This window comes from Ornithorhynchus anatinus, chromosome 4 (assembly GCF_004115215.2).
Source record: "Ornithorhynchus anatinus isolate Pmale09 chromosome 4, mOrnAna1.pri.v4, whole genome shotgun sequence".
Taxonomy (NCBI): Eukaryota; Metazoa; Chordata; class Mammalia; order Monotremata; family Ornithorhynchidae; genus Ornithorhynchus; species Ornithorhynchus anatinus.
Genome location: NC_041731.1, coordinates 38,364,879 through 38,599,725, shown reverse-complemented (window position 1 = coordinate 38,599,725; position 234,847 = coordinate 38,364,879). Strand labels below are relative to the sequence as shown.

The window sequence follows — 234,847 nt, the reverse complement described above, 5'->3', positions numbered from 1 at the left end:
GTATTATTGAGTGCTTAAACTGTGTGCCCAGCACTGTACTAAGTGCTTGGGAAAATACATTTCACTTTCAATAAGATCATCTTCTAAGTCAGAGATCAGCTCGAAGCACTCTCCCTGTTCCTCGCATTCCCCTCAGCATTTTCAAGCAACAGAATGAGTTTTCAAGCAACAGAATGAGCACGTCCACCCACTTCCTACTCTGGGATGGCTAAGAGGGATTACCTAAGGTACATGCCCTCATTTTAAGGCTTCCAGGTTTTTAAAATGGCTACATATCCCCCTAGAGAATGTCCAGAATGTGACTTTGTTCCGTGGCGGTGCCCCTCACTTCAACTCTGTTCTCCAAGACAGCCCATCCATCATTTCAACTCGCGGAGAGTGGAAACAAAGTGGCAATCAGGAAACTTGGCCCAAATCAACATATTTATCACTGAGAGTAAATGCTTCTGGACTAGTAGTGGCCATCCATTTACTTCGAACGTGTCAAGGGAAATTTAAAAAAAAAAAAGACACGCGAAAGAGGAAAATTGTCATTCGTGCAATGACTACGAAGAATCTAAAAGCTTCCACAAGTTCCCAGATTCTCATATTCCATTCCCAAGTGTGGACGGGAGGAGGGATCGGGCTTTGAATTTGGAGAGCGGTGATTTCCATCCAGCTGAAACACACCGACGGCTATTGTACTTTTCCCACCATGCAGCTGCTTCCTACACAATGTGAGGCAACGTGATTGCACATGCGACTTTCTCTCTCCGGCCCCTGCGAAACGAGCGCTTGCAAAATCAGATTTAACCGAGGCTTCGCCCAGCGAGACTGACGTACGTTACAACCACTGTCACGTTGTGCAACCTTGTCGGGCAAGAAGCCCCATTGTCGGGGGCACCCAGACACGTTGTTCTGCGTTGCCCTTCTCGCTGGTCTGTTCCGGATGGTTTTTCTGGTGGCCAGTTCCCATTGGCGTCCTGTTTATTGTTGGTACTGGTTTTTAATCAATAGGGGCAGCATGGTCTAGGACTGCCTGCCTGACCACCAAGTTCTCCTATGGCCAAATCTCAATTACCCTCAGGCACGGAGGCTGAGAGAGTATGTGAGGCTACGCGAAAGAATCCACCTCAGCCAACGACTGTCCCAAACTTTCACTAGAGCCGTCCGCGAGGAACCGAAATGGGCTTGCCTGAAACTCCCCACCTCACCTTGTCCCCTCTACCCTCTGGTGGGATGGCGCTGAGGAGCAGTGAAAGGGTTAGCGGGAAGACAAGCTAGAGGGAGAAAGGAAAGAAGCAAGAAACCTGGGTAATCCATTAAGTGGATAATGGAGAATTGACTGGCATCAATCCTCCATGGGCCTCCTGGACCTGGGAGCAGAATCCAACATGCCCCAGTGGAATTCTCTGGAGGTGAGTGGATTGACTGACGCCAAACAGTGATGAATCAACAGCATTCTGGAGTCTCCTGGGGCTCCAGTCAGGAAGCCCTGAGGCCACCGGGGCCCACAGCGTGTGGGGGAGGGCAAGACCCCGGTGGAGCGAAACCCCCAGCTCCTTCTGCCCTCCTGCCTTACCTTCTCGTTTCATGCCCATCGCGAGACACTTCTGGTATCGGCAATACTGGCACCGGTTCCGCTGGCGTTTGTCGATGAGACAGTCCTTGTTGTCGCGGCAAGTATACGTGAGATCCTTGCGCACCGTGCGTTTGAAAAAACCTTTGCAGCCCTCACAGCTGTACACACCATAGTGTTTACCTGCCGGAGCAGAGACAAAGCAGAACTCCTCGGTAAACAGCTCTGGGCCCTGGCTGGCTCTCCAAAGGTAGATTCCCTTCTTCCACCTCCCTCCTGTCTTTCCTCGTGGAGTCAATCGATCAGTGGTATTTATGAAGTCCTTATCGTGCGCAGAGCACTGTTCTAAGCGCTCGGGGAGAGTACGATACAACAGCACTGGTGGAAAGCCTAGGATGAAACGTCTGGACCCTAGGACTCATTCACTGTGGTTAAAAAGAAGCCCTGTTTGCTACCTGCAGGAGGGACATCCTGAGGGTCTACTAAAGGTGCTTTCTGGGGACAGGGAACATGTCCACCAACTCCGCCGCACCATACACTGCTCGGCACATCGTAAGCGCTCAATAAACACCACTGACTGAGTGAATGATTTGGAAACTGACTGAAATAGGAGGTGCGATTTACATCTGAAAATGTGGTCATATTAATAGAAATGGTGGTTTTTGTTAAGCGCTTACTAGGTACCAAGCATTGTACTTAAACACTGGGGTAGATATAAGATAGGCAGAGGTGAATTTGAACTCAGAGGTTATAGGCTAAGATCCCTTCACTCCCCTTTACCCAGGAAGCATGATTCCCTTCATCCCAAGCCCTCTTAACTGAAACCCGGTTCTCTTTGCCTCTCTGGGTTGTGTGAGTAGTGGGGTGAGAGGGTTGGATTTTAGATGGGGGCAGAGGAACGGAGCCTAAAGGCTTGTGTTGTTATTATTCCTGGGCACGAATGCAAGTGTTGGGAGTGAGTAGTGTGAGTATATGCTTGTGTGTGAGAGAGAGATGTGAGGGTGTGTTGGGGGAAGGGAAACATAAAAGGGAGATTTAACAGGACAAATCCCTTCCCCGGGGCTACATAAGGCCTCCTGATAAATGGAATCATCAGGGCCTCCAATTTTCCCTCCTGAGCCCTGGCGCATTGTTCATGATGAGATTTTGGTTTTACAGCTCTGCCTGCCCAGGGCATTATCAATCTCGGGGCGGGGGCAGGGAGGGCAAGAAAGCTTCAATAGTCCATGGATTGGGCTGCGGGAGGGTGGCTGGTGGAAGAGAGGAGGTGGAAATGGAGCTGGAGGGGTCTGAGAGGGATTTCCCAAGTTAGCTGTGTCTTCCCATTTCCATGTAACTTCAAAATGGCCATCCTTGGGGGCGTCTGGGTCCCACGGGCCCTTCTGGCTTCACGGAGAACCGAGACCATGACAGCTCCTGGGCCGCCCCAATCAGGAATGGGGGAAGAAAGAAGGGAAGCTCCCTCAGGCCAGGATTTGGATTTTCCCAGAATGAGCCCAGGCCCAAAACTTCCACCAACATGAAGTTTCCCAAACATGACCGAGAAGAGCGGGGGAACCGAGAGAGAAGACAATGCAGCATTGTGGTAGCTGCCAGGTAACTGGAGGAGCAAGATTGAGAACCAGTAAGACCACAGAATTTGCCCACGGTGCGTATGCCAGGGGACCCGCTGGGTGCCTAGGAATGGTGACAGTCAACCATAAACCCCACTCAGAATGAGACTCTCAGGAAAGCAGGGTGAGGCGGGATTCTACAATGGCAACCTGACTTGCTGTATCCACATGGGCTAATGAGCGATAATAATAATAATAATGGTATTTAAGTGTTTACTAAGTGCCAAGCACTGTTCTATGCGCTTGGGCTTCCCCACAAGGTAATCAGGTTGTCCCAAGTGGGGCTCACAGTTTTAATCCCCATTTTACAGATGAGGTAAATGAGGCACAGAGAAGTTAAGTGACTTGCCCAAAAGTCGCACGGATAGAGGGGAGTGGGTAGAAATGTGGATGCAAACATATACCACGAGAAGTAGCATGGCCTAGTGGAAAGATCATGGGCCTGGGAGTCCGAGGACCTGGGTTCTAATCCTGGCTCTGCCACATGTCTGCTGTGTGACCTCGGGCAAGTCAATTCACTTCTCTGGGCCTCAGTTACCCTATCTGTAAAATGGGGATTGAATCCTACTCCTTCCTACTTAGACTGTGAGACCCATGTGGGATTGGGCCTGTGTCCAACCAGATTAACTTGTTTATCCCAGTGATTAGAACAGTGCTTCGCACATAGTAAGTGCTTAACAAGAACCATAACTATAAATTATTATATAATAATAATATTATTATTATACACCCGGTCACAGCAACACTTCTTTTCAAAGACTAGAAACTACACCACACAAAAAGCGGCCAATCTCACTGAAGGGCTCCAGAGAGACTAGGTGCCTGTTTATATTAACCACGGGGATTTGACTTCCTCGGTTCCAGATTCAGGATCTGGGAAAATATCTGGATTCTTTTTCCAGTGAAAAATTTGAATATTTCTGTAACATTCAGACTCTTTAGGACAGACAGCATCCAAACAATCGGCTTTATTAATGTAGTGGGGACCCAGCCAAGAGAAAAGGAAGCCCTCTGAAGAAGCTTTCCTCAATAAGGATTAGCACGGGCAGGAAGAGAGAGGACACCAGAGGCCGGAGAAGGGAAGGGGACACAGAATCTGAGCTACCGGATGGACAATCAGCCCTGAAGAGAAAGGTCTCCTGCTCATTCCCAGCCTGGTTCACGCTCTTCACACGTCCCAAGGGGTCTTTCTCCCCTCCCCTCCCTTCACCAAAGGCTGGACTGTAGCCAGGTAGTCCCTCCCCACTCAACCCAAACTGGTTTACCTGATGATCGGTCCCCACAGATGGCACATATGTGCTTGGTGAAAGAGGCCATGGTTCCTGAGGGGTGTGCGGGCACTTTAAGAACTCCATTGAGTCCGAGGGGGGGCTTGATGTCTTCTGTGCTACTCACGGGGTTCATGGGAGAGTTGAGCTGGGGAGGAAAGGCAAAGGGTGAGGTTAGAGTGTGGCAGAGGAAGAGAGAGAACGTAATTAAGGCTCCTGCCTACGCCTGCCCTCAGCCCCTCTGGACACAGCTCTGGTGCTGCCACCTAACTCTCTGAAAATCAATTGATCAATCAGTGGTATTTATTGAGGGCTTGTTATTTGCAGAGCATGGCTTGAGAGAGTACAAGAGACAGAATTAGCAGAAATGTTCCCTGACAAGCTGGGTGGGGAATGATGCTTGTGATGCCGTGAGGGGAGGCGTCATAAGGAGAAGGAAGGAAGGAGCCATCAGAATGCTGACGCCTGGGACACCCTACCCCTTCTCAGATTCATTCATTCATTCATTCATTCGTATTTATTGAGCACTTACTGTATGCAGAGCACTGTACTAAGCGCTTGGGAGAGTACACTACAACAAAAGACAGAGACATTCCCTGCCCACAACGAGCTATGCCATCCTGGGGGTTCTGACCCACTGAGATGGACCAAAGCAGCAGCAGCACAACTCAGTGTCAGTGTCTGGGGACGTGTCTCCCTCCGCCCACTCGATCCGGGCAGGATGAGGGGAGACCCAAGGGAGAGCAGTACATGGTCTCTGTGTCCCCGAAGTGCTCCCCTAAACCCTACGATGGCACCACAGAATCTTTTTTTTTTTGGGGTATTTGTTAAGCTCTCAGCGTGTGCCAGGTCCTGTACCAAACACTGGGGTAGATACAAGCTAATCAGGTCGGACACAGTCCATGACCCCCACCATGGGGCTCACAGTCTCAATCCCCGTTTTACGGACGACGTAACTGAGGCACAGAGAAGTGAAGTGACTTGCCCAAAGGCACACAGCGGACAACTGGTAGAGGCAGAATTAGAACCCAGGTCCTTCTGACTCCCAGGCCCATGATCTAACCACTAGACAATGCTGTTTCTCCAGTTCAGCCTTGCTGAAGCAGGTCGGGGAGAGACCGAGGCGGCAGCAGCGTAGCAAAAGCAAGTCCAGGACAAACAGGGTCAGGAGGGCCTGAAACAGGAGGTGCTCTACTCACATAGCGCTTAGAACAGTGCTTGGCACATAGTAAGCGCTTAACAAATACCATCATTATTATTCAAACTAACAAGGCGGTGGCTGTCAGCATGTTGGACACCTCGGTCTGAGCACTGAGGGGCTCGGTGTTCTGATCCTCCTTTGGTACTTAGAGCCATCCTTGCCTGCTTATTTTTATTTTTGGCTTCATCGTTTCAATCTCCACGTGCCCATCCGCGGTCCCCCTTCTTAGTCTGTCAGCCCCCAGAGGGTTTGGGATCGTCCTCTACTGTACTCTTCCCCAGAGTTCAGTACAGTGTTTTACACACGGAGGACAGATAGATGGATGGAAGGAAGAAAGTGAGAGAGTGACCTAATACAGAGATTGTGAGCCTCATGTGAGACAGGGACTAGGTGCAACCCAATTACCTTGTATCTATCCCAGTGCTTAGTATAGTGCTTGGCACATAGTAAGTGCTTAACAAATACCACATTATTATTAATATTATTATTATCATTACAGAAAGTCTGAAGGTAGCCCAAGGCTATCTGTCCTTCCTAACACCTCACATCCTCTCCACTCTGCTGGATAAAGCAAGAAATATGGTCAGAGGCTTTCTCCACCTCCTTTAATAACCAGAGACCTGATAGTGGGGAGGACATTAAGGAAGATATCAGTGGACCCATTTGGGTTGTGTAACTCCATGGAACTCCAGGTGGATAGAGCACGGGCCTGGGAGTTGGTAGGACTTGGGTTCTAATCCCAGCTCTGCCACCTGTCTGTTGGGTGACCTTGGACAAGTCACTTCACTTCTTTGTGCCTCAGTTTTACCTCATCCGCAAAATGGAGATTGGGACTTAGCGCCCCATGTGGGACATGGACTGGATGTAACCTGATTGGCTTCTACCTACCTCAGCGCTTAATACAGTGCCCGAGATGTAATAAGGGTCTTCCACAGAGAGTCGGGCACCTCTCGGGGGAATCCAATTCCACTCATTTCTTTTTTTTCTCCACAGAACGGCTCTGGGCCTCACCTTGATCCACCTGATTTCTCCTAGTTCTTCCCAGGACCCGCACCCAATGAGAGGTGAGGAGCGGGGGCGGGAAAAGAAACACTGTGGGGATAAGCTACTTGTCCATTCAGCTTCCCTTGGCAGCAACACTGTGGAAGGCAGGGTGCCGACGTCAGAGAGCAGGTGCTCCACTTAGCCTGGCCCAGCTACACCTGGGCTTTGAACAGAGAGGGCACTCCTCCCAGCCCTCACCCTCAACCCTGCCCTCAATCAATCTATCAGTGGTATTTATTGAGCAATACTGTGTGCAATGCACTGTACTGAGTTCTTGGGAGAGTATAAGAGAGCAGAGTTGCCAGACATGCTCCCTGCCCCTAAGTCTTGTAGGCTGCAAGATAGTTACGGGCAGGAGACATATCACTGAAATACGTTGTGTACTCTCCCAAGCGTTTACTACAGTGCTCTGCACAAAGTAAGCAATCAACAAATACCACTGAATGACAGAAGGAGCTCATGAAGACCTGGGTTCTTCAAAAGGACCTGGGTTCTAATCCCAACTCTGCCACTTGTCTGTTGTGTGATCTTGGGCAAATCACTTAAATTCTCTGTGTTTCAGTTACCCCATCTGAAAAATGGGGATTTAAAGCCGTTAGCCCCACAGGCACGATTATATCCAACCTGATTATCTTGTATCTACTCCAGCACTTAGTACAGTACCTAGCAAAGAGTAAGCATTTAACAAATACCATACAAAAAGGAGCTTACAGCCTAGAGGGGGAGACAGACATTAAAAGCAATCACAGGAAATTACAAATAGGTACACAGTACTGTGGGGCGGAGGATAGCGTGAATAGCAAGTGTGCTTAAGGACCGAAAACTTGTTATGGGCAGGGAATGTGCTCACTAATTCTGTTGTACTGCACTACCAAGAATTCAGTACACTGCTCTGCACATAATGACAGTTCGATAGATATCACTGATGGATTACAGGGTACAGATCCAAGTCCTCCCGGGGTCACACCTAGAGAGTTTCCAGTACTCTTCCGGTCTCGGCTACAGGACAAAGAGTCCAGCAGAGGCCTATCCATTCTATTCCTAGCTTGGCCAGTGACTAGCGAGTGGCAGGCAATCTGCTACAAGTCAAAACTCACCTGTGCTGGGCAGAGACTAAAGTTTACTGAGCGGAGGGAAGCAACGGTAAACCGCTTCCACGTTTTTACTGAGAAAACCGTATGGATACTACCAGGACGATTACAGATGGAGGTGGGGCATTCTGGGGAGAGATGTGTCCACGGTGTCGACAGCATAAGACGACAACAACAGACAAGGGTGACGCAGAAGGGAGAGGGAGTAGGGGAAAGTAGGGCTTAGTCAGAGAAAGCCCCTCGTAGCAGATGTGATTTTAATAAGGCTTTGCGGATGCGAGGAGAGTGAGGGTCTGTCAGATATGGACAGGGAGGGAGTTCCAGGCCAGAGGGAAGAGGCGAGCAAGGGGCTGTGGATTATCCCATGGTCCACGAACAGCACTCTGCAAAACCAAAAGCCGGTCTGGAAGCTCAGCCAGGGTGCTGGACACAGAAACGGAGTCCTGGAATGCCCACGCTGGCCTCTGGAGGCAGATAAAGCCGTGGGCACGTGCTCCCCTTCGCTGCAGGCAGGCAGCAGGAACCACAAGCAGCTCAAGGAAGGCAGCTCCAGGGAGGCATGAGGAGGAAGGGCGGGGAAAGGAACCGAACCCGAAACCCAATCTGTGAGCGAGGCGGAAGTTGCCCTTGGAAAAAACAGGAAGAAGCATCTTTCCTTTCCAGTGATTCACTCTTTTTTAGCCCATCCAGCATGCTCCCCGGAGGCGCCGTCGGCCAGCGACCTGGCGCCAGCCCCGGGCTGAGAGGGCAAGCAAAGTGAAAGCGACTGGGCCAGAGGAGGACTGTCCATCATAACCTCTGTGACCCGATGCCCGCCCCGACGCCTCGGCTGGTGACCTCGCCGGGAAGGCGACTGGTTACAGCCGGCCAGTTCCGGCACGGTTACAGCGGAATCTATCCTGGCAGGGAGCGTACTCTTCTCTGGGTGGGTGTAGGTTGGTGATGGGAGGGAAGAGGCTAACAAAGGAGGAACTGGTGGGAACATTATTTTATTATTATCATTATTACTATTACTATTATTATCGTATTTAAGCACTTACTCCCCGATTAAGCCTTTTTTTTTTAATGGTTTTCCTTAAGTGCTTCCTATGTGCCAGACACTGTTCTAAGAGCTGGAGTAGACACAAGGTATTCAGGTGGGACGTAGTCCACATCTCTCATGGGGCTGACGATCTTAATTCCCATTTTACAGATGAGGTAACTGAGGCACAGAGAAGTGAAGTGACTCGCTCAAGGTCACTCAGGAGACAAGCAGAGGAATCGGGATTAGAACCCACGTCCTTCTGACTCCCAGTCCCATGCTCTAACCACTAGACCATGTTGCTCTCCCTTCTGGGTCACCTATGTGCTTGGATCTGTGACCACTGATTAGGCAGTTGATATTCTCCCCATCCCCAAACTCACAGCACTTGCGTACATATCTTTAAATGATATATTATGAAAATGTAAATATAATTCATTTACAATAATGTCTGTCTCCACCTCTAGACTGTAAGTTCATTATAGGCAGGGAATGTGTCTATAAATTCGGTTGTATCTCACTCTCCCAACGTGTAGGTACAGTGCTCTGCACATAGTAGGTGCTCAATAAATACCACACACTGACCGGCTGATTGACTGCTTATTATCCACTGTTCTAAGGGCTCATGTAGATACATGTAGATACAATCAGATCAGACACACGGAGCTCACAGCCTGTTGGGCCTGGCTCCTTTCCGGTAGAAGCAGCTGATCCTTCTCATGGCTGCAGGAATCCGAGAAGGTTTCACTGGCTCGGCAGCCTCGCAGGCCTATAAATAGCCGCAGGGGGTAAAGGGAAATAAGGGGGAGAGTGCTTGGGGTTCTACCCCCATCCCCCTCTGCCTCAGCAACATCCAGGTCCTGGTCAGCCTCCGTCCCACTTCACTTCACGTCCCTCCCCAAAGTCACCCCACTGCCAGAGGCTGTTGAAGTCCCTCGGGGCCATGCCCCTAGGATCCATGTCCCCTCAGTGCCACTGCCCAGCCCGGAACTGAAGCCCATGGCCTAGTGGACAGAACACAGGCCTGGGAGTCAGAAGGACCTGGGTTCTAATCCCGGCTCCACCCCTTGTCTGCTGTGTGAGCTTGGGCAAGTCGCTTCATTTCTCTGGGCCACAGTTACCTCATCTGTAAAATGGGGATTGAGACTGTGAACCCCACATGGGACAGGGGCTGTGTCCAACATGATTTGCTTTTAGGCCCCCAGTGCTTAGCACATGCCTGGCACATGTAAGCTCTCCACAAACACCACAGTCATTATTATTGTTACTGAAGGGGAGAGGCTTCCAGACTTCTTGCAGAATCCCAGATGTCTTCTTCTTACCGGTGCTGTCTACTTAGCTCCACTGACCTGGTCCAGAGCCTCACAATCATCACTGGGGATTCCCTCAAATCCCACCATCTTGAAAGGGAATCAGTCCTCAGGAAATGGCAGAGGGGACCTCAGTCCTGAGACGCTACCCAACTTGCCCTGGGTCACACAGATGTTCGTGGTTGAGGGGCATTTGAGAAGCAGCGTGGCCTAGTGGAAAGATCACAGGCCTGAAAGTTGAAGGACCTGGGTTCTAATCCCAGCTCTGCCACCTGTCTGCTGTGTGATTTTGGGCAAGTCACTTCACTTGTCTGTGCCTCAGTTACCTCATTTGTACTCTCTCTAGTGCTTAGTACAGTACTCTGCATACAATAAATGCTCAATAAATACAATTGTTTGCTCATCTGTAAAATGGAGAATAAGACTCTGAGCCCCAAGTGAGGCATGGACCCCAGCCCTTAGTACAGTGCCTGGCACAATAGTAAGCGCTTAACAAATATCATTTAAAAAAGCCCAAAAAACTCACACCCTCTGGGCCCCTCTGCCTCTGCACCCACCTCTCCCCCTTTGCTCCAACTCCTAAATCGCCATCATAAAGAAGAGAAAGACATTAGAGGCACAACACCTCCGATACCGTGCGTCCTTTCATATTTCACGTTAGAATCATTGTGACCCGGGCCCATGAGGTCACCAGAAGACAATCCTCAGCTGTCCCTCAGGTGGACCAGATGACTGGTCTCGTCCATCCAAACCTTCAAAAAGGGCAGACCCGAACACCCATTCTCCCAGGGACAGCTTTCTCTGCTTCCTGCTGGGGCTTAAGAGAACTGTATATATTTTCATTACCTTATTTATTTTGTTAATGAGATGTACATCGCCTTGATGCTATTTATTTGCTATTGTTTCAATGAGATGTTCATCCCCTTGATTCTACTTATTGCTATTGTTCTTGTCTGTCCGTCTCCCCCGATTAGACTGTAAGCCCGTCAAAGGGCAGGGACTGTCTCTGTTACCGATTTGTACATTCCAAGTGCTTAGTACAGTGCTCTGCACATAGTAAGCGCTCAATAAATACTATTGAATGAATGAATAAGAGAAGCTGCAGATCTGTCAGCCCATGGGGTTCTTGGATACACAAAACCTACTGAGAAGCAGCGTGGCCTAGCGAACAGAGAAGAGACCTCAGAGTCAGAGGACATGCATTTCAATTCTAGCTCCAACTCTTGCCTGCTGTGTAACCTTGGACAAGTCACTTGATTTCTCCATGCTTCAGTTTCCTCATCTTTAAAATGAGGTTTAAATACCTATTCTCCGTCCCCTGTGAACTTGGAGCCCTGTGTGGGACAGGGGCTGTATCTCATCTGCTTGTATTGTATTGGTTAAGCAATGGTATTTATTGAGTCTTACTGGGTGCAGAGCACTGTACTAAGCACTTGGGAGAGTATAATCCAACAGAGTTGGTGGGCATTTTCTCCTTCCCACAGGAGCTGGAAGCTTATCTACCTCAGCACTCAGTAGAGTGCTGTGACACAGAGTACAAGCTTACCTAAATACTACTATGATTAATATTATTACTATTCTGAAGCAGGGCTGCAGAGGGTGGAGGAGAGGACCCGAGGGTTTTCATGCTGATCCTCAGTGTGGCTCTGCGGGTCACCGCTGATTCCCTGGGCACCATGAAGCCCCCATCACCAGTGAGAAAGAGGCCTGCCACTTGGCCAGGAAAGGTGGTGTGGAAAGCATAACCCTCCCATCCTGGCAACATTTGTCTGTGGTGATGCTGCAGTTTTGGTTCCCCTAGCCCTCTCCGTGAAGCTCCCCAACCACACCCACTTTCTGCCTCTCCCGTCCCTCCTCACCCCTCCCAGGCTCAGCGCAAACACTCCCACCTCACTTCCGCCTCTCCGGCCCGCTGCCCCACTCTTCCTCTTCCCCCAGCCTGCCTTCCCCATCCTGTCTCCACCAGGGCTTCTGCTGAGCCCATCCTTTTTGAAAGTTCCCTTTTGGCAGAGCCCGGCCCCTTTCCCACACAGATCAGGGAACCAAAGGCCATCTTGAGAACTGTTTTCTTCTCTAAACTCGCCTCTATCAGCTGCCCTTGAGAGGAGAACAAATAAGACAGGAGACCCCAGATCCCGGGATGCATTCTATTAAAGCAATTTGGCACTTGAGTGACCCAGAATACTTGCCCTAAAAATTCACGTACTGACACACAATCAGTTGTATTTATTGAGCGCTTACTGTACACAGAGCACTGCACTAAATTTTTGGTAGAGTAAAGTAAAACAGAGTCGGTTGACATGTTCCCTGACCACAATGAATTTACAGGCTAGAGGGGGAGACAAACATTAATATAAAAAAATACATTTCCAGATATAAACGTAAGTGCAGTAGGGCTAAAAGAAGGGTGAATAAAGGGTGCAAATCCAAGTGCAAGAGTGCGAGAAAAGGAATTGAGAGCTTGGTCAGGGAAGGCCTCTTGGAGACATTTAAAGTGGGGAGAGTGACTGTCTTTCAGATATGAAGAGGGAAGGCATTCCAGGCCAGAGGCAGGACGTGGGTGAGAGGTCAGCAGCGAGATAGATGAGATCGAGATACAGTGAGTAGGTTTGCATTAGAGGAGAAATTGCTAGCCCCTTGTCCCTTTTTCAGATAACAGGAAGACCAAGCCATTTCAATTCCCAGAACAAACCTGGAATGTCCACATCTAGCACCCCTCACTGGTTTAGGAGAAAGCCTACGTCTTCTTCACGTCAACACTCCTGTAGCTTGTGGGCAGGTAATGTGTCACTTAGCTATTCTGTGCTTCCCCAATGTCCAGTACAGTGCATTGCACCAGGTGGAGGCTCAAAAAAGGAAACTCTTACTACAGTTACTATGCTCTGGCTTCACGAAGCACACATTCTTTGCGAAAGTCCAGGACATTTGTAGGTAAGAGATAAAGTGACTCCTAATTGACTCTCATACCCACTGCCCTGCCAGCTGTTCCAGATATTTAACTCCTTCCACAAACTTCCTGTCCCCCTGCCATCTCTTTCCCCTGGCCATACACTTGATTGAAAAATTAATCTCCCTGCTCCTCTCCAGGCTCCACCTCTTCCTCTGCCCTTCTTTGATTCTCTCAATATTCTCAACAGTGCCTCAAGAAAAGATCTCTCACATCCTCTTAATATCTTCCTTTGCCACTTGCTCCTCTGATTCCATCCCTTCACACCTTATTAAAACACTTGCCCCTTCCCTTCTTCCCGCATTGACCAGCATCTTCAATTGTTCACTTGCCAATGGATTCTTCCTTACTGCTTTCAAACATGCTCACATATCCCCCATCCTAAAAAAACCTCCCTTGATACCACCCCATCTCATTCCTACCATGAACTGTACTTTCCCAAGCACTTAGTACATTGCTGATGACAGAGTAAGCGCTCAGTAAATACAACTGACTGAAGGAGTCAATTACTCTCCAAACTCCTTGAGCGAGTTGTCTGCACCCACTGTCTCCACTTCCTCTCCAGTTCTCTGCGTGATCCCCTCAATTCTGGTTTTCGCCACCTTCACTCCACAGAAACAGGCCTCTCTACGGTCATCGATAACCTTCTTCTCATCAAATCCGACAGCCTCTAGTCTATCCTAATCCTCCTAAGTCATTCAGTTGCCTTGGACATTGTTGGACCATGCCCTTCTTGAAACAGTATCCAATCTTGGCTTCACTGATGCTGTCCTCTCCTGATTCTCCTCCTATGTCTCCGACCACTCCTTCTCTGTCTCTTTTAATAATGTTGGTATTTGTTAAGCGCTTACTACGTGCAGAGCACTGTTCTAAGCGCTGGGGTAGATACAGGGTCATCAGGTTGTCCCACATGAGGCTCACAGTCTTAATCCCCATTTTAATAATAATAATAATGTTGGTATTTGTTAAGCGCTTACTATGTGCAGAGCACTGTTCTAAGCGCTGGGGTAGACACAGGGGAATCAGGTTGTCCCACGTGGGGCTCACAGTCTTCATCCCCATTTTACAGATGAGGGAACTGAGGCACAGAGAAGTTAAGTGACTTGCCCACAGTCACACAGCTGACAAGTGGCAGAGCTGGGATTCGAACTCATGAGCCCTGACTCCAAAGCCCGTGCTCTTTCCACTGCGCCACGCTGCTTCTCAGTTGGGGTAACGGAGGCACATAGAAGTGAAGTGACTTGCCCATAGTCACACAGCTGACAAGTGGCGGAGTCGGGAATCGAACCCCTGACCTCTGACTCCCAAGCCCGGGCTCTTTCCACTGAGCCATGCTGCTTCTCTTTTGCAGGTCCCTCCTCTGCTTCCCACCTTCTGACAGTGGGGGTTCCTCAAGGCTCAGTTCTGAATCCCCTTCTATTCTCCATCTTGGAGAAGTCATTCAATCCACGGCTTCAACTATCTTCTTTATGCAGATGACTTCCAAATTGACCTCTTCCATTCCTGACATCTCTCCTTCCCTGCAGTCTCACATTTCCTCCCGGTTTAGGACATCTCTACCTGAATGCCCCGCCGAAACCTCAAACTAAACATGTCCAAATCAGAACACCCTACCTTCCCACCTAAACCTTGTCCTCACCATGCCTTTGTCATTACTATAGATAATACCACTATCCTTCCTACCCATCACCTTGACATTATCACCTTGGATTATCTTCAACTCATCTCTCACATTCAACCCATACATTCAATCTGTCACCAAATCCTGTCATTCCTACCTTGGCAATGTAAAATCCACTCTTTCTTCTCCATCCAAACTACTACACTGACCCAAGAACTTATCCCATCCCACCTTGACCACTGCATTTGCCTCCTCATTGACCTCCCTGCCTCCTGGCTCTCCCCACTTCAGTCCATACTCCACTATGCTGCCCGGATCATTTTTTTTAAAGCACTCAGTCCACGTCACCCCATTTCTCAAGAACCTCCAGTGGTTGCACATCAAACAGAAACTCCTTCCCATCAGCTTTCCTACTGATTTCCTACTTTAGACCAGCCTGCACACTTTGCTCCTCTAGCACCAGCTTGCTCACTGTGCCCCATCTCATCTATCTCCCTAGTGACACCTTTCCCACATCCTCCCTCTGGCTTCCCTCCCTCTCCATACATACCGGACCACCACTCTCCCCACCTTCAAAGCTTTATTAAGGCCATATCTCCTCCAAGAGGCCTTCCCCAGTCAAGGCCTCTGTCCCTGACTCCCTCTCCATTCTGTGTCATCTGTGGACTTGGACCTGCTCCCTTTGGGCATTTGGTATTCACTCCACCCTCAGCCCCACAGCATTCACGTACATAACCGTAATTTACTTATTTATGTTAATATCTATCTCTTCCTCTAGACTGCTCATGATGAGGAGAGAATGTGTCTTCTAACTCTGTTTTATTATACTCTTCCAAGTGCTTAGTACAGTGTTTAGTATAGTAATAGAGACCACTGATTGATAAATAATAACAACAAGTGCCTGCCACTTATACTAAGTGCTGGGATAGATCCAAAGTAATTAGATTGGACACAATCCCTACCCCACATGGGCTTCAGACTTTAAGTAGGAGGGAAAACAGGTACTGTAATCCCCATTTTACAAATAAGGAAACTGAGGTAAAGAGAAGTTAATTGCCTTGCTCAAGGGAGCACACCAGACAAGTGGAAGAGTCAGAATTAAAACCCAGGTTCTCTTGCTCCTGGGTCTGTGCCATCCACTAAGTCCCACTGCTTCCCTAATAATTAGGTTAGACAAAGCTCTGGCTTACAGTCTAAGGGAGAGGGAGAGGAGCTATTTAACCCTTATTTTACAGATGAAGAAACCAAGACAGGCCCAAGGTCATACAGCAGGCAAGTGACAGAGTTGGAATTAGAACTTGGGTGTTTTGACCCTCAGCCCTGTCTACTTTCCAATGGCCATGCTGTCTTGGCTTTCCTATTTTCAAAATGGGATTCACTGTGTGTCAATCCTCCTGACCCCTCAAAGATGTTGTCAAAAGGAGCTGGTGGTCAACAAGGCAAGGGTTTGAGACTCCAGGGGAGGAGACAGTCCCATGGCATCCAACTGCCCATTCTCTGGACAGCAAGAGCTAAGACCTATGCAGTACCTGCTCCTGAATTATCCTATATGCCAAGTTGCTTTGGGCAATGGCAGGCACTTGACAGTAGAAATTCTGAGCCTCAGGAACTCAGAATGGAGGCGGCAGTGGTACACTTCCACAGTTTTACCCTCATAAGGATGTCAGAAGTGGAATTTCTTGTGTGGGGCCTGTGAGAGAGAAGGCATGGAGAACTGGGGCTGATTCAAAGCCAACAAAACTGGTAATCTTCCTTGGAATGACTGGAAAGGGCTGCCCACCTTAGAGCAGGGAGAGCCAGAAGAGAGCATGCCCCCATGCTAGAGTCCCCCACCTGCGGCATTCCTCACACCTCCTGAGAGTCTCCCAGCCCTCATGCCCCCTACGGAGCCAGGAGCGGAGCTGGGAGCAAACCTGTGAGTCAGCGGGACCCGGGAGAAGTCACTGAGTCAGCTTGGTGGAGTGTGGAGAGGAACTCCTCCTCCGTTTCCTCTTTCTGTGGCTTCCCCAAACCACAATGGGGCTGGGTGTCGGTGCTGCTCGCTCCCCCTTTCCATTCCTCTGGCCGTGCCCCCTCCCCCAAGGCCGGCCCTCCGTCGGGACCACCCGGATCCCTTCTTCCCTTCTGCCGTCCGGCAGAAAAAAGGCCAGTTCCGGAACAGCGGCCCAGGAGCCCGGCCAGTGGCCTCCTGATCGGCCCAGAATGCTGGGTGAGTGGGAGGAGGGCCAGTTCTCTTCTGACAGGAACGTCAGTCAGCCCCAGAGGCTAAAACCCCGTGGCTTGGCTCCAACCACATCCCCGGTGACAGCATGTCCCCAGTGACAGCGGGACGGGCGCCTGAGGGAGAGGGAGGCTCCTTCTTCCCCCAAAACAAATGACAGGAAGTGAGTCTAGCATAGGGCAGTGTGTGTGAGGGGGAGGGAGGGAGGGAGGGGACTCAGAGGCTATCTTTAGTTTTATGGACAGATGGACATGAGAGATGGCACTACTGGGTTGACCAATGATTCACCCAGTCCAGCTTGCTGGCACTAACAATGGCACTAAGGATAGAGGAAGGACAGTCCTGTTGCCCCTTCTGACAGCCATTTTCATCTCTACTGAATTGAACCTAATAGTGGCACAGCCAGGTATGGAGGGCTGGGGTGGACGAACCGTATTCAAGTTGGTACCGCCGGATTTTACCAGGCCCACTAGGGTGATTGCACATTGTTGAAGGCTCTGTTGCCAGCCTGCCCTGCACAGGGAGATGAGAGAAACCCACTTGAGAGGAAGTAGAGCTCACCTTAAGGCTGGAAGATGGATCCGGTATGCTCCAAGAAAACAGTGTGCCACTGATTTATTTCCCACCACTGAGGGGCAAAGAGAACACTGTACTCACCTATATTCCTCAACCTACCCTCCTGCCTTCCTTTCTTCTTCAGGGTTAGTCTAAGTATGAGCACAGCCAGCTCATCTCTACTTACCCTCAGGAGAAGACAGGGCCCTCTCTATCGCTGGAGCCTCCTCCCCCTCCCATCCTTTAACTGTTGGAGTTCCTCAAGGGTCAGTTCTCGGCCCTCTTCTGTTCTCCATTTACACTCACTCCCTCGGTGAACTCATCCGCTCTCACGGCTTCGACTACCATCTCTACGCAGATGACACGCAGATCTACATCTCCGCCCCTGTCCTCTCCACCTCCCTTCAGGCTCGCATCTCCTCCCGCCTCCGGGACGTCTCCACCTGGATGTCGGCCCGCCATCTAAAACTCGACATGAGCAAGACTGAGCTCCTCATCTTCCCTCCCAAACCCGGTCCTCTCCCAGACTTCCTTATCACCGTGGATGGCACGACCATCCTTCCCGTCTCTCGGGCCCGCGATCTCGGTGTCATCCTTGACTCGTCTCTCTCGTTCACCCCACGCATCCTATCCCTTACCGAGACCTGCCGGTTTCACCTTTACAATATCGCCAAGATCCGCCCTTTCCTCTCCACCCAGACGGCTACCTTACTGCTACGGGCTCTCGTTATATCCCGGCTAGACTACTGTGTCAGCCTTCTCTCTGACCTCCCTTCCTCCTCTCTCGCCCCGCTCCAGTCTCTTCTTCACTCCGCTGCCCGGCTCATCCTAATGCAGAAACGATCTGGGCATGTCACTCCCCTTCTTAAACAGCTCCATTGGTTGCCTATCAACCTCCGCTCCAAACAAAAACTCCTCACTCTAGGCTTCGAGGCTCTCCATCACCTTGCCCCTTCCTACCTCTCCTCCCTTCTCTCTTTCTACCGCCCACCCCGCACGCTCCGCTCCTCCACTGCCCACCTCCTCACCGTCCCTCGGTCTCGCCTATCCCGCCGTCGACCCCTGGGCCACGTCCTCTCGCGGTCCCGGAACGCCCTCCCTCCTCACCTCTGCCAAACTGATTCTCTTCCCCTCTTCAAAACCCTACTTAAAACTCACCTCCTCCAAGAGGTCTTCCCAGACTGAGCTCCCCTTCTCCCTCTACTCCTTCTACCGCCCCCCCTTCACCTCTCCGCAGCTTAACCCTCTTTTCCCCCCATTTCCCTCTGCTCCTCCCCCTCTCCCTTCCCATCCCCTCGGCACTGTACTCGTCTGCCCAACTGTATATATTTCCATTACCCTATTTATTTTGTTAATGAATTGTACATCGCCTCGATTCTATTTAGTTGCCATTGTTTTTACCAGATGTTCTTCCCCTTGACTCTATTTATTGCCATCGTTCTTGTCTGTCCATCTCCCCCGATTAGACCGTAAGCCCGTCAAACGGCAGGGACTGTCTCTATCTGTTGCTGACTTGTTCATCCCAAGCGCTTAGTACAGTGCTCTGCACATAGTAAGCGCTCAATAAATACTATTGAATGAATGAATGAATGAATGAATACAGCAAGAAAACTTTGGTTTAGAATAAAGAAAGAACTTCCCATCCAGAAGTGTTCTTAGAAACCGACTTTTCCTGGGGCTGAAGTATATCTTCCCGCCAATGGGACAAACCTGTGGCTGTAAGGAATGATTCAGGCTGGGGCCTGTTTAGTGGCAGCAGGCAGATTAAATGACCTTGCTCTTTACTGGGAGTTGGGAGACCTGGGCTCTCCTAATGGCTCTGCCACTTGCCTGCTGAGTGACACTGGGTAAGTCACTTAATTTCTCTGTATCTAAGTTTCCCTATCTGTAAAACGGCAATTCAGTATCTGTTCTCCCTTCTACTCAGGACATGAGTCCCTTGTGTATCTGATCAGATAATCCTTTACCTCCCCTGGTATTTAACAAATTACATAAAAATACAATTATTTTTATTATTCGGTATTTCAAGATTCATATCGTGACACTTATGGTGGTATTTGTTAAGCGCTTACTATGTGCAAAGCACTGTTCTAAGTGCTGGGGGATACAAGGTAATCAGGTTGTCCCACATGGGGTTCACAGTTTTAATCCCCATTTTACAGATGAGGTAACTGAGGCACAGAGAAGTTAAGTGACTTGCCCAAAGTCACACAGCTGGCAGGCGGCGGAGCCGGGATTCGAACCCATGACCTCTGACTCCCAGGCCCGGGCTCTTTCCACTGAGCCACGCTGCTTCCCAATGACATTCGTTAAGCGCTTACTATCTGCGAAGCACTGTTCTAAGTGCTGGGGTGGGGGGATACAAGGTGAGCAGGTTGTCCCATGTGGGGCTCACTGTCTTAATCCCCATTTTACAGATGAGGTAACTGAGGCACAGGGAAGTTAAGTGACTTTCCCAAAGTCACACAGCTGACAGGCGGCAGAGTTGGGATTAGAACCCATGACCTCTGACTCCCAAGCCCACGCTCTTTCAACTGAGCCATGCTACCACTTGATGGAAAGGTACTCAATTAGCTCTCCTACCTAAGTTTGCTCCTCTTTTTACGATGTCTGTTAAGCACTTACTATATTTCAGCTACTATGCAAAGCGCTGGGTTAGATAGAAGATCCAGTCCATGCCCCTTGAGGCTCACAGTCTTAATCCCCATTTTACAGGTGAGGTAACTGAGGCAAAGAGAAGTTAAGTGGCCTTAGTCAAAGTCACGCAGAGACAAGTGACAGAGATGGGACTGGAACCCAGGACCTCTGACTCCAAAGCCCGTGCCCTTTCCACTAGGCCATGCTGTTTCCCTACAACCCAGGCCACTCACTTCGTTCCTCTAGCACCAACCCACTTTCCATTTTTTTTAATGGTATTTAAGTGCTTACTGCATGTCAAGCACTGTACTATACGCCGGGGTAGATACGAGATAAGCGGGATGGGCACAGTCCATTTCCCACATGGGGCTCACAGTCTTAATCCCCACTTTACAAATGAGGTTACTGGGGTACAGAGAAGTTATGTGACTTTACGCAAGGTCTTTCGGCAGACAAGTGGCAGAGCTGGGATTAGAACCTAGGATCTTTGATTCCCAGGCCCGTGCTCTTTCCACTAGGCCAACCAGCTTCCCTATAAGCTAGCCTGACTACTTCATTCCTCCAGCACCAACCCACTTTCTTTTTAATTGTTGTTAGTAGTAGTAGTAGTAGTAGTACATTTAGGCACTCAGTGTGTTCTAGGCACTGTACTAAGCACTGGGGTAAATACAAGATAATCAGGTTGGACAAAGTACCTATCTCCTATAGGGATCACTCACGGTCTAAGTATGAGGAAGTAGGATTTAATCCCCATTTTACAGATGAGGTAACTGAGGCACAGAGAAGTCGAGTCACTTGCCCACGGACACACAGCCGACAAGAGGCAGAATCAAAATTAGAACCCAAGCCCTCTGACTCCCAAGCCTGTGCTCATTCCACTACGCCACACTGCCTTTCCGCTCTACTGTACTTTCCTGAGCACTGAGGAGAGTAAGCACTCAATAAATGGCATCAGTTGACTGATTAATGATTAACTGTGCCTTGATTTAATCTCTCCCGCCTCTTCCTACTGCTTCCATCCCCTTTCATATCTGGCAGACCACCACTCTCTCCCTCTTCAGAGCCCTACTAACATCAAATCTCCTCCAGGAAGCCTTCCCCGACTAACCTCTCACCATCCCCAACTTATCCTCTCTCCCTATATACTCGGGTCTGAAATAATAATAATGATGATGATGATGGTATTTGTTAAGCACTTACTCTGTGCCAGACACTTGGATACTCACCCCCCAGCCCCAAAGCACTGGTGTATATATCCCTATACTTTGCTGATTCCCTTGCCTGTAATCTATTTTAATGCCTTTCTCCCCCACTAGATCTTAAGCCCCTTGAAGATAAGGCTCTAGCCTCCAAGGGCTAATCCCCACCTATGTATCCTGACTGTATTAGTTCAGTGTTTTGCACACTGTAAATACTATTGATAATAATAATAATAATAACGTTGGTATTTGTTAAGCGCTTACTAAGTGCCGAGCACTGTTCTAAGCGCTGGGGTAGATACAGGGTCATCAGGTTGTCCCACATGAGGCTTACAGTCTTAATCCCCATTTTAAAGATGAGGTAACTGAGGCACAGAGAAGTGAAGTGACTTGCCCGAAGGCACACAGTTGACGGGTGGCGGAGCCGGGATTAGAACCCCTGACCTCTGACTCCTAAACCCGTTGCTCTTTCCACTGAGCCACGCTGCTTCTCTATTACTACTACTACTCCCAACTCTACCGCACTCTCTCTAGCACTAATAAGTGCTCAATAATTAACTGATAGATCAATCAATCACTGATAGATCCATTTTTGGGGAGGGGAAGTACCAATAGTCCCATTCTACAGACACTGAATTGGAGAACTAGAGTCCGCTCAATCCTGCCAAGGTCCTACCCATCCCACTTTGGGACCTCAGTCTCGGTCCTGAACCATTTGTTCTCTGAATCTCATACACTCCTGGGATATCCCACAGATCTGCAGGGCCTGTCTCTATCTGTTACCGATTTGTACATTCCAAGCGCTTAGTACAGTGCTCTGCGCATAGTAAGCACTCAATAAATACTATTGAATGGATGAAATGAACTCCAGGCAATGCTTCTCTCCCTCCCCAAAGCTCTTCTCAACCCCCCACCCCCAAAACTTTCCAAGCAAAGCACTTAATACAGCGCTCAGCGTTTAAAACAGCACTAAGCACTTTGTAAGCATTAAGTGTTTATACAGAGCTAAGCTTAGTACAGTGCCAAGCATTTAGTACAGTGTTCTGCACACAGTAAGCACTCGATACTATTGACTGATTAATGGATGGAAGTCCTACTAAAATCGCAACTCCTTCAAGAGGGCTTCCCCACCTAATCCCTCATTTCCACCTCTACTCCCTCTGTCTTTTGCATCACCTACGTATTCGGATTTTATATCCTTTAAGCATTTGATATTCACCCACCCTCGGCCCAACAGTTCTTAAGTACAGATCTGTCATTTTGTTGTGCATCTCCCCTTCGAGACTGTAAACTCCTTGTGGGCAGGAGGTGTGTCTTCTAACTTTATTAATAATAATAATAATAATGATAGTATTTGTTAAGCTCTTACTATATGCCAGGCACTGAACTAAGCACCGGGATAGATACAAGCAAACTGGGTTGGACACAATTCCTTGTTCTATGAGTGGCTCACAATCTCTATCCCTATTTTACAGATGAAGTAATTGAGGTTCAGAGAAGTGAAGTGACTTTACCAAGGTCACACAGCAGACAAGTGGTAGAGACAGGATTAAAAATCATGACTTTATGACTCCCAGGCCCATGATCTATCCACTACGCTATTAATAATGTTGGTATTTGTTAAGCGCTTACTATGTCCAGAGCACTGTTCTAAGCGCTGGGGTAGATACAGGGTCATCAGGTTGTCCCACATGAGGCTCAGAGTTAATCCCCATTTTACAGATGAGGTAACTGAGGCACAGAGAAGTTAAGTGACTTGCCCACAGTCACACAGTTGACAAGTGACAGAGCCGAGATTCGAACCCATGACCTCCGACTCCCAAGCCCGGGCTCTTTCCACTGAGCCACGCTGCTTCTAAGCTATTCCGCTTCTCTCAATAGCCTACTGTACTCTCCCAAGGGCATAGCATAGTGCTCTGCACACAGTAAGCATTCCATACTTACCACTGATCGATTTATTGATTTCCACACCAAGGTTAGTCATTTGTTCCTCACATTCCTCCCTCTTTCTTCACCTGTTTTCCCCTCTCTCATAGACGGGATCCCTTTGGGAAAGCCAATAAGAGGGTACACGCCAAGAGTCCCTGCCCCTCCTTAGCCTACATGAGTTTTGCCTGAATTGCCTGGAGAAGCAGTGTAGCTCAGTGGAAAGAGCACGGGCTTTGGAGTCAGAGTTCATGGGTTCGAATCCCGGCTCGGCCACTTGTCAGCTGTGTGACTTTGGGCAAGTCACTTAACTTCTCTGTGCCTCAGTTACCTCATCTGTAAAATGGGGATTAAGACTGTGAGCCCCACGTGGGACAACCTGATTCCCCTGTGTCTACCCCAGCGCTTAGAACAGTGCTCGGCACGTAGTAAGCGCTTAACAAATACCAACGTTTTCCCGCCACCCACACTTCCCAAGGGTTGCGGATGCACTGTGGGAAAAACACACCCAGAAAGAAGGTTCTGCTGGAACTGGCACTCTCACACGTCTAATCTTCCTGGTGTCCTTCCGCCTCAGTGGGCATCCAGACTTAACGAGGCACATCCTGATAGCGTGTGGCATCTGCCATCCAATGAAAACCACCTTCCATCAGCACCACCTCCACGCTACGATGATGGCTCTTCGCTCCATTAATCGCCATCACCGCCCCCTCCTCGTCCTCAACTCCCAACGCTCGCAACACTGGGCCAGGGAGCACAGACCACCAGGCTGCACTGTTCCACTCCCACCTTCCGCTTTCCTCCCTGTTGGTCGTCACAGACAACGCTCTCCTCTGGTGGGACAGCACCTGCCCGCCTCTCCTTCTGCCGGCTCAGGTACGTCTCCTCCTGCTCCCCCCGGGGACCACCCTGATGTCCACGGACAGGGGAGAGATGGCCAAGCTCATCAGACTGAACACATCTTAGCCACTAATCGAGACAGCACGGCGGTTCCCGCCATGCCCCATCAGCAGCGGGTCTTAAAGGCACGAGGGAAGAAGGGGACAGAGAAGTGGATCAGGGAATGGAAGGGGGAGCAGGGAGGGCACCATTAGATGAAGTGATGTTTCTCCTTTCATTTCCGTGGGCTTTTATTTCGGTTCCCTAACCTCTCCCCACCCCCAGCTCGTGTGACTTCCTGAAATAACCACAGTGCGTAATTCAAACCTCGGATAATCCGTCCCCTACTGCCTGCTTTAATCCCCCAGCCTACTTCTGCCTCTCTCGCGCGCACTCTCGCACTCTCTCTCTCGTCCCCCCTCCTCATCCCCCGCCACTGAGCACAGAACAGGATTTCATTACTACACCCTTCTTTCCCCACCTACCTAGGAAAGGCAGAGCTATTTCTACTACTCAAGGGATATATCAAACACCGCTCAAGCATTCTTTCTTATTCTCTGTGCCTCTCTTCCTCGAGATCTCTCTTTGTCTCCTTCACTCAAGTAGGCCATCCGATCTGTCAGTTCAGTCAATAAATCTAGGGCATTTATCAAGCACCGACCAAGTGCGAAACACTGTACTGAGACCTTGAGACGGTGAACCATGCACTCCCCGCCCTCAGGTTTACAATCGAATGGAGCTTCAAAACTCCCCAGTGGTAAACATGACGGCCTAGAAACAGGGAGTGGAAGGGCGTGGACAACTCTGCTACTTTGGGTTCGGTTGGCTGTCAGTCCCTTTACACCACAGGTTCTGGGGACCCTAACATGCCTGCAAAGGTGATGCTGAATTGATCTGGGCTCAGTGTGGAAGTGGGAGGAACTGTGCATAGTTGGGACTATTATTATAATTATTAGTATTGCTATTATTACTGTATATGTTAAGCACTTTCTATGTACCGGACACTATACAATGCACTGGGGTAGATATAAGTAAATTAGGTTGGACACAGCCCCTGCATGAGGCTCCCAGTTTGAATCCCCTTTTTACAGAGGAGGTAACTGAGGCACAAAGAAGATAAGTGACTTGCCTAGGGTCAGAGCCAGGATTAGAGCCCAGGTCCATCTGACTCCTAGACCTGTATTGTCCCCACTCGACCACACTTCTTCTCAGCATGTGTGCAGATGTCCTCATGATCACAGAGCGGCAAGTGGATGAGAAGAGGCACCTGGTTATTTGCCCCACCCCACCCTCTCATCCCTAGAGGTAAGTCTTGATCCAGCCTGGGAGAAGGGCAGCTCTGGCCATTGGTCAGGGCTGGTGGTGGGGCAGTTCTTGTGCTAACTCAGTCCTGCTCCAGAGGGACCCAAAGTCACACATGCCGTATCGCAAGTTCAGCCCCGAAACCCTCGGCACCCACGGATCCCGGGGCGTATCTGGAACAGTTCCAGGCCACCCTCGGAGAGGGAGAGGTGTTTACTCATGCTGATGCACTGTGTTTCTGAAAGGGCTTCTCCCAGCCTCAGCCCTGATGGCGTCTTCAGGGGCAGGCATAGGGTACATTAAGGTGTTGGGAGGGGAGAGCACAGAGCACTCCGAAGGAGTATATTCTCCTCCTCCTCCTCCTCCTCCCTGGACCGGCCCAAGTGCCCGCCACCAGCCCTGACTCTCTTTTCAGACCAGTGGAGAACATCCCGGACCAGAACTGCCCTTCTCCTAGGCTGGACCAAGACTGACCACTGGGGATGAAAGGTGGCGCAGGGGCAAATGTCCAGGTGCTCATCCCATCCACTTGCCATTCTGTGATCTGGAACCTATGTGGTCTAGACCATGACTCATCTTGAAGGCAAGGAATATGTCTACCAACTCTACTGTATTGCTCGCTCCCTAGCTCCCAGTACATTGCTTGGCATAAAGCAGGCGATAAATGAATGAATAAATGAATCAATAAATGCCAATGAATAATTATTTGAGTGATCGGATCGCGTGCCCGGACCCTGGCCGAAGAGGTGATCGGTAAGAGGAGGGAGCCAGCAGGTGTCCAGCAGGTGTCTGATTTCTCCAGATCCACAGGAACAAATAACTAAGGACTGAGCAGCAGGTGGTGGCCAACTTCTTAATCTGTCCTTCGGCTAAATGTGTGTGTATGGCGTGCGCCCCAGGGCAACAGGTGTGTAATGTGTGTGTGGGTAGCGGGGGCGGGGGGAAGACTGCGAGACTCGCGGGGAGCATAGGATGGCATGGTTGGGCCTGGGTATTTTTAACCAGGGGCTTGTTGTCTCTGGGATGGCTATAGTCTTTTCATAATCTTCAATCAGCACTCCTCTGGCTTCTCACCTTGTCCCTGGTCCTTCCCCCTCAGAAGGGGTAAATCAAAATCAAAATAATAATAACAGTAGTAATAACTTTGATATCTGTAAGCACTTACCATGTGCAAGGCTAGAGTAAGCACCGGGGTGGATACAAGCAAATTGGGCTGGACGCAGTCCCTGTCCCACAGGAAGCTCACATTATGAATCCCCTCTTTACGAAGGTGGAAACACAGCAGACAAGTGGTGGAGCCGGGATTAAAACCCAGGTCATTCTGACTTCCGGGCCCATGCTCTATCCAGTAGGCCACTCTGCTGCTCCAAATTTGACACACTGACCAAAGCCTGGTAGCTGGGAGTGGGAGCTGGGCCCAAGGCTGACTACTAAGAAAGTCCCTCGTGATCCTGCCTTCCCTAATCCTCTCCAGACAGGAGGAGGCCAGGGAGCAGTCGTGGGCCCACAAAAGCGAGCCGTTGGGATATTTTGGGGCAGCCCTCATGTCACAGGCAGAAAAATGAATCCGCAGAAACTTGAACAGCTGTGGAGAGGTGGGGAGGTTCTCCTAAAAGAGCTTCCCTGCCTCCCACCGCCCCCACAAGGAGCTCAGGGCCAGGGCCGTAGGCAGCTTCGGTCTTGGAGGAGGTGGGTGTGGGGGGACGGTGCCTAAAAGCTTCGTGAAAATGACTTGGAAGCGAAGATAGAAGGGCTGAATTTATGCAAGTAGCTGCTTCTGGGCAAAGGCCCATCAGCTGTCTCTGCTCCTCCAGCTCCGGGGCCACCCCCAACAAGCAGGACAGACTGCTACTCTTCCTATGCCAGAACACCTCCCTCCCTCCCTCAGATCTGCCCCTCCTACAGCAAGCCTTCCTGGAGTTAGCATATGAGGTGAGGATTGCCTCTCAATCCCTCCCCAACTGACCAGTGGCCATGCTACCTGGAAGGCCATCTCTGTTTCCGCCCCGCGGGCTTCCACTGGAGCGGAAGCTCTCGGAGAGCAAGGAGTGTTTTTCTAGAGAATCATTAAACCCAGGAGGGCTCCGTGGTCCACACAAATTGTACTCTCCCAAGTGGTCAGTGCAGTGCTCCGCACAGAGTAAGCGCTCAATAAATACGATGGACCGAATGAAAATGAAGACGGGGGTGTTTTGCTCTTTCTGGTCTCAGCTGGGGACACGCTGGCAGGTTCCCCTTCCAAGGTATTCCCCGCGAGGACTGACCCTCAGGTTGGTCCAAGGCCCCCCAGGATCCTTGAGATGGGGGGTGGGGGAATGGAAACTCCAATCCCCAGCACCTTGAGGAGGCAGGATGGGAGGCAAGGCAGGACAGGGAAGCAATGAAGCCGTTCAGCAGATCTCTCTGTACGAGACATCTGCCCAGATGTGCGCACGTCTCCCCCATTAGCAGAAACACGAGCACTGGGGTGGGGAGTAGCGGGGGGTGGGGTGTGTAAGGGGGAGTAGCTCTGCCAGCCTAGAAGAGACACGGCTGCTTATTCCACCAAACATCATTAGGAAATTGCCTGCCAGATGTTCATCACATCTCTATTAGCGCCCGGGTCCTGAAACTAGCAACAAATCACTATTATTCTACAGTAATTGCTTAGTATAGAGATAATCCCAAGAAAATCTTCCGGGGAAAAGCTTCTGAAGCCCCATCCGCCCTGTCGGGGCTTTTGCTTGCTGCACTCATCAAACGGAGGGCTAAATCTTGGGGAAGAGCAGGTGGGCATTCTCAGCTTGCCAAGAAGGGACAGGAGATGGTAGAATCTAGAAGATGAGGGGAGTAATATTAATAATAATAGTATTCGTTAAGCATTCACTATGTGTCCAGCACTGTTCTCAGCACTGGGGAAGACAGGAATCAAGCGGGTCAAACACAGTCCCTGTCCCATATGGGGCTCAGCGTGTCAGTACGAGATATGTTTGTGCAATTTTGTCCAGAGTCCAGGCCAGCAGTCCATGTAGGAAGGAGCTTTAAAAACACAGTGGTGAGATATATGTGAGACGGGCAGCTGGGGAGAGAAGGGAGACAAGGGAAAGAAAAGAGGTGGAGTGACTCAACCCATATTTCCCATTTGCCCTCCTCTCTAATGATAATAAATAATAATTGTGGTCTTTGTTAAGCGCTTACTACTCATTCAATCATATTTATTAAGCGCTTACTGTGTGCAGAGCACTGTACTAAGTGCTTGGGAAAGAACAATACAACAATAAACAGAGGCAATCCCTGCCACAATGAATGTGCCAGGCAGTGTACTAAGCGCTGGGGTAGATACAAGGTAATTGGGTGTGACACAGTCCCTGTCCTATATTGCTTTAATCTCCATGTTACAGATGACGTAACTGAGGCACAGAGAAGTTAAGTGACTTAACCAAGGTCACACAGCAGACAAGTGGCAGAGGCAGCATTAGAAACCAGGTCCTTCTGATTCCCAGGCCTGTGCTCTATCCATTAGACCACACTGCTTCTCTATATTAACGACTCACCTGGTTCATAAATTGTGAGCCCCTCGAGGGTCTGTCTTAATTCCCACTTGTCTACTCTTTCCCGGAGCTTAGTACAGTGTTCTGCATATAGTAAGCATTTAATAAATCCTGTTATTACTACCCCTTAAGCACTTTCATACTCACTCCAGTCCCATAGCACTGGAGTGTCTGCTCCCCCTGTATCCTGTAAGTACTTTGTAGACAGGGATCATGATTAATAACTCTGTTGTTGTATTTTACTTTCCCAAGAACTGAGTACAGTGCTCTGCACACAATAACACTCAGTTAGTACCACTGGCTGATTTATTTTTTTTTATGGTATTTATTAAGTGCCTACTATGTTCCAGGAACTGTACTAAGCACTGGGGTAGGTACAAGTTGGACACAGTCCCTGTCCACATAAGGCTCACAGTCTTAATCCCCATTTTACAGATGAGGAACGTGAGGCAAAAAGAAATTAAGTGATATCCGTAGGGTCAGAGAGGAGACAAGTGGTGGAAGCGGAATTAGAACCCAGGTCCTTGTGATACCCAGGCCCATGCTCTATCCCCAAGGCCATGCTGCTTCTCTGATTGATCGACTGATTGGCTGGAGGGGAGAGCGGAAAGGAGAAGGAAGAGAAGAATGTTAGGAATGGTTGTGAAGAGGATCAGCCCGCCAGTATGAGCAGTGGCTGACATTGTACCCTAGAGTCTCCGGTAAGCCGTCCGCCATCCAGACCCCGCCAACCTCTGTCCCCGCTGTCCCCCAGCCGCTGTCACTCACCTGAGGACTGCCCGTGCCAAATCCGAGGGTAGGGGTGGTGGGGACCGACATCGAGTGTGGCCCCATGGGGGAGCTGATGACGGAAAACGGGGGCCCCATGCCATTGATGGGAGAGCTGAGGGTGCTGATGGGTGACCCCAGGGAGGAGCCGATGCCGGGGCCGAGGGACGGATGGAGGGAGGGCGCCGCCATGGGCCCCCTGCCGGTCGGGGAATTCAGGGATGTGGAATTGACCTGGGTGGAAAAATCTGCAAGACACAAAGGGGAAAGCAAACATTAGCTGGAGAACTTTGTCCACCGTCGAGGCTGTCTCCATGCCCCTGGGCCACCCTCCACACCGGTCCCCACGAGCACTGGCTACAACGGAGCTGAGCGGAGCCATCACCCGGACCCACACCCAGTGTGCTCGGGGCGGCAGCCGCCTGACAACAACTTCCTCCTTTGATTTCTTTCCCCCCGGCTGGCCCCACGCTTTGGGGTTTGAGGCTGGGCCCGAGGTGGGGTCGGGTGGAAAAACAATATTTACCTCTACTATCTGTGTGTTTCTAAGATGCTATCAGAGTTGAGAGCCCATGGTGATAATGGGGCAACTACTCCAACCCTTCAACATCCAAAGAACCGAAAGAGCCTCGCTATATGCTACAACACGTGGAATGCAATACGAGGAAGCGGTGTGGCCTACCGGATACAGCACGAGCCTCACGGTCAGAACCACCTGGGTTCTAATCCTGGTTCTGCCACTTGTCCACTTGAGCGTGTCACTTTAGTCTTCTGTGCCTCAGTTACCATTGGAAAAACGGGGACTTAAGACTGTGAGCCCCACGTGGGGCAGGAATTGTGTCCAACCTAATTAACTTGTATCTCTCCCAGCTCTTAAATCCAGTGCCTGGTACTCACCAAGCGGAAGCAGCATGGCCTAGTGGTTAAAGCACGACCTGGGAGCAGAAGGATCTGGATTCTAAATACAGCTCTGCCACTTGTCTGCTGTGTGACCTTGGTCAAGTCACTTAAATTTTCTGTGCCTCAGTTACCGCTTCCAAAAAATGGGGATTAAGATGGTGAGCCCCATGTAGGTCAGGCCCTGGTTCCAAACTGACTAGCTTGTATCTACACTAGTGCTTAGAAAAGTGTTTGATCATAGTAAGTGCTTAATATATACCATAAAACACCCCCCAGAACAAATACCATTAAAAAAAAATGTAGCTATAATGTGGAGGAAGTGGGGCTCATTCCTCAGAGAGAGGAACTCCGGGGTCAGAAGCAAGGGTTTGAGGACTCCCAGAACTACCCCCCTCGGCCAGGAGTCAAGGGATTGTGGGGTTGGAGGAAGGAGGTATGCCAGGCAGGATCCAGGTGATTTCTAGTGTACCTCTGGAGGGCCCAAGGGCTCGGATTTTAACGCATCAGTGAGCAGAAAACGCCAACGGTCTAGGCCAGCTCGCCTGGTGGGGCCGTAGAAAACCAGGAGAGGAAAAACTCCAGTCTCCTGGCAGCACTTACCATCTGAGAATTAGCCCTTCCCAATTAAAAATGAAACAGGGCGCTGTGGTGTGGGAGAGGGACGGCGAGAGATTACTAGGGCGAACACGCAAGCATGTTTCAAGAAGCCCTTTTAATTGAAGTGGCGAGGAGTTTTATGGGCAGGCATATTTGTGTTCGCCATGTATTTGCACTAGTTTTTAGATGTGGATTTGTGTGTGGGTAAAATATGCATGTGGAGGAGCTGTTTCTAAGCGTCACTGGGTATACGGTATTTGTGTAGAGGCGTGTGGATGGCATGTACCATCAGAGTGTGGGGAGGCTGAGGTGTGGGAGTGAGGCTTTTCCTCTTGTTCAGTGCCTTTTATCTGCAGATTTCAAAGCTCTCTCCAAGCACTAATTATATCTCCAAGCCCTTTAGCGACTTAGGAGAAGACCAGAGCAGAGACTGTTCATTGTGGGGAGGCGAGAGGAGAGTACTGCTTGCTTCAGCCGCGGCCTCTGAGGGTGACCCCAAATTAGAAGTTTGGGGTACAAAGCAGGGCAAAGGGAAGGTTAGAGTTAGTGGAGGGAGCTACAAGACGGGAACTGCCTGTGTGAGAGGGTGGTACTACGGTGGGAGGAAATTTTAGACAGCATCCACAGAATGTGCAGGATACGCAGGCCAGGAATGTGTCTGCTTAGTGCTATATTGTACTCTCCCAAGCGCTCAGTACAGTGCTCCGCACACAGTAAGAGCTCAATAAATATGAATGACTGACTCACTGACTGACCATGATTAATACGGGGGCTGATCGTCCAGTTTATGGATTAACCTATTTCCTGATTTCTCCTCCAGTCACCAGCATTTCCCTGAAAAGTCGAAAGAAGACGTGCTACTCGGAGCGGGGGGCTGTTTATCTTGGCCCCCTCTAAATGTGCCTAGGTTCCACTAGTCCCAGGACAAGTTTGAATTTACTCAGAAAGACCCTCTGCCCCCACTCGGGAGACTCTCTGGGAGGATCCAAGGAGGAAGGCTCCCCTCTGACCACATTTCTGATCCCGCTTTGTGGACGTTGGGGAATGTGAGTGGAGTTGGGGGAGGAGGGGATGTTCCCCTGGTTAGGCCCAGTCTCTGCATCCTTCCAAAAATGGACTGCGGCAAAGAGGAGGATGTCCCGAGTTCTGTGAATGAGCTGAATTTCCTCCCGGGTGGCGTCTCCCGTCATTTCCCTTTCATCGCTCTGAACTGGGATTCAACTCTCACTGTTGGGAGTTTCGGGCCGCTGCCCTCGGCCCGGCTGTCCCAGGGAAGAGGTGAAGCCTCCTCCCTTCTCCACCCTTCGCCGGCGCCCCTCCCGCCAACATCCCCTCCCCTCCTCCTCTTCCTCCTCCTTCTCCCTTGGGACTCCCAAAGGATATAAAAATAGGTTCTAAATCGGAGTGGGGAGCACACGCAGCCCTTTCTGCCGTGTTTCCTCATCCCGTCACGTGGTCCGAGGAGCAGCCCAAGAAGCTCCTCTTTGTTCAGAGGAGCTGGGGGTCACCCTCATGGGCAGCTCTTGGCCAGCAGCTGTTGGAAGAGGACTCCTGGGGCCTCCAGAGGCAGGCGGGAGAACCTCGTCCACCTGGCTTGTCCGGATCCGGATGCGTGCTGACTTCTGTTTGGGGCTGAGTGAGCTGGGTGAGAGGGATGGAGAATGTCTATGCTACAAAACGACCAACCTGTCAAGCTAAACTGAAACCCTTGGACCTTTCCCTGGATCTCAGTGACGGTGGTGAAATCAATTTATTCATTCTTTCATTCATTCATTTTTATTGAGGGCTTACTGATGATGGTATTTGTGATTTGGGTATCTATTAAGCACTTACTATGTGGCAGGCACTGTACTAAGTGCTGGGGGAGATACCAGATAATTGGTTTGGATGCAGTCCCTGTCCCACAGAGGGCTCCTGGTCTCCAACCCCATTTTCTATTTGAGGTAACTGAGGCCCAGAGAAGTTAAGTGACTTCCCAAGGTCACACAGCATACAAACGGCAGAACTGGAATTAATAATAATATAATGTTGGTATTTGTTAAGCGCTTACTATGTGCAGAGCAGTGTTCTAAGCGCTAGGATAGATACGGGGTAATCAGGTTGTCCCACGTGAGGCTCACAGTTAATCCCCATTTTACAGATGAGGTAACTGAGGCACAGAGAAGTGAAGTGACTTGCCCACAGTCACACAGCTGACAAGTGGCAGAGCCGGGAGTCGAACTCATGACCTCTGACTCCGAAGCCCAGGCTCTTTCTACTGAGCCACGCTGCTTCCCAGGTCCTTCTGCTTCCCAGGTCCGTACTCTAGGCCATGCTGTTTCTTATTCTGTGCTGAGCACTGTACTAGATGCTTGAGAGAGAACACTACAGGAGAGTTGGTAAGGCATGTTCCCTGACCACAAAGGGTTCACCATCTAGAGGGGGGACAGACAATGAAATACATTTTCAATGGTGGAATGGAAGAGCATAGGGATAAGCGCTTAAGAGCCGTCCTCTTTCTCGCATACGATTTAAATAGCATCGACAGGGCCTTCCCCAGTGGAAAAGGAAAGTACAAGAGGAAGGGAGAAAGTAGGAATCCGATGAAACAATCAGGTCAGGTTCTCCAAAGGAGAGAGGACAACAGTGTGGTTTTCTCCCTCATCTCCCCACTACCAAGGCTAGAGGGAAGTTGAAGACAAAAGTGGGGACAGAACTGGGGTTTCTGGGGGCTCTGCCCTGGACGCTTCCTTCTCCTTGACTTAATCTCTTCTCTGTCGGCTTCCTAGTAACATGACGTGGCAAAAAACTTAAAAACAAAATACCAAAAAAAAACCCCAAGTCACTAGGGGAAGGAAAGGGGAAGAGAGGAAGTCTACACGATGCTTCTTGGTGAATGTGCAGAGCTTACACAGGCTCCACCCTTGACCCCCACCTTCCTGGACACCCAGTCCCAGTAAAGAATGGGGAGCCTCTCTGTTCCATGCCACCGCTCCAGCAGTGCTGGCCCCGTGTCCCGGCTCTGGGGTGGAGAAGAAGCTGGAAAAGCGAAGGGCACGGACAATCTCGACGGGGGCAGAAAACAGCAAAGGCCAGACTGATAGAGTGGGGGTTTGGGGATCCGAAGTGGGATGGATTTAGGGGGGACGGGCTTTGGGCTTATTCCACTCTAGGGACCACGTGATGCCCGGCTTCTAATGCTGCCAGTGCTTCAGACACCAAACTCAGCCAGCCGAGAGCTGGAAACCCACCCTCAAGAGTCCACGAATGCATTCTGTCCCCTATCCAGATATGCATTAAAACCAGCATTTGGAAAATCTGTACACAGATCAAAATGGCCTCAGAGCGCTCTTCAGTCCCACACACAGACCTGCGACCAGACGGAGGGGACAGTGGGGAAAGCCAGAAGTTAAATTTGCTCCTCTTCCATTCCCACAATAACCCACCACTGAGCACATGTGCTTGTTCATTCCGTCTCTCTCTCTCTCTTTCTCTCTGCCTCAGATCTGCTGGGCAGCATGTCATTGAAAGTTCTTAATACAGTGCATTTTACCGAGTGGGAGCTCAACAAATACTGCTACTGCTATGAATATGAGAGGCAGCAGGACGCTGCTCCCCTGTGACGAAGCTCAAGGCTCTCAAACCATTGTTTTCTCTATCTGACTTGTAGGTAGGCAGGGCCTCTGACCCTCTAGCTCAGCCACAGCAGACTACAGTTCTGCTGGAGGCCCATGGGATGGGGGCTTCACGCAAAAAATAATAATAATAATGTTGGTATTTGTTAAGCACTTACTATGTGCAGAGCACTGTTCTAAGTGCTGGGGTAGTTACAGGGTAATCAGGTTGTCCTACGTGAGGCTCACAGTCTTAACCCCCATTTTACAGATGAGGTAACTGAGGCACAGAGACGTTGAGTGACTTGCCCACAGTCACACAGCTGACAAGTGGCAGAGCAGGGATTTGAACCCATGACCGCTGACTCCTAAGCCCGTGCTCTTTCCCCTGGGCCACGCTGACAAGATGCCACTTGGCTGATTCACCAGGGTCTCCCTTGGACACCCTGACTATACCCGGAACCAGAGGCTTCAGAGCCTAAGCATGCTCCCAAGAAGGAAGTATAGAGCACGGGACTGGGAGTCAGAAGGATATGGGTTCTAATCCCGGATCTCCACAACTTGTCTGCGGTGTGACCTTGGGTAAGTCGCTTCACTTCCCTGTGCCTCAGGTACGTTATCTGTAAAAGAGGGATTCAGACCCACGTGGGACATGGACTGTTCAAACTGATGAGCTTGTATCTACTCCAACATTTAGTACAGTGTGGCACATAGTAAGCGCTCAACAAATACCATAAAAAAGCGGGACTGCGTGCTACGGCCCCCGCTCCCCTGACCAAGAAGCGATCCTTAAACCCCACCACCACTCGGGCGGCTCCCGCGATATTTGGCAGGGAAGCCCGGCACTCTGCCCTCCCACCAAGGTAGAAGTAACAGGATTACAAGACCGGAGAGAAAGAGTTCTCTCCCCACTGGAGCTGTCACATTCAACCTCCCAGGCAACAGCTAGAAACTAGATCCCCAGGCATCCTGGGACAAAAGGAAAGGGATTAAAGGCTGAAAAGCAGAGCTGGAGCTGAAGAGGCTCGATCCAATGCCCAGTATCTTCCCAGGGGCTGGCCTTGTCCACCCCCCTGCAGCCGTAGTGACCCAATGCAGGGGACACCCAGTGCCTGGCACGCGCCCATTGAGCCCATCCAACTGGGAAAGGCAGAAAATGGAGGCGCCCAGGGGAGGGAAGCGGGGGGAGAGCCCAACTAGCAGAGCACAGCATAGCCTGCGGGTGAACTGGGTGAACGACACAGCTGGATCCTCGGGGCGTTTGGCAGGATAGGGGACCAGGTCCTCTCTGAACCGGTCTGGTGGCGGGGCCCAGAGGCAGTACGGTACAGCGAGCATCTCCCTGGAGAGACAGGAAAGCGAATGCCAAGAGGTGATTCCACCCACTGGAGAATCCCAGCCTGTTGCTGTGTAGGAGGGGGAGGAATCGGGAGCCTAACCCCACTGCCCCAGGCCAGCAGCTCTGGGTCCGGCTGAAATGGGCTGAGGCCTCGATTTCCAGGGACGTCCGCCTCGGGAAGTCAATACCGAGGTTACCCCGAGGTTACCGAGGGGCTGGGAGTGCGGGGCCTAGGCCGGGCTTCCACCCCGCCATCACAAGGCCAGCTGAAAGATCCCAGATTTCACCAGGAATTTCCTTCAGAGCGAGGAAGAAGAGCAGTAAGCCAGGAGGCGACACGTGAGAGGAAGAAGCACTTGTAGATAGGAAAAGCGGGGTTCTCTAGAGGTCTTGCCCTTCGGGACTGTATTCACTTCTCGAGACCTGGTCCAAGTTCCCCTCCCCCTCCAGGCCAGGGAGAAGACCCTCGGCCCTAGAATCTGATCGAGGACCTGAGCTGAGCTGAAGACCCTCTTCTGCCCTGACAAAGCTCGAACCTACCGCTGGGCCGGTTCCCTTCTCCCTCCAGCTGCGGGCTAGGAGCCCAACACAGAGCACAGCTCCCTCTCCCCACCCCAACGTCTGCACTGGCTCATCCTGTTTACACGCCAACTTCCAGAGCAGACGCTTTCCCAGGCACCAAGTGAGGAACTGGGTGTGTTTTCTCCAGTGGGTCTGGAGAGAGGATTTTTATGCCAGGAAAGGAATTTTTTTTCTCTAACTCCTGCCAAGAAAAGAGCAATCTTCTGGGCTTCCTACGGGAGCAGGCGGCTTCGGATTTTCTGGGGGACTTATCGGTCCCCCAGCTCCCACTCCCCGATAGTGCCATAATGATGATAAGTAGTTATTAATAATCATACTTTGAACTCTGCAGGCCCCTTTCGTTAGCCAATCCCAAAGCCCTTTATCTGATTCAAGCCTCTGGTTCCCCGACTCTGATCCTGGGTGTGTTCCAAGCACCGGGGAGCGGGGACCAGTTGACACGGAAGCCAGAGAGCTTAAATCTGGGGGTGGAAGGGGGGTCCCCTCCCCTTCACCTATAGTCCCTGGAGAAGGAGCTGACAGAGTCAAATCAAGGGTGGCATTTGTCCTGCGCCTCCCTGCTCTGCTTTTCACTGGAGGCCCCCTGTCCTGGGTGACCTAGCCCCGATGTGAAGGTCAAACCCTGCCTCCTCACTTGCAGAAGCAGGACACTTCTGCTGGGGGCTACCAAGAAATTCCATTGGCAGACAGTTGCTGGCTTACCAGAGAACAACCAGTGGCACTCAGCTGGTTGCTAAACTCAGCACGCATATGGCTGGGTGGGAGCTTCGAGAAGGGAAAACAAGGTGTTCCAGGTTGGTATCGTTTCCCCCGGAACACCCATACCTCACCCCTAACTCACATTCACTCCAGCGCTTAGTACACTGCCTGACACATAGTAAGCACTTAACAAACACCACAATAATTATCATTATTATTACTATATCTGTCCCTCTCTCTCGCCCTTCCCTTGCGGCTACCACAACACAAATTTCAACTCTAACATGGTCTTTCTGACTGGTTTCCCAGATCCAGCCTTTTCTCTTCAGTTCCTCTCAGGCATAGCTGCACGAATCATCTTCTGAAAGGTCAATCAGAATGCAGCACACCCCTCTTCAGAAGCCTCAGATGACTTCCTATCGCTCATTGATTAAAACCCAAGTTCCTGACCTGACGCATCAGCTGTCTCCCTTTAAACCTACTGGTTCTCCTTTTCCTCTGGATTCCTCCTCCATGCTCTTCACCCTTCCCGAGAAAATCTCCCAACTGGCCCTCACCGTTTTAAGAAACCAGTCAGTCAGTAAATTAGTCCACCTAAAGATCTAGATTTTCTTATCAGTACTACCCTAGCTAGGGTCTCTTTTAAAGAAGAGGGGCAGACCCTGCCTTCAGGGGCTTTCCAACACCCCCAAGTAACCAAAATAAACCCAGCAGCTGCTTCTAGCACTTCTGAATTAATGTAAACCCATCCTCAGCATCTGTGCATATATTTTTATTCATTTGTTCATTTAATTATATCTATTCCGATCACTCTGTTTGAAATGTTATTCCTAACTCCTCTACTAAACTGAAAGCTCCTTATGGGCAGGGAATGGCTCACTTCTTTTTGATGTGCTTTCGCAAGCATTTAGCTCACTGCATTTCACCCAGTAGGGATCAATAAGTACGTTTCCCACTAGTACTTAAGACAGGAGAAACAAGGCACAAGTGCCAGAAAACCCACGTGAACGCACAGACAAGTAAATGTAATAATCATGAGACAAATTTGACAAGAAAAAGGATGGGTCACAGATTGTGCCATTGGGTTGTGCTATTAGTTGGTGCCACGGCCTAGTTGAAAGGGCATGTTCCTGGGAGCCAGGAGACCTGAGTTCTAATCCTGTCTCTGTCACTTGCCTGGGTGGGGATCTTGGCCAGGTCACTTCAATTCCCTGGGTATAGGCTTTCCCATCTGTAATTTGGGGGTGAAACGTTTGTTCTCCCTCCCCCTTAGGCTGTGTCCCCCAAGGTGGTACAGGAACCGTGCCTGACCTGATTATCTAGTGTCTGCCCAGGCTTTTAGCATAGTGCTTGGCCCATAGTTAGCCCTTAACAAATGTTACAATTACTAATTATTGGTGGGTTCAACAGAGAAAGAAACCTTCCTGGAAGAAGTGGGCCTTGAGTTGCAATTTAAAGGAGGCAGTGCTTTGGAGGACAGAGACACTAGAAATGATTCTTCAACTCATCCAAATGAGGAGATATTTTGTCATTTTCTCAAGGCCTTTTTGTTTTTAAAGGGAATTCCTGATGTGAACTTTGAAAGTGCAGAAATGCCCTCCTAATCTCTGCTGGTCTCCTCAGCCTTCCTGGATGAAGCCTCCCTGGAGAGATGGAGGGGGAGAGACTGGGGAACAGAGAGGCAGAGGGCGAAAGGAAGAGACAGAACATGGGAAACAAAAATCAGACCTCTCCAAAGTCCTGGCCAGCACCTAATCACTGACACCCCGAAGTAGGTCAATAGTATCGCTGTGAAATCAAAACTGCACGCAAAGAGAAAGGCAGCCAGAGAACACTGAGGGCTGCCCAGGACTTCCCCACTGCTCTCCCCACACCCGCCCGGCCACCCCGCCCGGCCCCAGCCTCAGCCTCCGCCTCCACCGGCCCGCCCAGGAGGATGAGTGCCTGTGGCTTCCTTTGATAAGTGTGCAGCCGTGCACAGAGCTAACCCTTCGAGGCCCAAGGCAGGAAGCGAGAGTGGCTTTGTGGGCCTCAGATTTGGGGGTGGGGACCGGGGACGGGGGAGCCCCCACCATCTAGGGCCCTCCCGGGCCTCTCGCGCCCTCCCGACGGCTAATGCGGCCAGGAGGGGAGGGGGATCGGAAGGCAGGAAATGCCAGGGCAGGGGCCCCACTCCCTTCCGTAAACACCTGGCACCGGTTCAGAAATTGCAGGGAGACCCTACCCATCCGCACCTCCCCCCGCCCAGCCGCGCCCACCGAGATCCTCCTCGAGAAAGATTACAATTGACTTTATCCACACACCCAGAACCCACCGGTTTAGCCCACGTCACTCAGTCCTGCTCATGTCCCGACTCCCAGGATCCCGGGGCCCGGAGCCCGCGGAAAGTTAGGGGTTCCCCCGGCTCAGTCCCCGTGCACGCCGAAACAGGAAAGGGAGCTGAGGATCGCTTGAACATCAACCCACAGGGCCATCTCCACATGAAGACACGGGGCCGCTCACGTCTCGGCGTTGAAGATGTCTTTGCGTCCCCAACAGCTCGGGCAGGGAGGAGGAAGTGCAGTGAATGTTAGGCAGCATGAGGGTGGCCAACCGTCTGTCAATTCACGGGCAGCCCACGATGATGAGCTCAGGTACGAAACGCCCCGAAAAATATCTGGATGTCTATGCAGAGGGGTGGCTGGCACATCAGGGGTGAAGAGGGAAGTGTCTGGGCATCACCTCTGCTGTTGTTTTGCACTCCCTTAAAGCGGCGAGTGCCCGGGGGATGATCTCGGGAGTGAGCTGACGCTGAGGCAGCAGGCTGCGGAAATCAATCGATGGTATTTATCCAGTGCTTACTATGTGTACGGCCCTGTACTAAGCACTTGGGAGAGTACAATGCAACAGAGTTGGTAGACTCATTCCCTTCCCACCACGAGCTTACAGTCTAGAGGGGTGATCCAGGTTCAATACACGGGTGAGCAGCACTTAGAGCAGTACTCTGCACACGATAAGCACTCAATAAATACCACTGATTGGTGGTTGACTGATTCATCATGAGATGGGTCACTGCTCCCAAGTGAACAGCTATTCCCCCCCATGCCCACCCCTGACCCCCCAATATCTGCTCTCCACCACTGAGGCTCTGTCAGTAAAAAAGCGGTCCAAGTTGGTAATTTTTACTCCAAATATACACACCATCCTGGGTGACGGTGGCCCGGGCTGGCCCTTCCAACCTTCCACTAATCAGTCAGTGATATTAACTGAGTGCTTACTGTGTGCAGAGCACTGTACTAAGTGCTTGGGAGAGTACAATATAACAGACACATTCTCTGCCCTCAACGAGCTTCCAGTCTAGAGGGGGAGACAAACATAAAATTAGAGATATGTACGTAAGTGCTATGTGGCTGGGGGGCAGGGATGAATAAAGGGAACAATTCAGGGCAATGTGGAAGACAGTGGGAGAAGAGGAAAGGAGGGCTTAGTCAGGGAAAGTCTCTTCGAGGAGATGTGCCTTCAATAAGGCTTTGAAGGTGGGGAGAGTGATTCTGTCAGATATGAAAAGAGAGGGTGTTCCAGGCCAGAGGCAGGATGTGGGAGAGTACAATAGAAAAGAATTAGCCAACATATTCCTTGCCCCTAATGAGCTTACTGTCTAGAGGATTATGGAAGACATGGGATCTGTGAACAGCCTTCCATAATGCTGGGTTGGGGGTGGGAAGGGGGAGATGGAGAAGCTGCCAGGGACATCTCTTCCTCTGTTGGACCCCTCTAGGAACTGAAACTGAGGCCTGTGACCTGACGGCCAATGGGCCTCAAACGGTCCTGGTGGCCCTGGCCTTCTCAGAGCCCCCCAATGTCTCGTTGTTATATTGTAATAATAATGTTGGTATTTGTTAAGCATTTACTATGTGCAGAGCACTGTTCTAAGTGCTGGGGGAAACACAGGGTAATCAGGTTGTCCCACATGAGGCTCACACTTAATCCCCATTTTACAGATGAGGTCACTGAGGCACAGAGAAGTGAAGTGACTCGCCCACAGTCACACAGCTGACAAGTGGCAGAGCCGGGAGTCGAACTCATGGCCTCTGACACTGAAGCTCAAGCTCTTTCCACTGAGCCACGCTCCCAAGTACTTAGTACAGTGCTCTGCACACAATAAACACTCAATAAATATGATTGAATGAATGAATAAATGAAAGGCCCCCTCTTTGCCAAAGTAGAGTCTTGCTCTCCAGAGGGCAGGGGAAGGGCTGCCGAGGCGGTGACTGCACCGTCTATCTCCTTGAGTGTAGCGGACAACGGGCGATTGAAGGTCACTCCTGTCCGGGAGACACGCTTTCACATCCAGCCAAAGGTGATGTTTTAAGAGGCTGGGGTGGATGAATCCACCACTCAACCCCAAGACTAGGAGAGGGCTTTGAACTTGCCTCCCAGCCAAGAGTGTGCCCCTCAGGTGAAAGGTCTCAGCTTCCAGAAGAAAGCCGGGCACCTAGGGACTACACTGTCATCAGTTCCCTCCATCACGTGGCACTGTGGGTACAGCACAAGCCTGGGAGTCAGAAGGACTTGGGTTCTAATCCAAGTCCTGCTATGTGTCTGCTCTCTAACCTTGGGCAAGTCATTTCATTTCTATGGGTCTCAGTTACCTCAGCTGCATAATGGAGATTAAGAATGTGAGCCCCACGTGGGACAAGGACTGTGTCCAACCTAATTAACTTGTTTCTACCCCAGCGCTTAGAACAGTGCTTGCACATAGTAAGCGCTAAACGACTGCCATAATTATTTAAATGGTATTTATTGAAACTTTACTGTGTGCAGAGCCCTGGACTATGTGCTGGCCACCCCAAGGCCCACCTCCCAGCTTCCACCTCCTACGCGAGGAACCAACCACCTTTCACATTTTTAGGGAGAGAAAGCCTCCCGTTGGTCTCTTCCCAAAGACCAAACTCTGAAGCGTCACCCCAGCCCCGGGAAAGGCTATAATAGCAACAACAACAACAACAATAATTATTCTTATGATTATAATTATGATAATAATAGTAATGGTAGCATTTGTTGAGTGCTATGTCCCAATCACTGTACCGAATGCTGGGGTAGATACAAGATAATCAGACAAGAAACAGTCCCTGTCCCACAAGGCGTTCACAGGGTATGAGAGAAAATGGGTAATGAATCGCCATTTTACGGATGAGACAACTGAGGTTCAGAGAAGTTAAGTGGTTTGCCCAAGGTCACCCAGGTCCCTTGCCTCTCAAGCCCCTGCTCATTCCACTAGGTCACGGGGCTGCAAAGAACTGGAGCCCTGTCACACCTCCTGACAGAACCTGGGCCCAGCCCCGACCTCCTATAAATGTTAGATGCGTCCTCTTACCCCCGTCCCCCCCTCCCCGTTTCAGTTTACTGGGTCACTATCACACTGGGGGAGGGGAGTGTGGAATGAAATTTCAGCACCGATTAGGAAGTTTTCCACAGTAACCCTGTCTGTTCCCCTTGCTTTCGCTCCCCAAATCTCAACAATTCCGCCAAGGCTCAGGGATGCCTTAGGGTCTGCGGCCCCTGGGGTAGGGGTAAGTTACAGCAATATGCCAATATTTGTGGCATTTATTAAGCACTTATTATGTGCCAAGCACTGTACTAAGCCCTGGGTTGGCTATAAGTTGAGAATCAATTCCTATCCCACATGGGGCTTACTGCTTCAAGGGGAGAGAGAACAGATCTTTCAAGCTCACTTTAAAGATGAGGAGCTGAGGCATGGAGAAGTTAAGTGACCTCCACAAGGTCACACAGCAGTAGTAGTAATATTATTAAGTGTTTACTGTGTGCAGAGCACTGTTCTAAGCACTGGGAATGATTACATAGTTGGGAATTAAAGAAGTAGGCATGTGGAACGGGGATTTGAACCCCAGGTCCCCTGACTCCCAGATTCATGCCCTTTGCTGCATGGCTTTTCATCTGTTTCCTCATCAGCTAAGCAGAGAGGATGGGGGCCACCAAGAGCAAGCTCCAGGCAGGGGGGACCCCCAACAGCACCACGGAAGCTTCAGGATCCCTGGAGAGGGATGGTGACAATGGAAATGCCGGGGGCCAGTGATACCATGATTCATTCATTCATTCAATAGTATTTACTGAGCATTTACTGTGTGCAGAGCACTGACTAAACACTTGGGAGAGTAGAATACTACAATAAACAAACCCGTTCCTTGCCCACAACCTTAAGGCAGGCATAGGGGCAGTTAGTCAGCTTGCAGCCCATCTGGAAATCCACTTCGAGTAGCTATGTACTAGGTACCAAAGGAGGTCACAGAGGGCAAAATGATCCCTCCCACATCAAGGAGCTGAGAGCCCAGACACAGACCAGCTAAGACACTCAAATCTATGAAGAGTCACAAAGCACAAAAGACAGAACCATCAAAACTCCCAGAAGAAATAAAAGAAATAGGAAAACTTACGTAATGTGCTGAGGAGCAGTGAGGCCTAGTGGAAAGAGCACAGGCCTGGGAGTCAGAGGATCTGGATTCTAATCTTGACTCTGCCACCAGCCTGCTGTGCGGCTTTGGGTAAGTTATTTCACTCCTCTGGACTTCAGTTTCCTTATCTGTTAAATGATTTAATACCTGTTCTCCCTACCACTTAGACTTTGAGCATCATGTGGGACAGGGACTGTGTCCTACCTGATTAGCTTATACGTACCCCAGCACTTTGAAAAGTGCTTGACACAGTGTAGGAATTTAACAAATACCATAAGCTATTGAAAACTCACCTCCTCCAGGAGGCCCTCCCAGTCTAAGCCCCCTACTCCTCTGCTCCTCCTCCCTTCCCCATCACCCCGACTCGCACCCTTTGTTCTACCCCTCGCACCCTTTGTTCTACCCCCCTCCCCGCCCCACAGCACTTGCTTATATATGTACATATTTACAATTATATAATTCTATTTATTTTTATTATTGATGTGTGCATATCTATAATTCTATTTATTTATAGTGATGCTACTAATGCCTGTTTTGATGTCTGTCTCCCCACCCTTCTAGACTGTGAGCCCATCTTGGGCAGGGACTGTCTATCTTTATTGCTGCATTGTACTTCCCAAGCACTTAGTACAGTGTTCCGCACATAGTAAGCGCTCAATAAATATGACCGAATGAATAACAATAATGGCATTTTTACTACAAACTAAGCACTGTACTTTAGTAGATATAAGCTAATTAGGTAGGACATGGTCCCCGTCCCACATGGGGATCACATTCTAAATCCTCATTTTACAGATGAGGTAACTGAGACCCAGAGAAGTTAAGTGACATGCCCAAGGTCATACTGAAGACAAGTGGCTGAGCTGGGATTATTATTAATCATTTTAAATTATTATCAGGAGAGAGATATCTACCAGCAATGTCACTGGGATGACTTGCGTGTCCATAGCTGGACAAGGTGATCTACCCTATTCATGCAGGAAGGGTGCTGGTTGGTTTTGCTGTGGTTTTCAGGAATTCCTGTGTAGGCAATCAGGGTTTCCACCAAGGATCTTAGAGAGAGTAGCCTGGGAAAACCTCTGGGAGGAGCAACAAGGAAATGGGAGGGGGCCTGGTTGGGAGGGGGAATTCCCCACTGCAGCTGTGGTAGGGCTCTCTCTCACCCTGGCACTCAGCTGGATAAATGTCAGCCTGTTTGGGATTCATCAGAGAGAACCCTCCCACTGCAAACTCTCACCCAAACATTCAATCTCGTAAATTATTTTCCTCCCCCACTCCCACCCTCCAATGCCAGTATTCATTCGTGTGGGTGCCTGAGCACCAGAAGCAGAAGCAAAAGTGTTGAAAACAAGGCGGAAGATGCTGTTTCCCCCTTGTTTCCAACTTTGCTGTGCAGATAACTGAGGTAACCAAGTGGAAACTTTAGAAAAAAGAGAAACTCACGGGCACTTCACAAACACCATTCAGTCCCTGGGCTGGGTGAATTATCTTGTACAGCACCCAAGAGAACGTAGAGTTAATAACAGGGGAGCTGAATCAGAATTTTCAGATGGTGAAGCTGGATGAAAGGCCCATCGTTGGAGAGCCCAACTGATTCCATGAGAACGTTGAAATTATCATGAAATAAGATGTTTCTCTCCCTGCCCCCCGAGGCTCACAGAAAATTGGAAGCACCTCAGAATTGAGTGGATTTGCGGGTCAGGGTTTGGATTTGCCTCTAACTGGACAGCACTCGAGGTGGACGTTCCCCGGGATTCTGAATGCCAAATGGACATCACTGGACCTTGAGTCTAAGAATGAATTATACACCAAGGTATAGGCCAAGGCGATTGGTGTGATAGGCAGGGAACCTACCATATTTGTTACATTGTACTCTCCAGATGTTTAGTACAGTGCTCTGCACACAGTAAGCACTCAACAACTATGATTGATGCATTTCCCCATTTTACAGAGTGATAAAAGACCCTAAAAAATAACTGAACTGTGCAGTGTCACCTGGTGAATAGGTGACAGTTTTGGGGCCAGAGCTGGCCACCCAAGCTAACCACCCAGGGCAGGATGCAGTATCCGACACGGGGGCTTCGAATCCTCCACACATGGGTCCTTCACTCTACAGTCAAGATGGCTGTAAGGGGAATACTTGGGGGTGAAGAGGAAGGGAAATCTCTGGGCTGTCTCTTGAACAGGGGGCCAGCCTGTGAGGGGAGCCTGCTGCTGTCTTTATCAACCAAAGAAATGCAAAGAATTCAGGCAACAGGATGCATGAGAGGTCTGAGGAGGGAGGAAAAGAGAAAAAGTGTTGGGGGGGGGCAAGGGAGAGTAAAGGGGAGAGAGAGGAAGGGAGAGAGAGAGGGAGGGAAGGGAGAGAGGAAGGAGAGAGAGAGAGAGGAGGGGGAACCAGAGAGAGAGAGAGGAAGAGGAAAAAGATAGAGGTGAGTGAGAGAGAATATGAGAATCCCAGTGAATCCAGTAACTGGATCTGAGCGCACCAGGAAAGAGACTGGGTGGGGGGTAGGGGGAGACCTAGGCCTGAAGTAGGAGGGAACAGGAAGTGTGAGTAAGAAGGTAAACACCAGAGAAGAGGGAGGAACGTGTAAGAGATTTAGAGAAGGAAAATCTGATCATGAAAGAGAAACCGGGTTAAACGGAGAGTCATCGGAACGTTTGAAACCTAATTGTCTCTGAGACTCGGCACTTCAGGAGACAAAAGCATTTTTGGCTGGGGCGGCGGGGGGGAGGGGAGAGCAGGGGTGGAAGCCAACAAGGATTTTGCTGATAAAGCAAATGTGACTCAATCACACGCTTGTGCAAAGATGTCACAACAGTCCTGAGAAATTACAGGCTCCTATTTCATCCCTCAAGGGTCAGAGCTGTCCCCGCTCTCACAATGCACTCTGTTCTGCTGTCAGTATCTCTCAGCGAGTGCTCCTAATTTACTGGCTGGGAACTCATTGTAGCAGGCGGCAATAATGGATTCAGTGTAAGCCGGGTTACTTCCCTGGCTCCCTGGGATGGTTAAGTGGAGTGGGCTGTGTTTGTTTCTGAGGGCCTAGATATAGGGATCCTTTGAAGCTTCAAAGAACCCGAACTCTAATTTATTTCACTTTATTCATTTACTCATTCGATCATATTTACTGAGCACTTACTGTGTGCCGAGCACTGTACTAAGCGCTTCGAAACTACAATTCAGCAATAGACAATCCCTGCCCACACCAGGCTTACAGTCTAGAAGGGGAGAGACAGACATCAAAACAAGTAAACGGCATCAATATCAATAGAATTATAGATATATACACATCAAAACAAGTAAATGGGGATCAACGTAAATAACTAGAATTACAGATATATATATATATATATATATGTACACATCAGTGCTGAGGGTCGGGGAAGGGCAAAGGGAGCGAGTCAAGGTGACGTGGAAGGGAGGGGGAGCTGAGGAAAAGTGGGGCTTAGTCTGGGAAGGCCTCTTGGAGGTGGTGAGCCTTCAGTAGAGGGAAAGGGGAAAGAGTGATTGTTGGGCAGATTTGAGGAGGGAGGGCGTTCCAGGCCAGAAGTAGGATGTGGGCCAGGGTCGAAGGCGGGACAGGCGAGATCGAGGCACAATGAGAAGGTTTGCACTAGAGGAGGGAGTGTGCGGACTGGGATGTAGAAAGACAGAAGGGAGGTGAGGTAAGGCAAGGTGATAGAGAGTTTTGAAGCCAATAGGAGTTTTTTGTTTGATAAATTTTATCTTTAATTTTAATGACTTCAATTTTCCATCTTACTACGGGTGACTGCTAGGCAATCTGTGATCCTGGGAGAAGGGAAAGAGGTGTGCGGCTGGGTTTATCAGCCAATTAGTCAATCAATCAATGGTATTTACTGAGCGCTTACTGTGTGCAGAGCACTGTACTAAGTCCTTGGAAGAGAACAATACACTAGAGTTGAGAAACACTCATCTATCTCTGCTTTTCGTCAGTTGGTAGCTCTCTTGGGGCCCCTTCCAGTTGGCCTGGCATTTGAGGTTCCCTCTGGTTCTGTATAAATTATCCCTGTCTCCAGCCACTTAGCATCCCTCTCTCGCCCTTGTCCCTCTTCCCCCGATAAAGCAGAGAATTACATTGCTTGTCCAGCTCACCTGTTCCAGAAACCCTCTTGTGCCCGACCCACCCAGAGTCTCTGGGCCCATGAATCTCTGGCTTTGCAGATGGAGATGTGGCTTTAAAGGACTGCATCCCTAGTCTTTGATTCCCCCATGTTTGTGGATTCTCTAGACTCTTTTTGGGCAGGGAATGTTTCTGCCAACTGTGCTGTACTGTGCTCTCCCTAGCACCTAGTACAATGCTTTGCACACTGTAATGCTCAACGACCTTGGGTAAGTCCGTTCACTTCTCTGTGCCTCAGTTACTTCATCTATAAACAGGTATTAAGACTGTGAGTAAAAATGCTGGTATTTGTTAAGCGCTTACTATGTGCCGAGCACTGTTCTAAGCGCTGAGTTAGACACAGGGGGATCAGGTTGTCCCACGTGGGGCTCACAGTCTTAATCCCCATTTTACAGATGCGGTAACTGAGGCACCGAGAAGTTAAGTGACTTGCCCAAAGTCACACAGCTGACAAGTGGCCGAGCCGGGATTTGAACCCAAGATCTCTGACTCCAAAGCCCATGCCCTTACCACTGAGCCACGCTGCTTCTCACGCTGCTGTGAGCCCCATGTGGGACAGGGACTGGCCAAGTTGATTAGCTTGCATTTACCCCAGCACTTAGTACACTGCCTGGCTAAATGTAAGCGCTTAATAAATACCTTTTTTTAAAATATACCACTAGTTGATTGATTAGCCTCCTTCCTCATGTTGGCCACCTCTCTGAACCATGTGCCAGAAGAAACAGAAGACTGGGCAGCCAGGTCCAACCCTGAACCAGAACTTGGGCATGGCAGACCGGGTCGTGACCGAAGTTTATCCCTGGAAAGAGGGGTGCCCATGAGCCTGGTCCCTGTGGTACCCAATCCTTGAGGACGAGCCTCTGAGCCACTTGCCTGCAGTGTGAACTTGGGCAAATCACTTCACTTCTCTGGGCCTCTGTTTCCTCATCTATAAAATGGGGATTGAGACTGTGAGCCCCATATGGGACAGGGACTGTGTCCAACCCAATTTGCTTATGTCCCCCCCGGAATTTAGTACAGTGCCTGGCACATAGTAAGTGTTTAACAAATACCACAATCATCATTATTATTATTAACAAGGTGAGAATGCCTTGCTATTCTAGGCTCACTCTCCTCCCTTCACCAGAGTTTGGCAGCGCCCTGGGAAAGCAAAACAGCAGCGCCTTAAAACCGGGTTCTCGCCATGCTTTTACCTCCCCAAGGGGAAACTAAAATTTATCACTCCCCTCTTCACTGCCCTACTGTCAGCACCGAGACGTCTGGGAATGCCCGCGACCCCGTCTTCCTGTTCTGTAGACCTTGTGGCTGCTCAAAAGGGTTCAACATCCATTGCATCTGTCTGGCACCTGGGACTAGGACTACCAAAGGGGAATGGGTTTCTGCCCTTTCCTCTGAAGGTTGTTCCTCTTTCCCTTCTATCACCCTTCCCCTCAGCCGAAAGCCAAAGATGATGACGAGGCAGGAGAATGTAGGAGTTGGAAAAGTAGGCTCTACCCACTGGCAGGGCCCAGGTTAGAACAGGATGGAGCCTTCTTGCCTCATCCGGCTGCCAAGGCCAGAGTCAGTTAAGGACCGTCCTCTGAACGACATCGGGGTCCGCCTTCTGGGAAGCAATGGGGGCCCCCGGCACTCTCCGCTCCATCCCTGTCACTGTCCTGAATGCACTAATCAGCAATGCGGTGTCTTGACTGCAACCTGTCGAGATGCTTTTTTTTATGGTATTGGTATAGCGCTTGCTATATACCAGGCACTCACTGGGGTAGATACAAAATAATCAAGGTGGACGCAGTTGGTGTCGCACATGGGGCTCATAGTCTTACTCCCCATTTTACTGATGAGGTAACTGTGGCACAGAGAAGTAAAGCGAAATGTGCAAGGTTACACAGCAGACGTGGCAGATTTAGGATTCGATCCCAGGTCCTTCAGACTCCCAGGCCTGTGCTCTATCCATTCATTCATTAAAACGTATTTATTGAGCACTGACTGTGTGCAGAGCTCTGTACTAAACACTTGGGATAGTACAATACAACAACAATAAACAGACACATTCCCTGACTAAAGAAAGCTTACAGTCTAGAGGTGGGGAGGCAGACACTAATATAAATCAATAAATTACAGATATGAACTTAATAATAATGCTGGTATTTGTTAAGCACTTACTATGTGCAGAGCACTGTTCTAAGCGCTGAGGTAGATACAGGGTAATCAAGTTGTCCCACGTGAGGCTCACAGTCAATCCCCATTTTACAGATGAGGGAACTTAGGCCCAGAGAAGTTAAGTGACTTGCCCACAGTCACACAACTGACAAGTGGCGGAGCTGAACTTAAGCGTTGTGAGGTTGGGAAGGGGGAAGGGAATCAGGGTAACACAGAAGGGAGTGGGAGAAGAAGAAATGGGAGGCTCAAGCAGGGAAGGCCTCTTGGAGGAGATGTGCCTTCAATAAAGATTTGAAAGTGGGGAGACGAGGCAACACTGCTGAATTGTGGTACTTTATCATTGTAGCACTTGTTAAGCTCTTCCTCTGTGTCAAGAAGCGTTCTGAGCTCTGGGGAAGATACAAGATAATCAGGTCAGAAACAGTCCCTGTTTCACACAGGGCTCAGTCTAAGTAGGAAGGAGAATAGGTATTGAGTCCCCATTTTATAGATGAAGTAACTGAGGCACAGAAAAGAGAAGTAACTTGTCCAACGTCTCACAGCAAGCAGGTGGCAGAACTGGGATTAGAACCCAGGTCCTCTGACTCCCTGTGGTCTTTCCATTAGGCAAGTCTGCTCCTAAGTGCTTGCCACCCCATCCTCCACCCTGAATGGTATGCGAGAGGAAGCCGGCACCACCTGAGGTGACCAGCTCAGCCCTTAACACATCAAGCGAGACAGGCCTGTTCCCAGGATGCTCCACCTCCATCAAAGCTTCCCGCCCTCTGCGCTGGGATGAGAAGGAAAGGAGAAGGCTTGTTCCACACGGAAGCCATATCTACACACAGATTATAGGGTCTGATTATGGCCTTTTAATTACACAAACTACAATTTTATGGGCTCCGGGCAAATTGGAACTGATCAAATTATCCTTGAGGGGGTACTGCTCCAAGCACTGAAATACCACACCGGGTCCCATGGCCCTGCTGTGCTGAGTTTTGGGGAAAGACTAAGTTCGCCACACTCAATCTCCTGGAAAAAGCACGGTGTTTTGTTTTCTAAATATATCTCCTGCTCTGTTCAGGGCAGCCCAAGTCCCAAGCATGATTATGCAGCAGTTTATAGCTATCAGGGGCTTTGGGGGAAGGAACCGGATCTAAGCAGAGCAGGCCTCAAAGCATACAGGGGTCCCAAAACCTACCAGCTACAGGGTCTTCAGACTAATCACTGACAAAACTGCAGATCCTAACCAAGCACGCAGAAGCTGGTGGAGGGGGAACCGTGCTGTCTGGGTGGGGGGCAGCCGGCTCCTCCTTCTAACTCCCTGAGGAGGAGCTACCTGCTAGAGGAGCAGGAGGAAGAAGAAGAAGAGGAGGAAGAGGACGCAGCACTCACCCATGTGATAGGGAAACAGATTCAACTCCAGAGGAGTCTAGAAATAGGTCATCTGTGCATGGGTTCCATCATCCCGGAGCGATTCATGGATGGGTTAGGTCCAGGAGACTGGACTTGACAGGCATCCATCCCAGAGAGAGCGCCTACGCCCTCTGTCCGGAGGGTTAGGGGAGGGAAGAGAGTGCTGTTGGTGGAGGGGGAGGGAGGAAAAAGTCAGCCAATCTTGTCTCAGTAAATCCTTGCCCAGAACCTTTCTGACTCTCCAACCCCATCCTGTCTCCTGGGCCCTCTCTGCTCCCAGATCAGTGGCAGTAGAAACCAGAACTGGAGATCCTAGTCACTGAACTAAGGATCACATAAGCCTGCAGCCATCAGAACAAGTGGGGTTAATCCTTTGGAAGATCCAGATCTTCGGCTAGTTTGAGGATGCCCGGTCACTTGTGGCAAGCCAGCTCAGGAGCTGGGGGACAAAGGGAGACAAGGGGTTGCCCCCGGACAGGTATGGGGCTCAAGAAAATGCCAACGGGAGCAGAGGCCTCACAGACATTCCCCAGGCTTTGGTCTCCATCTCCAGCACCACGGTGAATGCCAAGGTAAACTCAACACTGCTGCTCTGCCACGGGCTTGGAGCCTCGTACAACCCCTGGCATCACTGGGCACCACAGCAGACTGGCAGTCCCAGGAGGAGGAAGAGGTTCTAGTAGTTGGAAGGAACACGTCACAGATGTTAGGGTCTTTACCCCCAAGGCTGCTGCTCCCAGGATGACGCAACCTGGGTCTAAAAGGGGCCAGGAGAAAGAAAGATCGCGCCATTCAAATCTCCAAATCTGGCCGGCAGGGAAATAGCCCACCCAGCACAGAATTATGGCTTCTGGGGGGATGTGTAGACAAAATAGGGGTTCCCTGCTTGGAAAGAGGGGGATAAAGAGAGGAAAAGGGAAGATGAAATGGAGAGAAGGAAGAGAGGTGATGGGGCTCCACCCCGACCCGAAGTTCCACGGACTTTGGCCTCAGCTCCACTATGTGGGAGTCCCCTCTAGACTGTAAGATCATAGTGGGCAGGAAATGTGTCTGTTATATCAGTATATTGTTCTCTCTCAAGCGCTTAGTACAGTGGTCTGTACACAGTAAGTGCTCATTAAATACGATTGACTGACTGCCTGTTTGGAACCAAAAGTTTCAAAGTACCCTCATTGTTTCGGAGAGAAGGGGAGCAGGAAGAAACCGATGAACCTTCCACATGTATCTCTGATGGCGATGTCAGCTTGGAAAACCCTGAGGCTCTTCCAGGAGGTGAGAGAGCCCATTTTCTGAGAGAAGGAGGCCCGTGGCCTTCGTTCAATAATAATAATAATAATGTTGGTATTTGTTAAGCACTTACTATGTGCAGAGCACTGTTCTAAGTGCTGGGGAAAATACAGGGTAATCAGGTTGTCCCACATGAGGCTCACACTTAATCCCCATTTTCCAGATGAGGTAACTGAGGCACAGAGAAGTGAAGTGACTTGCCCACAGTCACACAGCTGACAAGTGGCAGAGCCGGGAGTCGAACTCATGACCTCTGACTCCGAAGCCCAGGCTCTTTCCACTGAGCCACGCTGCTTCCCTATACTTGGCAAACACCAATCCAGAAAACATCACGGTACCACTCTGTCCTCTCTTCCTGACCACGACAGAACCACAAGTTTTGAATGCTTTCAAAAACTGGGACCCTGGGCCCAGACCACCATTCTCCCATCCTCCTGAACTCCAAGACATGTGGCCCATCCAGCCTCTCCATTGCGGGTTCTCTAGAGAAGCCTTCTTGCAACAGAACACCTGAAGCCCAGATGCCGCACTGGCGGAACAGCAGGAATGACCAAATTAAGTGGTGGGGGCATGTCGGGCCTCCTGGAAACAAAGGAAGTGGGTTGAGGCATAGGAGAGTCTGGGGGTGACCCAGGCAAGTTTTGACTTTGTTTTAGTTTCTTTGGAAGCTGGATTTCAGGAAAAACAGCCCACAACAGGATGCTGGCATCTGATTATGTTGTCATGGTTCCCATTTATCCAAGAGGAACATAATTAGTTATTCCCTGGACATAATGGGGTTTAATTGATCCAGTGTGGCTGATGATCCTGGCCACCAGTAGCAGCTGGCATGGAATGTACCAAGCCCCGAGACTCGCCACCAGGGCCGATCCACCCAGGATGGACAGAAAATGCCACATTTTCCTCTGAGCTCCATCACCCAGGACGTGTGGTGGTGCTGGAGGAGAGAAAGGGGACTCCCTCTCAGATTTTCTATTTGGATTGTGAATTTCTGTCAGCTCACTGTCTAATCCTGAGGGCCTCCTCCAACCCAGCTCACGAGACAGCCCAATCGATCCTAGGGCCTCAAGCCTGGGAAGCATCTGTAAAAATTCAGAGTTTATCCTGAAAAGGGACGGCTCAAGGGATATGGGCTCACAAACTCACTTTCGACCCCCAGGAGCCTGGAGTTGGAAACGTCTAGGAACTCAGATGTCCTTCTAGACTGGAGAAGGCCAACTGGAGAAGCAGCATGGTCTAGTGGATACAGCATGAGCCTGGGAGTCAGAAGGACCTGAGTTCTAATGTGGACTCCACCAGTCTGCTGTGTGACCTTGGGCAAGTCACTTCATTTATCTCTGCCTCAGTTACCTCATCTGTATAATGCGGATTAAGATTGTAAGCCCTATGTGGGACGGGGACTGTGTTAACCTGATTAGCTGGTATCTTCCCCAATTCTTAGTAAAGTGCCTAGACCATAGTAAGCACTTAACAAATACTGTAAAAATAAAAAAAGGGCCCCTCTGGACTGTAAGCTCTTTGTGGACAGGGAACTCTTCTTCCAACTCTGTTATACTGTACTCTCATAAGCATTTAGTACAGTGCTCTGCATACAGTAAGTTCTCAATAAATATGTCTGACTTATTGGTTGATGGTCCATCCTTATCCGTGGGGATGGCTAGGACATTACCAAAGACAGGGGCACAAGGAAGACAATCATGACATTGTTCTGCCAAACGTCTTGTTACCACTACAGGAGTCCTGAATACAGAGATGAGTGGACCAGGGAGCTGATGGTCTCACAGTCCTCGCTGGATTCATTACTTCTCTGTCCAATCAATCAAGTGAGTGCTTACTATGTGCACAGCCCTGTAATAAGAACTTGGAAGAGGACAACAGATTAAGTAGACATGTTCCCTGCAACCAATCAACTGTATTTACTGAACACTTACTGTGTGCGGAGGACTGTTTAACAGCTGTACCAAGAACTTGTACTAAGAGCCTGCACCCAACTCCCTTTGTTTGTATCCACTCCAGCACTTAGTACAGTGCCTGGAACATAGTAAGCACTTAAAAATATTATTGTTAATGTTGTTATTATGATTAACGCAATGTAACAGAGTTGGTAGACAAGTTTCCTGTCCACAAGGCCCTTACAATCTAGTCACATGGCTGCCAACTCTGCAGCTACTAAATTCTCCATACCAGGACCCCCTCAGTGTGTTCTGCTGAGATTCCTAGGAAAGAAAAGATGCTGGATGTTCTCCTTCTCTGGGGGAACAGTCTCCGCTTTGGTCCTTCGTTCCCAACTAGCCAAATCGCGTTCCCTGAACTGGCCCAAGTTGTGGCCACAGACAAGGACACAGGCCGCTATCTCCTGTCCACTCCTGGCCCCGCTTCTTCCAGAGGCTCTAACACGTGGGATTCAGCCCTTTCCAAATGCAAAGCTCTTAATGAACATATGTATGTAAAAGAAATTAAAAATGTGCAATTTCCTGGGAAAAAATATGACGGTGGCATTACCAAAGACCGTGGGGGATGGGGGGAGGCATCTAGCTCTACACATGCCAAGTGCTCAATAAATACTACTGATTGATTAAGGCAGCTGCAGTGTGAGGGCAGGGCCTGGGGAAAAGCCCTTGTCGGTCATAAGCAGTTTCTCCTGAGGCAAGAGGGAGGGATAAGGGGAGAGAGGGACACAGAGACAAGAGGGAGAGGCAAGGGGAGGGAGAAATGGACAGAGGATACTCAGAAAGGGCTAGGCCAGAAGGAAGGATGGACAGGAACTCAACCACAGAATCGAGATGAAGGTATGTGTCCCCTCACTCCCTGATCCTCTGTGCTTGGACAACCTCTCCAGAGGGACCTGGATGATCCCTAAGTAGGTGCTGCTGGAAGCATCCACCCCAGACTGTGGCCTTCTCTTCCATGCTACTGCAGACCTATGCCTCTCTTCCCAGCATTAGTCCACACCAGCTGGGCGCCAATTGTCACCAGCTGGCACGCTTCAGGCCAAGCCGCTGGCCTCAGGGCTGCTCTTGCCCTCGTGCCAACCACGTCCCCATACACACACACACCAAATACACGCAAATATACCCACGCTTCCTTGCAACACTGCTGGAGATGTGTACGTGCAGCAGGGAAGGGTCTGATAAAGCAGGGAATGGAGCTGCCAAATCCAGTTTGCTTCTGAAAAGAGTTTGCCTTTGCAGTGGGGTCAGTCTGCTCCCCAAACTCTTAAAGAGACAACTTCTTAAACTCGCCACTTTAGGGAGCCACCAATTCCCACTGTTGAAAGGCGGAACCCCCCCTTTTCCTTTCTAATGAGGCTTCCCGAGGTGGTCCTAAGAGGTCACTGAGCTTCGGTCCCTGCCTGCCTCTCCAGAGGCAGTAGTACTTTCAGATATCCCGCCAACGGGCCAAGCTGATTAGCGTTTATCTACCCCAGAGCTTAGTACAGTCCCTGGCAAATAGTATGCGCCTAACAAATACCATAAAAAAATTCACAAAAATGCTTTGGGATCCAGCGGGGGTCAGGGGAAGGAGCGCCTTCATCACAGTCGAGCTCCCCGGGCCCAACCCCCTCAGTGAGCACCCGGGAGGGCGATGGGGAAAAGCGGCTAGAGCATTTGGGGAGCCGCGTCAGTCCGTGACCCAGCGACAGGAAGGGCGCTGTATTTGGATGTGGTCTCTGGGACTGCACCTCTGGAAGGGAGCCAGCCCTAATGAGAACATGCGAAGTCCAATCAGATAGCCCCTTGGGCTCCTGCGTGAGACAAGTCCGGTGGTCTCAGGTCAATGTCCAGTGGACAGCAGCATTCCAGGCATGCAAGGCGGTCTCTGGATAAATAATGAGGTCTGGGGTTGGGAAAAGAAGGCCGCTTTGAAGCGGAAAGAAAGAAAACACCAACATAAACTATGGTTTATGTACCCCGACCATTCCAAATGATACAGAGACTGGGGGAGGAGGCTAGGAGGGAGAGAAATCTACCATTAACCCTTCCTGGGTTTAGCTACTCCATCAATCCTTTCTTTGGTATAGTTTCACCCGAGTTGGCACGTGTCAGTCCGAAAGGTCTAGAAAGTCTTGGTCCTTATAAATGTACCAGGATTCCACAGTTCAGAGCCTCCTTAAAGTGATGAAAAGCACTCTGGTGACCACTCTGTTGAGCATTTTGGATGAAAAGAAACTATTTTCTGATTTAAAAGCATGGGATGGCCCATTAAATGATGGCAGTCTTCGGGCTTCCTGAACCACACCCCTGAGTTGCCCACTTCCTTATATCAATTAACGGTACTTAATGAATTCTTACTATGTGCAGAATACCATACTAAGTGCTTGGGAGAGTACAAGAGAGTTAGCAAGCATGTTCCCGGCCCATAATGAGCTTACAGTCTAGAGGGGGAAACAGACATTAATATAAGCATATATGTAATTTATAATATATAGTATAAGGATACAAACGTTATATCAGCCAATCGGCTCAGAGGGGCTTGTACCCTGAGCAGAAGGGGGTGAGATAGCTGGCTGGGGGAGGTGGCGGATTTGTCTACTAAATTCACCCAGGAACTTAGCCCATCGTTTCCCTCCACCCCAGACTCAGGATCATTCAGTTGCTCTCACTCAGTCATCTGAAAGGTTCTGTCGACTGTCGAGTTGGGGCCAGGGTCTTGATTTGGATGGGCGCCCCTTCAATCTCTGGCAGTGGGGATCAGAAAGTGCTGCATTACTGAATAAGAATGTAGATTGTGAGCTACATGTAAGTTCTAGATTGTAAACTCATCTCTAGACTCTAAGCTCGTTATGGGGAGGGACCGTGTCCTCTAATTCTGTTGTACTGTACTCTCCCAAGCGCTTAGTACAGAACAAATATTAAGCACTTAATAAATACCATTGACTGATTGATCACTGAAAGAATGAAAGCCAGCTTGTCCAGCGGCTCCTGGACTCTGCTGGCTCCAACATGATGCTACTATGCCGGACGGCACCTGCCATCTGAGGCTCTCATCTTGGAGGAGATGGTGAAGCTCTCGCTCCAGGTCCCAGCATAATGCTTAATGAAAAGGCAACCAATCCCTGGAATGCCACTAATAGCCACTTATCTCATCACCACCTTCCAGTTCATTGACTCCAAGATTAATGGGGCGGAACAGCTGGGAACCAGGAGTCCATTTTCCTCTCGTCTCATTTGTCCCTCAAAGCTCCTCTGGACATTCCTCTACGTTAGGACTGCCTCCATCGCAGTCTTTGTCCCTCCATTTACCTGAGGACATTCCTCCCAGGCTCACCTGCCATAGCAAGAATGTGATCTCATCATTTCAGACTGCTCAGAACCTAGGCTTTCCGAAACTTCTCAGCATTCCAATATCCCCTTTTTGTGGGCTTTTTTTTTAACATGGCATTCGTTAAGCCCTTTCTCTGTATCGAGTACCGTGTTAAGTGCTGGAGGCAAATATTAGATTATCAGATAATAATTATAATGATGGTATTTGCTAAGTGCTTACTATGTGCAAAGCACTGTTGTAAGTTCTGGGGGCGATACGAAGTGATCAGGTTTTCCCACGTTGGGGCTCACAGTCTTAATCCCCATTTTACAGATGAGGTAACTGAGGCACCGAGAAGTTAAGTGACTTGTCCAAGTCACATGGCTGACAAGTGGCAGAGCCGGGATTAGAATACACGACTTCTGACTCCCAAGCCCGGGTTCTTTCCACTGAGCCTTGCTGCTTCGTGCCAGTCCCTACTCCACACAAGACTTCTCTAGCTGATAAACTCACTGTGGGCAGGGAATCTGTCAGTTTATTATTGTATTGTAGTCTCCCAACCGCTTAGTACAGTACTCTGCACACGGTAAGCGCTCAATATGATTGACTGACTAACGCCCAATCTAAGGGGAAGTGAGAACAGGTAAATCCCCGATGTACATATGTGATAACTGACGAGAGCCGCAGCCGGCAATAGAACCCAGGTTTCCTGATTCCCAGTTGTGTACTCTCTCTACCAGGCATTGGTGCTTTTACTTACTCCTGACACCCTCCCTCTGATAAGCATGGCAGCATGGGACTCACAGATAACGGTATCTGTGCCAGCAATTCCACAGTTCGTTTCCAGATTTCTCTAGGCCACAGCATTGGTAGCACTATATCCTGGCGGCTTCAGATGACCAATTATATATCCAAAAACAGAGTTGGGTTTTAAGATACATCTTTCATACCCCAACAGCCACCAGAGGTTTCCCAGAGCAATCCGTTCAGACGTCAGTGAGGAGAGGCTTGGGGAAACAAGGATCAGGAATCATCTGCTCCGAGAGGATATTCACCCGGTTTTACAGTGGACATCTGGTTGCCAACTGTCCATCCCCACTCTGGCACAGATATGGCACCGGATGCCATAACGTCCACTGTTTGAAAACCGCCTGGCCTCTCTCCACCACAGTTTCAGCTACTGCTGATTTCCGTGGCTCAGATGCGGCACCTGTGTTTACAGTGCTAGGGCTGATTTCAACAATTGTTCCATATGACATCACTGCTTCACTTTCATTATTGTCATTGTTGTTGTATTTATTAAGCAGTTGCTGGGCTTACTCTCTAAAGGCGGGAGATATCATACCCCCATTTTACAGATGAAGAAACTGAGGCTTGGAAGAGTGAGTGACCTCCCCAAGTTCACACAGCAGGGCAGTAACAGAGTGGCCCTAAAGCTCAAGTCTCAGGGCTCCCAGTCTCACCCACTTTCCCCTGGACCAGCCTTTTGGCCCGGCATAATGTCACGGTAGTCTGGGGAGGGTCAGGCGAGGAGGGTGGTGTCTGAGTAGCAGTGTGGCCTAGTGGAAAGAGCACAGACCTAGGGGTCAGAGGACCTGGGTTCTAATCGCAGCCCTGCCAAATGCTTGCTGTGTGACCTCAGGTAAGTCACTTAACTTGTCTATGCCTCAGTTCTCTTATTCTCCCTCCTACTTAGACAATGAGCCCAAGTGGGACTGTTCCAATAACTTGCAACTACCCCAACGCTTAGAATAGGGCTTGGTACATAGTAAACACTTAAATACTAAAAAAAAAAAAAAAAAAAAAAGAATCCTTGGTGGCCACCCTATCTGCTCCAATACAAGCAGCACTTCAGCAGGTGGTAGAGAAAGATATCTGTACGGAAAGACTTGGACTTCTTCCACTAAATCCTCCAAATCGCAAAATTTTAGAGGGTGACTCACTTGCCATTTAATCACACATCTGTCTTGTAACCTTTGGCAGGGTCTCAAGAAGGCTGCCTTTTCCCCTGCCACAAAATGCAAACCGGGGTTTCCCTCGGCTTCCTGGGCTCTGTCCTTTCACTATGGACTCTTCGCCTTTTCAACTTCTAGGACTCCCACTTTCTTTCCTCAGAAGGTTGGGCAGCAGGGAAATTGTTCTGACGCAGTAGAACCAAGACCATGTCCTACAGATCTGGACTGGCCTTGGCAGACCTCACCTGAGGTATTTCTTAGGGCGCCAACAGAAACCCTTCTGTGAAAAATAATTCTGTCCTCCCATCAAGACACATTACTATCCCCCACTGTGTCCACAGGCACCACTGGGAACACAGGGAAGGAGGGAGGAAAAGCTAGAGAAAAGGAAAAACAATGGAATTGAATGGAAAATTCAAAAAGCAAAGCTTGGATTCCATCAGCCTACCCTGGACCCTCTGCTCTCTGCTCCGGAATCTCGCTCTCCTTAATAGGCTGACCTCTCACTGTAGCTCTCAAAGCCCTGTTAATTACCAAGCCAAAAGTGGAAATACCAAGTTAAAGCCCCACACTCCCCCAACCATGATCTCCGTAGGAAGTGTTGACCTCAGCCCTGTCTGCTATGAAAAGCTGCTTCTTTTCAGCAGGCAAACAGATAAGTCTTATTTCATTAGGAGCTCAGTCTTCTTCCCCTAGCATTCTTTCTGTCTTGGTGGTAGAGTGTCTGGGATTTCAAATTATCTGACTCTTTTCTCTTTAATTTACTGCTTCTCCATTCTCACAAGCAAATTACCTGCAATCCCCTCAAACCTCTAATTCATTGGGTTTTAGACAACAACCGACTAATTTTCCAAAGTAGCATTACCGGCTACAAACGGCACATTAAACGTCTCCCAAGATGACCTCTCCCCAAAGACCTGCCGGATGGAGTCAGGCTAGTTAGTGAAATGTTCCAGATCTCATTCACAGAGTGAATAAGCTATCCTGCTGAATCACCTCGACATGGTCTGGAACCTGCAGGCTCTGAACTGAACTTTCCGTCACCGATTAGACAGTTGCAACCCGCTGGGAGCAGGAACCTCACTCCTTCCATGCAGCGGGAGAGACAAGAAATAAAGCTATTTGTTAAGGTCACTGAGCACATCCGTGACAGCCTCAGGACTGCAGCTTCCCAATCCTCACACGAAAGGAAAACTTTAACTACACCTTTTTTTTAAAAAAAATAAATGGTATTTGTCAGGAGCTTACTATGTCCCAAACACTGAAATAAGTGCTAGGGTCTTAGATATAAGACAGTCTGGTCGGACACAAGCCCTGCCCCACATGATTCTAAGGGGGAGGAAGAACAGGTATTTCATCCCCATTCTGCACAGAAGGAAACTGAAGGTACAGAGAAGTTAAGTGACTTGCCCAAGATCACACAGCAGGGAAGTGGCTGCAGGAATGGATTAGAACCCAGATTTCTGACTTCCAGGTCCTTCTTTCCATTAGACCACGCTTAATGCCATGACTATTACTACCATGTACATATGTCCGCTCATTTGATCTTTTTATTTTGACCACTCTATTGTTAACTCTTCCTCTCAGAAACACACCTGGAGAGTGGCCAGTACTCTACCACTCTCGACTGCGGGAGGGAGAGACAAGCAGAGACATATCCATTCCATTCCTAGCTTGGCCAGTGGCTAGCGAGTGGAAGGCCATCTGCTACAAATCAAAATCACCTGTGTTGGGCAGCAGTGCATGGGAAAGAGTCGAAGGCGGAGACTCAGGTTCACTGCACGGAAGGAGGCAATGGTAAACCACTTCTGCGCTTTTACCAAGAAAACTCTACGGATACACTACCAGAACGACTGCAGACGAAGGTGGGACGTTTTGGGAGAGATGTGTCCACGGCATCGCTATGGGTCGGACATGACTTGACAGCGGGGCTTAGCGGAAAGAGAACGGGCTTGGGAGGCAGAGGTCGTGGAGTCTAGTCCTGGCTCAGCCACTTGTCAGCTGTGTGACTCTGGGCAAATTGCTTAACTTCTCTGTGCCTGTTACCTCATCTGTAAAATGGGGATTAAGACCGTAAGCCCCACGTGGGACAATCTGATAACTTCGTATCTAACCCAGCGCTTACAACAGTGCTCGGCACATAGTAAGCGCTTAACAAATACCATCATTATTACTCAAGCGCTTAGTACAGTGCTCGGCACACGGTAAGCTCTCAATAAATACAACTGAATGAACAACAATTGGTAACTGTTATTGGCAATGATGTTTGACATCCGCTCAAATATAAGCTCCATGTGGGTACATGATTTCATTATTCTGAACTTCAGAAACACCTACTACAGTGCTACCACTATGAATGCTACCGCCACCAATGCTCCTGCCTCCGCTTCTACTGCTATTCCTCCTACTGAGAAGCAGCATGGCTCAGTGGAAAGATCGGGGTTTAGGAGTCAGAGGTCATGGGTTCCGATCCCGGCTCTGCCACCCATCAGCTGTGGGATGTTGGGCAAGGCACTTGACTTCTCGGTGCCTCGGTCACCTCATCTGTAAAATGGGGATGAAGACTGTGAGCGCCACGTGGCACAACCTGATTACCCTGGATCTACTCCAGCACTTAGAACAGTGTTTGTTTATTTTATTTATCTTTTTGGGAGAAGCAGCCTGGCTTAGTGAATAGAGCACGGGTTTGGGAGTCAGAGGTCATGGGTTCTAATTTTGACTCCGCCGCTTGTCAGCTGTGTGACTTTGGGCAAGTCGTTTAACTTCTCTGTGCCTCAGTTACCTCATCTGGAAAATGGGGATTAAGACCGTGAGCCCCACTTGGGACAACCTGATCACCTTGTATCCCCCCCAGTGCTTAGAAGAGTGCTTTGCACATAGTAAGTGCTTAAATGCCACCATTATTATTATTACCGCTCCACTATCGATAAATCAATCAATTGTATTTATTGATCACTTCCTATGCGCAGAGTACTGTACTATGTGCTTGGGAGAGTACAATACAAAAGAATTAGAAGATACTTACCCTGCCCATAACAAGCTTACAGTCTGTTACCACTACTCCTGCTACCACTGCTGCTACTACTGCTAATAATAATAATGATGATATTTGTTAAGCGCTTACTATGTTCAGTAGTAATAATGTTGGTATTTGTTAAGCGCTTACTATGTGCCGAGCACTGTTCTAAGCGCTGGGGTACACACAAGGGAATCAGGTTGTCCCACGTGGGCCTCGCAGTCTTAATCCCCATTTTACAGATGAGGTAACTGAGGCACCGAGAAGTTAAGTGACTTGCCCAAAGTCACACAGCTGACAAGTGGCCGAGCCGGGATTTGAACCCATGCCCTCTGACTCCAAAGCCCGTGCTCTTTCCACTGAGCCACGCTGCTTCAGTGTGCTTCAGTAGTATTTAGTGAGCGCTTACTATGTGCAGAGCACTGTACTAAGCTCTTGGAATGTACAATTCGGCAACAGATAGAGACAATCCCTGCCCAGTGAGGGGCTGCCAGAAACTGTACTAAGCACTGGGGTGGATACAAGCGGTTGGACCCAGTCCCTGACCCTTGTAGGGCTCACGCCTCAATCCCCGTTTTACAGATGACAAACTGAGGCACAGAGAAGCAAAGTGGCTTGCCTAAGGTCACACAGCAGACAGGTGGTGGAGCTGGGATTAGAACCCATGACTTTCTGACTCCCAGGCCCGTGCTCAATCCACTATGCCATGCCGCTTCTCTAACCTACTGCTGCTTCTAATACAAATAACTACTACTACCATCACACTACCCGAAACGCTCTGCCTAGGCAAGGGAGCAGGATCTTTCCTCAGTGCACTGTCCAGGAATGAGAATGTTCTGCAGACATCCTCTTGTCCTCTGCCTCCTGAGGGTGATACAGCCATTCTTCACTGATGCCCTCTAACCCAGATGACCGCGATGTGAAGAAACAACCGCACTCGTCACCCGGTGGAAGCCCACGAGGGGCAAGTTTTTCTCAGGAAAGCTGAAGGGCTGCCTCCCATTTATTCTATTCCCCAACCACGCAATTTCACTCGCCGGAGTATTCATTCATTCATTCATTCAATAGTATTTATTGAGCGCTTACTATGTGCAGAGCACTGTACTAAGCGCTTGGGATGAACAAGTCGGCAACAGATAGAGACAGTCCCTGCCGTTTGACGGGCTTACAGTCTAATCGGGGGAGACGGACGGACAAGAACAATGGCAATAAACAGCGTCAAGGGGAAGAACATCTCGTAAAAACCGATGGCAACTAACAGGGCCTAGCTGGGTGAGCACCGTGAAACAAACCTTTTGGCTGGGGTGTATGAAAAAAAGAGCTTTCTCCAGCCCAATGCCTTTGGGTGGACTGAAGCAGGATCAGTCAGTCAGTCGATAACGTTATTTATCAATGAACGCTATCTACTGTGCTCAGAGCACTGTACTAAGCACTTGAGAGAGTACAATGCAATGGAGTCGGCAGACACGATTCCTGCCCTCAAGGAATTCCCAATCTAGCACGGGAGACAGATGAGAACTGTAAGCCCGTCAAAGGGCAGGGACTGTCTCTATCTGTTACCGATCTGTACATTCCAAGTGCTTAGTACAGTGCTCTGCACATAGTAAGCGCTCATTAAATACTATTGAATGAATGAATGAATGAGAAGCAGCGTGGCTTAGTGGAAACGGCACAGGCTTAGGAATCAGAGGATGTAGGTTCTAATCCTGACTCCGCCGCTTGCCGGCTATTGTGACCGTGGGCAAGTAATTACCTTCTTTGTGCCTCCATTACCTCATCTGTAAAATGGGGATTAAGACTGTAAGCCCGATGTGGGATAACCTGATTATCTTGTAACTACCCCAGCACTTAGGACAGTGTTTGGCACATAGTAAGTGCTTAACAAGCACCATTATTATGAAAATATATGACAAGGGAGCAGCAGAGTTTAAAGATATGTACATAAAAGCTGGGGGTGCTAGGAGTGGAATGGGTATCAAAGTGGTTCAGGGGTACAGACCCCAAGTGCATACACAGGTGACACAGAAGGGACAGCAAACAGGATGCAGTTGTGCCTTTTGCCTCCCTGTGCTTTTAATACTTCGTGCTCAAGAGGAAGAAACCAAAGCAAGGGCTAAGTGGGACTGCAAGTTCCTCCAGGGAGATATTCTTAACAAATGAGCTAAGTCCCTGAAGTCATAACTTGGCCTTCCCTGACAAGGGAGAGCTAGTTGGTCAGCTGGCAAGGGACATCAGCAACTTAATATGTCCATCTGGGCAATCAGTAACACCCTAAACACCAATGCCTCTACCACCCTGTCACTCTACAGAAAGGGTGGTCAAGGAGTGGTGGCCGAGGCAGATGTACACTGAATCGGGTGACCCATGGGTGGGGTACCCGTACCCAGCAACTCAATAATTCTGGGCTTCGCCCCTTGCCTCTGCTCCTTGGGCTGACTGTCCAGGGCAGCTCTGGCCTCTGGAGTTTTCCCTCACAATGAGGGGGGGACTCTGGAGCTAGTTGGAAGGGGAGGTGGCTAGTGGAGAGAAACGGCCTGTGCATTTTCTCTCAGCCCTTAGATCAGTGCTCTGCATACATTACACACTTAATAAATACTATTACTATTGCTATGACACTTGCCTTTCATTCAACCATTCAATAAATCATATTTAATGAGCACTTACTGCGTGCAGACCACTGTACTAGGCGCTTGGGAGAGAGTACGATGTAACAATAAATAGACGCATTCCCTGCCCACAAAAAGCTTACAGTCTAGAGGAGGAGCCGGACATTAATATACATAAATTACAGACAATCTTCATCACAGTACCCCAGCACCAAAGATTCAAAGAGGGCTTGGCCCTTCCTATTGGTCCTTCAACAGTCCCTGGATGGGATGGGCATGTGATGGAAGAATTGTTCTCTTTCCTCAACCCACAAGGACTGGCTGGGGCGGGGAAGAAGGAGAAGAGAGAGGTTCCCTTGACTTTCAGTCAGTCTCACAGACTCACGTGGGTGGTGAGAAACTCAAATCATCTGTGCTTTCATGCACCCTCCCCACAGAGAGACCAAGGTGGAAAACACATCCCTGCTGAGACCTGCACACACGCACTCTCCCCATCCCCCTCCATTCTCTTCTGCAGCACACACACACACTGACGCCGGTGAAAGACAGGGATGGGAATGGCTATTATTTACTCTGGGAATCCAAACTTCATTAACATCAGCATTTCCTGTGTGACCGGCAAATCATTTCTCTACATGAAGGAACTGTTTAATGTTCTGTAAGCTGATCGGGCCCAGGGAACAACATTTATGTTTCCAAACACATACACTCCTATTTCTATCCCAGTGTTCCTTTCAGCCGTATCACATACTTTCACTCTGTGTTTCAGATCGATTACTGCTAGAAAATTTAGGGAACTTTCATCTGAAACTCGAGCCTGTTGGGATACAGTGGGTCCGGTTTGTAAGCATGCACCCGGTATCAGAGCAGGTGAGTTCCTCAGTATGAATTTTCCTTAGCAAAGGGTTTCAAAAGAACATAGCCCCCAGGTTATAGGAGAACTTTATAACATTTATGGTATTCGTTGCGCGTCAAGCACAGTTCTAAGCACTGGGATTGATACAGGTTAATCCGGTTGGACACAGACCCTGCCCCTCATGGTAGGAGGGAGACTGTATATTAAATCCCCATTTTACGGACGAGGAAATTGAGGGCTCGAGAAGTTAAGTGACTTGCCCAAGGTCACACAGCAGGCAAGTGGCAGAGTTGGGATTTGGAACCTATGTCCTCTGATTTACAGACCTATGCTCTTTCCACTAAGACATGCTACTCGTCCATATATAAATATGTGTGTGGTGTGTGTGTATGTAAGACCACCCCCGCAATCCCCTAACCCAGGGTGTGCGTGCAGAGACACACACACACACACATACACCCCGCGTAGGTTTTCATGGACACTATTAGCTGAAGAAGCTTACTACTTTCAATGCTAGCTTCACTTTGGCTGCACCTTCTGGAGTGTCTTGGGAGTCAGAGGTCATGGGTTCGAATTTCGGCTCTGCCACTTGTCAGCTGTGTGACTGTGGGCAAGTCACTTCACTTCTCTGTGCCTCAGTTACCTCATTGTAAAATGGGGATTAACTGTGAGCCTCACGTGGGACAGCCTGATGACCCTGTATCTACCCCAGCGCTTAGAACAGTGCTCTGCACATAGTAAATGCTTAACAAATACCAACATTATTATTATTATCATCTCCACTTAAGCATTTGGTATGGTGCTTCCGGTAGGGTGCTCTTCACATAGCACTCAATAAATATCATTGCTCGATTGATCCATCAGTGCTTCATCCAGATTTCACTCTACATCTTCTGGGGACCTGATTATTGCTGAAAAGCCCAACTGGGCCATTAGCAGCCACTGTGCACCAAGAAGAACACCTTCCTCCTTCCTAATCAGTGGTAATTACTGAGCACTTACTCTGTGCAGAGCACTGTACTGAGCGCTTCCCCTGTCTGCAGCTCTATTCAGAGAGCCATCGTGAACTTGCCCAGTGAAACCCAGACAAAATGTCAACCGAAGCGACTTGGGAAGGAGTGATCTACATGCGGCACACACCAAAAATAGAAAGTCACTCCAGCTGTGGAAGTATATTGGAGAGCTGTCCTTGGGGTTCCAAGAGAATGAGATTTTTATCAGGGAGTGTGAGTGCTGCTGCTAAGACCAAAGTTGGACCCACAATCCCGTACTAGCTGTGCGCAGGCAAAGACAGTTTCTTCGTGTCTTTGCTACCCCTGCACCAGGATGACATGCATATTTGTGAAGAATTCCATATAGGAATACAATACATACAATACACAATAAAAAACCAGAGCATATATATTTTAGGTGTATACTATACTCTCTCCACCTTCAAAGCATCACTGTGGTCACATCTCCTCCAAGAGGCCGTCCCCGATTAAGCCCTCTCTTCCCCGGCTCGCTGTCCTTTCTGCATCATCCGTGCACTTCAATTGTGACCTTTGGACAGTTGATATTCACCCCACCCTCAACCCCACAGCAATTACATACATATCTTTAAATATATTATATTATTATAAATTGCTTATATAGTTATATTAAAGTCTGTCTCTCCCTCTACACTAGAGAAGCAGTGTGGCTCAGTGGGAAGAGCACGGGCTTGGGAGTCAGAGGTCATGGGTTTGAATCCCAGCTCGGCCACTTGTCAGCTGTGTGACTGTGGGCAAGTCAATTCACTTCTCGGTGCCTCAGTTCCCTCATCTGTAAAATGGGGATTAAGACTGTGAGCCTCATGTGGGACAACCTGATGACCCTGTATCTACCCCAGCGCTTAGAACAGTGCTCTGCACATAGTAAGCACTTAAACAAATACCAACATTATTATTATTAAACTGTGAGCTCATTACGGGCAGGGAACGTGTCTGCTAAATCTGATTTACTGTACTCTCCCAAGCACTTAGTGGAGTGCTTTGCACATAGTAAGCACACAATAAATAAAATGAATAAACACACACACACCTACATTTGTACATTATGTACCTACGCACACAGTCTCTGTATTTTTTTCGGTTTTTTTCCAGTTGTATTCACTAAGTACTTACTATGTGCTAGGCACTGAACTAAGCACTAAGAATGTTCCTGGCATGGTATCTTCAGTTATGCAGGCTCCTTAAGGGGGAATTTCAGCATCAGTGGCATTTTCTTCAAATACAAAGGACAACTCAACACATACATCTGCATGGCTGTGCGTAATGAGAACTCACTATTTCCAAGACATTTTCAAACTTCTAAGAATTTTTCTGGATTTCCCATGATCATGCTCCCTCCAGCAACAGGCCAGCCTGCCGTCCCCGTGTGCGTGTGTGTGCGTGAGCTCCAATGACTTAGGGGTGCTAAAAGTTCAGTTTCTGGGAAAAGTAAAAGTTTCACCCCGTTCTGTTTTTTCAGGCAGGGGCGTTCTTTTCTTCAGGAACTTCTGGAAATAGTCTTGGAGAAATGCGAAAAACTTGAACTTTTGAACCTCCCTTTAGGACAGGGAATGGGGTTGGGGGGCGGGGGGGGGGGGGGGGAGGAAAGGAGGCTCTAGGGGTGTGGATAGGTTTGTATAATTGGGATTGGGAGGAGATGGGGGAGCAGGGGAGCACTAAAAAGGGCCAGGCTGGGAAACGGGTGTGGATGGTGTGGACGTGTAGATCCATGAGCTTGATGACTGGGAGACGAATCTATGGGTGGGAGAGGAGGAGGGAGAGGTGTGTGTGGGAGTGTGTGTGTGTGTATGTGCATGTGTACATTGTGCTCAGGCACACACGTGCCTATTTCCAGGAGGATAAGAAGGGGAATGGGGCTAGAGGGAAGAGGAGAGGGGGCTTTCCCATAAATTCCAGAAGCGGCAGGATCTGAGCTGGTCCTGATGAATGGCCTGCCCTTAGTGGGTCAGTGACTCGGGTAAGTGAGAGGATGTTTTCTTTGGTTTGTAGGCGAGTGGGGTGCCAGGATGGGTGGGGAGGAGGGGGCGGTGGCGGCAGGGGGAAAGATGATAAACTGGAGGCTTTGGATCTGGGTGGCTGTCCTGGGGAGCTGGGAGAGGGAGGGAGGGAGGGAAAAGTGTGCCTGAAAAGTACTTTTCCTTCATCTGAACTTCAGAACCCTATAAATCACTGCCAGACTGCAGCTGCAGGCCACGTGACACTGAGAGAGAGCGATATTCTTTTGGAAAACCCACCCCGGGTCTGCTTACCAACACATCCCTTAAAGACACAGCAGTATTCATCATCATTAGAGGACCGTAAGGAGTCAGAACAAAATGAAAGTTCCAAACCCTGAGTTTTCCTCAGATGGAGAACTAGAGGCGGTGGGCAGGGGAAGGACTCTGCAGGGCAAATCTTGGTTTTATCTTCCTTTTGGCAAGGCCTTGATGCAGGAGCTTAAGAACATTTCTTAATTCCTGGGGCTCAGTATGGCCATGTCTAGAAATAGGACAATAATCGCTCGTTCCCACTCTCACATGAGGGTTATGGCAACTAAACTGATAATCCCTAAAAAACTCTGTGAGCCCCTCAGGAGAAAAACAACCCACAAGGTATCATTATCATAGAATTAGTGTGCAACATATTTCCAAACATTTAAGAAGCTGAAGGAAACCGATATTCAGTCAAACGGCAAAGAGTTCGTACAACCCTGGGACTCTTGCAAGGAGACAGAAGTATTTCAGAACTCCTCCCTCCCACTAGCCATTCTCCTCCAAACCTCCATCCCCTCCCCAAACCTGCCAAGTGGGAAGGGCTGAGGCAAATATGTATCTGCATTATCACAACACCCACATTAGAGCGCAGGGCCTGTGAGCTTGAGTGGTAGAACATTAAGCCTCTGGACGGCAGAGGGAGGGAAAGGGAATGGTACTGACAAAATCCTACTCCCCCCTCTAGACTGTAAGCCTATCATGGGCAGGGATTGTCTCTTTTTATTGCTGTACTGTACCTTCCAAGTGCTGAGGGCTTAGTACAGTGCCCTGCAGGGAGTAAGCACTCAATAAATACTATCGAATGAAGGAATGAAAAAGAAAAACATCCAACGTGAAGCCGGTGGGAGAGGAGGGAGGATGTTTCAATAGAGAGTGTAGAAAGCAAATCGAGTAGGAAAGGGGAGAACTACGTGAAAACATGACAGGACTAAAGTGGCAGAAGTCCACACTGTCTGGCCGGAAGCATCTGAACATCATATTTAATTTACATGATGGATATAATAATAGTATTTGTTGAGTGCTTACTATGAGCCAGGCACTGTACTAAGCGCTAGGGTAGATACAGACAAATCAGGTTGGACATAGTCCCTGTCGCACGTGGGGCTCACAGTCTCAATCCCCATTTTACAAATGAGGGACCTGAGGCACAGAAAAGTAAAGTTACTTGCCCAAGGTCACACAGCAGAAAAGTGGTGGAGTCAGGATTAGAACCCATGACCTTCTGACTCCCAGGCTCTTGCTCTATCCACTCTGCCATGCTGCTTCTGAAAATATGATATGAATAAGAAAAGAGCTGGTGAACTGGAGGATGAAGAGCAGCTCACCATCTCGTGTCTTCCACACCGAGAGAGGCATTTCAGCTCCTCGAGATACTGGGTGAAATACAAAGGAAACAATCAAAATGCCAGACACACTAATGGGGCTCTCTCCTACTTGTTAACATCTTGAATCCCCCCCTGGACCTCGCCATTCTTCCTGTCTGGAACTCCATTGCCCCTTCAACTCTGCCAGACCACAATCCTTCCCATCTTCCAAGCCCTTCTGAAACACCACCTCCTCCAGGAGGCTTTACCTGATTACTTTTTCTTCTCCCCAGTTAGTATCTTACCATTTACCACTGCAGTAATTACACACTCACAACCCCCATAACGCTTCCATCCATGTCAACCTACAAACGCTTCTCTTTAAGCACCACATATCCTTCCTTCCGTTCTCTTATTCCTCCAAGTGGTAATTTTATTTTTTTGGCCTATCTCCCCGATTGGACTGGAAGGGCAGGGATCTTGTCTTCTACTCCCTATTGTACTCTCCCAAACATTGAGTATAATGTTCTTCACAGAGCGCACACTCAGTATTTGATGACATTGAGCTCTTTCATGACTGGAGACCCTACCTGTCCCGTATCTTCCATCTCTTTCCTATAATGGTTATTTTAATGCTACGCCTCATTCTTGGCTGAGGAGCACAGAGCAGCCAACTTTCCACGCCAGCACTAATAAAGACAGGCAATCAGGCAGAGAACATGAAAGATGACAAGAAACAGGGGACCTAAACTGGATGGTGGCGGGCCTGAAATAGAAAAACATCTCTTCGAACCACAGGATCCAAACTGTGGTCCAAGCTGCAGCTCGGGAGAAGATTGAAAGAATGAACAGCCCGAACTCACGAGAGCTTAAAGATCCACCCCGGAGAATACCCAGAATAAGCAATCAATTAGCAAATCATCCAGAACCGACTGCTGGGTCACTTGCTTGCTGTGGGCCCTTGGGCAAGTAACTTAACTTCTCTATGCCCCAGTAACCTCATCTGTAAAATGGGGATGAAGACTGTGAGTCCCATGTGGAACATGGATTTGCGTCCAATTTGATTACCCTATATTTCCCTCAGCGCTTATAACTGCGCTTGGCACATAATAAGCACTTAACAATAACTATTGAAAAAAATTAGGAGCAAATGCCCCTCTGCCACATTCTCCCACGCGGATCCCGGTCTGTACACCTCAATCCCATCCCCTGGGTTTTGCCACCGATATTCTGAGTCCACTCTCCTCAGCCAACATAGACCGAGTCGGGTCTCTCCCAAGCAGAATCTGCACCCAAGATTGCCTAATTCTTGAAATCTGGCCTGCTCACCTGCCCCCAGCCGGAGCACGGCTCCTCCCAAAATAGAGGTGAGCAGGTGCAGCCTCATCAGGTCCCGGCCCAGAGTCACCACGAGACCAAGCCGCGACGTCAGAAATGTCCCAGTCCCCGAGGTGCCCGAAGCTGCCCCGGCTCGGGGATCGAGCTAGGTGTCCCGGCCGGCCTGACGGGCTCTGGGGCGGATGGCTAGCGGGGAGGACAGTGCCGAGATGCTCTGGAGCTTGAGGTGGATAACGGTGACTGGACCGCTTGCGAACTTCTGCAAGCAGTAGCGAGAGGAGAGAGTACCTTCAGAGAGGAAGGAACAAAGCCCCCGGGGGAGGTGGCAGGCCAGGGTGTACAACTTCCCCTTTTCCAAGCCCCCCCCAATTCTTCTTCCTCCTGCCTCATTTTACCTTCCCGGGACTCCTCCCTTCTCTCCCCGCCCTTCCCTGGAGTGTGCGGAGCCCACCCCCTCCCAGCACCCCTGCTGCTAGAAGGCGAGAGTCCCACGTCATCTCACCCATTTCCAAAAGGCTCCGTGTGAAGACACAAGATGGGGAAAGTAAAGCAGAGGTGGACACATTCGTGGTCCGTTCCCAGGATCCCAGAGGCTCCCTTCTGTCCTCTGAGGAGCCAGCTAGCTCTCCCCAACTGCTCACCCCCCATTCTCCTGTCCCCACCCCCCACCCAGGACACTCCCTGAACAGCCTGGAGCCGCTGTCTCGGGGGATGTGTTGGAAGGGGGGGGGGGGGAGGAGAAAGCCCCCAGCCCCAAGGCCGCACACACCCCCTCCAAGGGACGCCTGGATCTGCAGGAAACCGAGGAGAGAGAAAGAGAGAGAAAGGAGGAGTTGGCCATTTCAGGTTCTCTAAGCCCCAATTGAGCCAAGCGGCCCCACAAGGCAGACACAAGGGACGATTCTTCCAGCACACAAAATGCCTTTTGTGGGCCCAGCAGCCAATGCCCAGCCTTCTAAAGCCTGCAGGACACAAGCTGCCTATGAGCTAATGGAAGACATTGCAGCAATGTCCCACTTGCACGTTTCTCTCCTGCTCCCCTCCAGCCCCTGGGTGACTGGAAGCATTGAAATGGGCCGGGTGCGGGGTTCCTCCGGCAGGGTGGAAAGGCAGGACCCCAGACTCAGAATCCGACACCCAGCGGGTCCCTCCAGGGCATCCCCGCTGCCCCCTTGTCTCCATGCAGGGCTGCATCTCGGCTGGGCACGGAGGGCACTCCCCAGACCAGACACGGAGACACGCGTGATGTCACCGGGGCTACACAGAGAACGTAGAGTAACAAAGCCGTGTCCCGCCCACCGCCTCTCTGCAAAAACACCTGAAGTGTTTCTGTGGGGAGAACCTCCGACACCGCCCACTGTTTTCCGCAGTGGCTTTATGCTTCCCTCTGAACAGTGGGCACCGCTTCCAATCAGTCAACTGATAAATGGTATTTATTGAGCACTTACTCTGTGCAGAGCTCTGTACTAAGCACTTGGGGGAGTACAGTAGAACAGAATTAGCACACACGTTCTCTGCCCATAATGAACTTAACCATCTAAAGGGGAAGACACACATTAATATGAATCCAAGCCTGGGAATCCAGTCAAGACAGAGGGAGGGGCATCGCTGAAAATATACATCCCTTAATATGAAGGCACATGGTGACAACTCTCTAGATTGCCGGCTCCTTGTGGGCAACTCAATCGTTTTGTATTCTCTCAAGACTTTACTGCAGTGCTTTGCACACAAAATAAGTGTTCAAAATTACCACTGATCAGTGGACTGATTGGTTGCTATCCATAAGAGATCAGGGACAGGCCAGACCGTTCACTACAAACCCAGACATATGGTCACCCCAGCTGCAAACCCTTCATCCAAGAGCCCGTTCTGGGACCTCAAAACCCATTACTGCGATGGCGTGGCACACACGATAGGGAGGCTAGATGGCCTAAGAGAAAACATGAGCCTGAGAGTGAGAGGACCTACTGCTAACTCCAGAACTGACTTGCCGTGTGACCTCAGAAAAATGACTTTGCCTCTCTGTGCCTCACTTTCCTCATTTATAAAATCAGGATAATAATAGTTTTCTCCTCCTACCTCACTGGGATGCTGTGAGGATGCTACTTTGGGAAGCAGCATGCTACAGTGGATAGAGCACGGGCCTGGGAGTCAGCAGGCCATGGGTTCTAATCCCGGTTCCGCCCATGTGTCTGCTGTGTGGCCTTAGGCAAGTCACTTCATTTCTCTGTGCCTCATTTACCTCATCTGTGAAATGGGGATTATGACCGTAAGCCCTATGCGGGACAGAGACCTGTATCCACCCCAGTGCTTTGTACAGTGCCTGGCACATAGTAAGCACTTAACAAATATCATAATTATCATTATTAGGACAAAATGAGTCAAGTCATTTAAAATCAGTTTAGAAAAGCAAAGAATTTATACAACTAGATCATTGCTACCGTATCAATAATTGTATTGATAACATAAAACTAAGTCAAATCAGGAATCAATCCAAAGCCTTTACTGAATGCCTACTATGTGCAAGAACACTGTACTAAGACCTTGGGAGAGCACCATCGAATTAGTATACGTGATCTCTTCTCTCAAGGAGCCTACAGTCTAGCCAGGGAGACAGAGGCTACAATAAATTAGAGATGGGAGGAAGTAATAAAGTATAAAGGGTGTGCAGATAAATGCTACGAGGGTGGGTGTTAGGGGTACCCAAGTGCTTTTTAGGTGGCGAGGGAGTGCAAAAATGGCAGGAGAAGAGCTCTAAGGTAGGGTGAGTAGAAATTCCTCAGGAAAGGACTCCAGGAGGAGAAGTGAGTGCCAGAGGAAGTTCTTCCTTATATGCCTGTCTACTCGTTTTGTTTTCTGTCTCCCCCTTCTACACTGTGAGCCCGTGGTTGGGTGGGGATTGTCTCTATCTGTTGCCGAATTGTACTTTCCAAGTGCTTAGTACAGTGCTCTGCACACAGTAAGCGCTCAATACATGCGACTGAATGAATGAATCTACCCCAAATCCTTCCTCTTTCAAAATCTAAATACCCTATCCTCTGTGAAGCTGGAGAAGAGTCAATAGCACGCTCGATTCCATTTCACACAATACAATGCTGAGATTCTTCTCTTGGGCAGCTGCCTGAGACCAACCCTACCCCAGTCCTCCAGACAGACTCAGAATCGGGGATCTCCGTCAAAGAGAGCAGATGCCCATGGAAAGAAGCCAGGATGTTTACTGGTCCTAGCTGGCCAGCTGCCTGTCCAGAAGGGGCCGAGGTCTGAAGGAGAGAGGAGAGTTCACACAGGCAGGACCTGCGGTGTGGATGGGAAGAGGGCTTGTCATTGGGCACTGCCCAGCCAGCCTCAGCAGCACCAGCCCCATCACAGCCGGGTAATATCCTCCGTGTTATTGGCAGGCACGCTGGGCGCCCGGCACCGCTCTCGGGGGAACTTCAGAGAGCATCTGTGACACACTTCCTGCCTTGCCACTTGCACTACAACTTGCTCCACCTTAGAGGAAAAAAAAGAAGCCACGCGAGCAAAAAAGCATTGCACCGCAATCTCTTTCCACTTTATCCGGGGCGCGGACCCAGACGCGGGACCAAGACGGGCACCAGGGCCGCCCCGAGCAACACAGCCTCCAAATCTAGCCCAGTGCGCGTGCGTACACACACCCACACGCACCCACACCCACACACAACCCACTCCGAGTTTCGTGCCAATTTGCGTTTGGAATTCCCTGAAAACACTCGTTTCTTTATTGGTTTGTGGTCGTTAGTCATTTTTATAACCGGCCTAGCACTTCAGCTGAAGACTGTGACTAATCTTACTTCAACATGCTGCAGAGGTCAGACCGTTTAACTCTTTGAGAACCTCATCTGGGCATCCCCGAGGGTCAGCGGCTCCCAAAGCCCTCTGCGCTTCAACCGTCTTCCTGCTTCCAGTTCTGAATCACCTAGGAACCACACAGGGCAGGGCCCCGTGGGGAAAGAGATGGGAAAGGGGCTGGTCCTGGCATTCCAAGCACCCAGGGAGGGGTCAGGCTGCAAGGTCTCTCTGCAAGCAGAAGAGTCTGGATACGTCATGTGATGCAGAAAATTGAGTCACTTGGAGCCAGGAAGAGAATCTGCCAGGGGTGTTTGCTGGAGAGAGTTTGGGAGATGGAGTGAACTGTGTGGTTCATCCACCTTGCAGGGAGATCTGCAAAAACCATTTGATAATAATAACCAATATTATCTCTCTAGAGTGTAAGGTCGTTATGGGCAGAGAACGTGTCTACCGATTCTTTAATACTGTACTCTCCCAAGCACTTAGTATAGTGCTCTGCACATAGTAAGTGCTCAATAAATACGACTTAATGGTTGTACTCTCCCAAGCACTTAGTACAGTGTTCTGTACATAGTAAGCACTCAATAAATATCATTGATTGATTATCGTGGTATTATCGTGGTACTTGTTAAATGCTTACTAGGCACCAAGGACTGTACTAAGAACTGGGGTAGATACCAGATAAGCAGATCAGGCAGTCTCAAGTCAGGTTCACATTCTCAGGGAAAGAGAGAACAGGAATCTTCTCATTTTTACAGATGAGGAAAATGTGGCCCAAAGAAGTTAAATGTCTTTCCCAAGGTCAAACAGCAGGCAAGCATCAGAGCCAGAATTAGAACCTGGGCCTCCTGACTCCCTGCCCGGGCTCCTTCCACCAGGCCACGCTGCTTCTCTGTAAGTTTCTATGTACCAGCCTGCAAAATGGTCCCAGCCTTTCCCTCTCTGACTCCATGCCATTGCAATGATGTGTCAGGAGCCAAGACGGCAGGTCTGCTCGTTAGACTTCGCAAAAATTCTCACTCGCCTGCTGGCCTGGTCCCTTTCCAGCACGGGGGCCTTTCTGCATGGGTTCGTGCTAATCTCTCTGACTGAAATAAATAGCAGCCAAAACTACATATGTTCATTAGACAAGGAAAGCCCTTCTTCTTTAGAGCTCAAGCGAACCCACCCAAAACCCAGAGATTAGGTATCTCCAGATGGGGAAACTGGTATCGCAAAACGCTTTCAGTGCAGTTTCTTAATCTCGCTGTTCACATTTTGATTAGCTTCTCTGCCCTGTCACTGTTCCCGCCTGACTCAAGGAATGCCTGAGAGAGGCCGAGCCCAGGTTAGGAGCTGGGAGTGCCCTCCCGATCCAGTTAACCCGCTGCAGGAGGAAATTGGCACCTGGTTGCAGAGGGAGGACTAGAAAACCCATTCAATTTATGCAGTCGTATTTACTGAGCGCTAATGGTGTGCAGAGCCCTATACTCTGGGAGAGTACACTATAGCGATAAACGGACACATTCCCTGCCCACAGTGAGCTTACACTCTAGGGGGGTTTCCATCTCATATGATTCCAAGCAGCCCCATCCTGGACAGCTTTCCTCAGGGATGATGGTGACGATGAATAGTGCTTAACCAACAGTATTATTATGATGATATTCTGACACTATGATTATTACGATATCATAATATTCTTACAATACTACTACTTGTTAAGCACTGACTAGGTGCCCAGTGCTAAGCTAAGCACTGAGATAGATTCAACACAAGCAGATAAGATACCGTCCCTTACAGTCTACAAGGGAGAACAGGTTCTGAATCCCGATTTTACAAATGAGGAAACTGAGACTGAGAGAAATGAAGTGACTCGGCCAATGTCAATCAGCAGGCAAGTAGCAGAGCGGGCATTAAAACCCAGGTCTGCTGACTTTCAGACCTGTGCTCTTTTCAGTAAGTATCACTGCCTTCCTAAGAGAGTTCCCAGGATATTTCTGGCCCTGGGTGAGGGCAGGGCCCCAAGCGTACAACTCGAGGCCTGAAACACTAGACCGAGAGGAAAGGGATATAGGCGGGCTTCTCGGAAGGCTGAGGAATTCACCCTGGGGAGGCTCTCCCAGGTCACCCCAACTTAAGTGGCGTGGAGGGGGTCTGGAGATCAAGCTCCAGATGCATCTGGCCCTCTTGCCTCCCCCGACACACAGGGCGAACCAACAAGCCCTGACAAGCCACACCTTGGTCTCAGGTAGACTGGGCTGTGCCCACCTGGCAGCCCACACTCTGCCCGGGCCTGGCAAACTGGATTGAATGAATGGAAAGAGCAAGGGCCTGGGAGACAAAAGGATGTGGGTTCTAATCCTGACTCTGTCACTTGTCTCCTCTGTGACCTTGGGCAAGTCACTTAACTACTCTGTGCCTCATTTCCCTCATCTGCAAAACAGGGATTTGATGCCTGTTCTCCCTCTTACTAAGACTGTGAGCTCCATGTGGGACTATCTAGTATCAACCCCAGTGCTTAATTAGTACAGTGCTTGACACCTAGTAAACACTAAAATATCAAAATAATTACTATTATTATTATTACTGCTACTATTATTCAGTCTCCACCTCCCAGGCAGATCTGCACTGTTTAATTCATGTCTAACACGAACTATGTAGATGCAATTTTTCCGGGTCCAAGTCCAAATTCTAGTGTCTTGAGTGCCTCTAAAGAAGCTCTCCGGCATCTTACCCTTTCCAAAGGCATTCGGCTGCCAAAGCTTTGGATGACTCGCTGTTCGTCATCAGTTTCCAAGTCAATACCCTCTCTTCCTTAACCCAGAGTCCAGGGGTCAATCTCCAGGGATGGATGCCCCTCTGCCCCCAAACTCCTCACCAACACCTCCCCTGCACAGCCCTTCCCTGTCAAACTTCTCCATCACTACAAGGCACCCCGAGAAGGGCCAAGCGCTAGAACCCACAGAGCCAGAGTGGATGGCGGTGCCCTCTGGAAAATGGCCATGGCTGGGAGCTCACACCAAAGCTTCCTTAGCCGAGGAAAAAAAAAACAACAACAGCAAAACCTCAGCTTCCTTCCTAGTCACAGGCTGGTTGATCGGCTGGAGCCCTCGGGACAGACCGGGAAGAATTCAAGGTTAATTATAGCGTGGCGGGCCACGCCTCGACCTGACCCAAGGCCAGAAACGTCACATCAGGGGCTGCCGCTAGGACCTTAACTTCGAGCAGAGCTGCCCAGAGGTGCCCAGGCCAGCAGCACCGACACACTGTCTGTGCAGCTGCTGCTCAGGCCGCCTCTGGAAGAGGAGGAACCAGTGGGGTGATTTCAGCTCAGAGTGACAGCTTCAACTCTGACACTCTCCCAAATCCCAGAGGCGAGGGAGGGAAGAACAGAGGGAGGAAGACAGGTAAACACAGGAAAACTAAATGAGAAAAAGAAAAGAGAAAAGGCAGTTCCTTTCTGGCTCACTTCATGCCCCCACCCAAAAGTCCCTCCAGGAATGAACTCGCTCTGGTCTGCCAGCCTCTCCAGCTGAGGATATGACTTTGAATGCTGAAGAGTCACTCTGGTTTGCCTCTGGAGTGGCTATTTTTCAAGCAAAGGGTTTCCTTGGGAAGCAGTATGGTCTAGTGGTTAGAACACAGGCCTGGGTGCCAGAAGGACCTGGTCCCGATCCCAGTTCCTCCACCACTGGTCTGCTGCATGACTTTGGGCCAGTCGCTTCACTTCTCGCTTCCTCAGTTACCTCTTCTGTAAAATGGGGGGGGGTAAGACTGTGAGCCCCATGTGGGACTTGGACTGTATGGAACCTGATTACTTCTATCTACCAGGTGCTTAGTAAAATGTGTGCCACATAGTAAACGTTTAACAAATACCATAAAAAAAGTGTGTGTGTGTGTGTGTGTGTGTGTGTGTGAGAGAGAGAGAGAGAGAGAGAATGGTAAAGGTTTTGGGGTAGGAAATTCCTGAGCAATAGTAAATAATATACGGTTTCCGGGAAGCAACACTAATAGCCCCACCCCACCATCTGATCATTAACTATAATATCGAATTTGATTCTCCTGTTGCCTAAGGTTACTGTCTTGCTAAGCTCGGCATTTTGGGAAGTCCAGTCAATCTGACAGACCACTAAGGGACCTTAAATGCAGAGCAGGGACAAATTGGTTTTAAGGAGACTGAAAACGAGCGTGGAAATAACAGGACATCGAACCCCATACCAAGATGAGGGTCTACATGGCTGTTGCTGTGTCCAACCTTTCAAATGGATGGGACACTTGAATCACTACAGGAAACACACCCGATTTCAGTAGTAATTCCATCAATATCATCTACGAAACAAACTCAGTATCGAGCGGCAGAAATGAGATGACCAACCACAAGGTTCAGGAAGGAGACCAACGGACAGTATTTCTTGAGCACCTACTTGTGTGCAGAATATGGCCTTCAATGCTTGAAAGAGAAGCAACGTGGCCTTGAGGATACAGCATGGGGCTGGGAGTCAGAAGGACCTGTGTTCTAATCCTGGCTCCACCACTTATTTGCTGTGTGAACTTGGGCAAGTCACTTCACTTCTCTGTGCCTCAGCTAGCTCATCCGTGAAATGGGGATTAAGACTGTGAGCCCTCCGTGTGGGACAGGAACTCTGTCCAACCCAATTTGCTTGTAACCACCCCGGTGCTGAGTTCAGTGCCTGGTACATAGTAAGCACTTAACAAATCCCAGAATTAGTATTATCACTATTATCATTATTATTATTTTTGGACTCAATTTCCATCCTCAATGAAGCAGCGTTCTGGGCAGGACATGAGGAGACTAGATGACAGTAAGAACCTCGGGTAGTGGTTAAAGGGAGGGAAAGGATTCATTTGAGCAGGGAAGGCCGAGTGAACATCTTAAAGACCTAGTGAATCTCTGTTTCAACTATCTGGAGTGGGAGACCACTGCAGCAGACAGGCTAGACCGACTGGCAGCAATTGATACAGGAGATGCTTTCTTTAAGGGGAAGTTTTCCAAAGGTGGGATATCCAGAGATAGATCTTCTAAGGAGCAAAGACGGCCCAGCAAGGAGGGATTTTTAAGCATCCACAATTTGGAGCAGATTACCTTTTCAGCCACACCTGCGTAAATTGTCAGTAGCTTCATCTTTGAAAATGAAGAACGGTTACATGTGCATGGTGGATGTATATTTATATGCAACCTATACAACAATGCACTCAACAGTCTCCTACGGGTACGAGAGTCAGTGCTCCTTCTGAAGTGCCAACTTACTACCCAGTTATAAACTTGGGCCCTGAGAGAATGGGGCTCATTATCATTACCGCCGTAAACTTCTCTAGTAATCTCTAGATCCAAGGAGCTCAAGGTGTCTCATTCATTTTCATTCATTCATTCTTTCTTTCTTTCTTTCAGACTTATTTATTGGACCCTTACCGTGTGCAGAAAAAGCACTCGATTGGGGATAAAGACTGACGACATTTGGCAGAGACTCCTGTGGTGTCTTGGGTTCCTGAGCTTCTCCTGGTTCTGGCTTGGTCATTTAACCCCAACAAAAGTGAACAAGGGTGCTTCAGCTTCCCTGCTAAAGAGGCACGTTCTCCTGCTTCCTTTATCTCGTGAGGCCACGACAGTCCCATGTCACGCCAGCTCACTTGGAAGGATCCAAAGGTTCCGGCTGGGGGTGTGGATATCCAACAGCCCCCAAACTGAACCCTAGTTCCCCCTACTCTTTTCCAAGCTCTTAGTTTTTCCTAATCTCCCCCTGCAAGCGACTCCACTGGGATGTTCAAATGGCCAATGGTTCCGATAATCACCCCGAGACCCAGGTGGGGAACTGAGAGAGGGTGATGGGCCCGGCACCCAGGGCCTAGGGATGAGGGTAGAACCCCACAGGCTCTGGAGAGACGCCACTAAGCAACCCACCCTCCCCGCCACCTCCACTCCTCCATCTCCTCCTTTCGCCTCTAGGTATTCCCAGAGCTGGGCAAGCAGGGATCTGTCTGGGGAGAAAGCATAGTGTGTCAAACTAAGTGGTGGGGGTTCCCCCCCACCCTCCTCTCAGGGCCTGGATCACAACACCGGCAGTGATGCAACTGATAAGAGCTGAAGCTTGGGTTTTAGGAAACGGGCAGGGAGGAGCCCGTAGGGCAGGAGCAGCCGGGAGAAACTAATTCCCCCATGGGGAATGTTGGGTAACAAGCCCAGACCCCATAGGGATTGCTCGGGGGCTGTGGTGGTGAAACAGCAGCCCCTGACAACTGCCAAGGCCCCACGGACACTGGACCCCAGCCCAGCCACGCCCGCCCCTCCGGGATGAGACAGCCAAGGCCAGGTCTTCATACTTAGACTGTGAGCCCCAGGTGGGCCAGGGATTGTGTCCAATCTGATTGGCATATCTATCCCAGTGCTTAGAACAGAGCTTGGCACATATTAGGCACTTAATTAGTATCAATATTGTGGCTCTCATTGCTGGTATTAGTATTATTATTCTTCATCTGCCATTGGAAGCAGTATTTCATAGTGGCTAGAGCACGGGCTTGGGAGTCAGAAGGTCATGGGTTCTAATTCCAGCTCTGCCACCTGTCTGCTGTGTGGCCTCGGGCAAGACACTTCACTTCTCTGTGCCTCAGTTGTCTCATCTGTAAAATGGGGATTAAGACTGAGGGCCCCGTGTGAGACAGGGGCTTTGTCCAACCCGATTTCCTTGTATCCACTCCAGCGCTTAGTACAGCCTGGCACATAGTAAGCACTTAACACATACCAGAATGATTATTATTACGATGATTTCCTGAGGGGCCAGGCTACAAATGAATGGCAAGGAAGCAGCCAGGAGAACAGAACTCCAAACTCGGGGAGCCCTGAGAGAAATACTCAGAAGTCAGGTCATCTCACATCCACTTCCCTAGAAAAATGGACTTTTACAAGTACGAGGGTAAGAAAATGACTCTTCGTGTGTAGCCGGGCATGGCTGGTAAAACCACACCGCCCCCGCCCCCGGCCCCTCCAGCTGGGCCACGCGCTCCCCATGGCCAGGTCTCAACCGCAGCTCGACTTCTTCTGGAAATGTGGCTCTCGCCCCCCACCCTCAATCCTCTTCCTTCCTCAAACCACCCCAGATTTCTGGGGAAACGCAGCCAGCGAGACCGCACCCGGCCGGACCTCCGCACCCGGCTCGCACAGGGAATCCGCCCAGGAATATGGCTGCATCTCGACGTGCCCGGGATGAAGGGCAGGGCTTCCCGAGGAGCGAGCCGGGCCCCCCGGCGGGCGCCTGCACGCTCCCACCCCCTCGCCCGCCCCTCAGGAGCATGTGTCCACACCGTGATCCGGGCTTATCCGGGCCGGTGACTCACAGCCCACGGCATGAGGGATCAGGTTCCAGTTTACCAGGGGTGGAATTCAAAAGCATGAAGGCTGCCTTTAATGCCGCTCCACCTGTTCAGACTTGATCCCAGCCATCCCAGCCTGGGCCAACGCAAATCAAAGGGAGCTTGGAGATCTGGGGTGGGTAAAATGAGAATCTCAATGTGTTGCAAATTCATCGGGGAGAGGGGAGGTAATTTGGGAAAAACGATGTGGAGTGGGTATTTTAAGGAGGCTGGGGAACCCTGGAGCCAGCCCGCTGGGAGGTCTGACCACTTCCAGGCTAAATGTGGCTGCCACTCGCTCTTTCTCTCCAGCTCCGAGGAAGCGCTCTGCTCTCCCTCGTCTCTGAGCGTAGGAAGTTGCGGCCCACAGGGAAAGAAAGTCAGACGGCGTTCCACTGAAGAGAATGCTAGGAGACGGGGGCAGGCTTCCTCTAATTCGCAGCTCCCGTCCCCAACCAAGTAGAGGGCCGGGAAGACGGGTGTCCCATCTCCCCTCTAACCCTTTATTTCTTCCCTTCAGTAGTAGTAGTATTCAGCACCCACTTTTCATAATAATTGTGGAATTCATTCAGCACTTTGTCTCAAGCACTGTACTAAACGCCGGTGGGATGGATACAATGCAATCAGATCAGAGACGATCCTTGTCCCGAATGGGGCCCGCTTGGTACATTATTAGTAGTAGTAATAATTACAATATATATTATACGTAATGATAATAATCGTGGTGTTTGTTAATCACTTACTATGTGCCAAGCACTGTGTTAAGCGCTGAGGTAGACAGAAAATAATCATGTCCCACATGGGTCTTACAGCCTATATAGGATGGACGACAGGGATTGAATCCCTATTCTGCAGATGAGGAAACTGAAGGACAGAAAAGTAGCTTGCCCAAGGACACACAGCAGACAAGTGATGGAACCAGGATTCGAACCCAGGTCCCCGACTCTCAGCCCCATGCTTTTTCCACTAGGCCACTCTGCTTCCGAATTGGGAGTTTGGCAAATTCAGAATAACGATGTTACGCATTCCCTGCCCAGAGTGACAAGTCTAATGGGGAGATAGGCATAGAAATGCTTACAACTAGAGTGATCAAAATAAAGACACTGGTAAACATACATTCTTTGGCAATGACACCCTGGATCTCTGGTGTTTTCACATCTGTATGGGTTTGCCACTCCCAGCTTAGGTGTCTGCTGCTCTCTACAACTGCAAAGGACTGTTCTCTTCCCTCCCTCCCCATGCACACCTCCCCATGCATACTCCCCATTTCACCTCTCCACAGCTAAACCCTCTTCTCCCCCCTTTCCTTCTGCTCCTCCCCCCTCCCATCCCCTCTCCTCAGCACTGTACTCATCCACTAAACTGTATATACCCTATTTATTTTGTTAACGAGATGTACATCGCCTTGATTCTATTTATTTGCTATTGTTTTAATGAGATGTTCTTCCCCTTGATTCTATTTATTACCATTGCTCTTGTCTGTCCGTCTCCCCCGATTAGACTGTAAGCCCGTCAAAGGGCAGGGACCGTCTCTATCTCTTACCGATTTGTACATTCCAAGCGCTTAGTACAGTGCTCTGCACATAGTAAGCACTCAATAAATACTATTGAATGAATGCACACCAGGACAAATACCACCTAAGAGGGAAAAATGGGTTTGGGGGTGAAGAAGAGGGAACGCAGTGCTTAAAAGACTGCTAGATAGCAAGCTACTCTGAAGGCAGGAATCACATCTAAGGGAAGCAGCATGGCTTAGTGGACAGAGCACAGGGCTGGGAGTCAGAAGGACGTGAGTTCTATTCCCTGCTCCGCCTCACGTCTGCTGACCTTGGTCAAATCACTTAACTTCTCTGGGACTCATTTACCTCATCTGTAAAATGGAGGTTAAATATTTGAGGTCACGTGGGACAGGGACTGTATCCAACCTGATTAACTTGCATCTACCCCAGTAACGCTTAACAAGTATCATATTTTTTTTTACCTTCTTGATTGCACGTTCCCCCATCCCATGCACTTAGAACAGTGATCAATACACAGTATGCTATAAGCAAGTTGAGGGCAGGTATAGTGTTGACTAACTCGACTGTGCTCTTCTAAGTGCCAAGTGCTTAGCACAGTGTTCTGCCCAAACTATGCATTCACCACGGATTGACTGATCGATTAAAAGGGCAGATGCCGCTTCATTCAGGGTGGATGAATTGTGAGAGCTGAGGGGCGAAGATAGGGGCCTGAAGGGTCAGGAGGCAAGGCCACTTCTTGAAGGGCTGAGTATTCCAGGATGCCAGGAACCAGACAGTCCTTGTGTGCTCGTGGCTTCGGGCAAAGTGGGTTCTGGAAGGTGTCTTTTGAAATAGGCCCAAACAGCCCGTACGCTTCCCACTGACTAAACAGGTCTCAGTGCCAAGGAGTCTGCGAACCCGGGTTGCGCCAAGATTTAAAAAAAAAACAACAAAGGGTAGCGGTTCCAAAGGGCAGAGGGCCAGTGTTCTCCCACTGATCTGTCCTGAGCATTTTTGGTTCCCCTTAAATATCTGTAGGGGGAAATGGGGAAGTAGGGATGGGAGAGAACGAGAGACGGACACGCACAGGGACATGCTACATGCTGAGGAGGGATCTTGATGCTCCTCAGTGTGAGAAGAATGAAAAGGTATGGGGACAGTCTGCAGTCAATCAATCAGTCAGTGGCATTTATTGAGTGCTTATTGTGTGCAGAGTACTGTAATAATAATGACAATAATAGTAATGGTGTTTGTTAAGCACTTACTATGTGTCAAGCACTGTTCCAATTGCTGGGTTAGATGCACGTTAATCGGGTTGGATACAATCCCTGTCCCACAAGGGACTCACAGTCTTAATCCCCAATTTACAAATGAGGGAACCGAGGCACAAAAGTTGAGTCACTCATCTAAGGTCACGAAGCAGACCAGTGACAGAGCCGGGATTAGAACCCAGGTCCTTCTGACTCCCAGGTCCAGGCTCTAGCCTCTAGACCATGCGGCTTCTCCACTATGTTCTTGGGAGAGTACAACACAACAGAGTTGGCTGACATGTTCCCCGTCCACAACAAGCTTACGATCCCATTCCCAATTCGGACCATCTACCCAAGGTGACAGAGAAGCCCACGGTCAGGATATCTTGGGTGGTAAGTCAACTCTGACTTGTGAAATGCCAAGTTGCAATTATGTGGAAATCTGGTAGAAGGTCTCCCTGCCATCCTACAGGAAGTGAGCTACTCCAGAGGGGCAGTCATTTTAGAAGAGACCCCAAACGCTGGACATTTCCCTACCCGTAGCAAAAGGCAAGATTGGGACTCTCTCTTGTGGGTGCTGGGCCTCTGCCTTGTCTTCGCCCAGCTAATGTCAGGGGAGGAAGACCTGGGGAGAGTGAAGCTAAGCACCAGGGGCCAGGTGTAGCCGAGACCTGTCGCCTCCAAGTCTCACAGACCTCAGTATCCCTGGTCCCTGGCAACGGCACTCAGAGGAGTCCATCTTTTTTCCCAGAATGTTGGCTCAAAAAGAGGGGAGAAAAAGGAGCTGGCCTTGATTCTGGCTCCCCTCCACCGTCCTTCCATCCCGGCCCTCTGCCAGCTGGCCGCTCTGGAAACGTGCAGACGAGGGTCTCGCCTCTCAGGGCTGGCTGAGGCAGGAGGGAGGTTCCAGGGTCCCACAACTCCACATTCCCATGAAGACAAATGCCCTCTCGGGTCAATAACTCAGCAGCAGCTCCTTCTCACCACAAGCGACACAGCTGGCGATGGAGACCCACGGCCGCTTTATCTTCTTTCCCCCCAGAAAACGGCATCCCTAGAGGACCCAGACTGGGAACAATGAGGCAAACCAATGACCGGAGGCCAGGCCCCAGCTCCACGGGCACCCCACCAATCCGGCGCTCTGTCCCCCTCTCTCCCACGTCTGTCCTCCCCTCCCTCCTCTCTCTCCTGGTTTCCATTACAGCAGTTAAATCCGCCATTTGCCACATGCCTGGACTGAATCTGCTTCAAATTACCCAAACAATGCCGGGCCCCAAGCAGACATGTAGCATGTCTCAAATTTATTGTAATTTTAAGCCATTCCTAAAACTCCACTGACATTGCTGAAATATTTCCCCCTGTCCTTGAAGTCATGGGGTTGACTTAAGCTACCCAGGGAGAAAGGGGAGAGGGAGGAGGGCAGGGGAGGGGCCAGAGTGGGAGATGACGGAAGCCAGCTGGCTCATTTTGGGGCTTGGGGGGGGGGGGCGTGTGGCCCAGTGCTCCTGACAGAGTAGGTTACAGAGGAGGAAGCCACGGAGTCCCAGAGGCGAGAAGCGGGCGGGTCTCTCTTCTGAGGGGTTGGATAGAATGGCAGGGAATGCTTGAAAGGAGCCAGATGTCTGAAGCAGGCAGAGGGGTGGTAGACTGAGAGGGTTCCCGAAGGTCCCGGGAAGAAAACGCCAACATTATGGGGTGGGTTCCAGCCTGAATCCAGGGCATCACGATGGCTCAGATTTCCTGTTGAGTCCTAGGAGAGGCGCTGCCTTCACGATGATGATGAAGATGGTGATGATGATAATAGTGGTATTTATTCACTTCTTATTATTTGCCAAGCACCGTACTGAGTACCGGCTAGATCCGGATGGACACAGTCTCTATCCCACATGGGCCTCACTGTCTACTTAAGGAGGAGACCAGATATTTAATCTCCATTTTAAAGATGAGGAAACTGAGGCACAGAGCAATGACGTGACTTGCCCAAGGTCATGCGGCAGACACGTAGTGGAGCCGGAACTAGAACCCAGGTCCTCTGACTCCCAGGCTCAGGCTCTTTCCACGAGGCCATGCAGCCACTTAGCTCTCATCAAGCAGAAGAGAGACTGATTACTCCACACTGAACCCAACTAACCCCCAGCTTCATTCTGCTTTTTTCACCTGGGTCCCACCTCCATTATAAGAATTTATTGAGCACCAAACCTTGGGCAGAACACTCTGTTAGATGCATGGCGGCATATACTGAGAGCAAATAGGTTCCCACCCTCCGAGACCATGTACACACACACCAACCCACCCTACCCCAGATGCCAGGCACTCCTGCTACTCTGCCAGGCAGAGGCAAGGAGGTGGAGGTCTGTCTCCTGGGTCTGGGCATTTCCCCGCACAGGATGGACCCAGACAATGTGACTGAGCCACGGGAGGAAACAAAACAAAATTGGTTCCAAGAAAAGAAGTCTGTTCTGACCACTGCCCTCCCCTAGAGGACCATCCTTCCTTCCAGGGTCTTTCTCTAAGCCAAAGCCTCCAGCCCAAGGGCTGCTGGGAAGCTGAGCAGCTGAACATCTGGGCAGAAGCACCTCTCCCTAAGCAGGATGCAGGCCAGGGCATCAACGGCAGGAAGGACACTCCAAGTGTTTCCCCAAACGGCGTTCTGGCCAGAGTACTGCAGGAAGTACCCGAAGGACAGGAAAGGGGGACCGGTTGAGAATCTTTCCCCTTTGACTTCTTCCCATGATGTGGACGTCGAGTGTGCGTCTGCCCCCGCTCACTGTCCCTCCCCCGCTCCGACCCTCTCCACAGTACTTTCCTAAAACACTCCCCTCCCCCCAACCTCAGCTTGTCGGGGCCCGGTGCAGCCGACTCCGTGATTGTGAACAGCTCCCTGGTTCTTTCGGGGAGGTCAAATGTTATTCCGTGTTCCATGGGAAAGGTCGTTTTCCCCAGGTTTGCAATCACTGCTCAGATTTATGATTTCAGCGTAATGAGATACTAATGATCTCCATACGGACAAAAACACAGACAATATTCTCTTAACGTCTTTTAGAATTTGACTCATTTGCAAGGGCAAACTCAATTACTCCAACTCATTAATTTCTGGAATGTAACTGTCTTGTTATTAATAGTGCTGCACAGAGCCTGGGCAGCGGTCACGTGACGTGGCACCTTGAAGCATCCCATTGTCCGGGATTATTAAACCCCCATTTCACAGGTGGTATGACCGAGAGGCCCAGTAACTCAAGTGGGAGCTTCGGCAAGAAGTTTGGGGCAAATAACACCCTTTACTTCTATGTGGATGCCACGTCAGGGTGAGCACCACAGAACGAGAGTAGGTTAGCCCAGTGGAAAGAGCACGGGCCTGCGAGTCGGGGGACCCGGGTGTTGATCCTGGCTCTGCCACTTGCCTGTCACGTGTCCTTGGGCACGTCACTTAACTTCAATGTGCTTCTGTGGCCTCGTCTGAGGATTAAATACCTGTTCTCTTTCCCCCCTTAGCCTGTGAGCCCCAAGTTGGGCAGAGAATTTGTCCAAAGTGATTATTCGCTGCCTATCCCAGAGCTTGATACAGTGCTTGGCACATGCGAAGCGCTTAACAAATAGCACAATTATTATTATTACTGTTGCTATCATTGGATTGGACACAGTTCCTGTACTCTGTGAGGCTCACAGTCTAAGTAGGGGGGAGGAGGATTTAATCCTCATTTTACAGATGAGGTAACTGACTCACAGAGAAGTTGTGCCTTGACCAAGGTCACACAGCAGGCAGGTGGCAGAGCCAGAATTTGAACCCAGGTCCTCTGACTCCTGGACCTGTGCTCTTTCCATTGGGCCACACAGCTTCCCACTAGTTCCAGTAGTATTATTACTAGAACCCGTATCTTTGTGGTGCATCCAACCTCGTCATTTATAATCAGCATTTTGTAGGCAGTGACAGGCTTGATGACTGACTGGGGCACTCAGACCATTCTTATGCTTCTTTTAAAAATTCTTTCTCGGTCCCCTTGAGCCCCCTGATTTGTGATTGGACAGGCAGAGGTCCACTCTCCTCCACCCTTCCCCGGCTGTAAGAGAACAGCTAGAAAACTGACCGATACCAATAGTGGCCCGTCGTGGGCAAGAATTGTCTGTTGCTGAAGTGAACTTTCCAAGAGCTTAGTAGAGTGCTCTGTACACAGTAAGCGCTCAATAAATATGACAATGAATGAATGAATGAATGCATGAATATTGGACACAAAACCCCATTTGTCAAGTAGTGTTCTGCCTCTGGGGATCCCAAATACCTAAGTCCCCTTGACTGGTTACACCTACAGCTGCTGCTTCTTTTTTTCTTCCCCCCAGCCTTCAGAAGGAGGAAACCCATTTAATCAAATGCAATGTAAATTGAAGCTACTTGATGCAAACCTCACATTACCATCCGCAGGCATACTGAGAGAGACACTGTGGGAATTTGGAGACGTGGATTCCCTAGAGATCTGCTCTACAGGCAGCAAATCCAAATATACATACCATGGCCTAGTGGAAAGAGCACAGGCCTGGGAGTTAGATGGACCTGGGTTCTAATCCCATTTCCATCACTTGTCTATTTTGTGCCCTTGGCCAAGCACTTCACTTATCTGTGCCTCAATTACCTCATTTGTAAAACGGGGATTAGAAACTTTGAGCCCCATGAGGGACAACGACTGTGGCAAACCTGATTAGCTTGGATGTACCCCACTGCTTAGTACAGTGCCTGGCATGTAGTAAGCACTTAGATAACTAGTCCATTATGCAGAGTGGGCATTACATACTGACATAGACTCATCCTCTAGACTGCAAATTCATTGCAGGCAGGGAATATGTCTGTTATATTGCTATATTGTACTTTCCCAAGCACCTGGTACAGTGCCCTACACACAGTAAGCACTCAATAAATAATAATAATTTTGGTATTTGTTAAGCACTTCCTACGTGCAGAGCACTGTTCTAAGCCCTGGGGTAGATACAGGGTAATCAGTCTGTTCCACGTGAGGCTCACAGTCTTAATCCCCATTTTATAGATGAGGGAACTGAGGCACAGAGAAGTTAAGTGACTTGCCCTTGACAAGTGGCAGGGCCGGGATTCAAACCCGTGACCTCTGACTCCCAAGCCCGGGCTCGTTCCACTGAGCCACGCTGCTTCTCTATGTCAATTGTCTATAGTCAATAAATATGATTGACTGACATATACCTGTAGGGTGAATGTATGGAATAAACTCGGGTGTCTCTGGAGAGGAGGAGTCGAGCCATGCCAGAAATGGGATTAAGAACTGCTGATGGGCTGGATGACACCTGAGCTGTTGAAGACACACTTCAATCAGACAGACACAACTGCCACCTTCGGGAAGAGGAAGCAATCCTTCGAGTCAGCAATGTGTGAACTAGAATCCCCGGGCAACCTGGCCTAGCAGTGACACGGCCACCCTCCCTTCCCCCTCTGCTATGGCAGCCAAATCCCAGGCCGCCTGAATTCTGTGGTCTTTTAATCCTTCTTGTGCAGTCAGCACAAAACCTGCTTGTCACACAAATTACACCTGAGAAACGGCAAGAGGAATAATTGATCATATAAATACAGTAATTGGGACTTACAAAGCAGAGATAATTACCCTTTATTGGTTTCTGCAGATCATCCATTAGGCACTGATTGGCCAAGGAAAGGGATCTTAGAGTCCCAGTGTGATTGATGACAGATTATGGATATTCAACTCCAACTGGGGCATGGAATTCAGCGGGTTGCTTCCTTCCACTGTTTATTGCTGAGGAGTTACCTCCTCCAAGCCTAACGTTAAAGGCACCAAGGGCCTGTCACAATCACCTGCTGACAGAATATCAACTGGCTGCTTTCCTCAGATTGCTCGGCTCCACGGGGAGAGAACGGCTTTCTCAAACCGCCTGAAAAGTCCCACTCTTTTGCCGTTTGCACGATAACAACAACGATGGCACTTGTTGAGCACCTACTACGTGCCAAGAGCCGTACTAAGTGCCGGGATAAATACAAGATGATCAGATTAGACATAGTCTAATAGTCGAGAAGCAGCGTGGCGCAGTGGAAAGAGCACGGGCTTTGGAGTCAGGGCTCATGAGTTCGAATCCCAGCTCTGCCACTTGTCAGCTGTGTGACTGTGGGCAAGTCACTTAACTTCTCTGTGCCTCAGTTCCCTCATCTGTAAAATGGGGATTAAGACTGTGAGCCCCACATGGGACAACCTGATTCCCCTGTGTCTATCCCAGCGCTTAGAACAGTGCTCTGCACATAGTAAGCGCTTAACAAATACCAACATTATTATAGTCCCTGTCCCGGATGGGGCTCCCAGTCTAGGTGGAAGGCAGTAGAATTTAATCCCCATTTTACAGATGAGAAAACAGAGGCACAGAGAAGTTAGTGATTTGCTCATGGTCGCATAGCAGACAATTTGGTGAAGTTGAGCTATCCATCAGTCAATCGATCGTATTTATCGAGCACTTATTGTGTGCAGAGTACTGTACTAAGCATTTGGGAAAGTACAATATAACAATATAACAGACATATTCCCTGCTCACAATAAATTTATAGTCTGGAGGGGGAGAGAGACATTAATATAAATTGTGGATATGTAAATAAGTGTTGTGTCGTTGAGGGGGAAATGAATAAAGGGAGCAAATAAAGGTGGCACAGAAGCGAGAAAAGGTAATGAGAGCTTAGTCGAGGAAGGTGTCTTGGAGGAGATGTAAGGCTCTGAAGGTGGGGAGTGTAATTGCCTGTTGGATATGAAGAGGGAGGGCGTTCCAGGCCAGAAGCAGGACATGGGCAAGAGGTCGGCGGTGAGATAGTTGAGATCAAGGTACAGTGAGTAGGTTGGTGTCAAGAGGAGCCAAGTGTGCACAGTGAATTGTAGAAGAGAGGCAAGGTGATTGAGTGCTTTAAAGTCGATGGTAAGGATTTTCTGTTTGATACCGAGGTGGATGGACAACGACTGGCAGTTCTTGAGGAGTAAGAAAACATGGTCTGAATGCTTTTCTAGAAAAATGATCCAGACAGCAGAATGAAATACAAAGTAGAGTGGAAAGAAGCAGAAAGTCTAAGTAGGAGGGAGTAGGATTTAATCCCTACTTCAAGGATGAGGAAATCGAGGCACAGAGGAGTTAGGTGATTTGTCTGTGGTCACACAGCAGACACGTGGCAGAATCCGGATTAGAACCCAGGTCCTCTGACTCCCAGGCCCATGCTCTCACTAGGCCATAATGCTTGCTTGTCATCTCACAGACGATCAGTGCCTCAGCTCCCGCGCCTTCCCGCTTCCACCTCCCTGCTCCCAAATCTAAACAGGAAGGACTATTCCTCAGATGACTGGTTTGGGATTGCATGAATGTCATCCCTGATCCAGGTTGCCTGTGGGGATGCGGAAGGATGGAAGGACGGTGGGCAGAGTATGTACAGCTCCTGCCTCTTTCCCTCCCCCTCAACCCCCACCGTCAAGGGGAGGTTGGGTCACAAGGGGACAATGGAGACACTATATTTTAGCCATTAACCTCTTAATGCCGGGAAACAGGATATGGAGCTCCCGTATACTCAGGGACGGAAATGGTTCTACAGAGGAGACCTTCTATCTGGAGGAATTTCAGGGAGCCTGCTAAGAACTGAACTCTCAATAGCCATCACCAGGTTCTCCATTCTTGTTGGCGCCAGGGGGCTGGTGTCGTAGCCTTCTTCAGACTCCTCTGGGGTTTTTTGGTCTGCGTGACTGAAACATAAGTCTCCTGGGACCTCCAGGAAGACCCGCCCCCAGAGAGTCGATGGAAGGAGCGGGGCAGGAAACTAGAAGGCCTGGCACCTACTTCAAGGCCCGTTCCCTCCTCCGAACTCCTTCCCAGCAGCTCGGAAGCCCCTAGGGCCTACAAGGCCAAGACCGACAGGTCAGAGGACCAAGATCAGAATATCACAAAATGGGAGGAAAGGCGACGGGAGCTCAGCAGACAATTTCAAATTTCCAAATGGTTTCCCAAGAAGAGTCAGAGGAGGGAGGTGGGAGGAGAATCCATTTGGCTTCCTCCAGTTGACTCTGTTTATTGTTGTACGGTACTGTCCCAAACACTTAGTACAGCGCTCTGCACAGAGTACGCACTCAATTAATACAGATGACTGACTGGCTCAGTCCATCTTAGTTTCAGCAGCTCCATCCCCTGGCTCCTGCCCACCGTGGCATCTCTTGCCCTTCTTCTAGGTTAAAGGGACAGTGAAGTGTTAAAATATCAGCCGGAGAGACAAGCCTGATTAGCTGAAGAAAAACAGATTTCCTCTCCATCCAGAGAGAAATATCCTTTCCCCACGCCCCTCACTTCAACCCTTCCTCCCCAATAAACTCAGGGGTCAGGCCACAGGGGAGAACGGTCTCTTTCATAGGTTAGCATTCTGCGTCAACCACGTCTCAGTGCCCTTTGCGAGGTCCCTCGGGGATTGACACAGGGAGGTTCCGGAAACAAAACGGAGGCGATTTTCTTCAAGGCACCACACCAACCTCTGAGTCCAGCCCACTGAGGGGTGCTTTCCAAGAACCCCATTTCCCTAACATCTGCATGCTGGCCTTTCTACCCTCAGTTCAAAATAATCCTTATGAAATTCATGAAGCGCTGTGTGCCTAGCACTATGTATTTATATTAATGTCTGTCTTCCCGCTAGACTGTAAGTTCATTGTGGGCAGGGAATGTGTCTATTTATTGTTATATTGTACTCTCCCAAATGCCTAGTGCAGTGCTCTGTGCACAGGAAGCATTCAATAAATAACTGACTGACACTCAGCTGGCACTGCCGCTCAGAAAGTAGCACACGCATCAGTCCAGAGGGTGGGGATCTCCTCAGAAAACATGTCTCTCACCCTCTCTAGACTGTAAACTCACTGCAGGTAGGGAACGTGTCTGCCAACTCCGTTGCACTGTGCTCTCCCAGGCGCTTAGTACAGTGCTCTGCACAGAGCAGGCGCTCAATAAATACCATTGATTGACTGCTCTACACACAGTGAGCATTCAATAGATACCAATGATGATGACGAGAAGACCACTTTGAGGTAGACTCCGTTCCCTGGAGGAAAAGGGGAGAAGAGAGAACCGCAAAAAGGAGGGAAGGGAAAAAATAGGTGGAGAAGAGAGAACAAGGCTGTGAGCCTGGCAAGGGACAGGGACTGTCCCAGATTAGGCCCTCAATTCTCTTCTCCCACTCCCTTCTGCATAGCACTCGTATTTGGAATTGCACTCTTTATTCACCCTCCTCAGCCCCACAGTACATATGTGTGTGTGTGTGTGTGTGTGTATATCTGTGTGTGTATACATATTTAATTTATCTACATTAATGTCTGTCTCCCCCTCGAGACTGTAGGTCTCGTGGGCAAAGGATGTGAGAAGCAGCATGGCTTAGTGGAAAGAGCACAGCCTTGGGAGTCAGAGGACGTGGGCTCTAATCCCGCCTCCGCCATGTCTGCTGTGTGACCTTGACTTCTCTGTGCCTCAGTGACCTCATCTGTAAAATGGGGATTAAGACTGTGAGCCTCCATGTGGGCAGCCTGATTACCTTGTACCGATCCCAGTGCTTAGAACAGTGCTTGGCACATAGTAAGGGCTTAACAAATACCACCATTATCATCATTTACCAACTCTGTTCAATTTTACTCTCCCAAGAGCTTAGTACAGTGCTCCGCACATATTTAGCACTAGATAAATATGACTGTTGATTGTCTGTGTTAGGCCTGATTATCTTGGATCTAACCCAATACTTTGTACAGTGCTTGACACAAAGTAAGAGCTGATTCAATACTGTCATGGTCAAGGAGAAGGGAGGAAAAAGAGAAATCAGTGGCAAAGGAGGGAAAAAGTAAAGAAATTGGAAAGAGGGGAGTGGGAGGGGAGGGGGGCTGGGAAAAGCAGCCAAAAAGGGAAGCAAGGAAGGAAGAAGAGTAAAAATAATGGAAAGAGAACAAAAGGGTGTGAGAAAGAAAGGGTGGAGGTTTTCTGCCCAGCCTTGGGTCCACTAGCTACACGATGGCCACGGATGGGGCCAGTGAACTCCTGGGCAAGGCACTATAGAGCCTCGTTGGAAACCAGCCTCTCAAAGAGCTGCAGAATTTAGCTTTTTTAAAAAAACAATTCTGGTCTGGGAATTCCAGGCACCCCGTCCGGCCAAAATAAAACCCCGTCCCTCAGCTGGGAGGCTCGGTTTGTAAAAGCCAAGTGTTTGGGATTTTCTGCTAATCGAGACAGAAGTTCCAGCCTGCTTCTCCCCAGATGGGGGAGGAGGAAAGTTCCCAAAAAAACCGGCTTAAGTTGGGAAACAAATGACAGGGTGGCAGAAGGGAGGCTGTATTTTATGTCAGTGTTGGAAATCCCGTAACAGCTGAACATTTCTGACTTTGCGAGACGCGGCCCCAGTGGTGCGGTCAGAGCCTGGGCTCTTATCTGCACTCCGCACGCCGATGTGAGCTGTAACAGTTCTGGGCACACATAGGTATGTCGAGTGCTGCCCAGATAGTGGTGATCTCTGGAGGCGGCCGAGCCTGCAAGATAAGCAGGGACCCCTTCCCAACTGGAAAAGCTCACCATCTGTCCACAGTGATCTAGACTCATGATGCAACTGCACCCCTGAGTTAAAGACCCGAGGTTTTTTTTGTTCTAATGGTATTATTTTTAAAAAGGCATTTGTTAAGTGCTCACTACGTGTCAGGTGCTGTACTAAGTGCTAGCGCAGATAAAAGCCAGTTCCAGTTGGGCACAGTCCATATCCCATATAGGGTTCACAATCTCAATCTCCATTTTGCAGATGAGGTAACTGAGGCACAGACAAGTGAAGTGACTTGCCCAAGGTCACACAGCAGACAAGTGATGGAACCGCGATTAGAACTCAGGTCCTTCTGACTCCCAGGCCCATGCTTTACCCACTGGGGCAGGGGTTTGTTTTGTGTTCACTATACACTAAGCACTGTTCCAAGCGCTGGGGTAGATAAGGGATTAATAGGTTGGACATGGTCCCTGTCCCACATGAGGCTCACAGTGTAGTCTAGGATATCAATGCTGCTTTTTATCCAATTTTCGATCTGGGGGGAAGAGGGGAGAAGTTCTCCCCAAGACTTGTAGCAAGCTGACTGTGTCAATTATAAGCAGACTGGACACTCTTGAGCCTCACTCTCACTCCTGCAAAATCTTTTACCTGTAAGTTTGTTGTGGGCAGGGAACAAGTCTATCGACCGACATATCGTAAGCTCCTAGTACAGTGCTTGGAACACTGTAGGCGTTCGAGAAATACCACTGATTTGTTACCTCATCTCACCTGGGAAATCCCATTTCACTGGGTCACCCCAAAGACTCACACCATGAAATCCTCCAAGGAACCGAATCCTGGGGCCTTGCCCAAGCCAAGCTGCACCAGGGCAGGCTCCCAGCTCAAAGCCCAGATCCAAGAATTTCACTTTGGAGGGGAACAGGGGCACGTTAGCCCAGTGAGGCATAAAAAGAGGGCCTCTGTAGACCTCTGGAACTTGTTGTCTTGGGCTCCTGGAGGGAAGAACTAGTACCGAGGTGATATGATACTCTCCCAAATGCTTAGTCCAGTGCTTTAACACTTGGTAGGTGCCTGATTAAGAAATACCACCCACGATGATGACATATGCGGGGCTTTCATACATTCATGGAGGCCCCAGTCAGTCAATTATATTTATTGAGAGCTTAACATGTGCAGAACACTATACAAGCACATTTCCTGCTCACAACAAGCTTAAGGTTTACAGTCTACCGTAGAATCAATATGTAGGAGATTGGTACTCACGGAGTTGGGCGGGGAGGCTTGTGACAAAGTAGCACCTTAGCAGGTACCTTGTCCTATGCTTAAGGACAAGGCTATGCTGAAGCCTCACAGTCACTGTCCTTGCCAGGAGCCAGAAGACGCCTGGGAGAGGGTTACTGCAGCCCGGGCTGAGTAGCCCCTGTCACTATGGGGCAAAGCCTGGACAGGGCACCATCAGTCCCAAAACCCACAGCAATGGAGAGCAGAACGAGGCCTCGGTGGGCGCTGGGATGACCTGCATCTTCCTAACTTCCCTGGAGCTGGCTGCTTTTGTCTCCTCAGTCTTCCAGGCAGCGTAAGCACTGGTGCAGACCTGACAGTGGGGTGAGTCCGATCTGGAATCCAGTACCCGCTGGGCTCACTCCAGACACTGACACCTGACTGGACCACCCAACTCCTATCCCTTTAATATGGACCGTAGGGAACCACATTCTGTCACCAGGGCAGGGGAACGGGAGGGAGAAGTGGTAATTATTTTATCTCTATCCTGCGGCTCAACACAATCTTTTCAATCCTTTCTTGCATTTCAACAACTTGTCTCCTCACATTTGCCTCTTACTGCTCTGTGGAGAGAGTGATAGCAGCTCTGCCTCACCTCCCAGAGCTAAAAATAACAGTAGGGCAAGAGGCATCCCTGCTCTGCCTGGACTGGTATTTGAACAGGTTTTTTTGTTTCTTGGGGTGGGGGGAGGCTGCAATAACCCCCACCCCACCCCACCCACCCCAATTTAGAGAAGCAAGAGAGGGACAGAACAGGCAGACAGTCAATCATTCATTCATTCATTCATTCAATAGTATTTATTGAGGGCTTACTATGTGCAGAGGCCTGTACTAAGCGCTTGGAATGTACAATTTGGCAACAGATAAGAGACAATCCTTGCCCATTGACGGGTTTACAGTCTAATCAGGGGAGACGGACAAAAACAAGACAATTTAATCCCCATGTTACAGATGAGGTGAATGAGGCACAGAGAAGGGAAGTGACCTGCCCAAGTTCACGCAGCAGACATGTCTACTGAGCGTTTACTGTGGGCGGAGGACTATACTAAACACTTGGGAGAATACAATTATAAGAATAAGCAGACACATTCCCTTCCCACAACGAGCTTACAGTGTAGAGGGAGAAACAGGCACTAATATTAATAAATAAATTATAGATATGCTCATAAGTGCTGTGGGGCTGGGAGGGGGGTGAATAAAGGAAGCAAGTCAGGGCGACACAGAAGGGAGTGGGAGAAGAGGAAAGGATGGCAGAATTGAGTCACTGAAGCGAGAGTAGGTTCTCCAAGCTCTGCGGCAGAGTGGAGCTTTATACCTCGGCCATGGGCCAGCGGGGACCCAGCAGGGAGACCTCAGCAGGCTCCAGAGACCACACTCAGATAAGTTAGACACAGTCCTTGCTTCCCTGTTGATGACATTCTCTGAGCAACATTCTCTGAGATTCCCTAAAGCAGCAAGGTCTAGCAGAGAGAGCACGGGCCTGGGAGTCAGAGGACCTGGGTTCTAATTCTGACTCCCCCACTTGTCTGCTGGGTGATCTAGGGCAAGTCACTCACTATGTCTCAATTACCTCATCTATAGAACGGGGATGAAAACTGTGAGCCCCATGTGGGACATGGATCTGATCCAACCTGATTAGCTTGTATCTCCCGCAGTGTTTAGTAGTGCCTGAAACACAGTAGGCACTTATCAATTTTTTTTAAAATCAGTTTTTCAAAATGGCATTTTTTAAAATGGCATTTGTTAATATCTCTATTCCTCAGCTTCCTCATCTGTAAAATGAGAATTCAATACCTGGGTTCCAACCGATTATTCTGTATATACCAACACTCAGTCCAGAATTTGGCACACCGTAAACACTCAACAAATATCATTAATTAGTTCTATGTAGGACATGGAAAGGCAGAAAATAACTCCAAATCCCACCATGTTTTTTCTAGCTTCTCCCTCCGCCATCATTAAGTGCCCCCCATTTTTTTTTCTAGGCAGAGGAGCCAGGGACAGACCTGAGGCCAAGTAGAGTACACCTAAAGCTTGACATCATGAACTGGAAAGACCACATCACTACAGGACTGTCATCCCAACTCAGAGACAGCTGCATTCTGCTGGGGGTGCAGTCACCAGCTTAGACTATGCAAAATGTACAGGACTGGGATGCAGGAGATAATGAGGAGAAGAGCAAGGTAACAATTACTGGGGGCACAGAAGAAAGAATCAACCAATTCCAGAAGGGTTTGTGTGAATTAAAAGTTGAGCAGTCCATAAAACAGATGTAGACGGAAAAGTTAGGGGCATTAACAGGGTCCATCTTTTTTTTAATGGTATTTAAGCAATTAATCTGTGACGGGAACTGAACTAAACGCTGGAGTAGATACAAACTATTCAGGTTGGATGCAGTCCACGGCCCTCGTGAGGCTCCCAGTCTTAATCCCCATTTTACAGATGAAGAAACTGATTCCCAGAGAAGTGAAGTGACTTGCCTATGGTCACTCAGCAACCAGTGGCAAAACTGGGATTAGAACGCAGGTCCTCTACCCATCTCTACCCAGAAGTCAAGGAGGGCAACCATCTCACACCCTCCAAACAGTCCATTGCCACTGTCGGAAAAAGAATCCTGTACTGCCTAGACGACACGTCTGACCCAGAAGCCATAGGGCTTAGGGTTTTATGTTCTTATGCTCCAATTCCTTAAGCACTCATTTAGCAAAGCAACAGTCCTGAAGCATCAGCCTCTGCCATCCGATCAAGGGCATCTGAGCTCCAGACAATTTTTGAGAGGGCTCACATTGAGAGGGAGAAACTGTCTCTTTCCTACTCTCCCCTTGTCCTTCTGCTCTGGGCTCTTCTTTACGAAACCAGGAAAGGTGAAGGGTAAAGGAGTGTGGGCCTCCTCATTTTTATCTTTCATGCTGCCTGGGTGTGAGCTTTGGCTCCTTCTCTTAACTTCCCTGGGGTGGGGACGTCTCAGGCCCAGCCAGATGGTGGATGCAGAGTCCCCCAGTAAAACCAGAAGCTCGTTGTGGACAGGGAATATGTCTGTTAATATTGTACTCTCCAAATGTGTAGTACAGTGCTCTGCGCACGGTAAGCACTCAGTAAATACGATTGACTGGAGGTGAGATAATACCTATGGGTCTGACGATCCATCTGAATCCCAGTTCCTCCAATTAGGGAGAAAGAGAGGGCAAAGAAAAGGAAGGCCACACCCAAAGAGAGGAAAAAGCAAGGGGGATTAGCAGACCTATTTTTCCTCAGGCCAGGATGCCGCTGAGGAGAAAGAAGGCTGCAAAAAAATCCAGCTTGGAGCGGATGTGTCTTGCTGAGTAAGGGACTCATCAGTGGGCCCAAAGGCTAATTTCCTCCCCACCTGATAACCCTCAAGTTTATCAGCATAGAGGAAGGGGTTAAGCCAAGTGGGGGAGGCAGGGGAGAAGGAGAGTTGGGAGCAGAGGGAAGACAACACAAGAATGCAAACAAAACACCAAGAGATGCCTCACGGATGCTGGGAATGGAGGTTTGAAGAACAGCACACTCACAGCGCACGCAATCTCATTAATCCCACATGCTCGGGACTGCCAGTGCTGGGAATGAATGAGATTTACTGCCCATTAAAGTAAAGCCCTTTCCCATAGTTTATAAACAAGCTTGCCACTTGGTGGGAGGTTGGACATTCTAGTTCATTAACTGGCAAATAATCTCAGCAGTTCGCTCCCTCTCCCTTTTTTTTTTTTTAAAGTTTGTTGACACGAGCGTCCACCCGCCTCCCTCTCATTACAAACTCCAGCCGTAACACTGGTGGGGTTGAAAGTACCACTGGAAAAGCAGTGTGGCTTCGTGGACAGAGCATAGGCCTGCGAGTCAGAAGGTCATGGGTTCTAATCCCAGCTCCCCCCCTTGTCTGCTGTGTGACCCTGGGCAAGTCACTTCACTTCTCTGGGCCTCGGTTACCTCATCTGGAAAATGGAGATGAAGAGAGTGAACCCCTTGTGGGACAGGGACTGTGTCCAACCTGATTAACTTGTATCTAACCCAGTGCTTAGAACAGTGCTTGGTACATAGTAAGCACTTGACAAGTACCATCATCATTATTATTATTACTGGCAAGTGACTAGAGCTTTACCCAGTAACCTGTAGGAGAGAGGACTAGCAAGTAGCCCAAGGTGCTTATTTACATTCCCCCTGGACCAACTTAAAAAAATCCCTGTCTATGCCCATTAATAAACCCCTCAGATCTCTGGATTCTGGCCTTCCCCTTTGCAACTGAACACAATCCAATCAATGTATCTACTGAGCACTTACTGTGTGTAGAGCACTGTACTAAGCACTTTACCGCCACCTTTGACTCCTCTCCCTCCTCAGTCTGGGTTCTTCGGCCCAATAAAAGAGATCCGAAGATACCAGAGGAGCCGAATGATATTAATTTTGAGATGCTGACTACCAACGGGAAAGCAGAAGGCTCTGGCACCGGTTCTAGCTCAGATGATACAGAGAAAGAAAGGAAGAGGGAAGGATTGTAGATTGTAATCTCCTCGTGGGCAGGAATCGTGTCAACTAATTCTACTGTCCTCTCCCAACTGCTCAGCACAGTGCTCTGCACTGAGTAGCTGCTCGATAAATACTACTAAGTCTCTGCTTTACTCTTGTATACCAGGGCTGAAAACTGCTTACCAGCTGCAATCACTGGATTAAGAGCCCCGTTCAAGACAACCCAGAAAATCTGCATTCCAGAGGAAGGACACGAGGAAACATCCTGAAACTAAAACAGGCATCTGGCCAGTGATGAACAAACCCATTCACACCACTGCTGGGTCAGACCCATTATTCATTCAGTCTGGTATTCTGTTTTTTGTGTGTTTTATGGTATTTATTTAGCATTTACTATGTGCCAAACACTGGTCTGAACGCTGGGGTAAATACAAGTTAAGTTGGACACAGTTCCCGGCCCAACATGGGCTCACAGTCCAGGTAGGAGGGAGAACAAACACTGAATGCCCGATTTACAGATGAGGAAGCTGAGGGACAGATAACACACAGCAGTTGAGTGGAGGAGCCGGGATTAGAAACCAGGTCCAGGCTCTTTCCACCAGGCCACGCTGCTTCCCAATCTGACTCCCACTGTGGAAATGAAGAAGCTCATTGTGGGTAGGTAATGTGTCTGTTCACTGTTGTATTATACTTTCCCAAGAGCTCAGTACAGTGCTTTGCACACAGTAAGTGCTCAATAAATACCACTATATTAAATGCTTGGAAGAACTGGGTGACAGCTGCCGGACTGCCATCCATCCTCATGGCTAAGAATGGACAATCTAGCCCTCTGAATTTTTCCTTCTACTAACCTATCTTGCTATCTCACTCCAACCTAGTCCACTGTGAGCAGTCCTCTGGAGATATGAGTACAAATTTCCCACATTAAGCAACTTGCTCAGCAACTGTGAGCAAGATTAATCAATCAATCAGTGGTATTTATTGAGTGCTTAACAACAAAGATAATGGTATTTGTTAAGTGCTTATTATGTACCAAGCACTGTTCTAAGTGCTGGGGTAGATATAAGGCAGTCTGGTTGTCCCATGCAGGGCTCAGAGTCTTAATCCCCATTTTCGATGAGGTAACTGAGGCCCAGAGAAGTGAAGTGACTTGCACAAGGTGACACAGCAGACAAGTGACGTAGTCAGATTAGAACCTAAACACCTTCTAACTTCCAGACCCCTGCTCTCTCCATTATGCCACGCTGCTTCTCCCACAAAACAAAAATCAGCCCTACTTTTCTGAACCTCCCATCTGACCCACCTCCCCCCGGCTGCCCTTCTGGGTCGTTTACTATGTGCAGAGCTTGGAAGAGTACAATACATCAGAATTAGCATAAACCTTCCTACCCATAATGAGCTTTCAGTCTGGACGTGCCGCTCTTAAAATAAGATTTCTTGGGCCTACATGCATCTTCTCCAAGAGGGCTTCCCTGACTCAACCCTCATTTCCTTTTGTCCCACTCTCTTCTGAATTACCCTGATTTACTCCCTTTTTTCACCACCCACTCATCTCCACAGAACTTACATACATATCTGTAATTTATTTATATTAATATCAATCTCCCCAACTAGACTGTAAGCTCGTTGTGGACAGGGTATTGGCTTATTTTATTATCTTGTCCTCTGCCAAGTACTTAGTACAGTGCTCTGCACACAGTTAAGTGTTCACGATTGACTGATTGACTGCATGCATGTGTTTTCACTTGTGACACATAAAAGCATTCTAAAAATCCAACCCCCAAGTTTTTAGGGTCCCATTTAGCCCATTTAGGGGCTCATTTTAATACAACACAGGGTGCAAATGCATAAATCTGGTTTCCGACCACCTCTCTCCCAGTCTCATGCAATGACCCGATGACGACGGAGAGGACTGCCTCAGAGATAGTCGGCCTCAGGGAGGGAAAAGGGATCTGTTCCCTTTCAGAGCACCCTCTGGGCTGCTTCCTCTACCCTGACCTCTGGGAAATATTTTAAAGGTCTCCAAAGCAGGAGGGGAGTGAAAGAAGGGGTGGGGGGGCGAAGGGGAGGTCAAAGGAAAGGAAAACGATCTCTGTTTGGTCTCATCAGAGTCATTAGCTATAATTTGAAACACACATGGTATTTCAGATGAAAAGATGAATGGGAAAAAGCTCAAAATAGACCACTGGAAGACTTAAGGGATCCATTCAGAGTTCATGTGAGGTCTTTGGATTTGGAAATTCCCCCTCCCCACCAAGGCCCATCCGATTCCATGGCGTCGAAGCAACAGGAAGTCGTCCGGAACAGATCCTGCTTGGAGGAGCAAGGCTAGAGAGAGGGTGCCCAGACGGGCAGAGCAGGAGGCTAGAAATCAGGGGTGAGAGATGTGAGAGCCTGAGCGGGTCACCTGATGTCCCCTGACCTCTGCTGCCTTCCCCCACACCTATCCCCCTGGGAACACGGCTCCAAATATCCAGCGTGTTGACCTTCAAGGAGGGAGGTGAATAAAGGCAGGGAGACCTCTAACACGGGAGAGAAGACGAACCACTGATTCACTTGTAGAGTAATGGTTTACGAGGAAGGTGGAGCAAAACCACCACCATGCCTGCCTGACATTTTTGATACAAATCCCTATATCATCTCGTCCACCACGAGCAGGATGCTTTACTTCGGCCACTCATTCTGTACTGCGTCAAATGTCACACTGCGGAATTCACAATTTTGCTGAAATACGAAGAAACCCAAAGCCCCGTCGGATCCAGTTCAATAAGTCCAAGGCAGAGGCTGGGATGCATAACGGTGTCACTCCAGGCTCAGCACCCAGCACCTGTGCACAGTGTTACTTTCTCCACAAAATTTACTTAAGTTGTAGCGTCTGCCCCTCGGCCTCTCTCTCCACGGGACCACGAAGTGAATCCACTGGGGATACCACAGCTTTCCCAGGGTCCCATCCAGGGACCCTGCTCCCAACGTGCCTTGGGATATACAGGGATTTCAACTGTGAATAGTATGACTCGTGGCCTTTCTCTCTACAGGACTACCTTGGGCATGTGCGACCACAGGGGACTGGAGCAGGAGCAGCCGATGGCCTCCACATATCAAGCAAAGGTATTTATCAGGGGCTAACTGTGCGCAGAGAGCTATACTAAGCTCTTGGGAATGTACAATGTAATAATAATAATAATGTTGATATTTGTTAAGCGCTTACTATGTGTCGAGCACTGTTCTAAGCGCTAGGGTAGGTACAGGGTAATCGGGTTGTCCCGCGTGAGGCTCACAGTCTTAATCCCCATTTTACAGATGAGGGACCTGAGGCACCAAGAAGTGAAGTGACTTGCCCACAGTCACACAGCTGAAAGTGGCAGAGCCGGGACTCGAACCCATGACCTCTGACTCCCAAGCCCGGCCTCTTTCCACTGAGCCACGCTCTAACAGATGGTAGACATATGCCCTGCCCACGGTGCACTTACAGAGGTCTTTCCTGGTTCCCATAACCTCCAGACTCGGCCTCTGCGCTTTTAGGTTGTCTACTATACTCTTTTGGATTTAATAATAATTAATAATTATGGTATTTAAGCACTTACTACGTGCCAGGCACTGTGCTAAGAGTTGGACTTAATCTCTTTCATCTTTTCTATTGTGTCAATCAATCAATTGACTGTCATCCAACCCTGCCCCACCTGATTTTTAGATTGGAAGCTCCTAGAAAGCCATGGACTGTGTCTCACTCTCAACTGTGGATTTTTTCTCTCAGTACTCAGTACTGTGCCACGCACCCAAGAAGTGCTCACTAAATCCTTTTACTACCACTACTAGCTTTACTTGTGCCAGCTGGTGAATCGCATAATACTCCAAGAGACTCATGTTGAGGAAAGAATGGTCCCTAAATATTCTCAGGGTATGTCCAAATGGTCAGAGGAAAATTTGAACTTGGGTTAGACTGATCATGAGGCTGACAATACAGAAGGTCCGAAGCTTTTCTGTCTGATGAAATAGAAGCAGCGTGGCCTAGTAGATACAGCACCGGCCTGGGAGTCAGAAGGACCTGGGTTCTAATCTCAGCTCTGTCATTTGTCTGCTCGGTGACCATGGGCAAGTCACTTAACTTCCCAGTGCCTCGGTTACCTTGTCTGTAAACTGGGGATTAATAATAATGTTGTTATTTGATAAGCGCTTACTATGTGCAGAGCAATGTTCTAAGCACTGGGGTAGACACAGGGGAATCAGGTTGTCCCACATGAGGCTCACAGTCTTAATCCCCATTTTACAGATGAGGTAACTGAGGCACAGAAAAGTTACATGACTTGCCCACAGTCACACAGCTGACAAGTGGCAGAGCTGGGATTCGAACTCATGACCTCTGACTCCAAAGCCCGTGCTCTTTCCACTGAGCCACGTTGCTTCTCTAAGACTTAAGACTCTTTAAGACTCTGAGCCCCATGGGGACAAGGACTGTGTCACCCGATTTGCTTGTATCCACCCCAACGCTTAGTACAGTGCTTGGCACAGGGAAAGCATTTAACAAATTCCACAATTAGCGTTATTATAGATTACGACAAAGAGCTGCTGGGTTTCCAGCAAAACAAGCCCTGCAATGTTCTGGTCTAGGAAAGAGCAATATTTTGCCTGCCGCAATTCCGGACTGGTCAGACTGGCCAGACTTCTCAAATAAAGGTACAGGATGTCGCTGGTAGAGAAGTAACCAGCTCTGGGCTGATGAGAAGAGGCACGGGACAGCTGGACAATGGAAGAAAGATCCGGTCACTCATTCCTGCTTCCCAGTGATCTAGACCAAACTTCAGTTCACGACTCAGGAGCCTTAACTCATGGGCCCGGGGCCCGAATCCTGTTGGCTGTGGAGAAATGACCACCCCGTCCCCGCCCCCTAGAAATGGTTCCATTTCAGGGATGGGTGAGTTATTCCTATAAAGAGTGTTGTGCGATCTGCCTGGATGAAAGAACTCAAGCGAGTGAGTCTATATTTCATTCCTGTCGCATGCCGACACTCTGGTACTTAATTAGAGAGCTGATAGCATCACGTTTCTCCCATAAATCAACGGTAGAAAGTAAAGGATGATGTGTGGAACGGGAGAGTTGATAATAAAAGAGCTTAGAGTTTTGCACTGTGTCCTCTTTAGATAATAGATGCTCTCTCCCTAACCTCTCACTTTGTCAGGGAAGCTCCGGCTGGGTCGCAACCAAATGAGCCGTCAGGCCAGGCCCCGCTCTCCCTTTTTCACGTCCCATGCACCAAGAGGCTCCCACCAGTTCAGAATCAACAATCCCCAGCTGGCCAGAGGGTGACCTTAGGGAACCTTTTGGACAGAATGGGAAACCCCGATTGCAGCTCCCAGCACTGGAGGCAGAGCGGCCTGAGAGAAAGAGCACAGGACTGGAAATCAGAAGACCTGAATTTAAATCCAGGTTCCACTACTTGCCTGCTGGGTGACCTTGGACCGGTTATTTAACTTCTTGGTGCTTCACTTTCCTCATCTGTACAATGGGGATAAAATATCTGTTCTCCCTAGCTCTCAATCCTTAGTACTGTGCTTGGCACATAGTAAGCATTTTCAAATATCACAATTATTTTTCTTATTATTATTAGGGAGGATGGGAAGACCAGCAGGACCCTGAGAAATGACTGTGAAGTCCGATGGGGGGGGGGGGGAAGCCCTAGGAGGACCAACTGACATCTGGAAACCCAGGGATCTGAACTTTATCTCCAGCCATTGTAGGGCTCGCTGTGGGACTCAATTACATTCCCTGGGCCTCTGCTCTCAATGACAAAATGGGTATAAACCTGAACCTTCCCAAGTGGGGACCTTGCCAACTACAATTAATCAATGCCAAAAAAGCTCTCCACATAGCAGAATGACCTAAATGTTCAATTCTGCATACGGCTCCTAAAATGTCCTGATCTAATAGTTACGGTATGTGTTAAGCGCTCACTGTGTGCTCAGCACTGAAATAGTTACTAAGTGATCAGACCCATTTCTTGTCCCATTCAGGGCCCACAAGCCATCTTAGCTCCATTTTACAGATGAAGCTGAGGCCTAGAGAGGTTAAGTGACTTGCCCAGGGTCACGGAACAAGTCGGTGGCAGAGCCGGGACCAGGACCCGGATCACCTGACTCCCAATCCGGGCTCTTTCAAGTAGGTCATCTTAAAAATCAACCATCCCAAATGTAAAGATGTGTATGCTAAATTATCAGGTTCCTTTCTGGGGCACAACAGCAGGAATGAGAAGACTCTCAAATCTCGAGCAGCTCCAGAGTTTCACATCTCTGGGTGGCCTTGTCTCAATCAATCAATCAAAGGTATTTATTGATGCTTACTATGTGCAGCGCACCATTCTAAGAACTTGGGAGAGTACAGTACAACAGAATTAACAGACACGTTCCCTGCCCATAATGAGTTGCCCTACTGTATTGATTCTCACTTCTCTCTAGACTGTAAGCTCGATGTCAGCAGGGAATGTGTCTATTGTTATACTGCTCTCTCCCTAGCACTTAGTTCACTGCTTTGCACACATTAGCACTGGATAAATACAACTGACTGTCTGAAAGACTCTTCTAACTTAAGCTGGTCCCAGAGGCCAGCTCTCGGCCTTTGAAGCACAGCCAACCAACCCAGCGTGGGCATAGCAGACAAGCAGCATGGTGGAGAGAGCACAGGCCTGGGAGTCAGAAGGCCATGGGTTCTAATCCCAGCTCCACCACTTGTCTGCTGTGTGACCTTAGGCAAGTCACTTCACTTCTCTGGGCCTCAGTTCCCTCATCTGTAAATGGGGGGTGAAACTGTGAGCTTCACGTGGGACAGGAACTGTGTCCACCCCGATTTGCTTGTATCCATCCCAGCGCGTAGAACAGTGCCTGGTACATAGTAAGCACTTAACGATTACCATGATTATTATTATTATTGTTATCCAGGCTCCATGTCATCCTGGGGTCTACCTTCCCGGAGAGTAGAGACCTGCTGAACGTGCTCGCTGGCCCCCAGTCTCTGATCCCGCCCGTGGGCGCCCTCATTACGCGGCTCAGAGGTTGGACGGCATGGCCTCGATGACTGAGGTTCCCGTTCCCTCGCCTCGTGTACTTGGCCTTCCCCCAAAATCCAGTCACCTGCAGCGGGCAAGTCTCCCACTCATTAATGAGAATTCACCAAAGAGGAGTCGGGGCGGCGGCTGATGTACCCATGCAATTTTCAGAAATAACCGAAGCCTACACCCTGGTCCTAATTACTCAAGTATTTCAAGCCAAAAGCAGCCGTTCCCCTGAAATGCCTGATTAATTAAAGCGGAGGTGCAGCTCTTGGGTGTGAATTATCTGGACGATTTTCATGTACAAGCGCATCCTGGATGGTGCCTGTCTCTTTAGACAGTGTGAGTGACACACAACATTCTGTGCTTGGACGCACGGTCTGTCCTGAGAGTACACGATAACTGGGGAGATAGATAAGGCCGATTCTCCCCTCGATATGCCAGGGACAGGCTGCCTTAGGGATATGAAACAATCGCCTTCCTCCTACACAAATTCCTACACCTTTATTTTGGAGGTGTGTGTTTGTGTTGGGGGGAGGGGAAGAGAGACAGGTCTGAGCCAAAGGGGTAGAGATACTGGGCGGAACAGTCTGCTCCAGAATGGAAACCTTCCTAGCCATCTGTTTCCTCGTAGACTTCCCTGAAAAATGGAAAACCGTGTCCCGGCTAGGTGATACGAAAGCACCTTTATCCATCTTTTGGCAGTGACACCATCTTTGGCTGTGGCTGAAGACCTCTGCCGTCTGCGTAGGTGCTGCCGGCCTCATAGGGAGAACCACAGGAGAGGAGCAATTTGGGTGGGGCTCCTGACTCCCCTAGCGTGTCGGGGGAGATGACGGAGGACTCCTGGGGTCCCAGGGTTGGGTCCAGCAGATAGGCATTTAAGCTTTGGCAAAGCACACTATCCTTGAGGCACAGTTCCACAGCAGAACAAATCATCGAGGGCATTAGCGGTCCTTCAAGTAGCAGTGTGGTCTAATGGAGAGAACAAAGGCCTGGAAGAAAAAGGACCTGGGTTCTAATCCCTGCTCCCCCATCTGCCTGCTGTGTGACCTTGGGCAATTCACTGAACTTTTCTGTACCTCAATTTCCTCACCCGTAAAGGGGATTCCATTCCTGGTCTCCCTCCCCTTAGCACATCCACTTCATTCCTCTACTACCAACCTGTTTATTGTACCTCCATCTCATCATTCGCACTGTCAACCCCTCACCCATGTCTTGCCTCTGGCCTGGAACTTCCTCCCCCTACGTATCCTACAGACAGACCATAACTCTCTCCATCTTCAAAACCTTATTAAAATTCCATCTCCTCCAAGAGGTCTTCCCAAACTAAGCCCTCATTTCCCCTACTCCACTTCCCTTCTGTGCCATCGTTACCCTTTATTCACCCCACCTTGAGGTCAACAGCATTTACCTACAGATCTATAATTTATTTAAATGTCCCTCTTCTACTCCTCTAGACTTTAAGCTTCTCATGGGCAGGAAATGTGTCCACCAACTCTGTTATATTGTACTCTCCTAAGCATTTAGTACAGTGCTCTGCACACAGTAAGGCTCATTTGATTATGTTATTTGGTAAGTGCTTACTAAGTGCCAGGTACCGTACTAAGCACTGGGATAGATATGCGCTAATCCAGTTGGACATAGTCCATATCCCATGTGGGACTCACAGTCTTAATTCCCATTTCATAGATGAGGTAACTGAGGCAGAGAGAAGTTAAGTGACTTGCCCAAGGTCACAGTGCAGACCGCTGAAATTTAAAGTCATTTCTCTCTTGAGAGAGGCACTTAATGAAAGTTAAGTGACTTGTCCAAGGTCACACAGCAAACTAATGGCGGAGCCAGGATTAGAATCCAGGTCCTTTCTGACTCAGTCCTGTACTCTATCCACTTAGAACAGCACTCAGCGTTTAGAATAATAATGTTGGTATTTGTTAAGCGCTTACTATGTGCAGAGCACTGTTCTAAGCGGTGGGATAGGTACAGGGTAATCAGGTTGTCCCACGTGAGGCTCACTGTCCCAATCCCCAGTGCTTGACACATAGTAAGCACTTAACAAATACCATCATCATCATCACTAGGCCACGCTGCTTCTCAATCAATACAACTGACTGACTGGGAGCCCCAGTGTGGGACACACACAATACCCAACCTGATTTTTTTCTATCTACCCCAGGATTTAGTGCTTGGCTCACTGCGATCAGGAAGTGTGTCTGTTTACTTAATAAATATGAGTAACTGACAAACACAGCCATTATCATTATTACCACAAAATTTCGAGTCAGTCATTCAATCATATTTCTTGAGCGCTTACTGTGTGCAAAGCCTGGACTAAGCGCTTGGGAGAGAGCAATACCACAACAAACATATCCATTCCCTGCCCTCATCGACCTGTCAATCAGTCACTCAGTCAGTCAGTCATATTTACTGAGCGCTTACTGTGTGGAAGTGAACCTCAGGAGGGAATTGCATAATGCAATTCCAGAGACAAGGAAGCCCCAGAGGAGAGGTCTATCTCCAAACCTGGTAGAGTTCACCATCCATCTGAATACCTGTGGGTGGGGATGACACTGTGCTACAAGCAAGCAGCACTGCTCCTTTTTCTGAGATTCTTGGCTGAAAGCGCAGGAGGAGGAACTTGGCAGTCATCCAGCTGGGGATCCTTGATGTATTCAGGTGCCAAAGAGCTCTCTATTATTATTAGCACCTCCCCTTAGTCCAGGTTTGAACGACTCTCACAGTCAGGAAGCTCTTCTGAATGACTAACCTAAATCTCTCCTGCTGCAGCCTAAGCCATTTCCCCTTGCACTGCCCTCGGGGGTGGAGAAGAATAGCGGGTCACCCTCAGCAGATTCAGATTTCCTCCAAAAACAAGTCAGCAAGGTCAATTCTGGAGCTGCTGTGAACCAGGGTTGGAACCTACCTCCTATGAGAAAAGTTCAAGGGATTGGGTTTGTTTAGCCTGATGCGGAGATGGCTAAGGGCTGATTTGATAACCGTGCCAGGAGGGTCTTTTAGGGGAGGGTGTTGATCAGATGTTCTCCACATCCTCTGAGAACTGAAAGGGAGGAAATGGCCTTAAATTCCAGCAGTTTGCAGTGTGACCCTGGACGAGTCGCTTAACATATCTTTGCCTCAGTTACTTCATCTGTAAAATGGGGGTTAAAGCTGGGAGCTCCATGTGGTATTTGTTAAGCGCTTACTGTGTGCCAGGCACTCTGACTAAGCGCTGGGGTGGATAACAAGCAAACCGAGCTGGAAACAGTCCCTGTCCCACAGGGGGCTCACATTCTCAAACCCCATTTTACAGATGAGGTAATGGAGGCACAGAGGAGTGACTTGCCCAAGGTCACACAGCAGACAAGTGGCAGAGCCAGGATTTGAACCCATGACCTCCTGACTCCCAGGCTCAGGCTTTGTTCTCCCTGATTATCTTGTATCTACCACAGCGCTTAATACTCTGCCTGGCGCTTAGTAAGCACTGAACAAATACCACAAAAAAAGGAGGGATTTGGGTGGGAAGAAGGGGGATAAAAGACAAGAATGATTTTCTAAGTGAGGCTGTGTGTTCATCAAATCCCCGTCTTCCTCTCTCACACTGCCCCAAACCACTCATTCCCAGGAAGACACCCTGTCAGCTCCCTCCTTTCCACACTTCCCCCATCTCTCCCGCTTCAGCCGCTTCCTCCCCACCCCATCATACAACCTCGTCTAAGGGCACTCTGGGGAGCCCCCTGCTCCGTTGTGGGTAAAGTCCCCCTCCCTTGTGAGTAAGCTCCCCTTCGTCCTCAACCTACTCCTAACCCAGTTACTCCCCCCAACCTTTTTTTTTAATGGTATGTGTTAAGCACTTACTATGTGCCAGGCACTGGACTAAGTGCTAGGGTAGATACAAGATAATCGGGTTGGAGACAGTCCATGCCCCACGTGGGGTTCACGGTCTTAATCCCCATTTTACGAATGAGGGGACTAAGGGAGAGACAAGTGGCAAAACCAGGATTAGAAGCCCTGTTGACTGTAAACTCCTTGTGGGTAGGGATCATATCTATCTACTTGGTTGAATTGCACTTTCCCAAGTGCTTAGTATGGTGCTCTGCACCCAGTAAGTGCTCAATCAATACCATCGGCTGATTGATTGTACTAAGTGCTCGAGAAAGTACAATACAGTTGCTAGACATGATCCTTAGACACCCCATCATCTTGATCATCTGCAGGAATGGCCAGCCTAGGATGCGAGGGAGGAAGAGACCAGGATTGGGGGCCCGGGCCTATCCAGATGAGGGTACACCCCCTCCCAATAATAGATTTGGTAAAGCCCAATTCACAGGATTCACATGATCCTCCGTCCAGCGCTAAGCTGGCCCAACGATTCACAGGGCTCCCATGGTTCTCTGCACAGCTCTAAGACGGAGGGTTACTCCTGGAGCAAGGAACCACTGAGCTGACCTTTTCCCTTTGGCTCTATTTTTAGCCTACAAGCCAAGAATCCTAGTAAGGCAGCCTTACAAACTATGACACATTTTCCACCCATTAGGCCTTCCTAGTCTTCAGCTGCCTTTGGGGAATGTTCTTCAGATGGAAAGAGTTGAAAAAAAAAAAACCCACCGCTTCTCTCCACACCACCACCACCGCTCACATTCCCTGTCCCCTTCCATTCCTGTAGCTCCCACTGCCTCCCACCATCCCTCCCACATGCCCCTGCCACCCTCTGGACCATAAACACTACAGCTGAAAGCTCTCCCTGGGCTGCTCCATCCTTTCTGTCAGCCCTCTCAAGGCGATTAAGTTTCGCTTGCTGGTTGAGTATGAAATAGAACAGAGGCATATCCCCCGTGTTGGAGGAAAAACAAACTACTTCTCCTGACATGTCCAATAACCCCTTCTCCCTTCATTTGGTGGATTTTGGTTCTCAGACATCGGTATCCCCCCGTCAGCTTATGTTTACGGCTCGGGGAGCTCTCTGACTCGCACAGGAAGGTAGGGGGATCTGAGCTTCCAGTCATCCTGGTTACTCCTCGGAGTACAGCGTTGGATTCAGCAAAGTCGAACCCTAAAGGGGAAGAATAAAAAGGTTCCAGCACCACTCTCTGTTCCTAGGAAAGTTGGGAAAAATGGTTCCACTTTCACAGGGGCCCTTAGACACCTACCCTGGTGCTGTGCTAGCTCTTACCACGGCAGTAAAGTGCGGCAAAAAGAGCTAATTTAAAATCAATTTCAGACGATGGAGTCTTACCACAATGGCTGTTTGGTTTCCCAAATGACTTTAGATGCCATGGCCAGCTGAGAAGCAGCATGGTCTAGTGGATACAGTACAGGCCTGAGAGTCGAAAGGGCCCTGGGTTCTAATCCCGGCTCCACCACCGTCCGCTGTGAGACCTTGGGCAAGTCACTTAAACTTCTCTGTGCCTCAGTTACCTCAGCTGTAAAATGGGGATGAAGATCGTGAGCTCCACATAGGACATGAAAACTCTGTCCAATCTGATTTGTTACATCTACCCCAGGGTTTAGTACATAGTAAGTGCTTAAGAAATACAATTTAAAAAATTCCATAACTACAAGGACCTCAGGCAAAAACTGAAGTAGTAATCTACACTAGCAAGGGGATATAATCAATCATGTTTACTGAGTGCTTACTGTGTGCTCTGCAGTCAGTGCTTGGGGGAGTACAATTTAACAATATAACAGACACATTCCCTGTCCACAGCAAGCTTACGGTCTAGAGGACGAGTTTCCAGTCTAGAAGAAAATAGAGCCTTGGCAATCTGAGCTGTGCTTAAGGATGGATCTTTCACCTAAATTCCACCCTATATCCCCATCAAATCTGTTTTCATGACAATTTGGATTTCTTTTCATTGGAAGAATCCAGATTGTCCTGAACTATCCAATTATGCAGCATAGACAGTACCCCACCCACTGAGATCTCTAACAAAGGATTCTGGCTTTCAGCTAAGGTGGCACCATCCAAAAGCACCATTAAGGGTCAATCACCTCCGGCCATGTCTTCAGAAGTGCCCCCAGAGCTGACCCTTAAATAGTGAACCCTACGAGATGGTGTGCACAGCTAAGGCTGGAGCAGGAGAGGCAGGGTCAGTGGTGTTGGACTCTCTCCCTGACAGTTATCAGACAAACCCATTATCTTCGCCTCTGCCTCTGTCTCAAGGCAGACCTGGTACAGCCGCATCTATAATGGCAAAAGACTCTGGGTGGGGAAATCTTCCAGGGAGAAATTCCCTAAGGGCTTGCCTCTGGAACAAAAGTTTTTGGTGCAACCGAGATGCCTCTCGTTGTACATATTCAATGGACTGTTTCAGACAATTGCTCCATGCTCCAGAGAAGTGCTGAATCTTCAAAGTGAAGACATGCCTTCAGAGAAGAGTGACTGACCCCCTGTCTTGCTGGAAGCAGCTGGGTCACCAAGGGTATTTATTAAGCCGCGCTGGCTACAGGCTATGGGATTCCAGCCCCGGCTCTTTCTGTTTTTCTACAGGAGGACACCTGAGAATCTTAGAAACTCTCCTGCTTTCTTTTTTCCCCAACCTCACCCTTCTTTCTTGCTCTCTTTCTTACTTCCTTTCTTCCAATCTCTCTTTTTCCACTTAGTACCTAGGCCAATGATAGTCATGGCTTACTACACGTTGAGCATTGTACTAGGTGCTGGGGTAGTTACAGAATGATCAGACACAATCCCCGTCCCACGTGGGGTTCACAGTCAAAGGGGGAGGGAGAACAGGGATTTATTCCCATTTTACAGATGAGGAAACTGAGGCAGGGAGAAGCTAAATGACTTGCCCCAGATCACCCAACAGGCAAGTGGTGGAGGCAGACCTGGAACCTAGGTCTCCTGACTCCCAATCCTGTGCTCTTTCCACTAGGCAACACAGGTTCTGACGTACCATCATGTCCCCAAATCAGCCTCTGCTTCAATGAGAAATTGATCACCTGGTCTCTTGTCTCCGGGAAGTTCTGAGCTCCTCTACCCAACCACCCATCTGCAAATCAGCAACCACTGATTTGTGGGGCTTCAGACTGGGGTCCCTTTTCCTGGCCATCTCCCTTGCCCCTATGCAAGGAGCTATTCCTTTCTTCCAGCCCCACCTCAGGAATAGACTAGTTTACCTTTCAATCAATCAATCATATCTATTGAGCACTTACTGTGTGCGGAGCACTAAACTAAGCACTTGGGAGAGTACAATTTAACAGATTTGATAGACATGTTCCCTGCCTACAAAGAACTTACAGTCTTTCAACAGAGTAGATGCCTCGCACTCTTCCTGCTATTATCAATGGTGATGGAGTCACCCATCATGAAGGATGACCTCTGGTCCTTAGACTTCAGGATTGAGAATCTGAATGAATTGATAATAACAATAAGGATAATATTGATGGTATTTGTTAAGCACTTACTATGTGTCAAACACTGTTCCAATCGCTTGGGTAGATATAAACTAATCAGGTTGGATATAGTCCCTGTCCCATATGGGGCTCACAGTCTTAAAACCTATTTTACCAATAAGACAAGTGAGGAACAGAGAAGTGAAGTGACTTGCCCAAGGTCACAAAGCACATAGGTGGCAGAGCCGGTATCAGGACCCAGGTCCCCTGACCCCTAGGCCCGATATCTATCCATTAGGCCATGCTGCCTCCCTGTTTTGATGATGAATTGACGATGGTACTAGGGATTTGTGCAGGTGTCACTCATTCTCTCTTCTCCCTGCCAGGGAACAGAAAGGCAAGCACAGGCAGGCTAGTTTCCTTGGTGACATTGAAATTCTGCTCGATTTATGTTTTTACAGTTTACTGACAGCTGTAGGAGTAGTAATCATATTTATTAAGCACTTACTATGTAGCACACAATCCGTCTTGAATGATCAACAAATAGGCCAGGAGATCAAGGACCCAATTTTCCTCAATTTAACTTTTCCAGGCTCCAAAAGTAGATTCTCAGTTGAGGTATCCTTGAACTGAGAACTCCACCCTGATAGAGAGAATGCCCCATCTATAACACATCTCATTAAATCTCTATAATAAAATCATTATTAGCAGTTGATAATTTCTCCCTAGACTTCCTCTACCTTGGATTTTATCTGCTTTAGGACTCCATTTCCCAGACCCTCATGCAATTCTCAGCTCTTAGTTTCCTCTCCTCTTACTCCCTTGGAGTCTCTTCATCCAAGGTTCCTCTTCTCTCTGACCTTGAATGTACCTCTTGTTCCCCACTCTTCCCTCACACCATATTCTAATCCCAAGAACCCCCTATGTTCAGAGGTCACCAGACCACATCTGGGAACGCTATAAGCCATTCTGGAGGCCACTACTGTGGCTTGGGGTAGAGGAAGTTAAAATGCAGTGCAAATGGCATAGGGAGATCAGTCAGTTCAAGGAGAATCTTCATCATTTAGCTGCACCTCTCAAGTTGGACGGCTTGCAAGCTGCCCAGGGCAGCACACGTAACTACATAAGGCAAAAGGGCTGGTTTCTTACATAAGCCACCCAAAAGCCTGTATTCTTCCTGGGTTAGAAGCCAAGTACGAAAATATCTTCCATGACTTTGGCTGGATGTATCCCCACTGGAGTAGGACAGAAACTCCAGACAAGCAAGGGCCTAACCAGGCGGGGTTGCAAAATGACCAGTGGAAGGCAGTGATTAAAACCAAAAGCCACAAAGAGAACTTTCCACCATCCGTGCGGTGTATCGGCCTCCCTGCAGTCTACCCTGCCAAGCTAGACTGTTCGGTTTTGCTTTCTGTAAGTCTCACTTCCGGTCTCTTCCACGTTCATCTGAAACGTCGCCTTTGATCATCCGATATAATACTGCAGAACATTTCTCTGATACCTAGAAGGACTGAGATGACAGGCTTAGATGGTTGGGGAGGGTTTTGGCTTGTTGGGTTGCTTTTATTTGGAGATCAAACTGCATCCCTAAGGTCAAGAGGAGAGTCTATTCAGTACAGAATAATGCAATTTTGCCAAGAAACTCCAATGTGGACTCGAGGCAGAACTCCTGAGCAACCTGACCCCAGGAAGTGAAGGAGCCAGAGCCTGGAATGCCCGGAGTTCACCAGGAATCCCTCACAAAAGACCCCCTTTCAGCTCCCCCAACTCTTAGTGGCATCATTTTCTCATCACATCCCAGCTCCTATTCTTCATTCCTCCCGAGCTTTCTCATTATGCCTCATTCTCAACTCTCCCACCTCCAACTTCTTACTCACGCTCTTCCTCCTGCCTGAAAATATCTTCCCCTTCAGGTCCACCACCAGTCTATGGCTCTCTCCAGCTTCAAAGCTCTTTTAAAATCCTTTCACCTCCAGGAGGCCTTTCCTGCTTAGTTTCCTGCTCTCCAGATCACATCGTCCTCAACTATTACCTCCTCAAAACCTACATACTCAGAACCCTCTGTAGCCCTTTCCTGCGTGATGATTTACTTATCCTTCCCTGAAAACACTCAGTCACCTTTACATTTTTCCATTCGATTTTAAGCTCCAGGAGGGCAGGATCAGAACCCACTGTAGCCCTTTCCTGCATGATGATTTACTTATCCTTCTCAGAAAGCACTTAGTCACCTCTACATTTTTCCATTAGATTGAAAGCTCCAAGAGGGCAGGGAACATTTTCCTCTCACAAGAATTTAGGACAGTGCTCTGGACAGAGAGTAGGCACTCACTAACTACTGTGGATTGATTGAGATGGCATTCCCAGAAACAAAGCAAGGAGAAAGGACGGGGGACAAGAGGGAGCAGAGAGAGACATGAGGAAAAGGACAAGGAAGGGCGACTCCAGGTAATACCATCTCTGTTAGGTCCTAGGCTTTACTGAATAATAAATCTTTATTTCCCCAATACATCTCTTCCACGCTGCAAGTGGAGGAGTCATGTCCAGGATCATGGCTGGCAGGCTCAAGCAGAGATTGTCTGGAGGCCCAGCGATCCAACAGTCCAGAATAGCCCTTCCCTGAGGTGCACTTCTCAGGCTTACCATCTGCCTCCCAGCGGAATCCGAGCAGCTCCGGCAGTGTGAAGAAAGAGAAATGGCAGTCTGGGAGAACAGGGGTGTGGAGCGCTGGAGGGGAAGCCCTGGGTGAGTTTCAGAAACCGGTGAAAATGGCTGGCAGTAGGATGGGTGAGGTATGTTCCTCCCCGCCCCCCAGGGACCTGCCTCGGTGTCAACCTGGGTCTATCAAAATGAAATTCATTCACAGGAAGCTAGACGGAATGAGCAAAAATGAGAAGCCCCCACACACTGAAAGATGGTGGGGGGAGGGGCGGGGGGTACATAAAGAACTCAGAGTGAGTCATAAATTGGGTGGTGGGGGTGAAGCAGGCAACTGGCCCAAGCTTGTCTGTCAGTGGGACCGCAAGCACCGAGTGTCTCTCCTGGGTTCTGTCCCAGGGCAGATCCTTCAGCTGAGAGCACCTCCCGTGGTACAGTGGATAGAGCACGAGTCTGGGAGTCAGAAGGTCCTAGATTCTAATCCCGCCTCCGCCACTTGTCTTCTGTGTGACCTTGTGCATGTCACTTAACTTCTCCATCCCTCTGTTACCTCATCTGTAAAATGGGGGTGCAAACTGGGAACCCAATGTGTTTGGACGGTGTCCAAACCAATTACCTTGTATCTACCCCAGCGTTTAGTACAGTGCCTGGCACATAGTAAGTGCTTAACAAATGCCACAATTATCATTACCATTATTCTTACCGCCTCATGAGCTGGGGCTCCTCAAAGTTCCCCCTGGCCAAGACACAACAACTACCTCTCTGGCCCCTCCAGATCTTGGCAGAGGGTGGATATGGTCACGGTCTGCTAATCCTATTCTATTGTACTCTCCCAAGTGCTCAGTACAGTGCTCTGCACATAGTAAGTGCTCAAAAAATATTATCGATTGGAGTGATGACTTTGCAACAGGGGGTTTCAGTCAAAGAGTAGATGCAGTTACCGTTCCTGATGCCCCTCCCCACTACAGGCTCAGATCCCAATTCGGCCACGGTTTCTCCACACACGAGAGCTGGGTGTAGAGTAGCGCTTGAGACAGCCACAGGAAGTTGGCATGATGGCGCCCGAGGGCACTATTCCGGTTCAATCTGCCTTGCCTCCTAAGCTTGCAGTTTACTGGTCTCCGGGGGAGAGATGGGGAAGCGGGAAGGGAAGGTGAAGAGGAAAGCAGGGGAGGGAGGTGGATCTCCGGGGCCTTATTCTGAGGACCGAAAGCAAACTCCTCCCACTGCATCTTTCTGAGAGGCTGGACTGGGTTCCCCCGCCCCCAGAACAAAGGAAGCCACAGAGAGAGAAGATAGTGAGGGAGGTTGATTGAGAGCTGAAGTTAAGGTGCAAAGTGTGGCCATGTGGTTTGGCACATCTATACCTTACAGGGTTTGGGGTGGAGTGGATTCCTTTTTCTTCCTCTCTTTCACTCACACAAATCCACCCTCTGCCTCCACCCCCATCCACACAGAAACCCACACCTTGATTTCTTCATTTAAAGAGAGACAGCACTCCTCCAGTGGGATCTGACATTTCTCCAGAGCGGCAGAACCTCCTCAAAGAGAAGGACAGCCCGTCTGCCTGAGGAGAGGCCTTCCTCGCACTGGGAGAAATCCGAAGCCCTGTTTCACCCTCTGCTGCACCATCCCCCCAAAGCTGGGCTAAGGGAGGACGGGGGAGAGGGAGTACAAGTTGGGGCTGGCAGATCCAAAGGGTAATGATATCATCAGTGTCCATCCAAAGACCAGCTTCTTTAGCTCAGCTTCTGGGGTTGCTCTGGGCACCGGGGAAATCACTGCACCCACAATAGCTGCCATGCTAAGAAGGCTGCCTCTCCCAGTGTCTGGGAGAAAACACAGCTGCCAGTTTCAAGACCGTAAGTTTGCCGTAGGCAGGGAACGATTTTATCAACTCTGCCGTACTGTAGTCTCCCAAACGCTTAGTATGGTGCTCGGCACACAGTAAGTACTCAATAAATACCATTGCTCGATCGATTCATTCACGCCAGTGTCTGGTTGCTTCTCCCTGCGTGCACCTTTGGCTGGGCACCGGGGCCAGCCGGCATCACACCAAAGGCATATGCTTCCCGTCCTCCTGGGTCGTTCTTGTAAGTCATTTACAAAAGTCATGCATGGACAGTTCTGGGAATTGAAAGCTAAAGCAGGGAGCTCTCTGCCCCCACATGTCTCCTCTTGGCTTCCCCGAGAAGCAAAATGAGGTTCATCCATTCGCCCCGGCAATGAACAAGCCTTAGGCATGCCTGAACGGCCCAAGGGTGGGCTAGAAGGGGACCTGAGGGGGTCCCCCGTTCCTAGAACGTTTCAGCCGACCCCTCACCCACTAACTCTGTGGTTAAAAAGAGCCCAGGCTTGGGTGTATTTTGAAGCAAAATTACATTCTTACTTGTGATAGTGCACCCTCAGGCTTAGGACTCATGTTTGCGCATGAAAAGAAGGGAAAGTTTACTTATGATGAATGTGGCAGTGTTTGTTTAATAACAAATTACACTGATCGACAGGAGCATCTTATCAGTCTTGAATATCTCTGAGCCCTGATACCATCAACTGATGTCAGTGCAGCTCTGGGCTCTGGGAACTATTAGTTTAATTAGCTGCTGTTGCAATGTCAGCACAAAAATGCATGTTGTTCTAGGCCTCACGAACCAAGTCCTATTGTAGGCTGGGTGTTCTTTTAATTTAATATCATGATGATGAAGGGTTATATTTGCAAGGAAAAAACAGGAGATGTTGAGGCTCCAAAAGATTTATCCTGCAATGGGTTATGATAACAACATTTGGCTCTCATTCAGTTTTCTTGTCCTCAGAGTCTTAATTATCTAATGAGCCCCTCTATGCCCTTGGGGCATAGACAGAGTCCAGGCTATTTCCCAGGAGGGGACATTGAGGCAGCCAATAGCAGTGACCCAGGTTTCCAAGAGAGCTGGTCTCTCTATCAGGGAAGGCTTATCTTTAGTGCTAATCTCAGACTCTGGGCCTTCTTAGAGGTCCATCCTCAGTCTTTCTCCTCTGGGAATCGGAAGCCCTAGATCCGAGGTGGAAAGGGTCCTGGAGCTAGAAAACTGGTCAAATTCCAAGTCTTTCACCTAAAAGTTTCTGTTCTCAAATGGTCTAAACTGAAGCCGGGGAGGAGCGTAGATCAAGAATAATCCCAGCCTCAACTACAGATTTCTCCCCATCATCACCACACCATGCACAGGGGGAGTAGAACCCAGCTGACCCCCACTGCCCTCCTGTTGGTCTGGAAGACCCAGGCTTGACATATCCTTTCATTTCATGCAGCATCCCAAGAGAGGAGAAGAAGGCTGACATCTCTAGATGGTAGAGGTAGATTGTACACTCCCCCTCTAGACTGCAAGTTCCTTCTGGGCAGAGAATGTGTCTACCAACTCTGCTGTACTGTACTCCCCCAAGTGCCTAATACAGTGATTGAGGAGGGGGAGAGAATCTGAGTTTTGAGATGATTTCTCCTCCACCCAACCTCAAAGATGGCTTCCACATCAGCTTTCCCCATGGCCCACTCTGCTGTGGCTTCTCCTCTCAACTCGCTTCTTGGACTTTGGTCCTGTTAGCTCACGCTCGTCAGGACACACTGACCGTGTCCAAGCTGATAATCCCCTGCTAGCCTTCTGTAGGACCGAGGGGCAAGGGCGAGGCCCTGGAGGGGAGCGGGGCAGTTTTCATGGTTCTGCCACCCTCCCCTTCATCTGGAGGAGTTGATGGCAGCGGCTCGGCTCTGACGGCTGACACCCTGATGTAACACTTTCCAGATGTGGCTAGAGGAAGACAGAAGCAGATCTGTTCCCTGCTGAGGAAGCTGGAAACGGTTTGAGATAATGTGGAATTCCTGAATGCAAGCCAATGCCTGCCTAGGCGAGAGAGAGAGAGAGAGAGAGAGAGAGAGAGAGAGAGAGAGAGAGTGCACAAATGAACACACACAAATTTTCTTTCTTTGGTTCACGTGAGTTTTTTGTGTCTGGAACTCTGACTTATAAGAGCTCCGCATTAATCTACTGCTTGGAGCTGGAACTTCCATGGCTCTGAATTCAGCTGTCTCTCCTTGTACTAACAAAGGGAATATGTCCAGGTAATTAACCACGATCAAATGAAAGTGTCTTGAAATAAATCTACATGGAGACTTTCTGCTAATTAACTTTTCCTCAACTTAGGGACAGGTGCAGCTGCAACTCACCTACCACCTCCAATAACCCCTCTTTTCCTCTCTCCAGTCCCCTGACCCTGCCCTGGAGCAGTGCAAAGCAGGGGTCTTCCAACCAGTGGTGTGTCTCAGCTTCAACCTTTCTGAAGCTCAAACGCCCTCCCCACACCACTACCCACCATCGGAGCAGGAGAAATGAGGCCCCTTGGCTTCTACAGACATATTCCAGTCAGGGCCACAGATCTTCACCAAAATCAGATCTGATTAAGAATTGTTATTCAATTGTTTTTTGCTGTCTTGGGCACTTCTAACGCACTCACACATGCCGAAGAACCTTTTCGGCCCCGTACGAGCCGTCCATGTTTGCCTGGCAACTACTGGAGAGATTCCAGTTGAGCCAAAGCCAATGGAGTCACTGAGGATAGCAAACACGGAAAATCGAGAGCTTACAGATGCAAAGAGCCTCTTTCCACCCCATTCCCCCCTCTCTCCATCTACCTAACCCACACACTACAATCCTGGAGAAAACTAGGAGATGGGGTCATCTTTGCAAAGGCACTGACGGGAGCAACTGTGACTTTTCTCTAGAGAATGCTACCTGAGCAGGTGTTCCCCATCTAGTTTGGTTGGTGGAATCAGAGTGCAACTGGGGATAGGTGTGATGGGCCAGGTGACTGATGGCTTCTGGTGACTGGAACAAATGTGAAGCAGCATGGCCTAGTGGAAAGAGAATGGGCCTTGGAGTCAGAGAAACTTTGTTCTAATCCCAGCTCTGCCACTTACTTGCCTGAGGTCACCCAGCTAGCAACTCCTCTGTGCCTCAATTTCCTCAACTGCAAAATGGGGATTTAATACCCCTTTTTCTTTCTACTTAGACTGTGAGAAGCAGTCTTAGAGAAGCAGCATGGCCTACAGGATAGAGCACAGGCCTCGTGGTCAGAAGGACTTGGGTTCTAATCCTGCCTCCACCGTTTGTCTGCTCTGTGACCTTAGGCAAGTCACTTCACTTCTCTGTGTCTGTTACCTCATCTGTAAAATGGGGATTAAGATTGTGAGCTCCACGTGGGACAGGGACTGTGTTCAACCCAATTTATCTGCATCCATCCCAAATCTTAGTATAGTGCCTAGCACACAGTAACACTTAACAAATACCACCATTATTATTATGATTGTGAGTCCCATGTGGGACAGGGACTGGGTCCAACCTGATTAACTTTTATGTACCCCAACAATGAGAACAGTGCTTTACAGAGTAAGAACTTAACAAATACCATAATCATCAACTAAAAGAAAAAGAAGAATCTAATTTCCCAAAGCCATTTTTCTTAATTTCAGGGGCTCATGTTCTCTTCCTCTTTTATTCCCACCCAGGCTGAACCTACCCGTAGGCTCTCTAAATGGGTTAAGGGTGTGGTGGTGAGGAGAACAATGGGAAAAGGTTCAGAGCTGGGGATGGGTTGGGATCAATGCAGATGTTTTCCAAGCCTCAATGAAGCCCATGCACATCTGTCTGTCATCTTAGACCAGGGCTCTAGTGAGACTTCCTTTGTCTGTGGGCTTCAAAATGGCTCGGAAATAAAGGGATTTCCTTTTTTTCTCCCTACAATCCAAATCCATGAGGCAGAAGGGGACAAAAGGGTTAAGAATCCCAGAGAAAAATCACTAAACCGTGGATGGGTGGAGCACCATAAAATAAAATCGTGTGGAGAGTAGGGGTGGACTAAGGAGTGGAGGGAAGGAAAAGGATGGGGAGGAGTTAGGAAGTAGAGCAGTGGTAGTAATACTATTTATTGTGTGCAGAACAATATATTAAACCCTGGGGAGAGAATACACAGGTGGGAATTAGACATGGTCCCTTCCCCCTGCTCCCCCTGGGGGTGAGGGTGGTGCTCACAATCTAAGAGAGAATCTAGGAAGAAAGAATCTCTTCGGCTAAGAGGGTCCACTTCTAGGTCTGCTCATTGTGGGCAGGGAATGTGTCTGTTTTATTATTAGACTGTACTCTCTCCAGCATTTAGTACAGTGCTCTGCACATAGTAAGAGCTCAATAAATATGATTGAATGAACTAGCCCACCCTTTCTGGCTGCCAGTCTGGGCGTCGCCATGAGGACGATTGAAGGCCCCAGCCCCTGCCCCATGAGTTACGCTAGGCTGAAGGTGCCAGGCTGAATGAGTTGATATGGAGACCCCAAGAGGGAAGAGGGGGAGAGCATCCCAACTAATGAGCCCATCTTGAGAAGCGCCCCTACCTCCATGCTGGGAATGGTGTCCTATTAAAAAGACCTGCTGGAGGCTACGAATGTCAATGGGTAATCCCGGTTATAATCCCGTCTGCCTGTTCTCTCAACAGCAGGTTTGGACACAGGTGTCTGGCTTGGCTGGCTTTTGGCCCTTCTCCTAGAGACTAGATACAAACTAATGTTGGTATTTGTTAAGCGCTTACTATGTGCCGAGCACTGTTCTAAGCGCTGGGGTAGACATAGGGGAATCAGGTTGTCCCACGTGGGGCTCACAGTCTTAATCCCCATTTTACAGATGAGGGAACTGAGGCACGGAGAAGTTAAGTGACTTGCCCACAGTCACACAGCCGACAAGTGGCAGAGCTGGGATTCGAACTCATGAGCCCTGACTCCAAAGCCCGTGCTCTTTCCACTGAGCCACGCTGCTTCTCAAACTACCAGGTGACACCCCAAAGCCACCTCGGGTACAGGCAATCTATCATTATTATTGCTATCATTATTATTATCATTGTAGTATCATTATTATCATCACCTGTTCAGCCCACAGGCCTCTTGCTCGCAAGAGCTGCGATGCTCTGCCTTTGGTAGCACCGCAAGGACTTCAAAGTGAAAAATAACATCCTCTGAACAACTGAAAAGCAGCATTACCCAAGGATAGGAACCCGAGGTACAGGAACTGACTCACTTATAGAAACCCCAAGGCCCACTACCTGCTTGAGTGAGAAACCTCCAAAGGAAAAGCTTGTCTACTTGTTTGGTCAGCTGAGAACGTTTCTCTTTTCTAGGAGTCACAGCTTTCTAATCACAGAGAGTGGGGAGAATTGGACGAGGGAAGGAGGGAGAGACTCAAAGAAAGAGCAGTCTATTTCAAGTGGAATCACTCCCACATTCCCACTGTCTCCCCTAGCCCTATCTAATATTCCGGGTTGGGATACATCCCAGAGGGATGAATGGATACCAGATGCCCAAAAGCAAAATGGTGATGAGATCTAAAGGGCCTTTAGTTAAAAGAACTAAAATCAACTAATCAATCAACAGTTTACAACATGCAGAGGACGATAGTAACCACTCAGCAGCGCTCAACAGAATAGGCAGACAAGACACCTGACCTCAGGGTGCTTACAATCTAGTACCCAAAACATCCAATAAATCTGAAAAAATTGGACTCCAGGTGCAAAATCAGTCCACTCCGACCGCCATAGCGAAGCCCCTCTAATCAATCGTATTTTTTGAGTGCTTACTGTGTTCAGAGCACTGCATTAAGGGGGTCAGGAGATGCAATATAACAGTTGGAGATGTGTTCCTTGCCCACAACTTGCTAACAGTCTAGAGGGGGAGCCAGATATTAATATAAATAAGTTATGTGGTACGCAGGGCTGAGGGAGGAGTGAATAATGGGTGCAAATCCTAGTTCAAGGGCGACACAGAAGAGAGTAGGACAGGAAACAGGGTGGCAGGTGTGTGTGGCAACAGAAACCTGGAGGCTTCAGGTTGGGTCACAAATTAGCTAGAGGTTTCTAGAAAACGTCAGGCCTCTTCAGCTCAATGTGGGCGAAGGCTGCTGACAGGAGAGCTGGCGCTCAGATCCAGAGAGGAGCAAGGAGATGTTGTAACTGGTGGGGGTATCTGGGCCCACCTTTTCCTCCTATACAACCAATTCTGGCCAAGATGGATGGGTGTGGCATGGCGGGAGACCGGCCCTGCCTAGTCCAGTGGGGTCGCTGCCTCTAGCACATCCAGAATGCCCTGCATCACAGCCGTAAGCAGAGGGAGGGTGGCGAGCGAGAGGGAGAAAAATCTTCCAAGACCCTCTGGGCAACTGGTCCCTGTGGAGGGCCCGGGGAAACAGGTCCTCCTGGGCCCTGCTTTGCCCATTCCGTCCTTTGGTCTAGGACAGAGGGGTCGGGAGACCCGAGTGGAATGGCAAACGAATAGAACGGGCCATTGTTAATTATTTTTTTTCCTAACAGATCATAACATTCCCCTTTTAACCTCTGTAAGTGAGCTGAGGTCCTTGAATTATACAGTTGAATGAGCCCAAACTCTCTTCCAGCATTTCCCATTGACCTTTCACATTTTCCAAATGGGCCTCTCCTTCCTTCCCTCCCCCACCTCTCCATAGGTCCCAAGGACCAGCCCTCTCCTGTGTGTGTGTATGCATGTGTGTATAACAACGTTGGTATTTAAGCACTTACTATGTGCCGAGCACTGTTCTAAGCACTGGGGTAGACACAGGGGAGCACACCTGCTCATTTCTCTCCTGGTCCTCATCTCCCTCTCAGCTCAGCACGCTAGAACGGACGGACCCTGGGCCTCTCCCACCTCCAAGGAGAGAAAGACAGAGAAACGTGGGCCTCGGCATGATGTCCAAAGCTCCCCAAACCCCAACCTCCTTGCCTGCTTCTGCTAGTCCCACCTTTGCCCGTGACCTGCTGTGTCACCTTGAGCAAGTCACTTTACCTCTCTGTGACTCCATTCTTTAACACGGAGACATGATGCCAGCTCTCCCTCCCTCCCTCCTGCTCAGATTGTGAGGATCATGTGGAACAGAGACTCCGTCTGATCTGACTTCATGTATTCCAGTGCTTAGCACGTTAATTAGGGCTTACATGCTATCATTATTATCGCTACCGTTATTGAAGTAGGGCAAGCAGTTAAAGATGCAAGGCTGCTTCTGGGGAGCATAAAGGTCGGCCAGATTAAACTGTCCACCTCTCCAAGACACCCAGATACCCCTTCTCTCTCACTTCCACCACCCCCACCTCCAAAAGACCTCGTCTCCGGCCAAGCTGGCTCTTCAGGATCCCCTGGCTTCCGACTAATCCCCATCTGCAAATAAATCCTCGACAAGATGACAGCTGCCTCGATCTTGAGAACTGCTATTCCTCTGCTGCTTTTCCAACCACTGGAGCTTTTTCTCCTTTTCAGCCTGTGGCCTGCGCATCCACACCCAGATTCCAATCACCGGATTCAAAAGAAGGCTGATGGAGGAGGGAGGGGAGCTATCCAAGCCAAGGCAGGCCTAGGAGCCCCTTCCAAGAGGGTTGCGGCTTGCCAAGGGATCTTGGTGAGAAGCAGCATGGCCTAGTGGAAAGAACACGGGCCCCGGAATGCAGAAGTCCTGGGTTCTAATCTTGGCTCTGACACTTGTCTGTGGCATGACTTTGGTAAAGTCACTTCACTACTCTGTGCCTCGGTTCCCTCACCTGCAAAATGGGGGTTCAATATAGCATGGCCTAGTGGATAGAGCACTGACCTGGGAATCAGAAGGACCTGGGTTCTAATCCTGACTCTGCCACTGTCTGCTGTGTGACCACGGACCAGACACTTCACTTCTCTGTACCTTAGTTTCCTCATCTGTAAAATGGGGATTAAGACTCTGAGCCCTACGTTGGACAGGTACAGTGCCCATCCCAATTAACTCGTATCTACCCCTGCAGTTAGTGCAGTGCCCGGAACATAGTAAGCGCTTAATGAATACCACACTTATGTTTATTATACCTATTCTCCCTCCTACTTAGATTGTGAGCTCCATTTGGGATCTGATTAGCTTTTATCTACCCCCGCACTTATTAAACCACTTAACACCACAATTGCTATTATTATTATTCTTCCCACCACCAAGTTCAGCTTCTAGGACCCAATCAGGACCACAACCCCGGGCTCTCTAGTGGAGGCCGGGCGAAGTCACCAACTCAAACCTGTCCCAGAGACCCACTCTTCCGGGGTAGCGCACGCCAACCTCCCAACTCACCACCAGCTGTCTTCCTGCTAGTTCCGGGGTAAAGGCGGGACTGGTTAGGCTGGTGGGATTGCTGAAGGTGAAGGTGTGACGAAAGATCCTCCAGAGCCTAAGACAGTCAGGTATCACTGAGGAGGGACAGCCGCCCCCCGACCGGGCCTTAAACCTAAATCCAGAAATTCTGCGTTCTGCTCTCTGCCTTGCTGGGCAACTTCCAGCAATTCATTTAACCTCTTGGGACCTTGATTTTCCTGTCTGTCAAAATGGTGCAAATCACATCGAGTTGGAAAGAGCTTTGGGGTTCCTCAGATGAAAGGGGAAAAACAAATTCGAGGGGGGTCACTGTCAAGGCTAAAAGTATCCAGGGGCCTGAAAGAAATAAATGTCAGCCAGACTGGTGGTGCTGAGGTCCACACAAATTCTCTGGTTTCTTCAGTGACCAGATGGCGGGGAGCGGTGTCAGGCCTCACTCCATTAGATCTTCCCGAATCCAAAGGGTGATTGGTAAGGCAAAATGAGCTTAAATTGCAGCAAGAGAGAGTTTGGTCAGACTCAGGGAAGAATTTCCTGGCTATCAAGGGGTTTGAACACTGGAAAAGGCAGCCAAGGAAAGTAGGTAGATTCTCCACCACTGGAGATCTTCGAGTCCTGAATAGGCCCCCACCTATTTCAAATACATGAACTGGTCTTACGCTTTTTATCCGAGGTCTCAAATCTCTCTCCAACTCAGTACGATATGTAGCAGTGGAGTAGATCGATCAGGTGGTCTTCAGGTCCCTTCTAGTTCTGGGATTCACTAGATCCCAGGAGGAAGAAGAAGGAAGAAGTCCGGAGGACTAAGCAGCGTGGCTCAGTGGAAAGAGCCCGGGCTTGGGAGTCGGAGGTCATGGGTTTGAATCCCCGCTCTGCCACTTGTCAGCTGTGTGACTGTGGGCAAATCACTTAACTTCTCTGTGCCTCAGTGACCTCATCTGTAAAATGGGGATTAAGACTGTGAGCCTCCTGTGGGACAACCTGAATACCCTGTAGCTACCCCAGCACTTAGAACAGTGCTCTGAACATAGTAAGTGTTTAATAAATACCAACATTATTATTATTAGATTCAATCAATCATTCATTGAAGCAGCATGGCCTAATAGAGAGAGCACAATCCCAGGGGTCAGAGGCCCTGGGTCCTAATTCCAGCTACCAATTTGTCTTCTGTGTAATGTTGGGAGAGTCGTTTAACTTCTCTGTGCCTCAGTTACCTCATCTGCAAAATGGGGATTAAGATGGTGAGCCCTATGTGGGAGATGGACTTTGTCCAACCCTGTATCTCCAAAAGGGTTTAGCAGAGTGTCTGGCACATCTAAGAGCTTAACGAAAACCATTTTTAAAGAAAAATGGATTCCTGGGTGGAGAGAAGTCCTGAAAGATTTCCTCCTAGATAAAGAGTACTCTAGAGGCAACTACTGCCCTAATGGAGTTGCTTCAACTCAAAAGGGCACAGGTGGGAGGATGGATCATCAAGCGGAAAGAATCAATCAAAGCGGCGTGGCTCAGTGGAAAGAGCACAGGCTTTGGAGTCAGAGGTCATGAGTTCGAATCCCAGCTCTGCCACTTGTCAGCTGTGTGACTGTGGGCAAGTCACTTAACTTCTCTGTGCCTCAGTTACCTCATCTGTAAAATGAGGATTAAGACTGTGAGCCCCATGTGGGACATCCTGATTCCTGTGTCTACCCCAGCGCTTAGAAGAGTGCTCAGCACATAGTAAGTGCTTAAATACCAACATTAACATTATTAATGAATCAATTGTATTTATTGAGCACTTACTGTCTGCAGAGCACTGTGCTAAAAACTTGGCAGAGTAATAATAATAATAATGTTGGTATTTGTTAAGCGCTTACTATGTGCCGAGCACTGTTCTAAGCGCTGGGGTAGACATAGGGGAATCAGGTTGTCCCACGTGGGGCTCACAGTCTTAATCCCCATTTTACAGATGAGGGAACTGAGGCACAGAGAAGTTAAGTGACTCGCCCACAGTCACACAGCCGACAAGTGGCAGAGCTGGGATTCCTACTCAAGAGCCCTGACTCCAAAGCCCGTGCTCTTTCCACTGAGCCACGCTCAGTGAGTACAATACAACAGAGCTGGTAGACCCCTTTCCTGTCCACAGTGAGTTTGCAGTCTAGAGGGGAGACAGACATTAATATAAATATTTTAAAGACACATATGTAAGTGCTCTGGGGCTGAGGGTGGGATGAATACCAAGTGCCCAAAGGGTACAGACCCAAGATCCCTCAACTGAAAGCTAGGGTGCTGGGAGCTGGGCCCAGCCTGGGAACTGACTCGCCTCATGGGACTAGATGAACATGGGAAAGTCATCATCATCATCATTGTTATCATTAACGGTATTTACTGAGCACTTACTAGGTGAAGATCACACTTGGGAGAGTACAGGACTCCCATTAGCAAATTCCCTGCCCCTTATATTCTGCTCTCCTAGAACATGGTGGGAAGGTAGGCCGGGTAAACCCCATACTGAGGAAAAGTTAGGGTGGAAAACTCCCCCAGCCCAACATCGAGCACACGTGTCCAGACACAAGAAGCCACTTCTTCCGACACGGAAGTATGCTGTGCCCTAACAGGCTCGGGTTGTGGGACAGAGGTCCCTGCCAACGTTTTAGCCAAGACAAAGGGTGGGTGCTGCCATACTGGCAGAACTGAATGTACTTACCCTTTCTATAAAATGGATAAAAGCAGCTTTCCTCTCTCCCCTCCCCAACTTATAACCCAGGGATGCTTTGCGTTACATGCGTGATACAACCTGGGAAGAACTGAGAGCTTTTTTAAAGAAAGGGAGAGAATGAACTCAAGGCACGGCTAGTGACCTCCACTATATTTATGATTACTTCACATTCTTTATGTCTCACAGGCACATCAGCGACTCTGATTCCTTTACCTTCAAAAGCACTGAAACATGTAAATGGTTCTGACTTAACGGGTACCTGAAAGGTGGGAAGAACATTCATTCAACTAGGGATTAAAACAAAATAAATGTATTGTTAGAGTGATGGGGTGATTCTACAGGAATGGTGGAAGGCATGACAGCATTTAATAGGGATAAATGAAATGCAATACTTCAATGATTTGTATTATTCCAAACAACATGATGACTATTTTGCACTCAAATTGCTTTTTTTTCTTTTATGTCTAAAATTGTCTGATAAAGGTAAAACTACTAAAATAAGGAGACAGTGACAAGGAGTACGAAGTGCAAGATTCCATACCACATGAGAGCATCAATTAAGTCATTATTTTAATAATAGAATCTTGAATTTGCCCTCAAAGTTGTCTTTTTCCTTGGAAATTGGAGTATTTCACATATAGTAGTTCTCTAAGTTCCTGCCATAACACAGTTTCTCACCACACATCTTGGCAAATTGAAAGTTGTTGGGGAATTATTGTTGCTTCCCCTAACCATAATTTATTCTGTCTGGCTCCCTCACTAGCTGTGAGCTTGCACACCCTTCAGACTGTAAGCTCACTGTGGGCAGGGAAGGGGTCTACCAACTCTGTTATATAATCCTCTCCCAAGAGTTTAGTACAGTGCTTTGCACAGAGTTAGCATTCAATAAATACCACTGATCGATTGCTTGTAAATTCCTGGAAGACGGGGATTGTGTCTAACCAAATCTATTGTACTCTCCCAAGCACGTGGTACAGTTCTCTGCAGACACTAAGTATTCAATAAATGCCCCTGATTGATTGATGGTTAATCAGAATAACGTTTGGCCCACAATGGAAGTCTGTTTAAACTACAATTTACAGCCTACAACCGTAGGTGAGAAACCTTCAGAAGCAAAATAAAAGGAGAGAGATCGAAAGCTTTTTTTTTTTTTTTTTTGGTCCCGACAGCCACCCGTGAGTTCTTGGGGCATCCAAGGGGAATGGGATTTGCAGACAAGAGGGAAAATGAGGGATCTGAGAAATGTCTGATACTCTACTCTAAATGGATCCCATTCCCTGGATCCCTCTGACTTGCTTGCCTTTGCTGCCTTCGCTGGCTCAGAACTACTCCATTCTGGGCGAGACAAGCCCCGCTGGAGTCGAGGGGAGACAGTAGGAGAAGTCACTGAATCAGTTGGGTGGCCCCCAGGGGAGGCGACAGCCATGCCAGCTGAAATATTTCACCCCCCCTCCCACTCCCCGGGGCTCTGGCGCAGAGAAAGAACAATGAGGTTTTCATCTTGCCTTTGCCTGTAGTCATTTATTCCAGTTACATATGGTGGTTAAAAAAAAAAAATGAAGGCACTAAATTCCCATTTTGAGTGCAATCCAGGAAATGACTCCTTGATGCAAATAGTATTTACTGCAATAAACTATTTTCCAGACTTTTGTCCGTGGGAGAGTTGTCGCTTATGGGTTCCCTGCAGATCCAAGGACCATTCCACATTTCCATTTGATTAATTGCAAAGGCGGAATCCGCCCCTACCAGACACTCCCGAACGGGTTTACAGCGATAACTGGGCTAGGTGTTGGCTCCGCCCCAGAGGATAGATGACAGAACATAGGTGCCTGCCTCCCAGACTATCTCCGGGACCTCCTGGGACAATCGCTGCCTGCAAAGGAGGCACAGCCATATCCTCCGCTTAAATCTGTTCCTCTAGCCAGTGGGCTAGTCCTTTGGGTCAGGCCAAGGGCCACTCTGAGTGGCAATATCTGGCCTAGGGGAAAGAGCGGAGGACCGCAGGTCACTATACTCTCCCAAGATCTTAGTACAGTGTTCTGCACATGGAAAGTGCTGCATGTATGCCAATGATCGACTGATTCCCCGTCGTTTGGGCAGGGATTGTCTCTGTTGTCGAACTGTACATTCCAAGCGCTTTAGAACAGTGCTCTGCACACAGTAAGCGCTCAATAGATACGACTGGATGAATGATTGATTGAAGAGACCTGGGTTCCAATCCTGCCTCCGCCACTTGCCTGCTGGATGGCTTTGGGTAAGACACTTAAGTGGTTCTGGGTCACGGTTTCCTCAGAGGAGCAGCGTGGCGCAGTGGAAAGAGCACGGGCTTTGGAGTCAGGGCTCATGAGTTCAAAACCCAGCTCTGCCACTTGTCAGCTGTGTGACTCTGGGCAAGTCACTTAACTTCTCTGTGCCTCAGTTCCCTCATCTGTAAAATGGGGATTAAGACTGTGAGCCCCACGTGGGACAACCTGATTCCCCTGTGTTTACCCCAGCGCTTAGAACAGTGTTCTGCACATAGTAAGCGCTTAACAAATACCAACATTATTATTATTATCATCAGTAAAATGCAAATTAAAAATTTGTTCTCCTTCCCCTCAGACTGTGTGCCTTATGAAGAACAAGAACAGTGTCCAATCCAATTTTTTTTTTAATGGTATTTGTTAAGCCCTTACTATGTGCCACCATTCTAAGCGCTGGGGTAGATACAAAGTAATCAGTTTGGACACTGTCCTCATCCCACCTGGCACTCACAGTCTTAATCCCCATTTCCCAGGTGAGGTAACCGGGGTACAGAGAAGTGAAGTGACTTGCCTAAGGTCACAAAGCAGTCAAGAGGAGGTGCTGGAATTGGAACCCAGGTCCTTCTGACTCTCAGGCCTGTGCTCTATCCACAAGGCCACACTGCATCTACCCTAGTGCTTAGTACAGTGCCTGGCACTTAGTGGGGCTTGCCAAATATCACCTAAGGGGGGAGAAATGATAGTAATTTGGAGACAACTGATTATATATGTGTTCGCTCTGCTGCCATCCCAGGATGTGGTAGAAAGTCAGAGCAATGTCCAGAGGTGGAAGCTGGAATACGCAACCAAGGCATCCACACGATCAATCTGACCAACTACCTACCGTCCCCCATCGTCCTCTGCAATTTGAGCCCCTGAACAGAGCTCTCTCAGGCACAGGCTCCCTAAGGAGATCTGACAACCGAAGATGATGGGAGGTGGAAAAAAACACTTTGGGGGGCAGTATCCTGGGAGCGACCTGCTGGGGGCATATCGGGAGCCGCTGAGAGTGACATTTCCGCCTCCCAAACAAGGCACCTCCACAGAGTTTCTCTGATTTTAATCAGAGCCATTAAGCACTTGTACCACAATTAGGAGACACAAATTACAGTATGAAAAAGCTCATTACCAACAAATGATGTGAGACGACCATTTACGGCATCTAATGTCTCTGACGAATTGGTGTGCGTTAGAATCATTTAGTTAACAGTGATCACAATACCTCCACCAGCTCCAGTCTCATTTTTCCAACTTTTCCTTCCTAGCTCCCTCGGTTTCTCTCTCCTGCTTTCTCTTTCCGTTGGCAATGCAGCCGGCTGCTTCTCCCAATTTAGAAGTATTTTTACGTCCGTCTCCCCTTGTAACTATAAGCACCTTTCTTGCGTGGCATTGGTTCAGCACTTACTATGTACCAGACACTCTACTAAGCTCTGCGGTAGATACAAGATAATCAGATCGGGCACAGTCCCCATCCCACATGGGGTTCCTTGAAGACAGAGATCACACCTACCAACTCTACCGTATTGTAGTCTCTTCCAAGTGCTTAATACAGTGCTCTGCACACAGGACGCACTCAATAAATACCAGCGATTGCTTGACTGAGCCGAGAACCATCCACGTGAAGGGCTCGGTGCATAAGGAGATTCCTTAAAGAAGCGAAGAGCAAGAATTAAGAGACTATAAGAGAACTCCATGACAGCCAGAGCGGGCAGTTCCGGGAAGGGCACAGTGACTCTGTCCCATCTCAATCTGTGCCGTGTTTTACATCGCCACTGGTGACCCCAAAGCCAACTGGGACCTCCAGCTTGGTCCTTCAAAACCCACACTACCACATGAGAACTTTCCCCATAGGATCCACTAGCTTCTTGGAGGCAACCTTCCAGACAGCTACTTGTAGGACAAGTAAGCAGAACGGAACACTGCTCTTACGTGATTTTCCCTCTGCTACAAGGGCCAACAAACAAACAATCTGAGTTATTTATCAAGCACTTCCCATGTGCAAATTACAGTTTAGTTAGCGTTCGTAGATCCAGTTCTTGTCCACGAGGAGCCAGGGAGAGAAACTGACAATAAAAGAAGCCGCGTGACCCAGTGGAAAGAGCTCAGGCCTGGGACTCAAAGGACCTGGGTTCTAATTCCAGCTTCACCACCTCTCTGAACGAATGAAGTCACTTGACTTCTCTGTGCCTCAGATACTTCATCTGTAAAATGGGGATTGAAGCTAGCTCTCTCTTAGACCGTGAGCTTTACGTAGGACAGGAACTGTGTCCAACCTGATCATCTTGCAGTTAACCCAGCGCTCAGTACAGTCCTTGGCTTGCCCACCACTCTACATAACAAGGCTTTCCGAGAACCATAATTATTGTTGTTGTAATAAAATAAATGACAGATAGGGGAAGCAACAGGGTATAAGGATATTCACCTAAGCACTCCTCCTCAATCTGGAACTCTTCTGAAGTGACTCAAACCCAGCTGGGTCCGGGAGAGAAACCATGGTATGAGGCACCAAGTCGGCCACACACGCGCATTGCCGGATGAAGCCAGGGGAAGGCAAAGCCTCCCAGAAATCAGGACTGAAAGGAACACGTCATCTCCAATCATGGCACTTGAGGAAAAGAGAGATGAGAAGAAACAGCTGGCTAATCCAGTCTGCACACGGATCCAATCTGTGTGCTGTCAGCACCTTTCCCCTCCCTATGCTGGGGATCCCCAAGGCCAGGTAAAGCCAGGCTGGGGGCTAGGGGGAGTCCGAGGAACCCTTACCTCAATCCCTCCTTTCTCCAAGTAATCCCACGAAATCCTCTACACTGTAAGCACGACGTGGACAGGGAATGGGTCTGTTAGATCACTGTGCTGTACTCCCCCAAGCACTTAGTACAGTACTTTGCTCACAGTAAGCACTCAATAAATGCCACTGATAATAATGAGTTGGGCAACATCATCTGCTCCAGAGAAGTTCTCCATCACTGGGGCTGTGCACCCTTCACCAGCCCCACTCTGGAGCTCCATCCATCAACCCTGCAGTTTATTTCCTTTTTTAATGGTGTTTATTGAACTCTTACTCTGTGCTAGGCATTGTACTCAGTGCTGGGGTAGATACAAAGTCCCACATGGGGCTCACAGTCTCAATCCTCATTTTACAGATAAGGTAACTGAGGTGAACTGAAGTGAAGTGATTTGCCCAAGGTCACACAGCAGACAAGTGGCGGAGCCAGGATTAGAATCCAAGTCCTTTCGACTCTCAGACACGTGTTCTATCTACTAAGCCAGGCTGCTTTTCAAAGTCACGGGGCCATTCTCTCCATTATGATTCCCATGGGCCCCAGTTCACTGTCTAGGTAGCGATTCCCATCCGTATCCTACACACTGGGAGTTCTACAGATGAACCACTTCAATTTCTGACTTCAAACGTCCGTGCTGGGGCAGCATTACTGAGGGCGAAGAAGAGAGAAACACCAACTGGCCTCTGCAAACTCTATTCTGGGCAGATTTACTCATAAATGAGGGGAGAGAAAAAAAGGAAGCAAAAGGAAAAAACATTAAGGCAGCACCCCTACAAGTGACTTTCCAGCACAGCCCCAAGGTTGAAGCATCATTTATTTTTTCTGCACCGTTACTCTGGGGTAATATTCTCTCTGAGCTCAGTTCAGGATTAGAGTCACAGATTATTATTATTTTCATTATTTATTGTGGAGAGGGAAGGGAGGAGAGGGAGGTCTAGGGAGACATTCAGGAGAAATGACGACAAGGAAGCTTGTCCAAGCCCGCCCCCTTTCCTGGCTATTCCCTGGCTTCTGCTCTCCCCTCCCCTTCCCGCTCCTGCTCACCACCTCTCACAGAGGCGAACAGGTCAGTCGGCAAGAGTTACTCCGCCTCCTTGCTAAATGAGAGTGATGATTTATGGAGTTAATTTTTCAGGGTCAGTTCTGGACGAGGCAGGGACAGGGACAGAGAGCGGGTCGGCAGTTCCATTGGGAAACGGGGAGACTGGGGAGAGTTGTGGCTTGGCAGGTTCAGGGTGGGGTGGGGGCAGAGGAGGTGAACCTGTGGAAGGAGACTGTGAGTTTGGAGCTGAAGGCCTTGAAATCACCCAAGACAGGAGTACAGAAGGATGAGGGGGCTTGGGAAAGGTATAAAAGACGAGGAAGGAAAGTGAAGGGAGAAGAGAAGGACTCAGAGAGAGAGAGAAGCAGCAGAAGAAGCCTGAAGGATAGAGCACAGTCCTGGGATCCAGAACAATCTGGGTTCTTATCCCGGCTCTGCCACTTGTCTGCTGTGTGACCTCGGGCAAGTCACTTCACCGCTCGTTGCCTCAGTTGCCTCATCTGTAAAATGAGGGTTGAGACAGTGAACCCCATGTGGGACAAGGACAGTGTCCAACCCAATTTCCTTGTATCCACCCCAGAGCTTAGAACAGTGCTTGGCAGATAGTAAGCACTCAACGCCACAATTATTATTATTATAGAATAAAAAGGCTGGGGGGAGGGAGAAAGACGTGAATCCTGCATATCTAGTGTGATTACCTTGTTATTACCATATAATTAGTGTATAATGTGCTCCAAAATATAATGCACCCAGAGGTGATTTCATCAAAGACACCCAACCAACACTAATTAAGCCACACAATAACAATACTAATAGAAGGCAAGGATCACCCCCATGTTGGAGATGGGGAAGCTTCACATGTGAGGTGTCTGATGGAAAACTCAGGAGTCCCATGCTATCCATCTATCAATCTTATTTGAGTGCTTACTTGAGTGTGCGGAGTACAATATAGCCGAGTACGCACACACACTCCCTGTCCATAAGGCCATCTCCTTTGTACCCTAGACCGATAGCAGCACCAACCAGAGAGGCAGGGCTGGATCGCTCAGACTTATGTTTATGGAACTTTTCCTAGTTTGTCTGGGAGAGAACCATGCTGAGAATATCTCCTGGCCAGATTCTCTAGCTTAATCACCCAGATCCAGTCTGGGTGCTTAATCAATCAATCAATGATATTTACTGAGAGCTTTCTGTGTGCACAGCCCTGTATTAAGTTCTTGAGAGACTACATTGCAAGAAAGCTGGTAGACACATTCCCTGATCACAAGGAGTTTACAGTGTACAGGAGGAGTTTAAAGTTTACTGGGCACTCACAGATGGGTGTTGTTTTTTTAATGGCATTTGTTAAGCACTTACTACATGCCAGGCATTGTATCAAGCACTGGGAGAGATACAAGTTAATCAGGTTGGACACAGTCCATGTCCTACATGGGGCTCACCGTCTTAATCCCCTTTTTACAGATGAGGCAACTGAAGTACAGAGACGTTAAGTAACTTGGCCAAAGTCACACAGCAGACAAGTGGCGGAGCTGGGATTAGAACCCTGATCCTTCTGACCTCCAGGCCTGTGCTCTTTCCACTAGGCCATCCTGGAAATGGCCTTAGAAAAGCCTTTATGCTGGGGACTTGAGAGGCAGGGGAAGATGTAAGCTTCTCATGGCCAGGGATCATGTCTACCAATTCTGTTTTCTTGTATTCTCCCAACCACTTAGTGCAGTGCTCTCTCTGTTTATGCAATCATTCAATCGTATTTATTGAGCACTTACTGTGTGCAGAGCACTGTACTAAGCACTTGGAATGAACAATTGGGCAACGGATGGAGACAATCCCTGACCAACAATGGGCTCACAGTCTAAAACGGGGAGACAGACAACAAAACAAGTCAAGTAGTCAAGCATCCATACCATCAAGTTGTTTACAGTAAAAAACATTGCTTGATTAATTGATGGAAAAAGAGAAGAGGTGAAGGTGGAGAGGGAGGGAGACAGGAGAAGAGGGAAGCATCAGATTCTCCTGCTGTTTTTACTGCCCCATTGGGTCAAGGAGGCTGGAGAAGGAGAAAGTGAAAGTTTTCAATAAAAAACAAAAACCTCCCCCAAACCAACAAGTTGAAAGAGATGCAGTAAGGAAAAGACAGGTGAATTAAAGGGCTTGATTGTCCCCTCTGGACTGTAAGCTCATTATGGGAAGGGAATGTGTGTGTTATATTGTTGTACTGTACTCTCCCAAGCACTTAGTACAGTGTTCCGCACACGGTAAGCTCTCAATAAATACGACTGCCTGACTCTGCTTTGCTAGACTTGCTATGCTACGCTGACCACTGTTCAGCATCTGATGTTTTGTTGACCATAGGACAGCCCAGCTTTGCCACCTCCCTGATGGCCACCCAGGCCAAGACATATGGATCCGATGGATATTTATACTGGGCAGTCCAATCGTCATCCTTTCAGCCCCCAACTCTCTCCTGAAGCAAAACCGGACGCCTTTCCGCCCAGGATTTTTGTCTTTCAGCCTCCCCAAGTTTGGAATCTGCATCCACGTTGGCAGGGTCCCAGTTGGGGGGGTCGGGGGGGGAACGACACAGCTTTTCTGGAGCCAGGGAACATCAGGAGTTGGTCCCAAGAAACTTTCTAGGACAGTTTGCTATAATTGCATCTCTGTGGGTGACCAGGTTAGCGCATGTCACGTCACGTCCATCTGTTACTTTTGGGGTGACTGGTATCCGTGATTGCTGCTCGGGACCCCCCTACCTACCCACTGCTCAAGGTGTCTCTCCTCAAGCCACTTCACAGGCTGCTTCCTCGGTTCCTTCATTATCTGTTACCAAGAGCAAACCCCACTCCTTCCCAAGTCCTACTCTCCGCTCTCACCCCCAGCTTGGACAGGCAGAACCAGATCTTACCGCTGCTTCTTTTTAAATAGTATTTGTTAAGTGGTTACTACGTGCCAGACACTGTACTAAGCGCTGGGGTAGTTAGAAGCTAATCAGGTTGCACACAGTTCCTGTCTCACATAGGGTTCACAGTCTTAATATCTCTTTTACAAATGAGTCAGTCAATCATATTTATTAAGTACTTCCTGCATGCAGAGCACTGAACTAAGCACTTGGGAGAGTACGATAGAAAAGAAGATACGATAGAACAGAAGATACATTCCCTGCCCACAAAAAGCTTACAATCTAGAGATGAGGTAACCGAGCCATAGAGACTCAATCAATCACATTTATTGAGCACTTACTGTGTGTAAAGCAGTGTACTAAATGCTTGGGAGAGCACACTACATCAATAAACCAACACATTCCCCACCGAGAACAAGCTTACAGTCCAGAGATGAGGCAACTGAGGCATAAAGAATCAACTGCATTTACTGAGCACTTACTTTGTGTAGAGCACTGTACTAAGAGCTTATTGAGCACTTACTGTATGCACAACACTGTGCTAAGAGTTTGGGAGAGTACAATATAACAGAGTTGGTAGACACATTCCCTGCCCATAGTGAGTTTACAGACTACGACAGGCAATTGATTGGATTGTAGCAGAATACCCAAGCAGCTCCTGCTTGGTGAAGAGGAAGCGAGCACAGAAAATTCAGGAACAAGTTAAGTGACAAGCCCAAGGACACAGAGGTTTCCCGCATCTCCCCCAGCCCCTACAACCCACCCCTTGCTCCCTGTCAAACTCTATTCTCCCACCCAGACCCACCCTGCAGCACTAAAGGAGCTTTCCAACATTTTGTCCTGGGGACAGCTAAGGAGTGGCTTCCTGTAATCACAAACCAGGAGAGGAGGAGAGAGTACAGTGCCTGGCACATAGTAAATGCTTAACAAATACCACTATTATTATACAAGAAGAGAGAGCAGAAGTGGGAGAAGAAAAGGAGAGAAGAAAGATTCCTATTAGAACAAAGATGTTTTGCCAACTCCTATAAATACATGCCATATGAATGTCTGCTCATTCCCCGGGACAGTTACTAATCCCAAGAGAATCCTTTGAAGGAAACAAGGGAGAACACACAGTGATCTGGCACCTGGAAAGTTTTGGGAGAGATCCCATCTGTTTCCATGTATAAGCCCGTGGGGGCTTCCTCAAACTGGGCAGAATACTAATGATAATTGCGGGTGTTTGTTAAGCACTTACTCTATGTCAAGCCCTGTATTATGCTCTGGGGTAGTTAAAAGACAATCAGATCAAACTCAGTCCCTGTCCCGAATGGGGTTCAAAGCCTAAGGGGGAGGGACAACAGGTATTTAATATCCATTTTACAGAAGAGGAAGTTGTGGCCAGAGAAGTTAAATGACTTGCTCCAGGTCACACATTAGGCAAGGGGCAGAGTGGCGGGGGCACTATGATAACTCAGGTTTCCCTGACTCCCAGCTCTTTCCCCCAAGCCTCATCGGCTGAAAGCACCTCTGACAAACCAGCACCTTTGAGAGGTCCACAAAACTCAAGAGGGGCTAGGAGTTGCCCTTCCGGCCCTCCTGACTCTCACTAGGGCTTCAACCACAAACACATCTTCACTTATTCCTGGTAGTGGGCTCTGCCCCGCTGAGGGATGGCTGATACATAGCCCTGGTCGTGGGCCAGGCAGACAGTGAGGGACCTGGGGAAACCCAGTCCAGCCAGAGAGAGAAAACCGCTGGGCCCAGTCATCGCCATTGTCTCGTCCCACGTTTGCTTCACACCTTAAATCTGCAGTGATGAATGTATAATTGGCCATGGAGTTGCGCCAAGCCTGATAAAGAGTCAACGCACAGAGCAAGTAACATTTTGCAAAGGGAAAGGGCAATTTAATTATCCCATCTTGCGCTCCGAGACAACATGGGAACACGGGGCTTAGACACAGCGAGTGCCGTGCAGACAAATAGCATCATTTAGGGCAATTTTAGCTCTGCCATCAAAAACAGATGAATCTCGTCTCCGGTGGGTTCCTGCTCCGTTCCCCTCGGTTCATGCCTGTGTATCCTGTCCCCAGTCACCCTTTCCCTCCCTTCCCCTTCAAAGCTCCTCACCCCTGCTCTCTGTCCTCATCCCCAAAAAGGCGGTGAGGAAGAGTCCCTTCGTGAACCACGGACCAGCTCCGGTCCCAGTACTTAAGAACGGAGAACCTGGGTGAAGGAACCGACGGAGGCGATAGAGGCGTGGCGGTGCCATCCGCACTCCCTCAAGCCCCCTCACCCCTGCCAGTTGGGTACCCGTTGGGACACAGAGTGCAGCCAGTAAATACCCGGGCCCACCCCAGGCTTTGCTTTGTCAGTGGAGGCCCAGCCCTAGGGAGGCAGGGCGTCCTCTTGCTCGGAATTGCATAAGGCTTCATTGTCTGGAATGAGAGGAGGATTGATCCAGAAGCGTCCACAGCCCGGCTAATCAATGCAAAAAGGCGAGCAGGATTCAAGAGGATTTGAACCCGGGGAGTGGAAAAGTTTTGGACAGTGGGTTTTAGTTAGTTCTTTTTATACTGGCAGGGCACATTCATCTCCGCTAGGCAGTGACAAGCATATTAGGTTTGTGGATAGGAATTCATCGTTAAATGGAAGTCCAAGCATAGATTCCTGATGCTAGTATTTGATTAAGTGTATTGTGATCCCCTGGGCAACTGTCCGAGTTCATATAGAACTCCTAAGGGTCTCGGATTGGAAATGGGAACTGGGGCGGGGGGTGGGGGGGGGGGGGGCGGTGCGGGGAGCAAAGGAGGAGCAACTATTGGCAAAGAAGAAAAATAGAGTGAAGGCCTGGAAAGAAAATGAGGATAAAGACAGGCTTAGGGCCTGCAAAGTTATGATTCTCTTCAAGAGATGGTGACCTCTAAAACGTGGATATTAAAAGTATCCTAGGAAGATGGATACTCACTGATCTGATCTGGGAAGGGAAGCCTTCCCAGACTGAGCCCTCCCTTTCCCTCTGCCCCTCCTCCCCTCCCCATTGCCTCTACTCCCTCTCTCTGCTCTACCCCCTTCCCCTCCTCGCAGCATTTGTGTATATTTGTATATATTATTACTCTATTTTATTAATGGTATATATATATGATTCTATTTATCTATTTTGATGGAAGTGATGCCCATCTACTTGTTTTGTTTTGCTATCTGTCTCCCCCTTTTAGACTGAGAGTCCACTGTTGGGCACGGATTGTCTCTTGCCGAATTGTAAATTCCAAGCGCTTAGTACAGTGCTCTGCACACAGTAAGTGCTCGATAAATACAACTGAATGAATGCATGAATGTGCCCCACCTATCTTGAATATCTAGATCTGACCTTGAGGAGGGAATGTGTGAGAAAGTGAGTGAGTGTGAGTGTGGGTGTGTATAGAGCTACCTTTGAATCCCAAACTTCCAACCCAGCTCTCCAGCCCCACTCTCCCAGATTTCCGTCAGAGAAGTGGGCAGGAAAGAGCAGGAAGGAGCCCTCTCTCTCTCTCAGCAGTGAACTGTGTCCAACTTTCTCATCCTGATGAAAAAAGCTGCTCTTCACCCCGGGCGGGAGCAGAACCAGCCGAACCACTCCAGAACGCTGAAATGTCCTGGTGACTATCGACAGCCATCTGCATTACTCAACTAGAAACGAAATTTTTTTTAAAAAAGGATTGCAACAGGGAGCCAGAACCTTGGACGAGAGATAAGAGCCAGCCTGGGCTGGGGGGGCGGGTGTACGTATATATGTGCATATGTGTGTGTGAGAGTAAGAGAGAGAGTGTGTGTGTGTGTGTGTCTACACACCATGCCCTTGCACAGACAAAATTGTCTTCCTCTGGTCTTAACTTCACACCCTGTCCAAACCTAATTAGCCAGTGCTTGGCAAGTGGGCTCGAAGGCCTGCATGATAAAATACACCCAAAGATTCAGTGTTGTTGAGCAGGCTGAGCAGAGACACACTGTCTGTGAGTGGTTTGGATGGTGGGGAGGAGAGGGAGAGGTGGTGGGGACAGTTCCTGTATTAGCATAGGTAACCTGAGGCCTCTTCTCTCCCCAACACACAGACATACACACACACACAGAAAACCCCCAACTCCCTGCTGAAAACAGGAGAAACATCCTAATTGATATGTTAATGGATTAATTTGCGGGAGGGAGTGGTGGGCTTATGGCACAGATCTCCAGGTGTTCCGGGGATAAACGGGACAATTTCCAGGCCGTCCTCCGAAGACTCAAAACCCGGCCAGTGTTTGGCGTGGGAGGCGCTGCCAAATCAAGACACCCAGAAGAGAGTCATAAAAGAGAACGGACCCAAGCACTAAAGGGGCAGGAGAAAGCCCACAGTGGCATAAACCTCATAAAATACCATCGTGTGCACAGGACTAATTATTATGGCAAAGTCATAACCATAATAGCACATTTCAGACCTGACACAGACAGAAAGCATTGTGGCTTGCTGTGTCTCATCAGAGTGTCATACCAGGTTCCCAGATTGATTTCAAATCACGCCCTCTGCCTCTACTCCTTTGGAAGCCGCTTCAGAATTGGAGGAGGGAGATTCCACTTGTAGCTTGACCATTTTGAGGCCTCAAACCCTTCCAAGAGGCTCTTTCTAAAACAGAGCGTTGGAAGAGGAGTGGGGATTTCAACGAATGGGAATTTTGGAGAGTCTGCAACTGCTCCGTTCTTGAAGAAGAGGTGAGGAGGAATGGGGAAGGTTGATCTTTCTGCTCCTCTCCTTTCCTAGCCCCCTCAGCTCTGGTCACCCGATAACTGTTTCATGCTGAGAATGTTGGATGAAGACGACAATCAAAAACAATGGGATTTTTAATGGTTTTGTTAAGCGCTTACTATGTGCCAAGCACTGTTCTAAGCGCTGGGAAGGATACAAGGTGATCAGGTTGTCCAACGTGGGCCTCACAGTCTTAATCCCCATTTTACAGATGAAGTAACTGAGGCACAGAGAAGTTAAGTGACTTGCCCCAAATCACACTGCCGATAAGTGGCGGAGGCAGGGTTAGAACCCACGACCTTTGACTCCCAAGCCCAGGCTCTTTCCACAAAGCCAAGCTGTTATCAGGTTAGATACAGTCCATGTCCCCTCTTAATCCCCATTTTACAGATGATGTAACTAACGGAGGAATGACTGTGAGCCTGTTGTTGGGTAGGGATTGCCTCTATCTGTTGCCCAAGTGTATTTTCCAAGTGCTTAGTACAGTGCTCTGCACACAGTAGGTGCTCAATAAATATGACTGAATGAAAGGAACAGAGAAGCTGAGTGACTCGCCCGAGGTCACACGGCAGACAGGTGGAAGAGCAGGGATTAGCACTCAGATCCTTGTGATTTCCAGGCCCGGGCTCTATTCACTAGCAGCTTCTCTGCTGATCTGGGAGGCAGTTCCCCCTTTGTACTGAGCAACTACATGGTGCTGGACTCAGTGGCCCCAATAGTACCTTCTGAAAGTAGGCCTACAGAAGAAAACTGCCAAGCAGGGCACTGTGTGACTAAGCCCCAAAGACAGACACATGGCATTCGCAGCTGGCCAAGTTCCAGCCCACCTCCGCCCCTCCCCGCAACCAGCACAATAGGAGCTGAGCACCACTGCAGGACGAGAGGGGTATCCTATTAATCAATCAATGGTAATTATTCAGTGGTTACTGTAGGCAAAGTATTGTAACAATAATAATAATAATTACAGTCTTTATTAAGAGCTCACGAGGTGCCAAGCACTGTTCTAATCACTGGGATAGATACAAGGTTATCAGGTTGGACAAAGTTCCTGTCCCACTGACAGAGAAGCAGTGTGACCCAGTGGATAGAGCACGGGCCTGGGAGTCAAAAAGACCAGGGTTCTAAACCCTGCTCTGCCACTTGTCTGCTGTGTGACCTTGGGCAAATCACTTAACTTCTCTGTGCCTCAGTTACCTCATCTGTAAAATGGGGAATAAAAGTGTGAGCCCCACATGGGACAACCTGATTACCCTACATCTACCCCAGCACTTAGAACGGTGCTTGGCACATAGTAAGCGTTTTAAAAATACCATAATTATTATTATTATTACAGTGCCTGGCACATAGTAAGTGTTTAACAAGTACCACAATTATTATTAATTATTAGGGCTGGGATTAGAACCAGGTCCTCTGACTTCCAGGCCCACACATTTTCCACTAGGCGATACTCCTTCATTTGGGAAAGTATAACACAACAGAGTTGGCAGACGTGATCCCTGCCCATAAGGAGCAATGGTATTTTTTGAGCGCTTACTGTGTGTAGAGCACTGTCTTATAATCATTATTATGGTACTTAAGTGCTCACTGTGCTAAGCACTTGGGAGAGTAAAACAGAATTGCTAAGCACAATACCTGTCCACAACCAGTTTACAGTCTAGGAGAGGAGACAACCATTAATATACATTCTTAATTTACAGTTATGTACGTAAGTGCTGTGGGGCCCGAGGGTGGAGTGAATACCGAATACCCAAAAGGCACTGACCCAAGTGCCAGGGTGATGCAGAAGGGAGAGCTGGAGGAAAGAAGGCTTAATAAGGGAAGCCCTTTTGGAGGAGAGGAGACCTTAATAAGCTTTTAATGGTGGGGAGAGCGGTGGTCTGGCAAGTGTGCATGGGGAGGGAGTTCCAGGCCAAAAGGAGGATGAGGGAAAAGGGTCGGTGGTGATAAGTCTAAATAAAGATGCTACATTCTAGGCAGTAGAGGGGAAGAGAGAAGGAAATTCTGTCTGTCACACGCTGACCACCTATGCCAGCCAATCTATCATAAATCAATGGTACTTACTGAGTGGTTACTGTGGACCAGCAACTCCACCTTAATCAACAAACTGCTACTGAATAGCATAAATGTCTATATGGACACATGAAGCTCTTCCCTTTACAGTGCTCAAACTGCTACTTTTGTACATGCATCTTTAAAGGTTCACTCGACACCCCCCACCCCCTTGACAAATGTTCTTAGTCCCGTTTTATAAATGAAGAGACAGAGGCCCAAAAAGATCGTGGGAGTTTGCTTAGGGTTACACAGCATATCAGCCAAGTACAAAACACCCACCTCTTGCCTGCCAGGCTATTGTCTTCTAATCAATCAATCAACCAACGGCATTTATTGAGAGCTTACTATGTGCACGGCATTATATTAAGCACTTGGGAGGATACGATGCAAAAGAATTAGCAGATATGTTTCCTGGCCATAAAGCAGAGCATTTCTCAAAAATAACAGTCGAACGTCTAATACAGTCCACTGAACCCACTGGGCAGTCAACAACTCTACTACTGCGACTGCTGTTTCTACTACTCCGAGAAGCTCTTCGAGTCAATTTTCTAACCCACCAACCATAAGGTGCATCCCCCTCCCTCCTCTCAAACACAAGTAGTTATTATATCTACACATAAATAAATATACGGTTAGCTGTTTATCTATCCATCTCCCTTATCAGACTGTGAGTTTCGTCATAAGGGTGGGGACTGGATCTAGTCTTTAAAAACTTCCCAAGAGCCCAATATGGTGCTGAGTTCTCTGTGAGGAAAGATTTAGGGAGTGAACACTCTCTGGGGCACAAAGAGCCCAAAAGCACCATCTAATTCAGAGAAAAATACAAACATTAAATCCCCGCCTGAAGCCAAAGTGTCGTTTCCAATAACATTAATAAAAATTGTAGTATCTGTTAAGGGCTTACGCCAAGCACTGTACCAATCGCTAGGGCAGATATAAGATAATCAGGTCCACTGGGGGTTCACAGTCTCAGTAGGAGGGAGAACAGGTATTGAATCTTCATTTTGCGGATGAGGGAACTGAGGCACAGAATAGTTAAGCAACCTGCCCAAAGTCACGCAGCAGACAAGTGGCGAGGGCAGGATTGGAACCAAGGTCTTCTGACTTCCAGGCCCATGTTCTTTCCACTAGGCCACTTTGCTTCTCGAATGCAATACCAACACAGGTGGGGAAAACCCAAGAGTAAAACAGTAAAGGGAATGTGTCAAAACAATCTCAGCAGTTCCTGTTCTATCAAAAGTGGGGGGGGGGGGGGGGGACTCCAAAGAAAGGACCCCTAGGCCTCTGCCTAGTGGATTGGGGTGAGTGTCTGAGATCTTGGCCTCTAATCTGCCCCTACCTTGTGCTTCACTTTCTCCCACCCGCCAACATGAGAGCTATGGCTCATAATGCTCAAGGTTCCAGGAATGCTGTGAAGTCCGCCCGACTAGTGTGTGTCAAGCGCTTTGCTACGTTCACAAGAAAGGTGCCGGGACAAGCCGAGCTTCAGCAGAAGTGCAGACTCCAGGGCACAGGCCGATCGCTATGGCTCCAGCAGGAATTTCCCCTCTCATCTGTTGGCATTGCACAATTTTCCAGGTGCCTCAGCCTTACTTGCTGCACAGGAGTGTTGCAAGGATTCCTCTGTTTAAAGTCTGGAGTGCACTTTGAAGTTGAAATATGCTAAGTTGTACAATTATTATAGTCATTACAGGGAATTTTTGCCTCTCTCTCTGAAGCAGCAGATCCCGATCCTGGGTAAAGCGAGAGACCACTGGCCCTAGTGGCAAATCCTCCAGGGCAAGAAAAACCAGAAGGTTGGTTTCAAAAGAAGCTTTGAAAACGGATCTCCCCAAACAGACTCCCAAACCAGGGTCCTCGGCATATGCCTGCAGCTCCATCTTCTAGCTCCTTGCACTTCACTCTCTCAAATCAATTAATCATTGGAATTTATTGAGCACTTTCTATGTACAGAGCACTGTACTAAGTACAAGGGAGAGTACAATACAACAGAATTAGCAGAACTGTTCCCTGCCCAGAGCAAGCTTACGGTCTAGAGGACAATCTTGGGTTTCCATTTGTACGGTTTTCTACTGAGCAGTTTTGGTATTCAGCTGATCTGTCCCCTGTCTGCCACTGAGGAAGGAGGGGGAACAGGTGAAATGGTGCCTAGGATTCTTGGGGGACAACGGGGGTCTCCCTAAGACAGGCCCTACCCTTTGCCCCCTTCCAGTTCTGGCTGCTGGACCCTCTTCCTTATCCCACCGCCCCTGATCACTCCCCAGTCTTGGAGGTTCAAGGCAGGGATGAATTGTTCTCCAACCTAATTAACCTGTATTTACTCCAGTGCTTAGAACAGTGTTTGACACATAGTAAGCAGGTAAAAAATACCATTAAAAAATGGGCAGAGGTTGAATGTGTCAAGGGATAACCTCTTGAAAATGAAATTGATAATTCCAATTGTGGGACACTGCTTTGTAAAGAGATCTTTTAAAATATAATTGCAAATTTCCAAGACCAATAGAAAGCATTTTGGAGGGGAGAATTTAATGGAAATGCATTTGTTAAGGAAGGGTTTAGGTGAATTTGCCAGATTTTTTTTTAATGGTATTTGTTAAGCACTTACCTCATGACAGGCACTGCACTAAACACTGAGACAGATGCAAGCTAATCAGGTTGGACATAGTCCATGTCCCACCTGGGACTCACAGTCTTCATCCCCAATTTACAGATGCAGTAACTGAGTCACAGAGAAGTTAAGTGACTTACCCAAGGTCATACAGCAGACAAGAGGCAGAGCCGGAATTGGAACCCAGGTCCTTCTGACTCCCGGGCCTGTCTCCTAGCCACTAGGTCACGCTGCTTCCACCCTGCAAAAGCCGCTCGTCCCCTGACCGCAGGTAAGCAAAGACACTCTTTGCAGGTAAGCAAGGACAGCTCAGTTCAATCGGCCAATCGGTAAATCAATCATTGGGTTGAGTACTTATTGTGTGCAGAGCATTGTACTAAGCAGCGTGGCTCAGTGGAAAGAGCACGGGCTTTGGAGTCAGAGTTCATGGGTTCGAATCCCGGCTCGGCCACTTGTCAGCTGTGTGACTTTGGGCAAGTCACTTAACTTCTCTGTGCCTCAGTTACCTCATCTGTAAAATGGGGATTAAGACTGTGAGCCCCACGTGGGACAACCTGATTCCCCTGTGACTACCCCAGCGCTTAGAACAGTGCTCGGCACATAGTAAGCGCTTAACAAATACCAACATTATTAAGCACTTGGGAAAGTATAACCCAACAGAGTTGATGGACATTTCCTGATCACAAGGAATTTATAGGTTTGTCATTTGGAGGGAGGGGGAATGACTCATCCACAAAGCTGAAAACACACCAATATACACTGACACATACACATCCTTCCTAATAAACTGGCTTTTCTATCAGGAGTGACAGCTCTTCGGGATTACATTTAGCACTTGAGATTGGCCAAATACTGCCAGGAGAAAACGACAGATTGATCCCACTCGAAGGCTACGGCAACAGGCTCTGCCCCGCCTTCCCTGGTTGCACGCACACCGAGCCCTCAATCAGAGAGGGGACAGCCGCCCTCAGCCAACATCTGATCCCAGATGGCATAAGACAAAAGGCGATGCCTTTTTGGAAAAATCACTTCCCTCTACATTGGCCACTACAGAATGGCTGGGGAGGGTACAGGATAGGTGGAGATAGAAACAGTGCGGTTTAATGAGAAGTAGTGTGGCTTAGTGAATTGAGCACGGGTCTGGGAGTCAGAAGGAAGTATCTTCACTGGCAGGATGCAGAAGGGTGTGTCGGTCACACATCAGTCTTTCTGGGCATGTTCTTATGTCCGGAAAGTCTCTCACCATCAGAAGCACCTCTTCTTGGAAAGTGAAGACCAGCTACACACACACTCACACACCACCACTACATATGCAGTCTCCCCCTCTAGAAGCTCGTTGTGGGCAGGGAACGTGTCTACTCTCCAAGCACTCAGTACAGTGCTCTGCACAGAGTAAGTGCTCAATGAATATGATGGAATGAACACACACATTCACACACCCTTCCGGAACAGGAAGAACCCCATGTAAAGAGAGGATTACGGCAGGAAGCAAGAGAGTGGAACTACTTGTCACAGTATGTAGGTCCTTCAAACAGTGGACAGGAAGGGAAAACTGGGAAAGAGCGATTCCCTTCTGTCCCCTGGCCTCCTGCCATGCCCACCCAGGCATCGCTTCCAACTGAATGGCTTCGGAACAAGGCAATTCACAGCACGGCTACTCCCTTGACTTGACACCTCTCTCCCAGCTACTGTTTCTGCACTAACACTGAGTTTTTACTAGGCCCTTCTAAAGACCCAGAGATGTACTGGGATCTCAGTCTCTCAGAGAATGGATCCTTCGCAAGGGCTCATTAGTGCTCCACAGGCATGGTAATATGCAAGTCGAATAAATAAAGAAATAAACAAACAACCCAAAATGCCACTGAGGAAGTGAGTTCCTTTCTGGCCCCTGGACACAAGGTTTCTCTGCCTAATTCAACGCTGGGGTTCTCTGTTCTCTGCAGACTTTTCCTAGTGCACTGAGAGGCTCTGGAATTTCCACTACCGCTGTGGCAATCCTTCGGTGATGTTTCCCCAGCCTAGCTGAGCTTTCCATATTCCTTCCTGCCCTCAGCCTGCAAGTATCTGGGGAATTATTCAGATCTGGCACAGAAAACTAAATCCTTCCTTCACTGACCTCCCCCATCACCCCTATCTTCTCTCCTCTATTCCCAAAGGGGGCAGAGAGGAAGGGGAAGCATCCCGGTGGCCACTCAGCAAGAAGCACACAAGAGGTCAAGAATGTGCTCTGCGAGTAGGCCAATAAGACATACACACGCACCCACCCACTCTCACACGCACTCACAAACGTGCGCAAACACAACCTCCTGCGCCCTACTTGGCACGGGTCAGTTTCTCAGCCCAGCGCTTCATGCCTTTGGCCCTGCTGCTGACTAAATGGAGCTGTTGAGAGATGGCCACTTTGCAGCCATGGACCAGCACTTCCCCAGGCACTTAAATCCATTCTATTGATTTGCAACAGCACACGCCGCCAATGCCGACGTGGCTTGGGGTTTTTGTTTTTTGTCCCCTTCTCGCAGGTTGCTTGCTCTCTCTTCTCAAAGAAAACTTCCGCTTCGTCCCTTCGTCCCCGGTACGGCCCACAGCCGATGGCTCCCAGGCTCCTCGGCAACAAGAAGCCTCCCTGACCAGTAGGCAATGGGGTCTTGTCCCTCAGGGACCCACGTTCTGGGTTTATTGAGCAGAGGAGGCACTCAAAAAGTACGACTGACTGACTCAAAGTCTGGCAGAAGGTGCCACAAAGGCAGCCGGCTCCATGGGGGACCCTCAATACCCAGTGCTGGTTAGGAGAAGGAGTGAAAGCCAAGGCAATGCGGCCCATCGGATCCTACTTGCACTTCGTATAGAACCATGCTGAGAAGCGAGGCCTAGCGGATTGAGCACAGACCTGCGAGTCAGAAGGACCTGGGTTCTAATCCCACCTCCATCACTTGTCTGCTCTGTGACCCTGAGCAAGTCACTTCATTTCTCTGTGCCTCAGTTACCTCATCTGAAAAACGGGGATTAAGACTGTGAGCTATGGACTGTGTCCAACCTGATACCCTGGTATCTACCCCAGCACAGAGTAAGCACTTAAATACCAAAAACAAAACAAACAAAAAAAAGCAAGGGGGAGATGAGCAGAACAAAGGAAGTGAGAGGTGTGAATCCTGGAGCTAACATTAAATCTAATCCACACCCCAGTCCTTTCAGCAGGGTTCGGCTGCTCTGTTTCCCACTCTGAAATAGTCAGTTCTCAAGTAGGTGGTCTGGTCAAGGAGCTAGAGGAAGAGAAGCTTGTTTCATTGACTGACTGGTTGGTTATTATTACTGTTGATAGAGCATAATTGGGTGTCTTTCATTTTTTTATGGTTTCTGTTAAGTACTTACTATGTGCAAGGCACTATTCTAAGCGCTGGAGTAGATAGAAGGTAATCAGATAGAACACAGTCCCTATCCCACATGGGTACACAGTCTTAATCCCCATTTTCCAGATGAAGTCACTGAGGTACAGAGAAGCGAAGTGACTTCCCCAAAGTCACAGACAAGTGACAGAGCCGGGATTAGAATCCAGGCCTAACTCCCAGGCCTGTGCTCTATTCACTAGGCCATGCTGCTTCCCTTTGCTCTAAGAAACTTTCACCAAATCAAATGCAATTGGGATGTGAATTGTCTTGTGCCTAGAATAATCTCCTCTCCTTTACCATGCCACTAACACAAAGGGGAATAAAACCATAGACGGGGGTAGGGGGCGGGAGGGGGTCCATCTTGACGTCTGTCCAGACGAAGCTCCCAATGGTCAGTTCTGCAACCGACGCATCATGGAAGGAGACACTGAGATGTCACCGGACTGGAAATGGCCAATGGGAGTTCTTCTCTGGCTAGTGCCTGGAACCATCTAAGATGGGCTGTGGGAAAAGGAGGCACCTTTCTGTTCAGGGTGGGAGGATGAAGAGAGAAAAATAGGATGTTGTTGAAGGGAAAAGCGCTTAGGAAACCTAAACCTAGAGTCTTCTCTGCCACATGTGATGAAAGCAACCAGCACCGCACTGGGGCTGCAACAGTGTCGAAATCAGCCAAGCGTGAGAACTCCACATCAATTCCCCCAAATTCCTCTCCTTGTTTAGTTTGATTTGAAGAAGATACAGAGGAGCAGGGGCTATTTAAGGTTCCACAGATAATAACAGCTATAGAACAAATACTTTTGGCTCCAACAATGGGATACAATTAGCCCTAGTCATGTTGAGGGAACATATTTTAATCTCTTCTGCCTTGTGAAAACAAACAAGGCTGCATCAGAAGGAAATCACCCCCTCCCCACCACACACACACACAGATGCACACACAGACACACATCCCTCCTCATTAAGGGTAACTGCTGCTAAACTTTGGACTTCATTGCATAGTTTTGCTGCTGATCTGGACTGTCTGCCAAAGGCAATTCAATCCGTCCCTTGGAGAAGCGCCACTTCAGGGGTAGGAGTTCCAGAAAGAGGTGACTGGGCTTCGGCAAGAGGAAAGCTTGCCCCTGGAACCGTAGGGAACGGACACTTGTTCCAGCAAGCGGGCCACCGTGGGGAAGCCTGGATGGAAGTGGACGTAAAATGGAAAGATCAGAATGGTAAGGAAGTCCATCAAACTACGAGTATCCTTTGCTGGCCCTGCTGATGAATACTGGGCTGGATGCACTACGGGAAGCAGGGATGCAATTTAATTATCCAATGTTCCCGCACATGGGCCAGGAGATTCATATTCAGAGGCTGATAGGAGAGAACAGAGCTCATCCAAGGAGTTCCAAGGCATAGGAACAAGGGTCAGTAATGGGGACGCGGTCAGTAAGTGAGCCTGGGTCCACACAAATGGGAAGAGGTCAGCCCTCTGGTTCCTCCTCCCTAGGTGCCTTTATCTTAGTTCCTCTGGGTGGCCTCTGCTGCCACTCTCTCGTCCTTAACTCTGCCCCCCTTCCCCTCAACATCTTTTGCTGGGACACCTTGCTATCATTCCACCAAGGGATGTTCTAAAACCTGATCCACCTGAATCCAATCAATCATATTTATTGAGCGCTTATTGTGTTCAGGGCACTGTACTAAGGGCTTGGGAGAGTACAACACAACAGTATAACAGATACATTCCCTACCCACAACAAGCTTACAGTCTAATAATAACAACGATGGTATGTGCTAAGCACTGTTCTAAGCTCTGGGGTAGATACAAGGTGATCAGGTTGTCCCAGGTGGGGCTCCCAGTCTTAATCCCCATTTTACAGATGAGGTAACTGAGGCACAGAGAAGTGAAGAGACTTGCCCAAAGTCACACAGCTGAAAAGTGGCAGCACAGGGATTGGAACCCACAACCTCTGACTCCCCAGTCTGGGCTCTTTCCACTAAGCCACGTTCCACCGCACTAAATCGAGGATATGTTCCTAAGTGCTGTGGGGCCAGGTGATGCCAAAGGGCATGGGAAGAGAGGAAATGAGTTCTTAGTCACGTAAGGATTCTTGGAAGAGATGTGCCTTCAATAGGGCTTTGAAGGTGGGGAGAGTGATTGTCTGTCAGATATGGAAAGGGAATCCAGTGCCAACACCTGCTGCCTGGACAGCCTGGATTGAGATCCGAATATGGTCAGCTCCACCGCCCACAGGATTTACCTCTGATCCCACAAAACGGCTCATTTTCCTGGAGTCTCCACTGGGAAACGATCCGGATCGGGTCAGATTGAGGAGCAAACCCAATGGAAATACCAGGCTATTCCTGGATCCATTTTCCAATTAAAAATCCACCAAGATGGCATCAGATTACTCCAGTTCTACGAGAGGAGGCCTGTGCAAAAGGTCTCCCAGAGATCAGCTGGGTTGACCTTGCAGTCGGGCAACTGCATTTATTGAGCACACACATGGGGTTGAGTCCTGGTTCAGGCTTAACCCAATTTCAGTGGCGATTCCTCCCTCTTCCCCTCAAGGTTCTTTGGGAGTTGGTCAGAAACCATCTGTCGTCCTGCCTCCTCTCAAGCTGGTTGAGTGTTAGCACCTAGGCATAAAGATTGATCTCACTCCACTCCAGAGGTGGCTGCAAGTTGGCGGAGGATGAAGCATTCCGAAACGTGCACTTTGCGTGGCCGTTGGCTGTTAAGTGCTTTGGGGATCACTCATGGGGAAAGGGACTAGAAAGACACTCCATTATCCTGCTATTATACTCCATGCATAAACAACAAGCCGGAGGACAGAATCCTATCAGGGAAGCCAAAATATCTAAGCCACACTCTTCGCCCCGCCAAAGAAAAACAAATTCGCCAAAATGCATTCCCATCTTAAGGTGGAACAGAACGCACGCCAGCGGGCCTCTGTGTGGCCTTGCAGCGTCTACTCCGATCTGTTTGTTATTCTAACTGGATTGCCACTTCTCTCCATTGTTTTGTTAGGAGAGGAGAGAAAATAAATAAAGAAATCCCAACCCAAAGGCTTTCTTTATAGGACTGATGCTCGGACCATCCTAACCCACGTGGCTTAGTGGATGGAAAGAAGAGAAGACTGAGGGTCAGGAGACCTGGGTTCTAATCCTGGCCTCACCACTTGTCTGCAGTGTGACTTTGGGCAAGTCACTTGACTTTCCTGGGCCTTGGTTTCCTTATATGCAAAATGGGGGTTAAATACCATTCAGACCGTGAGTCCCCAGGTGGGCCAGGGACTGTCTCTCATGTGATTGCTACTGTATCCACCCTGGTGCTTAGCACAGGTCTTGGCACCACAGAAAGCATTAAACAAATACCAGAATCACTATTCATATTATTATCACATAGGAGAAGCAGCGTGGCTCAGTGGGAAGAGCACGGGCTTTGGAGTCAGAGGTCATGAGTTCGAATCCCAGCTCTGCCACTTGTCAGCTGTGTGACTGTGGGCAAGTCACTTAACTTCTCTGTGCCTCAGTTACCTCACCTGTAAAATGGGGATTAAGACTGATTCCCCTGTGTCTACCCCAGCACTTAGAACAGTGCTCGGCACATAGTAAGCGCTTAACAAATACCAACATTATTATAGGAGCCCTGGGGGGAAGAGGATTCCTTGGAAATGGGAGAAGCGAGAGAAGAGGCTCAAGGTACTAGCCCCCTTCCTTCCGGTTCTCTTCCCGGACACCTCTCTTGGGATCCCAACGCTGCTCCCAAAGCCTGATATCACTAGGAAAAACCCTCTCCCCTTCAAAGGCAGCTCACCCACTCCTTCATCTTTCTCTTTTGTGAAAGATGGCTTGGCTGATTGGGGCACCTAGCTCCCTCTCTGACCTTCCAGATGTCTTGAAGTTTTGCTGCTTAGGTATCCCCAGAGTGTAGGATCCAGCCAATGAAAACACCCATCTGAAATATACCCTTTATGGGTTTAGCTCTAGGCTGTATGCTCCTCCTCTAGAATGTAAGCTCCTTGTGGGCAGGGAACATGTCTACCAACTCTGTTATATTGTACTCTCCCAAGCACTTTGTGCCGTGCTCTATACACAGTAAGCTCTCAATAAATGCCATTGATTGATTTAGCTATTTTCAAGTTTGGCACACACGATCAAGATTACAGAAGGTCTCTCTCATCTGCTCCAGGGCATCAACCAAACTCAGAACAGGGATTTCACCTCCGTGTCTCCTCCTGGGCACCCTATGATCTGAAGGGCATTAAGTATAGATGGCTTATACTTCAATTTTTTTTAATCCTGACACTATTCTCACATCAGTCTCTAGAGAAAGAGACCATTATTATTTCCACAAGAGACAGATATTTGAGGGTCACGGTGTCACAAGAACTGGTGGGCACAAAAGAGATGCCATGATGGAAAACACTGGTTATTTACGTTCCAAATTCCAGAACTTATGTATGACCCCTTGAGGGGCTTAGAAACTCTGGATCATAAGTATCGCTTATGAACTGGCCTAGGGCTTTCTGCTTGAGGATTTCCATTATTTTCTCTAGAAAATCATCCCACCATCAAATAGCAACCACGGACCTAATTTCTACTCTCCTACCCACCTCAAATAATGTGAAACACTCCCTGTCTCCTTTCTATTAACTATCTAGCTCACATCCTCTCAAACCACCCCAAAGAATCAGACTTTGAGTCAGAGATATTGAAACCCAGCTCTGTGGTTTTTCTCTGAGGCTACATTTCCACTGTCCCTCCTCTTACATACTCACTCACTCTCTCTCTCTCTCTCCTCTTTTCTCTCTCTTTCCCCCTCCACCCCCACCCCCATGGTTCCATCAAGGTTTGGGCCATTATTTAGGGCATGGGTTCAGAATCTGTCTCTTTAAATCTGTCCTAAGAGAGGCACACACTCACTCTGAAAAACCAAGCGTGCGTCATTCAACTCTCATTTTGATTGTTAAAAATTCATTAATGAGAGCAGATTGGTATTATATCGCTGCCTTAATTAAAGAGGGCCACGGTGCGGCATTTTAAATAGCAATGTCATTTTCTAATTGACACAGCTACATTATAAAGAAAAATACTTAAACCGAACCTGAAACCGAGCCGTTTTTCTCCTGGAGACAGGGGTCATTCCAGCTTAAATTTTTAATCCCCTCATGAAATATTCACAGACCACAGAAGGGATTATGTTTCTTCAGGTATACAATTCCTTGCCCTGGACTCGGAGTTCCCAAACCGGAAAGACTCCAGGGTTAAGGCCCAGGTTCCTGTGAGGTCCTTTGCAACTATTTCAACTCAATCAGTGGTATTTATGGAACGCTTACTGAGGGCAGAGCACTGTACTAAGAGCTTCCGAGCATTTTTTCTCTGGAATATATTTTCTTCACTGCACTACTCTCCTCCTTATAATGCCATCTCCCATCCACAAACCCATTGTTGGGCCCCCCTTCCCCCACCTCAGCCCTTTTGGGGAGCTATAGAGCTTAATGAGGGATATCCCATGGGCTTGTGATAGCTAGGTTCCCAGCCGCATAGCACTTATGTACATAACTGTAATTCATTTATATTAATAGTGTCTTTCTCCCTCCACTGGGCTATAGGCTTGTCGTGGGCAGGGAATGTGTCTATTATTGTACTTTCCTAAGCGATTAATACAGTGCTCTGCACACAGTAAGTGCTCACTAAATATGACTGAATGAATAAATGAATAATTCTCTCACACCCATCACTGGCACACTGATTCAGGCTCTGGATTTTCTCTTGAGACACTATACACGCACGATGGGTCCCTGAGGAACAAGGCTGAGAGAAAGAAACCTGAGTTTTCATCTGGTTCTGCCACTTGCCTGCTGCGTGACCTTGGAGAAGTCCTTTACCTTTTCTGTGCTTCAAATCTTGTACCTGTAAAATGGGGACTGAATTGCTGTTCTTCCTCCTACTTAGACTGTGAGCCCCATGAGAAGCAGGGAATGTGCCCAACTTGATTAGCTTGCATCTACCCCAGTGCTTAGTACTGAGTTCGGCACACAGTGAGCGCTTAAATACCACAATCATTATTGGTACATTCTGTGATTAGGGCACTTCCTGCTTGTTCAATCTGAGAGCTACTGCTGCCTGCCATTATGAGGGATGAGAGAGAGAGAGAGAGAGAGAGAGAGAGAAACAGAGAGAGAAACAGAAATGGAGTGAGAGAAGAGAGGAGAAGGCGGGGGGGGGGGGGAAGCAGATATGGGAAAAGAAAAGGAGTGAAAGAAATGTTTCAAGTCAGTAGGGCAGTCTAACAATAGAGAAGTGGCATGGCCTAGTGGAAAGAGCACAGGCCTGGGAGTCAGAGGACCTGGATTCTAATCCCAGCTCTGCTACATGTCTCTTGTGTGACCTTGGGGAAGTAACTTAATTTCCCTATGTCTCAGTTATCTCATGTGTAAAATGGGGATTGTCCACCAACCCTGATATAATAATAATAATGATGTCGGTATTTGTTAAGCGCTTATTATGTGCCAAGCACTGTTCTAAGCGCTGGGGTAGATACAAGGGAATTAGGTTGTCCCACGTGGGTTGCACAGTCTTCACCCCCATTTTACAGATGAGGGAACTGAGGCACGGAGAAGTTAAGTGGCTTGTCCAGGTCCACACAGTTTATAAGTGGCGGAGTCGGGATCAGAACCCACGATCTCTGACTCCCAAGCCCGTGCTCTTTCCACTGATGATGATGTTGGTATTTGTTAAGTGCTTACTATGTGCCAAGCACTGTTCTAAGCGCTGGGGTAGACATAGGGGAATCAGGTTGTCCCACGTGGGGCTCACAGTCTTAATCCCCATTTTACAGATGAGGGAACTGAGGCACAGAGAAGTTAAGTGACTCGCCCACAGTCACACAGCCGACAAGTGGCAGAGCTGGGATCCGAACTCATGAGCCCTGACTCCAAAGCCCATGCCCTTTCCACTGAGCCACGCTGCTTCTATCTCCCAAGCACTTAGTACAGGATTCTGCATATAGTAAGTGCTCAATAAGTACAACTGATCGCTTGATTGATTGAATGCATCTTCCTCCCTCCTACTTAGACTGTGAACCCAAAGTAGGCTAGGAATGTGTCAACCTGATTACCTTATATCTGCTCCACAGCTGAGTGCAGTGGCTGGTACACAGTAAAAACTTAACAAGTACCAATTAAGAAAAACAAACAAAAACAATCCTAAGGGAGGGGAGTGTGGTCCTGTGGTTAAGGCAGAGCCACTGTCTTGGTTGATCTGAAGGTGGAGGCTCCTGGAAGCCTGCCTCTGGTCCCTTCTCCCTAAGATATGAAGAGACAGAAGGAGTGGGTGGAAGAGAAGAAGAGAGGAGGTGGTTGCACTTGATTTGAAGCAAAGCTCTGCTTAGCTTCCCTCGCTGCCTCCCCTCTGGCTCATCACCCTCTGTCTTTTCACAACTAGTATGGATTTTCCAAACCAAAAATGTCATTCAACCAGGGCAGGGTTTTTGTATTATTGGGAGATGGTGTTTCCTTTTTCGGTAAGCAGAGAACACACTGAAAAAGAAAAAGGGGGTGCAAGTCATGGCAAATGAATATCGACCAGATGGCTCTCTCTTTCTTACATTTGGTGAGTTTGTGGTGGTGGATTTCAAAACCGCAACAAGATACCCTGACAGTCTACACATCAGGGAGACGTTCCAAAAGGACACCGAGAAGAAAGAAGCAGGAAAAAGAGTGAGCACTTGGTATAAAGTGAAATGCATATGGCTTTCTACTCAGCAGGTGACCTTTCATTCTCTCATCCAAATGTAATTTGTGAGCAAGGAAGAAAGAGAACCCGGAATCACAAACCTTAAGCAATTATTTTCCTTCATTTGTAATATCGATGCAGATTCCTGCCTATTTCTGTGCAAGAAAAACTGACTTTTGACCAGGAAAAAGCATGGTATAAAAGCATGGAGTATAGGGGAGAGAAAGAAAGTGCACAGAAGGGTGATGGTAATTGAGAGAAAAATCAGAGAGAGGTGAGCAAAACCAGTTCAAAAGTGAACCGTTTAAAGGGGACCATGCTCCGCTTCCTTTCATTCCTTCTCTTCTGCCCTTTTTCGGCTTCCTCTCCCACCCAATTCTGCACCGCCCTTATACTTGGATTTGCAGCCTTTATTCACTCCTCTCTCTGCCCCGCAACACTTATGTGCATATCCGTAATTTATTTATTCATATGAAATGTCTGTCTCCCCTTCAAGACTGTCAGCTCATTTTGGACAGGGAACGTGACCACCAACTCTATTATACTCTACTCTCCCGAGCACATAGTGATTGACTGATTCCTCATTCCCCTTCACCACTAACCTCGGGAAGCTCAGGAGCCCTGTACCCCTATTCTACAGCCTGTCATGAGAGGCTGAAATTGTCCAGCTGTCCAGCTTAGGATCTGGCCAGGCTGCTGAATCAGAGTGAGCGATTCGGCCGTAATTTCTCCTGATAAAGTATTACAGATGCTGTGTTTCAAGCCATCTGGCCTGGCCTGGTTTCCTGCTTCCCCACAACCCACATTCTCATGGGGAGAAGAGCAGATCAAAAATTAACGGTAGAGTGGGTGGGGCGGAAAAGGGACAGATAAACGGTTCCCGCCACAAGTCTTCTCCCCCCTACCTCGTGCAACTGAGAGATTTCTCTTTTGCCTGGGGGACTTTGGCTACTGCCACAATACCAGGCCGAGGTTTGCAGAAAAGGGAAAAGCAGCTACAGATCCCACTCTGATAAAGTGGAAGGCAGAAGAGGAAATGGCAAGCTGTGGCTGAGAGTGCCCTCCCCCTTCTCCACAGCCTATCCCAACGCACATTCCTCATACACGCACCGCTGGGACACCAGCGAGAGATGACATGGCCTGGTAGAAATGGACTGGGTCTGGGAGCCAGGAGTCCTGGGTCCCAACCCGTAGCTCTGGCCTCAGTCTGCTGTGTGACCTCAGGCAAGTCACTTAACATCTCTGTGTCCAAGGTTCTGCAGCTGTAAATGTGGATAAGAATAATTGCTGCCAATCCTTCCAGCACAGGTGAAAATGAGATCATTTAGGTAAAAAGTGCTTTGGAAAAAAAATCTCAGCGCTATTAAGGTCACCCAACTCTGGCTTCGGGTAACCAAGTCTGACACTCCTCTGCCTGATGATTATAAATGAGGTGGTATAGAGACAAGAATTTCAGGCAGGTAACCAAACTGCCACTCAGACCTCCAGTTCTTTTTCTGCTGTACCCCAGTCAGAGGACCTGGGCTCTAATCTCATCTCTGCCACCTACCTGCTGGGTACCCTTGGGCAACTCATTTAACTTCTTCATTCTTCCATTTCCTCATCTGTAAAATGAGGATGAAATATCCGTTCTTTTTCCTCATCTGTAAAATGAGATTGAAATATCTGTTCTTCCATCCCCTTCGACCAAGTGGGACAGGGACTGTGTCCAATCTGATCATCTTGTATCTTGCACAGAGAAAGTCCTTACCATATACCAAAATTATCAATTGTTACCAACACCAGCTACTAAAAAGAAAACGGTGTCCAAGTCAGACCTAAAGAGGTATTGGATGGAGCATCGGATTTGTAAAGGAGAGACCCCGAGTCCTCTATTCTGCACTCCAGGGAAACACCAGAATTCTCTGGGGTTCCTCTCTCCCTCCCGCCACGGATACAGATGGGACAGCGTGGGGCTGGGAAGAGCAAGACTTAGTACAAGCGCTTAGTACAGTGCTCTGCACATAGCGCTCAATAAATACTATTGAATGAATGGAAGATAGAAAGGGACAGGAAGGGGAAGTCCAAGCTCAGTCACACCTGAGAGCTGTCTCAGGGCATTCAGCGGGAGCCTCCTCCAAGTCACAACCTTCTTCATTTGCAGCTAAAGCTTCAGAGCTGCTCTGGACCCCAGCTGGGCTAAAAACTCCCCTCATCAGGGAACAAAGGAAGCATATCCACAATTCATTCATTCATATTAATATTGGTTTCCCCCTCTAGACTATAAGTTCCTTGTGGGCAAGATACAGGACTACCAACTCTCTTATACAGTACTCTCCAAAGTGCTTAGTACAGTGTTCTGCCCATAGTAAGTGCTCAATTAATATGTATGTTTGATTGATAAGGCCTAGTGCCCTTGCACAAAGGGTATGAACCTAAACACTCACGCTCCACCATGTCAAAACTGCCCCTGCCGTGGACCGCTTCGGCAGTCTGGCTCCTTCCCTGCTCAGGTTGTTGTTTTTTAATCTGCTCCCTCCAGCTCATTTTCCCTGGTAACGTATCTCCTCTCCCCGCACTCCCCAGGTCCCCCAGATTACTTGTGTACCTGAGCACCACCCAGAGCCACACTCCAAACTACTTCAGCCTCCCTTACAGGAGGGAGGACCAGGCGATTCCTTTTTCTATTTTCCGTTAAGCCCTTACTGTATGTCAAGCACTGTTCTAAGCCCCACGGTAGATAGGAGGGGATTTATCTCCTCTTTTTTTATGGTATTCATTAAGCCCTTACTATGTGTCAAGCAATGTTCTAAGTGCTGGGGTAGATACAGGTTTACAAGTTTAATACCCCCTCTGTTCCACATGGGGCTCACAGTCTATGTAGGTGGGAGTAGAATTTAGTCCCCATTTTACAGTTGAGGAAACTGAGGCCCAGAGAAGTTTAATGACTGCCCATAGTCACACAGCAATCAATTGGCAGAGCCAGGATTAGAACCCAGGCCCCCTGACTCCTAGGTCCATGCTTCTCTACTTTCCTCCCCCCAAAACCTGCAGCCAGTAGACTCTCCCCTTCCTCCCTAGCTCCCCATTTCTCCTCATCCTCCTCCTTATAATCCTCTGCCCAGGGGATAACACAACTGGGTTGTGAAAAGTACATACCAAATCCCTAGTGGAGTCAGTTCTCTGAATGGCCCTAGAGGTTCATTAACACAGGAACATTGATGGGCTTTGTCCGGGGAACGTAATCCAATTCAGGCAAATGGCTAAGAAACCAAAGCCGGCTTGCTGGTAAATGGTAAATTCCTTGGGAAAAGAAGGAAGGTGGCCTCCCTCCAGGCCCCCCCAACCACTGGGTCAAGGTCAAAGCTACAGTGGGAAGTAGGTTGAGGGAAGCAGAACTTTTCAGAGGCAAAAAGCGTGGATGCTCGCAATTCCTGCCCCAAAAAAGAAAGCTCAATCTTAACGGGGACCAAGGCAATCAATTATAAACCAAGGGACCAGGAACTCTGAGACAGAGCCACTAAATGGTTAAGTCCTCGAAAGGAGAGATCATGTCTACTTATTTTACTGCCCTCTCCCAAGAGATTAGTACAGCACTCTCCACACAGTTAAGTGCTCAATAAATACCACTCTGAACATGGCACAGTGGATAGAGTACTGGCCTGGGAGTCAGAAGGTCAAGGGTTCCAATTCCAGCTCTGCCACTTATCTGCCATGTGACCTTGGGTAAGTCACTTCCCTTCTCTATGCCTCAGTTCCCTCATCTGTAAAATGGGGATTGAGACTGAGGGCCCCAAGTGTGACAGGGACTGTGTCCAACCCAATTTGCTGGTATCCACCCCAGTGCTTCGTACAGTGCCTGTCACATAGTAAGTGCCTAACAAATTCCACAATTATTATTACTCTCCTGTGTGGCTAAAGTGTCAGGAGCTGGGCTTGTCAATCAGTGGCATTTATCGAGTCTTTACCATGTGCAGAGCACCGTACCAGGAGCTTAGGAGAGTACACTACAAAAGAGTTAGCAGACACATTCCCTTCTCCCTGAGAAGAGTGGGGTCTAGATCAGGATGAGCCATCTGGACTTGAGCAACATAAACCAGCCAAGTGATTTGCCCAGGGGCCATCCTGCTAGACCTGTGAATCCAGCCCCGTCTCATCAGGCCCAGCCAACGGTCTGTACTAGGCCTGCCATGTCTGGCACCTTACACCTCTGCCACTCTGCGCTCCCGCTGCCAGTCTGCTTTAGAGCAATCACCCGCTCCGGAGGCCAAAGGTCTGCAGGATGGGCCATTTCTTCCTCAGAATGATCTCGCTTCGCTGGCCCCACCAACTTTTTCTCCTCAAAGCTGTCCGGCGCCAGACAGCCCCTGGACCAGCGAACACGGCATGACCCAAGGGGCTTCTACTTGCCAGCAGCATCCAGCCAAACTCTCTGGCAAAGTCAGCAAACACACAATGGGATGGGTATGGTAGGAAGGAGGTGTGCTTCCCTTAAGTCTAAAGGGGTGAGGGATGGGGAAACAAGGTTAATTCTACCCCCATAGTGAAATTCCCTAATCTTGAAGCAGGATAGCCTAGTGGGAAGAACACGGGCCTTGGGAGTCAAAGGACGTGGTGCGAAACTGGGCACGTCACTCAACTTCTCTATGCCTCAATTTCCTAGTCTGTAAAATGAGCGTTAAATACCTCTTCTACCTCCTACTTAAGCTGGGAGAAACACATGGGACAGGGACTGTGACTGACCTGATTATTTTTATACCTACCCCAATGCTTAGCATGGTGCTTGGCACAAAGTAGTCACTTCACAAATACCAAAATTATTAACTACAAGCTCCTTATAGGTAGGGAATGTGACTACCAAGCTCTCAGTAGAGGGTTCTGCCCACAGTAAGCATTCAATAAATACCACTGATTGGGGATTAATGTCCTAGTGAATAAGTCTCTACGACCCTCACGGTGGAAGAGACGACTCTGATCTCCGGCCAGAATCTGGTCTTTGGCTCTGCAAACTAAGGCAGGCCCTCTGCAGGGAACAAATCCATGAATGCTCACTGAATTGCAAGCTAGTTGTGGGCAAGGAACACATCTACCAGTTTTCTTGTACTAACCTCCCAAGTGGTTAGTACAGTGCTCTGCATACAGTAAGCACTTGATAAATACCATTTGCTAATCATGTGAAAGCACAGACCCTCCCCCTTCATTATTTCTGACATCACTGGGTCTGCGGGACATGGGCAGGTTACTCTGGTAGAATCCAGGAGGTGTCTCTCACCGGCTCCAGGAAGCAAAGCAAGTGAGAAGGAAGGGCTTCAAATGCCAAAAGACACTGAATTTCTTTTGCGGAGTAATAAAGGCCCTCCACCGTCCAACCCTCCAGGAGCTGCCTCCCCCAAATCCATCAAGATCTCTCTTGGGCTTTGCTTCACTAGAGAACTTGGTAGCTAAGCCCACTCCCCTGTGTCCACCAATTGTTCCACGCCTGACCTCCTGAGACTCCCACCGACAGCCAGGATTGGGGCTGCCCCTGGCAGGAGAACAGACCCTAACTTCAGGGAGTCTGTCTCTGCAGCAAAGGAGGGAGGCAGAATCCAGGACCCCAGATTCTGCCTCCCTAGGATCAGGACCTGTTCAATGGGAATGTCTTTTTATTCCTATGCTGTACTCTCCCAAGCGTTTAATACAGTGCTCAGTAAGCGCTCAATAAATATGACTGAATTGATGAATGAATGAATCCTAAACCGAGAAGGCATCCCCCACTTAGGGGGTTGCTGAGTCAGTCGATCGTATTTATTGAGCACGTACTGTGTGCAGAACACTACTAAGTGCTTGGAAGAATACAATAATAATAGACCCATTCCCTGCCTATAGAGAGTGACAGTCTAGAGAGGGAGACAGATATTAATATAAATAAATTACAGATATGTATGTAAGTGCTGTGGGGCTGGGAGGGGGATGAATAAAGGAAGCAAGTCAGGACGAGCACAGAGAGCAGACCTGGAATCCTGGTCTCAGTCCCAGGGACTCGCCAAGCCCAGAACTGGGGATCCTCGGGGGAAGCTGATCTGTAGTGGTCCCACTCCCTCACTATTTCCCAAGATTATTTCATTCCAGGTGACCTTTGGATTTCTCAGCCAACCCGGTGAATCATAGCACAACCAGTTACCTGGGCACCAACTCACCCAGCCCTCCTCCCTCCCCACCGCCCCTTTCCAAGGCTACCACTCCTCTTCGGGGGTTCAGCAAAGGGAGGCCGGGTTCTATTTATTTATTTTCAGCATTGTTTTTGCTTTCTTGGCGGCCAAATCCGGGTCCTGCTTTAGGGGAAGGAACAAAAGCAACGCCGGTCATACAGAGCAGCCAATTAATCTTGGTCAACACCATCCGCCATAGTGACTCATCCGCCCCAAGTCAATTTACATTTTTATTAAATCACACAGGAAAATTAGAAACATTATTACTTCCCTCCGATTCAACATTCATTTTTTTTTTTTAACTCGTTCACTCCCCAGCCCCCACGGCCTGGAGCAGTGGAAATATAAAGGGGCTGGGGAGGGGCTGGTGCCCTCATTAACCCTTTCCTCACTGTCGCCTGGATTTTCCTCCCCTCTTTGCTCACCGGAGAAGGCAAACAGATGTGGAAATTAGGTGGTACACCAGTCATGAGCTTCAACAGAAAAGGACTAAACTTAATGAAGTGAACCTGGGCATGGAGATCCTGAACATACCATACTGCATCTAGGCACGCACTACACAAATAAACATTTGCTGAACGCGTGTCTGCACAGGCACAAGCACGAACAGACACCTCCACTTCTCATCTCCTCTACACCCGCACCGGAGCCAAACTCTGCTTGGAAAGCATTACTTCCAAAGCCAGGCTCTGTCATCACAAGCCTGCTGGGTCATCCAAGCTCTCAGAATACAAGTCTCTAAATCCAGCATCAATTTGTTCATGCTCCTTACACACACGTGCAAACACACACACACGCATATTACATGCACTCACGCATACTTGCACACGCGCCTGTCTCCTTCCTGGTCAGCTTTTCTATTAACTTGCCCCAGATGGCTTTATATAATAATAAATCAATCAGTGGTATTATTGTGTGCAGAACACTGAACCAGGTGCCTGGAAAAGTACAATACAACAGAGTTGGTAAACACGATCCCCTCCCACAAAAAGCATCCAGTCTACAGAATAATAAGATTCAATCAAGGGTATTTACTGAGCGCTTACTATATGCGAGCACTGTACTAAGTGCTTGGGAGAGTACAGTACAACAGAATTAGCAGACACGCTCCCTGCCCATAATGAGTTTACAGTCTAGAGGGGGAGAGAATGAGAACGAAAAGGGAGTCTAGGTAATGAGTCCCCATTTTACAGATGAGGAAACTGAGCCCCAGAGAAGTTACATGATCTGCCCCAGGTCAAGTAGGTAGGCAAAGGGGAGAGCTGGGATTAGAACACACGACTCCTGACTCCCGGGCCCAGATTCTTTCCCCTAGATCTTGCTAAGCTGCCAGCAACTGCACACCAGCTCCTGCACATCGGTTCTTTCATGCATTCAATCATATTTATCAAGTGCTTCCTGTGTGCAGAGCACTGTACTAAGCACTTGGGAGAGTACAACACAACAATAAACAGACACCTTCCCTGCCCACAACGATCTTACGGTCTTCGTATGGCAGAATTAGTCGAGCTGGGGCTCCTAAGGGCTTTGGCCAGGTGAACCCTGTACTGGAAACACCGGTGAGCCCCATCCCAGCGGGTGGAGCTAGCAGACACGTCGCCAAGGGTGGTACTGCTGCCCTACTTCGCCCAATCCTTCCACCAGCCGGACGATGAGTGAGGAGTTAAAGCCTCCCTTTGTTCTTCCCCACCCAGGGAGCCCTGGGCAGGGTCGGGAATGCAGCTGCCCCCGCTCCCCCTGCCAGCCTCGCTCCAGCGGAGGCCCGGAGGGTGCCCCAGGAGGGGGTCTTGGCTGCAGTGACGGAGCGAGACATTACAGAAGTGCCTTTCTAGGCCTCTTCACCTACCCTCTCTGCCCTGTCATCCCCGGGCGAGACGGTGCCCGCAGCTCCCTGATCCTCCAGAACAGTAACTGGGGGTGAGGGGAAATCTGTGGAGGGAGCCTGGCCTAGTGCCTTTATCCAGAACCCCCACCTCCTCTCTTCAGGCTTAGGAGAGAAGTTGCAGAGAGGAGGGGGAAGAGTCAGAGGACCAGTAAAAAGGTCTGAATGAAACACTCTGTCTTCACCCACCTTGAATACCCCTGACTGAACTGCATTAAGGCCTCCGGGCTTTCTGAAGTCCTGTTTTTCCATCCTCCCTCCTCTCCTTCCCTTGTTTTTCTTCTCCAAAAATTGACCCAGATTTAGTAATGAATGAACCCATGTAGCACCATTGAGGCTTTAATTATTTTTCACTTTTCCTTGTCATACATTATGCATCAATAAAAAAAACCCCAGCTCAATTAATTTCAACTTCAGTTGTTAACTCCTGCCGATCACTCATCCTTCAGGAGCCTTGAAAGGGGGAAAGCCCTTTTTTAGCTGTTCGTTTACACTTAAAAACAAACATCTTTAGGAGCTCTTGGGAGGTGGACTACGTGCAATGACAAGAAAAATTAGGGCTAGGACTAGTATTCTAATATTATTCCTTGAGTTAAAAGTCAGGGGGAAGTGAAAACATTGCTAGAAATGTCACATCTTCATGAAAAAGAAAGAATACCAAATCTTGGCACTAAACTCTGTCCAAATCTGAACGGGGTTGGGGGGATTCTCGCTGCAGACAACTGTGAGTATATTTTCCATACGCACTCCACTGAATAATTCCCCCACCAAAAAAATATCTGAGGAGGAAATGATTTTTTTTTGTAAGCAGCCATAGCAGCATGAGGAAAGACAGAAAGACGGGTAGGGTCAGAAAGAATGCAGATCGAGATGCACACCCGACTAAGTCTTCTTTTTGGAAGCTTTTGGGGTGCAAAGGAAGAGGAGGTGGTGGTGGGGAGCGGGTTTACCATAAAATGAATGTCTACCGTTCACAGCACTGAGAGAGCTCAAGAGAAGTAAAAGGCTCAGTCTCGAGTACTCTCTCACGTTTCTCTTCCTCCTCCTCTCCTTTCTTCCTGTTCCCCTATTGTTAGACTTAGTTCTCCCCTCCCCTACATTGGCCTTGCAAAAATCAGACAAAAGAGTGGGGTAATTTTTTCATGGTATCTGTTCAGCATCTGGGAGAAACACGTCCATGGCATCGCTACGGGTCGAAGACGACTCGGTGGCATAAGACAAGACAAATTTGTTAAGCGCTTACTATGTGCCAGGCACTGTATTAAGTCCTGGGGCAATAATGAGAGTAAATATTGTATTTCATCCCTGTTGTCAAGGCATTCTCATCATCACTGTCACCCCAGTAAGAGCAGGTGAAGAGTCTGAGGTCCAGGAAAGGGAAGTGTGAATGCAAGGCCATGACAAGGCCTTTATCTTCTCTAGGGTGTAGCAATCAATAAATAAATCCGATGGTATTTTAGAGTGCTTACTGGGTGTGGAACACCGTACTGTTTGGGAAAGTACAAATACAACAGAATAGATATGATCCCTGCTCGAAAGGAGTTTAGATTCTACAGGGTCCATCACCTGGCAAAACACCCTGATGAATCAGCAAAAACTCAAACGTACTTACACCGTGCAACATGTAAACAAAAAAAGCCCCTCAGCTGTCCCATTGATGGGGTGGAGTAGGATGAGGGGTTTGGGGAATCTTTATTTTTCTAGAGTATGGCAAATCTTTTGAGTTTCCCCTGTTGCTGAGCCAGGAATGTAGTGAACCAAACAGCTCCCTGGCTCCCCAAAGAACAGTAATCAAGAGTAAAAAGCTGCAGAAGTCTCTCGGGTAGAAAAATCAGAGTGAGGGCTGGCTCATTGGATCATCTTAAAAGCAGCGGCGTGTCATGCGCTGGGCTCGGCTCAGAGTAAAGAGATGAATTCCGCTAAGGAGGAAGGAGAAGGTAGGGGGAGGGGAAGGAGAGTATTTTTTTCCCCATTTCCATTTCATTTTTCTTCAGTATTGATCCTTGGCTCTCCTCCTCTACCGTGTGAGCTGGCTGCAAGGGACTGGCCAGCATTATCTCCGGCTGCAAGGGGTGATCACTGAAAATCATGGCAGCAGCTGCCTCTCCTCAGACAAGCTAGGGAGCGGGACAACAAGGCCCCAAGAGGGAAGGCCAGCAGGACCCCATTCTTCTTTGGAATCAATCCATCCATGGGTGGCATTTACTGAGCGATTACTGTGTGCAGAGCACTGTACTATGCACTTGGAAGAGAACAATACAATAGAATTGTTAGACAACTCCCTACCCGCAACAAGCTTACATGTGTCTACCAACTCGGCAGGATTGCCTTCCTCCAAGCGCTTAGTACAGTGCTCTGCACACAGTAAGCACTCAATACGTACCTCCGATCGACTGTTATGAAGATTATTATGTGGAGCAGGAGTGGTGGGTGACAGATCCTCTCTGTGTGTTTTATGGTATTTTTAAGTGCTACTTACTCAAAGTCTAAGTAGCAGGGAGTAGGATTTAATCCCCATTTTACAGTTGAGGAAACTGAGGCACAGAGAAGTAAAACGACTTGCCCAAGATCACACAGCAAACAACTGGCAGATCAGAATTAGAACCCAGGTCCCCTGACTCCCAGGCCCCAGTTCTTTCCACTAGGCCATATTGCTTCCCATGTTACAGAATCACTCCCTGATAATAAAAATAACAGTAATTATGGTTTGTGTTAAGCACTTACTATGTGCCAAGCACTGTTTTAAGCACTGGGGGAGCTACCAAGTAATCAGACTGGACACAGTCCCTGTCCCACAAGGGGTTCACAGTCTTAATCCCCATTTTACAGATGAGGTAACTGAGGCATAGAAAAGTTAAGTGACTTGTCCAAGGTGACACAGTAGACAAGTGGCGAAGCCATGAGTAGAACCCACGTCCTCTGCCTCCTAATCTCTTGCTTTTGCCACTAGGCCATGCTGCTTCCCAAACTGCCCCACCTTAGAACTCTCCTCTCCTTCAAGTCCCTTTCACACCTGACTTTTTCAGGTGAGAGACCATATAATTCAAGATGGCAGGTCAAGGAAGATACATCTGGATCACGCACATTTTCAAAAGCCAAAGCGCTGATGAGAACTGCCTGCCCTTTCAGTGCACAGAGAGGCCAGCGGGGGTGGATTTGGCCCCCTTTCTGCCCACCGCCCACCCCCACTTGCAGTTCTGAGGAGAGAGTGGTGACTAATGGGCAACACCAGGAAAGCTTTGTCCCTGCCATCCCCGGGATTAGCCCCCCGGCATCTCTCCCTGTTTTACCATCAACCAGGCCTAGGTGAATGCACGATGAGGCTGCGAATAAGATAATTTGATCATGCTCCTGTATCATAAGAAAACCGTCCTGCCCCAACACTAACTTGTAAATATTGAATTACCTCATCCCTTATAATCAGAGCATTAAACATCATAAACCATCCAGTGGCTTGCACGTGTCTGCGTGCGTATACACACACACACACAAACACACTCTCATCCAGACTCTCAGGTGCTTACAGGTTGTCTAAATATTGCTGCCCTTTTCTATTCAAATGAGCAAGAAAGGTTATCACAACTGGGGAAATTAGATGATTGCTTAGAGCCTTCTGATTGGCCCAGCTGGCCGAAGGTCCAGGGACTCAGGGCTGATGGATTTCTCAGGGTTTCTACTCTGCCTCTCCTCTGTTTGGCCAGGAACCTGTAATTGCCATCAAGGTCAAGTTAGGGCGGCTATTGGTTTTGGTGATTGGAAGCAAAGAAAACAACTCTCTGATTATTACAATTCTTGGCATTTCTCTTGGGGAGTGCATCCCCAGCTCTACACATTATTTAGGGACATTAACTCATTATCCTTTAGAACTGAGGTTCCCAGCCAGTGTGATGCCGCACACCTGCATGGGGAGACAGTTTCTCCTGGGTGCCACTATGTCTGATTTTACCACAAGAAGCAGTGTGATATAAGGGTTAGAGCACAGGCCTGGAAGTCAGAAAGAGATGGGTTCTAGTGCCTGTTCTACCACTTGTCTGCTGTGTGATCCTGGGCAAGTCACTTAATTTCTCTATGCCTCAGTTCCCTCAACTGTAAAATGGGGATTAAAACTGTAAACTCCATGTGAGACAGGGGCTGAATCCAACCCGGTTAGCTTGTATATACCCCAGCATTTTAGTAGAGTGTCTGGCACAGAATAAGCGCTTAACAAATACCATTAAAAACATAGGCATAAAGAGGTTCCCATGTGCTTTGTAGACCTCCAAGATCTGTCTAATTCCCTAGCGTATTTAAGCATCCCCAACTCATCTAGGTTGTGGGGGAAGAGTGTCTGTGGAAACTTCCAAAAGAGAATCACAATGTCAGCCTGAAGGGAGTGCCCAGAACTATATTCAGAATACACATGATGAAGACTGGAGAAACAGGGTGTCCTGGTAAAAGGAACACAGAATTGAGAGTGAGAAGACCTGATTTCTGATCCCAGCTCTGCCACTTGCCTGCTACGTGGCTTTGGTCTCGTGATTTCTCTGGGCCTCGGTGTCCTCAGCCATAACATGGGAATTAAATATCTGTTCTCCCTCCGCATTAGACTGTGAACTCCAGGTGAAACAGGGTCTATGTCTGATCTGCTTGCATTGCATCTGCTCCAACACTTAGCACAGCGCTAAGGACTTTACTGAAATTAGTATTACTAGAGGGATGATGAAGAGGATGATGCTTCCCCCTTGATGATATCAACATTACCAACAGCTAGCAGGCAGCATTGCTAGGAGTCACCATCAGCTTGAATCTGGATTCTCCATTCGATCAATCAGTGGTATTTACGGAGTACTTACTGTGTGCCGAGCACTGTACTGAGTGCTTGGGAAAGCACAATGGAAATAGCAGATACATTCCCTGCCCATAGCAAGCAGATGTCTGTCTTGACGGGGAGACAGACAATAATAGGAACAGGCAATTTATAATATTTAAATGAAAGATATGTACACATGTACCGTGGGGTTGGGGGGTGGGGTGAATATCAAGTGTCCAAAGGTCACAGATCTGAGTGCATAGAACACGTAGAAGAGAAAGCAATTCGGAGGATCTCCTGGAGGAGATGTGACCTTAAGAATGTTTTGAAAGTGGAGAGAGTGGTGGCCTGGCATATTTGGAAGGGGAAGAAGTTCCAACCTAGCAGGAGGACGTGGGAAAAGGGTTGGCGGCGAGATAGACGAGATTGGAGTACAGTGAGTAAGCTGGCACTACAGGAGCCGAATGTGCACGCTGGGCTGTAGCAGGAGATCAGTGAGGTGAGGTAGGATGGGGTGAGCTGATTGAGTGTTTTAAAGCCAAAGGTGGGGAGTTGATTACCACTTGGTGAGTGCCACTAGTGGCTAGGTTTGGCATCAGAACTATTATGCTACCACCAACGATGGACCTACTCAGCCTTCTGAGTCCCCGGCTTTACCACAACATGCTCCAGATCGATCAATCAATTGGGTGTTTTCTGGGTGCAGAGTGCCGTACTAAGAGCTTGGAAAAGTACACCACAATAGCGTTGGTAGACACCCTCCCAAGGAGCTTTCAGTCTACAGGATTTGCCTACACCTCCACAAAGACGACTGCAGGCACAGAGAGAGGCCCAAAGGGGTCTTCACAGATCTCCTACCAGGGGATTCATGTCTTTCTTCTGAGGATGTTCAAGGGTTAAAACCCACTCTTTTCTACTTGCTTTTCTGGAAGGACCCTGAGCTGCTTCTCCAGCTCTTTAAAACCTCCCCCTAGGGTGCATACAGAGCCAATGAGCCCAGCCAGCCAACAGGGAGGGGGCTTAGGAGAGGGAGAGAGCAGGAGGAGAGAAAACAGGCCAGCCACAGACCCGCCAACTTCAATCAGATCCCTGGCGAGAGGAACCAATACTCCTCAGGAACGCTCCTGGAGTTGGCGGGATTTTTCTTGGCCCTGCTGAGGGAGCTGCAACGCATGAGAAGATCCCAAGCCTCCGAGCCTGTCCAGGCCTTGTACTGGAGGGGAAGCTCAGCAAAAAGGGAGAATTTTCAGCCCTGTGGAGAGGGGTTTGGGGGCCGGGATGGGAGTAGAGCAGGGAGAGAAAATAAGAGAAAATTGTTTCCCCGAGCAAACTGTTCCTCTAGACTGTAAGCTTGTTGTGGGCAAGGAATGTGTCTATTATTTATTATTGCACTGTACTCTCCCAAGCGCTTAGTACAGCACACAGCAAATGCTCAATAAATACAATGGAATTAAATGAATGAGTGAGCACTTAGAAAAGTCATGCAGAGCGAGGAAAGGAACTTCGAGTTGGGGCGGGGGGATGTTGCCTAAGCCCATCCAATCAATCAACAGAATTTATGGCATACTTACTCTGCAGAGCACTCTACTAAGCACTAGACTGAACTTCTGAGTTAGACAAGATCCCTGACTTCGAGGAGCTTCCATTCTAATGGGAACGAGCACAATAGCAGGTGTATATGGAGAGGAAAGGAGTCCCTGGTGGAAGATGGGCTGGAGGATTTTGGGAGGGTCGCAGAGCCCACAGTGGGGAGAGCAGGACACTCAGTGCCGCAAATAAATATGAGTCTCCCCTTGGCTAGAGGAGCAGAGCTTTCTGCTTTTTAATCCAACCAAACTCCAAACCCTCCTCCCAAAAGATGGGTAGGCGATGCAACTCTTTTCTTTCTCTTCACGGGCAGGACAGAGGACAGTCCCTGAGGAGGTGAGCAAGGTTACTGGTGCAGAGGGGAAAAAGGAAAAATCAATCCTATTTATTGAGTGCTTGCTGTGTGCAAAGCATTATACTGAACAAGGGGGAGAATACAATATAACAGAAATGGTAGACACAATGCGTGGCTCAGTGGAAAGAGCACGGGCTTTGGAGTCAGGGCTCATGAGTTCGAATCCCAGCTCTGCCACTTGTCGGCTGTGTGACTGTGGGCAAGTCACTTAACTTCTCTGTGCCTCAGTTCCCTCATCTGTAAAATGGGGATTAAGACTGTGAGCCCCACATGGGACAACCTGATTCCCCTATGTCTACCCCAGCGCTTAGAACAGTGCTCGGCACATAGTAAGCGCTTAACAAATACCAACATTATTATTATTATTATTACCCACAATGATCCTGGAGCCTTAGAGGGAGAAACAGACATTTTAATAAATAAGTTACAGATATGTACATAAGTGCTGTGGGGCTGAGAGGATTGAATAAAGTGTGCAAATCCAAGTGAAAGGGCAACATGGAAGGGAGAAGATGAGGAAATGAGGGCTTAGTCAAGGAAGGCCTCTTGGAGGAGATGTGCTTTTAAGAGCCCGGGCTTGGGAGTCAGAGGTCATGGGTTCATATCCCGGCTCTGCCACTTGGCAGCTGTGTGACTGTGGGCAAGTCACTTCACTTCTCTGTGCCTCAGTTACCTCATCTGGAAAATGGGGATGAAGACTGTGGGCCTCATGTGGGACAACCTGATTACCCTGTAATAATGTTGGTATTTGTTAAGCGCTTACTATATGCAGAGCACTGTTCTAAGCGCTGGGGTAGACACAGGGGAATCAGGTTGTCCCACGTGGGGCTCACAGTCTTAATCCCCATTTTACAGATGAGGGAACTGAGGCACAGAGAAGTTAAGTGACTTGCCCACAGTCACACAGCTGACAAGTGGCAGAGCTGGGATTCGAACTCATGAGCCCTGACTCCAAAACCCGTGCTCTTTCCACTGAGCCACGCTGCTTCCCACCCTGTATCTACCCCAGCGCTTAGAACAGTGCTCTGCACATAGTAAGCGCTTAACAAATACCAACATTATTATTATAAGGCGATGAAGGTGGGGAGAGAGTGATACAGTGCCCTGCACAGAGTAAGCACTTAATAAATACCACATGATTGTCAGACATGAAGAGGAAGAATATTCCAGGCCAGAGGCAGGATGTGGGTGAAAGGTCGGCAGAGAGATAGATGAGATCGAGATACTGTGAGCGGGTTGGCATTAGAGGAGCAAAGTGTGCGGGCTGGGTTGTAGTAGGAGAGCAGCGAGGTAAGATAATGTTGCTATTTGTATTTGTTAAGTGCTTACTATGTGCAGAGCACTGTTCTAAGCGCTGGGTAGATACAGAGTAATCAGATTGTCCCACGTGAGGCTCACACTCTTCATCCCCATTTTACAGATGAGGGAACTGAGGCCCAGAGAAGTTAAGTGACTTGCCCACAGTCACACAGCTGACAAGCGGTGGAGCCTGGATTCGAACCCATGACCTCTAACTCTAAAGCCCATGCTCTTCCCACTGAGCCACGCTGGGGCAAGGTGACCGTGCTTTAAAGTCGATGGTGAGGAGCTTCTGTTTGATGCAGAGATGGATGGGCAACCACTGGAGGTTCTTGAGGAGTGAGGAAGCATGCACTGAAAAGTTCTTTAGATGAATGATCTGGACAGCAGAGTGAACTATGAAGTGAAAGGGGGAGAGACAAGAGGCAGAGAGGTCTGAAAGGAGGCTGATAATCAAGGCAGGATAGGATATGTGCTTGGATTAATGTGGTAACACTTATTATTTATTTATAGTATTTATTGAGCGCTATGTGCAGAGCACTGTACTAAACGCTTGGGATGAACAAGTCGGCAACAGATAGAGACAGTCCCTGCCGTTTGACGGGCTTACGGTCTAATCGGGGGAGACGGACAGACAAGAACAATGGCACTAAACAGCGTCAAGGGGAAGAACATCTCGTAAAAACAATGGCAACTAAATAGAATCGAGGCGATGTACAATTCATTAACAAAATAAATAGGGTAACGAAAATATATACAGTTGAGCGGACGGGTACGGTGCTGTGGGGATGGGAAGGGAGAGGTGGAGGAGCAGAGGGAAAAGGGGAAAATGAGGCTTTAGCTACGGAGAGGTAAAGGGGGGATGGCAGAGGGAATAGAGGGGGAAGAGGAGCTCAGTCTGGGAATGCCTCTTGGAGGAGGTGATTTTTAAGTAAGGTTTTGAAGAGGGAAAGAGAATCAGTTTGGCGGAGGTGAGGAGGGAGGGCGTTCCGGGACAGCAGGAGGACGTGACCCAGGGGTCGACGGCGGGATAGGCGAGACCGAGGGACGGCGAGGAGGTGGGCGGCAGAGGAGCGGAGCGTGCGGGGTGGGCGGTAGAAAGAGAGAAGGGAGGAGAGGTAGGAAGGGGCAAGGTAATGGAGAGCCTTGAAGCCTAGAGTGAGGAGTTTGGATGGAGAGGAAAGGACGGATGTTAGTGATGTTGTGAAGGGTGAACAGACAGGGTTTGGCAACAGACTGAATATGAGAGAGGTGAGCTGAGGATAATGCCAAGGTTCTGGGCTTGTGAGACAGGGAGGACGGAGGTGCCATCTACAGGGATGGGCAAGTCGTGGGGAGGACAGGGTTTGGGTGGGATTATGAGGAGTTCTGTTTTGGAAGATCTCCTCTTATCCCTTTAAAACTTCATGAATCACCAGCTCCGTTTCCTCTGTAATCCAGAAGGGTCTGGAATCTGCTTCAGCTCTGCCATCTTGATCCAACCAAACTTAATCCCTCATCCCCACAAGGTCCTGCCCACCTGTACAGCTCCAAAGGAGGGTGTTTAGCACTTCTGGAGTGGAGCATCGTCTCATGGTAACAGGACAGAGCACTGCCCACAGCTAACACATGTCCCCGAGACCTGAACTACAGGGTCTTTAGGAAGGAACGTGGCCTGGGAGGGATCATGTCACATCACAGCCCAGAACTCAGGATGAACCTGGACAAAAAGAACAAGTTCTGGCCTGGGTTTTGAGGAGGCCTAGATTTAAATCCTGACTCAACCAGGGGTTAGTTATGCCTGGTCTTTCTCCCATCTCTAAAAAGGGCATAAATGCAACACTTCCCCTTATATAGATGTCTCGAGCAAATGACATGCTTGATATTAATGTGCCTTGGAAGAAAAACCCTATACAAACAAGGAGATTTTTGTGCTTTCCAACTGTTCTATCAATCAATTAATGGTATTTGAGTGATTATTGTGTTCAGAGCACTGAATTAAGCACTTGAGATAAGATATAATAAAGTTGATAGGCATGATCCTTGCCCAATGTATTTTTTTTTTCATTTTACACCCAAAAGGGGATACTCAGATTCCCTTGACCAAAGCCCTGTGGGCAGTCCTACAACACTCAGACAACACTTAAATGGAAGACCTGCTACAATTCCATAGACAGCCAAAGCAACTTGCTTAAATTGAGCTCACCTGAGACCTATTTCAACTTTCCCAGTCTTACTTTAAACAGACTAACCCAATGTCCATTGCTGAATTCTTAGGGTTAAATGAAATACAGACAGCAATGAACGAGACAGTTGGTGGCTCCAGCAACCTTGGGTTGTGGGCTGAGAAACCAGACGTCTCGCAGAGTTGCAGCACGAGACTGAGACGGGGAAGGTCTCCTGAGTTCTCATTCCAGGTCTGCCCCTGGCATGGCGGGCTGTTCGGCTCGGCTCGGGCCTCACTCCCTATCTGCAAAGCAGAAGATGGAACGGTAGCAAACCCGTGGAGGGAGAAGATCCCAACGGTCCCTATTGGGAAATCACTCCCGAGAGTCCAAGGTGCAACGCTCCAACGAAAGTGCTGAGCCTTATTGTGATTTGGCTTTGGTTAATGGGCCATAAACACAGTGGCAGAGGAGGAGGGGGAGGAGGAGGGAAAAGGAAAAGGAGGCAGAAGAGTTGGACACTCATAAAACATTAGAGGCAGGTTCCATGAAACAGAATCACCGAGTTTGCTTAGAAGGTGAAGGGCAGCGCACTCCAAAAGCCGCCAACCGATTGCAGAGAAACAGTGATCTCCCTTCACTTTTCAGGTACCCTCCATCTTTCCCTCTGCCAGCTCCACACCTGGCCGATTTCTCCTTTGATTCCCCCCCCCCCCCCCCCCCCCCCCCGTGCCAAAGAGCGGTGGGCACCAGGTGGAGGAACACTGAAAGCCACGCGGCCTCTGCAGCCATGCGGGAAGTCAGAGGGGTCAGAGCAAAATAAAACAGAGCCAGCGTGCGCTGTTTATCCAGGTTCATAAATCAGTTGGGTGTGCAGATACAGCAAGGCTGACTGGTCCCTAAATCATGAACTGTCCAGACATGTGGCTGGCCTTCACTCGGCTCAATCACAGCTGGTTCTCTTGCCTTTTTTGGAAGTGGTCCCTTCCACGGGGCTTCCTGATGTCGGGCCCCCATTAAAAGTTCATCCACAAATGAACCTGACACTGGTCTAGGCCTCAGAACGTGGCAGTGACGGATGGGACTGGAACGTAGCCCGGCCCTCTCCCTTGACTCCTCCCAGACTCCAAAGAAGGGTCCCGACTGAGAGAGGCCGGGGCCGTCACCTCACAGCTCCTACATTAGTGAGACCTGCCTGGTGCAGTGGGGCCCTCTCAAGCAGGCCACCTTCACCTTACGGGGAGGGCAAAGGAAGTCGGGGGCTGAGGCTGGAGTCAGGCAGACTAAATCCAGATTTATCTCCTTCATGGCTACTGAGCCAACAAAATTCTAGTCAGCCTGGTTCTATGCTAGCCTCAATTTGAAAAAAATCTTGCAGAAGTCTCATGTTTCTGAAGAGGCCAAACAAACCCGGGTTTGCTAGCTTGGGCCATGCTAGAGGTTTGCTTGTAGTTCTTTGACTGTGATTCCATACCAAATGACTAGACACATTAGATGGTGGTTAACAATAATAGTAACAATAATAATAATTTTGGTATTTGTTAAGTGCTTACTGTGTGCCAAACACCGTATTAAGCCCCGGGGTAGATGCAAGATAATAATAATTATTATTATTATTAAATTCCCTAATAATAATAATTAGGCATTGTCGCTGTTGCTGAATTGTACTTCCCAAGTGCTTAGTACAGTGCTCTGCACACAATAAGCGCTCAATACAAATAAATGAATGAATAATTGGGTATTTGTTAAGCACTTACTATGCACCAGCCACACAACTACACACCGGGTAGATACAAGGTAATCAGGTTGGACATCGTCCCTGTCCCACACAGGGCCCCCAGACATAATCCCCATTTTACAGATGAGGGGACTGAGGCACAGAGAAATTAAGTGACTTGCTCAATGACATATAGTGGACAAGGTGGGGAACCAGGATTAGAACTCAGGTCCTCTGACTCCTAGGCCCGCAATCTTTCCATTAGACAACACTGCTTCCCTGGCTAATTGGGCAACCAGGTTTCTTTCTATAGGGTGTCATTCTCCTGAGGCCTGCTGACTGACCCAGCAGTTGGCCTGATTGGCAGCATTCAGCCAAAGTGTCCAGGGCTCTGCACGCTCCCCTCATTCCACTCCCAACTCTCCTGGACATGGGACTGCTCTGAACGCCCCCAACGGCAGCACTCCTGAGGCTGATAGAAAGCTGAAGCATTCTCCGCACACCAGGCAGACAAGGTGGTACCAGGGATCCATGGGTAGACTGGAAGGCCAGCTTCCCATGCAGGCTAAAGAGCATCAGTACCACATGCGTGGCGCGATTGTTGCACACGTTAACTCGAGCCGGAGGCTGGTTCTGCCCTCTTTCCATATAGATCGAAAGAGGAACTACCCAGTAAATTGTCCAGTTGTCCACTGAAATGGATCACTAATAATAATGTTGGTATTCGTTAAGCGCTTACTACATGCCGAGCACTGTTCTAAGCGCTGGGGTAGATACAGGGTAATCAGGTTGTCCCTTGTGAGGCTCACAGTCTTAATCCCCATTTTACAGATGAGGTAACTGAGGCACAGAGAAGTTAAGTGACTTGCCCACAGTCACACAGCTGACAAGTGGCAGAGCAAAGATTCGAACCCATGACCTCTAACTCCCAAGCCCGTGCTCTTTCCACTGAGCCACGCTGCTTCTCTATCACTAGCTGCCTGCAGACCAAAGTGCCAAATGTAGGGTGCTTATGGGGACTAACTCTCCATTGAGATTGAGTCTGCCTACCCGTCAGAGTCAAAGAGAGGCTGGACCTATGGGAAGGCTCAGGATTGTGCTCTCTGCTAGCCCCAGCTACAAGCAGTTCCTTCCAAGATGGCTCCTCCCTGATATATGGGTACCCATCTCTATGGCCCAAGTTGGCAATGTCTCATCCCCAAGAGGGACTGCCTGACCTTGTGTTGGGGTGGGGGGGAGTCTGTATCTCTCTGTTCTCCCCCAGCCTATTTTGCCATTTTGCCTCCACTCTCAAAATGAAAAGCTGACATCCTTGTTTGCAGACACTACCAATGCATGATCTGGCAGAAAAAACCCTCAATTCTTCCTCTGAACATTGTTATTGATCTTTGTGGGAAAATACATCAGGGCTCTGGGAGTTGTAGGTTTGCCCTACTGAGAGCTCACCTCCTCTAAGAGGCCTTCTCAGACTGAGCTTCTGCTCCCTCCCCCTCTTCACTTCCCCTCAGCTAAGCCCCCTTTCCCTCTGCTCCTCCCCCTCTCCCTTCTCCCCTCAGCACTGTCCTCATTTGTCTATATTTTTATTACCCTATTTATTTTGTTAATGAGGTGTACATCCCCTTGATTCTATTTATAGTGATTATGCTGTCTTGTTTTTGTCCGTCTGTTTCCCCCAGTTAGACTGTAAGCCCATCACTGGGCAGGGATTGTCTCTATCTGTTGCTGAATTGTACACTCCAAGCACTTAGTACAGTGCTCTGCATCATAGTAAGTGCTCAATAAATACTACTGAATGAATGAATGGTGAAGTCTCTTGCAGAGAGAGCTACCCACCTGGATTTATTAAGGTAAATTGGGAACTGACATATCTTGGGTGTCAGAGTGCTAATGCATGTCTGGCACCTGGAGGTTCTCTACCAAAGACTGTGGCAAACAATTTACAAAGCACCGAAGACTCACTAAATGGCCTCCTGGAGAGTCTGAAAGTGTTACTTCAGCTTCCAAAGGTGCTCACCGGGAGCCTGAGCCCTCGAAGAAGCTGGATCAATAAGCATAGCTACCTTCACTGAGCCTGGTGACAGATTTTTACGGTCCTTAGTCCTGGAGGAAATCCAATTTTAGTCTCAGTTTTAGCATTTGCACAGATTGCATTATGATCACAGCCCCAGGCAGGTAGTTGGTAGCGCTAGGCAGCTAGCCCCATTTCACAGAGGAGGAACAACGAGGCCCAGGTCACCCCACGAATAGGTAGCGGAGGTGGGATGAGAACTTCCTATGCCTAACTTCTAGAACTTCAATCCACATTTTTTGCTGCTTTTCCCAAACTTCCTTTCTGCCAGATAGCACAGTTCATCTCTGACAGAGAGATCCTTGTGGCCACGCCTGCCTGGTGTAGCAAAAGGCAATCTGGGCCAGGGCTCAGCTCCAAAATTGAAGGAGAGAAGGGCTGTAGGTGATTATTATTGAAAATAATAATAACTGTGATATTTGATAATAATAATGGCATTTGTAAGCACTTACTTTGTGCCAGGCCCTGTTCTAAGAGCTGTGGTAAATACAAGGTAATCAGTTGGGAGTCAGTCCCTGTCCCACATAGGATTCACAGTAAATCCCTATTTTACAAATGAGGCAACTGAGGCACAGAGAAGTTAAGTAACTTGCCCAAGGTCACACAGCAGAAAAGTGATGGAGCTGGGATTAGCCTAAGACTTCTAACGCCCAGGCCTGGGCTCTCTCCAATAGGCCATGCTATTTCTCTTAAGTATTAACTCTATGGCAGGCACTGTGCTAAGTGTTGGCTTAGTACAATATAATCAGATCAGACACAGTCCCTGTCATCCCTAGGGCTCAGAGTTTAATGGGAGGGAGAACAGGTATTTAATCCCCATTTTACAAATGTGGAAACTGAAGCACAGGGAAGTACACTGATTTGCCCAGGGTCACACAGTGGGCAAGTGGTGCAGCAGGGATCCGAACCCAGGTCTCCTGACTTCCAGCCCCGGGCTCTTTCCACTACGCCACGCAGCTCTGTTCTCCTGGGGCTTTTTGGGCGCTGACCCTCAAGCTCATAGCACTTCCGGAGCCACGGATCCCCGGATCCCGAAGATGCCGACTCAGGAGGACCACTGCCGAGGAGTCCCAAGTCAGGGAGTCACTGAAGCCCTCGGCCGAGGATTTGAAGAGCATTTTCTCTGGCTTAGCGGGCAATCTCCTCGTCCTTCATCTATTTTAACAGCAGGCCCTAAAATTAGCTCCACTGGCACAACGCACCTTTCTACTCATAAAATTTTCCAGGCTAAACAGGCTCGCGGGTGTGTTTTCAGACATTTCTAGCAGGACGAAAGACGCGGCATGAGAGTTCAATCAAAGAGTGATCCTTAATAAAAATAAATGGGGCGGGATGGCCCCCGTCGGGAGGCTCGTAGACCCCGGGACGACATACGCCACCATCCAACTCCTCACTGGAGTCATTCACCGTCTGGCCGGAGTCAGACCCCGAGGGATTCAGACGGATCCAGGTGGGTTCCTCTGGTCCCTCCCCTACAAGACATTCAAGGTACTGTTTGGGTTTGCCTTGCTGTTGTTTATAATAACCCCATGGAAGCTTGAAATCTGATTTCCTTGCCAACTTTTCATTTTCCTATGTCTCACATACTCCAGTTTGTTATTGTAGGCTCACTCACGAGCATCGGTCTCTAGGCTCTGCACACTGGTTTGTTTTTCCAGGGCTGCTCATAAGCGGCAGACCAGACGATGCACCCCAGTTTATTCGGGTAGGGATGCGCTTGCACCCCAATACTACTCTGATGAACTGGAAATTTTGGGGGGGGGGGAGGAGGGACCGGCTGTGTATCTAGGGTTTATCTCATTTTTTCAGGAGTGGGGAAACCAGTCATGGCTTTGGGGTTTTTTTTGTTTTTTACATCTGAAGAAAAAACAAAAAGCTAATTCTCATATTGAACCTGAAAATCAGAATTCTGAAGGCTTCTTGTGGGCAGGGATCTTGTCTACCAACTCTCTTGTACTTTCCCACGCACTTAGTACAGCACTCTGTACACAGTAAGTGCTCAAAAACTACCACAAACTGATTGCCTCCTGAAATTCTTAAAGGAGAGATGGAACTAGATGCCACGGAGAGAGAAGGAAGGGTGAGGTGGGGAAGTCCAGCTAGAGCCGGGGCTGGGGTCAGCTGTTCTGTGCCCCTGGGCCCAAAACCAAAAAGCACCCCCTGGGAAAGGTCCAGACCTGGCATGGGCCTGAAAGAGTTAAGAGGAGGGTGTCATATGAATCCCCCTAGATCCAGAGGTGTGGTTTCCTCCCCTCCCTCTCCCTCCCTTGCAACGTATAGGTAAGGATTATGCCGGAAAAATAATTTGTCTGGAAAACACATAATCTGAATTTTCACTAGCGTGAGTTGACTTCTCTGGACTGGGTGTGACTCTCGCCACCTGCTTTCCCAAGTCCCTAATTCCGTCTTTTTCAAACACCAAGAAAAACAAGGTAACTTGCTGACCCTTCTTATTAATCCACACTGACAGCATCTGGTTCCCCAGCCTGTTTGCCCAACACCAGAGTGGTAGAAATATTTTGCTGAACATAACCGGGGAAAAACGATGATGAAAATACATTTGGAGTCCAAACAGTATACCTGACTTTTTCGGGGGTGAGTTGGGGGGTTGTTTTGGGTTTTTTAATGGTATTTGTTAAGCACTTACTATGTGCCAGACACTGTACTAAGTGCTGGGGTGTACAAAAATTAATCAGGTTGGACACAGTTTCATAATCCACATGGGGCCAATATTCTTAATCCCCATTTTACAGATGAGGTAATTTAGGCCCAGAGAAATTGTGACTTGCCCAAGATCACACAGAAGCAGCATGGCATAATGAATACAGCACGGGCCTGGGAATCAGGAGGTCATGGGTTCTAATCCTAACTCCGCCACTTGTCTGTTGTGTGGCCTCGAGCAAGCCACTTCACTTCTCTGTGCCTCAGTTACCTCGTCTTTAAAATGGGGATGAAGACTCTGAGCCCTGTGCAGGACAGGGTCTGTGTCCAACCCAATTTGCCTGTACCCACCCCAGCACTTAGTACAGTGCCTGGCACATAGCAAGTGCTTAACAAATACCATTATTATTATTTTAATCATTATTATTAAGTAGCAGAGCCGGGATTAAAATCCAGGTCCTTTTGATTCCCAGTCCCATGCCCTTTTCACTAGGCCACGCTGCTGCTCCTCTTGATTTTCAGGGATGTTGAATGAGGGACAGTGGATAAAACACTCATTCTCTGATTTATTCTTCCATTACTCATCTGATTAGACCGCTGAAGACCCAGCTCAGTGGCGGAACCCGGCCTCTCCCAAGTCCCAATCAGTGTGGCAAGGACCTGGGAAATCCAATCAATCAATAAATGGCATTTATTGAGCACGTACTGAGTGCAGAGCACTATACTAACGTTCTTGGAAGAGTAGAATATGGAAGAATAGGTAGGCGCAATCCTTGCCCACAAGGAGGTTACAGGGAGACAGACATCAAAATAGATTAGGGACTGGGGAAAAAAGAGCCTCATTTAGGGAAGCAGTGCAGTACCCTGTTCATCAGACCAAGGCCACAGGATGGCACGGAGGGAACGCTAGACACCTCCATGGGGGATCCCTCGCGTGGAAACTAATATCCATCTGGCTCTGGGTCTCTCCCATATGCTTCTGATATAAAAGTGTCTGTCTTGTGCTCAGCAAGGAATAGAGAAAAAGAATGTGCACTGTCTCTAACTCATCCACACCTCTCTCTCTCTCTCTCTCTCTCTGGGTCTAAGACTCCTCCATTCCCTCTCTCTCCCTCCCCATTTTTCCTGTCCCCACCACTGGTTTTCTGCAAAGCCTGAGTCTATTTTTTTAATCTAGTCAGACTAAAGCTATTCTAATGTAGCAAGCTCTGCTGGCAAACCAGGATAGGGAAAGGACTTAAAAAAAAAAAAAAAAGAGGTCACAAAGTGCCATGGGATCCCTGTTCGGTAAACAGGGTGGACAAAAATAAGAAGGAATTTTTATATTGTGAGACACATCTCCAGGGCATGTTTCTAATTTGCTGGGGCCTGAACCCACCATCAGTGGAGAGAAAGAATCTTCTCATCCCCCTCAGCACTCAAAAGCTGCTGAGAGAAACTTTTTAATAAACAATATGTAACTGTGGTATTTGTTAACTGCTTCTTTTGTGCCAAGCACTGGAGTAGAAGTGATAGAATCAGATCCAGTCAGAGTCCCTGCCCCATATGGGGCTCACAGTCTAAGAGGGAAGGAGAAGTGGTATCGAATCCCCATTTTTAGATGAGGAAACTGAGGTACAAAGAAAGTGAAATGACTTGCCCATGGTCACACAGCAGGGAAGTGGCAGAGGTCGCATTAGAACCCAGGTCCTCTGACTCTCGGGCCTGTACTCTTTTCACTAGGCCTCACTGATTCTTTCCAGTCAGTGAGGGGAGGGTCCAGGTCCCACTCTAAACAAGATCTGACAGAACCTGGGTCTTTCCAGTCGCTTCTCTTCACATCCCTCCCTTCACTCCACTTTTTAAGAACCCCCTTCCTTGGTGGGCGCCCAATGGACCACTTCCTTGCCCACCAAGGATGGGCATCAAGGTAGGTTCTGCAGTCCGACAAAAGCTGACGGCCATGGCAGAAAATGCCGCTACCAAGGGCGGTGAGTTGAATTCAGCATTATCCGAGGCCTGGAGCCAAAAGACAAAGCAGAGGCAGGAGGAACGGAATGATAGGAAAGTCTTGTACCAGGACGAGAGTTCACATTCCCCGACCTGAGCACCAGTGCTGGTGCCGGCAGTAATATTATAATTATACCTTGGGCTTATTTCATCCCTGACTTTCCACAACACCTAAGCATTATGGTCACATGAGCTCCAACGCTACAACACCCAGATCACACCAGGGGCCCGAGGCAGCCTAGTCGAGGGGTGAGCTTGGCTGGGGCTCAAGTGACTGGTTCACATCCCAAAGCTGCCAATGGCTACCTGGAGGCCTTGGTCAAGGCATTGCTGCTCTCTGCATCTCAGAAATCCCCAATCCTTCACCACCTCAAAGGAAAAGGGATGGAATCAATCAAACCATACAGTTTAGTCACGCTGAGCTCTTCGGAAGGAAGGCCTAATATAAACCTGCAGCTTTGTTGCTACCGGAAACCTAAAGGTTCAATTGGCTTCCTCAAGTCAATCTGGCCCATGAGGAGAGAAACAGAGGCTCTGCTGTTTCACTGTTCCAGTGTTCCCTCCTCAAAGGGTCACTACCAAGTCCCAGGGAAAGTCCTAAGCTAGGGCTTGGGGAGGGACCTTCCTGAGCCAGGGGACACCTGCCCAAACTGATATTTGGGTGAAATATAGGGACTGTCCGGGGGCAACGCTGGAAATCCCAGGCGGCCTGCAGACTGATTTTATGGGAAAATCCTTTAGACTATAAGCCCCTTGTGGGAAGAGAACAGATCTACCAGATCTGTCATATTATTGTCTCTGTTGCCAAATTGTACATTCCAAGTGCTTAGCACAGTGCTCTGTACATAGTAAGCGCTCAATAAATACAATTGAATGAATGAATGCTCTCCCAAGAGCTTAGAACACAGTAAGCGCTCAATAATGTGACTGACTGATTGCAGACTGTCATGCTCCCACCAAGTGCCTAACCTGGAGCAGCCTCAAGAAAAACCAAGCTCTGGATAGCTTCCCTTTCCTGAAGTTTCTGAGGCCCAACTCAAACACCAGATCTGGAGGAAGGTCCCACAAGACGTTGCTCAAGAGAGAGCTGATTGAGGCAAAGTAAGAGACAGAGAGCGTAGTGAAGGAAACAAAAACACAATAGCCCTGCCTGGTTTTGTTTTTTAGGCAAACAAGTCATCTCCCACAGCCGGGAAACACTGCTCCACTCTCGGCCCTCCCAGCTGAGGAATTCCAAGGAGCCCAGCTCCCCGTCTGCTCAGCCCACAGGGGTGTTTACTTCGGTTATTTTTAATATCCCTCCCCCCGCCCCGCTACCTCTTGGTTAAGCAGATTCAAGTTCATTTTAAGCCATTGGCCAGAACAAACCAGCAACATAAATGTGTTTTCTCTGTCTCTCTTTTTTAATGGCATTTGGTAAACAGTTGTGTGTCAAGCACTGTTCTAACCGCTGGGGTAGATACAAATCAATGAGGTCGGACACATTTTAGGAAGCCTCTCTGGGCAAAGACTGAGGGACGTACAGGGAGTTCTAGTAATGCAGGGGTTGCGTTCTTGGAGACATGCTCTGGGAAAACGGCATGACAGTAACCATTGGTTCAATGCGACTAAATGGTTTGGGCGATAGATGATTCAAAGAGACGGTCATGATCGCCAATTTTCAACATTTATTCCCATACATTTCCACAACCACCATTAGCAGAATGCTTTACACCTTTTCCACTCATCATTATGGTACTGAATTAAGTACTGTAAAGCTGCAAGAACCCAAGGAAATAAAAAGTACTGAATGGTTCAATACAGTAAGGCTGAGGAAGGTAGCATAGCAGCTTTATGGCTTGACCAATGCCAGGTGAGGGCAGACAACAGGTTGCAAAACAGTTTCTTCCTACCCTGAATCTGTCTGTGTCAATTTGTGGATCATGTTATACCAGAAAAGACATGTTGTGGGAAGAAAGCTCCCTATCTCCCCCATTGTATAAATCCAAATTTCACTGAACCTCAATCTCATCTCGCCCACCTCCTGCCCCTAGCCTGGAATGCCCTCCCTCCTCATAACTGACAATTACTCTCCCTTCCTTCAAAAACTTATTGACAGCACATCTCCTCCAAGAGGCCTTCCCCAACTAAGCCCTCCTTTCCTCTTCTCCCACTCCCTTCTGGGTCACCCCAACTTGCTCCCTTTACTCATCCCCCCCTCCCATTTCCCACAGCACTTATGTACATATCTGCAATTTCTTGATTTATATTAATGCTTCTCTCCCCCTCTAGACTACAAGCTCATTGTGGGCAGGGAATGTGTCTGTTATATTGTTGTACTGTACTGTCCCAAGCACGTAGTACAGTGCTCTGAGCACAGTAAGTGCTCAGTATAAATGAATGACTGAGGTAATGAAAAACATATTGCAGTAGAACTGGGTGTACATCTGGTAGCTATCTATTTGGAAGCCCTCTCTTTAGGCAAAGCCAAAGAGTTCCCACCAGCTACTTGGACTAATTTTATTTTTCTTTCATCCTTTCCTGCAAGGACACCAAAGTCACTGGAAAACTGACTGGACCAGTCATGGTGAACTGTCACCTCCCACTGCAGCTAAAAAGTCTCAACAAGCTCTGCTGTTTCCCACCAACCCACCCTGCATTTTCCTTCTTGGCCTTGACATTCAATCCCTTCCAAACTGGAGCTGGCCCCAGTCCCCGGTTGTTTCTTTGGCTTGTTCCCTGCTACCAAGGAGGCTGCTGGGAATTGGAGATGGCTAGCAACGACTGAAAGTTACGTCTGGCTCCCGTGAGGTTTCAGCAAGCTGATTTTGCTGCACCACCGCTGGAATGTCCGAGCTGCCATTTCCCTCAAGAACTCAATGTTCCTATCCTGAGTCATAAGCTAAGGTCCCCTCAGTCCCCCTTTCCCCAGAAATACAAGGCTGAAGATGTGTGCCTGGGCCTCCCTAATTTAAGTATAACGGCCCCATGGGTTCTCTAGGAATATAAGCAGATTAGAGAGTCCCGATCCATTTCACCTTCTGTTTATGCTGCTCTTGCATGTCCCGACCTCTATATCTGCCATCCTGATTGCTGGCAGAATCTGGAGTTTCAGTCCCAGATCTTGGGATCAGGAATTTGGAGTCCACGTGCCTTTTTGGCTACAGATGCCCAGCTGACCCTTGGAGGCTAAGGTGAGACTGGGTGAGCTGAACTACACACCTCTAACCAGAGCCACTGTGAAGTCAAACTCTACCTGCAGACCTGCAAATTGGGATCAGTCTAAGGTATTTTTTGAACGCTCACTGTGGGCAGAGCACTGTATTAAGCGCTTGGGAGAGTACAAAATAACAAAGTTGGTAGACATGTTCCCTGCCCTCAACCAGCTTACCATCCAGAGGTGGGAGCACTACATAGCAAATATCCCTTGGGAAAATTTAGCCACAGGATGAGATTCATCAGCTTGAAGATTCAATAAATTGCTCAGAACGAACATCATATTTCAAAGTCTTTGAGGCCTACGTTGGTTGGTTGGTTGGTTTGAAGGAAACTCTAAAGGCTTCTGCCTTCCAGAGCCTTCGGCCATCATTAATGGCTTAAGAGCCGATTTCCAAAGGGGATTTGGCTCTGGGGCTCTGCCACTTGCAGGAGGAAATCAGGCCTCCAAATGATAATAATGAAGAGAACACAATCCAGGCAAAATTCAAACTATACAGACTGTAGCCTGAAGAAAAAGGTCACAAATGGTAGAGAGGATGGACCACAGGTTCTGGTCCAGGCTTCAGTTCCTAAAAAAATGTGCAACAGCTTGGAAGTTTCACTCCATGAATTTATTGCTCTCTCCCTTACCCCTTCCCAGGAGATCTTGGCTTCTTGGTTGGACACCTGGAAATTCCGCTCATCTGTCCTCTGTTCTACACTCCGCTGCTCCCACAGAGCCCCATATCCCAGATACCACCTCTCCACCCACCAGACCCCATCAACACCTCTCTTTAATCACCCTACAAGGGTTCTGCAGATGAGTGTGCAAGTGTACATGTATGCATGCACACAGAGTGTCCCTTCCTCTGCCATTCAAAAGCAAGGTGGCAAGTTGTCTCCTTCATTCTAAAGGGGTTAGATTTTCAGTGGCCCCTCTGGATTTTCAGCCAAGTTCCACTTAACATAATAATTGTTAGATAATAATAATACTAATTGTTAGACACTGTACTAAGCTTTGGGGTGGGTAGAAGCAAATCAGGTTGGACACAGTCCCTGTCCCACATGGGGCTCACAGTCTTAAACCCCATTTTACAGATGAGGTAACTGAGGCATAAAGAAGTGACTTGCCCAAGGTCACACAGCAGACAAGTGGCAGAGCCGGGATTAGAACCCAGGTCTTTCTGATTCCCAGGCCTGTGCTCGATGCACGAGGCCACGCTGCTTAATCTAGCTGCCCAGTAATAATATTGGTATTTGTTAAGCGCTTACTATGTGCAGAGCACTGTTCTAAGCACTGGGGTAGATACAGGGTAATCAGGTTGTCCCACGTGAGGCTCACAGTTAATCCCCATTTTACAGATGAGGTAACTGAGGCACAGAGAAGTTAAGTGACTTGCCCACAGTCACACAGCTGACAAGTGGCAGAGCCGGGAGTCAAACCCATGACCTCTGACTCCGAAGCCCAGGCTCTTTCCACTGAGCCACGCTGCTTCCCTGATCCAGGGCAGTCATGGAATAGTGGATAGAGCAGGGGCTTGGGAGTCACGAAGACCTGGGTTCTGATCTCATCTCTTTCACTTGCCTGCTGTGCGAGCTTGGGCAAGTCACTTCACTTCTCTGTGTCTTAGTTACTTCATCTGTAAAATGGGGATTGAGACTGTGAGCCCCACATGGCACAAGGGACTGTGTCCAATCCAATTTGCTTGTATCCACCTCAGCGCTTAACAAATATCATTATTACTATTAGTGCCAGGAAAGAAGCAGGAACCAGCAGGATTGTAAGCTCTGGTTGACCACGTGTGGCCATTTCATCTCATCGAGGAAAGGGAAAAGGAACAAAGAGGCAATCAACGTTTTATCTGGTCAGTTTCCTGAGAAGACCTTCCTTCCCACAGTTCCCTTCATCAGAGAGCTGGTTCTCAATCATATTTATTGTGTGCTTACTATGTGCAGAGCACTCTAAGCACTTGGGAGGGTACAGTATAACAGAACTGGTAAACACAATCCCTGCCCCCAACTACTGCCCAGTCTAGAAGGGGAGACAGATGGTAATATGAATAAATGAATTGCAGAGATGTACCAAAGTGCCATGGGGTTGAGGGTGGGGTGAATAAAGGGTGAAAATCCAAGTGCAAGGGTGATGCAGAAGGGTTAGGAGAAGAGGAACTGAGGGCTGGAGGCAGAGTTTTAGTATGAGGCTCCACACAGCACCTTCACATTCCTGGTGAATGTGCAGTTAGATTGCCTCCCTCCACCTAGTCTGGGGAGGATCCTTGCCAATTACCTGGGTAATTCAGACCCTCAAAGCCCTCACCTTGGTCAGAATCATCTAGATTTTCCACCTGGATTATCTGAATGGTTGTCGCAGCCTTCTGCTCTGCTTTCCTGGGGTATCCCCAGCCTATATGGCCCAATCTAATAATAGAAAACAATATAATCAAACAACAATAATCGTATTGTTCTCAGAAAGGCTGCAGTTGACAACTGCTGTCTGGGAAACATTAGTAGCAGGCATGTGATTAGGGAGAGGAGGAAAGTATAAAAGGAAATGAATAGAAACCAGAGATGGAAATACCCTCATCTAACCCAGCTCCCCCTCCCTCCAGAGCCCACAGAGACTAGTTTTCACAATCAATTGTTTCCCCTTGGTCCGAATGGTTCATCAGATCACTGTGTCTCACCACCCACCCTCCCCCAACACAGCTTTCCATTCGGACATGATTTCTGAGATTCCACCGAAATGTAAGTCTGCTGATGAAAGTGAGAGACCTGAGGATGTTTGCTGTGAGGCGGTGATAACGATTAAGTCTTTTTCGCTGGCCCGGACTTATCAGAAATCTCTGGGTCTCGCGCTCATTTCTGAAGTCATTTTTATTAAACCTCATTAGCCGGGCTATGATTAGGCCTATGCAAGTATTATCATTATCCAATTCAAAGAGACGAAAAAATTGTTAATGAGTAGATAGTTTCGGGCAATTTATTATGTGTATCGCCACTGCTGATAGCCAGATTCTCAAAGCTACTGTTTCATATAATCGAGGATTGCAATTTCCATCTCCAGGCTCAAAGTTGGAGGGAAGTGAGGATCTGAGGGTGAAGAGGCGAGAAGAAATGGGGCAGGGGGCCGACAAAAGGGAAAATTCCACATCTCTCCTCTCAAGAACCTCCACTGGATCCCCATCCACCTTCACATCAAACGACAACACTTTACCATAGGCTTTAAAGCATTCAGTCAGCTCTCCCCCTCCTACTTTACCTCACTGATTTCCTACTACAATCCAGCCAGCATACTTCGTTTCTCTAACACCATCCTATTCACTGTACCTTGATCTCACCTATCTTGCCGCTTAGAACAGTGCTAGGCACATAGTAAGTGCTTAACAAGTACCATAATTATTATTATTGTTATTATTACTATTATTGCCGCCAACCCCTTGTCCATGTCCTCTTTCTGTCCTAGAATTCCCTCCTCCTTCACCTATGAGAGATCACAGTCTCCCCACCTTCAGAGCCTTATTAAAATCACATCTCCTCCAAGAGACCTTCCCTGATTAAGCCCTTTTCTCCCCTACTCCCTTCCCCTGCTGAGTCACTAGGCACTTAGATCTTTACCCTTTAACCATCTGATAGTCACTCCAACCTCACCCCCACAGCTCTTATGCACATATCCGTAATTTATTTATTTTAATGTCTACCACCCCCCTCAGGACGGTAAGCTCCTTGTGGGCAAAGAACCGTCTACCAACTCTGGTGCATTATACTTTCTCAAGCATTCAGTACAGTGTGCTCCGCACTCAGTAAGAGCTCAATAAATACCAGTGACTGAAAAGAGAATATGTTTTGATTAGCAACAGATAAGATACCTGGCAAAATTTGCCCCTAACCTGCATTATTAGGGTTGGCAGACATCCAGCGACCTAGGATCATCCCTGGGTTCAGCACCTTGTCCTGATTTCCTAGAAAGGACGATCATTCATTCAATCGTATATATTGGGCGCTTACTGTTTACAGAGCATTGTACTAAGCACTTGGGAGAGTATAATGCAACAATAAACAGACAAATTCCCTGCCCACAAGGAGCTTACAGTCTATAGAGGGTCAGGAGGGGCACATCTGAATCTGAGTTCTAACCCTGGCACTTCAACACTGTGTGCCATTGGGCAAGTCACTTTACTTCTCAGTGCTTCAGTTACCTCATCTGTAAAAAAGGGATTGAATCCTCTTCCCTCTAACTTAGCCTGTGAGCCTCATGTGGGGCAGGGACTGTGTCCAACCTGATTATCTCATACCTTATTAAGCACATAGTAAGTGCTTAATAAACACCATAAAAAAAATCCTCTCGCATTTGCATAAGCCCCTCTTCTGCACAAGAACAGAGGTCAGGTGAAGCTAGACGGCAGCTGGTGTCCCGCAGACTTCAAACTGCCACACCATAGGCACTCTGGACTTGGAAAGCTGAACATCAAGCAGCCAACGCCACCTCCTCCAACACAAATTGCTTTTCTCTTTCAAATTGAGTCACGAGCCAGAGAAGAGCAGCCAAAATGATGCCAGGGTCTTGTAGCCATTCCAGGTAAAGCTCTGCTAGCTGGAGAGGATTGGCTAAGGCAGGGCAGGGCAGGGCCCAGCTCACTAATTAAAGTCTGCCTGCTCACTTGCTCCAAGGGAGGAGAAGAATTCGACTGGATTTCTGCCCACATCGGGAATGGAATCTAGCTGATGGATACAAAGATCTTTGCCGCTTTCTGGAATATAAGTCCCTCAGTGAGGCCTGGAACTGCAGCTTTTTTCCCGACGGGGTGTCTGAAGTGGGTCAGTTTCCTGCCCACCCTGCCCAGTCTGAGGAAGGGCAATCCAAGCTGCAAAGGGCTCCAGAGCCCAAACTCACATGCAGAATAAGGAAAATCTGGGTCAGCCTCAAAGCACAAGAAGCAAACATGAGATATTTCAATTTAAAAATAAAGAGCCAAAACGAAAACTAAAGCCATCATCCCAGCCCTCCTGAATGCAATTTCACCTCCTCACCTCTCCTCCAGAAAGGTAGATTTTTTTCCCCTCATTGGATAAATGGGCAATTTAAGGTACCTTCTGCAAAAGGGAGACCCGGGCTCAACCCAAATGACGGAGTTTTGAAGGCTTGTTTCCAGCTGACAGAACAAGACAGCTAACAGATTCTTAACACGCAATGCCAGGCAAGGTCCGCCATCACACAAGGAAATGCCAGTGTTCGTTGGGTGGCAAAAGCCTCTGCAGCTGATATTTCCAAACCCCTTCACCATGTCCCCAGACAACAGATGCTCCCAAAATGGCTTGTCTATGAATAGATGCAGTATTGACTACTGGAAAAAGCACAGGCCTAGGAGTCAGAAGACCTGGGTTCTAATACTGGCTCTGCTACTTGCCTGCTGTGTGACTTTGGTAAAGTCACTACATTTGTCTGTGCTCAGTTTCCTCAACTATAAAATGGGGATTCAACACCTGTTCTCCCTCCTAGACTGTAAGCCCGAGGTTGGCCAAGGACTGTGCCTAACCTGATGTCCTTGTATTTACCCCAGGACTTAGAACAGTGCTTGACATATTTTAAGTGCTTAGCAAATACCATTTGAAAAACCCAAAAAACTCCCTTATGAACCCTGTTCTGTCACTAGCTATAACCTTCCATTGAACATGAAATAAAATTCTCACCCCAAGCTAAATCCTCCCACTTTTTTATTTTGCCTCCAGCTTTCTTCTCATGCTCTGTGCATGGAACAATCCAGAACTATTGGACAAAAACACCACAAGACTCAGAAAGATCCTAGGCCAGCCTAAAGATGGAACACTCTATTGCCCCCATTCCGGAAGTCCATGTGGGTAAATACTCTGTGAAAGGTACAAAGTTTGGCCAGATATTTCTGGGTGATAGAAAGGTCAATAAATACTCAACTCTGTCCACAGAGTGGCAAGCTTAGCATACCGAGGGGACTTATGAAATCTCCTTCACCTTGAGCAGTAGCCTAGACCCACCCTTCCCCAGAGGGATATGGCTCAGTTTGGCCTGGAGCAGGCCTAGTCTACAGTTCTAAACAGATACAGGTACCTGGCATTCCCAAGCTGCCATCATCAACTCCCTTCTAGACTGTAAGCTCACTGTATGCAGGAAAATGTTTACGAAGTCTCTTACGCTGAACTCTGCCAAGTACACACAGTCTGCACACAGCAAACACTCAATAAATACCACCAATTGATTGATCAATAGCCTCAAATTACTTTTCACCTTCAGACGGCACCGGCTGCCTAAGGATGCCATCTCCAAAATGTGGCTTCGGGCAGCCCCGCCCTTCAGGGAAGAGTGGATGTGCACCAACCCACAGAAGCGGGCAGGGTAGATAGGGTGGACCCGGGCTCTACTTCACCTCACCCACTGTCATCGGCAGGGACCCACACGATTAGAATTCCAGGGGTCTGGCAATAGTGAACAACAGGAGCAGATCAGTCAAAGTACTAAGCACGTGGGAAAGAACAATACAAGAGAGTTGTTTGTAATCATAATTATGGTGCTTAAGGGTTTATTACCTTCCAAACACTGTTCTAGACGATGGGTTAGAAGTTAAGCAGGTTGGACACAGTCCCTCTTCCACATGGGGCTCACGCTCTTATGCCCCCTTTACAGATGAGGTAACAAAGGCACAGAGAAGTTAAGTGACTAGCCCAAGGTCAAACAGCAGATATGTGGTAGAGCTGGGATCAGAACGAGGGCCTTCTGACTCCCAGGCCTATGTTCCATCCACTAAGCCTCGCTGCTTCTGGTAGACATATCCCCTGTCCACAGTGAGTTTTACAGTCTATATGAGAAGAAAATGCATTACTCAGTGCTCATACTGCTGCTCTCTGCTCCCTGGAAAAGAGGGTTTGGCTCTGGTATTTGTAGGTGAGGAAAGTGAGGCTCAGTGAGTGAAAAGGGAGCTTGGATTAGGGGTGAGGTACATCATGGAAGGGTATTCTGGGCAAAATTTGTGATCGCAGGGATACAGTTTCTAATAAAGCTTGAAAACCCAGGATGTATCTGTGCCTGAGACTTCAGCCTTTAAAAGAACTAGTAGGCTTCCTTCCCATTTGGTTCCTCAAGACCCAACCCAGAGGACCTCCACATTTGGTTGATGCCCCTGGAAAGACCAGAGCAATCAGGCAGAGTGAAAGGATCACTCACTTTTTGATTCAGCAAGCTGTGACCGTATTTTTCTCTTCTCCTTTCACATCTGCCTTTATTTAAGCAGGACAATCAGAGATTGAATTGCCTTAGTAAGTGTGGCTGACTACCAGCGAGAGGTACCAGATCTCCAGCTCTGGAGGACCAACAGCTCTGCTACTCCTCCACAGAAGTTTGGCTGGGGCCAACATGCTGTCCCAAAGCCCCTAATTCCCACCAGTGGAAAGGGTGTTAAAAGGATTTCCACGTCAAGTCAACCAAATCAGTACCCAAAAGGGTTCCTCAGGCACATAGATGTGTGGCAAAGAAGGAGTATCCTTGACACTAAGGACCCTGTGGTCTAGTAGCGTTGTGGGCAGGGAATGTGTCTGTTGTCATATTGTACTCTCCCAAGTGCTTAGTACAGTGCTCTGCACACAGTAAGCACCCAATAAAAACAATTGGCTAAGTGACTGAGTAGTAGGACTTTCAATAAGAAGCTGGATATGGTCAAAGAGGAGAAGAGGAATGAGAAGCAGCCTGGCCTATTGGAAAGAGCACAGGCCTGGGAGTCAGAGGACTTGGGTTCTGATTCCGGCTCCACCAGTTGCCTGCTGTGTAAACTTGGACAAGTCACTTTATTTCTCTGTGTCTCAGTTTCCTCAACTGTAAAATGGGGATTAAATACCTGTTCTGCCTCCTACTCAGACTCTGACCCCTAAGTGGTACAGGGACTGCATCCGTCCAATCATAATAATAATAATCCTGTCTTTTCAACTCCCGTGAATTGCTTCATGGATTCTACCGCCAAATCTCCCCTACTAAAGGCAGTAGACCTCCAGAGCTAAATAATGTTCTGCTAACCTAACCTCTGCCCCACATCCTCCAATGGCTCATCCATTTTCCATCTGGAGCACAGCTAAATTCTAGGGAGAATTGATCTATAAAAGATACAACCACAATCCACCTCTCCCTCTTTTGTAGAAAATACGCAAAGCTTGTGGAAGTTAGTGCTGCAAAAGTCACACTAGGCAGGGGGTTGGCCTCACTGGGAATAGAATATCAGAGATACTTGAAGGAGGAGGAGGAAGTTGTGTCAACACAGATTTATAAATTTCAAGGACCAACCTGAAATTTCCTCAAAAAATCTGGAGAACAACACAACAACAACCAAAAAAAAAGCCAAAGCTCTTAGCCCTGAGGGGAAAATGCATTTTCTTTTTTTAGAATACCCAGTGGGAGTTTTACTAGCGGGCATTCTACAGCCATTGTTTTACAATGGGAAAAACGACCAACACATTTCCCCCTCCGGTGACACTGGTGAAAATAGCAAAATCCTGGCTCGGGTTGGTGGGAAAATTATGTGGAAAGTGTGGCCTAAGGAGGATGAGTTGAAAGAGGGTGTGCTGTTCAGAAACCATGAGTGGCAAGTGGATTTAAAGCTAGCTGTTTAGATCATGGCTGAAACTCAAACACAAGCTGAGGAACTTTCGGTGTCTGACCTCACTTCTGACACCAACACAACCACATTAATCGATGACTCCTTGGGCTGAAAAAGGTCTGAAGAAATCAGCTAGCTCAGGCTACTACCCCCACCATACTCAAACCAGACAGAAGATTCACCTGGCCAACCAAATCATTTAGATTCCCAATCTGCACAGCCCTTTGTATAGGAAGACAACTATGCACAGTGGATGGACACTTGAGTGAACACCCGAATTCTAGTCCTCGCTCGCAAATTTGATTTTCTGCGTGGACTCTGACGGGCCCCATACCGTCTTTGGGCTGCCACTTCCCCATCTGCTGACTGGACACTCTTCCTGACTCGGCAGCAGAAGGCCCCTGAGTAGAGCTAACAAATCACGGGATACAACAATCGCCTTTGCTGGCAAAGTTCCCAGATGCTGATGTTGAAGTGAATTTGCAGCCACTGGGTAATAAGAACCTAATAGAGTTTGTATGCATCCTTCAATTAATACTTTTTTGTTGACCTAAACCAAGGATGGGGTGTGTGCTTTGGTTGCTACTCGAGAGGTTGACACAACCACCTCCTTCTTTTTCAAGTAAACGGTAAGCTCACTGTGGACAAGGAATGTGTCTGTTATAATGTTATACTGTTCTCTCCCAAGCGCTTAGTAAAGTACTCTGCACACAGTATGTGCTCCATAAATATGACTGACTGAAAATGAACATATTTCTCATCCCTATCTGAGAGTAAGCTCCTTGTGGGAAGGGAACAGGTCTTAGACTTCTGTTGTGCTTTCCCAAGCACAGCACATTTTCCAAATACAGCACATTGCAATCAGCAGGTGCTCGGCAGATAACATCTCTATTAATACTAATACGGTGTGGCCTAGTGGAAAGAGCAAAGGCCTGGGAGTCAGAGAACCTGGGGTGTACTCCCAAACTCCATCTCAGGCCTGTTGTGTGACCTTGGGCAAATCACTTCAAGTCAAATCCAATGGTTTCAACTTCATCCTAATCCCCCTTAACCTCTCAGCTGCCTTGGTCATTGTCGACCATCCCCTTCCCCTGGAAACATTACCCAACCTTGGCTTCACTGTTACTGTTTTCTCCTGGTTCTCCTCCCATCTCTCTAGCTGCTCATTCTCAGTCTCTTTCGTGGGCTCCTCCTCTGCCTCCCACCCCCTAACTGTGGGTTTCCCTCAAGGTTTGATTTTGGGTCCCCTTTTATTCTCCACCTACACCCACTCCCTTGAAGAACTCATTCGCTCACATGGCTTCAACTACCACCTCTATTCACCTCTCCAGAACTGATACCTCCCCCTCTCTGCAGTTTCACAACTCCTCCTGCCTTCAAGACATCTCTACTTGGATGTCCCACCAACACCTCAAACTTCTCATGTCAAAACAAGAACTCTTCATATTCCCACCCAAACCCTGCCCTTCCTCTAACTTTGCCAGGCCCATCAACCTTCCCGTCTCACAACAAGCCTGTAATCTTGGCATTATTCTTGATTCCTCTCTTTCAAACCACATATTCAATCTATCACTAAATCCTGTTAGTTCAACTTTCATAACATTGCTAAAATTTGTCCTCTTCTCTAAAGTGCTTTTACATTAATCCAAGCACTTATCCCATTCCACCTCGATTACTGAATGGGCCCTCCTTGCTGACCTCCCTGCCTCCTGTCTCTCCTCACGCCAGTCCACATTTCACTTTGCTTTCCAGATCATTTTTCTACAAAAACGCTCAGTCTGTGTTTACTCACCCCTCAAGAAACTCCGGGGGTTGCCTATCCACCTCTGTTTCAAACAGAAACTTATCATCATTGGCTTCAAAGCACTCTATCACCTTGTCCCCACCTACCTCACCTCGCTGCTTTTCTACTACAACCACCCCTCATACTTCACTCCTCTAATGCCAACCTACTCACTGCACCTCGATCTGGTCTATCTTGCCAATGACCTCTCGCCCACGTCCTGCCTCTGGCATGGAATGCCCTCCCTCTTCATATTCGGTAGACAATGATTCTCCCCACTTTCAATGCCTTAATGAAGGCACATCTCCAAGACGCCTTCCCATACCCTCTTTTCCTTTTCCTCCACTCCCTGTGCACTGCCCTGACTTGCTCTCTTTATTCATCTCCCCGCCCAGCCCCTCAGTACTTATTCATATTCATGTCAATTTCCCACTGTATACTGTAAGCGTGTTGTGGGCAAGGAATGTGTCTGTTATATTGTACTCTCCCAAGCACTTAGTGATCTGTACATAGTAAGTGCTCAATAAATGACTGATTCTCTGTGCCTCAGTTTCCTCAACTGTAAAATGGAGATTCAATACCTGTTCTCTCACCCACCTATTCTGTGAGCCCCATGAGAGACAGGGACTCTGTTCAGTCCAATTATCTTGCATTACCCTAGTGTTTTTTAGTACAGCGCTTGGCACATAGTATGCCAAGCACAGAGCACAGGCCTTGGAGTCAGAAGGGGCTGGGTTTTAATGCTGGCTCCATCACTTGACTGCTCTGTGACCTTCAGCATGTCACTTCACTTTTCTGTGACTCAGCTATCTCATCTGTAAAACAGGGATGAATATTGTGAGCCCCATGCAGGACAGGGACTGTGTCCAACCTGACAACCATGTCTCTATCCCAGCATGGGAGCGGCATGGGCTGGTGGATAGAGCATGGGCCTGGGAGTCAGAGAGACCTGGGTTCTAATCATGGCTCTACAACTTGTCTGCTGTGTGACAGTGGGCAAGTCACTTTACTTCTCTTTGCCTCAATTACCTCATCTGTAAAACGGGGATTAAAACTGTGAGCCTCATGAGGAACAGCTACTGTGTCCAACCCGATGAGCTTGGATCTAACCCAGCACTTAGTACAGTACCTGACACAAAGTAAGTACTTAAATACCGTAAGAGAAAAAAAAACTATTATTAATCACTATTACTGCTACTATTACAGAACTTTAATCCCTAGAGGGAAAAGTAACAAAGGTCTCATGCCCAAAAAGGAAAATGTGTTTATAATCTTAGCTGGCTAAAACTGCTCTCACCCAATACTCCCTACTGGTATAATTTCCAAATTTCCTAAGGTCATTTCTCCAATTCAATGTCCCTGACCTCTCTAGGGTAGAAGTAGGTAGATTCCATCTCAGACACCAATCATGAGCTGTGTGACCTGCTGCTGGTCAGGAGCTACTTGTGAACCAAGCTCAAGGGCCTAGTTTTATTATGGATTCGGTTCAAGCGTGATTGCCATTCACTGGTTAGTGTCCCATATCCAGACTTTTCCTCCTAACTTGATTCCAAACTGAAAATCCAGGAGGTGGAGGAGAAGGTGGAGTGTGGGGCAACCAGACATCGCTGCTGCTTCTGCTGCTACAATCTCTATGGGTGGACTTTGGTCTTTATCTAAATTGTTGTCAATCTTCATTTCTGTTTTTGGAGGGGATGCAGCAAAAAGACCCACAGAGGAATCATAGATACAGTTATACAACAGATCCTCCATTGTGATTTAAGTAAAAGAGACATGTGGGGGAAGCCCTTTGGGTAAGCAGTGGAAGAAACAGACAGAAAACAAGACTAATAGGTAGATAACAGGCGGAACATAGGAAAGAGATAACAGACAGAAAGATACTTGCAAAAGAAGGCAGAGGGATGACAGGCACGAATAATCAGGCAGAAAGCAATTGCCAGTTAACCCAGGGGGAGGCTCAGACAAACCTTTTTCCAACCTGGGCTTTGGAACCTAGACCCACTTGGGTCAAAAACCAGATGGGGCTAAAGGGGTTATTTTCAGGGGCCAGGGAAGATGGGAAGGAACTAACTCTGTCTGAAAAGCAAGAGGCCCCATCCTCTACCCTGACAAAATTGTCTTGGAAAGGACAATCCAAAGCAAAAGGCATTTCTGGGACAGGGAAAGCTAGCAATCAATCAATCATACTAATTGAGCACTTACTGTATTCAGAGCACTTTACTAGCACTTGGGATAATGATGATGATGGCATTGTTAAGCGCTTACTATAAGTCAAGCACTGTTCTAAGTGCTGGGGTAGATATAAGTTAATCAGATTGGACAGAGTCCCTGTCCCACATGGGACTCACAGTCTTAGTCCTCAATTTACAGATGAGGTAACAGAGACAGAGAAGTTGAGTGACTTGCCCAAGGTCACACAGCAGATAAGTGGCAGAGCCAAGATTAGAACCCAAGTACTTCTGACACCCAGGCCTGTGCTCTCTCCAAAAAAAAAAAAAAAAAATGTTGGTATTTGTTAAGCGCTTACTATGTGCCGAGCACTGTTCTAAGCGCTGGGGTAGACATAGGGGAATCAGGTTGTCCCACGTGGGGCTCACAGTCTTAATCCCCATTTTACAGATGAGGGAACTGAGGCACAGAGAAGTTAAGTGACTTGCCCACAGTCACACAGCCGACAAGTGGCAGAGCTGGGATTCGAACTCATGAGCCCTGACTCCAAAGCCCGTGCTCTTTCCACTGAGCCACGCTGCTTCTCCACTAGGTCAAGCTAGACCTTGCTGCTTCCCATACTACTTAGGAGAGTATAATATAAGTGAGTTGGTAGACTTGTTCCCTGCCCACAACGAGTTTATAGTCTGGAGTTCTAATCTTTATTATAAAGAGGTTAACACCTGGCTGCACAGTGGTTAGATTTGACCTTTTTTATTTTGGTATTTGTTGAATGCTATGTGTCAAGCATTGTTCTAAGCACTGGGGTAGATATAAGTTAATCAGGTTGGACACCTGATCCATTTGGGGCTCACAGTAAGTAGGAGGAAGACCAGGTACTGAATTCCCACTTTGCAGTTGAAGAAACAGAGACACAGAAAAGTTAAGTTCCAGGCTCACTTGTCATACAGCAGGCAAGTGGCAGAACTGGGATCAGAACTCAGGACTCTTAACACCATGAGCCCTGTGAGAGCAGGGATTGGGTTTGATCTTATTATCTCAAACTCTCCCCATCACTTAGCATAGTGTTTGGCATGTAATAAATGCTTAATAAATATCATCATTATTATTACTTGAGGGCAGCGGTCAGCAGCTAACACCTCCCAGACCCTCAGCAATTGAAGGTCACAGGAACCTAACTCATTGGAAAAGTAATTTTTCCTAAATTGCTGAGAAGGTAATAGATCTGACCTATCACCTCCGTGTCCCAAGGTTTTAACAATCTCCAGACACATAAAGCTCAATCCAGCAAACTCGCTGAACTTTGGAAGATAAGCAAACACAGCTCTCTGTTCTCCAGGATGAACCTAGGTTGGGAGGCCTCTATTGGGAAAGACAGGAAGCCTCAGGTCACAGAATGAACTCCCAGGGGCCAGGAGTTCTAATTCTGACATCCTCTGCCTTGACATGGCCTAGGCCCTTCAGCAAGTCTCACAACCTCTCTGTGTCCTCGCAAGTAAGCTCTTTGTGGGCAGGGAAAACATCTACCAACTCTGTTATATTGTACTCCCCTAAGCACTTAGTACAGTGCTCTGCACCCAGTAAATGCTCAATAAATGCCACGGATTTATGGATGAGTAAGGAGCTCCATTCCTCTCCCTGCCTCAGTCCCCACTCTAATAATAATAATAATAATAATGAAAATAATGAAATTTGTTAAATACTATGTATCAAGCACTGTTTTAAGCACTGGTGTAGATATGTTAATCAGGTCAGACAATCCCACATGAAGCTCACAGTTTAAACAGAAGATGGGTATTGAACCCCTTTTACAGAAAAGGACTGAGGCCCAGAGAAGGCAACACAGCAGGCAACTGGAAAAGCCATGATTAAAGCTCAGGTCCTCTGATTCCCAGGCCCGTGCTCTTTGTGCTTCTCACGGAAAAGGCTAATACACTTCAAGTACTGAAAGAATAACCAGTTTAGGCACCCAAAAGCCGGAAGGAAACCAGAAGGGTCGATCGCCCCATCTAATCTCCTGCCTCTGGTAAACTCCCATTTGCGGCACCCCAGACTGATGAGATATGTGTGAAAACCTTCAGCAGCTTCAAGGGAACCATCCTAGTTTTTCATTGTCCTTTATAGAGGAAGAGACAACCACAGCAAACACTGGCCTTACAGAGCTCTTTCATGATGCTTTCTAATTGGCTTGACATGTCTTTTACCCTCCACAGGCCTACAGCACCACTAGCATTCCCAGAAATTGAAGTGGATCTGCTCACCAAGCCCAGTTTTTTCCCCAAGACACCCTCAGATGAAAGCAAAGAGCCCAGGCAGACCCATCCCACTGGATAGCCTGCTATCAGAGTGACTGTTCTCCCCTCTTGCCCATCTCCGCATCTCCGCTTATCCCCCTGGGTTCGTTTCTGCAGGGGTCCCAGAAGAGACCGGACAGCACGATTACATTTAGGGACTGCTGGTTTCTCAGCTCTGTATTCCTTCATTCTTCATTTGGACTTCAGGTTGTTAATCCAGAGAGGTATTATAAACTGAAAGACAATTAACCACCTTCACAGGGTTCACTTCAAAAGCCAGCGTTTAACCACTAGACAAGATTCATCCTCTCTTGAGGAGGAGCCCGGGGAGAGGAACTCAACCAATTCCTGGAGTGAGGATTTGGATTATCTATGGGTGTTGGTGATTGCCTTACTTACTACTCCATTCCTCTGTTACCAGTTACGGGGGTTATTTTTGTTTGTTTTGTTTTTTTTAATGGTATTTGTTAAGCATTTACTATGTGCCAGGCACTGTTCTGAGTATTGGGGTAAATACAAGATAATCAGATTATACATAGCCCCTGTCCCACATAGAGCTCCCAGTCTTAATCCCCATTTTACAGCTGAGGTAACTGAGGCACAGGGAAGTGAAGTCACTTGCCCAAGTTCACACAGCAGGCAAGTGGCAGAGTTAGCATTAGAACCCAGGGCCTCTGACTCTCAGGTCCATGCTTTTTCCACTAGGCCACGCTACTTCACAATGCTTTAGTCAACAGGATTATAAACCAACACTGCTGCAGAGGTGACTTCAGGTCCCAAGTCTCAGTGTCATTCCCCTACTACCTGTTTCACCCTCTCACCCTTCCATGAGGCCAATTCATTAAAATTGATGCCATTTTACAGTAAGGCGATCTGAGCCCCCAGAACATTAGGAAATTTGCTTAGCCTGAGCCTGGAAAACGGGGGAATTTTTCCCACTTTCACCTGCAGATGGTTCTGCTGTCTCTTGAGAGCTGCCTGGGAGATGCCCAACATGAGAATTTTTCTCAGTTTTCTCCTTAGTCATTCAAGATCCTAAAGCAGGTCATGAGCAGAAGCATGAACTCCGCTTCAAGCGAGATCAGCTAAAGTGGGGGGCAGAATTTGGATAAAATCATTCTCAGATGCACAAACCCATCACATCCCCTAGAAATCTGATGGAGAACCTTGACAGAAGGAAACTCTGTAGGAAGAAAGTAAGGGTATAGAATGAAAGAGGATGTGAGGTTTGGCTTGCACGCTGGAAAAATTGGGTAAATCTAAAAGTGGAAGAGATGGGATCCCATTCTCCCTCCCTGTTAGGCTGTGAACTCCATGTGGTACAGGGACTGTGCCCAACCTGATCGTCTTACATCTGTCCCAGTGCTTAGTTCTGTGTCTGGTACACAGTAAGCAATTAATAAATATCACTTTTATTATTATTATTACCTGAATTGCAGGTGACTGCAATGCTCAGAATGGATATTCAAGTCACCTCTTCCTAACCAGAGGGATGCACTGGGGGGAAGAGAGACAGGACGCAAGAGGAGCGAGTCAGGGGTGGCTCTGAAAAAGTAAATTTTCTCACATGGCCAAGAAGAGAGGTCCCACTTGTCATGGAGTCTTCAGATATAAAAGGAGAAGCCCCAGCTACGGAGAACATTAGCATCCATTTGAAAATCCTGCTCATTATAGCTCCCATTAACTGGGCTATTTGTTAAGGGCTTAGTATATGCTAAGCACTGTTCAAAGAGCTGGAGTAGATACAAGATAATTGTGTTGAACACAGTCCCTGTCCCACCTGGGGCTCACAGTCTTAATCCCCATTTTACAGATGAGGTTACTGAGACACAGAGAAGTTAAGTGACTTGCCCAGGGTCACACAGCAGACACGTGGCAGGGACAGGATTAGAATCCACGTCCTCTGACTCCCAGGCCGATGCTCCTTCTACTAGCCCCCGTTCCTACTGCTTGGGATCCGCTGAAAGGAGGACAGAGGGACGAGAAGGAGGGAAAACAAAGAGAGAGAGAAGAAAAGGGGGGAAACCACCCTATTCATGATAAACAGGGCCGAATCCTATAGGGTTGCAACATCCTTGGGGGAGACATTACCCTGCTGTTCAGGTCTGCCCTTTTTCCTCCCTCATGCAGGTTCTGTTGGGTGCATATGTTCACGTTGACAAACTCTCCTTTGCTACTGTGGATGGGGAGGCTTCCAGGGTTCTCTCTTGACACTGCACTGGCAGCTGGTGAGAAGCTGGAAAGCTTAACCTAGGTGTGTTCCAGTGACTAGTCAGTTACCGTCAGTGGAAAAGCAGGTTTTTTTTACTGCACCTAATGGAAGGTGACTCAGCTACGAAGGCATCTCCCTCTACTATTCACAGGCAGAAATGGAGGAAAGAAACTGGGTGTCCCTCCATCTGTAATTTCAAGTTCAATAGATATCAGCACCACAGGGCAGATTGGAAGCTCTAAAGCCACAGAGTCTTCAGAAACAGCAGAACCTCAAACTGCAGAACCTTGATGGTGAGACTGATGTCAGAAGACCTGGACCATAATAAAATATTGAAAACGTGGTCTGAAGCACCCATCCTATATTTCATTTGACTTAGGAGGCTCTTCTTTATCTTCCATCATCTCTTCAGCCTTGGAGAGTGTGGGAAGGGCTGAGAAAGATTTTACAGGCAGAAACAACGTCTGTCAGCCCAAGGTCAACATAAACCCACATGACAGCGTTGAAGGGAAGTAGCACGGCCTAGAGAAAAGGGTACACACCTGGGAGTCCGAAGATCTGAGTTCTAATCCCAGCTCTGTCACTTGCCTGGTGTGTGATCTTGGGCATGTCACTGAACTTCTCTGTGCCTCAGTTCCTCATCTGTAAAGTGGAGAATCAAATACCTGTTCTCCCTCCCACTTTGACTGTGGGACAGGGATTGCGTCCATCCTGGTTGTCTTGTTTCTACCTCGGCACATAGTATAAGTTTGGCACATAAATACCACAATCATTATTAAACAATTCTGACATAACTTCAGATAATCGCAGATCCGGAGAGGGATCCAATTTGGAGAACCCTTCTCAGACCCTAGAGCTTGAAGGCAAATCCAAAGTTGACAACCTTCTCCAACCAAAGAGATAAGGAAGGCAGCGATGGTGCTCAAAATGGCACCCGACATCTCTGAAACCTAGGAGGCAAACCTGACTGACCGGACTGGCGTGCGGAGTAGATGATTTAGGGAAACTCTCCTGGGTGGATAGAAGCAGTTCCCGGGGTTGCAAAAATCAGAAGTTCTTTGGCTATTGAGAGAAAATTCACTAAAAGCAGAGCAAGAAGAAAGGATTACCTAATGCTCTGCTCTTTTTCTTGTTTTTAAACCCCAACTAATCTCAAAATCCCTAGAGTCTGCCCAGCTACAACTGTTCGGTGGCATTAGGGTGTGTTTGGCCCATGTCCAAGCCAGGTCAGTAAAAAGTCATCGGTCACCTCCTACCACCTTCCTAGCTGGGTCCGAAATCACGGTCAAAGAGCAAGGCAGAGATGATCCTGGGTTGCCAGTCATTCCCAACTTCCATTTTATAACCAGTTCTACAATACAACCCTGCTGTACTGTACTCTCCCAATTGCTTAGCATAGCGCTCTGCACACACTCAGTGCTCAAAATATATCACTGTCTGATTCTAAAGAAGTAGCTGGGCCAGGAGTGAGGATGCAGGAATTACGGAGGCAGAGGGGGACAGTGGGGTTGGTGAAAAGGCCTACGGAGCTACGTGGAATTCTTGACTCCACGAGAATCCTCTCTCATAAGAGCTCCCCCGACAACCTCCAGCCACCGGCCCCCTCCCCAGGATTGGGCCCTGAGCCAACTTGGTGAAAGGGTAGGCTTTAATCTCAGATCTGCTTCCTTTTTTCCTGAGAGTTTTCTATCTGAAAGCAGACCCTCTAGTCGCTGCTCCTCAGTGGTCCTCTTCGGCCCTGAGGTGCAGCCTAGTGGTGAGAGTTTGGGCCTGGGAGTCAGAGGACCTGGGTTCTGATCCTGGATCAATCATTTATTGAGCACTTACGGTGTGCTGAGCACTGTATTAAGCACTTGGAAGAGTACAATAGTCAAACAGAAACATTCCCTGCCCATAGTAAGCTTAGCTTCTTCACCACTTGCCTGCTGTGTGGGCTTGGGAAAGTCACTTGATTTCTCTCAGCCTCAATTTCCTCATCCACTTATCTCTCCTACTTAGACAGTGAGCCCAATGTGTCCAACCTGATTATCTTGTACCTACCCTGACTCTTGGTTCAATACCTGGAATAATGTAAATTCTTAACTACCATCATCAATATTTTTGTCATTATTATTATACCGGAGCACTGTGGTCTCACATCTGAGTGCTATGGTACCAGGTTACTGGCCACATTTCCTTCTCAGCTCCAATAAAGCTAGTAATGACATTTTCATATACTAAAGGGGCCCTTTGGCTTTTTCCAATCTGACACAATTCAGGCTTCATTCATTCATTCATTCAATAGTATTTATTGAGCGCTTACTATGTGCAGAGCACTGTACTAAGCGCTTGGGATGAACAAGTTGGCAACAGATAGAGACAGTCCCTGCCGTTTGACGGGCTTACAGTCTAATCGGGGGAGATACAGGCTGTCCCTTTGATCAGAATGGGAATATAGGAGAAAATGGAGCAAAGTACCCGAGGAAGAGGCTATTCTGACAAATAACCTCCTCCCTTGAAAATTAAACAAACATCCAAATGCCTTTTGCTCTTCCTGCATTCAGCCTTGCTATCCCTGCCTTAAGCCTAGCGACCCCTGCCCTAAGCAAATGTTGATACCCAGGTTAAACTGGTCAATTAGGCTGATGTTTTAAGTCACAACGATCCTCCAGCTTTTCCTAGTTCCTGAGCCTTTGAGTAATTTCTCAGAGGTCTGACAGAAGAACCCTGTTAAATAAGTAACCTCATTAGGGATCCCAAGTGAATTCTTTTCACAGGTCCCCTCCTTTGAACTGGAGTGTTTATAGGAGGTCTCCATAAATTTACAAACAATGGTTCTGGTGATCTGGTTTAGCTCTCTGAAGTTGAGCTAGGCTGAGGCAGGGGTAGAATCCATCCTAAATATTAGGACTGACACTTTGAAATAAGTGACAGGCAAAAGGTTGGCCAAAGGAGATAAAGAGGGGACGGTGCTGTGCTTCCACCAGAAGAAAACTATGCCAGAGTTGCCCCTTACCGCCTTTAAAACTGGCTTAACTTGTCCCTTTCCTCGTTTAAAACTGACCTGAATAGGTCAGGAAAATAAGTCCAGAGGGCTCAATTGGGGGCTGTCTTGCAGGGGGCATGGTGGCAAGGGAGGAGGGGACGGGTGTGGACAATCAGGATCCTAGCTGTTCTCTTCCTGTTCTCATCTGAGCTGCTTTGAAATTGGACAGGTGAACTGTTGTTCTGCGGAATCCCCTGTGGGGATTTCAGGACCGGTTTCCAGTGGTCCTTCCTCCCCTGCCCAGCTCCTCGAATGAATGAATCCTGGTCTTAGCATCCACAAGCCTACAGGGATGGCGGGAGAAGGAATTCCTGGAGCTGTGGAGGAGGGAAAGGAGGGTGGAGAGGGAGCTGGGGAGGCATCAGCTTAGAACAGAAAGGGGCCCACCGCTTCAGGCTACTCTGGGCAAAGCTGCAGCTTTCTTGAGATTTATTTATTTAATCTCCGCTGGTCTTTATTGCCCACCACTCTGCATGCAGAGGACACTGCTTGATGTAAGCCTAAAACATCTTTATTTAATGGAGAAGGATGTGGGGGAGGAAAGGCAGAGCCTGGGTTAAAGAAAGGAAGATAGGCTCCATGTGCCCTGCCCTGCTACCTTTGGTCAGGGTGGATCTGAAAGTCTTAGACATTAGGCAGTAACTGGGAGCATCCTTTATAAAGTCACTGGACTCTGCATTGGTTGCCTGGGCTTGGAGTAAAGGAGAGGGGACGGGGAAGGGACGAGGGGAAGGAGGAAGAAGCAGCTCCCTTGGGCTGGGGCTGCTGGAGGGGAAGGTGTAATAAAGCGGGGAAGCAGGCAACCTGAGACTGCATTTTACACAGCTTTGGAATGCAAACAAACATGAAAGTGAGCAATGGGTTCTGGCGGGTCCCACAGAGGGAGGGCTCCCCTGAAAGACAGGCTTAATCCTCCTGGGGAAGAGACAGCTCAGACTGCCCCAGCTCAGCGAGTCCAGCCCATCCCCAAAGGAGAGGCAGGTAGAGTGGGTGGGGTTGAGGCCAAAGGCAGAAGGACTATGCGGGCAAAACTCCGAAAGAAGGAGAGGCTCTCCTATCCCCCGTCATTCCTGACTTCCGGCTTGCAAGATGGAAGTTCTTCCGGACTGGGAGAATGTCCCCATGGACCCATTCTGCCCCATGGCGGCGAGGGGGAACACGGTAATTACCAAGCCTGGGAGGGAGACAGCCTGTATCCACCCCAACATGGGTGGAAATAAAGTTTGTTTTGATTATCTTGTATCTACCTCAGGGCTTGATATATTATAAGTCCTTATAATAATATCCCTTTTAGAGACTCCCAAGAGCCCGTGACAAAGCATCCTGGAGGAAACTTGCTGATGGGGAGCGGAAAGCACAATGGGCAGGAGCTCTCCAGGGAGACAGCAGCTCTAACTGCCAAGAGGCCTGAGAGGAGACATGGCTCGCCAAGGCGCCAACCCTTTTCTGGTCCATGAGTTTTACACCAGTGACTATGAAAAGGGTCTCCTGCTGGAGCAGGCTGCACACAATCAGCCTGTTGCTGGGGGAGAGGCAGCGTATTTTAATGCTATTTGTTATTGTGCTTACTATGTGCCAGACGTTCTACTAAGCACTGTGATGGATACACATTTATCACGGACACAGTCCCTGTTCCACATAAGGCTTCCAGTGTAAATCCCCAGTTTCAGATGAAGTTATAGACGCAGACAAGTTAAGTGACTTGCCGAAGGTCACCTAGTGGGCAAGCAGCAGAGCCCAGATTAGCACCCCGGTCCTTCTGACTCCCAAGCCACTGCTCTATCCACTAGGCCGGGCTGCTTCTTGAGAAGCACTTGGGAGGCTGGTTGGTGTCTTCAGCCCCGTCCCCACCACAACTCGTAGACTTGGGCTCCTACCCAACAAACTCAAAATCCACTGGTAGAAGCTCCAGGACATAGAAAAAACTGGCCTGGGGAGAGCTGTGCTTTGACAACTCCGTGCGGATCTGATTCTTTTCTAGGAGCCGCCTGGAGAAGACCTTCCTCTTCCCAGACTTCAGAGAGCAAATCAGAAGGTCAGGGGTTCTAACTCTAACTCCTCCACTCGTCTGTTGTGTGACCTTGGACAAGTCACTTCACTTATCTGTGCCTCAGCGACCTCATCTGTAAAATGGGGATTGAGACTGTGAGCGACTGTGTCCAACCCGATTTGCTTGTATCCACCCCAGCTCTGAGTACAATGCGTGGCCCATAGTAAGCGTTTAACAAATGCCATAATAATAATTATTACTAGATCATTGAAACATATCTACACCAACCCAAGAAGAGCCCCCGGGCCCGACCGGAAAGGGTGACTGCAGGCGAAATGGTGACAAGGAAACCGTCCAGCAACTGGCAATGGCTACAAGCTGCTGGCCAGACCCCAGTGATCCTGTCAGCCCCCTCTGTCTGTCTGTGCAGGGAAAATGCCAGCATCTCTCCATCTTCACAGCCAAAAGCCTGGCTCAGGGAAGCGGGGTGTAAGAGGGTGCCATCTTCGGTGCCCCTCAGGGCAGCACCTCCCTGGGGCTTCAGTAACCACCCCTACTACTGCCAAAAGGAGTTTATGGTGTGACTGCAAAGAAGGAAGTTGGCTGGGGCTCCAGGATGCAACTTTACCCTCACCTAAGGGGCTCTGAGTGGTAAGACTAGCCTGGTATGTCGCTCCTGGGGGGAAACTCCTACTCTAATGAGTGAAACATCAAACCCCAGCTAGAGACTCAGAGACCTCACTAGGGTTGAGGATGTGAGGCATTAAGCAGGTGTTCCAGAAGCTCCAGGCCTGGCAAGAAGAGTAAGTCCCTGCAGGTGTGAAGCTTAACTTGGTGCTAATTGGGAAACAGCTGAGCACAAAGGGAAAAAAAAGGGGGTGGGGGGTGGGGGGGAAGAGAGAGATGTGCTGGAAGAGGGAGTAAAGTGGAGCTTCGCTTCATCTGGTTGCATTACCAATCCATCAGTGATGTTTTCTGATCACTTACTGCATGCAGAGCACTGTACTAAGTGTACAGAGGGAAGGGATAATGGGCTTCATTCTAAAATGAACTTTGCTCTATGAAGGAAGTAAGGGTGGTCGACCCCACTCAGGACTCACCAAGGTCCCTAAAAACATAAAGTTTTATTATATATTATATATTACATAACATGGTAAACACATTCCTATATGACAACTCTCTTCTGAGCCAAGATCCCATAACGCTCTACTCAGAGGATCAGACGCAAGATCCAATGCCCTAGCTCAGGGCTGGCTACGAGAGGAACTGGTACAGGCTCAAAAAACGTTCGTCCTCCAAAAAGTCCAGCCTGATTTGATGAACCACCAAAGCAATACTGTCTTGCCTTAATTTTGGCCTGACTGATGGGACTGCCAAAATGGCCACCTATAGCTTTGCTGAGCAGAGATGTCATGAAATGGCTGAGGAAACACCTTCCTTCAGTGATACGACACATTTCTCCACTCCCTAGGCAGCTTTGATAAGAGGCCTAAAACCTTCGGTTGGTCTGACAGTGACCACTTGGATGGGCCATGATGAATATGTACAAATTTATCTATTTCATTTACTTATTTTGACCGCTCTAGTTATATTTTTTGAGAAGCGGCATGGCCTAGTGCATAAAGCACAATCCTGGAGGTCAGAAGGGCCTGGGTTCTAATTCCAGCCCCGCCACTGTCTGTTCTGTGACCATGAGCAAGTCACTTCGCTTCTCCGTGCCTCTATCTCATCTGTAAAATGGGGACTACGACTGTGATCTCTATGTGGGACAGGGACTGTGTCCAACCCGATTATTTGCTCTCTACCCCAAGGCTTAGTACAGTACCTGGCACACAGTAAGTGCTTAACAAACACCACCAGTATTATTACTGTTTTGGTCCTCCCCACTAGAGTGTAAGTTCCTTGTGGACAGAGGAATGTGTCACTTCTTTCTTCTATACTTTCCAAGCTTCTAGTAAGGTATGCTGTATCAAGTATCGTAAACTGTACCAAATGGGCAACAATTTACATTACTAATATTTTGATTACAACTACTATTAGTGTAGTTCTTGTGGAGACCAGACACCTGGGCATATATGATGTCATACGCATTACACTGTGTAGGCAGCATACCAAACTGACGTTTAGACCTTTTTTTTTTGTTTCTCCAGGGTGGCCTGTGACCCCCACACTTGCTATAAAGATCTTGCATTTCCCTCTCCGGTCCTTCCAAACCATGGAATTCACCACCAGAAGCTGAAGCGGATAGTGACTGGACACCTGAAAGAAAAATACCACCCATAAAGGTGCCCAGGTGCTGTATCTTTTACCAGACAGGAGAAAGACCAGCTGAAAATCAGAGCATCCTGGATGGCATTTAAAGTCGATGAAGTGCCACATCAGTCACACAGTTGCCTCTGGACGTTGATCAGTTTTAAACACAAGTCCTTCTGCCTGCTGTCCAGGGGTAACCCAAACCTTGGTCCAACCTCCAGGCTGACCCTGCTATGGAGCTGGGAACCCCGCCTCCCGGCTCTCAGCGGGTCTTTCCCTGCCCTGAGCTGCAGCTTCAACAGACAGGAAAAGAAGAGGCAGGGGATGGTCTGTGAACATCTGAGTGGAGCAGAAACTGAATTCTGAAGATAGGAAGGGAAAGCTTCCAGGAAAACAAGTCAGACACAGAACGGAGGCCCTCCCACTCAGTGTATTTTGTGAAATTGTATGGTAAATGGGATGGGGTGGGGAGGGAAGACACAAACGCGCGCACACACACAACCAACTTACATTTCAAGAGGCCAAGAAGAAACAATTCCCAGATTTATTCATTATGCACAGACTCACATATACCGAATAATCTAATCATGAGTATCCGCATTATGTATATGGGTAACTCTATATATTTAGATGCATCTATATACGTATGTATATATAGATATAGATAGGTATAGATAGATATATCTCATTATTTTCATGCATCTGCCTTAGCCAATTTTATTTAGTTGCTTTCTGCACCATTTCATGTTCACTCGGCTGCTGAGCTAGACAATTGCTTTATAACTCTAGGGTGCAATTTCACTGTCTGTGACACACACACACACACACACACACACATATGTATCATGCGTGGGCTGGGTTGTGGGCAGGCAAAGATTATCTTGTCTCCTTCTACTCCCTCCCACCTCCCTTGGCCTGAGCAACTGAATCCTCCCTCCCTCCTCCCTTGGCCTGAGCAACCGAATCGTAGTGGGATCTTTAACCAAGACAGCGTCACTAAGAAGGCTTGCTGTAGGGTCAGCCACTGGTTCTCTCTGAGAAGTGGGAGGGAGAACTGGGGAGACACTGAGCGCCTGTCAGTCTGGAAGAAAGGAACTAATCATTAGAGGGCCAAGGTCCATACGTTGACTGGGTTGATGTTTAGGCCAACTGGACACCACACACTTCAGTGGCCACACATCAGCAACCAGACGAGGCACCCAGGACCTGCTGCAACTGAGACCTACACCAGAGGCCCGAGAAGTCTCATCACCCACTAACTGAGAAATCTCTTGGCCCCACACCCCTCAGCTCTGACTCCCACGCTGAACTGAAGCAGTTTGGCCTAATGGAAAGAAGACGGGGCTGGGAGTCGGAGGAGCCGGGTTCTAATCCTGGCTCCGTCACTTGTCTGCTGTGTGATCTTGGGCCAGACACATAACTTCTCTGGTTCTCAGTTTTCTCGTCTGTAAAAGGAAGATTCAGTACCCAGGTACCCTTCCACTTCGAATGTGAGCCCCATGTGAGACAGGGACTGTGTCCAACCTGATTACCTGTATCTACCCCGATGCTTTAGTACAGCGCTTGACACATAGTAAGCACTTAATAGCACAATAACTATTATTGTCATCAAAGCCACACTACCCCAAAGAGGCTGGTGGGGTTATCTAGTGAACAGCAGAACCAGCTCCCAGGCACTCCTCGATGAGCATTTTGGGTCAGAGACCTCTCATGTAAAAGGGAGAACTACACCTGAAGAAACTGATGCTTACACCATCACCAACACTGTACCAATACATAAATCCCCATGACCTGCCCCAATCCCTCAGAGCCCAGAACACAAAGGATTATGTTCCAAATTGTACATTCCAAGCGCTTAGTACAGTGTTCTGCACATAGGAAGCGCTCAATAAATACTATTGAATGAATGAAAGGATGGGACTACACCAGAAACTTATTTGGGTATCTGAAATACCTGGAAAATAAAGGTCAAATTATATTTGTAGACCTGAATTCTTTGGATTCTCTGTTTATAATGTAACCAGAGGGTTCCCTCCTGATCAACCCATTCTGTCCGACAGAGATCCAGTGGTCTAAACCTCTAGTTGGTGACATGTGTTTGTGCGGGGGCAGACTGGCCAAGCTTTTCAAAGACATATGGGGAATTTCTCCTCCTGCCATATTGTGAAACCCACAGACATAGAACAGTGAGGCCTAGTGGCTACAGCCCGGTCATGGGAGTCATCTGTTTGCTGTATAACCTTGGGCAAGACACTAAACTTCTTTGGGCCTCAGTTCCCCCATCTGTCAAATGGGGAATTAAAACTGTGAGCCCCATGTGGGACATGGACTGTGTCCAACCGATTAGCTTGTATCTATCCCAGTGCTTAGTACAGTGCTTAGCATATTGTAATCACTTAAATAAAAATTAAAAAAAATAAACCAGAGCTCTGAGAGACAGGAGATCAGGCTAACCCAGATAAAATGTAATGCTGCTCTCTGGACCACAGAAAGAAAAACAAGCAGTGGATTCACTGAGACCAAAAAGGAAGGGAGACACAGGAGTAATCCCCTTTCGAGAGGCCCAGGATTTGGGTTCTCCTCCCCCAGATCTTCCATTTTAACTCTTCAAAGGGAAAGGCGGGGAGAGTAACACTTAGACAGAAACTGTATTACCACTTTATGGGCCTCAAATCCCACAAACCACCACCTTTTTTTTTTTTTATCTCTGAAGCCCACAAAAAAATCCTAGGAAGTAAACACCTAGGGAAAGTCTGTGGCAGACCTCTCCGTTCACAAAGCAATAATCCCAACTGCTTGAAGCTGTCACCCCCATGGCAAGAAATCTTTGTCACCACAAGTCTGCTCCTGGAGATTTCCTGGTTCTGCCAGGGATGGGTTCCCATGGAAACACCAGTATCCAAGAGGAATCATAACTTAGATTTCCCAACCAAGTCTTCCCTGTCCTGCATTTAAGGGAATAAGGGCTACCATCAGGTAAGGCGCCTCTGTTAAAAAGAAATGGGGGTCAGGAGGCCTATTCCCAGATATCTCCACTCCATTAACAAACACTGATCCATCTCCCTCATCATCCAACTTCATCAAAATGGGGCCAGGGGCAGCCAGGAAATCTCTGTGGAAATCTCATCTGTACCTTTACTCACCACTCACTAGCTTTGAACCATAGGAGGTGACCCACAAAGCAAAGAGACCGCAGAAAGACCAATTCCCCTCACCTCCTTTCCCCTCTCCTCCTCAACCACAACCTTTCCTCTCACCCTGAGGTGAGGACCGAGGGGGTTGGCAGCAGGGAAAAGGTGGAAGATCTTCCCGGCACAGCAAGTGTCAGAGCCCAGCTCTGAGTTTAAAGGTAGCCTTCCGCTTTGGCCTCAAAAGGTAATGAGATGTGGCAAGTCCTGACACAAACAATTAAAACTGAACACCACGGGCAACTTTCTGATCACTCCCGATGTTGTGGATAAATTTAAAGCTTATCTAAGCCTTCTCAGACATGCGAATCCCCCTCTGCCAGTCCATCTTGGGTTCATGCTGTCCCGTCTGTTTCCAGCACCTCCTTCCCCACCTCCAGGGGGCTGGGGAGACCCTGAAGACTGCCCCTACTTCTAGCCCAGGCCAGATGATGCTGGTGATGGAAAAGAACCAGGGACTAGAGCAGAGGGGAGTCCTGGGGCACAGGAACTAGCTAAGATACTAGAACAGGAGAGGGGCAAGGGGTGGGGAAGGAGAAAGTACCCTGGAGATAACACGAAGACAGAGGTCTGTGGACTGAAGGCACTGGAGGGCTGGCTCACCTGAACAGGTAAACGGCTCCATCTGGGATGCCCGTTTTCTCTTTCTCACTTCATGGTTTACCTTCCAAGTGCTTAGTACAACACAGAAAGCACTTAAATACCACAGATGGATTCTGCAGCTCTTCCTTTTCCCTAAAGTGCCAAAATGTCTTCAACTGGCCCGGGTTGGAGAAAAAGCTAACCAGAAAAACGTCTGAAGGATACGGCCAGCACATGACTAGCCTAACAGATGATCAAGATGGCGTTGCCCAGACGGGAACCAGAGACGGACACGGGGCCGCGTTAGGGTCCATCCTAAAAACCCATCTCAGGGTCAGCGGGCACCTCCCGGCAGTTGGTTCAGGGGCCAAGGAACGGATGGGGAGGGCTGGCGTTGTGCCCTTCCTGGGTGAATGTGTTGCCTGAAGTCCCGTGGGCAAGCTCTCCCTCCCCGTCCCTGTGTTCTCACCTGCAAGCTCCCCGGCTAGCCCGGGCATGTGCTTTGCTAAACCGGGGCTTGCCAAGAAGGCCATGGTTTCTGGGCAAACAAATCCCGTGAGGATTGACAAGACGCCACAGATCCATTTCCCGCGCCTCTCTCCCCTCCCATTGCAACCAGGGCTGGGAATTGGAACTCATATCTCTGCAGACACTTGGGTGGGGTCTAGCCTGACAACTCTTAGCATCCCCCTGCTCAGGCCCCCATCCCGAACCCCAGACTTGGCCCAGGGGCAAGATCCGCGGCAGTGTACAGGTTCACAGCCAAGATGCCTAATCTGTGACTGTTTTGGAGGGGGGGGTTGCCCCTCCCCGGGCACCCCTTCTGGTGGAAGAACAGCCCCAAGTGTGCCTTCTCCTCCCTCCCCCAGTGTTTACCAAAACAAACTTCCAAGTAATAAATAAGTCCAGGCTGTTTAATAAATTGTGCTGTCAGGGCCTTTGACTTTGCATCCCCCACCCTTGGAAACTTGCTTTAATTTGGGTCTTGGACTTATGAATCCTTGAAACCCCCTTGGTCCGGTTTCAGCCTTCCAAGCTGCCAGCGGCAACTTTTATCCTGTTTATCCGTGCTGCTGTTTGCCTGGAATTGAGGGGACTTGTCGCTGACTCCTTAAAAGAAAAGTGGGAGCAACTCGCTGCTTTCTCTGCCCTTCCCCACTCACCCTGTCAGTGTTTAGGAGGGTGGGACATCAATGGGACCATTTCTCCTCAAAGACTTTCGCTTTAACTGAGAAGGAGAAGGTTCAGAGAAGGAGGGCGGCCCGGGGCTGGGGCTCAGGGTTCTTATAGCCAGGATCAGGCTGCGGAGTGCCAATCGGCCAGGAAACATCTTGAAAAGACTAGGAACTGGGCACATAGGCCCTCTCTGAGCCTTCCCTAGAAGGGATTACACTTTGTTGACAAAAGGGCTTAGTGAAGTAGCAGTTTAATGTACCTCCACACTGGCTTCAACCTCCAGGAGAGTTCAGTTAGGACTTCGGCCCAGGACCCCCAGCTTTAAGAAATCAGAGTCGGGAGTCTCCTTCCTGATTCTGACAGACTTGTACTTTGGGGGCCAAAACTACTGACGGAATTGCAGGGCACTGGACATTTCTGCTCAACCCAGAGCCCTGCCTGCTGGCAGGCAGGGGAACAGAGGGTGGGGGTGAGGGGGGAGAAAGGAAAGGAGAGGGGGATGCAGGAGGTCAAGATTAAGTTGCATTACCAGTGCGAAAAGTTAGCACACTGCCTGAAAGCTCCACCGCCTGTCCCCAGACAGCTCCATTAGTTTCCTCGCTCTTCTGAGCACTACAATTGACTCAATTTTTTTAAGAGGCTCAAAATTACTCAGTCCTTTTGGCTTGACAGAGGCCAATGCATTTGTTCAATTCATCTCTTCTGGTCTCTGGAGATGCTGTCAAGAACCTTCTCTCTACCGCTCCGAGAACAGCATTTGGGCAGAGAGGGACAATTTCCCGACAGACACACAAATACACACACATATACCAGCCTCTTCCCCTCCCCAAAAGACTCCTCTCAACTGAACCGACTGACTCCGATACCCTGGAGAAAAGTCTCAGCCACCCATTCCTCTAAAGCTTAAATGCTCCTGTCTCCCGTTAAACAAAAGCACCTGTCCCACGCATACAGCTCTAAGAAGCCATCTTTTCAGACGCAAGGTACTGAGGAGAAAGGGGATGGCAAGAAGATGAGGTGGGGGAAGGGAGGGGGAGCAGATTACACATACATGGAGGGTTTTTGAGCGCAAAAGGTATCAATTAGAAATTGCCACGGCCAAAGCAATGAATTCTTTCCCCAGCTGTGATCCCTCTGGGAGGCCAAGCTGGTCTGCACTGTGGAGGCTACACTGGCTAAAAAACAAGGCCATGGATGTCATCCCCTCTCATTTCCCTGGTCCTTCTCCTTGGATCCATAAACAAAGTGACCAGATCCAAGATTCTGCCAGATCTAATTCCAATTTCAACAGCAGTTACAGGGGAGGGCAGTGGTGGGTGGGGGAGAGGGGGAAGAAAGGAACACGATGAAGAACACCTATTCTGGCCCCACAAAGATATCCCTCAGATACTTATTCTCCATTTTCCATCTGTGGGGAAGGGAGACAGAGGGAAGGGGAAGGGGGCCAGACCTGTAAAATTACAGCCCAGGGCCCCTATTCTGCAAGGCAGAAATATAAAGCTGAATACTGGACCATGGTAGGAATTTCCCAAGCCATCTGCTATGAAGAAAGGCCGGCTCCCTCCTCTCTCTCATTTTTTCTGTTTCTGTGTAAAACGAAGAACATTCAGCAAGAGATAATATTTTGTGAGAGCCGACGCAAACCTGAAAGTTTCCTCGGACCCTTGCCCGTAAGCTTTGAGAGGACCAGGGAGATCCTAGGCAGGACCTGTTCTAAGCCAGCCCTCCCTTCTGCCGGACCCCAGGTTTCCTACCTCTTAGGAGGATAGATGGACTCTTCCTGCAGTCTGAAGACCGGGTTCAAAAATTCAACCCCGATTGGAGCAATTTGAGGCTTTTAAACCCTCCTGTCACCCTAATTTTACCAAAAATATCTCATCAAGAAAGTTTTGGAAGCTCATTTAGGCCAAGAAAGGTTGAAGACAAGCTCCCCGCCCCGAACTTCTCCTGATTTGATGGTCAATTTTTCTTTTCTTCACCACTGTTTTCAAATGTTTTGATGGCATTCGCACTTTCCTCTGGTAGAAGGAAAGCTTTCCTCTTAAGGCAGCTGTTCCTTTAACAAACAACCCCCCCCCCCACCACCACCACCACACACACAATTTTTCATGGTGGGGGGGTGGGAGGGCAGAGCCAGGGGCTTCATTATTAATCAGATGTTTTAATTTACATCAGGCAGAAATCCCTCATTCAGCTTGTCAGCCTGGCTACGATCTTCCCTCCTCAAATTAATATTCTTTCCATCATTCATTTATAAATTCCTTCCTCCTCCACCCCCACCGGCACACACATGCTCAGAAGGGCTTTAGTTGAACAGTGAAGCAAAGAGAAACCTTAGTTGTCTGGGTTTCCAAGATGCTTTTAGTACTGCCAGGAAAACTAGATTCTATTTTGCAAAGGTTTTGTGGGGAGGGCGGACTGAGGAGATGGCTTTGGACTGAGACTGCGTCCAGCTTTGCTGCTACGCTTATCATTCAGCTAAATCTTCTATGACTCCGCTTACCCGCCCAGCCTGGAGCTCTTGGGGCAGGCGGCCCATCTGGACCCCCACACAAAAATCAATAACCCGTCACAGTAAAATCATGTCAACTTTATGAGCACCGTATCCCATCCAGAATCCGAGATGCCATCCGCTGTCGCATTCCCCTCTGCCCCACGCAACAATCTCGGCAGAAAACTCAAGCCGAAGTGCTTGGGCCATGTGGAGCTGCATTTTCAGTTTGTTTTTAATTTCACCCTCATCTGAAGTTTTGAGTTCTGCTTTTGTTTTCCAATTTGTCCATACCACATTAGAAGGGCTTGTTTTCTGGTTGGTTTACCGTTTCTGTTGTTTTCTTTAGGCAAGAGTCTGGTGTTAATGGACAGATTAGGAAACACAGCCCAGACCTGGTTTCAGATGCTCTCTACTCATTCCCAGCAGAGTTGTGGGGACTGACCCATGTAGCTAGTGATCCCACGGCTGAAGACGTACCCGCGTAGTGACCCAAGTCAATAACTAACGGAGGTGGAAGGCTAGTTCGATTCGTGGAGCAGCTCTGGCTTTGAATTTCCTGGCTTCTGTTGATCCAAGTTGGTGCTCTGTTATTTTAACAGAGCTCTGTGCATGTGTGTAGTTGCCCCAAAAGCTAGTTTGCCAGTCTTCGCTAATAACCAAGCCCCAGCTTCGGCCAAAAGGCTACACGACGCTTTTGCGGAAGCTAGGACATGTGAAAACTCCGTGCTTGGTTCCCATGGATGAAGCGCTGGCCCAGCTGGTGAGAAATTCAGAAAAGAAAAAAACAAACTCCCAACATCCCAGCCTTGGTCATCAGGTGTATCCAAGCAGCTCTCTGGCCTGGAGAAGGCGCTTGGGCCCCTTACGTTTAAAAGCAATACTTGACCACAACTGCATACACCTACCAACTCTAACTCCATCACTCTCATTGATCTCTGTCAGACTGCTTGCCACAAAACACCACATTTGGGAAGGGAATAATAATAATAAAATAAAATAAAAAGACGGGGAAGGAAGGGAAATCTGAGCCGAGGAGGGAAGGGTCCTGCTAACGATGAACAAAATCCGGCATGGGACGGTGGAAAAAGGAAAGCAGAGTTGAAAGTCAACCTGCATAACCCAATCAACCCTTCCCCACCCACTCGTAAAATAAAATCACATATAAATAAGAACCCTCCAGCCCAGGAAGAAAAGTCAGCAGCTCCTAGAAGTCTGGGAAACTGTAGTTCAGGAAGGGGAGCACCCAATAACCTTGACTCAAGTTGTCACTCCAAGGCTTCTCTTTTACAACTCAAAAAGGGCCGGTTTATAAGCCATAAACCTTTGATCCAAGTCGAAGGCCACTTTTATTGACAAAGTTCGGTGTGGGGGCCGAGTGCTCAAAACTGGAAAGGGGGGGGGGGGTCCTGAGCCACTCTCCAAAATGCCACTGGGGGGGGGGCACTTAGGATCTGAGCTTTTCCCATCTCGATCCTAGCTGGCCGCTCCGGGTGTCTGTCTGCTGGCCTGCTTTTCGGGGAGGGTGGTTTTTAGTTTTGATATTAACGTGGGTCTTGTTTTGCTTTTTCCTTCAATGTGTTTGGCTCTCTCCATTTACGAAAAAGGAAAGAAGATTTGCCAACCCTTAAGATCCCACTCCCCAACGGAGGTCCACACGATTGATCCCCCGCATTGAAGGGGTATCTCTCAAGCCCCTCAAAGGCCCTGCCCACCCCCAAAAGCCCCCAGCCACACACACACCCCCCCCCCACGGACACACAAACACACCCGGCAGATCTAAGGAAACGAAGCCGAGACGTTGTCAGAGATTCCCACCCCGCTCGCAGCGCTTGGAGCTGCCCGGGCCCGCTCGGTTGGGCAAGGCGGCGTTTGGAGCCCCAATCCCCCGCCGATCGGGGCTCCCCGACCCGCAATTCACCCCCGCCGGCCGAAGCGGAGCAAAACCCTCCCTCCCGGCCAACTCACCCAGCGGCAGGAAATGTTTGGTGTCCATATCTGGTGGTTAACTCATGCCAGAGGTCCGTGGAGAAAACAGAAATCAACAAAGCAAAAAAAAAAGAAAAAAAAGGGGGGGGGAGAGGGGAGCTTCGGTGAAGCACTGATTTTTTTTTTTTAATATATATGGAAAAAAATAGAAAATCCAGTTACGGTGTGTTTAAGGCCAAGGCAGAGGGAGTTGTGGCAAAACTCACCCAACAATGTAAACTACTTGTGTCTCTGTGTGTCTCTCTACTCCCAACTACAGGAGCTGCATTTTGCAAAGGGACCCCTGCAAGGGGGACTCCGAAGGCCGAGCTGCAGCGCAGCGCCCCGAGCTGGGAACTAAAACCTCCTGCCTCCTTTCCACCCTTCCTCCCCTCCTCCTGCACCGAGAGGCAGGGCGTTTGCCGGGCGGGACGGAGAGAGTTACTCTTTTTCTTTCTCTTTTTTTTCCCTCCCTCCCTCCCTCCCTTTGGAGAACGACTGCTGGAGGTCGTGCCGAAGTTCCCCCCGACACACCTGGAAACTCCGAAGTTTGACCGAGAAGAAGGTGGAAGTCCTTATTATTGGAGGGAAATTAGGGAGCGGAGGGGAAAATTCTAGTCGGTGGCTCCTCCTCCGAACAAAAATTGAAATGTTTCTCCTTCGAACTCCCCCACCCACCGATAAAGCTCGTGGCAAATGTTAAGACAGATTCCTTACCTGATAGCACCTCTAGCAAACGCCAAGCAGACTGAGAAGAGACCCAAACACAAAACAGGACGAAACTCAGCTGATGCTAATTAGTAGAGGTCGGGCAATAGCAGAGAGAGTGGAAAAAAAAAATTGATTTCACACCTGGGACAGTTTTCCCAGTGGAATGATATGAGATGGAAAATAATTTTCGTGGAAAATTATTTTTTTATTTGTCTGCAGTATTTGAGTCCGACGAAACAGGAGAGCAAAATGAAGACAAGCACAAATTGAAGGCCAACACTTAACTCTTGACCACCTTGAGACAAAAGGAAAGATACAATTTAGCCACAGCTGAACCTACTGCTGTTTCTCGTTACTTGTTAACCTCTGTAGGTTGTGAAAGCGATTGGGTTTGCTTCGTGTGTGTACAGAGATTCGCTATTTCCAAATAACTAAGTTTTAATAGGAGGCTTATAAAATCTTAATGGTTGATTTTTTTTAATTGTCTCCTAATGGTAATGTTTATGGCCTGAGTAAATAGGCTAGGTTTATCAAAATAATAAACTCTAAAAATGAAATTAGAAACACCTCGAAAAAGCTCACGCATTGTTTCTGGACAGTGGAATTCTTCAGAGACTAATAGTTTCCCTAAAGTCTAGGCTTTCAACGTAGTGTGTTCTGAGTCCAAATCACTGGAGAAGGCCCAGTCTTCACCTTTCAAGACTTAGCAACTCGCGGACCCAATGTCCACCCCACAGGGTCGGAACCAGAAGCGGCACGGCCTTATAAGTGACATGGTTTAGTGGAAAGAGCCCAGATACGGGAGTCAGAGGACATGGGTGGCTCTGCCAAATGTGTGACCTTGGGCAATTCACTTACCTTCTCTGGGCCTCAGTTCTCCTCTTCTCCCTCCCATGAAGGACAGGGACTGTGCCCAACCTAATTAATTTGAATCTACTCCTGTGCTTAGAACAGGGTTTGACACATAGTAAGTGCTTAAGAAATACCATTTAAAAAAAAAAACCAAACTGTAAGCTCCTTGAGGGCAGAGATTGGGCAGGGTGTATTGTATTGTCCTCCCCCAAATGTTTAGTATAGTGCTCTGCACGCAGTAAGTACTCAATTAATACCTTTGGTTGATTGTTCCATTCATTTGTGTCAGAGCTTTGCTATTGCTCAGGGCCTGGCTCTTGTGGACTTGGCCAACCCTACCCCGACACCACTGTACAGGTCAGCTCACCACCCCAGCAGTAAAACCTCCAGACAGTCTAAGTCATTACAAATTGAAACTGCAAAACTACACAATCGCTTAAGCCCCGGCAACTCTTTCATTACTTTTCATTAGAAATTAAGCCTTAGCCAGCACTATCATCCTGGCTGTAAATTAATCCCTGGGCAGGACAGCTTGAGCATAAGAGAGGGCATGGGTGATGCTCAGATCTTTCCAGAGGCCGGGGAGGAAAGGAGGAGCTTCAGAGCAGAACGGAGCTGAAGTACAACACAACAGAGGAAACTAGCGGCCTACAGAATGGTCCTGGAAGAGTGGAAGAGGACTGATTCTTATTTTTACCCTTTACTTACTTTCCGGATACTGGAATAATAATAACAATAATAATCGTGGCCTCTGTTAAAAGCTTTGTATGTAAGCAGCACCCTACTCAACGCTGGAATAGATGTGATAACAACCGGATCGGTCACAGTCCCTGTCTCACTTGGGGCTCACAATCTAATGGGAAGAAGGAACAGGTATTTAATCCCCATTTCATAGATAAGGGAATTGAGACACAGAGAGGTAAGTGACTTGCCCAAGGTCATGTAGCAGGCAAGTGGCAAAACTGGGACAAGAAACTGGATCTCTGTACTCCCAGTCCTGGGCTCTTTCCACTTGGCAATGCTGCTTCTCTATGTAATGATGAAATATAGGAATAAATCCAAATAAATAATTGTATGAACATCTCAGTATGCATGTATTCCTAAATCCTAAGGATAGGCATGAGTACATAAATGCTGGGGGTGGCTGTTGGGTTGATATGACTTGCCATGAATCTGGGAAGAGGGAGGACACTGGAAAGGGGTAGGCGGCTGGAGAGATGAGATCGAGGCACAGAAAGCAAGCTGGCACTAGATGAGGAAAGTGTGCAGTGTGTAGTTGAAGTTGTGTGGTGTGGTAGAAGGGCCCAAGCTGATTAAGTGTTTTAAAGGCAATGGTGAGGAGATCCTGTTTGATGCAGAGATTGATGGGTAGGTTCTTGAGGAACGGGGAGACATGGGCTGAACATTTTTTTAGAAAAATGATCCCAGTGACAGAATGAAATATGGACTAGAAGTGGGGAAAGATGGGAGGCAAGCTAATGCAGCAATCAAGGCAGGATAAGTCCTTGGATCAGCATAGTAGCAGTTTGGATTGACAGGAAAGGGCAGATTCTAAAGAAGTAAAGGTAGAACCAACAGGATTTGGTGGTGATAGATTGAATATGTGGGTTGAATGAGAGAGATGGGTCGAGGATCATGACAAGGTTACAGGCTTGTGGGCTAAGGAAGATAGTGACATTGTCCACAATGATGAGGAAGGCAGGGAGAAGACAGTGTTTGGGTGGAAAGATGAGTTCTTTTCTAGACAGTTCACTTAACTATCTCTTAGTGTCACTTAACATCTTTGTACTTCAGGTGCCTCCTCTGTAAAATTGGGATGGGATTCCTGTTCTCCCCATTTGGACTGTGAACCCTATTTGGGGCAGAGAAGGTGTCCAACCTGATTATCTTTTGTCTACCCCAGCACTTAGGATATAGGGCATGGAACATTGTAAGTGCTTAACAAATTCTATAATGATCAATTAACAATAGTTCCTGAGGACTTACTCTGAGCAGAGAACTGTGTTAAGTTTGGGAATTAGTTTGCTGGACAAGTGGGATTTCAGGAGGTCTGTGAAATGGAGGAGGGCTGTGAAATTGGGGAGGCCTGAAATCTGATGGCTGTAGGTGGCAAGGGGCCTCTCCACACTTAATTCCTTAAGAAAAAGCAGCAGTGTATCAAGGCATCCTGCAACTGAAACTCTGACTTCATAATCATCCCTTGTCCCATTCTGGGAAACTTTAGGATGTAGAGAGACACTAGGAATGATAGAAGACACCCCATAGACATGGAGCTGAATGTCAGCTAGGGCAACCACTTCAGGTTGTTCTGCCAAGCACTCCGTTGCCTCTGATGGAGCTGGAATAGTGGGCTGGAAGGACCAAGGATCTAATCCAGAAATGGAAATGCTTCTGGTCTTCTGGTCTTTCGAGTTAGGGTCAGCAATTCAGCTGTGCCTACAGGACTGAATGGAAGAGGCAGTTGGAGAGGCAGAGGGTGTCCAAAGTAGCTTCTTGAGGGCAAGTTCCAGGTCTTGCTGCTCTTGTACTTTCCCAAATGTTTAGTAAAGTGCTCTGCACACAGTACATGCTCAATGAAAGCCAATCCTTGATTGATTGAAAAGGCATTAAGCGGCCCTCCAACTTGTTGTGGTGGGCAGAAAGAAGGGTTCCCAGCAACAAAAAAGGGGAATAACCCCTGAAAGGAGTCTGAGAAGGAAGAGGAAGGAGGGCCTCTTCACTGCTGCCTGTGTTAAAGCCTGAGCGCCTGTCGGTTTTTATTACAACCAAAACAAAAACCCCAGCAGGGCCCGCTCTCTCCCCCGCCAGCAGAAAGACTTGCGCAACCTCATTCTGAAAATGACATTGTGGGTGAGGGGTAGGCAGGCAATGAAACCCCTTAAAAAAAGAAATCATCACAATCGTGCCCCTCACCTTCCCCACACCCCACCCCTGCTCAGCTCCTATCACTAAATATATCTAGATGGCGGTCTTGGTGTGTGTTCTCCTAATTAGTAAGATAATTTGCTCTTGAACTGAGATCTTACACACCAGGCTTTCTCCCCTCATCTTTGTCAAAGGTGAAATTCGGATAACCAGCCCAGCCTTGACCCCTAAATTCAGCATGGCAGGCGAAGTGCAAAGGGCTGAAGAGCTGCCCTTCCTGGGCAAGAGAGAGAGATCCTAAAATCTTGGTGTTTTTGCAGACAGAAGCAGGCCAAGGAGTGGGGGTAAGTGGTGTTTCCCCAGCAAGCCCCTTCCTCGGATCAGTACGGCTGACCTGAACGGAAGGAGACAGGCACCTCCTCCTCCCACCGTGAATTTGCCCGAGATCTGGATTGACAGTGTCTCTGACAACACCATCCAGGGCAGGGATTCTCTCCAGGGGACATGGATCCAGGTCAATAGCCCCTAAACCAGCTGGAGACCCATCCCAGGGTGAAGCTATGAGGTCTTGGGGGTGGGCTGGGAGAATGAGGCACATCGTGACCTCTCCGGCTGCTGGCAGTGTCTGGAAAGGTGTGGGGAGGAAGGATCAGGGAAAATTGCTGACAGGGACGGGAGATGAGGAAAATGGAGTGTAGACCACTGTACCTCAGTGCAGCCCCCCTGCCCATGGCAGGCTTTCCAACGCTGTCTTAACAAGGTGTGTGGATGTCAGTCAGTTGGTCAGTTGTATTTGTTGAGCACTTACTACATGCAGAGCACAGTACTAAATTCTTGGGAGAATATGGATGATGAAGGGGTGAACAGAGGTTAGAAAATGAGAACATCCCAGTTCTCCTTCAGCTTCACTTTGGACTTACCATAAGGTATGGATTGTGTTCCATGCCATGACTTGTCAGAGCTTTTGGTTGTTGTTGTTTTCTATATTTGCTAAGCCCTTATTATGTGCAAGGCACTGGACTAAGCACTGGGGTAGATACAAGCTAATCAGGATATACACGGTCCATGTCCCACATGGGGCTTGCAGTCTTAACCTCCATTTTACAGATGAGGGAATTGAAGCCCAGAGAAGTTGAGTGACTTGCCCAAGGTCACACAGCAGACAAGAAGTGGAACTTGGATTAGAACTCATGACCTTCTGACTCCCAGGTCCATGCTCTTTCCACTAGGCCACCTGTTTCATTATTATTATGTTGGTATTTGTTAAGCGCTTACTATGTGCAGAGCACTGTTCTAAGCACTGGGGGAGATACAGGGTAATACAGGGAGATACAGGTTTTCCTCCCTTTATAAGGATACATGATGCTGACCCATGAAAGTCATGAAATCAAGTGAGGGAAAGGGCTGTGAGAGCCTTTTATGGCCCTTATCCTGAAGAGAAGGGATTCTCATCATTGTTGATATTTATTACAGGCCTCCTAAGGACAAAGCACTATACTTAGAGAACATACAAAAGTTTACAGTCTAATCTTTGCCCTCAAGGAGTTTTCAATCTAATTTCCAGTTCCTATCTCCCCGCTGACCCAACTGCCAACTCTCCCCTTGTCTTTCACTCTTCAGTTCTCTTTCTCTCTCTTTCTCTCTCTTTATTTCACTCCTGTCACTCCTTTATTTCACTGTCTCTCCCCCAGACTCCCTCTGTCTCCCTCGCTCTTCTCTCTGATTCTCTGTGTCTTTACCTCTCTCTTTATCTCTCAGTACTATCTATGTCTCTCCCTCCTCTAGATCTCTCTTTCTCTATGGCTTTCGGTGTCTGTCTCTCATTCTCTCTTTATCTTTTTCTCTCTTTCCCTCTGACTCTGTCTGTCTGTCTCTTTCTCTCTCTCTGAATCTGAGTCTGCCTCTGTCCCTTTCTCAGTGACTACAGCATCAGACTCCTCACTGACTTCCCTTCCTTCTTTCTCGCCCCACTCCAGCCTATGCTTCACTCTGCTGCTCAGATCATTTTCCTAAAAAACATTCAGCCCATATCTCCCCACTCCTCAAAAACTTCCAGTGGTTGCCCATCCACCTTCATATCAAACAGAGACTCCTTAAAAAAGTTTTAAGGTGCTAAATCAGCTCTCCTACTTCTACCTTACCTCTCTGATCTCCTAATACAACTTTATTCCTCTTAATGCCAACCTCACCTCTGACCACTTACCCACATCCTCCCTCTGGCCTAGAATTCCCTCCTCCTTTATATTCGACAGACCATCACTCTTCTTAATTTCAAAGCCATCCTAAAATCACATCTCCTTGAAGAGGCCTTCGCCAACTAACCCCTTATCACCTAAGCATTTTTACTCCACCCTCAGACCCACGGCACTTATGTATATATCCTTACATTCTGCCATTTACCCTATCTGGAACTATTTCAGTGTCTGTCTCCCCCTCTAGACTGCAAGCTCCTTAGGGGAAGGGATTGTGTCTGCCAACTCTGTTACACTGTGCTCTCCCAAGCACTTAGCACACATTCTGCATAGAGCAAGAACTCAGTAAATGCCATTGATAGATTGTTTCTGTGTCTTTGCCACTCTCCCTCTCTGAATTAATTCACTCAATCATATTTATTGAGCACTTACTGTGTGCAGAGCTCTGTACTAAGCGTTTGGAATGTACAATTGGGCAACAGAGACAATCCCTGCCCAACAACAGACTCACAGTCTAAAAGGGGGAGATAGACAGCAAAACAAAACAAGTGGACAGGCATCACTACCATTAAAATAAAGACATAGAATCATAGATATATACACAGCATCAATAAAATAGTAATAAATAATATATACAAATACATGCAAGTGCTGTGGGGAGGGGAAGGGGGTAGAGCAGAGGGAGGGAGTAGGGGGAATGGGGAGAGGAGGAGAGGCAGAGGGAAAGGGAGTGCTCAGTCTGGGATCTTTGTGTCTTTGTCTCTCTTTTCCTACCTCATCCCCAGCATTCTCCTGCTAGATGTGGCTGGAGAGGTAGGTTGTGGGAGGCAGACCAGAAGGTTATAATAGAGGTATTTGGTAAGCATTTACTACGTGCCAGGGACTGAACTAAGCACCGGGGTTGATACGAGCAGATTGGGTTGGAAAGAATTCCTGCCCCACATGGTGGTCACAGCCTTAAACCCCATTTTACAGAACAGTTAACTGAGGCACAGGGAAGTTAAGTGACTTGCTCAAAGTCACACAGCAGACAAGCGGCAGAGCCAGGATTAAAACACAGATTCTTCTGACTCCCAGGTCCGTGCCACACTGCTTCTCTAAGGTAATAATAATAATGTTGGTATTTGTGAAGTGCTTCCTATGTGCAGAGCACTGTTCTAAGCGCTGGGGTAGATACAGGGTAAACAGGTTGTCCCATGTGAGGGTCACAGTTAATCCCCATTTTACAGATGAGGTAACTGAGGCATAGAGAATTTAAGTGACTTGCCCACAGTCACACAGCTGCCAAGTGGCAGAGCCGGGATTCGAACCCACGACCTTTGACTCCCTAGCCCGGGCTCTTTTCCACTGAGCCTAATGGGCGGCAGCTCATCTGAGAGGCAGCATTTTGGGCTTAGATCAGGGTTACCAAGGAGGCCTCCTCCCTCTCTGAACCCCAAATCAACCTGTGGGGGGTAGGGGGTGTTGCTAGGCCCATCTCTTATAACAGCCCTCTCCCCGCACAGGCACGACGGGTAAGACTGGGCTCCACCAGAGGAGCCAAGGATGAAATTCTTCCCCTTTCCCCACTAAGAACCGAGAAGGTTTTCCCAACTACACTTCCTCAGTCTTTTATTTTCAGTTCTTTACTGAAAATGAATCCCTTGTTAAAGTCTAGGACAGATTCTAAATTATGGGGAAAAAAAAACTCTGATACAGCAAAAATATCTTATGGCGATGAGAATCTATTTAGAATACTGGAATCCAGGCTATTTTTAACTGGCCCCATGAAAGCTACTTTATTAGATCCACTGGGTGATTCCATACGCCTCTCTGTAAACACTTTGAATGCTAATATTTTTAAGAGTCCATTCCTCTGGCCTCAGGCCTGCCAGAGACAGGTTTGTATGTCTGACACGATCTAAAACGAGCTGTTGTGTAGGAACCTTCAATGCAGACTAGTCTCTCGGTTCTTTCTCACTTCCTCCCCAAATACCTTCAGCCAATTTTCTGTTTTCCCCCATTCAAATATGGTGATTCCAAAACCCACAGTTTCTGCTCATGCAGATTATCCGCGGCTGCTCCCTCAGCTTTTTCCCATCTTCAGGGACATTTGGTTTCCTAAATATAGGCTGAAAGGTATTTCCACGCTGGGTGTTTCGCTGTTGCTATAGAAGCAGTATGGCCCAGTGGAAAGAGCACGGGCTTGGGAGTCAGAAGATCTGGGTCCTGATCCCAGCTCCAGCACTTGCCTGCTGTGTGACCTTGGGCAAATCACTTAACTTCTTTGTGTCTCAGTTTCCTCATCTGCAAAATGGCCATTCAATCGAATAATCAATCAATCAATTGTATTTAATCAGCTCTTTCTGTGTGCCGGCCACTGTACTAAGCACTTGGGAGAGTACAACACAACAATATAACAAGACACATTCCGTGCCCTCATGCACTCCCTCCTTAGAATGTGAGCCCCCCGGGAGACCTGATTATCTTATATCAACCCCAGCTCTTAGTACAGTGAGTGGCACATACTAAGCATTAAAAATAATAATAATATAGCTCTCAGCAAAGCAGACTGACCCGGTCTGCTGCACTAAGCTTAGATTTTTGTCAT

At 48.5% G+C, this 234,847-nt stretch overlaps 1 protein-coding gene and 1 non-coding gene across 2 annotated transcripts; one reads left to right on the top strand and one right to left on the bottom strand.

The window, feature by feature from the left end:
• Positions 1-1,301: 1,301 nt before the first annotated feature.
• LOC114811257 (retinoic acid receptor RXR-alpha-like) lies at positions 1,302-225,999 on the bottom strand. Its single transcript, XM_029063564.2, has 4 exons — positions 225,638-225,999; positions 29,692-29,939; positions 4,437-4,587; positions 1,302-1,741 (listed from the first exon to the last, which is right to left on the bottom strand). Exons 1-4 carry the CDS (start codon positions 225,663-225,665, stop codon positions 1,302-1,304), a joined length of 867 nt encoding a protein of 288 aa, XP_028919397.1. The 5' UTR covers positions 225,666-225,999.
• On the top strand, positions 61,617-61,754 carry LOC114811655. The gene has a single exon (XR_003759351.1). It is a non-coding gene; the product is annotated as a small nucleolar RNA SNORA7 (small nucleolar RNA).
• Positions 226,000-234,847: the final 8,848 nt, after the last annotated feature.

What these genes read in the sequence shown, in the direction of transcription:
- LOC114811257 (XM_029063564.2), bottom strand. Translation starts at nt 225,665, where the DNA reads ATGGACACCAAACATTTCCTGCCGCTGG. An exon ending in CAAACATTTCCTGCCGCTGG is followed by an intron (nt 29,940 to 225,637) that starts GTGAGTTGGCCG and finishes TGTGTCTTGCAG; the next exon opens with ATTTTTCCACCCAGGTCAAT. An exon ending in TTGGCACGGGCAGTCCTCAG is followed by an intron (nt 4,588 to 29,691) that starts GTGAGTGACAGC and finishes TTTCCTCCCCAG; the next exon opens with CTCAACTCTCCCATGAACCC.